At 38.0% G+C, this 281,832-nt stretch overlaps 3 long non-coding RNA genes across 4 annotated transcripts; 1 reads left to right on the top strand and 2 right to left on the bottom strand.

Moving 5' to 3' along the window:
• Positions 1 to 134,663: 134,663 nt before the first annotated feature.
• On the top strand, positions 134,664 to 157,825 carry LOC110483259 (uncharacterized). The gene is made up of 3 exons (XR_002467539.4): positions 134,664 to 134,782; positions 135,957 to 135,979; positions 155,854 to 157,825. It is a non-coding gene; the product is annotated as an uncharacterized LOC110483259 (long non-coding RNA).
• Positions 157,826 to 166,675: 8,850 nt separating this feature from the next.
• LOC146768813 (uncharacterized) lies at positions 166,676 to 177,929 on the bottom strand. The gene is made up of 2 exons (XR_014949985.1): positions 176,659 to 177,929; positions 166,676 to 173,452 (listed from the first exon to the last, which is right to left on the bottom strand). It is a non-coding gene; the product is annotated as an uncharacterized LOC146768813 (long non-coding RNA).
• A 6,948-nt stretch (positions 177,930 to 184,877) lies between these two features.
• LOC110483256 (uncharacterized) lies at positions 184,878 to 263,175 on the bottom strand. Of its 2 annotated transcripts, none has more exons than XR_014949988.1 (5): positions 257,923 to 263,175; positions 209,895 to 210,106; positions 209,582 to 209,810; positions 206,579 to 206,666; positions 184,878 to 189,377 (listed from the first exon to the last, which is right to left on the bottom strand). It is a non-coding gene; the product is annotated as an uncharacterized LOC110483256 (long non-coding RNA). The 2 variants fall into 2 exon arrangements; XR_014949987.1 differs by lacking the exon at positions 184,878 to 189,377 and adding an exon at positions 203,249 to 203,383.
• Between the last annotated feature and the right edge of the window lie 18,657 nt (positions 263,176 to 281,832).

The following is a 281,832-nucleotide window of genomic DNA, read 5'->3' as shown; positions in this document are numbered from 1 at the left end:
AACAAGGATGGGAGGTGTCAAGCTTTGTTTTGTTCTGAATTGCATTGAGAGAGGATGTTCGTAGGGAACTATGAATCCACTGGGATTGAGGGATCAAGTCAGGGGGAAAGGCATATTTCTTGAAATCTGCATTTAAATTCTTGTAGTTGTGGCTTTAGTGGGTATATTACCCAAGGGTTTGACCTTGTTTTTGTGCCCAAATTTTAGGTAATTTGTGTTCATACATGTTGGTACAAGATCTGGCAGCCTCCTCCCTCTCTCCAATGATAAGGGAGGTAATAATTCAGCACTTCTCTACCAAAGCTGCAGAATAGTGATATAACTTAAAACACCTGGAGTGGGAGTGTTGGGACAGGCAGCTGAACAGTTTTGGGTACCTGATTGTGGTTACTTTGTGGTACCACGTTTGTTATGTCACACTAAAGGGTCTAAAATAGGAAAGCAGGGAGAGAAGTTGTCTTTTACTTTCTTCACTCTGGAAGGAATCTGATCCTCTGCTGAAAGGACACTGCCCTTCCCTGCAGTCAGCCAGGCACGGGGAGGTTTTGGAGCTGGGGTACAGTGAACAGCAGGAGCACAAGTGAGTGTTAAACAGGGAGCCCGCTGGCTCAGGTCAGGGTGACAGACACCTGGGAGAAACAAGTGACCTTCCTGCCATGGAGCTGAGCCACAGGGGTGACAAAGATCTTCGTTTCAATCCCCTGAGAGGAACTGGCAGCTTTGGAGGCTTTTGTGAGCTCAAACCCTTGATGCATTCCCACTGAATGTGAGCTCCCTGTGGTGCTTTTGCCCTTGTGGGTGCCTTTGGTCACTGAGGACCTCGTGAGCAGCTCTCTGCTCTGCACTGTGTCCCACTGATAGAACCCTGTCCTGAGGGGAGATGTGCCCACTGTCCTGGGACACTGGGGCTGCAGGGCATGGAGGGGTCTGGGATGCTCCTCAGTCCTGCCACAGATCAAGATCCCGCAGATGAAGATTAGATGCAGACAGCAGTGTCTCTTGGTGAATGTGAAACCAGCTGTAACTGAGATAAATTGTGAGGGTACAGTGAGGTACAAAGGAATTTCTGCAGCGAGATAAGCCTTGGTGTATAACAATGATGAATGGATTCATAAATGCCCTCCTCAATATGAGTACTTTCAGAGCTGCTGTGGGCTTAAAATACCTTTGTCTTCAGGTTGGTGTCACATGAGGCAGAATCAAAGCCATTTTCTTGAAGTTTTTTCATTGAAAGCAAGTAAGTTTCTTTCTCTGGAAATTTAATAACATTGGAATTATTTAAAATACTTAAATGTATTCTGGTTGTGAAATTTCATCTCTTCTAAAATAATTTCTTGGCTGCTACATCTGTTTTAGGTTTTGGTTTCTCTTTTCCCTTTCTACTACTTATCTATTTTTCACATCAATCAGAAAAAGCTGAAACGTTTGAGCCACTTGGAAGTTAAGAGAATAGGAGGGCAAGGCTGAACAGTGTACTTATCTTGGAATAACAGGAGTGTGGGGGGACTAATTTCAGCTGTATCAGCAGATAGCTCAGTAATACAAATGTCTGAAAAAAAGGTGAAATTAATAGCAGCTGAGAAAAAAGGCCTCTCTTTCCTAAGCACACACACTTCGCTTCTATCTGTTCCCATTTCTTCCCTTGATGCTATAAGAAAAGAAGAATTTATTTCAGGATTTGTCCTGGTTATCTTTTGAAGTAAGTGTGCTTGCTGCAAAGCTGTATAACAAAGTAGTTGTTAAACTAATATCAAGAATTTCTAATGGAAATGTTTAGAATACCTAATTTCCAAGGCCTAATTGGAAACAACTTAAATTATTACATCAATAAAATTTGCTTGAGGGAAAGCCAAAAGGGATTCATGTAATGAAATAGAAAGTTCTAGCTGGAGAAAATTATTTTCACTGTGGAACATCTGAAAAGCTTTGCAGATCTTGGATTAAAAGAAACACTGCTGGTTTTTTTCTGAATCTTTTAAAACAGGGGCATTTTAACATAAAATATCATGCAGCTCACAAATGGAACAGACAAAGATTTTCTGAGAAGCATAACAGTGAACAGATTGTACTCCATTTGTGTGACAACAACCCTCACCTGAAGTGCAGTGCTATTATACTCCCTTCCAAACATCTTGTAATTCTAACACAGCTTATTTTTATGGCTGTTTTTAAAGCTGTAAGAACGTGACAACGTGGAGGTTTAGGCCCCAGGTTTTAAAGTGCCATTTTTCTTGGGAACCGAAGACACAAATCCAAACTTCCCTCAGCTCCTGCCTTCATCCTGGCAAAGTGGATTTGATGCTCTTTGCAGCTGCTGGCTCTTGAGCCTCATGGACTGGAGCTAAACCCCCAAGAGTTTGGCTGCTGTGTGTCTGTAGAAAAGGAATGAGTGCAGCAGTGGGAGGGGTTGGGAGGGAACCATTCCAACCTTCTCACTGTCAGAGATGAGCCATGCAATGATCGACTCTCACAATTAAAAGCAAATATCATGTATATGTGTTAAGAAAAGTTTTATAGATGTATAGTTACGTTTTATCAGGGGTGGCCTGGGTTTGGAACACCTGGGAGGGTTGGCTTGTCACTATGGCAGCACCTGACCTCCAGTCAAGATTTAAGGATGTGATCTCCACCACTGGAGCAAAGAAGTCGATGGATGGAACTTTGGGAGGAGCTAAAGGGTTAAAAGGTGAAGCCTCCTTTGTGTGGGCAAGCACATGGTGGGAAAAATCCTTTGCTCCCAGCGCCGTATTATTTTCTCTATTCAGTCTTGTATTTTTGATAAGGTTTTAATAAACCTTTCTGAATTTTTGGAAGTGAGTAGCATTTTTCACATCACAAATTCCCACTGTGTCCCTGCAGTGATTTGCAGAGCTGTGGATATCTGTGGACAGGGCTCCTCATGGGAGATGTGATCCAGACCTCTGCTCCTGGAGAGCTCTGGCCAGCAGCTCTCAGATTGTCAGATTTTCCCCTGCTTGGCTCGGTGAAGATTTGTGCACATTAACTGTGAATTGGTAAAGATGTAACCAGCTCTTCTGGTGCTGACTGACCAAGTTCAAACCCCATCAAAAAATGATGACATTGTCATTTGGCAATTCTCAGGGGCACATGTATCTGTAAGAAATTATGTAAGAAATGACCTACACTCATACACTTCAGTTGATGAAGATTTATATACATGAAAAATCCTCAGAGGAAATGAAATATTTTAAATTGTGGGCAGAGAAGGATATGGAACTCTCATGTCTTAGACTTATTCTACATACAGAGAAATGGAATAGCATTGAACATGTCTACATGCTTTCAAATGTAATAAACTTTAAAATTCAGAATATATATCCGCAGAGCATACAGAAATGCCATTATAGAATGTTGTTCACGCTTTTAATTTTTAGCAGAGCTTAACAGAACATAAAGTGGGTGATCATCTTAATAAGAAATCAGCATCAGGGAGAAAAAAAATGAGAACTTCACAAACAACTAGAAAACGTAAAAGTGTCATTGTTCATGGGCTACACACCTTTTCCCACAAAGAAGCAGTTGGAGAAGAATGCTTCCTCAGATTTGGGTTTTAATGAGGAATTTTACTTGCTCTCTGGACAAAGATTAAAACTAATGCTGCTTTGCAAACCTTACTTTCTGAGCAATTTGAATAGATGCAGGTTAATTATTTGCTTCCAGTTAAGGTTTTCCCACCTTTGGTTCAGTTTTGTGGCTCTCGCGCAGCTGAAGCTCCTGAGAACAGTTACACTGGTTCTTTCAAAGATCTCGTTTTTAGTGCTGCAGCAAAAAGTTTACAAAAAAGTCAGCTCAGCAGCCTGTGCCTCCCAGCAGTGGCAGATGTGGGGAATTAAAGCGGGGCTCTCTGGAAGCTGCTAATTGCCTGCCAGTCATCCGCTGCACCAGCCGTTCACCGTTTTTGCTATCGACCTAGCAGATTAATGGTATAACCCCAACAAAGGAACAAAGGCTAAACTGTTCGCTTGGGAAGGGAACTGTGTGGTCTTTTCAGGCCAAGATTAACAGAGAAACAGAGAAATGGTGTTCTTTGTAAAACTAAAGCTGCAGTGACCTTAACTCTGGCAAACAGACTGAATGAGTTCAGCACTATTTGCCAGCAAAACCTGAAACAGCAGTGCTTTAGAAAAAAAAGAAAACAACAACAACAAAATAAAAAAAGAGAAAACTCCAAACCCTATGTTGAAAAATTTTTCCAAGCAAAATGAAGTTAAATTAAAATTAAATTGGTTTCAATTTTAGAAGTCAGCAGCATAGCTAAAAGGACTCACAGAGCAGTGCTAAAAACTGTTGACCATTATGCTGAATGTATTTATAGTATCTGTAAGAGTCTATTTTCGGGACAAAAACCAGCACTGTTTAAAAAAAGAGTGTATAAATTTTCCTCTGGTATCTTTGGGACTTGTATTCTTGGATTGGGGTCAATCAGAATAAGGGTCCTATTATTACTGAAATTAATATTTTTTTAGTTACTGGTAAATTCATCATAGCTAGGCATTCCATCTGAGACTAAGACTCTGTTGTGCTAGAATTAAACCAACACCAAAGGAGAGCCCCTGAAAAATTCCAGTCCCTCTATACTATGGAGTTTCCAGTCAAATTCATAATTCAGATGGCAGTGAGATTTGTTCTCTAAGTAGGGCAGTGCTGTGTGGTGACTTGTGTGAGGAATGGCTGCTCCAAAAAGTGTTTTAGCCACTTTTATTGGTTTTTACTTGGTATTAATTAGTTACTATCTGGAGGCAAAAATTCATTTCAATCTAAAAGAGAGAATATAGAAAATGGGCCTCTGGTCTTTCCTGATTTCTTGAGGCAGATTTTGTTTCCAAGGCTGTAATGCTATATTTGCCTTTGGCTTCTTGTTCCTGCCTACCATCCCATGTCCACTACCTCTGTTGTTATAATACAATGTTTTTCCAGGACTGCATGGTAAATTCAAATAATTTCAGTGATCCACTGCACAGTGAAGTGGTTGGGGAGTGTCCTCAGCTCTGACCATTGCAGCAGCCCCAGCAGGGGTGGGCAGCAGCAAGGGGCAGGGGAGAACTGGCCCCAGCTGCACTGCTGGGCAGGGGCCCTGTCCCTGCACCGCTGCACCAATGCAGCAGCTGGGCACACCCCAGCCTCTGCTGTGACCCCTCACTCCAGACAACAGCTCTTCCTGCACTGCTGCTCTTGCATGTCTCAGATTGTCCCTGTTTCCCAGGCTGGAAAATGTTAAAAAAGCAAAAATCAGAGATTCTGACTCAAGAATCAGATATTCTGACATAGTCTGACCCAACAGGCTGCTAGAAACTCTCCCCAGATGTTCACTTTGTATGGAAACCTGTCAATTTTTTACTGATATGCTATTGCACCAGTGGCCTCAACAAAGTGTACCATGGATGAAAATGTGGAAAATAGTTTATATTTCAAAATATTTAGTTAATAATTCTTGCAACTTTTGGTCTGAAAAATGTAAGTCAGATAGCCATCCTGAATGTTTGGCTTTGAAATTTTAAGGTAATTTAAATTATCTGTATGACTCACAATGCCACCACTTTTGTTCCCTGATTCAATGCACAAGATTAATAAAGAAGGATTTCTCAATTTCAGCCCTATGGGTGGATTGAATTTTTTGTTTTCTGTGAATATTCTGTAATAGTAATTTGAATTTTTTGCTGGTAGAGATATTCTGTTCAGTAAGCTCATTCATTTGCCTATAAAATGTTGATGAGTTACAAGGTATCCAGTCATCTTTTGTGAAGGATGCAATTAGTTCTATTTCATCTTGTAGTCTTAAAAAAAATAGGAACTTCCAGCCTGGAATCAGAGCCAAGAGACTTTCAACTGCAGTAAAAAAAAACTAAGGCAAGGGCATGTCTTAAATGCAGGTAGAAGAATATCTCAGACCTTAGAAAATCAATTGAGAAGTAATGATCATTGATGAACATATAAAACTTGCAGAAAGTCTCATTTATTCATTGTGAGCTTCAATAAAGGACATCTCATTTGTCTGCTACAGAGCTGGGACAGGATGGATTACATGACATAGTGAATATTTTGCTTTGTGTTTTATTGATCTGAGTGGGAAATACAGATTGTACTGTAGAGTATGAACTGGATACAAAACCACTGAAGTCAATGAAAAGATTTATTTTGGTTTTAGGGGCTTTAGAGCACCAAATATCTGTGAAGTGTAAGTTGCCCAGTCCATGTAAATGGGTTACACAATCCTGGAACAAAGTGAAGAATAGTGTCCCTCTGACCCAAATGAACTGTAGCAATTTCCTACCCTTTTCTCCTATAAACCTAATCACACAGAACAAAATTTCAGGCTTCAATTTCATGCATGCCATGTATCCTCCTACCTTGACTTCCATGGCTGCCTGTAGAACATGGGCTTAAAAAAAAAAATCTGTGGCAGAAAGAGATGCTAGAGGAAAATTTTGTCCACCATCTTAGAATGAGACTTCCCAGATATTGGTGTAACCCTAAAATAAACCTTAAATGCTAATCTCAATTATACCAAATGGGTTGTGACTGGACCAACATCATTCAGGATACAGTTGAAGAAAAAAAACATGGTATTTAGGAGATCAACCACTGGATGCTGGAAAAGAGATGAGGGCCATCAGAAGAGGTATCCTTTGCCCCTGTGATTGAGTCTGGTTAGAACATCTCCAACAGGAAGGAATTTATTTTCTCCAGTGTTTGAAGAGTTTGAAGGTGAGCCTAACACTGAGGAAAATAGAGAATTCCCATGTCAAAGTGCAGACAATGGGGAATGCCAGCAGAGACATTGATTTTAAATATTTGTGTTCTATTACTTTTTTATTCCACTGATATTTTGAGGTAGATGCTTTTTTCTCGAGCAAATGCACATTAATTAATATTTGGAAGAGCTACTAAACTTCACTTCCAGTTGCACATCTGATTCTAATAGCAACTTGAATCAAAATTGCAGATTCTTCTTTGCAATACATACACAAAGACCATGAGATAGCTCTTTCCCCTCTTTCACCTCTTGGGTTTTTTTTTTCCATTTTTATTTCTAGATATTAGAAAATTTTTTGTACCCCAGAGCAGCAAGAAAAATTTGTCTTGATACTTGAAGGCACAAAGAATGTGGAATTCAGCTGCTATATGGTACAATAATGTGCCCTGAAATGCCAGTAAGATAAGATAAATATGGTGTTCTGTGTGCAAGTGACAAATTTATCACAAAACAATAAAAATCACAAAGTTGTTTTTTGTCCTCTGATTTTGACAGCTGCAGTTTGTCTCTAGATACTCATAGTGAAATGTTCTAGCTAAAGGTATCCATATGCATATTTTTAAAAAGCCCTTTAAACAGGCATTAGAAATCTCTCACCATGCTATTTAGTCTTTGCTGAGAATTAATAAGTCCTGCTGAGCTTTGCTTCAGTTTTGATATGTCATAAGTGATGTGTAATTTGTCTTAGAAACTGATAAGCTCTCAGATATGTGCTGGTTTTGGAAGGAGTGTAAATTAAGGTGTCTGATGAACATGTGGCTACTTGTACCTCCTCTGCTGTATAAGGCAGTAGCAGAAATGCTCTTCTGGCAACAATAGAAAGTGCTGAATGGGTTTGTAATGTTTGCTTAATGACATGGGGAGAGAGAAGGAAGGTTTGGACTCATGCAGGGAAGAGGATGCTTTTGGCAAGACAAGTGATTGCATTTCAGAGCTGGTTTTCAGCAGGACTGTGGGTGGCACAGGCAAAGCTTTTCACAGGAGACTGGGCAATATCATCTATTCAGACTCTGAAGTGCTCCCCTTGCCAGGGCTGCTAAGGAATCAGAGATATGGTCAGATTTATACAGTCTGTCAGAGAATCATATTTTATCTCTTTCTTTTCTCCACACCAAAGCCCTTTGTCTTTGCTGGTTTGTACTTTTCTTCCAGTGCACTGCCATCAGGCATGAGTGGGGGGAGCTGAGCTCTGGGTGTGCTGGGTGCTGGGCAGCCTCATCAGACAAGAGGAGAGTCGATGAAAGCTCCTTACCTCAAGACTTAATTTGGGTTTCAAACATGAGCACTTGCAAATGATATAAAATCAATCACCTTAATTCCCAGTGTAAGCTACAGTCTGACCCTAAATTTCCTTTCTCTTTGATGTATCTTCAGCAGTGACAGAGAATAGACCAAACCTTTAATTCCCTTTTTTGCTTTTCAATACTTCTTGAGTATTTCAATGTGCCATAGGCTGCATCTTTTGATCTCTATCTACTTTTAAAATTTCCCACTACTACGGCATACAATTAATTTCTTGCACTTCAAGTCATGAAACAAGTAAAATCCTCCTTCTGCTTAGCATGTCAGATAAGAAGGCAGCTATTATGGCTTAACCACCTTTTAGTTATGGATCCAATAGTAACAGTCAAGAGAAGTGGGAAAGATTATATTTGACCCCATATGTTGTGAATATCTACAGTAAGCTCAAATATCAAGATAATAGCAGCTTCTCAGAGTATCTATTCCTGGTGTGGTCTGCACATTAATTTTCTGGGAAAGGTAAAGAGAATTGTTTTCTCCATTGGTTTTTCTTGGGCTAGAGTGGTACATCCACTTTTCTTTCAAGTGGCTGGAAGTTTGTGAGGATTGTCTTGAACCACCCTCAAAAGACCACTAATGAACAATGTGATCAATGGAGAACAAGAAAAAGAATAAACAAGGAAAGAAGAGAAAACAAAGGAAATCATTATTATTACTACCTTTTATTAAAACTATTACCTCTTTTTTACTTCTATAAAAGTGATGAAGATTGCCAGAGTTAATTACAGATCTTTAGTACAGAATCTCTCCACACACTTCATAGAATTTTTTCATATACTAAATGTGGAGAATCTTTATATCTACATCTTTTCTAAGCACAGAGCAACAGTATCTTTCAGATAATAGGGACACCAGAGGGATACTTGATTTCATCCCATACATTCACATCCTAGGAATGAGATTAAATGGACTAGGTAAAGTATTCATTTCCATGAGTTTGTTATTTAATTATCATCCCAAACTGCTGCAAGATCATCAAGCATGACGAAGAATAAGAAGAAAAAAAGTTGTCTTCTGTATTTTACATTCAGCAGCAGCCACACTGTGTTTATCTACAGTAAAAATGCTTGTGCATCTGCTTTCTTCCCAAGGCTTCAATGCATACTAATTATTTTTTCATGTATATTAACTAGGATTTTATAGCTTTGGCGTTTGGTGCACTGTTTCAAATCTTTATCCCATAGCGTTTCTCCTATCTTGCTTGCTTAGAGCTGGGAATATTTTTTTCATAAAAGTCTGGTGCAAGCTCCTTTTTGTGCACAGGTAGAGTCTTATAAGTTTTCTCCTACAGCACAGTATAAAGGCCACAGTGTTTGGAGGAGCCTGATGTTTCCTGGGTGAAGTGAAATACCAGAGTACAGTGCACTGAGGTGAATTGCCTTCCTTTAGGATGTTTCCTCTATCTCCAACCACAGGATTCCTCTATGAATGTCAAGGGATTCATTACAAGCCCCCACACTGATGATTAACCTTAATGTCACATATATTGAGTACATAGTACAGATACTACAGGTATTTGACTGATAATACAGTTCTAAGCTTTGTCCTCTTTGTCCTGGTTCCACTTCCCACCATATTTTGTCTCTGCCTTGCTCTAACTGAATTCCTAATAATACATCATCTTTTTTGAAGCAATTCAGCAGTCTTTAATGTATCACTCTGATATTATTGGCCTGCCTTTTTCATATGGATAAGTTTAAGTGAGAAATGTATATTTTTTCCTGTTTTTCATAAACAGAGAAACCAAGCATACCAAGTATTGATTTAAGTCAGCAGTTTCCTCTTTTCTCTCCTCATTTAGCCAGCACGGAAATATCCTTTTTTATATCACTACTTGGCCTAAATAATATGCAATTCACAATAGGTATTAATACTGCATCTGGCCATTACACCTTGCTTTGCTTCAGTAGTTCTTCCATGGTCCAAGGGCTGCCTTTATTAGCAGATCAGCCTGAGGGCTGAGCCTGCTGGAGAACTGCAAATAGGATTCCAAATCCCCTCCTAACTATTCTGACATATTACCTAATCTTTGCAAGCCCATAAAACTTTAAATGAGAGCTACCTACAAATTTAACTTTACAATACAGTCACACTTTGCTGATTTTGAACTTTATCCCCACACGCATACAATTTGAACAGATCCAGTTTTTAATTTATTGTGGGAATCAGAGGGTGAGGATAATATATTCATGCTAATGCACTCAAAGCATTTATCATTGCTAGCTAACAGCTGCAAGCTTACCTTAAAGAGCTTTTCACATTACCTGGTGTAGTGAAAGGGATGGGGCTACACAGGAATTTGGCTGGGCCAGTCACCCCTTTGAAAGGCAGAGTCAAAACCCATGGGTTCTGTTCCTGTTTGGAAACAGATTCAGTCTAGGGCATCCTTGACTGGTTGGCTGATTCAACATACAGAGCTTAAAAAGAGACAGGACTCTGGAAATGCTGTAAAAGTGTATGATGGGGACTTGCCATATGTGCAATGTCCTGTGGTGTTTGTTCCACTTTGCTCTTGCATTGCTTCCATTCCTACTTTCATTTTCTAGTCCTACACCCTGGTCATGGTAGTCACACAATGTCACCTACAATAATCTGCCACTAAATTGCCTTCTTTTTGGGCAATTTCAGACACGTGGATTTTCAGAAGTGGCTTTACCTTTGCAAAATGATGTCCACCTCCTGAAGAAGAAAGAGCACCTGTAAGCTTAGGGTTACACTAAAGATTCAGGGAGCATATGTGGAATTCCAAGATTTCCCAAAATTTTCTTGTGTGGTTCTGTGAGCATCTCTGGATCTTCTCATATTTGTCTTTCTCATTCTTGTGATGGGGTGATGGTTTGGTGACTTTTAAATTAATTAGTTTAGGAGACAGCAGTAAGAGGATATACACCACATGATCATAAGCAAAGTAAAGGGGACTCAATGATCATTTCAGCAGACAGAGCCCATTTCTAAGAGTACCACAAACCAGAATTTTAGAAAATAATTCTGTAGACAGTTTAGGTAGAAACACCAAGGTGCTGATATTCTGAGATATACTTCATTTACTTCTTTTGTTTGCAGAATCCAGAGCTAGAATCACAGGATCATAGTCGTAATGGGGTTTGGAGGGACTTCTGGAAGCCTACTGGTCCAGTCATTACTCATAAAGCTAGACAAGGCTACCCTGGTGAAATTTGAATAATTTATGGTGGAGTTCTGGATCTCTGTTCCTGTGTCTGACCACCCATTTTCCTTGTGTCTAATTCCCTGTATTCCAGTGTACCCACAGCATCTTGCATCTTTCTACTGCTCATCTTTGAGACCAGTCTGTCTTCATATCCTGCAATAAATTAGCTTTAGACTGCAGTAGGTCCCTTCACCTGTCTTCTATCTGGGTTTAACAAACTCACATCTCTCAGCTCATCCCCTCTGCCAAGTGCTCCATCCCCTGGACCACCCTGGCTGGCCTGTGCTGGACTTGCCCTGGGATGTCCCTGTCTTGTACTGGGGAGCCTAAAACTGCACAGAGCTCCAGTTGTGCTCTCACAAGCTTTGAGCAGAGATGAAGGACCAGCCTCCTGGACCTCCTGGTTGCACTTCCACTAACCCAGGGTGCTGTTAGTCTTCAAGGACCCATTTCAGGGTCATGTTGAATTTGTCCACCAGGACTCAAGGGCTTTTTTTTAGCAAAGCTACTCTCTGATCAGTCATTCCTATCCTGTATCTTGTGTATTGAGCTGTCCCAACCCAGATGCATGGATTTGCTTTTGATTTTGTTGAACTTAGTGAGAGTCTCTATCTTATTGAGGTCCTTCTGAATGGAGGCCCTGCTCCCCACGGTATTGTACTGTTCTCCCCAGTTTTGTGTCATCTGCAAACTTGCTGAGAGCACCTTCTGTCCTATAATCCAGGTAATTAATAAAACTACTGGACATTATTGTTTCTAGTTCTGGCTCCTGAAGAATTAGTTTGACTGGTTAATGGCCACTAGGTGGACTTTGAAATCTGGAGATGAACTTTTGAGCTGGGCTGTCCAGCCAATTTTCAAGCCTATTTACTGTCTGTTTTTCAAATCTATATCTCTCTAATTTGCTCTAGGGATGCTGGAAAATACATCACAGACCTTAATAAAGTTCTCCCATCATCCATGCTACCAGTCATCCCAGGGGATAGATAATTGATAGAAGGCAATCAGGTTGGTAAAGTATGATTAATTTCCAGTAACTCTGTCTGGTTGTTCCCAGATACCTTCTTGATATGCCTGGAAGGAACCAAAAATTTAAGCTTTATTTTAAAGCCTTAGTTTTAGTGAAGTCTAATAAACTGGTACCAAAGTTACAAAATCTGGCTAAACACTGACAGAGAAAATCTACTGAGCTCTCTCTGAGTAGAACCATATTTTGCTTTGTGGTAGAAGGAGTCACATAACTACAGAGGTAATTGAAGGATTTGGCAACAACTCCAGTATGAATAATTTTAGGCTCCTTATACACACACAGAGCCAAAGATATGCTATCAACTGATCTGAACAGATTGCATTAGCTGAGATCTGATACCTTGTATTCAAAGCTTATAATATTTGTACAGCTATTGAATTTTCTGAAGTGTAAGGACTGCAGATAATTTAACTTGTAATTGTAGTCCATTCTTAATCTTAACTGCTTTCTTAGGCTGTTATATTTAAATTCATATTCAAGAACTTCATGTTCCTTATATGAATGTTTCTTTTAATTAAACAGGATAAGTGTTTATTACTGTGAGTTAAATTCTGAACCAAACAGAAATTCGATTGTGTTTATCTCTGGGTGAATGTCTTTTGAGATAGTTCCTGTGTGTGCTGCCTCATTAAAGTTGTCTAGTACATATTTAGCTGTTAAAAAATAAAAAAAAAAGAGAGACCTTATAAATATTCCACTTAAACCCATTTGGTAGGGTTTTCTCACCTTGTTTATAATTATCTGTACTTTTAAAATGTCAGTGTTATGAGGTTAACAAATCCTCATTTCTGAAGCAAGTATACCTGAAGGAGACTGAGGAGAAAAAATCCTTCCTTTCCCTGTGAGTCACTAAGGTGGCACAGGCTGCTGCTGCACCTTATCAAAAGCACTGAGAGCACCTTATTAATTCCTTCAGCTTTTGTACAGCATGACTTATGCTATGGATCGTATTTGTGTGTAATCTATTTTTTAAGGCTAACTCACAAGAATCCAGTGGGATTTATTTCTGTATATATGATTGTTACCTAGGAAATAGCAGCGAAGGGTCTCACTGTTCTTTCAAGAGAACGGCGTGTGCAGTTAGGGAGTAATTGTTTCATTTTACTATAGGAAAATTACTCTTTTTTTTAGATCGTTGTTTGTTTTTTTTTTTTTCCAGTATATTTCTAGAATCTCTCTGAAGTAAAAATAACTCTGCTGTTACTTCTCTAAGCACCTCCAGGTAGAAAATATTAGAAAAAGGAAATGCAGGCAGGAGGCATCTATATGTTTCAAAGGTGTGTTCATGTAAAGCGGAGTCATTCTGTTCAAGGCCAGCTGTTTATACCAGACTCAAGTCAGAGGTGGTAAAAAATCTTTATGTTCAGACAGCCATGCAGCAGCCTCAATAAAACAAATCCATCTACTGTCTAATTTCCAGTGAACAGCTGTTAAATTAATTATATCTTGCCATGAGTACAAATCCTTACTTTTCCTTCCTGTTTTTTAGGTGCAAGAAGAGGTATTTAAGAAGGAGAGTAATCCAGAACTGTGGGCCATGAACCTTCCTATCAGAAGTGCAGTTGGTGTTTGTTAGGGTTTCTTGGTGTTTCTGTTAAGCCATGTTTGGTGCAACAATCTCCTCCTGTAGGAGGGTGAATTTTCCTCATAGTTCCTAGATCTGCTCATGCAGGTCTGTCTGTTAATCTGGGGACATTCTCTCTGTAGGTACCCAGTATTAAAAATTTTGGATTACAGTTTTTCATAAGTGGCTCCAGGTATAAAAGCTTATAATTCCACCTGAAGAGATCTGAAGAAATGCCATTCTTTAGGAAGTGACATATGGCTTTCCATGAAATCCTCTGACTGACCTCAAGCTGAGTACCAAATATATCTCAAGAGTATTAGGACCAGTCACTGTGAAAACTCTTTGTTGTGATGTAAAGGATTTTATGGAAGTGGTGATACACAGAAGGGCTGCTGTTGATGTAATATCCAGGAATAACACTCTGGCTTGACAAACCATTAGCAAAGCTCTAGTGTGGACATCTCCTCTAATGAGCTGAAAATGAAAACACCTGGCCATGATTCATTAAGAGTTTATCCATACATCAAGTAAAGTTTTATTCAGATGCTTCACTAACTACAAGATTTCTTTATACTTACTAGTGGTGGCAAAGGTCTTGTGTTCATTCTTCAGGCAGAAACATCACAGCTATGTAAGGCACACATCCAGGTACTGCTAGAAGGATGGGGGTGGGCTGGACAATCAGATTAAAACCACAAACAAAACTGGGTACCTGCTAATGAAGAAACTTGATGTATTGAGCTGAGTATTTACTCTATGTAAATTTATTTAAATGCTTCATCTCCATCTTTGTTTTGTTTTAAGGTGAACACAGTGCCATAGATGGAGAGGAACTTTTGCTAGCTACTATAAATACCCATTGTGAACATCTTTTATGTGTGACTTGTATTTATACTCTATTACACATCCTCCCTGTGCTTTTCTCCACTGTAGTCCTTTCAATGCCTCCAGCATGCTCTGTGTCACCTCTGTTGAAGGAAATGTGTTGTGTCCTTCCAGTGAGTTCTCAGAGTACAGATCCTGCTTTCCTGACACAGGGTAGACATGCTCCTGGCTGCCCTAAAAGCACCAGTGGGGCCCTCCCAACTCAGAATGTTCTGTGGTTCTGGGATTCTGATAAAGCTTTCATTGTTTCAAACAATATCCCTAGGCAGAAGACAGATTTGTTTTTTTAAGGGCACATTTTCTTTTCAACAGCTTTTTTTTTTTTTTTTTTGCTTTTGCCATGCTGTTGCTGGGATAAAATTTCATTCTTAAGACACTTATTTGGATCTATAGAAGCCAGATGCAATCTTATGCACTTTCAAAATGCTGAACAAACACCACTGCCTGAGGGAAATGCACTTGTTTGCTTTTTCCTCCTTGCAATTCCCAAATGGGGGAGATGATGTTAAAGGACTGCAACCACTGACTGTGAACACAATAAACTCAGCTTTGTCCAGATTCCTTCTACCTTAACCCTTCTTTTAAAATAGAAGCTTTTTCTGCCTCCCTCTGTTAAAAAATAATTATTTTCTTGCATGCCCTTGAATATTTGGTTATTACAGTTATCCTGTAAAATGTAGACAATTAAGGGGACTTAAGGGAGGTTGAGGAAATGCATTATGGAATTATGGTGTAGGTTTTTTTGTGTCTTGTCTGATAAGGTGAATTGTTTGTCCTTAATGAATGTTTGTTCATTAATTGTCTTAGAATTATGACTTATTATAAATTAATAAATCATAATGAATTATCTTGATCTTTACTATCTAAGAATTTTTTTGTTTATGGATGATTTATGAAAAATTTTTCAGGGTTTTCTATGCAGTACAGTTCACTTAATTGGGAGAGTTACAAATCTCTGTCTGCTACAGTGCAGTGTGGTGCCCCTAGAAGTTAAGTTGTATTTCAGCATATAAAAATCAATTGATATCTAGCATTGGCTTTGCCTGCAAGTTGGAGTATTCTGCAGCTACAGAATGGTATTATAAAATATAGTTCTGCTTGTGTGGACCCCCGTTTGTCTGAGTCATTCTCTTTCTCTTGCTCCGCTGTGGCCATTAAAGAAATCAATCCTAATTCAGGGTAGATCCTAAAGCATCTTGTGTAAAGCTTTTTTAAACTGGCTCTTGAAACAGAAGGTGATATGCAGCACACCAACACAAAGATATCCTCCAAGATAGTGGCACTTGTTATGATCACCTAATAGATAGTTTTTTCCTTCCATTGATGTGTGTTGGTTCTTCTGCACTTCAAACACAAAAATAATGAAAGAAAGATCCCCTCCAAAACACATTTTCTTTGGGAATCTCTTTTTCAACACTGATTGCCTTTGATTTTTATCCAGAAATTCTTGCAAAATTTGCTGTTAGATTATCAGTCTTGCCTTTCTTTTGCAAAGCTTTATGGGCAATTGCTTAAAGAACTTGCCTAATTATGGATACCTGCCTCAGCTCCCCAAATATTGCTTTAAAATTAGCGATTTCCTCATTTTATGCTCATTTTTCTTTAGCCTGTGCAAAGTAACCCATGAAGTTTTTTATTCATTGGTTTAACCCTTGACTTTTCTGTAGTGAGTCATAGTTTCTGTCTGGATGGTTCAACTCTCCTGATAACTTTCAGTTTATTGTTGTCCTGCATTACAGTTTTGGGGGTTGATGCTGTTTCACTTAAAACAAATTCCATAAAATCCAAGTAGGAATTTTATTGGTGTCCTAACTTGTTTAGGTTTGGGTTTTCTTGGTTTTTTATGCAGCACACCAGGTATTCAAGAACTGATTTGGAGCTCCTTGAAGGTTTCTGACAAGGTTCAGAACAACCTGTGTTACAGCAAGAAACCCTGGGCTGCAAACAGAAGTAATCCCTGCCTGCTTTGAGCGTGTCATACTCATTTATTTGTCTCTCATGTGAGAGCTTAGCTGTGCTTTCTCTTCTGTCCTTCCATTTTGGGTTGCTTTGGGGAAACAATTCACTAGATTTCAGACACTAACAGTTGTTAACAGCCTTCAGCCCCACACCCAGAGTCCCCTGAAGGGTTAGCTGGAAAAAGAGGTCCAAACAATAGTATGAATTCATCCCCCAGAAATATCTGTCCACTGTTTTAAAAGACACATAATTAATATGGGAAGATATGGAAACAGTGTTAGAATGTATCCCAAAACTGGTTTTGATCCCTGCCTGACATTACTGGATTGTTTCAGCTAATTGGTTAGTGCAAAATTTATATGGAAAAGTCTGCATACATGTACAAAATCAGATTTTATTAAACCAAAAAAGAGACAACTCTGAGGATGAAAGGATTTCCTTGGGTCAAAAACAAAATCAGCAAGCTTGAAATATGGTGGGAACAACTGTGTTACTAATACCTTGTGTAAATAATTTCTCCTCTGTGTATCTTTTCTTCTTCCTATTTTGTCTTGACTTCTTAGGTTATAAGTTTATCATTAAAAAGATGTGACTTTTTGGATATGTTTACATAACCTGTCCCAAGGAAATGGTGCTCTGGAAGGGTGATGGAGGATGTCGGCTCTTCCCAACTCTACATTTTCCTCTTTGCCATTTTGATGCCATGAACAGGAGCTTATTCTGTATGTCTGCACCTAGGGCCAGGTGAGAATATAAAATATCTGATTCCTCCTATAATCTGGCTCTTTTCAACAACTTTGGCAACCCTTCAGCAAATATTCCTAATATGTTCCACTTCTTTTTGCACCCCCATGTGAATTCAGCTGAATACCCTCTGAGGTAAGAGCAGAGAAACTACCACAGTGCAAAAGGTGTGAGCTCAGGCAAGTTTCTTACTTGCCATTCTGCAGCAGGAAAGTCTCTTGGGGTTCTCATTTTACTGTCCTGTACCTGTGTTACATGATTAAAAAAATTGCAAAGTCAATGTTTTGAGATTTTCACTTTTGTCTTGAAGCAAATGATATAACAGAAGCAGCTTTGTTGATTTTTAAGGATTTTCAAATCTCATATAAATTCCAGGTATTGAAGGCCAAGTGCTATATCTGAGTACATAGGGAAAAATTGCTCATACAAGAAACCACTTGTGTTATGCATAATCAAAACCTTCCATAATTCTTAATTATATAAAATTCTTACAATTTAACTTAGAAAAGGAATGACTTATATTGGAGAATCTGTATCCTTATTTGCTATTCTGTCTTCAGCCAAAGCATTATGTGGGAAAGGAATAAAAAATTCAAATTACCTTTTGTTCTGAGATAATCCATTATTTTTCTACAACATAATAAATATTAAATGGGATATATTTTCTGTCTTACCCAGAAATACAAATAAGACATGAGGAAACAAAGAAAGTTACTGCTATTAACCCTTTTGTATTCTTGACTGAAGTAGAATACATTTCATTTTGAATGGGAGAGTAAAAGCCATCTAAAAGTATCTTCAAGGGACATTGTCAGTAGATGTTAATTCACAGATGTTGTTTACAGCTTTGGAAGTAAGCAGTAACTTTGTTTCTTACTTGTTTATGTGTTGTGAAAACAACCCTGTGTTGTCAGCACTGTTTGCAGCACAAATCCAAAACACAGCCCCACACTGGCTACTGTAAAGAAAATTAACTCCATCCCACCTAAAACCAGAACATTATTTTAATCAGGAATTAAAAAAAAAAAAAAAAAGCTGGTACCCATTGTAATTGCTACTCTATTCCTTCTCAGAGAAGAGATGTGTTGAGTCACTGTTAAATAATTCTCTTAGGCCTAAAACCATCCAAGCCAACTTTTAGCTGTTGCAGATACTTCGCTTTTATTCATCCGCCCTGCTTATGTCATTAGGGGTCCAAAACAAGAGCAAGACCAGCAATCCAGTCTAGTGAGGGTGAAGGAAAAGAGAGAATTTCCTCCCATCTTTGCATTAAACTTCTGTTACAGCACTGAACTATGGAAATTATAACATGCAAAGTTTCATTATTTAGTAACAAGACATTTCAGTTTTACCCTTCCCCAGTCACTGCATTTTCCAAACAATTGCTGTTGGCTGCTGTTGGTACAGAGCTTGGATTTATTACAAATCTTGAAAAATCACTAGTGAATTTTGGAAGTTTGCCTAACATGATTTAGATGTTGACGTGGATTTGATGTGAGACATATTGCACCCATTATTCCAAAAGTGACACCTTATTCCAAAGCTAGGAGTTTGCTTTGTGGTTTGGGATCTGACTTGGCACAAGATTTGTTCTCACCTGCTAAGCACACAGCCTTCTTGTAGCCAGGCCAACATAATAGCAGCAGTAATGTTGGCGGGATCTGGGGTGACCAAATATTGTGGAGAAAGACAAAAGAAGCAGCAGGTGACACTGTGTGACAGGCCTGAGACTGCCAACTGCTGCAGGACCCCACAAGCATCACTGTGAGCTGCTGTCACCTGGGACCTGCTGCTGCTGGGTCCCAGGATGTCTCCCTAATTTGCTGCCTCTTGTCTGCCTGAGCTTGTCTGGAGACAAAAATGTCAAACTTGTTGCCCTTGATCTCCCCCCTGTTTTGGCACATCACCTGTTCCCCATGGGAGTGTGCTTATTTTGACTTTATGCAAATGGAGAAAAATTGATCTGTTTGGCTGTAGCAGCAGTGCTGCTTGTCACCCTAAAATGTGCCGTGTAAGTGCCATGAAATGATGCCAATTCCCACCATAATTTCTTTGCCTTAGCTATCATTTGCATGTCTTTGCATGTCTGCAAGGGTCACTGACTGATGCCAGGTTTTGGATAGCAGATGTCCTTGTGTTCAGCCTTCTGTTGAACAAAATACCTGCCAGTGACAACCCAGACATTTTTGCTTCTGTAATTTAAATGCACTAAATATGGCATAGAGTCTACCTTAGTGCAGACAATTTGATGTTTTCTTTATGAGTCTATTAAAAAGGTGATTAACACATGCACTTTGTTAGGAGAACCAGCAGAAAATCAGGCTGCATTTTGATTCCCCCCTCTCTATATCAGTTGCACAATGTTTTTTTTTGGCAGCTAATGGCTGGTGGTAGAGATGTAGCTGAGGTCCATAATTCATATAATAGTTGCTCTTTAATTTGCTAGCTGTTCAGGGGGGCCTCCCTGATGACATTTTTTCTGTCGTGTTCTGTTTTTGAGAGGCTCAGAACCAACATCACTATGTTGATATGAAGGATGATGATGATGAGGAATAATTCCTCCCCTGTCCCCTTTGAATGGAGTTTGTTTTAATATGATTCAAATTTGCTACGCCTCCATTTATAATGCAGTGTTTTGGGAAATGAGCATGGTCCAATTTTTTGCAATAGGAAATCATCAGACCTTTGATTTGAAAAGTTGTTACATCACAAAAGATACTCACTTTCAAAATTGTCAGGCTTTGGTACAAATCAGCTACCTTTTTTGAAACAATAAATATATGTGGGGCTCATATTTAGGAAAGAAAATTAGCCTTGATGATTACTTATTGACTAATCTCCAGAATTTTGTTTTTCTCATAGCACTTAGCATGATTTTCATGTTTATTGAAAATATCCCTTTGTTAGAAAAATAAACTATAATTTATCATTGTATTGACAAAGGTGTAAGTACTTAATTGCCAACTTGTTGATTCCAGTGCTAGTTGTGCTTTTGAAATAAATGCCATATTTTAAGAAATTAATTGAGCTTTTAATGAACAAAAGTTCTCCTGAGCTTCATTTGAATGTGAAGTGATGTTTCTCAAGGGGCCATTCTCAAGCAATACCTACTAAAGTTGAATTTGTTATGCTCTATGAAGATTTCTAGTTCTGCAATATTTTCATAAAGAAAACTCGGGAAATAAAAATGCTATATGGGAATTGCTCCAATTAATTGACTAAAATCCATTGACTGACTCCAGGGTGCCCATTTTTCCATGTTGCAAACAAGATCTTATTTTCTCAGTTTGGCCTATAATTTGGCATAGGTGAAAAGCTTTAATTGCTCCATCAATTTTACTGTTTGCTTTAGGTATTTCTTGCCTCTTTTCTTAGGTTTTGTAATTTTTAAATTTCTCATTCTTGTAATGGTTTAGGAATCTCTGTCCCAGTGACTTTTAAGTAAGACATGTTTGAAAACAATGCAGCAGAAAAGCACTTTTTTGGTTCTATACAACTAGGCTCACTTAGCACATTTGTGTATTGCTGAAAATTTCCCTGACTTCTGTAGATATTTTTCTTTTATTTTATCCTTTTTACACAGCTGTGAAGTTCCAGTGTCTCTTAGAAAAGTATCATCATAGCAGTCATCTACAAACAGTTTCTGCAGAACGTTTTTGGCCATTTGTAGCCCTGAAATCAGAAATTGTTTGAGGTGGTGGAAGCAGGAGTTATGGTTACCAGTGCTGAATAAATGAAAACATAAGATTGTGCCTTAAATTATCAAATTCACACAACTATTTCTCACCAAATAAAAACTTAAATATAATTACTGTTTCATATTCCATGGTGTTGGAATGTATATTTTCTTGAATACTGGGTTAATCTGAAAAACCAGCTTCCAAGCATTAGGGAGGCCTCTGAGTCAGAACGGGTGAAGCTTCACTGATGTCCAAGATAAAAGAGAGTAGCTCCACAAGCAAACTTCATAGTGTGAGCTAGAGAGTGCTCCTGGGCTTTCATTTAACCAGCAGTGGTGAACAGATCCTACTCCCCTCCCTCACCTCTGACAGTAATTTCAGATCTACCAAAACCCATCTCGTAGACTGGGGGAAAGATGCTTGACCATTGGCTCCCTGACCAGAGATTAAAAAGAAATTCCTGTGAATACAGGAGTGAGCCTTTCTTTCTGTTCTGCTGCGACACAGTCATCCAGCAGAAGGGAACCCTGGGCAGAAATCTCATCCTGGCAATAATCCTCCTTTTTATGTATCTTGCCCTGCTGTGAACTCCCTCCTGGTGCCAGTGCAGGGATGCTGGTATTCTACTTGAGATGTTATGGGACAAACTTGTTTTCTCCTTGTGACAGTGGTATACTGTGAGATTTATGCATTCCCTCTGGCTAAAGAATAACTCCTACAGCAGATTTGATTGCACAATCCAACACTAATTTAGAAGCGAGGCTCCACTCCACTGAGGGCAAAGAAAAAGAAGGAGGTTTGGTAGATTCTACCCATTTATTCCAGCTGAGAATTTCACCACAAGACTGCTGAAGTGGCCTGGGTTGGTTTGAGAAGATCATGGTGTTTCTTTGCTAGATCCGACACTTGCCCACTTCTGATGGGAAGGACATCCTCTACTGTTGTGCTGCATTATTGCATGCCAACAGTTTCTCAAATTCTTTTCCACTTCAAGTTAACCCTATACAAATATATTAAGGAATACCTAGAATGCTCTTCATGCTAAGTGCACATCCACCATGATACCAGAAGGGTTGGAAATTATATTCCTTCCGTAATGCTGTTGAGAACAGGTACTGAGGCTGTGAAATAACTGTGGTAATTCATAAGTGTCTGTGAAATGAAAAATCACAGGGTACAGAGAGAATATCTCAAGTACTCAGCATTTGCTGTAGTGCTTTTTATTATCCTCAAAGGCAGGCCAAGGATAATTTCAACTATCATAATTTTCACACACAAAACATTAATAAAAATTGGCTTCTTGTTTTGTGTTTTACTAAAAGCAGCTACTACTTCCCCTTATCCCTTCCAGTAATTATATTAAGAAAGTTAATATTTGAGTCTAGCAGTAACCAGAAGGATTTTCAATGGTTTCAAGACCACATTTATGAAATTCTTAGTTGCCTGGGAGATTCTGAAACAGCCACTGAAACTGCTGACCTGGAGGCTATGTTTGAAGTTTATATTTTTGAATCACCTGGGCTGATTATTGCTGGTAGAGAGCAAGGCTAATGAACATGCTCTGTCTCAGTACTCAATCAATGGTATCCAGAGGCAGCTAAACATCACACCCAGGACATCTGTAAAACAAGTGTCTTACCTATCTAAAGATAGGTTTTTCCAACCCCATCTCCCCCCCGTATATTCTTGCTGCAATCACTCAGGGTTCATCTGACTTATTTTAGAGCTTTACAAAATAGATCAACTTTCTAGTGAAAGGAAATAAATGACCATTTTGGAAGCCAATTGCTGTCATTTACTTCAGGCTCTTGAGAACTCATGCCCTAAAAGCTCAGCTGTACAGCTCTACATTTAATTTGATGCATCCCACCTGTGAACACCTAAACACTGAGTGAGTCACCCGTCACTGCACAGCTTCTGAGGCAGCTCATTAATCCTGAGCGTAGCCCTGCTCACATCTGTCCCACGTGTTGCTGCTCCAAGCCCAGTGAATATCTGTCAGGACATAGACAGCTTTCACTTTCACACAATAGATTTTCTGGAAACCCATATAAAAAGGTTTAACTGAGTAAATACCACTTAGTGATGCTTTGTGTTACCTGTTTGTGTGGATGTGCACCCAGTCACTTTACAAGATTTATCACGTCACTGTCACTGGACAGAAGCTTTTGGAAGATGACAGCACAGGAAAGGTTTTTTACATGTGCAAATATATTGAAATGAGTTGAATATATTTAAATCCTCTCTCTAGACAGACAGTTTCTCCTGTAACTAGGCTAAATGATTCTGTGAGGTGCTCTGTGCTGTGTGAGTCACTGGTGCCTCTGCAGATGTGAATGGGTAGATGGAGCATTTTCTCTGTAGAATTCCAGCTATTTTTTCTTCCAATTACATAAAAAAGTGAACATTTACTTAGCTCTCCAGGTCTGTCTGAGACAGGAATCTGCAGCACAGATTCTTCTTTTTGTTCCTTGAGTGCCTACTCATGTTCAGAAGAAATCATTCAGAGTTATTCCCTTTGAAAAAGTGACTGTATTTAATGTGCATGCCTGAATCATAGAATCTAGAATGTCCTGAGTTGGAAGGGACTCACAAGGATTATTGAGTCCAAGTCCTGGCCCTGAACAAGACCATCCCCGAGAGTCCAAGCATTTCCTGAACTCTCAGGTTTGGTGCTGTGACCACTGCCCTGGGGAGCCTGTTCCAATGCCCAACCACCCTCTGGGGGAAGAACCTTTTCCTAATATCCAACCTAAACCTCCCTGACACAGCTTCAGGCCATTCCCTGGGGTCCTGTCACTGTCACCCCAGAGCAGAGATCAGTGCCTGCCTCTCCTCTCCCCTCACAAGGAAGTTGTGACTGCAGTGAGGTCTCCCCTCAGTCTCCTCAGGCTGAACAGACCAAGGAACCTCAGCTGCTCCTCACACACTTCCCCTCAAGGCTCTTCTCCATCCTCGTTGTACTCCTCTGGATGCTCTCTAAGGGCTAAATATCTTTCCTATCTTGTGGAGGCCAAAACTGCACACAGTGCTGGAGGTGAGGCTGCCCCATCCTGCTCGATCTCCTTAAGGCTGCCGGAACCCCCACAAGGAGCACTGCAGGACACCCTACCCTGTTTTCCTTTCAGCTAGCTGAAAGTATATGAAGTTGTTTGAACTATTTCACTTCCTCACATCCAGATTATTTTGGATTATGGAACTGGCTGGATTTCTTAAAGAGGAAAGCATGATTTCCCTAATTTTTTTTTCAGGCATACTGTAGAAGGTGACTATTTAACTATTCTCCCAAACAAAAACCACCATTTAATAAGTTACTCCCTGAATAATTGCACTGCATTTACAAATCCTTAGGTGGGATGCAAAGGCATAATTATATAGCTCACCTTTGAGGCTGTGAGCAGTGCGAAAGTAATTACAGTCAGCAATGGTGGTAGTGGTTGTGGGTCAAAATTCTGTGCCATCAGAAAGCTCTGGTCTTGCATCTGAGCATGTTAATTTTTCATGTGTACTGCTACTTCCTTGCTGACTTTTGGTGACAACAAAATCTTACTGACCAAGTCAAGACTACCGGCTGAGGTCAGTGCTCATCAAGCTGGGGCCTTCTTTTTTGGCACTGGCTTATTTACTATTCTCTAACAGTAGACTTAATTTTATTTTAATATGGAAAAAATTAAGTTGTCTCTGCCTGAAGGAGAAACACAAAAAATAGCAAGGAATTGTGGTTTTATATTTTGCCTTTATTTTCCCAGTTCACCATTTTTCTTTCCCAGCCACAAGAAGAGACATTTTGGTAAAGGATAAGGCAAACAGCAACTTTCCTTTACAATTTTCCTTGTAATTTTCTGGCAGCATTTCCCTTCAGAAAAAAAAATAAGAAGGCATAAAAAGTAAACATTAAGAGGTTTCATTAATGTTATCTATACTGCACCATGTGGCCATTTCCCTTCTATTTTTGACACACATTTGAATTATGGTCAAGAATATGAAAGTATCATATTCAGGATTTCCTTAATGAGAAAAATGGCTTTGGAACTATCCTGGTTGCCTAAAAACTGAATTTATGGGTCACACCTGATCTGAGGCTCTTTGTTGCTTGCTTGTTTGTTGTTATGTGGTTTGGGGAGAGAGAGGGGTTGTTGTTTTTTTTGGGTGATTGTTTGTTTGTTTGTTTTGTTGTTGTTGTTGTTTTTTGGTTGGTTCTTTTTTTTTTTTTTTTTTTCTTTTGTTTGAATTGATGTGAGTGTGTTTCAGGCTGGATCCATTGAACAGAACTGAAACCTGTGGAGTTTGCTTTTTCCTGGAACTATTTTTACACATGAGCTCTTTCTATTTATCTATATAGTTTTCTTTTCTTCCCTTGGCATTTCCTCTATCATCTAATAAAACTAGCTTACAAGGAGAAAGGAAACTGGTTTTTCCTGTCACAGAACAGATCAGATATATGAATTAATAGATGGTGCTGAAAATATTTCCATTAAACAGGTCGAAATAAAATGAAGCAGTATTTTTAAGTTGCAAGCGCTCATCTGTAAGCCACAATTTTTTTTATTTCAGTTTTTAAGGTGTTTTTAATTGAAACTGAAATGCAGGGTGGCAATACTCTGATTGCAGTAATTCTCTCAAGGTCTTACTGTATTCTTTGAGCATCATTTTCTTTCAGGTCTTATGGAGCCTTGGGAAATACAGTTATTCATTTGCTGAGGGAAACAGGGAGGATGTTGTTTAATATTTTGCTTTGTTTATACAGTGCCATTTGAAACATTTCAGGGCTCTGATTAAACTAGAGGAAATGACTTTATAACTTGAGTTTCTGAAGGCAATATGTTCTGGGACATGTACTCGAGACTTTCTCTGCCTCCAACAATTTTGTAAATAACTTTAATATGGTTGTGAATGCCATGGCTGTGTATCAGCAATGTCTAGAGCATTGTTTGGGGGAAGGAAACGGAAGGAATGTGAGAACATTGTGTTCAAGCTCCTGACAAGAAAAATGAATTTATCCTTTTAATGGATAGCTTTTGTTTCTTCAAAGAAACAATAAAATAGAAGTCTTCTCTTCTAAAATTCCTTTTTAGGTAGAAAGCTGTGTTGATGCACGAATCTTGGATCACTCACTGAATCTTGTTTAAATGAAAGCCATATCTGAAGTTCCTGAATTAATTCCACTTACACTGAAATGTTAGCACAGCTTAGATTAAGACATATTAGAAACCTTGCACTTCATTAAGAAGTTATTAATAGAATTGCCATAGTAGGTCATCTTGAAGAAACACATTGTATTATTTTTATCAGCAGAATGATAAAATGTGTGACCATTTAAAAAATAATACTCAATCTGAAACAAAAGGCACTTGGAATAAGTATGACTAAAAATTTGCTACAAAGATTGGCAAATTAATTAAGATGGGTGGGATGATTTTTCCTAAAGATTGTCTCATTGATAAAGAATGAATTGCACTGATGCTGCTCAGGAGGACACAGCATGAGATGCTCTTGGCTCTCCCTCTGCCCAGGTGTCACCAACAGCAGTAGGGTAGAGCTGGGTGGCAGAGGGGTCCCAGAGCTCACAGATGGAGGGGAGAGGGGAGAGGGAAGGGAATGGAAGGGAAAGAGAGAGTGGGACCAGCTAAATGTAGAGAGGATGATGGGTTATGACCCAATCCTGCTGGCACACCATGGACTGACTGTGACAGCAGGGAGCTGCTGCAGTTCTCTTCACCAGGATTTTGACAGTTTTAAATGCCACTAAACTCCACTAAATGCTGCAATTCCCAGTTAGCCACCCTAGACAAACTGTTTGATTTAGCAGCTGGAAACCAAGGGCAGTTATTCAAGTTGAAGTGATTTGGGAGGGAAAGGGGAACCACATGAGTGCAAATAATACCAAGAGCTTGTCAAGCAGCAAAAGCACTGAATTATTATGCAGAGATAATCAGCAGTGCTTGAAGTCCAAGCAGTAGCTGCCTGTCTGATTTTCTCAGAGGCCTCTGAAACAGCTAGAACACTAAAGTCAGAAGTAAAAATTTATTCATAATTGTTTGGTTCTTCTTTTTCAAAGTTTTCCAAGCTTTTTGTTTGAACTGAGACCTATAAAACAACCTGACCCTAAATTTTGGACTCTGCATGGAATATTGTATCAAAATACATAACACAGACGAGGTTGGTTTGCACAGGCCAGGGGTGTATTGCATTGTGTTCAAAACAAAGCACAGAATTCAGGGGTGCTTGGGTGGATGCTGTGCAAATGACCAAAATTAAATCAGTTGACTTGGCATATCCCAAATACGTGGCATGATGAGCTGGTTACTGTCTAAGACCAGAGAAAGAAATGGGAGTCTATAATGAAACTAAAATTTCTGTTTTAAAGTATAGTTGTTGCCATGGGGATGTCTGTAATGGACACATTTAATCCTAAAATTCAGTACTGCATCTGAACTGACTTGAACAGCAAACAGGATGTCAGTGCTTATTTGAATAACTGAAAAGTTCATCATTCCAGCTTAGATGGAAGGGCTGCATGTTCATAAACTGATGATGAAGGATATTGATTACCTTGATGCAGTATAATTTTTTAAAGCTATTTATTTGGTATATTTTATATACCTAAAAAAGATGAGGCTAGCACAAATTATATTATAAGGAAAATAAAAGGCTGAAACAGAAGCCTGAAAACAGTTTTTGCAAGCCCAAGGTTTGTGCACTAAAGAGTGATTTAACATGCTTCTGTTTACCAGGCTTTTTTGGAGTCACAAGATAACTGATCTGTCTATGGTTTGAGCCCTGAGCCATGTCTGTTTTACTTAAGAGTGGTTTTTGCCTTGTTTTAATCCTCTGTCTTGTACCAGAATGGAAAAATTAGATGACACCCTGCCAGTTTCTAGGACAAGTAAGAATAATACTGTTTCTGGAGATAGTGTGTCTCATCGTAGGTTCATTATTCTTTCTAAATTATTATGACTTAAAGCATAAATCTGATAAATTTTATATTCCATTAAACAAGACATGAATTTTATTTTACAGCGCCTGAAACTTTGGTTTTTTTTTTTTTTTTTTTTTTTTTTTTTGATCCTTCTATGCTTTGGAAGGAGCAGAGAAGTTTTATAATGTTGTGACTAAGTTATTTTATTTGCATTAGGTATGTCAGATTTCTCCTTTATTGTTCATGCTTCAGATAAAACAGAGGCAAGATGACTTAACCCTTAAATTTCCTGCAAAGTTTCTCCTGTCAAAGAGAGCTTAGCACACTACAGATGTTTAAGATACTTCCTTTGGAGATCACAGAGTGTGAAAAGAATTTAAACAATACAGGCATTACACTGCTTTTAAAGTGGATAAATTAATCTTTTTTCCATTCTGTGGACTGATGCTGTGAACATACCACATGCCAGTGGGGCTCATTGAGGGAGGGCACTAAAAGTTCATTTTGCTGTTTGATCTCAGTGTAAAACAAGGGCTACTCTGGAAAGATGTGCTACCCTGAGAGCTTGATCCCAGCTCAACTCCTTGCCTCTAGTGCTGGAATTCAGGGCAACCTGTTCTCAGAGCTAAGCCTGCTAATCCTGACAGACCTGCACAGGCTGGAAGGTGGGCCAGCAACAACAGCATCAGGTTTAACAAAGGCAAGTGGCAGCTCCTGGATGACACAACCAAAGAGCCCAGCACAGGCCCTGTGGCCTGAGGAGCCTTGCTGAGAGGGACCTGGGGGCCCTGGAGGACAACAAGGGGACCCTGAGCCAGCAGAGCAGGGCTGCAGCAATGAGGAAAATCAGATCCTGGGCTGCACCCATGGGGCACAGCTGGCTGAGACAGAGATGGGAGCATCCCACGCTGCTCAGCACCTCTCAGGCTGTCCCTGGAGTGCTGTGTCCAGCTCTGCTCCCTGCAGTTCAGAAGGAGGTGGATGTTGGAGCCCTGGCCTGGTTCAGGGGTTTCATGTGTGGGAAAGTCTCTCCTCCAACCCGTGCTTCCAAAGAAAACTCAGCAGCCTTTTGTTGTTCAGTCTCAAGGCAGTTTATTGTGAGTTATCTAAAAGATTTTCTTCTCTGGCTGCTGCAGATTGCTCAGCAGCCCAGGCAGAGGCACACCCACAGCCTGACATCCTCTCTGTCTGCTGTCTTCTTCTCCTCTCCCCCCGCCCAGGGCTGCTGCTATCTTTTATATGGTACATTATGTGTTAAATGTTTATACTTTTTCCCCAATACCTACTACCTATATTACAAAGTGCTTTTCTACTCTAAACCAATCTGTGAGTGCCAACATCACCAAGAACATGGAGGCAAGGAAGAAGAAAGAGGAGAAGCAGGACCGGCCTACATTCCTCCATCTTAAAACCTCTGACCCCCATGTACAAAGTAAAACCCCCCCTGGACAGGTGTTAAAACCCCCTTGTACAATACTAAAAATTCTTCCCTCTATTTGTAACTACTTCTACTGTAATATCTAAAGTTTTGTGACTTCCTGTTCCACCTGCAAAGTTGGTAAATCATTCCATGGTTCAAATCCAAAATCACAGCTGTTTCCAGCTGCCTGCTAGGGTCTCAAATGCTTCTGACCTGGACCTGGAACATCCAGAAATGTCTGAGGGACATTTTGAGTTCTGACAGTGGACAGACTGAAAAGGGTCCAAAGGCAAGTTGGAGGACCTGCCCTGTGAGTAATGAGTGAAGGCAAAAGGTCTTTTCCCTCTGGAGAAGTGAAGATAAGGGGATCTTGTCACAATTTCCCAGTACTTTAAGGTTATCTACAATGAGGACTGAGGCTTTCTCTTCACCATAAATCACATGGAGAAGACAAGGAGGAGTGGGTGCAAGTTGAACTGGGAGAGGTTTCATCTCAATACAAGAGAATTTTTTACATTGACAGCAATCATTCAGAATAACCCCATGGAGTTTTTTAAGGGACAAATGAACATGGTGCTAGATAATCTCAGCTCTGCTGACTTTTCCACAAAAGGTTGGACCAGATATCTTTTGAGGTCACTTTCAAGCCATGTTATCCTATGATTCTTTAATTCAATTCTTTCAAAAACAAGCAAACTCACATTTTCAGGGTGTCTGGACTGCTGTAGTTAATCATATTTGATTGCAGTGAACCATTTCCTTATGCCTCAGTGTGTTAGAAAATACCTGCAAAGAATCAATGAGGTAAGAATTAAACTAAGATGTGGCTGAGATGCGAGAAAAGCAAAGGAAGCATCTAAAATGGGGCTAAGCAATGAACTAATCACTCATGTGGACATTAGAGGTAATGTTCCTATTTATTTCCTATTTTTATTTTATTTTTTAGTATGGTAGAATTGACCCTTTTCATGAATGAAATTGCCTGTGGAAGCAGAGTGAGCCTGGAGCTGCTCCTGGCTCGGAGAGGGCTGGAGGGAGCACGAGAGCTGAGGCTGGCACTGGGGGTGGCTCAGTAAGGAAATCAATTTGGTGCACTGGCAGTGCAGGAGAAAGAGCAGAGCAGCAGTGCCCTGGCAGGCCAGGAGCCCTTCAGCCACATTAGCCCCAGAATTTGGGTTTTGCCAGGAGCCTGTGTGCCTGCACCCCTGGTGCTGGGTGCAAGGAGGGCAGCTCCAGGGGACAGCAGTGGGCTGGGGCAGGGGGAGAGGTGTGCCCAAAGCAGCCACTGCAGCCCAGACTTGCAGCTCCCAGCTGAATGGAGCTGGCAGGGCTGGCAGCAGAGGGGAGCTGTGGTGTGTGCTGGCAGGTTCCCCTCATGCTTGTGGAAGAGAAGAGGGTCTGTGTGGGGAAAGGCACTGAGCAAAGTCCTGCCTTGGAAACACGAGAAGATGTCTTCCTTGCCAAAGATAAATATAATGGGGTTTTCCCTTTGATTATGCAATGTTCAATTATCATGGAACTAATATTTTTTTCTCTTTTCCACATGTGGCCTCTCCTTGGTATTCATACATGTCTCTCCTTTGTGGTGTCCCTACCCTTGTGGATAGCCTTTCAGAAGAAATTTTAGGTCAGAAGTTAGAACCAATGTTTTCTATTCAATATAAATATTTAGGTTATAGCTCCATCTTCTCTCCAGCTCTTTGTCTAAACACTGTTCAACTCATGCATGACTTTTTTTTTATTGATAAAATTTCTCACAGACTCTTTTGTGTTGAATTCCATCTCCTATGTGTTGGAAGCAATGCCATTGCTTAGGCTGCTTCAAAACTGATATTTACTAATTTTAGGACATTAGAGACAAACTCAAGTTCAAATTTTTACATCAGTGTAATTGAAAGAAGCTGTGGAAGGTGGGGTTGATTTGCTTCCACACTGAGAAAAGGTGCAATAATAAAAACTGACTGCCAGGTACTGAGAATGTTTATGTTGTGCTCTGGGAGGTCGCCTTTAAGATGAATCTTAGTTATTGCAAACTTGCTGAATAACAAGTGGACAGAGATAGCAGTGGAATTTTTCAGTTATAATCAGAAATTTTTCCATTAAATTTTCTTAAAATGAATATAAAACTGGAGACTTAAAGTATATGTAAAAATATAACCATAAAAATGCCTTTATTCTTTAACAGTCTGAACATTAAATGTCCCCATAAAGTGTTCCATTCTATCCAATATTGTCCTGTCTTCTTTTTGAAACTAAAAAACCCCTATAAAATTAAGTATCTACCAGTAATATCTTCTAGATATTGAACTTAAAACAGACAATAGTTTACCTAAGCACTACTGTTTATCAAAACAATGTCTTAGAGTGAAGTCTGGGAATTGTAGTCACCATATTTTATTATTTGTCTTGTTTCTGAATGTTCTTTGCCAAGTGAATTTACTAAATGCCCACTATCCCTGGTGCACACCAAAATCCCCTAATAATATGGAATTATTTTTGCATTACTTACTTTATATCCATTGAGCACTTTAAAAATTATCAAGAGGCTGCTTTGAAATTTGCAAGCTATTTAAATAGCAAGTATGTAGGGCAATATCCTTTCCACTGAATCAGTTCCATTACTTTGCTTAGGCAGCATAAAAAAGTCAGCCTCTGGCAGCATCTGTCCAGCTGGGAGTATTCCTGATGAAAGGGAAATTTCAGCTGGAATGCAGTTTGTTTACCCACCTTCTTTACCAATCAGTCACACCAAGGCAGACCTGAAGCGAGGAGAGACAGAAGGGTGCAGCTGCACAGTGCTGGTTTGCACCAGTGTAGGGTGGTGGGAGGGGAGATTTGCCAGCAGAAATGGATAAAAGTGATGATCATCAGGCCTTAAAAATATCACTACAAAATGTCTTGGGTTTTGAATTTAAAAAGGTACCCTTTGAGGGTACAAGTCCTTCCTTCCTGGGTTAATCTGCAGCCCTGTGACTCCAGCACTGCATCCCCTGCCATGAGCCCCACCACAGCCCATAGCAGCCCAGGCTGGGCTGGTGGCCAGTGCTCCTGACCTGCTTTCTGAGATTTGGTGGGGGAGTCAGAGGCAGGACTGGTGGGTGCTTTTCTGCTAGGCAAAAAACAAAACAAAACAAAACAAACCCACAAGAAAACCGTCTTCTTTTTAGAAGCTCCTTGTGGAGAAACAGTGATGGCTATTCCAGCAGAGCAGCCAGACTTTCCCAGTTTTGCAGGATGCTCTGTTGGGAAGACAACCTGCAGCTCCACCACTGATGCTGCTCCCTCTCATTCACAGGTGCCAGCACATGGAGCTGCTACCCCTTCCTCCTGTGTGATCTCTGTGCTGTCTAGCACGAGACACCATCTGGAACTGCATGTGGTCCAGCAGATCCACAGCCATCTATTTAAATTAGTAGGTGCTGTTATCATTTGGAAGGCATAAAGTTGTGGCCACCTTATACAGAATAAATTGCATCTCACTTCTTACAATGCCATAAGCTTCCAGCAAGAGCATTTGCTACATGGAATTACAGTGTCAAAATACCTTATCTATTTTTGCCCCAGAAACTGAAGTCTTAAGTCTTAATCTGAAAGATACCCAAAGCTCTTTTCTGCATCTGTAGGAGCCAAGAATAGCAGCAGTAACAAGAAAAGAAGCTTTCTGTTCTGCTGAACTCTGAAAGTTTAGAAAATGTTCTTCTTTTACAGCACACACAAGAAAAGGAAGAGCTGATGGTTATCTCCTTGCCCCAAGGCCTAGCACTGGGGTTTGCACTTGGCTTGAGCTGTTTCTGAGGATATCTGAACCCACATTTCCCCCATATCAGCCCCATGTGCCAATTTCTAACTGCACAGCCTCATCTTCTCCGGGCTGTCAAGCCTTAATAGGAAAGTTGATATGTGGTTAGTGGAATTATGTGAGTCTCCAAAACCATTGCCATCTTTCTAACTCAAAGCATCTTTTGAGTGCTCTTTTATTTTAAAAATCAGCTTCAGTTGCTCTCAAGAGACTTGGACACCAGTTGCCTCAACTGCAGTTCTTTCAGCAGTTACTGATGGCAGTATTTGCTCTTAAATGGTGATTAATTGTTTTCTTCCTGTGATTTTTCACATTTTAAGTATATTGAAGGTGATTTGTTTGTATGATCACAGATGTTGCATGTCTTCACAAGCTCACTGCCTTCTACCAGAGTGTGTTTACCATGTATTTTAAGTCCTAGAGATTACTTTCAAGAAAATCAAAATATAAAGACAAAAAAACCCATTATTGCTGTAAAACTAATGATACCTGGAGAACATGGCTGGGTTAATGGTTAGACTTGATGATCCTAGAGCTCTTTTCCAACCTCAATTATTCTACGATACCTTACAGTGACTGTTAACATCTGAACTAAGAAGACATAAATAAATATTCATAGCTGTTCTACCATTGTTTTCTTCTCAAACTTGTTGGTAATGGGTTGGTTTAATTACTTTGCCCAAATAAATTTTGCCTGATGTCTGTACCTCCATCTGTGAAACTTCATTGACATTATCTGAGGAAAGTAGGAGCAGATGGAAAACATTTTAGCTCCATACTCACTGAGCACAAGATTAAAAGAAAGGCCATGGTGCATTTTTAGTAAAGGAGGTGATTGCACACGGAGCACTCCTTTGCTGTCTGAGAAGCCATGTAATTTACAGAGCAATCTGGACTTCCTTGGTCAGCTGGTTTTAAAAATAAATTCTCAATTCTGTTGCCACTTATTCTCCTCCTAGGCAATTCAGGGAGTCCTTGATAATCAAAATCAGCTCTCTGTTCTATTACATATTAACACTGTAAGTTGTTGCACCTGGAATTGATGAACCCTTTGTTTATTATGTTAGAGGAGTCACAAGCAGCTGTTCTTCCCCCAAGTGATTCATCACCACATGTGAGAAATGCATCCTACATTACACAGTTGCTGAATGAGTTTCCTGTTTGCCATTCAACCTTCTAACAATTAAAAAAATATAATTAAAAAAATTATTAGGCATCAAAATTACGTCAGAATGCCAACAAACCCAAAGGTTATCACCAGAGAGCTTTCAGGATTTCAGTAAGGAGTGTGATGGAGATGTACCATGGACATGAACACATGGAGTTCCCCAGGTGTATTATTTACTAAAATAGATCTGTTCACAGACAAACATTCTAAAAAAAAACCCTACCAAAATGTTCTACACACTGCAGTGGAGGGTGATAAATGTTTCACATACAGAATAAGAAGTCTGAGCCCTCTGCAGAGCATGTCTCAATCACTGAAGTGGTCCACAGGTATCCTATGGGACCTTGGACAAGGTGTTTTATTTCTCTGGAGAAATTGTTTAGTTTTGCTTATGTTTAGTGTGTTTTTTCAACTATTATTTTTATATCAGCACAGTGATACCAAAAAGTGGAAAATTCTACTGCTATGTATTATTTAGCTGGGGAACTGTGATGCCTTGTGTCAGTGAAGGCTGCTTTTGCAATAGGAGTGCTTGCAGATATTGCTTTACCAGTAGCCTCCTTTTTGGCTGCAGTGTACTTTATTGGACTCTTAGGAGCTGAGAGTTAGGGAAAATGCCTTGTGCCCCAATTCTCCTCTCATAAAACAGAACTGACCCTTCCTCACCTCGTGCTAACACTGAGAAAATTAACACTTCAAGCAACTGAAGCTTAGAGACGCCGTGGTAATGACAGCTACAAAACATTTCAGTTCTACTTTGCACTGAGATCAGTCTAACTGCAGGCTGAGCTGGACAGTGGTGATTCCTCTGGTCAGTGTGTAGCCCACAGATCCATCACACAATTTTTTGGTGCCATTTTGGGGTTGCCAGCAATGCAGGGTAACTCTGTCCATCTCATCAATGGGTACTTCACAACCTCTGCTGAAGTAACTTCTGCCATTTCAATGTCTCCAGTTCCCTCACAGCTTTGCAGGAATCTCTCTGACTGGGCTGTAATTGCCCTTCCTTTGTGCTCATATGTCTTTTTCCAAATCTCAGCAATATTAGTGTGTCTCTATAACTAATAATGTGGAAATTTTCTTACTCAGAATCATAGAATTAGAAAATTAATTAGGCTGGAAAAGGTATTTGAGACCATCAAGTCCAACTTATGACTTAACACACCTAAATTATGGAAAAATTTGTCCAAATAGCTTACTATAGTGTTAAAATTATTTTAGTAAGGCCACTTTGCTTGTTTGGCTTAAAAAAGGGCCAAATACTTAATGCTGCCTATAAAATCTATCTATAATTAAATTTTCCAAACCCAAGTTCCCTGTCCTTTATTAAAGGGATTTCCAAATTTCACATCCAATATCTTGGTTCATTTTAACTCATGCTTTTATATTGATCTCAATAAAAATACTTATCTGTAGTATACCTGCATGGCTTATATGCATTTAATTACACCCAGTTTCCTAAAATGTAAGATGTTAATGGTTACTTAAACTGAAGCTCCACTCGATCTTTAGTAGCATTAACATACACATATTGTTCGGGTAATTTGATTTCAAAATCATGTCTTCAACAGTTTTAATAATTTTTCTGTTGGGACATCTTGGAGGATCAGGGATTAAACAGAGTTTTCTCTGTAGCCTGGACTGAGAGGTAAGTGAAATTACCTTTAATTTTGTCTGTATATCATTTCTGCTGCTGAAAGAAGAGGTATCCTGCCCCACCTGGAGCCTACTTGATTATTTAGTCCTCTAAATACTGCTTGTCCTTCTTTGAAAAGAGAAGGTAGATAATCAATGTATGCTAATTCTGGTAGGAATGTTAATACACATGTATGAATGCAATATAAAACAGTATACACTTTTATATAATCATAAAATTAAAAAAAACATGCATGTATAAAGAGTTTCAGGAAAGCATCAACCATTTTGAACTTACTGTGAAGTAGGACTCAGTTTTATAAATGTTTTCTTCCTTGCTTCTTTCAACTTTATTCAGAAAATTAATAAATTTCAAAAATGCACTTACAAATGTAAGGGAAGTCTCTGTTATTTGCTTTAGCTCACTGTGAAAAATCCATCACTTGTTTTCTGGCAAAAAAATAATAATAAGCCATAGGCATCTACTTCAGAAGCTCTTGTTAAAGCTTATTCAAAGCATATCCAAGGACAGAGCTGAGAGAAGAGGCATACACAGGTTCTTTGGCCCTCAGTAGCCTTCATATTTCTGAGTATGCAAGGATTTACTCATAGCTTTGAAGTCTTACAAAAACATGACAATACAGGTAGCATGAACACATTGTCATAATTTAAGTCAGTCATGCTTTAGTATACAAACAATATCCCTTTGGTATCCCTTTTTTTATTAGGAACAGGAAGACGTACCAGGAATTTCTATCCACAGTTTTTCTTGTAATGAAAATATCTCTCTTTTCCTTCTCTGGCACAACTGGGTCCTTCACAACACTTGGGAACTAGTTTGCATGGAAGAAAATGGAAATTGGTCATAGACCTCTGCTTTTTTGTTATACTATATTAATGTAGAGATAGTATGAAAAAAGAAAATCATCCGCTTCTAACCTTGACTACAAAAGAAGCATAAGACAGGTGGGCAGTCCTCAAATTTAAAGGAGGATTTCATAAAGCAACATGAAATGCTTTCACAGCAAAAACTAGTGAACTCAACCTCTTCTGGAAGAAAAAAAATCTGATTATAATTACTCATTCTCTTTTCCCTTTTCTGTCTTCTGACAGATACTCAGCAACCACTGGAAAATATGCATCAGCTTTCAGGTTTGACATTCTCCCTAAGACTCCACTTTCCTACTAAGAGCAAGAAGGAAATGAATATATATAAACTCACACATGGATAAGCTTCACAGTAGCTTTCCCTAACTGGTCATGCTCACCATTTGCTCTTTCATACACTGATTTTTAGGAACAATTAAAATGTTTGTGATAGTCCTTTCAAGAATGAATGCGTAGAAATCTAATTCTGCATTTCATATTATGCAGACAGTTGAAGAAATGCAAGAAAGCTCCAAAGAAGGTACTGACATTTGCTAAATGAGAAAAAAAAAGGTAAATTTGCCTATATTTAATCAAGAAAATGGTACTATTTTTTACCAGGAAGGGTTTTTCACATGAAGCCAATAGAACTGGAACAAGTTTTTTGTTTGGTTGTTTTTCTTCCCCCCACAGGCAGTCCACAAGAGCAGGGTGAATCCAGAAAAATGTTGTCCAGATGGAAAACACTATGTCATGTATATGTATATATATATATATATATATATATATATATATATATACTCTCTTTCATACTGTTGTTGAAATTTAAATAAGTCTAGGGTAGATTATAAGCTATTTTATCAGTTTCACAACACATATTAAATAATGTAAATAATATAACAAAATAACAGAACACTGCAGAAAGCAATAAAGTCCCCCCTTTTTTTTTTGCAGAAGTTGTGAATACAATGTTTGTGTAATATTTTCCAAATAATTTACTGAATTCTTAAGAAAGAAGTTAAGCTTTACAAAAATAGCCTTACTCATTCCCCTTTTCTACTTTCTCTGGGTACACAGAAAATGATTATTTTATACTCACTAGCTCAAAAGTAAAAGGAAGGAACAAAACACAAAAGGTAAAAGAAATTGTGACAGTTATAGCACTATGTTAATTTCTACTGAAATACTGTATATAAGATCAAACAAATGCAAATTTGAAGTGCTAGATTGAATAGATTAAAAACAACAACAACAAAAAAACTCAACAAAACCATTCAGTCTCATTATTCCTCAAATATTTTGCTCTGATTTAAAATCTACAGAACTTTTCCACTACATCATTAGCACCAAATCTTTGGGGGTTTGTTTTAACTTTTAGAGTGCAACTAAATAAACAACATTTTACAGTGAACATAATTTTTTTCATAGGAGCCTTAGAAAGACGTATTCAACATGAATTCCAGCTAGAGGAATTACAGCTACAGGAATATTTAGTGTAGCCACAGGGCCAGTAATAAAAGCTCCTTAGGAGATGAATCTTCAGCAACTGATCTTCAGAGCTACATGCCTAGTAAAAGCCAAATTCTTGGATTGGGTTAGTTAAACTAGAAAAAAACTCTGCTTCACACCTTCTAGTTTGTTCAAGCTTCAGAAATCTCAGATATAAACTTTTGAACTAATGTACTGATTTCACATGGTAACTTTTCCTTGAATTGTTTTGGAAATTGTGAATAGCCCATGCATGGAAGCTATTTGGTCTCCATATCAGTTGTTCACAAATCTTCCAGACACTACTGGCTCTTAAACCTAGTTTCATTTTTGGGAAACAACATGGCATATTAGGCTTCCAAAAGAAACAAGTTCAAATTTTTCTTTCAAAACCCATGAATGAAAATTGACCATTTTTGTTAAAGAATCCCTAATTTGCCCTTTTCAATTGTTTAAAAGAAAACTTCTCTCCAATAGTTTACCTTCTTTTCTAGTTGGATAAATCAAAACATTTTTGCAATCTTAGGTCCTCATTTTCTCCCCACAGTATCAAAAACTTCAGCACTATGCATCTGGCAAACTCATGCAAGTAGTTTCTAAACTGCTGAGTAATTTTAAATTATAAGCAAGTTCTGAAATAATCAAACCTTTTTGTGATATCTCTGCAAGCAATAAGACACTGTTCACTGCACTTTCTAAAGAAATGTAGACTTTTCAACATGCTACAGATTTACTTGCTATTTGCTTCGCTGAGGTAAAAGCAAGTGGTTAAATTGAAATTAACATTTCAAGAGTAGCCAAGTGATAAGAAATGCAGGAAAATATGTGGGGTATTTAATTTCACTCAAGTGACATTATCTCAGCAGATACATTACATTATCTCAGAAGATAGATTCTGTTCTACTGACACTGTTAACTTCTATTTGTTTCCTAGTGAAGCAGTGCATCACTCTGGCAGGATGGCAATGGCCAGCTAGTGATTATTTAAAAGGAGCCTTGTTGTCTCCAATCCTGGTTTTGTTTTGTGTCATCAGCCGTGACAAGCTTCTCAGAATATTGCTAACTCCTTCATTTTCCTCCTGAAAAGAACAAATACTGTTCTACAGTCAGTATTTTGACTTAATACGAAATGGTGGTGCAACTGCAGACAAAAAGTAGGCAAAAATACTAAACTTTATGTAATGCTAGACTTAATGCCAAACTTTAACTTTAAAACTCATGACAGAATTTTGTAAAACTTGCAATAATTTTATATCCATATTCTGCTTTGTTTTTGCAGCTATTATTCATTCAGTCATTCAAAATGTGAGTTTTCTGCAAGAGGGGAGTGCTGCTTAAATATACAAAAGATATGAATGGTCTTTAGTTTCATAAGGTGTGGGGAAATCTAAACTTCAAATTTCCTGAATCTCTTCCAAGAAGCATTGAGCCTTACCACCATTTCATACATTGTTTACATCTTCCAGGTGTTTTAAAAATGGTACATTCTGGTTTTTGCACCATACAAGAGTGGTACATTAGGACATTTTCTGAGTTGTTTTGCTGATGGCCAGCTAAGACATCTGGCTAAAAGGACAAGAGGAATAGAAAAGAGGAATTTAAGAGGACAGGTGGAACAAACATACTTTTCTTCCTCTCTTCACCTAGGTCTGCAGATGTTGCTCTCAGCCTGAAGGGGTGTGGATAATGCTGTTGAAGAGGAGCCATGGTTAAAACAAGTACTTCATCACTAACTCAGTACCTTCAGCAGGGTATTTTATCCCTCTCCTTTTTGCACACATGTTCTCACATGTGTTCTCTCCTATCCTGCATGTGGGATTGTCCTATGCAGGGCCAGGAGTTGGACTCTGATTTTGGAATCCCTTCCAACACAGGATATTCTATAATCCTATGCTTCTATCCTAATACTCTGGTGCTGGGGCACTGCTTTAGTGCCAATCAGTCTGGGTAGCAGACAAAACAGACTGAGTGCCCTGCAGCACTCTTGGGATTGACTGTCATTCTGGTGATGAAGTGTCTCAGGGCAAAAAAAATTTAGTGAACTAGAAACACAAATAATTAATAAGTCTTTGAACCTTAGGAGAATTATGAATCTTGCATATTTGGGGATATGAAAGGATAAAGTGTGCCCTTTTTCTTCCCTTAAGAGATAACTGAATAATAAGTTACTGAAACTGTAGAGGACTGTTTCGCCTTCTTGTTACTTAAGTGACCTTCTAAAAATTATGTCTTGATAGTGCTTCTACTTGCTGCTTTTCTGATAAGGGCACTATGCCTGGAACTGTAATTAGGAGAAAGAATATCTTAAAATAAGCAGTATACTGCCTTTCCCAACAAATAGCTAAAGCAGATCTATATGATTCATGAGAAATATTCTCAAATGTGTCTTGCTCTCTACCGACAAATGCTTGTATAACTGCAAATTCATGGATACACACTCAGCACTATGCATAAAAGCAGTGCAATTGACTTCAAACACAATTTTAAATATGCATGTATGTAAGTATTTGCGAAGATTCAATCTTTGTAGACATAAGCTCTAGTTCTTTTTAAGGTAAATAGCCCTTCTTATAAAGTTCAGCCATCCAAATGTGCATGCCAATTTTCTACCTTTAAAAAGTGGCAGTACCAAGGTGGAGACTCAGCCTGACAGTTCCCCTTTGGCAGTTCTTGGAAATCAGATCTTTCCAAACAGCCACTTTTGCCTGAGAAAACCCACAGACAAAATCTTCAAGGGTTTCTGTCCTATTGGACCAGACAGCCTGAGGTCAGTCCCCACACCTCTTAACGTGTCATTGAAACCATTTGCTTCCTAAATGCTTTTAAAGCAGTTTAATTTGGTTGATTATGAAGAAAATAAAAATGTAGTTTGACTCTTTGTTAAGAGAGAAAAGAGAATAACTGCAGTGGCTCCAGCAGCAAACCTTGTATGCTGAAAGTTATTACTCTATTTAATACAGTAGAACATGGTCTTCTCCTTCTCTTCTCCCCCTCTCACAGGAGATAGAAGGATGGATCAAAAAGAAAGGAAAACATCTGAAAATATTAATTTTAGAGGCAAAAAAGCAGCCACTTGGACCTTCTCATTCTTGTATTACTTGATTAGGAAAAAATCAGGTGACCCAGTTAGGCAGAGTGCTTGGTTAAGTAATTGGATCCATACTTATATGGAAATTTCTTAATACCATTTTGACAAGATGAAAAGCTTTCAAAGTGTAGGAAATGTAATTCATACCCACTTGAATGCTTTTTCACTGTCACTCAAATGAAAAGCATCTTTGCTGCAAATAAGATTCATATTTCCAGTTCTTAATTTTTTATTTGAGGTTGGTTTAGGATGAAAGTTGTCTTTCTGGCAACAGGGCTGGCACATGTATCTATTCCTCTGATGGTGAATTATGCTGTGAATTAACCTTTTGAATGCTGTGTCAATATCCCGAGCTCTGCTTTTATCTGGTCATAGTGTCAGATTCAGTCCTGTACGAAGCTGGCTTTCTACTCCACAGGGTTGAGTTATGGCTCAGCAAAAGTCAAGGACTGATCCTCTTAAAGAACTGTAGTTGCCATAGTTGTAGCTGTTTATTATTAGTACTGGACTCATGGCACAAATAATCCTCTTTCTAATTGGACTCATTTGCTTTCAGTATTTTTGACATTTTTGACATGTTTGACATTGTGCAGGGTGAAATTTGACCTCATCCCACATTAAGTAGTTTCTTTTTGCTCTGTAAGGAAAGTTAAATGGGCAATTTATTTTGAACGTGATCATTATATATTGTGTCCTATAAATAATGTTATCTGCTTTTTGAATTTTTTAAGGGAACCAAGACTGGCTTTCTGAAGTTTCTTCCAGGACCTACAGTATTTTGTGAAATGTCCCCAGAAATATGTATTGAAAATAATTTTCAGTCCAGTTCAAGACAAAAGATGTCTACTAGCATACTCCTGGAATTCCGGAATCACCCTGCTTGTTTTGTAATTTTTTTTCCAGTTGCTGTCTTCCTCATCTCTTAGTAGGTAATGCTCTGATGGCATGGTAAAACTTGAGTAAAAGAGAATCTGTATGAAAGACTGAGGAAAGTCTTTTTGTATTTTATTTGTTTTTGTTGATAAGAGACTACAGATATGTGCTTTACATATTTACCTTCTTTGTAAATGAGAATGCTATCACTTTATATGGTATATATTTTTGCACTTGTTTAAAGAAAATGAAACTGATGTATACTCTGATTTAGAAACTTCTGGAGCAACTTTGATAGAATTTACTTGGGTTTAGCTTGTACCAGTGTAAACAGCAGCTAATACACATAATTATCACTGGCATATATAGGGCTAATTTGGAGCAAAACTGCTAAAACTGCACTGCCACATAAATCACACTGATTTAGGATTAAGAAATAATTTCAGATAGGGAGATTAAACTAGCAAAAAGAAACTAACATACTTCTTTTGAACATGCTGGGTGTTCACTAAGAATACATCCCTATCTGGGTGGAATTGAACAAGCAGTGCCAGGAAAATTGTGCCTGTGGGATCAGGCAGTGGGCATGGGGCGCCTGCTGCCCAAAGGAGCTGCAAAGTGCTTGGATTGAAGTTGAGAATGCTCCTTCAGAGGGAGAAGGATAGGTTGTGTTTGCTTTTTCATCCTTAGGTAACTTCAGTGTCAGTCCTGGCACTAAGACAGTTGTTTACTTTAAGCAGAACTTCAGCAACAACTTGGTCCACTCTGGCAGGGCTGTGACCAAGCAAATATCTGCAAAGCAGAACAAGCTGCAGTGCTAGCAGTACTGGGGAGGTACTGAAGAGTTCTGGATGATGAATGATGCTCACTTTGCTTCAAAATCTGGGATAAAACTCTGGTTTAAACAAAGTTGCCTTTTTGGAAAAATATTTATGCTAGGATATATATATATATATAATGCTAATATATAAATTTATGCTACTATGCAGGGAGAAAAAAAAAGCATCAGTTAGCTGGAGATCAACATTGGAGAAAATTGAAAGAAAAAAAGGAAAATATTGGTTTTGTCTTCTTTTTTTATTTCTTTGGTGTGCCTTGAGAATTGGAGCTCCTTGAGATAGTAGCAGAATGAATTTTATTCTTTCTCTGCTTGATGGCATGGGTACAACTTAAAAGGAGAGGTAGACAGTCTCTGGTGAGAATTTTTTTCACTTTAAATTTAGAGCACTACATTTTAGATCTGCCTTACAGCAAAACTGCCTGTACCACTTTTCTGCACCAGCTTCCAGCACTCAAAGCATACTTTCTAGTTTGACAAAATATTGAAGTTTGAGAAAACATAAAATAAGTAGGAAAAAGATTTTGAGATTCACATTAAACTTCAGATAACTTTCACTTATTCAGTGATTAAATATTCTGTATTTAAATAGCCATTAAGACTTTTATGTTGGTAATATGTATGAATATAAGGCTGCCCTTGGCACCAACATGAATGTGGAGTTGATCAGTCTGGAAGCACATACCAGGGCAGGGATTGTTCCTCTGTGCTGGGCACTGCTGAGGCCACACCTCAAATCCTGGGCTCAGTTTTGGGCCTGTCACTACAGGAAAAACATCAGAGGCTGGAGTGTGTCCAGAGAAGGGCAACGGAGCTGGGAGTATCTGGGCACAGCCCTGATGAGGAGCAGCTGAAGGAGCTGGGAGGGCCCAGTCTGGAGAAGATGAGACTCAGGAAGGTCCTCATTGCTCTCTACAGCTGCCTGAAAGGCTGTAGCAAAGGAGGTCAGTCTCTCCTCCCAGGTAACAAGAGGTAGAACAGGAGGACACAGCCTCAAGTTGTGCCAGATGAGGTTTAGATTGGACATTGGGAAAAACATCTTCACTGAAAGGGTGGTCAGGCTCTGGAAGAAGGAGTAGTGGAGTCACCAGCCCTGCAGGCATTCAAAAGACATCTGGGGCTATGGTTTAGTGGTGAAAACAATGGTGCTGGGTTAATGATTGGACTTGATGATATTAGAGGTCTTTTCCCACCTAAAATAAAATGAGTCTATATCTCATTTGGGCAGGAGTTTCAGGGTAGTAAGCTCATGACCATGGCTCACTCTCAGCTAACAGATTTTTGACAAGGGGCACAGGCAGCCAATAGACAGATCACATTCAAGATGCCCAAAGACTTGAAAAATATCAGAATGAAGGGGATTGCCCTCGTGTCCTGGTTAAGTCCCTTCTTCTTACAAATTGCTCCACAGCATACGAGTTGATTTCAAGCCAGAGAATTGACCTCTTAAATCCTGGGAACACAAACACTTACTAAGAGGCTCCTACTGGTCCTCTGGATTAGGTATGCCTCTGACAAAATATGTCAAAGCCTTCCTTATTCTGTTTGGTGATCTTCCTTGCAATGACTATACCACCTTTCTATTTATTATGAAGCCTGAATGAAAAAGAAATGCAGCTGGGAACAGCAATAGATCCAAAGCAAACTGAAACACTGAGAACTTCTGAAAAAGTGACAAGAAAAAAACTCAGTGCCCCCAAAATATTAATAAAGCATTACCTTTATTAGATCTGTTTCAAATCATGGCTTAATTAGGCTAAAATAAAAAAAAAAATGGACTGAAACCATACTTTGTAAAATGAGTTCCCAAAACACCTGTTTGGAAACAGATAACAAATCAGCTATTTCAGGACTCTGAAAGAGTCTGTTCAGGATTCTGAAAGAAATTGCATTGCTCTGAAATATACCCAAATGATCTGCTCGCTGATTAGACTAATGGAGTAGAGTAGAAACCTTTTGTCATTTCAATATAGTGAAGAGAAGCTGGTCTTTTTTGTTGTGTGAGAGGCAATATGTTACTGGTGGGACTGGGAAGGGATGTAGCCATACAAAAGAGCAGTCTACAGAGTTTTTCAGATATGTGCACTGCACAGCAGCGTGTCTGCCTTACACATAATTCATGAACTCTGCTCTATACATGTGATACAGTGAGTAGTTTATGACAGGAAAGGGCTGCTTTCAGCATGTCAGGTCTGGCTTGTGGTAGGATGGCAAGGGTGGCACAGAGCTAAACATCTTGGTTCTCAGGGTAGGTGTGGCAGCTTTGTTTAGCTCAGGTACCTTGGGGCAGCCAGCCATGAAAAGGATAGAGCCTATGCCTTTATTAGTATTCAGCTCTTTATTAAAAAGTCAGCTCAGCAGTGGGGTGTTGTAGCTTCTTCAGGTAGCTGAAGGGTGAGAAGGCTGCAGAGTCTGTCCCTGGAGTCTCCGTGGCACACTGGTAGCTGGAGGTGAAGTGGTGTCCAGTCTGTATCTGCAGTCCCAGCAGACCATCCTCTCCCCTTTCTTCCTGGCACACTGTTAGCTGAAAGGTGGGGGGGATGTGCAGAGCCTGCTGCCGAGTCCAGCAGCAGCTATCCCTCTCCTTCCCTCCTGGTAACACCAGGTAGAGGGTCTGATTCCTTGTGCCTGCTTCCCACAGCCCAGTCCAGTCTGGTCCTCTGTAGGTTATGGTGACAGGTCAAACACAGACTAGGGATGGGGTTCCCTTTTCCCCAACCAGCACACCCATCCAGCCCCCTCCACTGTGCCCCTCTTTTTCATTTTGGGGTGTTTTTCATCCCCAAAACCCCCTCCCATGATTCCACTGGATTATTTTGCATCCTGGTCCTAGTGTGGGTGGGGTTGTAGGTGATTCCCAGGAGCAATTGGCTAATTAACATTTCAATGTCAGTACTTAGTTCAAGCCAAGTGTCCCATCCAGGCTGTTTTGTTCATAACAAGCTGGACACTGGAACAGTGCAGGTGCATCCACATTGCAACCGTACGTGGATTGAAATACCCATGTCCTGTTTCTCCACCCAGAGGAGCAGAAATGCCAAAATGAAGCCAGACCATGTAGTGGTGTGGCTGATCAGGAGTGAAGACCCAGATCTGAAGCTGAGAGCTCCTTGCTGTAAGAATGCAGTACCTAGAGCAGTACCCAGACAAGTCTCTGCAGTGACTGGAGGGACACTGAGCCATTCAGAGCAGGAACTCATGCACACAGAAACAGGGCAGGGGCTCTGAAACTGCTGTGTGAATACCTCCATTCAAGTGCCAGCAGTATCATAAACTGTTCCAGCACCTATAGCTCTAAATAGCTCTACAGCTGTTAATTTCTGCTTTCCTCAGTGCAGCAGCCTATGGATATATTTTCCTCAGAAGTGCAAGCCTCATTTCACAAGCTCCTCCTTCACCAAGGAGAAGCTCTGGGAGCCTCAAGGGGCAGCAAATGAGCCTTATCTTTCAAGTCTGTTAACATCTAGATTTGTGCTAATCCTTCTCAGTGAGCTCTGGAGCTTCCAGCTACTCTGAAGGCCAGACAGCTTCCCCTGTGCCAGTGGTGCTTCTGTTAGTGTCTGCCCCTAAATCCTCGCAGCTACACGTGAAACTAATTCAGTGTGTGTTAACATTCTGTATATCCACAAGGTCCAGGAGATTATTTATGGAAAAGACCCACTGCTGCACACCTCTTCTCCAAAATGTTTCCAAAGTAGGTGTGAAGGTCTGGAGATAAATTCAAAGCATGTTCAAGTCTGACATGCGTCTGGAAAGTTGTCTGGAAACTGCTTTATGGCTGTAATTGCTTAGTGGTGCTATGAGTCCAGGGCAATTTCTGAAACACTCAGGTACAGAATATATATAGAGAGAGTACCTTCAAGCAATTCTTCTTTGAGAAAGCTGTTTTATGAGGGTCTCATTGTTTTCCCCACTGGCCACACATTGCAACATCCACATCCCAGGTTACCCTGTGTTTTATCGTGATAAGGCTGCATTTTAACATTAATTATTGCAAATGTACATGTATGTTTTTATGTGTCAGGATTAAAAAGAACCCTAGAAAAATCCCACAGAGAGGCAGTCTACATGCTAGGGATATGTGGTTGGGGTAAAGAAGTATGAATAACTAACCTAAAGACATTTCATTTGAATTTCACACAAAATTATTGTGCTTTTAAAGAAAGTTAAAAATTTGGATGAGTTATTCTTGCTGTGGCAAAACACTGATTAAACCCCACTATTTCTGGAGGGCCTGGGATAAACAGTTAATCTAATGCTTGCTAACTCCTTTTGAAGATGACAAAGGAGAGTTCACATGACAAAAGCATCTGTGGATTGCTGCACTTGCCTTGAAAAGTCAGTATCACAGCACAGCAGCACAAGCAGCAAGTGGGAAACAGAGATAAAGAGGAAGAAATAACTTGTGGAAAGGGCCTCACATGAGGAACCAGTGGCAGCAACTGGGATAAGGACACCTAGCAAGGAAGGCAGAAGGAATAAGTAGAGTAAATACTTTCAGTCTGAGTGTCATCAAGTCCAGTTTAAATCCAGTGAGACCTCCCTGCCCAGAAACCCAAGCTGGCATTGGGAGATAGGCAATACAGCTTCAGGCTGAAATGTGCTTGGGCTGACACACAGCAAATATACTTTCCTGTAACAAGGAAAGGGGATTAATTCATATCTGTTTAGTCTGAGGGGGGACACTGCTTTTCCTGTTGGGGATTTTTCTCTCTCTGAGGAGCAAAGCTCCTCTCCTGCCTGGTTAAGCCTATGTTATTCATTAGCTGGAAGGATGCAGTGCAATTCATTGCCCACCTACTCAGATCAGCACCTTCTAAAGACAGGACATGATTTTCTATTTCCTTTGACAGATGCTTTAGCATTTCAGGGAAGAATCACTGAACCCAGACCCAGGTCATCCAAGACCTGGCAGGGGCTGTAGTTGTTATTCAAGATTGAGGAAGATGCTCATTAACAGGGCAGACAGTGAAGAAAAGCTGCTTCATTTCAGTGCTTGTGTGTCTGCATAATATTAAGTAGCACTCCAAACTATACTGGGAGTCTCCATCATGCCAGTTAAGCTTTCTGCTCTGATTAGAGAGATTTATATTGCTCAAGACAGTGAACTCGCGATGATCTTTACTGACTTTTTTTCATAAGTGGATTTCTAACATTAAGCAGATCTTTGCTTCTGCAAATTTGCCAAAGTACCTTGAGCTTGTTATAATTATTTATCATGAAATGTAGTTGACCTTGTCTACAGGGACTGAGACCCAGATGCTCCTGGCTTCTGGAGAGGATGGTGCTCTCATCCTGTAGTTTAGAGCAGAACAAATATACTCCAGTTAAATTTAATCACATTTCTAGTAAATCTTTCCTGTGAAAAGGAATTGCTGTGTAGACCCTTGAGGTATTTACTCTTTGTGGCAAAATTGATTCAAGACATTAGTTATGAGATTTTGATTCTGATGATAGATGAAGAAAAAGGATCTTGTTCAGCAGCGGCAACAGACTTCCTCAACTGGCATTAGTTGTGATTAGCAGCAATTCTCTTTTTTCTTTTCTACTTTTATACTGGTGATAGTTTGTATGCTTGTACTTCCATAGTTTGTTTACAATCTGTAAAGAAACTTTTTTATAAGTCCCTATTCTCTTATTAATTTTATGGAAATAATTTTGTTTGGACTTTCTCAGTCATGAAGATAAATAAATGAGGAATAAGGTCCTCACAGGTGTATTCCCTAAACACCTCTGCATCTTCATAATTTTCCTTTTCTTCTTTTGTGTTGATATAACAATATTTCAGATGGTAAATGGCCCATTTTTCAAATATCTGTTTAAAACCAAATACAAATAAACACTATTGACACAAAATTGTTGGGTTTTTTTTGGTTGTTGTTTTTTTTTTTTTTCACAGTGTGTTGAAGCAGCATTCAGTTTGATAATAAAATGGATTCTTGATCATTTTCTGTGCTGGTAATTTCTCTTGCATTAAAAATAAATTTTTTCTATATGTGTTTGTTTTTTTATCACACCCTGATTTCAAAGGGACTCAGGGACTAGAGAGTCTGTACAGTATAGAAAGCTGCTGGCTTTTTTTAATACCAGGTTTAAATAGGTCTGCAGCCATTACTCCATAATTTAAGTTATAACACAAGTTCCCTGTATCAGTAACAGATTTGTTTCATTCCAATTCATGTTGAAAATGAACTTATTGTCTTGTCATTTAGTGGAAACTGGGGCAAAATTGAGTGTTTGTCTCAATGAGATTTCCTTACAAAATAACATGTAACATTATGTTAAATGTGAATAAATGAATAAATGGGAAAATGGAATGGAATAATTGTGTTTTTTCAGCAGTTTAACCTCAAGTAGTTATAAGGTGATTTTTTATTTAGTTCAATTATAAAATATTTATGCAGAAATACTCATGGAGAAGCAACATTTCATTCAAAGAATGGCTGGCAGTGAGGGGTAAGTTGTGCATTAAAAATAAATTAGAACACGATACTCCTTTATACAAACACTGGCAAAACTAGGAATGCTAAGGACATAATTTTCTAAAAATGTACATCTGCAACAAACTCCAGTGATGCATATAGTAAGTGAAGTTTCTACAGTTTCTTATCTGTTATATGCCATTTCTTGCTGCAAGGGGAAACCAGCTACTAAATCATTCAAATAATCAGCAAGGAATGCAGCCTTCTGTGCATTTTGTCTTTGTTTGGAAGGTATCTCTTTTGTGCTGTGACTGGCAACTATTATTTATCCACCTTAGAGTGCTGTGGGGAGCTGCAGACCAGGGTCACAGCCTGTTGTGCAGGCTGTCTTACCTACAAAAGGGCCTCCCCTGACTCAAATGTGTAACCAAAAGCTCTGACCTTGGAAAAGCTTAAAACCATGTAGTGGGACCAGCTTGGTTAGTGGGAGGCAAGGAAATGTCTTTGAGGGTTCAGGGTTTCCTGGATAGGTGAACTACGTCAAAGGGAATATGAGAGTGTAATAACAAGCAAAAAAATTAATACTAAACCAAGGCTGAATCACAGTCTGGCATCATCAGAAACCCAGAAGGGCCCAGGACCTCACTGGAGTTAGAGGATTTCTTTATGAGTGTAGATATTTTGTTATGGCACACCTACTGAACAGTGATCAGACTGAATATTATACAGACCATTTTTTTTTAAAGTTTTAAACCATCCTTCTCCACCTTAAATCAACTCTGATTGCATAAGCTTTTTTTCTAAAATTGTTTGATGAGCAAAGGAAATAAAGTGTGCATGTGTGCAAGGAAGAAAAGAAACAAAAAGTATCAGAAGAGCAATTTCAGCTTTTAGTTCCCAAACATGGAAAACAGTTATCTGCATCCATCAGAAAGGACCTGATGAGATTTTTAACTTGGTAGTACCAAAATAGGTATAGGACATTAGATCTTAGTCTGTCACACTCAAAGCTGTGATCCTTCCATTGCACTTCTACAAAGGAGATTAAATGGGTATGTTTATAATTTATATAAATCTATACATTCTAAGTAATCATTGAAAATTTCTATGTAGACACAAGCAGATTGGACAAGGTATTCTCTACTTCTAAATGAGTGGTCATTGTCTACCATTTATTATAAATTTTCTTGTGTTCAAACCTTGCAGCAGGTGGATAGTGGATAGTGTTAGTTTTGGGGATCACTGCAGATGAGACTTAAGGGGATGGGTACTATATGTGATGACAATAACAGTGGGAAGAGAGGTCTCAGTGCTTCTCCTTCCCAGGCTCTCAGTGGAGCTGTCATAGTCCAGTATTTTGCAGCTTTCCCCACCAGAAGAATGTGATCCACTGAGTTCTGCCTGGTGATGGCCTCTACACCAAAGCACATTGTCTTTCACTTCTAAATTACGTGTACTGGGAGTTCTGTGTGATGCATTCATAATTCCTTGTGCTTTTATTTTCTTGGAGACTGTTCAGTCTATATTTTTTTAGACACTATTGATTTTGTGTCGTGGGATGTACTATATCAATTCAAGGAAAAAGAAAGGAGACATTCAATAATCTTATTCTAATCTTGACAGACCTTATCTATTTGAAATTAAGTATAAGGTCATTCACCCTTTGTTGAGACTGAGTCAACAGTTCTTAATTTTGCAAAATATTTCAGGTATGGGATTTAGGTTATTCCTAGACAATAATGATTTCTCTTTTTTCATATCTCATATTAAAATGTTCAGAATATTTTTTTCCAGTAAGCTTAATGCTTCAGGGGAATTGAAAACAGGCAATAGCCTGTGATCATCTGCATTACTGTTAAACTAATGGATATTTTTTCACGAGGCAAATGGAGGAAAAGGTCACATGAATTGTCATTTCTGAACTGTATTCTGATATAATTACAGTACCTCCCATGAACTTCTCAGGGGAAAGTGAACAATTTACTGTCTCGATCACTTTGGAAGGTATGGAAAATAGTTAAATTAGGTACTGGAAAATGTTTTAGCCGACCAGAGAGTTCTTTTGTTCATAACAGACAGTCATAACTCACTCTGCTCAGCTTACTGGAAATATTGGCAGTTTTGGTCCTGTCAATACAGAGTATTTCCTACATGCATGTGAAGTTGACTTGTACTTGCCTGATCATCTTTTGAGTTCACATAAGATAATTACTCCCATTCACCCAAGAAAATGGCTCAAAAAAAATCTTGTCAAATCTCTTCCCAGTCCCCTTCCCCATATAACATCAACCAAGAAGGATCAGGTACTGATAGCACAAAGGGAAATGCTCTCTCATGCTGCTCTGGGGGGAATACTGCAGTATGGAGAGTTAGAATTTTGTTAGTTGATGACTGTTGTGTGTAATTCAGCTGACATAACTTGTTCTGCTAGTTCATAGGGGCAGTAGTTAGAATGTGGTTTGTGAGTCATTGGGCTGGTATGGGGATTTGTGGACCAGGCAAGTCCAAGTTTAAGCACTAGAACACTAAGGACCAGAAGTGAACCATATTTGGATGAGCTTTCCAGGGGGAAGGAGGGATTCACAGGGAGGCCTCTAAAGACAGGACAAAACAGAAGGCTGTAGACAGCTCTGCAGCTGCCTGCAAAACCAGCCACTCCACCTTTGTTAAAATCTGTAATTAGTATTGTCTACCTCAAGGGAGGCCCTGGTGGGATGGCTCTTGAGCAGGTGCATCTCTAAGCATGCTTCAGACTCCAGGGCACTCGTGCCATGTCTCATCATGCAGAGATGTCATTAGAGATACACCTCAGGTCTCCTGCAGTTCTGTTGGTACCTGTAAGGACTAGATAACCGAGATGGATGAGTGCCAAGCCTCAGATTTCCAGCTATTGAAAGAATGATTTAGAGAACTGGTGTAGTTGAAGGAATCAATGGTAATGTCAGGAAGTCACAAGGAAGAATTCTTGGTCAGTGAAAACCAGAGGTGAAGAGTAAAGGTCATGCTTTGGTGGTTAATAGAGATGGTAATGGCTGGTGCTATCTGGAACAATTAATGGCACCTGAAATAGGGTGAATAGGGATCATTCACATCTGGCTGAAGATCACAGCTCAAAGTGATGGAAGTGACTGTAGGTACCAGAAGCAGCGAACTGGGTGGCAGTGACATTATTGGGTAGCTTTGGTTCTGAAAGTGACAGGCTGATCGTGTATCAACACAATTTATGAAAGTAAAATTTGTTGCATTGCAATTAATGTGTTTGTGTGGGTGACAAGTGGATGTTGTAAGAGTTGATGAATTCATTAACATAAGTGCAGATTTCCTCCATCACTTGTAGATTGATAATTCACCATTTAAAGAAAAAACAAATTCAGCCTTTTTTTTTTTTTCTTTACTGTCGTTTCCCTTAGACAACATCCAGAAGAATTACTAAATTCTGTGCTCTCACATAGCTTTGTGTTTAAAGTTACAGGCAGCAGAGGCAAGCCATTTTCTTGCTTTTTTGCTAGGAATGATTCAAATTCCCAATCTTCCTCTTCTTTGCACACAGTCCAGCACAAGATTCATTTCCCTTGAATGCTATCTCTGAGAAACAAAAGTGATAGATTTTGGCTACTACTTATCATTTGTGCAGCAGTGTACATCCCAAAAGTACTCACTAACAGCTTGGAGGCAGCACTTTTCATGTGTCTGAGGAGAGAAAACAGAATCACATTTTAGACAGCTGAATCCATGTCTCTCCCCCATAAAAATATGGAAAATATTGACTTGGCATGAGATCTTAGGGCTGGAGAGGAAGCTCTGCTGATTTTGTGGATTATGCCAGTTTAATGCAAAGATCTGACAACCTGATCTGAGATTTGAAAGCAATTTAGGCACAGGGAGAGGCAGCATTTGACTTGGTTAACTGCTTAGAGGTGTATTTATGACATCATGCCAATTCTGGTGCCTTGGCTTCAGGTCAGTGGAGGGGAATGGAGGGGAGTCTCTTTTTTGATGACACAGTGATTGATGGCCAGTGAAACCCATGGCAGGAGTCTCACTGAAGAGAGGCAGCTCTAGCAGCACTTCAATCAGCTGTGTTTATAACTGATGGCATGGCTGGAAATCGCTGTGATTCATGACCAATAATATTAATGAAAAGATTGACTGACTGACTGACTCTTTCATTTCAGGGAAAAAGACCAGGAACCGCTTTAAACTGCACAGGATTGTGATTAATTGCTTGGGAAGATAAATGGTGAGTGGGTGCCTGACACCAGTGCTGTTTTGAGAAATCTATTTATGCCACTTTCAGAGGAACAGGAAAAAGAGGAAAGAATAGCTGTCTGAGCACCCTTGCTTGTTAAATACCTCCCACAGACTCTAAACAGAGCAATGAAGCCTTTACAGGTAGTTCAAAATTGCAGCAATGAGTTTTGATTGGCCAAAATTTGGTTATATTGACTCTCCAACCTTTTGGCTCCTCTGGGTACATCCTGTATTTTGTTGCATCTACAAGTATTTCTTTGCGTTCAAAAAATTCCAGACAAAAGAGTGAGAGGAGAGAGGGAAGAAAGAATGGATGATAAGAAGGTGGCAGAAAACATAGGATAAAAAGTAGTGCTGGGTTAAGTGTCTACATCTTATTTCCTGGGAGAGCTGGAAAAAGCAGAGGACCTCCAGCTAAGTGGATGGGGTGAAAACCAGCATTGGGCAGGGGATAGCAGGACAAGGTAAGGGCTTCAGCCAAGCTCTACCCAATCAAAGAGCTACAGTTCACAGTTAGAAAAGAGATCTGGAATATTTGAGATGGATTTATTCAGAAAATGGGAAAATTCTTGCAGGATATGAGAGCATTGTCTAGTCAGCTCAAGAATCTGAGGACTCCTTCCAATCCTATTCAAAGGATATAATAATTTTCAGCTGGTTCTTATCATTTAACTAAAAATCCTTTTGACCCTCCTTTGTCATGTTCCCATATCACAACTTTAATCTTTTATTTAATGTTTTTATTTTTATTTTTTATTTTTATTTTTTATTTTTATTTAATTTTTTAGTGACTAAAGCCATCTATTGAAGAGCCCTCTTCAGTAACAAATAGGAATATACAACTTTTCACCTCTTCATCCTCACAACTATCTTGTTTATAAAGTGTTTCAAATTATAAGTTTCGGTTTTTCTGCCAATATTCTTAAACTGGAACATTGTGTTTATTAAAATACTCTGCTGGATAGAAATATACACCTAACTGATAATATCTGTCATCAGCAGGTAGTATCCAGGAGCCCAGGTCATGGACTAAAACTTCATTAGGCTCTGGGCTGTCAAGACAGTGAGAAAAGAAAAGCTCCTAATGCATTGAAAAGTAGGATATATGAACAGTGAGTTCAAGTGAGGCTATAGTCATGTTTAATTGCTATTGCTGCTCAGAGAAAGAAATATTTTTAAAAGCTGTATTTAACGCAAAGCTACTGTCCTACATTCGCATCTTCTTTTTCATTAAAAATAGAGAAAGTACTTCTCTGGTTGCAAAATCTGTTCCCTCCCAGGAGCTGTGCTTTCCTTTGTAGAATCAGCTTTAAAAATGTTCCCTGCATGTCCTACCTAGAGATGTCTTTTGGAGATCCTCTGTGTGCTTAGCAAAATCACACATTGAAGCTGAAGCTGTGAATAAGGATCTAGTTGAATCTGCAGCCTGGAGCCTGTTCTTATTTAAAAGAGATTTTTGTTCTGTTGGCTTCCAACATGAACACTGCCAATAAATCATTTGAAATCATTTTCTTTTCAAGAGATATTTCTCCTAAGAGCCCAGGCTGACCCCTATTTCCAGTGGACTTTTGAGGAGCCAATCATGCCTTACATGGAGCTGCTGAGCTGTGAACCCGCTCTGCTGCCGATGGAGGTGCGGAGAGAAGAGATGATTAGAAAGAAATGAGGGAATCACCCTCACAAATTGCCAGTCTAACGAGCTGAAGGTGCTCCACCTACTCAGCTCAAGAATTTTCCATTTTATCTTAAGAGAAACTGAGTTGTATGTTATTTTCCATGAATAACACTTCATTTGTTCTCTGGTACCATCTTCCTCTCCTGTCTCTTCCAAGTCAGAACAATAATCTAGTAGACAAAAAGTTACATTAGAAAAAGAATTGTGTACACAGATGCCACTTAAGTTATATCTAACATGTATTTTGTAGCAGATAAAAGTTTTCTTTACTCATGCTTTAGGCTGGATGGTGAAAACTCTGTTCCAACCATGTGTTTAAATTATTAAGCCTATAAAGAGCATGGGGTTTTTGTAATCATATCCCCCATCTCATATTTATATCTTCTTCTTTCTGAAGTTAAACCTCTGGTACTGAATTTGGGTCTTTGGAAATAGTCTCTGCTTGTATTTCTGAAAGCATATATATGTTGGAAATCTTGTGAGAACACTTGTTCTTCTGATTTTTCAGAGAGGTAAGAAAAACTGTTCCTGCAGCTGAGTAAAAATTCTGGATCTTGTTTGATGAGGAGTTAAACACAAATACTATTTGTCAAATTCAGAATGATTTTCCTCACGGCAAACACTAAATGCCCTAGTGTGGTGAACTTAATTACTGGTAGTATCATCAAAAGATGGACTTCAAAAAGAAAAATATTTAGAAGTATTCTGCAGTCCTGGCTCCTGTGCCTGCCAGCACAGCTAACCACTCTTCCCTCCAACTGTGTTCCCTCTGTGTTTGCAGTAGGCAGCCCTGTCCTTCTCATCTCACCACTGCTTTGACTTCCCTCCTTCACCCAGTTGTTACTCACTTTCCAAAATTAAAGACCCCTGCAGTCACTGATTTATGTTGTAATGGTTGTTCCTTTCCCTTGGCTCACTGTTACTTTTTTAATCCCCTCCTTTTTTCCTCTGTTTCTCTCTCAGTCACTGCCAAATTCATATAGTGCCCGAAGTCTGATCAGTCTCCTCATTCTCTAGCTCATTATGAGAGCCATAAAACCAAAGCCATGTTTCTCTGATATTTATCAGATGTGGTTTTGTTTCATCAGATCTTCTGATTAGAGAAAAAATTTCTTTGCATAGGTCAAACAAGGCTTAGACCATTTAGTCTTATTAGCCCTCTTGTGCCCAGCAAATCTAAGAGTACCACAGATGGTGAGTTAATAAGTATATTACTGTGGAGATGAAAACAAACATTATCTGATAAAATTCCCATGCATGCAGTAGATAATTTCTTTCTCTAATTTCTGCTACTTAGTTATTTCAATCATGTTGAATTAAGCATTTGGTCATGTATGCAGTTTGGTTAGTGCTCATGGGATTATTCATTGTGAGCCACCAATTTTCTGCCCCACAGACTAGAATGCTGTAAGAATCTGCTCAAAGTTTTGCATTATCTCCCATTAGTACAAAAATACTGTTAAACCTCTAAGACTTAGAAATTGGCAATTTTGCTTCCTTCTTCCTACTCTGTTAGAGACAGACTTGTTTGCTTCCAAAAAAACTTTGTATAACATGATAACAGCAGACAAGCAAACTGTTTTGGACAAACTCAGAATCTGTGTGAATCAAAAGATGAACTTCTGCACTTAGCATGAGTATTTAATAATTTAGGTATAACAGTTACACATCATATGCTTCTTCAAAGGAAGTAGTTTGATAGTTGTTAAAACCAGCTCTTTTGTTTGTCTCCAATTATAAGGATAGCACAGTAAGTTGTTTCAAGTCTGTGAGACTCACAGCACTCACCAGGATGATGGTGCAGAATTTTTCAAGCACAGTAGCAAACAGTGTCTCCCCTAAAGCGCTTGCAATCAAAATAAAAGATTATGTGCTAAAGATTATCAAGGCTGGCAAGCCGGGTGTCCAATTAAATTGATTGTTTCTCATCTTGTGAAAAGGATCTGGGCTAAAACCAGATACTTGTAATATATATGCCATGATGCACTGTTAATTGGATGTCAACATTTTTCTGTCATTATGTTTTTGACCAGATCAAGTTAATGATGACTTGGTGGTGAAAGGTTCTTTGTGCTATTATCCCCGATTCATTTGCAAAGTTTGCAGAAGAACGCTTTTGCTGTTATCAATGCAATAACTTTAAAAAATTCTAGCATAGCTTAAAATACCTCTGATAATTACACAAGAATGGCAATCATAGGCCAGAGAGAAAAGAGAGGCAACTTAAGGTCAGTATGATGGTCTCTAGTAAGTCCACAAATTCCTGTTGTGCAAGTCATTATTTTCCCTCAGAAGTTTCCTTTTGTTGGGAACAAGAACTCTCTGCTTCCATGTATTCTGATTCTTGTGGTAATTTTTAGTTATAAGAAAAGGTATTTATTATAGGTTCTGAAAAGAGAACTTAGACTCTGTGAAAACAATTTAACAAAATGGGCCTCCATGACACGTTGCTTTTCTTGGAGGTAATGTCTTCATGTTCACCTTTTACTTTCCTTTTAGTTTTGTGCAGGGCCATGAATATTTATAAGATGCTATTTGGTTCAACCTGACATTTCACCTACTAGGCTATTTTCAAATTTCAAACTTAACACCAGTCTTCTCCACTTTTCCCAGCTCTGAGTATTCAACTACAAGATTTCATTGACTTTCTTCTCATCATGAGTGCAGGGATAGAACTCTCACATTAAGAGGAAGGGCAAACTACAGAATATGTGCCTCAAACTGGAAAGCAGCAGTGGAATTTAGTAATTTGTGATTCTCTGAGTGGAGCTTAAGCAAGCTGAGAGGGAAGAATGCCACACAGTACTGGTGAGAAGAAAAAGATGTCATTGTTTTGCCTGCTTAAGAGTTCAGACAAGATCAGAACTGGCCTTTGGCCATACAGTTGACTGTGAAATATCAGCTAAAAAAAAATGTCCATTTTAACTGCATGTCATGGAGCACAGCTTCTCTGTGAGAGACGTGGAGCAGATGCGCCATGGCATGTTTGAAAACAGTACCAAGCCTTGGAGAGTTGAAATCTAACAGTGAGGAATAAAGCATTGTCTATTTCTAGATATAAGCAAGCTAAATGCTGTGGACAGATTTTGAAAACTGGTGATGTTGGCATTGTCTTCCATAAATGCTCTTTTAAATAACCTGTGTGTTGTTACTGCATGTTCATTCATTCACTTTCATTCCACTTCCGTAATCTCATCTATTTCATGGGGCTTTTAATCATCCTACAGCAGAGACGCTAATTGGTTTTTTTCTCACCCACTTTAAGCTTTTTTCTGAACCTTCTGGCAATGATGGTGATTGAGTAAGTATCATCAACATAATCTTAGAGGGTCTGTGGAAATCTCAGATCCAGTTTTTCCCTTTTTACAGCTCCCTCTAAATAATAAAATGAACCAGAAGAAACAATCCAAAACCAAAACCAACCAAAAAAACAAACAAACAAAAAAAACCCACCAAAAACAAACAAAAAAAAAACCACAAAAAAGCAACAAGAAACCCCATTAAAAATTTACTTTCTAAAAGGGACTTTAGCTTTCAAAACCAGAGGGGCAGAAGGAGACATGGTTGCAAACAATATGTTGGGAAAGCTTAGTGAAAATAATGTTTTTTAGTATCATAAAACAAGGGAAAGGCAGTTATCCTTCAGCTGGATCAAAATCACTCTGAAGAAAGCTGCTATCAGAGAATTGTAAGCTGCTATCAGAGAATTGATCAATCCCACCCCTCTAAGTAGTGCTTCATGAAAATTAGATGGGAAAATTGGAAAAATCTTTCACTATTTCTGTTTTAGGTATTAAAAGATATAATTCAAGATAAACAAATGGAGACTTTGTTTATGAATTTTATCAATGAAATTGATAAAAGCAGACAGAAGGGAATTTAGTAGATATTTTAGTGAGCTGCACTATTTATTCCAATGTGATTTGTAATTATTCAATTAGATGCCTTCATTATCTCAAGAGAAATGGGCTGGACTCCATAAGAAAGAATTTTTCTGTTAGCAGCTTTTGGATATATATGGACAATATTGAAGATATAATGTATTTGGATCCACCTAAAAGAGCAGATATTAAAGAATATATTTTATTCTGTGCAGACTATCAATTAATTTTAGAAGTGCTAAACATTTGAAAAGAAAACAGTGCAGTGGAGACAACCCCTCCATTTCCACTTATTCTTCATGATCTGCTAAGCTAAAATAATGCATAAACATAATTAATGTAAATAGAGAAAATCAAATAATACTATTCAGAAAGAACAAATGCTAAGCTGGCTCACAGCAGATTGATATCAATTTCTCCTGATATAAGGAGTGAGTGGAGAAAGCTAGAGGCTAGAAACACCAAATAAAAATCTCAGTGAAATATTTCTGAACATTCTGCTAAGTGGAACGGTGTTATAATTATTCTCACAGGTTCTGGGATACCATAGCAATGAGCACAGAATTGCAATAAAATGGGAAAAAGGGTCTCTAGAAAGTGCAGTGGCAATGCAGTTTAATCAACTATTTCTAAGGCTATGCACTTTTTATTGAACCAACATAAACACTGAAATGTATTCCACAAGCCCATGGTGTGCCCAGCACATTTGTGGTACTCGAGTGAATTGCTTGTCTGTAGGCACTGTTTCAGACAGAGAAAATTTTATGACTGAGTAAATATTTTGGAACTGCAATTTATTTAGTAGATCATATATATTTTTCTCTTTGTGAGTGTTCTGCAAAACCATGCCTCACCTCACAAATTCCTAATTATGCTGTTGCTCTGACCTCCAGCATGGGGCTGTCCTGGCTTTTGGTGCATATTTCACAATTTGGTACTCAGGCTGGCAGCTGTCTTTGAAAGCAGTGGCAGAAGAGGATAGATTTGGCTCTAGTCTCAGCTGAAAATATTTTTCTTTCCATCCACTAATGCCAATGGAGATCAGCCTTCAGATAATTGCTTTCAGAAAACAGTCCTGACAAAACATGCTATTAACACGGGCATTCACTGCCACTTTTCTGTCCTTCCTGGGCTGAGCTGTCAGTGAAGCATTTCTGCAGCAGAGCAACCTGGCCAGCCCTCACCACTGCAGGGACCCATTGCTCTCTCCTAGTCTGTCCTATCATTTTCTAACACTTCTATCATTTAAAAGCAGTACTGAAGACCTCTTGTAGATGCAAAATCATTCTGAACTCGTCCCCCCTTCCAAGAATTCCCATGTATCCTTTAGTCCTTCTCCATTCATGTCTCAGTAATACATACTTTTGGAGAATGAAAATTGGGAAAATGTATGAGTTGTAAGCCTGAAGGTTATGGGGTATTTGTCTATACATGCAAGCCTCCAAGGAGGCGTGGAGGCTTTGCTGCCCCTCCAGTGCAGCCCTCAGCAGAGACATCCAGCCAGTGACAAAGAGAAGCTGGCACAGAGAAGTAGCAGCTGTTGCTAAGGGCACAGCGAGGGGACCATGATTAATGTGGGAGTATTCACTTTCTGGGCATTTTCATTAAGGCTATTTTAGGTATCTTATTTTTTTTGAGTGCCAAACCCAAGATGGAAACAATTATTTGATGGAACTTTGATTTGTTTAGAGCCAAATGTATTGTTCTGAACATGTTAATTTGGAGGACTTCTTTTCAAGTTTCCAGCTGAAAACCATCTTGGATGTTGCCTGCCTTGCAGAGAGCTTTCTTCTCTTTGTGGGAAAAAACATGGAAGTTCTAAAATCTCACTAACTACTCAGGTCAAAGGGGAAATGCAAGAAAGACAGAATTAGTAATCTTTAATGAGAAGTCAGTCATCAATGCAGTTAATAAGGAGCTTTTTGAAGGCTTAGCATCATTGGCTTTTTCTCCTTACAAGCCTGTCATCGACTGCTGGCACAGATTAACCTCTTTAATCCTGTTCAGTAGAAATTATCTATGGCCTTCTGCAACGCATTAGAAAGTTAAAGCCAAATTCAATGTATTTGGCTTGAGTTTACCTCTTTTAATCAGCACCACACCCAGCAGGGCAAAAAAGCTGTGTATGAGTATGTGTTTAAATTATAGAGTGCACAGAAGGTCACAAAGGGCTTGGAAGGTTCAGTAATGTTAATTTTTATTCTTTGGGTGCCAACACAGTTGTTGACCATCTTTAGTTCTAATTAGGTTGGACAACAATGTGTTTATTACTGGCGTACTATATTGCTGTTTGCCCATGCACTGAAGAGCAGATTTCAGTGTGAACAAAAGCTCTCATTGTCTCATTGAGCTCTCATAGCTACATTGTTTGAAAAGATGTTAAATTATGAAGTCATGCACTAATAGATTAAATTATGAACTCTGCTCTACTACAAATGTATCGTGAGATTGTGATGCTTCAGTTATATATCTACTACAAAGATTAAAGGACCTACATCATATTTCAACAACTGGGTTTTTGCCATTAAGGAATAATGTCTACTGATATTAGCATCAGAAAGAGATGCTTGTACTGCAAGATTGGTAACATTGCTAACTTGGGTGGAACCAAAGGTCAGGTTCAGGCTTCCCATGAACTGCACATGATGAGCTTTAAAGATTTCAAAGCAGAAAATTGATTATGAAAACAATCCTTAGTTCATAGATCTTAACCATCAACCATTTTGAATTCTACACCTATTTTTACTTAAAACTCTTTAGTCTGCTAGAATCCAAATGAAAGTATTATTGGAAAATGATCAGTATGCTAGATTACATCTAATTTTTCAGTGTATAAGTAATTTGAAAAAAACAGTCATTACAGTGCACTAAATCTCAAATGTTGCTTCTAACAGTAACTGCCAGGAACAACTACTATAGTATTTGATCTGTTTAAGACAGATAGGACTCTCAGATGGTCTGTGGATATTGAAATGCAAAAGGAAGAGGAAGTATATAGGTCATGTACAATACTGGTGTCTTAATAAAAAAACAGTGGACACATTACTAAAGCAAATCAAAATAAATCATTCAAAGATTTGGGAAGAGGACTGAACATTGTCAGATCAGATTAAATGCTCCTAAACCATGTCAAGAATGAAATTTCTTGTGGGAATTGACCAGAGCAATGCTAAATGGGGCAAGGATTAGCCACATGTGCTTGTATCATGCAAGTAACATTGGACAACTTCAGAATTTTCATAATTTCTGTTTGCTTTGGATAAACAGCTGAAAGCTTAGATGACTATGTGAAGACCATCCAAGTCATTTGAATCTGGAGGAATGAGCTGGAAAGCTTTCAGAGGCAGATTTTTCACATGAGATTTCTAGCATGAGAGCTTACTAGCTCTGGTCTCAGGAAAAATGCTGCTAAGAACACTCTTTCATTACATTCTTGGTCCTGTTTGGGAAGTATATGTAGGGAAAGAAATGTGTTATCTACCAGAAATCCAGGTTGGGTTCTAGAGATCTTAGAAATTTAGGGAATATGGCACCATTTTTTTCATTCTTACTTCTTTGAAGGGTGGATTTGAGCTTCTGAGAAGAGTCTTGGCTTGGCTTGTGACTGGTTACAATAGCAAACTCCAGCCAACCATTTCATTGCATCAAGCACAGAAATATTTCTTACACTATGTTATCGTGTTAATTGCAAAATGCATTTTTCAATCTTTGGTTTTCCTGCTTTTCAACTTCAGCCTCTGCGGGGAAGACAATTGACTTGCAGGTGGCTGAATGGTACTGCTGGGCCCCCAGAAACACCTCACGTCTCAGCTCGGAGTAACGTGACCACTGTAAAGGCCATTCCCATTTCACTTTCACAACTTGTGCTCATCCAATACTTTTACTCACCCCTTACCAGCTCAGTAGCATGAAGTGTGTGAGGCAGGCAGTGCTGCTGAGCAGCCAGTGCAGTTCCTGGGAGCCAGGTGTTGGAGTTGTGTGCCTGGCTGCTGTCAGGGATCAGCATCTCAGCACAACAGCTCTTGGCTCTCTAATGCTCTCTGTCTACTCTAAATCCTTCCATAGAAATGATAATTCCTAAGGCGAGGGCATTACAGCCTTTCGTTGACTAGGGATGCTTTCTAAGCTGAAAAGTGAAGAAGTAATATTACTAAAATGAGCATGAAGTCAGTCCTGAGTAACAGCAGAAGCTCTTGGGCCACACAGCTCTCAGTCAGACCACCAGTAATAAAGACAATTCAAACATCTGTGAAGAAAAGGGATCTACTAAGTAACAAAAACTTAACAGTGGGCAAATCTTAGCCACTGCCAATAGGGAATTTATGGGACCCAAAATGGATGACTGGATAGCTGGAAAAATTAGCTAGCTAGCTAGAAGATTAAAAGAAAAAATTCACTTCCCTTATAGGAAATAGGTTATTTTGTTAATAATGCAATCCCATGAAAAGACCTACTGCTCCTGCAGTACAATCAGATGCTGGTTTATAAAAAATTAACTTCTCAGATCTACACAATATATGTCTGCTCATGCTAAAAGTAAAGAACTTCTCTTGACAGCTGTCCTTTGAATGTAAGAAGACCACAGCATCAGAACAGTTTCCCTGGATAACTGCAAAAATGAATCAAAATTTTATATTCAAGAGCCATGCAGTCTCACTCTCCAAAATGTGCAGAGGTCAAAAGATTTTTTTAAAGTTCTTTTTCATTTTATATTTCATAATTGTCTTTGTATTTTTTTCCCTTTCTCTTTAACAATTCCTATCTCCATGACTGTCTTTTTTGGTCTCTCTTCCCTTACTGCCTCACACCTTTTTTAAATTTCAGACCCAATTCTTCTTCCAATTTTCCTTTAGTAAAATTTCAAGATAAAGATTCCATGCAGTGAATTTTGGCTCAGAATTTATATCTGGATTTTTAAAAATAGATCACATTTTTCTTTATAGAACAAACATATCACTTTTTCTAAGTTCTTTAGCTTTACTATTCCTATAGAAATTACTGGATACTTTTTTACTTCTCTTGCTTTCTTTCTATTATCAACACGATGATGTCTCTGACAATGTGCAAGCTCACTCTATGGGGTCTCCCATATTTTGCAGGTCTCCTACAATACATTCTGGAAAGAAGACTAATTCCCTATAACTCAGTGAAAATTACGCATCCCTTGAAAGCATGGACTTGTCCTCCAATACAAGTCCAGCAGTATTTCCCTTCTGTTGGCCTAAACAGATTGTTGCAGAAACATGGCATCAACCTGAATACTTTCTTTTTTTCCTAAGGGGAGCTTAATGTTATCAGTAATAATACCAGACTTTTGCAAAATATGTGCTTTGTATTACATTTAGCCCAGCCCTAGGGACTTTATCCATTAAATTTGCACTCTTTAAATCCTAAATCATGTTCAGAACCTATGTTCTGTCCATTCCTTACATAAAAATCTTGACTAAAACACTAAAAATCTATATGAAGATAGCAAAAATAGACTTCTGCCCAACAGGGAGAGAAGAAATGATTAGCAAACAACAAACCAGCAAATGTGAAACAGAAGTAAGGACTATTTCTGCTGATATTGGCTAAAGGGCAGTGCTGATATGACTGACCTACATCGGGGAGATTGGAAATTAATAGGGGAGAGTGTCAAAAGTGCTCATGCTGACATAAGGTGCTTCTAGCCAATCACTCCTGTGGACTGAAAAGAGAAGGATTGACTTGAATTTTGCTTCCATATTTTATTTTAAATGTGGTGGGTTTATTGGGTTGGGTTTTTCTTGGATTGGAAGTGAATCCTGGAGTCGAGAAAATCATAAAGAAACATATATGGAAGAAAAGAAGCAGTTGGAGAGGCCGAGAAGGGAAAGTGAGAAGTGTGCAGGGTACAGTTCTTTGATGCATGCTGCCATTGAGTTCTAACATTTCAATATTATGCTGGTAGGAATATTTACCCTATGCCTTCAAAGTGAGCAAAACACTAATTTACATGTCATCTTTTTCAAGATTTAGGAAACATTTTTTTTTGTACTGGATGTTGCAAATAACTTCTGTAACATAGACTATGATTTAATGATGCTCTAAAATTTCAGTGCAGCCAGTAAATCCTTAGTTTGCCACCATAATAAAAAAATAATGGCGAAGCAGATAAGTAAAAAATACTAATTATGTTAGGTAATACACATTTCTATTAATTCAGAAGGCCTGATAAAAGCATTTAAAATCATGTCTCTCATGTAGGAGTCAATTTTGAAAATAAAATAAACAATGACAACTCTCCCATAAGAAAAAAATTATTATGGTTTTGGGGTTTTTTTAACTGTTATCTTAGTGTACACATGTAATTGTACTACCTGACTTTCTGGTAGAATTACTTCAGGTTGTTTTCAGAATCTGTTTTTTTAAGTTCAATATCTATGTTAATGGAACCAGTGCTCTAGAAATGCAGCACAAATATTTCCCATATTTGCAGTTTGTCAAATATGTCTGTGTTTAATATTGATATATAATGTTTGTTTTCCTGAGCATTTCTCAGGGTGGCTTTGTACCTTCATGATTCAGCCAGTCTGATCTGTCGTGGGATTTAGAGTGCAGAATAGATCCAAACCCTTCACATCTCCATGGAAGTTAGGTCAGGAGGGGGTAGAGGTGAACATGCAGAGATAATGATGGACCAGACAACAGAGAACAAGGGTGGACAGGGACACAGAAAGGAGCACAGAGCAGGGCAAAATATATTTGCAAGACACAGTGCTGATTTTTGTGCCTAATAGTCTTAATATTGTTTGTTACCTCATGAATGTAGAATGAACACAGTTCAATGGTATCTTTTTATTTCTCACCATTAGTCAAAGACTATTATTTCTCCTAAATTTATGTTACTGAGTAATTCTACTGTTTTCAGTTTATCTACTTCATGCTGATAAAGGAAGAAATCAAAGAACCGTGACTCAAAACTTTAAAATATGTGCCTTGAAATAATAGTATTACCAAGAATCACATTAAAAGGGGATTTGAGATATAGAATATTACACTGCAATCTAATATTGTTCTCATAGAAAATCCAAGTGTATTTTGCAAGTGCATTGCAAATGCAGTGTACAAAGCAAATGTGAGATGAATAAAATTGAAATTATTGCTATGTCAATAAGTTTTGCATAAATAAGTAGTAAATGGTTGCAGTTTGAATCCAGCAAGAATTTCAGTAGAAGTGAAAAGTGCTGCCTTTGACAGAAACAAGCAGCATGTTCAAAGGACATGTGGGATGAGTGGAAAAATATGGGATTAAATCTATTTCCTCAATAAATCAGAAGGTAACAAAAAAGATACATGGATGTTGCTGGTTCTTACAGGCAAAAAGAAGTCAGAAGCTTGTTATGAAAAATAGAAGGATGGGCTGAAGAGCAAAGAAGGAATGCCAGAAACAGTCAAGACTTAAGAGAGACTATGATTTTGATGTTCACTTCTTTCTTAGTAAAAGCAAACTCCACAGGCCACTAATGTGGGTGGTATTTGCAGGTCAGCATGATGCCTCTGTTCAAATACATTTACAGTCAAAAATCATTAGGATAAACAGTGTCCATGAATACACAGAGAATATTACATATGTGTAAGATTAATTAATGCAGAAATTAAAATTATGTAGGCTTAACAGAGGAAAACAAGCTATAGATGAAACTCCCAAAAATGAATTCTGGGAAGGAGGGAGAAGGAAAAGAATACAGCTACTATAATATTGACATAGAAGCTTTGCAAAGGAACTGAGAGGCAGGCCATCTGTCAGCACAAAGATCAGCAGATATGGACCCAAGAGATCCTGAAAAAACACCCCAAGCATTCTGTCCTAACTTGTATTTATTTCTATAAAGAGATTGAAAACATTACTACAAACTTGCAAGACAGAGTTAACATTTCCCAAACATGTCACAAGTGAGACTGAGACCCGAGAGGAATTGCTTGTGTGCGCTGAAGTAGAAAAAGCTGTTCAGAGCTCATGAGCTGGTCCAAGGCCAGATGGCTTTATGATGGTTCCTTAAGACTCCAAAAGAGGAGATAACTCCTGCTCAGAAAAGACTTATCACAGATATGGATAAATGGGCAATAATGGCCCCTGCTGGAAAAATGAGCTGTTGTAACTCTCACAGTACCTGAACTATGATTTATTTTGTCCAACAAGACACCATGGCTGGAGCAAGAGAGGCTTATTGAGTGATGCTAATGATCTTTATGCATTTAGGCACTGTATCTCAGCAACTTTGATGTTTATTGAGTATAATGTTAGAACAAATTAGAGATTTTCTTCACAGAATGCTAGAGAGAAGCCTGCTAGAGGCAGGCTTGAAGAAGACAGTTTAAAACTGGCATTAAAATTTTTCTGCTTTATTTGGCCAGCAGAACAAGTGAAGCTGCTTCTGTCTCTTTTCATACTAATTTTGCTGAATATACTATTTCATTTGATCAACAGTGTAGTTCTGGTGATGTGTAAAAGGCAGAATATGCAAGAATTATGATTTTTCTGCATTTTGATATCACAGCAGCCCTATGCAATTCACCTAAGGAGTTTAGCTAAGTTACTGTGCTTCTGTAATGGCTAATAAAATAGCAATGAAGATATCAATAAATGGACAAGTGACTGACTAAATCTGAAGCAGAGAGAACTTTGATGGACAAGGTGAAGGGAAAGTATCAAATTAAAAAGTAATGGAAAACTTGCGAATAAAGCTTTTAATTGTGAAACTCCTCTTGGCTTTAGAAGATAAAGCATTTTTAGCTTTTGCAGTCATGCAGACAAGATGTAGGTGGGAGACAGGGGGTCATATGCATGAACTAATCCTTTTATCCTCTCACTCAAGTCCCTTCTCAGAGCTGCTCAATAAAAATACACATCTGAGATGAAGAGAGTTCCATTATGAATCTTATATTTGCTTTCCTTTTGAACCAAGTACAAGACCACAAAAATTTACTTTCCCCACACAAAAGGAGAATGAAGTTGGACAGCATCTTGTCAAACATGAGACTGTTGATACTTAAAAATGGAAATTTTGAAGATTGTAGTTTGTTGGCGTCTTAACCACAAAGCCATATCATCATTGTTATGCTCAAAAATTTACCACGACAATGAAAACCACTATTTACAAAGTACCTTACTGTGTTTACTTGACCTTTCCTCAAATCTTTTCTCTGAGGCAAGACTGCACCATTTCTAACATGTATAATAAATTTCCTCTCCACTCAGTGCCTGCTCTCAGAGGATTTCCTGCACTGGGCAATGTATGAGGTTCTTGGTTAGGTCAGCAAAAGCCTCTGTGGACAGACCCAGAGCCTCTTATAAATGCATAAATCCCACTATGAACTTCACAGAGAATCCTTAATATTGTATCTTCTTTCTTTTGCATGAGACAGTTGTTGAAAAATAATTATGATTTTGAATAAAGTAATATGGGCCAATGAAGACTTTGTGAAGCCCAGAATATACCTTCATAATCTCTATTCTGCCCAGCATGGAAAAATTAACAGAGAACCTCTCCTATACAGCATGGTCTTTAATGTGGGAAAAAGGTAGGCTTTTGCTGGAGAAACTTTGAAATATATTGCTATTTCCAATAGTAAGTCACATTGCAAGGTTTTTGTCCAGGTTCTCCTGGACAATAATCTACTGGAGTAAAGAATTTTTTTTACTTGAACTATTTAAAGCATGTTGCATTTCTTATTTTGGCAACATGCTTTGTAGAAGATAGTGTCTGCTGACAAAGGCACAGGACATTTTGGAGCCCAGATGTCAACAAATTCAATGAGATTTAAGCTCCTAGAAGCTTTTTTGAACCTCAACTTTACATAAGGTAAAACATAATACATTTGCTATGGGGTTTTTCTGCACTTTTAATATTTGAATTAGAGACCTGAGTTCTCACAATAACGTCAATTTAAATGGAAATATTTCGGCTTTTTTGGCAATAGCAAATAGCATAGCAAATGCAAGTTGGAGATCTACATGTTTTAAACAGGCTTAAAAATTAAGACTTTACAACTTTTATTAGCCTTATGTATTGTGTAAATATTTTAAATGCACTTAGAACCTAGCTTCCAATATTTATGTTTGACAGTTTTCACTTCCTCTATCAAAAATTCCCCATATTTCATGATCCACACAAGAGGAATGAGAAACTAGTTCACAGCAACTGAGCCTGACTCTTCCCTTCTTTGCTCTTTTTTCTAATTTATTGCTACATTTATTTTTTTCCCCAAGAGATTTCTTTGGCCTTCTTAACAGACTTACCTGGGATTATTCATTCTCTTCTGTCCATTTTCAGAACAAAGAATCAGCTACTTGAGAGTCACACAGTGCTTGTTAAGTACCTGTTGCCTACTGACATTTAGCTGATTATACTCCATATTATCCTGTCTTTAATTTATTTCACATTTCTTTCAGGAAAGACATTTTCTTTGAATAAAGATGCTGTTAAATCCACAGGAAGCTTATAGCATTGTTTTCTTGCTGTCAGATTCAACCCCAAATTGGATGTATTCTCTGGTATTGTTTGTCATAAAACTGCAGCCCCTAGGACTGTGTCTCAGCTGCTTGGGTAACACTGGGTTTACAGTCTCCTCAGATGCAGACAGCTAACAGGCATTTGTTTGAATTTTTAGTTAAAGCACTTCCATTCAAAACCCTTAATACCAATATTATTAACTTCAGCTACTGGGGGCCAAAATGATGAAACATTTATGAGGAGAATTGCTTGGCTCCTTCTGGGAGCCTGAAGCCATTCATTGTGGCGCAGCTAAGCATGGGAGAAATTAGTTGAGCCAAGGTATGTATTTCAGCAGGGTCTCAAAATTTTATTGCAGATGCAGCTTTCATTGGTTCACGGTCTGAGACAGACTTGGGTGTACTATGAACACTGACCCTCGTGGTGGGTGGCCTGTTACCTGAGGAGGTTGGTAAAAGTACTGCAACATGTGGATTTTTCACAGCCCTGCTAACACCCCATTAGTGACAGAGGCCTCTGCCCAAATTAACACAAACAAAGGCACATGACGAAGTCAGTAATACAGATTTTATTTAACAACAAAATGTGAGGTAGAGAGATAAAAACAGGAAAGAGGGGGAGAGACATATTACGCAGAAGATAGTCACCACCTCACCTGTGGATCCAGCAGCTTCCCACTGGCCCTTCATCCCTGGCTTCTCAGTAGAGAGGGTCGTAAAGTGCCAACAACCCCATGGCTTCAGTTCTGGCCAATAAAATGGGATCTGCCAAAAGGTATACATTTACATAAAAAGTTGAATTAAGAAGATACGACTGTTAAAATTTATGGCTTTCTTTAACTATATCATACACAAAGTTAATTTTAAAAGAATTTTGTTTTTAAACTTCTCACTTATTTTTAAGGATTGGTTTTAAAATTCAAGACTATCTGGTTGACCTTTTAACCGCTTAAATATTCAGAAATGGCAAAGATCCAGTATTATTTCCCTTAGAAAATAGCTCTTTCTGTCTCAAAAGATCCATTCATTGTTATTCTCATTTAAAACTGGCTTAAAGAGTATTGTGGAAGAAAAGAGTGTCCCAACTCAGTTACAGGGAACCCTGTCCCACACAGCCAGATGAGGATGCCCGCTGCCCAGCGTCCTGAGCGAGCCACAGGGGCTGCCTTTGCCTGGATGTGTCCCTCCAGGCTGAGCAGCACTGCAACAAAAAATACTCTCCCATTACAATAAAAGTTGGGTTTAGGAAACAGTAGTAGTAAGAAAGAAAAGATTCTAAAAAAAACCCCATCCCCACAAAAAAAAAAAAAACCAAAAAAACCAAAAAAAAAAACCCGCACCCCTCCCCCCCCCCCAAAAAAAAAAGAATAGTAATAAGAATAGGAATTAGAAGATGATATAGTATTAGTAAGTAATAATAATAAGAAAAAGAATAATAATAAAAACCATTAGTTGAATAAGAATAGTAAGAAAAAGAAGATTAAGAACAAATCCTAGTTGCAGTAGTAGTAAATCAAGGAGAAGAAGATGATGAAGAGGAAGAGATAATAGTGGCAAAGAAGAAAAAAAGAAGAAAAGAAATAATAGTAGTAATTAATAATATGAAATAGAATAAGAAAACAATAAGAAAAATAAAAATGTCTAAGAGGAAGAAAAATAAGTTGTCATAGTAGCAGTAAATAGGAAGAGGAAAAAGAATAATAAAATTAAGAAGATGAAATAATAGTAGTGGTAAATAATATCAAAATAAAATATACATCCACACATCTTCTAGAATCATAGAATGATTCTGTGGGAAAGGCCTTAAAGATCACCTAGATCCAAATTATTATATTTTTCTCTTTCTCTCTCTCTGAGACCTCGTTCCTAATTCTTTCTATCTCTCTATCTCGTCTTTCTTATTAAATAAAATCCAGGTTAAATGAAATCCATATATTGTTGTCACGTACTCTCATTTGCACCTTCATTCAGTCAGAGGCATCTCTCCCTAGTGGGATCATAACACCTGCACAGGGTCCCTCCCAGCTGCAAGAATTCTATGATTGTTAGCTTCTCACTTTGCTTTTCTTCTTCCCTCTGCTTCAAGCTGGGAACGTGATTGAAAACAAACATTTGCTGTCTGCTCTGGGAGCCCACACAGTTTTACGACCTGGGGGTTTTGGTCAACAGCAAACTTCATAAAAGCCAACATGACCTTCCAGCTAAAAGGCTAAGGGCAGCCTGGGCCATGTTAGGAGAAGTGTTGCCAGCAGGCTGAGGGAAGGAATCCTTGTCCCCTCCTCAGCAATGGTGAGACCACATCTGAAGTGCTGTGTCTCCACTGGAGAGAGGTCACTGAAAGGCTGTGGAGGTGATTCACAGGCTGCAGCATCTCTCAGGAGAAGAAGAAGGGCTGGAAGGAATGGTGGAGAGTGGCTGCAGAAGTCTCTGGGGGAATTTGATCAGGGTATAGAAATGTCTGAAGGGAGGGTTACAAGAGGACAGAGCCAGGTTGCTGCACCAGCACAGACCTATCAGGCCTAAATTTTCATCTCTGTCTCTTGATTCATTTGGAGCTAACTGGCGAAAAATAGGTAGCAGCAAAAAACAAAACAAGCAACAGCAGAGAACAATTTCTTAATATAATTGAAACAAAAAATGTAGCTTTTTGGAAAGAAGCAGGCCTTGATGGTTTTGGCACAACAGATGTAGGTTTGAGGAGGAAACAGCCCTGGAAATGCAAGCCAAGAATGAATATTTTGACCCTCTATTATCACTGTATATTTGTTAATTGGCCACCCCATAAAAACCTGTACTAGTTTCTAGGGACATGCAGTACCTAAATGCCTGTGCCTCTCAGTGCTGTGGCTGTATTGGATCATATCAAAATATCATCCATACAGACTAAGAACATTTGTCAAGTAAAATCAAGGTGAAAGACTCTCTCTGTCTTTCCACAGAAGGTATAGAAAGCTGCCCATAAATTATTGGGAGAATCTCTCGATCAAGTGCTGACTCTATGATCTCTCGATCATGGACTGCTGACTCAAGGGTGCTGACTCATCATAGTTAACTAGAAAGTCATATATTTTTAGACTTCCTCTCTGCTTTGCTCCACACACACATCAGTGAAACCACATTTTCTACTGAAAAAAAAATTACTTATTTACCTTAAAAAAATTGCCTTATTTTTTACCTATTCAAGCCTAATCTTTTGTGTAACCACGGATTCGTAGTATCTTTTTTTCTACTTCATCCGTGGTGTTTTCTATTACCTTTTTTCATACACAGGAAAGCATTCTGTTCTGAAAAAAGAAACAACAAAGTACCTAATGCCTCTTTTGCCTTCTGATTCTCCAACAAATGTTTCCAACAGTGTAATAAACAAACAGAAGACACTGTTTTCAGAAAGTTTTCAGAAAATCATTGGGTGAAAATAATGGGATTTGACACTCTCCAACACTGTATTAACATATCTCTCTCTAATTTGATTCAAGAACATGTTTTAATTGAAGGAACTGGGACCTAAAAATATTCCTTTGGGCTCCTGTATTTCAAATGTGCATTGCTGTACCACTGTTACCTCTCTAACATAAGAAAAAAAAAAAAGCTTCCCTTGTGTCCTGGGGTGATTTTATGATGCTGTATTGTATTTGTATCCCCATCCATCTTTTTAGCCCAGAAGTTCTGCATCCTTAAACCTAGATCTGGGAGCAAAGGTGGGGAGAAGAAGGAGTGATGCAATGTCTGAGGTGGTTGTATTCAAAAATATAGAGATAAGAGCTTCAGCTGTCTCTTGGTGCATGCTGTCTGCAGCATGGGCAGGGAGCAGGAGTGAGCTCTCCTTTGCTTTGAGCTCATTTTTTTAGCTAGCTGAGGCAGAGAAGTTCCCCAGACTGTGGCTTTTCTTTTTCTTGGAACTGATCAGTCTTGCTCTGGACTGAAATCCCAGAAAAACACTGGGATCTCATGCCTGTGGCCACCAGGGCCCAGGATGTGGCATTTTCCAGCACAGCAGGGACTGATAAGAGACTGAGAGAGCCAAGCTACACCCCATGAAAAGGACTGTCTCTCTGAATTTGCCATCTCTTCAGAACAACAATTGTTTAATACTATTCATTTTTATGTTTGTGAGTACTTTGCTTAAACAGTTTTTTCCACTTTTCTCAAAGGAGGTTTATCTCCCAAACAGGTGGGTAAAAGGGCCACTGAATCCTGTCCTTTAAGGAGACATCGCTTTGGAAGTTCCCTTCCAAAGTTGTCCCAAACCAGGACACCTTGTCTTCAAATTTTTATCTTTAGAATGTGAGTTTTATTATTCACCTAATCCCTTTTATTCTAGAACAGTGCAGCAACCCTTAATGGTAAATGAATCAATAAAGGTTTAGAAGTAGCATCTTTTGTTTGTTTGGAGAACTTAGTTCTAACTCTACAAAGTCCAAGAGATCAGGATGTCCAAGACCAAACACAGGTAACAATATTTACAAATACTCAAAAATTCAAGTGATAAGCCATTAAAAATTATTGAGGTCTCCTTGTCACAAACTGCTTACTACCATTATTTCCCCACAATTACCTCCCATTTATTGCAGTTACTTTCAGCAAATCTTTTTCTTTCCATCTCTGCAGTTCAGTGTAAAACAGAATTTATCATTATCGCCATCACATGCTAAAAAATCCCATTTAAATGTGCATGTAGGGCAACCTTTTGTGCTGCTAGAGCAGTCATTTACACTTGTAATCATACATCAAATAATAACTTCAAATAGCTATTCCCTATGAAAAGTAATGGAAAATAAGACACAAGCTTGCATTTTCAGGAACTAATGATATTAAAGTATGTTATTCTAAGATAAACTAAAAGATGTGTTTTTACTATAAATAATTACTACAGATACTGTTATTAACACTGGAAACTACTCAGCAATACCTGCAGGCTAAGACAGTATAGAATCAGAATCCCTAAATGGTTTGAGTTGGAAGGCACACATGGCCCTGTTCTAGAAATCATTTTTATACACACACTTAAGACATTGTGATCTAAAGTTGTGCCTGATTTTGAGTGGGCAGATGTTCTTGTTAAATTTTATTCATAAGTGGGGATATTTGTGTGTATATGTATCTGTGTGTTTATATCTGCCTACAGATTGAACATATGGATTTGCAGGGAGTTAAGACACAGTACAAACTAAGAGCACATCAAGTCATTGATAGTGAAAAGCTATTTCTGGTTTTTGACTTAATATATCACCTGGAGAGCTGCTCCATTTCCTCAGCTCTGCCAGAACCTGGACACCACTGGCAAGAGGGTTTCCCTGTTCTAAGGTGATGCTTCTCCAAGGGTTTTGCTTCTGAGCCTGATATCATAACCTGTGATTACTCAGTTATTTTGGGGAGGACTCCAGAGCTGAAGGGCACCACAAAGGGCAGGAATAATCTTTTTTGTGTGTTTAATCTTTACCAAGTCAAACTTTCTAAATGAAGGGAATGCACATAAGTCCTATTGGTCTTGGTGTCCTCTTTGTCTCCATTTGCCTCTGCACATATTGACCCAGTGCAATGACAGATTAATGGGGACATTAAATGAGGTATTAAATTTAATCTTCTTTACTTGATGTAGCTAAAGTTCCTTTTCCAAATTGCCTGTCTTTAATTTTTTCTTCATGATTGTCATTTTTCATTCACTGATTTTATTCATGCTAGACTAGGCCAATGACCTAAAACTGCCAACTGAGGAGGGAAATGCTAATCACATATCTTCAGTTGAGAGCATCGGTGTAAATGTTTCCCATGCATTATTTACATTAATTATTTTCTGTCTCAGGGCTCCTCCTGGCTCCTCCTAAAACAGTTCAAACATGACTAACAAAATGGCTAATTTTGGTTGTATATATTCAAGGCAGTCCTTCCAATTGACAAAGTCAATCTATAATTGTTTAATCCAGGATGTCTTAGAAAACTTCTAAACTTAGGAGGTCACTTCATTACTAAAAAGACATATTAGTAATTTCAGAGATTTCTCTCAAGATGTTTTGTAGTCTTTATATTTCTTGTAGTGTATTAATGGGGTGTGGTGTTTACTCTTCAGGTAGGAAGATTATTAAAAATTTTACTGCAGTTTACACAGCCATAGTGTTGCTAAATGATGAATTTAACATGAAAAATGTGTCACCAGCAAGGAGTTATTAATAGTATTTCATTTTAGATTACATATTAGGAAGAGGTTCTTCACTGTGAGGGCAATGAGGCATTGGACAGTTTGCTTCCCTGGAAGCAAACCAAATAAGGCAGTAGTTGAAGGTTCTTTGAGAAAACACTTTAAAATAAGAAACAGTGCTTACTTTTTGTTTATTTTGAGAAATTGATATAAGTTTCAATAAAAATTTCTTATATTCCTAGAATATAATTCCTAAAATATTCCTAGAATATTTTCTCAGCCCTAGGACAAGTACCACTGTGATGACATAACTCTAATTCTATTGGATATCTTGTATCCTTGTTTCCTACTGATAGAAATGTTCACTGAAACCATTCATTTCACATGCCAAAACCCCAGAGGCTCGAGTCTGGGGTGTTCACACCACACACCATTATCATATCAGCTCTGTAACACCGACTGTGCCCTTTGCTTTCAGATGTGTTCAAATCCCAACATGGTCTTGCAAATCCTCCATGCTTCACCATAGCATGAAGCCTCATCTGCAGGATCTCAGTATGTCTGAGTCAGCAGACCCAGAATATTTTTTTTTCACACATTACAAGATGATGCCTTCGGTCTGTGATACTAGCTTTCAGTCACCTCATCTCATTTAATGTAAAAGCATAGTGCCAGAGTATTCTTTATGGAAGTGTGCAATTTATTTTAAATTAACAGCTTCTTAATAGATCTACATTTACTCTTTCAAGTACTGGTGGAGAGGAAGCAGATTGTATGCACCTAGCTGCTGAAATAAAATAAAATGGCAAATTAAATAACAAAGATGCTTCAAGGAGGATATTAAAACAGATTTTGAGAGCATCAATCATTCAGTGCTGTAAACATGAAAGGGTTTATACTTTGTGCAAAACCAGAAATTATTATGGTGCACTCACTCTGTTTATTTCTTTACTTAGCCTCATGGTACTGGTGTAAAATCCCTTTATCCTTAGTAAATTTATATATGGGAGGCCAGATGAATGTTTTGAGAAAACTCATATGTTAGTGGTGCTAGAGCTTACATCATTCTTCCTTTAGTTTAACAGAGTACTGTATAAATTTTGGTCACTTTAGTGCACCAGTGGTACCTTCTGTTTTTCAAACTTGACTGTATGTAGAAGTCACCCAGAGAAAACAATATTCTATTAAATTGAATATCCTATTCCCAGCAGCTTGACTTTGTCAGGTTTCAAACAGGTCACTTGGCAAGCACTCCCTTTTTCAGCCACATGGCAGTCAGTTTACATTTTCACTTTCCAGGCAATGTTTTTATACATGAGGTCCAGTCATGAACTGCATAAATAGTCTGTAAACAATACAAAAAAAATTAATTAAGAGCATGTACAAAGTGTAAAATCTTTAAAAACAAGAAGAGATAGAATGAATAAGGTGAATCACAGACTGAGTAGTAATCAACAGGGTCATGTTGCTTGCAAAAAACCCAAATCTTACTGTCTATAGAGTGTGTAAAGTGCAAAGAATTTCCATTTTAATAAGGCTGCAGCTGAAGTATTGTGTTTGGGTTATTTGTGACCTTTTAAATAATTCTGTACAGACAAAAAAAGTGGATCCAAGGTCCTGGAAAAAAGTTTAAAGAAAGATAGAAAGAGTTGTTAACTTAGAGGACAATGTACAAAGAAAATTGTAATAATAATCTTCAATTACATAAATCCACGGTTGTTACAAGTTCAAAGGCAACAGACTTTTCCAAAGGATAGGACAGGAACTAACAAATTTAATTTGCAGCAAAGAAGATGCAGATTAGATGACAGAAAAAAAAATGTGCTGACTATAAGGGTGAGGATAAACAGGTGACAAGGTGAGAGAGTCTACATCACTGGAGATTTTACAGAAAAGCTTAAGCAATCATCCATCAATTACCTAACATTTAGTTGGCTAAAAGTCATCTGAAGATCCTTCTGTATTTACTCAGCTTCTGATTTAGAAACGTTGGATTCAGGAAGACAGTCCAGAAAAATATATCCCACACCTCAAATTTTGTCTTCTGTGAAAACTAGGGCAAAAAAAAAATCCAAAAAAACCCACAACAAACCAGCAACACAGATTTTCTGTCTGAACAGTAGAGCAATGAGGACTGATCTATTGAGTCAGCAGTGAGTGACTTTCTCAGTCCAACTGGTCTTAAGAAAAAGAATATGCAAAATACCAATCCCAATGTTCTGATGGAGAAAAAGCCCACTCTCAAAATCAACAAAAAAAAACAACTCCACCCCCAAAACCAACCACCAGATCTTTGGAGTTAATTTTAAGATTAATTTTACTTTGAGATAAATATGTTAATCGGTAAGAACATATCCATGCAGCTTCTGGCTCCTCTTTAATAAAATTCTTCTTTTAGCTGTTATGTTAAAGAACCCTTAATCCAAAACTCCCACTGCACAGTCTCTCAAGCAGACCTTTATAATACCATCTCTGCTAGAGGAAGCTACTCTCACTTTCAGGTGAATCTTATTAAAGGGGTAGTAGGGAACCTCTTAGGTGTGAGGTATTAGCTGCTAAGCAGGTCAGTTATCCTCTTATAAAACATAAAAGTATGGTTGTGAAGATTAAAAAAAAAAATAAAGAAGTAACTTTTTTTTTTTTTCCTAGAAGTGCTGTATGGTGTCAAGAAATGCCATCATAGGGGTGATGAAATGTCATCACAGGACTGACCTCTGCCACACAGGGATTTTCAGGCACTAACAAATACTCTGCAATCTGTTGGGATAGGCAAAATATTCCTGGTGTATATATATTTTGCACACATATTTTGGGTTTTTAGTTTTTTTTAAACTGTAGTCTTGACACATGATATAAAACAAGGTTGAGTCAACAGAAAGGTGTTTATTTTCCCACTTTGATTACATTCCCTTTGATTTCCAAATGTGCTGCCCACGTTGCCCATCTTGTAGAGATGGTGGCTCTAAAACCTGTCAGTCCTGGAGATGTCTGAGCTGTGCAGGAACTCCTGGTCTGGGATTGGCAGTGGCTCTCTGGGAAGAGGGTGTGGACAGGGAACACACTACCCCTTCTAACCTCTTTCTAGGGGGAAAAACACCCACTTTCCATCCAACAGAGTAGGGGTGCTTGTCTATAGAGTAAATTTCTGAAATCTTTTAGAGAAGGCTCACTTTTTTGGACAGACATTCTGCTGCTGACTGTGGGATTATGTGACAATCTGTAGCTGATGCTTCTGTTCTAGGCTTTTACAGACTTTTATCAGCCCAGGGCTCACCCCAAAGAAGTGCTGCACATTCCTGCTGATGGGAAAGATTTAAAACCTTTCCCACCAGGTTACTGGGTCAGGTGAGGTGGGAAATCATCCCACAGCATCTCTGGGCACCTTGGAGGCTCTGGAAAGCAGCTGCTCAAGCTGTTTGTAAAACTCTGTGAGATGGAGCCAGCTCCCAGACCTTGGTGAAACAGCTCAAGGCTGGGGAAGGGTCCTCGGGTAACTGATGGGGGGATAGGTTGGCACCTCAAAGGGAGGAATTTCTCCAAAGGGGCTGAAAGACTTGCTTGATTCTGGCATCAAGAAAGGTTCTTTCCTCATCTAGGATGACTTACTTTTCTTTAATGTTATTTAAAATAAAAACCCATTTAAAAGAGAAACTGCCAATGCTGGAACAGTTTATTTGCTTACCCAGGAGAATGTAGAGCCTATAATATGTGATTCAATGTATGCTAGAGTCCCTTTTGGTGATAGAAAAAGTGAGCTGCTTATAATATGGTTGCTTTTTCCCTATAGGTATGAGTGAATGAAATGGGAAGTCTAATGTTATCTGTGTAATGAGTCTTGTTACTCAGTTGCCTATAGATGGCAAGGCTTGGATTCATAATTACATTAAGAGCCATATCTTATGCTGATCATTAGCAAGGAAAATTTCACGCTAGAGATTCATTGTACTAAAGACCAGTTAAATTACAGTGTGAGTCTGCACATTATAGATATTATGATTCATTTCTGGCTTTAAAATACTATAGTTAGGAGAAATTATCTTGCATATTTCAGAGTAAAACCAAAGCCTGGAAGAAATCACTTAGTGTTTGTAGCATTTGACTTTTTTCACTGTAAGATGTCACTCCCAGCTCCAATTACTCTGTCAGTTTTCCAGTGACCGACACTAAAAATGTTACAGAGGTAGACTTATTAACACTTCTTTTTCACAGCAGAGCAGGAGGCCTCCTTGGTTATTCAAGCAATATAGTAATAACCACTATCAAAAGTGACATAAGGTGCCTGGAAAAGAACAAAAAATTTGAAGCACAGAAGCACAATAATCTACTCTGGTCTGCTATGCTGAACTGCTTTATTTAGCATTTCTACTCTAGCAAACTTCCAGAAGAAATAGAAAGAATGGAAGATAAGGGCTCTGAAGGAACTACATATTCAGCTCTTTCTTTTGGACATGAAATAGATTGAACAGTAGATAGGATATACTTAAGGAACCTGTCTGGCAATTATGCACTCATATGAGAGGACTGCAAATTGAGGGTCTGCCAAATAATTAGTCTTTCTTAAACATGCACCTAATTAAATTGCAAGATAAAGAAATTCTGTTTTTCTCTCTAATGTGCTATTTAAATGGTCAAGGAATAGGTCTTCAGAGAGATCCTCCTTCTGGGAAACAACCATTCCTCTTTTCCTGAGCATTACACGATAAATTTACTAATTAGTCAGGACAGATAATTGCTCTTGCTTATTTTGAGAGAGCATATTACTGGTTCTGTTTGCACGTGGTTATGGTGATGTTGTGGGGTTTTTTGACTTTTAATTTTTTTGGGTTTTTTTTTAACATTTACTGTCATAACTGTTGCCCTTTACCAGTTTTTGCCTGGGCAGTTGTTACCCTGGACACAAGCACTGCAGCAAAGGAACTGAAAACAGTCCACAGGGAATAAAGATGGTGTGGTATCCCAGATTTTTTATAAATAAGTCTAAAAGAAGTATCAAAAACCCCCATTCAATGAATGTTTCTGTGAAGCCAAAAGAATTGGCATTTCCAGAAAGAAAACTAGGAAAGAGTCTTAGCTTTGCCCCATGGAATTTGGTCTAAACACCAAAAGCAGATAAAGGCAGGGATGGAGCACTGGGCATTATGTCTCAAGATGTTGATATGGATTAAGAAAATCTTGCAGCAAAAGAGACCTGAATCTCCTTATCCCAGAAGTGGGTCAGCTTCAAACTGCCTTAAGGGAAATATAAAGCTTTATCTTTTAGAGTGTTTTAACACTCTATTATAACAATGTGGAGCAGGTTCAGACAAGCATATAAAGCAGAATTAACACTTGCTTCCTGACCCCTGTATTGATTTGTGCTCATCAAATGAACAGTCTCATTCAGATAATCATGTGGATATCATTTGTTTTGCTGTGCTTTTGTTTCTCTAATCAATATATATAAAAATTAGAGAAAAATAAAATGAGCTTTAGCATCCCTTTATTGCAAGAGAAATAAATATATCTGAAAGTTTCAGCAAAAAAACCACAAACTCTTTGAAGCCTGCTGAGTCGTAATCTTGGTACTGAATTTGTTTCCATGTAGGTATGTGGATAAAAGCCTGCTTGATTGTGATGTGTTTTATGGGAGGCACCACACTGAGAGTCAAATTTGAAGTTCATATTTATATTTCACACACTCTGTTATTTTAGGTGTAAGGTTAAATGCAGGTGTTTTCTTGAATTTCCTTTGTCCTTCTGTGTCAGTTCCTGTTTCAAAGTAAGTTGTTATAAATTAGTCAAGATTCTAGTACATATCTTCAATTGCCCTGGAAGGACAGATTTTTATTTGTTTTATTTTTTTAATTACATCAGTAAATATAATTTTGACTGCGTTTTTGGGGCATCTTGCAGCTCTCCCAGTTGGTTACACATTAGAATAAAATCCTGCCAGTAAGAATCTGTCTTGAATTATATAAAACCACAACTGAACCGTTGGCACATTTGCACTTTTTTTTTTTTTTTTTCTCCTAGCTGGAGAGGACAGCACTGAACATAGTTAAGTTTTAAGGAACAATTTATAGTTTCATTTTACACTGGTGCTGCCCATCCCTGAGTCATTCTGTGGGCTGATAAGCTCTTACTGGACTCATGGCTACTGAAAATCTTTAATATCATCCTTTCATCTTGAGTCAAGTCAGGTGCATGCTGCATTTCCTCAAGAAGTCTAGGTGTACATAATATTGATTTATCATTTTTTAAACAGGTTTTTATTTTCCACTTCTCCATGGTGAACTCATGCCTAAAGAAGAAACAGATGAACTGCATAAAGGCTCAGATTACTTTGTTCTTTTCTCCCTAGTAATTATTTATGAGCACACAGCTGCTATATTCTGCAAAGTTCATAGCAAAAGACATGAAAGTTAAAGGTTGGCAAATGTGAAAATGTAAAATGTTATGAGAGATTACCATTGCAAGTTAAATGTTCTGAGTTTGCCCTTCAATCTGTTTGTATTCACATTGCATGTAACTTAAAACTCATCTAATTTTTCCAGAAATTTCATTAAAATTTTAATTTAAATATATTTTCATTTAAATCTATGCAGAAATCCAGTATATCGTTCTGGCTCACTGTCATTTATTCTTTGTGTAAAAAATTAATTTTCTCAACATTTCCAATTTTATTCCTCAGTCTTGATTTTAATTACTAAAATTTTAGATCCTTTGAAGAAATTCAGTATCTCGATTACTTATTTCTCTGAACTAGCTGAATAATTCTGATACGTCACACTTTTTGGAGACAGAGGGTTAACTGCAATTTTTTGCAAAGGTTATTTCGCTAAAAGTAGGATCCAATTAACCTACATTATTAACAATTGCTTCTTGCTATTCATATAGGTTATGAATAGACTCATTAATAAACCAAATAAAACAGACTTAGGATCACCTTAACCAAATATGCTCCATAGAACTCAACTAATTGCTATTTTTTATTACACCAGTTTATAATTATTTTACAAGAACTTGGTGACTTGATAATAGTATTTAATACAGAGATACAAATGCATCTAAGGGCTCCTGTTGGTGGATTTACCTGGATTAGCTGCTCAGTTCCTGCTGTGAAGGCTCTGCAAGCGCATCACCTCCTGAAAAATGTCCATGGCTTTAAATTCTCAGTTCTGCCTTGAATGCAAAGGGCATCAGAGGTTCTTGGGAAGGGGCACAAGGAAGAGACCCAAAGGCATAAGGACACTGGCACTGCATTTTTTTTGAGACACCCACTGTGTGTGATGCTGATCCTGTTCACACAGCACTATAAATGCATGAGTTCATGCAGAATGGTGCCAGAAACACTGCTCTGCAACTCTTTAACTTTACCCAAGCAGCTCAAGGGATTTCCAAATGGTACTTTTTACTGGAATTCTTGAGATGCTGCTGAAGCTGCGCTGTTCCACTAAATTTACCCTTACATGCTCATTGTACACGTGTGGGACTACTGCCAAGTAGTTTCCAGTGGCCTGAAACTGTTGTGCAGTTGCACTCTGACAATCCCTCCTTGACCACAGTATTTGCCATGTTAAATATATTTTTATTAAAAGTGTATTCTCAGACATATGATCTAAAATGTAATTAATACTGACTTTGTGGTTTTGTGTGTGTGTTCACAGGACAAGAACTGTTTTAATCAAGTATCGTAGTTGCAAATAATATGAACTAAAGTACAATATATGCCTGTGCTAAACTGTTATCCTGACCTATGGTACTTTTTGGGGGGAAGAAGGATGAGAGTGGGGAAAAGCAGGAGAAATATCAGGATTTATCAATATTATAAAATTACATCATAGCTGTCTGATTGTTTTGCTGGTACTTGAAGTGATAGTAGTGAATAATGCAATAACATAAGTTCCTAATAAAAATGTGTTCTGCTTTTGCAAAGCTTTACTCACCCACCCCTCCAAAAAAACACACTTTTATGTGGAAATGCTTTCACAGTCCTAAAATAGGTATCCTTTCACGTCCTTCAGGAGAAGACTCTCCAGAAAAGGAGCTGCTGGATGTTCTTTCAGAGAGACAGACTAGGGCCAGCTCTACTGAATCCTGAGTTAAAGTCTAACCAGAGTAACAATGTAGTAGAGTTACAAAAGAAATAGAAGTGGAGTAATCAACTACAATGCTAACAGTGGAATTGAATATTGGTGTCTGTACCACGCATTGTGTGGTGTATTTAATAATTTGGATATTTTCACTCTTCTAGAAAATCCAATGTAAAATTTCTGTAAGTAGGCTGGTTATTAATACAATCAAACTAACATAACTGAATCAAGTGTAAGATAAATTCTTACCTGACAGTCTTTTCAGCTATAGGTACAACCCAAACTTTGTACCAGATTTGGCTGCACAGACGTGCCACCAACATCTGCAGCTGTGTCCAAATGCTTAATAAAGCAAAGTCTGAGCTTCCAGATCTTTTCCCCTCTAACACACAACAGCAACCTTAGGAATTAGATTTTTTTGTGTGTGAGATGAATGCATTAATGCAGCCTTTTCTTTGAACGGAATTAAAATTTCTTGAGACAGCTTTAACAGAATGATCCCATCTTCACATTAAAACAGAGACTGTTCCACTGATGTCATCAACAATGCCAACTAACAGAGTAATGGAGCAGGGGGTTGATACATTCCTGACCTTTCCACAGTATCTTTTAGAGCTAAAGAATCCTTTTCTTTTTCCAGCTCCTCCAATATTCTTCTTTCATTCACTCTTTAAATGCAATATATCTGACTTTCCAGTTCCATGATATACACAGAAACCAATCTAATGCTTGGGTAAATTACCAAAACTGTGTTAGTAATCTTGTTTTCCAAAGGAGTGAAAGGTAACCTGTGAAACCACAACAGTTTTAAAGGAGTGAAACAAAGCAAAAATGCCTAATGCACATCTTGGTGAGGTATCTTTTTTTCTTCTCAAATAATTTGTAAGGGACTCTTGACATAATATGTGGATGCTATCCCATGATTGCTTCTGTCAACACAAACTGCTGGTCTCTACGTCATGTTCTTTTGTTTAATTGTTAGCTGGAAAACATTAAGAGTTAAATTATGTCCTCATAAAACAATAGCATCTTGTTTATTCAACAGAAAAATGATTTATCATTCTGTCTGAATAGAAAAACTGTATCACATACAAACTCATCCAAAGTTTTTGGGGTTTTTTGGACTAGAGTACTTAGGTGTTTTCTTGCTTTTTTTTAAGGTAGTGAATTTTAATCACATGAAAATTTAAAAAAACTTATGAGAGGAATACAGACAAGGAACAGCTTGCATAACAATTTTTAATTCTAAAATAGAACATTATTTGAAAGGATAAGTAGCCTTGCACATAGAACACATATTTATTTTAACAAGTTTAAATATATTTGTTAAGTAATGTACACAGATTACTTTATAGCCAGTTAATGTTTGTTCCTTTCCAAGACAGAGAAGATAAAATTTTGTGCAATTTACTTCTGCTGTCACTGCTAGAACAAAAAAGAAAATGAAGTTGGATCTCAACAGACAACCTAATTATGTTACGATTGTCTCTTTACAAACAAAATTTTCACTTGTTTTGAAGTGCATCCAATTTAAATTCTTAATTCAGTCCTGAAAAGGAAATGTCAATACAGGAATTCCACATATGGCAGGTAAAGTTGTAGTAAAGAGAGTTAGTATAAACCTTTGATTTCTGAGTAGTTATGCTCAGTATTTAAGCCCCATCATGTCAAAATAAAGCTAGAGTGGCTCATTCCATGCTGTTGGTGGATATTGCAGAATCATTTTATAGTTCATCAGTTTGGCAAAAGCAGCAGGCTCTGCTGAAAAGAAGCCCTGAGAATGAAATAAAATAGGTCCCTTTGCTTCAGGCAGGAATGTGTTGTGAGACCATATAAAGAAATGTTCAGTGGAGTTTGCCTGCACTGGCTGGGGATCTCGGCAGCCAGGAGGAGGTGCCAGGAGCAGCTCAGCCCAGATGGACCTTCCCGAAGGTCACCTTTATCCTGCTCCCCTTCCTCCCCCTCCAAAGCTGTGTTTGGTTCTTCCTATAGCATTTATCATCTTAGTGTTTGGGCTCAGATTGCAACATCAAGAACTGTTCATTTGTGGTCCCTTGCCTATAAAGAGGGAAGATGTGAAAGTTTGGTTCTGCTCACCTTATTTAGCAGTCTGCAAAATGAGACTGAGAAGGGATTTCTTTTTTGCTCCTGAGTTAAGAGGAGGCCTGTTTAAGCCTAAAGCTGTTTGGAATAGTTTGCACACTAAAAGCATACTGATGGGCTGTGAGCACATATGCCACAACATAACAGGAGACTTCTTATTTCACAGGTGCATTTTGCATATGAAGTTTGCATAGGGGGAAAAAGAGACCAAGAAAAAGGCAAGTAATTAACTCTCTTCCCTGCTCCTTCAAAAGGCCCATTCAAGGTAACTCAGGAAGTTCATTATAAGCCTGCCTCTTCTATCCTTGTTAGAGTAGCACTTTAACTTTTCAGTAAACCAACTGAGTTTGTCCTTTGTGGCAGTAGAGCCATCTGCAGCCTTTTCTCTGCCCTCTGGTCTTTCCCCATCTTCAATAGCTCAGATACAGTCTAATTTTGTTTTTATTACTACAGGCACGACTATGATACCAAGTTTTTTCCCCTGATCTTGGGACTCGGAATTGAATAAATTTTGTTTACAATCCCTGGCAGATTATTTTAGAGTAAAGTGTTCTGGGGTGTGTCACATCTTATCTGAGGTATTGCTTGGGTCTGTCTGTGAGCTCTGGAGGACAATAGTGATTTGTCTCATTATGCTGTCAAGCATTCCTTGATATCCCTGAAAAGCAGAGGACTACAGATACAATTAAAGCATAGACCACAGCATAATTATCTGTTATTTATATATTTATTTTAAAAGCAGCTTCACAGCATGCAAACTTTGATGATACCTTGTGACATCTTGAGGTTGTCTAATTATTGTGGCACGGTGTGGTACCAGCTGTTGGCCAGGTCTCTTGGCAAGATCTGCAGCCAGCTAAGCAGTACTAAACACTGGAAATGCTGACTCCCTGAAAGACCTGGGAGGAATTTAGGCCCTTGGAATATGGCTACCAGTGCTCATACCATAATCTGTTTTTTTTTTTTCTGGTATGTGCTATTTTTCAGGCTTCCCCTTTTATTATTTCATGTAGGTCTATAATATCTAAGCAAATAGCTTTCATCTTTTCTCTTTAACCTCTTAAAAAATAAACCTCATTTTCTGTCACACCTCAGCCTTCTATTATGAAGGAATCCTCTTAAATATGTTTGAGTTCAAGATTTGTTTTGTTTGAATTTTGTACCTTAAATCCTGAGTTCAAAGATGTAACCTGCGAGCCCATTTTCATGTTTCCTGAGGCATAGAAATGATCCCCTGCTATGTATGAAACAGCAAATTCTTTTCTAATGTAGAAAAGAAACTATAGGGGAAAAGATGGTGATTGTTGATTTATTTTCTGAATGAACATAGTATGTGAATTCCTAGTTCAGTTTTAACTATTTTTTCTGTTTCTTTTAGTTAGAATATTAGGAAAAATTCCTTCACACAAAGTGTTTCCAGGCATTGGAACAGGCTGCCTCAGGGAAGTGGTGGAGTCATCATCCCTGAGGGTATTTAGAAAATATGTAGATGTGGTGCTTTGGGCATGGTTTAGTGGCGGATTTGGCAATGTTAAGCTAAGGGTTGGATTTAGAGGTCTTTTCAAATCTTAGTGATTTTATAGTAGTACTTAAAGAGCTGGCCTGGCAGCCCTTCTTTTTATTGTAATTGTGCCACAGGTTAAAAATTAGATTACAGTGATTTACTATTAGGCTTGTGGAAATATTTGGATGGTGAACATAGCACTCTGAATTTAATTTGGATTATTGGGTTGGTAATGTTTTTAAGTTTTGTTGCTGCAATTAGCTCATTTAAAGCAAACAAAAATTCTATTTTTTCTCCCCCACAACCCAGAATAGGACTTTGAAAAGAATTTATACCAAGCTGTGCAAAATTTGGCCTCAGGCTTACTATTTAGACAATATGTTTATTTTATTTTCAGTGAAATAAGTGATTTTAACAACATTCTCTGGAAAGCTGAGTTGGAGATTGTCTTGTATTCTTTGATTTCAGCTATTTCTTTCAGTTGTCAAAGCATACAAATGAGTGTAATTTCAAAGAAGTTTTTAATCTAAATATCTATTAAAAAGAAAAGCAAAAATGCAGCCAGAAAATACAGGAAGAGAAATCCCACTTTATATCAGGATTATGAGCATGGGAAAACTCACCTATTATGGAAGTTGCAGTTCTGTGTTTTGGGTCATGTGCTTTCTTTGGCCTGGTGATCTTTTTCACTGGGGGAGAGGGAGATGGGAGCATTTGTTTTATGGGGTGTATTAAGGCCTACCTGAACTCTCTGGAGAACAGAAAGAAATAAAATTTCCCTGCGCCTTTTAATTTTCTTTTTTTTTTCCAAGATACTATTGTATGTCACAGTGAAAAAGCACAGAAAGCTTTTCTGTTTCCAAAGTAGGTTCAGTACAGATGAAGATCTTTCAGCAGTGATAAAATAATTCTTTTTTACTAATATAAAGACTATTGTATAAATTGGTTCATCTTTGACTACATATGCTTCTTACTTCTCTCCTGATACATCTAGTTCACCTCCTAAAGGAAAACAGAGATGGACATTTGCACTGCTGGTCTCCAGTCACCCTCTTTCCTTCATTTTCTTCCCCAGTTTGCAACCATTGACAAATTTGCCTTTTGTTTAACCTGACAGCACAGGTTCCAGAGGGGCTACATTTTTATAGATATAATGAGGGTGTAGTTAAAAAGGAGAGAGGGCACAAGGCAGCCATCATTACCATCTTTTCTTAAGAAAGTGACTGCAGCAGGAGCTCACCTCAGTAAGACAGGGAAGTAGCCACGCTCAGAATAAAATAATTTTTATTTTTATTCAGTGAATCATATAGGTCAATGCTCTGTAATGATGACAAAATAGAAGCAGAATTATGAGATGGAGATGCAGAGTATGTAACTGCAACTCACTCAGCTCTTCTGCTTATCTTTTCCTCTCTGCCTTACTTTTGGTACTGCTGAGTTTTGGAAATCTGTCATACCAAATTCTAATAAGAGGTGTTGGAACTGTGCTGTTACTGAAATTGGCATATAATAGAATTTGGGGGTTTTTTAACAGGTTGACATTTTTCTGGGCAGTACCTTTTGTAGTTGGTTAAAATAACAGGAGTTGATCAGCTGCATGTAAACCAGGAAGGTGAGTTGCTGGGCATCTGATGGTTCATGTTTTCAGTAGACTGCTGCCTGATCTTAATGAGATTGCTAAATTTTAAATATACAAATAGTGATGTTAATTTTTCCCTGTTTTTTAATATTTTTAAATTTTTTTTGGAAAATTCTTAGGATGGCCTACAAGATCTGAAGCAAGAGTCTGAGGGAGAGGTGGTAGTTACTGGTTTCCATTCTGAGGTGTGGATTCACATTCATATAAGACCTTTCTTATCCAACACTATTAGAAGATAATATTCATTATAGAAGGTATGAACTGATTTCTTAGACTGCACAAGGTTATAAACACATGAATTGTAATAATGTATTGCTATTCAATTTCTCACTTGTGTTTATTGGCACTTTTTCCTTAGTGATTAAATGGGTTGATGTGATGTACTATACAATTACTGCCAACTAATTCAGTGTATGTCCAGATATTAAGGCACAAAATGGTGAATACTGGCAAGATAATTTCAGAAATCCTAAATAAACCTAAAGAAAGAAAAAAAAAAGACATATTTTTTTTTTTAATTTCTTTGAAAGCTTTATTTAGGTCTCTCTTTAACTAGTTTACTTATTCCTTCTAATTGTACAACAGATTTGGAACCACTTTAAAGCATCTGGTATGACAGCTTTAGATGTCAGTGAAACAAGCTCTTTAATCCATTGGACTTTTAAAATATTAGTTTCATACTTCTAGTTGAATCATAAGAGAAACTCAGCCACTCCAGAATTCAGGTAATGCCTGCAAGTTCTTCTGCCCAGATTGTTCTTTGTGTAAAAACGATCATGTTTAATTTCCCATGAAATAAAATTTTACTATTATGGCTGGCTGTGATGAGATTACAAGGAGAAATAGGGGGTGAAAGGAATGAAATTCAATTTATTTTCCAAGGTGTTGTAATATATCACATCTTCTATCTATTTTGTGTGATCTAGAGGAAAAATAATTTCATTTTAGTCAAACAATTCAGGAGGACTCTGAAAAAGTCTTTGCAACAAACACTTGGGGAAAAACAACTCAAATGTTTGAGTAACAAATAGCTCGGAATAGCTAATTCATTTCCCTGTGTCTGACAACAGATCCCTAAAAATTTCAGTGCATATTTGGAAATGGGACTGAAGAAAACACATCATATATTGTCATGTGAAGCTATTGCAGAAAAATGATAATGTACTGAAGATACTGAACTCCACCAGGTGTTCCTGGAATCACATTTCATATTCTGAAGGACATGGTGGTAACTACAGGAAGAGAATGGGCAGAGAGGAAAAAGTTTGGGCTTAAATTCTGGAGACACCCAAATAATAATTCATAATGTTTACAATAACTTGTGTATTATATTTATCCAACAGAATAAGTGGAATAGGGAGGACAAGAATCACAGATTAGGCTGTAAAACAGTTGGGCAACTGCAGAGGTCTTTACATTTGTAATTTAGTTTTTGAACTCAAAGATATTTGAGTAAATCAGGGTAAAGAAAAGAGTTGTAAAACTGAGAATATGATCTAAAAAGAGGTCAAACTGTGTAACCTGAGTCTTTCTTTCTCTGATGGCTTCTCAGACGCAAGAGTACAAAAATGTACTGCTAAATTGTGGTGAAAGTTATATTATAGGTACCTTTCTTGGCTTGTAAACTTTTTTCACTAACCCTTAGTTAAATATTTGACTTTAAGTTTTGTTGAGCACACAGCATTGTTCTTTTAAGACTTACTGGGTTCTTGAAAAAGTTGGGATCTGCAAATTCTACGAAGCAGTTGAACCTCTTGCATCAACTTCATCTTTCAGTTTGAAAAAATCTGTTTATTCCAAGTCACTTAAGAGGAAGACACGTGAATGTGAGCAGATAAAACCAGAGCTTGGAATGAATATCTAAGATAACTTCAGTTTTGGATGAAATTTGGACTTCAAATTGTTACTCATTAAAGTGTAAAGTTGCATGAAGAATAATGAATTTTGAATACAGAGCAGGTTGTAAGAACTTTGTATAACCTGGCTATATACATTTAACAGCAACATTGTGTCCAAATTTGTTATTAAATTTTCTGATTCAATCTCTATTACATGGAGGATATTTATTTAGATACATGTGATTTTGCTTAGAGAGGAATAAAATGTTTTAAGAATGTTTTGCTTATTTTAAAGACACATTGATATGTTTTATGACTCGTATATAGACTGGTTCCATGCACCAAGCTAGGTCACGGCAAGAATAAGAATTTTAGAAATATGAAACATATTATGTGGAAATAAAGAACCAAGATTCTAACCTATTATCTGTATAACATCTTTATGAGACAGCACGAGCTGCATTTTAACAGTTAATTTCTTCTTGAAGCTATTTAACTGATGTAGTCATAGCTGTTGGACTGTAGAAACTGGAATTAGCAGTGGACAATACATCTACTGCCTGTCTTGGGAAACAGAAAATAAACATAGCCTGACACAGCTCAGTAAGTAGAAAGAATTTCATGGTTCAGTAAATCTCACAGATCATGATTAAAGGTCTGAGTGCTACTGAAAATAATTTCAAGGGAAGATGTATAATTAGTGTATTATATTCCAAATATGACTTTAAAAAAGGAAAATAAGTAAGTTTACCTGCTGAGACTGGGGCCACTCACTGTAAATGTTCACTCAAACTGTGTACCACAAGAAGTAGTGACCCCTGGCCACAACTCAGGCTTTCAGCTATCAGTCAGTAATTGTTGAATTTATGCTCCTACTTTTCTACCTTTGGGAAAGTCAGCTTGGGTGTGTCTCCTCTGTTTAGCCCCCTGGTTTTCAAAAAAGTACAAGAAATGAAGGGGAACTCATCTTCAGTAACTTTAGACAGTTACAGTTCTTTGTCTGCATCTGAGCACAGCTCCTCCTTAGCTGTGTTTTGAGTCAGCAGCTCCCACATATTTCAGATAACACCGATCATGTCCTGAAGTGTTGTCTTTCCCTCCACTGTCATTCCAGACTGCTTTTTGGGGTTAAAGTCAGGCACAGGTATCTATATTCTGTCATTCTCAGTCTCTCCCAAAAGCTGTGTCATGCTGTCAAGACCAGATTGTAAATTCTCCTTTGGAGAAGACAGCAAAAAGCTGCCAGGCTGCAGCTGTGCCTGTGGCTGGGTGCATGGGACTTGGGACACTTCTATGTCACAGGCACACGACCTGCTCCTTTGTGCTTGGGGTGCCACTGGAGCCTCACAGGACACTCAGAAATGGAGAAAAGGAGCTGGAGCCAAGCTGAGGTCCAGCTTCTGGAATGGCTCACCCTCTGAGCTATATCCTAAAGTTATGAAAATGAAAAATGAATGTAGCCATGAAGTAGTTGAAGCAGTTTGCTTGTTGATGTAGTAGATATCATTCATCCATGCAGAATCTGCTCACTTTTGCTTTCAATAAAACAAACCCTATCCAGGTTACACACTAATACAATTAACAGGAATTAGAGAGGAACTTGCAGAGAGGGTTGGAACAAATTTCCCTGATTTTTTTTTTTTTTTCAATAGTCCCATATAAGAAGAAAAAAGGTGACACAGGAGGGAAAAGGTGACTTACAGTATGTGGAAAATCTGAGGCAGAATATGCAGGAACCTACTCTCATTTCCACTCAGAATGGGTTTTTGTCCCCCAGTGTAACAACTGGTTGCACACTTGCATGGGGATTTACTGAGTCCAGACTGGTTGACTGGTTGCTTGTATGAGCAGGTGGATATCAAGGGTACCAAAGTACAGATTTCCTGTGGTTCCGTCTGTCACAGAGAGGAGACACATAAGCCCACTTTTCTCACTTCCACATTTTTCCAGGCTCCTGAATGGGACGAAAAAAAATTAACTGAAATACATTAACATCTTCAAATGTAATACAGTTAGTAATAAAATATGCTATATGAGGTCATCCATTATAAAAGCACAAAAAAGGAGACTTTAATAATTGTAAATTTTGTGAAGTACCCAGTACACTGCTGTGCATGAGAGATATTTTGAAGGTCTGATGGGCAGAAGTGTTCTATTAAATTGCTCTTGTTAGAAAAGTGGAATAAAGCTGATTTTGTAACTTGAGAATTCATATTTGCAGAATGTAGAAAATCAAGAATTAAATTCTTTGCTTAGTAGCAGAGTGACCCACAGTCACAGCTATTTTAGTGCCTGGTACAATGAGCAGCTTAATGGGGATATAGACTGTTCATCATAATTCTTTTCCTGTGGTATTTCATAATGCTCAAATTTATAAGCATTTCTGCTAAAAGATCTCTGACTTAAATGTCATCCTTACAAGAGACCTGTTCTGTCTTTGGAGGATTACAGTGCTGAATGTTCCCAAAAGGGGTCTAAAACATATTGCCAGGCTCATGATCTGGAAAGGTTCCGTAGTGTTCAGAGTTTCTAGATGTTTCTGTGCTCCTTTGGTTGCACATTTGTAATCTGCCCAATCAAAAGGATACTGTCTGTAAGGAGTCAAAATAAAGGAAGGATAGTGTTCAAAAGTGAAGTTTTTTCTTGTGAAGGCATGCTCAGCTGCTTCTACAGGCTCTGCAGAAGTCCACAAGTAAATTTAAACTACAACACCTGCAGGGATTAAATTAGTGTCTTAAAGTATTTATTTGTAGGCACACAAGACATCTTAATGATTATTAAAATAAGGCTCTAAGAGTTTGTTTTGCTCATAATATTTGTTCTTTAATCAGACATCTAAGTAAACAAGTCACAGATCTTAATACTGAGGCAATACTTGTGCTCAAAGACCATAGCCTAATGTAAAAGTGTAAAATGTTAGAATGGAGCTCTACTTCTTGACTGTATAATATATAATGGGGTGTACAGTAACAGATGGAAATGTATCTTGTAGTACCAAGGAAAGAGTTTCCTTCACTTAAATGTGAGCAGACATGATGCAGAACCTCTTCCAAAATGTGTTACGGAATTCTTAGAAAGCCCAGAATATTCTGCTGAGAGGTTTATTACCATACAGCTGGTTCCACAGACTCTGTTTAAAAAGTAGATATTGGCTCACTGAGAAACTCAGCATTCTGTTATAATAATGGATCCACAGTACAAATATTTCTCTATTGGTAGGGCTTTGTAATAAACTATGTACAGAATTGCTGTGCCTTCTGATACATCAATAGACTTTGGTGAAGTAATACCTAGACACGAGAAATAATTTGCTACCCGCTCTGAAACCCATAATCAGACTCACTGGATGTGTGAAGCTCTAAAGTTCCTAAACCCAGGAACAGACTTTAAAAACACCTGCAGGTGGTAAATGCAATCAGATGCTCTGTGTGGATTCAGCACATAATTCCCCCAAGGAAACAGATGAAATCATTACACTGAGTGGCTGTATCCTTGAAAAGTACTGTTTGTAATTGAACTATTTCAAACACTCTGCCACTGAAAATGCACCTTTCAGATGTCAAATCCTCCTCTATTGAGCCATGTACGTGATCCACTGGTACAAATCTTGGCAGAGTTCTGATGTGGCTGAACAAGACATTTGATCCAGCTGTTTTTCAGTGGATATTGTGTGAGCATTTATTTTTATTTATAGCCAGGCAAAACTAACCAAAAGCTTCAGAAATCAAATATTTCCTTTTACAAGGAATTTTTCACCTTTATCTTGCCAGTGTAAAGAAAAGAAGTCATAACAGGCCTGGAATGCTGTAACTTTTTAACAGTGAAGGGAGGAAACGTATTTAGTAAAGACAGACTCTAATTGAGCCCAGTTACTATTTCCTATAAACAAGCAAAAATACTGCCTTGGTTTTCAAAGGATGTTTTGATAAGGCTGGACAGCTAGCTAAAAGGAGGATGAGGAAACCAAAATGATCAACTTGAAAAGAAGCAAAATTCCACGGTCCATGCATTGCATTTAATAGGGATGTGTCAGGGAACCTCTACCACAGAAAGCTGGAGGAGCTGGCACACAAAGCTGGCAAGAGAGCTTTCAGCAAATCCAAATCAGAGTGGTACTGCACTGCTGAAAAACAAAAAATGTGGTCAATATTTTTAAGAAAGGGGAAATAAATCTGGCCAAAATACCAGACTTACTATGGTATCAGTAGTATGCAGCACTTCTGGGAGGAAAAAAAACCAAATAAAACCTAAAGAAAGAACTCATTGGAAATGGGTTAGTTAGAATATTGCATTAACCAGAAGTAGGTTTTGTACAACTTTTTTTTTGTATTGTCTATGATCCAGCAGTTTCAAACAGTTTTCACTGTATAGAAGACTTCTGTTATTCTGAAAATTTTCACCAATTTAGACCTACTGGGGATTAAAAGAGAAATTAATGAGTAATTAACTAATGCTAGGCACAAAAGCAGTAAGTTTAGTCTAAAATGGCAACAGTTTAACTAATGGTAAATTACTGTCAGGTGTTCCTTGCTGAGGAAAGGATGGTACAAGACACTGCCTATACAGTAACCATTCATAAGGTCAGTTTGAATATCAGAAATAAGTTTCAAGACACAGGAAGATTTTGTATGAGGCTTCCAAGAAGAATTTAAGCAGACCAGAAAAAAAGCTAGGTTTCTTTATGGAGTTAAGAGAGTTTGTGGAAGGGATTATATTTTAAGGAATCATACTAACCACTGCCTAAAGCAATGGGTCTCTGACCACAAAAGTAATTTTCACAATGCTCAGGAATTGGGAGTGCCTAACAGTGGTTGGTGACTCCTCACTGTTTTGAGGGCTCACTTGGTAAAGAGATGCTGCTCCTTAGCGCTGTTGGCTCCCTGCAGATCACCTTCCAAGCATTTTCCCAGGCTTCCCAGAAAATCCAGTCCTTGTATTTGCCCACAGGCAACTTGGAGTTCTGGCAGCTCATCCACGGTGGGGCTGTGAATGCCCCAGGCTGTCCTTGGGTCTTAGGCAGTCCATTTCTATTAATTGGAATGGTGGTACTTTCCCAAAGCAAGTATGTTTTGGTTGTTGAAGCTGAATTACTGAAGATATAAATAAACCTAAAACAATTTTGAAAGCTGAAATTTTTTGTAGTTTCTTTCTTTTTTTTTCCTATTCTAAAAGAAATATCTGCTGTCTTTGCTGATGATGGGAGGACTGGGACTAGATGATCTTTAAGATCCCATCCAACCCAAACCATTCTATGATTCCCCACTGTGACAGTGGGTCTTGGCTCTCCAATAGCAGTCATTATCCTTGACTCTTAAGTTTTTCTCTCAGGAAGTATTTAAAATAATAGAAGATTAACCTTAAGCTCTTAATTACTATGAATATGTGATTTGTGGGATTTTACATTTCCAGCCCCAAACTATACAGGTTTCTTATGGTACATAGGTCTGTCACAGAAAATTTCTGTATGGAAAAGACAGTTTAGAAGGGAAGACTACACTGGTGGTGAAGGGAATTGTGGATTTTGAGGATGTAGATTGGGAAAACAGAAGTCTACTGAGCAGTCACAAGGTAAAATCAACTCGACTGAGAGAGCTGGGAAAAAGCTTTTATGCAGCTGTCTTCCATTCACCTCCAGTTTTTAATTAGCTAAGATTTCAGGAACTAAATTTAATGTCTAGATTCAGTGAAATGAGATTTTGTGTTGGAATAGAGCTAGTTGTCTTCTTGGTGTGTGATATTGTGCTGTGTTTCATATTCATTGTGAGTATTGTTGATAGCCCAGTGATGTTTCAGTTGCTGAGCAAGGCTTACCCTAAGTCAAGGACATCTCAAGTGTCTCATGCTCTGCCAGCGAGCAAAGCCAGGACAGGTGACCTGAGCTGTCCAAAGGGATCTTCCACACCACAGAACATCATGCCCAGTGCAAGAACTGGGAGGAGCTGGCCATCAGGAGCTGACTACCTGGGGAAAGGCTGGGCATTAGTCAGTGTGTGCTAAGCAATTGTATTGTACATCACTTGTTTCTTTTGGGTTTTATCGCTCTTATCTTCCATTAGAGTTATTATTATTATTATTAATATTATTACTGTCACTGTATTGTTAGAATTATTATATTTGACTTTACTTCAAGTCTTAAACTATTCCTATCTCCACCCATAAAGTTTGGGGTTTTTTTCTGATTCTCCTCCCCATCCTACTGCTGAATAGATGGGGGATGTATCTTCATGATGTTTGGTTGTTGGCTGGGGTTAAAATAGGATGGATTTTTTTTTTTTTTGTTATTTTTTTCTTTCAAAATGGCAGAAGTTTATGCCAGACTTGAGAAAGGAAGAAGATTCAGAGAGGACAACATACAGAAGTGACATTTTAGCAATATAAAAAGGAATGAATGTATGGCATCCTATCTAATAGAGTTAAACTTACTGTATCAGAAAATGGACAAGGTTGTACAAGGAAAAATGGGTGGAAACCGAGGCTAAAGAACAACCATATAAAAAATTAATTTATTGGATTGGAGTGGATGAAGAACCTAACCTTCATCAGAAAAAAACTCTAAAATAAACTCCTCCATATTCATTCATAGCAAAAGTAGAAGAAATAGAAGCCACAGGTAAAATGTGTATCAGACAATTTTTTCAGCTGCTTTTATGTTTGCTTCTATTAAAGTTAGAAACCATCACAGGCCATGCAGCTCCCCCGTGTGTTTATTCCTCTCTCACAAGCTCAGCCTGCTTGGTACATTTGCAGCCTTGAATTATCCCACATACAGCATTTGATGGTCAAACTGGAATTGCAACTTATTTATTTTTAATAAACAGTGAATATGAGTGTTATTGAACAGCAGGGGCAAAAAGGATTTCTCCTTACACGAGAGATGAATACTGAGAAGACCATTAGGAACGAGGGTGTTTCAGTGGTGCAAACATGGGGTTGATGCATGGCAGACTCACACTGTTTGCTTTTCTATCATGAACTTCCTCTGTGATCTTTACCAAAAGACTCTCTTTGTGTGTCTGTTCAGCAAGTGTAAAATGGAAATAAGTGTATTTCCCTACTTCCAGAGGTAAAATAAAAGACATATAGGTCTTGATTTTTATGGATTTATGAACTACACATATTGACAGGATCCAAGGGAATGGCCTGAAGTTGTATCAGGGCAGGTTTAGGTTGGATAATAGGAAAAATTCTTTCCCCAGAGGGTGTTTGGGCACTGAACAGGCTCCCCAGGGCTGTGGTCACAGCATCGGCCTGACAGAGTTTGAGAAGTGTTGGGACAATGCTCTCAGGCACATTGTGTCACTCCTGGGGCTGTTCTGTGCGGGGCTGGGAGCTGAAATTGATGAACTTGATCCTTGCAGGTCCCTTTCAACTTATCATATTCTGTGATACAGATTTAAAAAGAAATAAATAAATTAAAAAAAAAAAAAGGTGAAGGAGAAGAATTACAACATCCCTAACTTCTGAACTATTTATGTTTTTTCTGCTTTTGAGTCCTTTTGGTGAGTTCCTAGATATTAATAGGCGTGAGGTGTTGCTTTGGACCACGAACACATGTAGTACATACTTTCAGTGCCACCACCTAGTTCATTTCTCTGTGGCTATCACAAACTCTAATAGATGCGCCCTATTTTGAAGGATTAAGGATTAATTTTGAAGGAGAGCGAGCAGCTCTCTCTCTGCACTGTTTTTGCCCCTTGCAGACCTGGATCTCTCCCCGTCCCCTCCCCGCTGTCCCCGGGCGCTCCCGGGCCGCCCCCGCCCGGGGAGCGCTCCGTGGGCGCGGCGAGCTCGGGATGTCACTTGTGTGCGGATGTCACTTGTGCGCGGATGTCACTTGTGTGCGGAGAGGATGTCACCTGTGTGCCGAGAGCCCCATCCTGCGGCTAAGCAGAGCTTTTGCAGCCGGGATCTGCGAGTGCTCCGTGGAAAAGGCACCGAGCGCTTCCCCGCGGGTAGCGGGAGATGCGGCAGCGGCAGCGCGGGGTGGCGGCTCCGCCGGCTCACCAGAGAGCACCGAGGGCAGAGAGCAATCCCTGAGGAAGGATTTGGACCTACTCTTGTTTGCAGAAAAAAAAAAACAACAACAACAAAAAAAAAACCAGAAAAAAACACCCAACAAAAACCTGGGAAAGGAATTTGATTACACTGAGTTCTGATCTGTGTATAAACTGGAAAACAAAAAGCTCGGATGGAATTTCGAGCAACCTGGTATAGCGGAATGTGTCCCTGGACTGCAACTAGATTACCGTTAAAATACCCTCCAATCCAAACCATTCCATGATTTCATGATATTTCTAATGATTAAGCATGATTAAAATACCTGTCACTTTATGAAAACATTTATTATACAAGAACATTACTTCAGTATTTAATAATTCAGGCCTCATGCAAGTCTATTTCAGGCCCAAGCACCTGAAGAAGTGTGTCATAAATGTTGAAGTAATGTGTCATATAGCTGAATTCCAAATTTAAACTTATTAGCAAGCAAATTCTGCTCTTGACAATTAAACCAATGATGAATCCAATTAAAAATGGTTGTGCAGTCTCTTCATAATGAATCCTTGTTTCTGTTGTGTTTGTTAGGTCAAATTTTGAGATTTTCTAGCAAAAATCTGTCAAACTATACCAATATTGTAATTGTCACTGTTGTATTATCAGGCATATTCTGCTGCTCTCCCCTGCCCTGCTTACCCCTTTCACAGGTCTCTTTGCTTATCCCTCAGTATTTATGCAAAGTGTTACTGCTTCACTCTTTCATCTTGGTGAGAACTGAGCACTTGATTTTCAAATGTAGTTTTCAATGTGTCAGCCCAATTTAAATAATAATTAAATTAATAATAATTTATAATAATTAAATTTTCAAATGCTACAGCATCTACTAAGAATTGCTAGTTGATTAGCAATCTGAAACACTTTCCCCCAATTCCTGCAAGCAGGCTTTGGAGTGTCATCCTCCAGACTTTTCATCTCCAAACTTGTTTGCATGTAAAAATAGCTTCTAAACCAAGCTAGTGACCAGCTTTGATTGGTTTTCTTGTGTCACATAAAATAATTTCCACTGTGTTACCTAATGCATAGCAAGGTTTAACCTAAAAGTTCGGAAATCTGTCCTTTTTCACAGACAGCTGGAAGAGGAATGTTCAGTGAAGGTAAACTTTGCATACTGCCAGACCAAACACAGCGGCTGGCACTGTGCTTTTTGCAGTGATGCTGGGAGTGCAGCTCAGGCTGTTATTCCAGCAGCAGAACACTGTTGTGCAAGCACAGCAGAGGGAAGCTCTGGTGGACAGGTGAAGATGAGCAGCTGCAGCAGAGGCACATGGGGAAGGCAGGAACATGTGGGCTGGCTTTGCTGCTGGTTAAAGGAGTGCTGCTGGAGCACCCACTGAAAGAAAACATGGCTCACTGACCGTGGGTGCAAAGGGATGAGCCCAGCACCAGGAAAACCATTCCCAAGATATTTTTGGCACTGTGTTTGGCTCAGTTATGTTGAGAACACTCTGAGCCTCTGATCTGAGACATGGGCTACTCCTCTGCTTGAAATGGTGTTGTGTCTTGGTATCTCTCCAGATGAATTAACACTCAATAGAAGCCTTAATAAAGTGACCATAAGAGCAATTCTTACCTAAGTTATAATTCTATTCAAGGAAGTAGAAATCTAAGACCACGGTTTGTGAGATGATTGTAGAGGCAGTATGAAAATGCTTCTTGTTTAACTTGCCTTGATAATCTGATGTTTGAACAAAATTAAGAAACCGATGGAAAGTAAAAAGAGACCAAGAGGAAGCTGGTTTTCTCTTACCCTTTTATTTCAGTCTGACTAGTGTCCCAAAAGCTCTGTAATCTACCCCAAACCAAAAGCTCTGCAATCTACCCAATTCAGTCTTCTTATTCCTGTCTATGTGCTGGCATGCTTTGCTGTGCCAAGTATTCTGCCTCAAACTTGGACCCCAAAGGTGTCAAGGATGAAGCTCTACTCAGTGGCCAGGAGTTGTTCTGACACTATGAGACAAGGGAGAAGAGTTTCGTACCAGTAGGAATTAACCATCAGGATAGGGAAGGAAGAAGTAGAGGAGATTTTTTTAAAGAATGAAAATACTGTTCTGTTCCTAACAAAGGGGAAAAGAGAAAAGCTTGTTTATATAAAGAAGAAACACAACAAAAACTTGTTTAGTATCTCTTACATCCCTAAAAATTATCCTGAATAAAGCCTGGATTTCCACAAGATGGTCCTAAAGTCTGATTATGAAGCTCCAGGGTCTTTTGGATTGCATAATTTCCCCTTAACAATGCTTTTTACAGCTCTAACATCCACACTACCCAAATTCCAGTACCTAAAATGTCAGATAATGTAGTTTGTCCTGTTCCCCTTGATTCCCACTGCAGTGAGTGGAGAACAACCAAGGGTAAGTGCTTGCAGTAAGGTCTGGCTCTGAGGCACCCTTTGAAAGGTCCCCTCCTCTGTCACTGGTGACGGGAGCACCCAGGTTGAGTCAGCAGCTGAAATCCTGTGAAGTGCCTCATGAAATTCCACAGTGCCTCTCTTTGTGTAACATGGACATTACAGCCTTTTAAAGAAAGGGCACACAAAATAGGAATGGCTTATGAGTTATGCAAAAGGAGGCACTGCAAAATCCTTTACCTCCCCCTGCACAGACAGCAGTGTTAATAAGAGGGAAAATTCAGCAGCTGCTTCACAGAAAAGAGTTCAACAATAGCTCATCACTGTGGGTTTTGCTTTTTAAGCCAACATGTACAGGGTCTGACAGAGCTATTTCAGAGCACCAATTGAAAACTGTGAAAGAATGGTATTTCACTAGAAAATGTCAGTTCAACAAAATCTAATGCTACATGACAAGTCTATTTTTAGAATATTGTCAAAAAAGTTAATTATCAAAAGCACCTAGGGAACTTGGATTTCTTAATGCTCTTGTTCTAATAAGTATCTTAATTTGCCTAAACTCCCCACTTGTAATGACTCCGTTCTTAGAAAGCTATGACTTCTCTTTTTTTTTTTTTTTTAACTTACTTACTTTTGATTTGAAGATAAAAGGATATTTCATCAGATCTCCCTTTCAAGCAAAAACTTTTATGTTTTAACAAGCTCTGCTGCCTGTAACATTGCATCTAAGGTACCACTCAAATCAATCCCTTTTTCTTGCATGGCCAAGGACTTAGTTTGTTCTGTTGCTCTTTCTATTGGGGGCTATTTGCAGCTAGAGCTGCAAATAATAATAATAGAATGTAAGTTTGAGTGGTTTTATGGCTCTGACAAATATTTGTTTCTGCACTGAACTAATTTTTTTCAAAGTGAAGGCAAAGTACCCTTAATTTTCAAGAAGATTCTGTACCTTAAGCCTGCACCAGCATTCCTTGCTGGGAAGTGTGTGGAGGATCCAGACTACTGCTGGTTTGAGTGCTGGGTCAGAGCCACCCTTAAAAACCAGCCCCTTCCCCTTCACATGCTGCCTGTACTAAAGGCTGATACAAGTGTTCTCTGGCAGTGTTAAAATCTATTTTGTACTCCTTCTAGATGTTTAAAGTCCTGCTAAAAGTATTTCTGAGAGAGCCTTGGATATCTGTCTGGTAGCATTTTTGTCTTACCATGGAAACACACAAGCTATAAAACACCTTCCAGGCTTTAAAAAAGCTTTATTCCATGCACTTCTAGCATGATCGATTAATTATACTATTTACTTTTGATAATACAGAAAATCACAGAAGAAAAAGATTTGTCTACACTTCATAAGCTTGAGTTTTATTTTATTTATACCTTTTTTTTTTTTTTAATATCATGACAGAACCAAAATATTATCTTTTTGTGAGCTTCTACTGGAAACTATTTGGAGTTTAATTTTTTTCCATTTTATAGCAAAAGGTTATTTTGATTGCATACTGTCCAACTTTCCCATTAAAAAATGCACACAAAAAAATTGAATTGTAGAGAAAAGCCTCCAATTTCATAAACAGTATTGTCATGAGCAGCTGGCATTGTTTGGTAACAACAACAACAACCACAAAAATAAAACTTTTCCATTCATCTTTGCTAATCAGTTATTTGCCCTTCAGCTGCCAAACTTTGCTGCATGTGTTAGTTCAGCTGTTGTCAAATGCTCTATACTGGCATGTAAATATATTCTCTTGAGCAAATAAAGCTGCTCTGACTGTTGGTCTGAGAAGATAGGAGGCTGCCTTTGATCACACTGTGGCTGTTTCATAAAGGTCAAAATAAAAAGAAAGTGTGAGAATTCAGCAGTTTTCCTCTCAGCTCTAAGTGTTTAACCACCCAAACATTGCAGGCTGCAGCTATTCTGCTTTTCCAGTTTCTGTTTCTAGTCAGTCAGAGGCTGTGATTTGAAAATGCAGAGTTCCCTTTTGTCCTGCTAATAAGACCACAAGGCTCATCTGAGCTATATCAGTAGAGAGCTACAGGTATAAAGAGTAGCTCAGTTTACAGTCCTGAATTAATAACAATTTTCACTGGTAACCTCAAGCAGCATTTTTTGCTCTTGTTCCTTCATTACACCTCTTACAATCCCCTGTGCAACAAGAATCTCACGAATACTTTGGTGTTGCACACATGAAATTTTCCATGTTTTGACAACCATTCTTTATGTTTTGGTTTTTTTTTTTAATAAGTGGCCATCAAATGACATCATGCTTTCACCTTTTCAGTTTGTGTGCTGTTCTTGGCATGAAGAGGAATAGAAAAGGCTGTAGAGATGTGCTGGTCATGCTCCTGGTGCGGGTTGTTTCCAGGATGCTCCTCAGCACCTCACTGCATGCTGGAAGGACTTGGTTACCATCTGCAACTGGAAGGTTGCTCTCCTCCTTCTTCTCTTCCTGATCATAATACAATTATCTCTCCTTCTGTCATGCCACTTCTAAAGGAATTGATTGTCCACATTAGAATACTCTGGAGAGTATGGTGAGGAACCAGAAAACTTACGACCTCCCAGTTGTTGTTTTATGGATGTCTTGGATAGCAGGTAGGTTGTTGCTGCCCAATTATGTTGAAATTTCTCTTCCCTCAACCAGACTAAGGTAGCATGCAAGTGGCATTATTTATTTGCAACATCCAATATGGATAACAGTTACAAATGTTTATGAAAGGTGATGATGCGTAATTGACTGTTACTGAGAATGAAAATAATTGGAAATGTCTCTCTCCTTTTTACCTGATTGTCACACAAATGGCCGTGTATTTTGGCACCTATTACACAATGTCTCTCCATGATTGAGCTTTTATAGGTGGATTTAAATTTTCACCTTTAAATGTATTTTTCTCAAGGAGATAAAGTTTTTGTATTTATTAGTTAAAAGACCCTAAACAAACTGTTCATTTCATTTTCTAATATCAGCATTACCTTGTTAGAATTTCAGCTGTGTTTCTCCTGTGTTTGACCCCCTGTTACTGTGAGATAATAATGATCTCTCCTCCTCCCTCTAACTGAAGAGTCTCACGTTTAGTACCAAGGGTGAAACCCTGAATCTTGTAGCTCACAGAACCCAGTACAAACATATAAATGGGAGATCTCATTACCAGCTTTTTTGAGGCGAGACATGCTGGTAATTAGCCACTCCAAGGAGCTTCAGACTCAGAGAAGCTGGCTGGCCCTTTCCCTTCAATCTCACTAGAAGCACCTCTTCAAATATTTATGTAGATAGATTTCCAATGACTAATTGGACACACAGTTATCCTGAGGCCATAATAATTATGGCAGTACATAAAGCTTCACACTCAAGTCAAACAGTACATTTTGGGATTCGTTATGTCAAATAACCAAGCAACAGTTTGTGAGGCTGACTGAGACAAAAGTGAGTGGATTACAAGGAAAATGGTCCAACACTGTCCTGTTTTATTTTAAAAGCCTAGGCACAGTGATTTCTGTTTTGAAGACAAATGTGTGACTAGACTTTGTGCCTTAGTATGTGTGACAGGCACCCTCTGCCAGGGGTATCTGATGAATCAGGCAAATTGAGGAATGGGAGAGGAGGTTGTGTTTCCCCACATATTAGACACAGCATGGCTGCATTAGGGAGGAAATGCTGTTGTGCTGTGTGAAACGGGCCTGCAGAGGACAGGACTGGAATTGTCCAGTATACACATTTATACTCTGCTGGGGGTTTTGTTGTGAATGTGAACAACACAATTATCCTACTAGTTTTTATTCAATTTGTTTTGGTTTTTATTTACTTGCAAAAAAGATTTTGTCCTCTCTGTGCTTCATCTGTTAGGAGAGCGCTTGCTGTTGTCAGGCAATCTGTGTTTGTGCTCATCCTGGTGGCAAGAGTTTGCCCAGGAAATGAGTTCATCCTTTGTCAATGAACAGCATTTGTTGGTAATGATGCCTTAAGTTGTAACTTTCACATTTTTCAGATTCTGTACTGCCTTAGTGTGTGACTCTGAACTTTATATGAAGTGTTAGCAAGTTCTCTTCACAGTTTAGTCAGACTAAACAATCCTTTTCCAGCCTGAGAACACTGTTGCAGCTTCAGGCCCAAAAAGTGCAAGCAACAGAGAATTGAGGAGAGCAATCTGGGAGGATGGGACTTCATAACCTGGAGCTGTAATTGGACAATTAACCCCAATATGTAAATGGATCAAAACTTATTAAAGTGTGAAAACTTGTGATTTAGGGTCCATCTTGAGTCCATCTTGGACGGAGCCATGGCCAGGCTCTTGTACTGCCCAAGGTGTATCCTTTGAAGGACTTTTAATAAATACCTAATTTATTCCTTTAACTCTGTCTAGCCTCTATTCTAGGTAGCCTCTCAAGGCATCAGTATGATCTGGTGAAAAGAAATAGTACAGGAGCTCATTCAAATTGTTTGTGGTCTCTTTCCTCCCTAGCAATGCCTCTAATACTTGTTTGCTGCCTTTATTTCCTACCAGTCAGCTCCAGAGTTGTTAAACCAATAATTTTTTTTCTTTTTCTCAACACACTTTAAATAAAATACTTTCTGGTAAGAACAATGGAGTAAGAAATTGTTGTTAAAGTATTAGAAAGGAATATGTCTGAATTTAAGTTTTGAGTGTAGATGTAAGTGAATGGTTATCAAGGGGCGCTTGCTCCCAAATACAAGCTCTTAAAAACCAAGGGGCAACAAGGAAAAGGCAAGCACAAGGCAACTTTCATAGGAGGGGAATGGGGAGTTATCAGACAGAGAATGTGGAGGTGTGCACTGAGTCATGGAGAGGAAAGCTTCTGGTATGGGAACTACAAAAACACTGGGGACAGGGGAGGTGAGACTGGTAAGGACAATAAGGAACTAAAGTGAGAAGATAGCCACTGTTCAGATGTTAGTGGCTCGATGTGAGGAATGGGTGCTTGTTAAATTGTTTCTGTCAGACACGCTCTGATTCAGGATGGGGCAGGTAACTCAGGCAGAGCCACCACTGCCCAGAGAGGGCTCAGGCACAGCCAGGCTGCGTGTCTGCAGCCTGGGCACACACATACAGCCCCTCTGCAGCATCCTGAGGGAGGAAATTCACACCTTCAGGAAGGCCAGGGCAAGGGCTGGGAATTACTCTTGTCCTGCTGTAACCTTGCATGGTTTTTGGGTTGTATTTTTAAAGGACTTCATTGCTACTTCAAGAGTGTTTTGTGTCCCATGTGCATAATTTCTCTGAAAGTGCTGTAAGGAAAGGAATCGTCACTAGAAAGAGAATGATATTCCTGTCAAAGAGAAAAATGCAGTGGGGATTTTTTTTCCTCCGTAATCAAGTCTGCTATATTAAATCACGTGGATGGGAGAGGAAAAAGGAAAAAAAAATACTATGAAACTGAGTGCAAATATTTTATTCTTAAAAGTAAATCTAAAGTTCAAGTAATAAGCACTTAGGTACACTATATTCTGTATTATTGTTTGATGCCTCTTTTGGGAAATAGCCCAAAAGGAAACATGTCTCTAGCTTGCAGTTTCTAGCTTGCAGTTTATGCACTGTGTTGTCAGTGATTATTTTTCAGGTCATGAAGCTCTCATGTTTATTATTCACCCTAAAGCCTGAGCATGCATATCATATCGAGTGCTGCCTCTGCTGCTTCAGCAGCCCTGAGAGCTGTGAACTCCATTAGGTTGGCTCGCTAAAGCTAAATGGCAACTTTTAAAAATGGATGCAATATCATTAGAAACTGTGATAAAGACATAAGACAAAAAGAAATTTGTCAAATTCCTGTCATTAAATGTATGTACAAACCTGCTTAAAACCCATTTATGCGTAATTTGTTACCTAATGTCAACAAGGATCTATCATTAACTGTACTTATTCAAGGCCAGTGTATTATGCATTATGCATCCTAGGTCTCAAAAGCATCTTGCAACATGTGTTACTATTGTTGAGATGCAAATATAAGTTCACCAGTGAAGAAGGTATTTTAATGCTGTAAGGATTGATTTTCCGATAGCACTCTTCTATCAGATGAGCAGGATTTGACAATAAATAAAAGAATAATGAAGATCTAGGCTGGAGATCACCATCCCAATCCATCCCTCTTAAAACAGACGCTGAAATGTGTTCAGGCTGCATTATGTACCTGGTGCCATCTAAAGAGTCATTCAGAGCCCTCTCTTCTGGAAATAAATATAAAATAATTTAGTACAAGAAAAAACACTTATGACCAATACATATTATACATTTTACTTAGTGATGTACTAGTGAAGTACTTCTTTAGCTGACAAACATATTGAGTACAGTGAATCCATTCCTCTACTTCTATATTTTTCCCAGTGTTGTTGAAATGCTGTGTGTTGGCTTGCTCTTAAAGGCACTAACAAAAAAAGTATTTTGATCAGACAGAAATTTCCTTTCAACTTGGTTTGAAGAATATCAGTTAAAACTCAGTCCACATTTTAGGTTTTTTTGAAGTTAAATTGTGTGATGCATGTAAAATTATTTTATTTTGGCAAAAAATTATTTTATTTCAGCTTTTGCAAAAGCTGTGAGTGGGTTCTTCAGTTAATTTCAAATTTGGGGGTGGAGGGGATGTGTTTTCTGGTATTAGACCAAAACACAGTGTGAAAAAAATCCTTTAGAAGTAGTATTACTGTCTTAACACTGCATTTTGTATAAGGCAAGTACTTTCAATTTTTAAAAGAGAATATTTTTTGCCATTTTTTATGCTCCTACCCCTCTTAAAAAACACCAAATTGAAATCAAAATCAAAACACAAAACAAACAAACAAACAAACAAAAATTAAAAAATAAAACCACACCAAACCAAAACAAAGCCCCAAACCCCTAAAAGTTTCAAACACCCTATATATGGAGCAGAAGGTTGCTCAGCTCTGCAAATTGGTATCCTGGAGACAGCAGGAAAGAATGCAAGATGCAGCAGCAGTAGTGGCCATCTGTCTTTGAAACACCTGGAAAGGCTTTAAAAGATGACAATCCTCTTGATCATCTCACATCTGTTAAGTAGAGATTATATGCTTTTATGAAGTGGAGGGATGTTTGTTAGCAAAGCAAAATTTCTCATGGAATGAAAGTCAAGCTCTTTGAACAAATCCTCCCCTCCCCACCCCTCTTTGTTGCCACAGGGAGAGGAATGAAGTTTTCATTTAGTTTCCTTTATAACCTCATAGATGACATTCATGGGACACAACCTGTGGTTAATGAAGGAGCAGACTGGCACATGTCAGGGGCTGATTTTCTGCTGTGTGTGGAGGGCAGTGCCCCATGGCAAAGCAGAACTGGAAAAGAACCTTTATTAATGCAAAATAATGGGCTTTCTCTTAAAAAAAAAAACATTTACAGAACAAGGCTGTATTAAACTATAAAATACATTCCTTGATAAAAATTTAATGGGCAATCAGTATGATTTTCAAACAAAAAAAGAATAAAAAAGTACAGAAAGAGAGTTGACTTGTATGATGTCTTGCTTGAATAATTCTGCATGTATAGTCATATGTAACCTGCACTGCCTAAAAAGCCTTAGTGCTCTGGTAATATAATCACTTCACTGAATGTATTTTTCTGTATTTTTCAGAATTTATGCTATCACTTTTAAGTAAAGGAGAACGTAGTACGTTTTCAGGGAAAAAAGTGTAACTTATTTGAAAAATAAAATAAAAAACAACAACAATAACAACAACAAGCAGCAACAAGCAACAACAAAAGGGTGTGTTCCACCCAGATGCAGATAGAGTGAGAAGAGGAGAATATCTTAAAAAAGCTAAAGAATAGGTGGCCCAACATGTACTGATTAAGAAATAGATACATTAACTGTAGTTAACTGTCATATTTGTTAGGATTGGTTCTGTATCCACTGGTCTCCCATCAAATAAATGTGTCATCACGAAAGGAAAAAGGAAAAGATAAAAATACTTCAAATGTCATTTCACAAAGAAATAAGCAAAGACAATGAAATTAAACACATTTTCATGTGTTGGCTATTACTCAGGGCTGAAATCTTAAACCCATATGTGACCAAATTTGAAATGTGAGATAGGGAACACAATATGTGTTTGTTCAACAATAAAAATCAATTGAGCTGGGGAAGAATTGCTCATTGCTTAGAAATATTTCAGTGAGCATTTGGTGGACAAATGTTAAAAGACACCATGGGCCCATTTCAATTATCATTTTAATGCTAGGTAAACATGATATTCATTTGTCCTTTGGACTTCCAAATTGAAATCAGAGCAGAAGTGAGACAAAAGAAGGTGAATATACCCTGAATCAAGTGTGAAACTCTCCTTTGCCTTAACAAGTCTTCCTTTGGGCAGGTTTTATCTGCTGGCTCTTCATAAATGGAACAAGTACCCTCCAGTTCCACCCATGATCAGTGTGAGAGGCTGTGATGGTCCCCAAGCACCTTCCAAGTTCAGCTGTCACTGAGGTGCTCTCAATTCCCACACAGATTCTTGCAAAATTCTTTTATTTTTTCTCTGGCCTGGGTCTGACACTCAGAGGTGCTCCAAATTACTTATTTCTCAGGCTCTCTGCTCTGTATCCATTCATTAAAGTTCAAAGAAAGCTGGAGACATGAAAGCCCCTGAAGCATTGATGCCTGAAACTATTGTCTCACTGTTGCTGAAAAATACATTTTGTTGTTGTTAAACACAGGTCTTTGGACTTTTCTATTCACAGGAGCTGCAAAATTTGTTCCCCCAAAAAATAACAAGGAGATTTGGAAGGAATTTGATGCTGAATGCAAACCTTTTTCCTCACAATCTCACAATTTATTAGGAGGAGGGGAACGACATTTCATTACCCTGCACAGTACCTTGGGGCAGTCTGTCTGAGTCACAGCACATATGGAGGCTGTGAATGCATCCAGCTCTACCTCTTCTGACACAAATCATTAACCAAAATTCAGTTCTTGTGCAGTAGTTATTAGGAAAATAAATTGATGAGTTACTTCTTTGATGCAGTTGTCCTGCCTGTGACAGGTAACAGAGGTACAACTTATCACTTCCTCACTGAAGAAGTCAGAAAAATGGAAGGAAGAAGAAGCAACTCCAGAAATGTTTGTTTGGTTTTTTTTTTCCCTGTACAAGGTGGTCTCCATTTTAATAAAAAATATTTCTGAATTCTTTTTTTCTCAGATTGAAAGTGTTTTTCTGGCTATTTTCATTGTTACACCTCTCCATGATCTTTGAGAGGTCTTGGGAATCCATAGAGGTCGCAGCTGGACACTGATGAATGTTTTCATGATTTTCAAGAATGGCAGGAAGGAGGACCCTGGAAATTACAGGTCTGTCAGTCTCACTTCAGTGACTAAAGTTACAGAGAACATTGTTCTGGGAGGTATTAAAAAACACAGGAAAGACAATGCAGTCATTCATCACAGTCAGCATAGCTTCATGAGAGGAAAGTCCTACTTATCAAACCTGATTTTCTTTTATGACAAGTTAACCCACCTAACTGATCAAGGAAAGCCAGTTGATATAATATTTTTGGATTTCAGTGAAGTTTTAGATAGTGTCTCTCCCAGTATCCTGGACAAAATGTCCAGCCCCCAGCTGGAAAAACACACCGTGTGATGGGTGAGCAGCTGGCTCACAGATGGGGCACAAAAGGTTACAGTGAATGGGGGGACATGAGGATGGTGAGCTCTCACTAAGGGGGCTCCACAGGGCTCCATCCTCAGCCCTGTGCTCTTCAACATCTTCATAAAGGACTCGAGCACAGGACTGGAAGGGACACTGAGGAAGTTTGCAGGGGATACAAAACTGGGAGGAGCTGCTGACTCCCTCAAAGGCAGGGAGGCCCTGCAGAGACCTCGACACAAGAGAGGCCAGGGCAGGCACCAACCATGTGAAATTCAACAAGGGAAGGTGCTGGGTTCTGCATCTGGGATGGGGCAGCCCTGGATGTACAGACTGGGAATGAGAGGCTGGAAAGCAGCGCCAGGGAAAGGGACCTGGGCTCCTGGTTGATGGAAAGCTGGGTGTGAGCCAGGAGGGACATCCCTGTCCTGGGGGCATCAGGGACAGCATGGCCAGCTGGGCAAGGAGGGGACTGTCCTGCTCTGCTCTGCCCTGGGGTGGCCTCACCTCAGTGCTGGGGGCAGTTCTGGGTGCCATGATACAAAAAAAACATTGAGCTGTTAGAGAACATCCAAAGGAGGGCAGAGAGGATGGAAAAGCCACGTGAGGAGGGGCTGAACTCACTGGATTCAGCCTGAGGAGACTGAGGGGAGACCTCACTGCAGTCACAGCTTCCTTGTGAGGGGAGAGGAGAGGCAGGCTCTGATCTCTGCTCTGGGGTGACAGTGACAGGACCCAAGGGAATGGCCTGAAGCTGTGTTAGGGAAAGTTTAGGTTGAATATTAGAAGAAGGTGCTTCCCCAGAGGGTGGCTGGGCATTGGAACAGGCTCCTCAGGGTGGTCACAGCACCAGACTGGCAGAGTTCATGAAATGCTTGGACAATGCTCTCAGGCACACGGTGTGACTCTTGGGCTCTCCTGTGCAGGGACAGGGGATGGACTCAATGATCCGTGGCAGTCCTTTCCAACTCAGCTTCTTCTGTGATTCTGTGGTTCCTGTGTCTGTTTCACTGCTGTTTCTAGTCCTGCTGATGCCTTGTTTTGATGAAGTCAAAGCCCTGCGCTGATGCCTTTTGACAGGCTCCTGAGAAATCCCTTAAATTCCAAAGACAAAGAATAGCCTCAAGAAGTCCATTTAAACAGTGGCTTTCTGTTGATCTAATTGTAACAAAGTGGCAATGAAGAGGGCATTTAACTGTTTATTTATTTAGGTGGATGTGACTGAAAACTGTGACCAAAAAATTCAGTCAGGTAGCAAGGTTTGTGGTTTTGCTTGCTAGCCTGCCAGCTACCATAATAATGGTAGTTGGTTTAAAAAGACTGTATTGCTCTGCTGACAAAAAGCATATAACCAATCCTATGCTTTAAGTGCAGCTCTGTAGACGGGATTTTCTTTTGCTGAAAGGCTAGTTCAGTTTGCCAAGAAATCTTTCATATATTATGACTGGAGTTGTCACTAAAGATTAAAACTCTAAAATTTGTTCAGGTTGTAATTTAACTTTAATTTTTGCCTCCAAAGATGAAAGAGAAAATTCTCTTTTAAAATAAAGAAGGCTAGAAAAAGAGGCAAATCACTACTGATAGTTTATTACTTGAATGTGGACTCGTTTTTTTTTCCAATTAATAAGATTTTCTTTAAAAAATAAAAACATGAAATTGAGTAGTTAACATTAGACATGAGCACAAGAACTGAAGAAACCAGAGCATGTCAAAGACTTGTTCTGCTGTCAATGAAGATGTAGTGATTAATCTCATATTCTCAGAATTCTGTTATCTAACCACAGTTGGATTGCCTCCAACATTTTGGAATGAGTTCTCAGGTCTGTCTGCATGACAAATGATTGCTGTGGCAGACCTTTAGTCAACCCTCCTTTAACCAAAGCAGTGAAGAAAGTCAAAGGAAGGAGGTAGCATTTCTGTAGGAAATGCTACCAAAAAACAACAGTTCACCACTTTATCGAATGATATTTCTCCCTCTAAGTCAAGCCATTTCAGAAGCAAACAGGAGAAAGCTGTCAGGTAGTCCACCTACATGAGTCAGAAAATTAATTCCTTTGCATCAGAGGCTATTTTCAACCAACTTGTAATGAGACAGGGCCAAGTCCCTGCATCTCAGAACTGTGCTGCCTGTTCAAATACTCTAATTGACTCATTAAGTCTGACCACACAGGGCTTGTCATCAACTCCAGAGAGACATTAGTGAGTGCACCTGAGTGATGATCCTCTCCCAAAACATGATGGAGGGCAATGCACTCATCACCAGCACTCACTCAGCACTGCATCAGGGTGAAGACAAAATGGCAAAGCTTTCACAGGCTGTGGAAATGCTCACAGTTCAAAACAGATATTCCCTGTCCTCCCCAGAAAATACAGATGTTCAGATGACAGCATTGCATAGGTTATTTGTACCAAGACTATACCAATGTACAGCTAGACAAAATTCCTTACCAGGAAATTTGCTCAGAGTAGACTTTGAATATAAGTCATTGGTGATACAGTACTGATTCCCTACAGCAGTTGAAGGAATATGGAAAACTCTTCTTTCTTTAAAGCAGTACTGAGGACTGACTACCATTCCTAACAATAAAAAGAATATAGAAGCATTTAGAAAAATACCCACTAGCTGAGGATGAACTGTTATCAGGACTGGATTCTTACTTTTATTTGTAAGACCCAGGGAGTAGGAATGTGAATGGAGTCTCACCATATCACAGGGATTTTAAGGAGGTATCCTGTTGTGACAAATTTATAGTTCCCCAATCAGAGTAAATCTGGGAAACGCTGTTCTAATGTTCCCCGAATTGAGCAGGCAGTGATAAACCAGCTCTGACTGCTGCTGCAGAGACAGAGCAGCTCTCTTCTGCACTCTTACTTCGCAGCTATGTTTGGGGGAGCTACTCCCACTGCCTACTGAACAAGCCAACTTTTCTGTCTGGAGTGTCTGCAAAGTAGATTCTTGTTAGCCCTGTATGGAGACTTATGTTTTCCCCCCACTTTCTACCCCTTCCTTCCTCCCCCCAAATAATCTCTATTAGAAGTTCAAATTTGGAATGAATGTACCTACCCAAATAAAAATAATTATTTTATACCTTCTGATAGCAGATAAAATCCTTTCCATACCAAAAAAGGTACTTTAAGGTTGCATCTAATTTAGTTATTATTTTATTTTTCCATCCACAACCACTCTGCTGCAGTAAAAAAAATCAGGGAAGACATAGTCCTTGCTCCAGGATATCTGAGAGGGCATGTAGCAGATAGGGCATCTAACCTCTATCTCATCAAAAGTGATACAAACAGCCTTTCTCCATGGATATTGTATTGCTAAGCAGATACAGTTCTTTTTCTGCAGGAAAAAGTGAAGGATGTTGCTGTTGATGAAAGACTGGTTGTTATGCATCATCTGCTGCATTGATGCTGACCAAGTAGAAACTTCACAGACTGCACCAGCCAGTTTCTGTGATTCACCTCTCCCATGCTGCCATCACATGTGTGCATCTCTGCTCCTAAATGCCACAGGTTGGGTACTTGGGTTTGTGAGCTCTGTGTTGGTAAATTTAAAGTGGACTAAAACTGAAAGTTTCTTTAGCATGAATAATAATTTATAGTGTTATACATAGAGCCATACCATACACATAATAGGGCACATAACAGTATATAACAAAGCATGGTCTATTTCCTTTGTAGCATGTAAAAGAATCTTATGTGAAACCTGTAAACCCCTGCATCTCAACTCATCTAATTAACTTCATTTCACTCTATCTACAACAAAGCTGCTCATGTCCCACAAAATGTGTGGAGGGTATTCATCCTATATATACATATTTCTGCTCAGTCAGGCTTGGATTTGATGCAGTATCTTTAATTTTTCTAAACAAATGAGATAAATGTAAATAAGACAGTCACCTACCTAGCTAGGTCCATGAACATCCTGTATCTTTGACATTTCTGTTCTAATGTGCATTGTGCATATGCTGATACAAATTTTTGGTCTGTCAAACTTTCAAAACTCAATAGAACATTCTTTTATTTCCTTTTGAAGTTCCTAAGCTACTAAAAACATATTTCATTGACAATATTCTGCTGTCACTTTAGAATATTTTTTTGATTTTCAGTGGTATAGATTTTATCATATGGCTTTCAGGCAGCCAGCAATATCTGAGCATTAATGTTTGTGTTCAAATGACCAGAGAAAAGTTCTTTCTAATATTGTTGCTTTGTTTTTTGTTTTTTTTTTTTTTTTTTTTATTTATTTATTTATTTATTTATTTTGTTTTATTTTGTTTTGTTTTTGTTTTTGTTTTTGTTTTTGTTTTTGTTTTTGTTTTTGTTTTTGTTTTTAATATTAATAAGGCTGCTGGTCTACAACCTGCTGACTTTAAGGAGAGTGATGAGGAACATAACATAGTACAGGAAAATCATAAGACTATTTTAAGAAAATGCACATCATAACACCCTAGGAAAGCAGTACTGTGGAAGAGAGAAGCAAGTTTCTTTCAACAGGAGAAAGAAACATACTAGTGTTCCTTGAAATATATTGGCCAATTTATTTTTTATGTGGAAAGGGAAAAATAGTTACATATGCCCAGGTATGCAGTTATTTTACTAAACAAAAATATATGAAGGTTTTCTAAATTGCTGCAAACTTGGAGGCGGAAAGTTTAGAGTTTCTTGTAGTCTGCTCATGCAGCCCAACAGGCTGCATAATAAATTTTGGCACCCTCATTAAGCATCCTGAGCTAGCAATAAATTATGGAACAGGTTGCCCAGAGGAGATGTGGATGCCTCATCCATGGGTGTGTTTAAGATCAGGCTGGATGCAGCTCTGAGCATCCTGGTGAGGTGGAAAGTGTCCCTGTCTATGGTAGGGGGTTGGAATGAGATGATCTTTAAGGTCCCTTCCAACCCAAACTATTCTGTGATTCTATGATTAGAATAAACATATGGGGTGAGATTTTTCATCTCTTAAAATGATAGTGTTATATATTCATCTCTGTGCCCATTTCATCAAGGGTGAAATTCTGCAACAGTCCTGCCTATTCAACTTTGCACTTTAGTAAATGCTTTAGAAATTGTTGCTTTTTTGCTGTTTTCTCAGTATCTGACAATATGGTGGCTGTCACATCTGCCCTTATCTCAGCTTCATGACCTCTTTAGACATGAAAATGCCGTGTAAGATATCACTTTTCTTTGAAAAGAGCTTCTAGGGAGAATCAGATGCAAACAAGTACAAAGTCAGCCTGGTGAGAAAAAGCAAATGCCAAAAAAGCTGGGAGCATGCATTACTTCAAAAGCACATTGTCAACACACTATCTAAGTAAGTCTAGTATGTTGACAGGTAGAAAATCCCTCTCAGTTTACAGGCAATTGAACAATTATTTTTCAAGGAATGACAAGCTACTGAACTGCATGATGGAAGAAAAAAACCAGCACTAACCTGAGGATTATGCCTGGAAAAGGGGATGTAAGGGAACAGAGTCTGATAGACTTCAGAAGATTATATATCAAGTGAAAAGGAAAATTTCTGTATCATAACTCTGACTCTGGATACAAGAGGTAAACATGATGTTGAAGCAATACATCACATATTGAGGACACCCATCTAGAATCTAGAATATTGAATATTTTGGGTTCTGACTGGAAACCGGGTTTTGCTGGATCTTCTAAAAGTTTTGTGGGGTTTTATGGCAATAATTAGCTTAAAAATGAAATCTTTGCATCTCAGTTTATTGACTGACTTGCCTGAATGCTAAAACCCACAAAATCACACTGTGATTGACCAGTAGAACAAAAAAACTCTTGGCTTCTGGCATGATAGACTATCTCTATAAAAGTAGTTATTGGTTAATGACTTATATTTCTAAACAATATTTTATTATACAGTTTTCAATTGTTTGTCCTGGGTACAGGACCAGTTCAATTTCCAGCCTCTGTGAAAGCATTTAGAAAAAAGTTCTCTATCAAACCAAGTCTTGCATCCTTGACTGAGGAATTGCCAATTTCTCTTGGGCCATACTGGAAAACAAGTCAGAGAAAAGGTCCAGGATTAAAATAGCAATTAATAAAAAAATTTAAAATGTGCTTATTTTTCAAATCTGCCTTGCATGGAAGTCCATCTGAGAAATAGTGTCAACCCAGTATTTTTATTTTCGAAGAGATATGGAAAAGATATACCCTGTAAAACTAGAGGGAAAAGCACCCTCTGGTGACTCGTTTAACATCAACATGCTGAAGTGCTTTTTGCATCCAGAAAGTGTCTCTTGCATCCAGAGATGATGATGGCAATGCCCAAAACCTAGAAAACCATGCAGTATCAACAGGAAGAGTCATGTGCAGCACTCCCTTCTACCTGAGGTCACCTTAAGTCATCTTAATTAGATGCACATGATGTCCAGCTGGAAGTTTGATGTGCTGGCAATTTGTAACATTAGAAGGACAAAAAAGATGAGTAGGTGAAAAAAAGGAAATATGTAAAAAAAGCCTTAGAAATATCAAAGAAGCAACCCCCAAATAAGCAATAATCTTCACAATATGGAACAATTTGGAATAAACTATTGAAATCCTATGTTAGAGGCATTGAAAAGTGAAAAGCAGTGGAACAAAACATTACCCTTTTATGGCTGCTTCTCCTACTTTGTGTTTTAAAATGTTCTTACTCTTTTTTTTTATTAAAATATTTTCTTTTTTTCAAACAAACCCTTTGCAAGTGAAAATTCCACTCAAAGACTCTTAATAGCCCTGTCAGTGCAATATTAGCTCCAGAGTTTGGCACCCTTGGCAGTAAGGATGAATATGAAAACAGGGTCCTCCCTATGGGCTACTTCTGCCTCTTAGTGAGATTTGTAAGGTTGAGAAAGGTTCCTAAGAGCATTAGGGATACATGAAAGAAGAAAGACAGAGAATTAGCCAGAGAGATTGCAAGGATAAGGTTTGTCAAGTAATGAAGCAGATGACTCTCAGGAAGACTGCAGAGCTACATATAATTCTGACAGGGAAGGGCAGAAGCAGGAGTTTAAGAAGTGTGTCACTATTTCCCACCTCCCAGCCCAGCTGATAAACCCCCCAAAAAATAATGAGCAGATTTAAAATTAAAACATTCTGCCAAGGACCTGAACTGGGAACAACTTGTAGGCTTTATATAAATCTTCTTAAAACCTTAGCAGAAAGTAGAACTTAAAAGTCTGGAAATATTATATGTGAGGAGTTTTTTTTTTTTTCTCTCTCACTTAGATCCTGAGCTCTTTCAGGTTCAAAAGACCTGACTTTTCAAGGGCAGGTGGAGAGGTGTGAAAATGATTATAATATCTGCTATAATTTAAAACACAAGTAATTGTTCAACATGGTTGAAGTAATAAATATGCCTTAAATCTTAGTGAGTTAGGATGTTTATTGATAAATATGTTGGACATTTGGCTACTATATATTTTTTCTGCTTTTTGTAATATTACTAAAACAAGTCTGTGTTGTCATGGTCAAAAGCAGAAAGGTGTGAGAAAAAACAGCAAACTCAGTGTAAAAATCAAAATAATTTCTACCATTATTACCTTCAAAATTTTCTTGCTCTCTGACGTTGGAAAGGTAAGCTGTGTTCCATAGAACCACTTAATTTAAAGGAATAAATGAATTATAGTTAGAAGGTAGAGCAGACCTCATCTACCCTAACATCTCCTGGAATTATGCTAGAATCCAGAATTCTCATTGACAGCAAAGCTCTGTCAAAGCCTATCATCTGGAGACAGAATTTAGCCCATGTTCCATTATGAATTTCACTATGAATATCACCTCTGCATTTTCTAAAAAGCTAGAATGGATTTGATTTATTTATCATATCCATGCATTTGTCTGTGTATGTATGAAAAACAACAGAATTATTTATACTCCATCATTAACAGAAACTTCAGGTTAAAGAATGGGTTTTTGTTTCTTCAAGGACTTGTTCTATTTGGAACTTCTGGAGATGTAACTTTGGAAAGAGCATTGAGGTGAAAATTTAACTGATATTTTAAGGGAACTCATCAGCTTAAAAAAAAAAGGGATATAGAAAAGGGCCTTGGCTTTACAGGACAGTTCTGACCACTCCCTCCAGCTCCAGGTTGTCTCAGACTTCATGGGATGTAGATTAATCTCGAGACAAAACCACGTGAAAAATTCTGCCAAATCAGTGAGATTCACAGAGGTAACATTCCCATATACTAAAGGAATGAGCACATTTTTACTAACCCTGCTGCTGAACAGGCAGCTCCAAGCACATAAAGATTTCAGAGACCTCCAGAGCTCCTGCAGGAGAGAGGAGACATGCATATTTTCCCCATAATAGCTGCAGTACCGTGAAGGGCAGGGTGTTCAAAGAGAACATTTTGGAGAGTTAACAGAGCCCCATTTCACCTAACTTTGCTTATGGTCTCTTACCTTCTATATTGTCAATAAGAAAACTGTGCTTTCCTTGGAAAAGACAATTGGAAATGACACAACAAGCTCTGAAAAGAATGCTGTATCCCACTTCTGCAATGAGCAGAGTATTGTGTTCAACCAAGGATCACATTTCTGTGACTGTAAAAGAGCTCTTTCCCATGCCACTAAATTCTTCAGCGCCTGTTCAGGAATAGAGGGAAAAAAGTGAAGCAGAAAGCTGAGACTGACAGCTATTTGGATGCTTTTGGCTGAGAATATTGCCTTCAAAAACCCCCTTCATGCTCTTATGTTGCTGACCCGTGAACCATTCCTCTGACTTCCACTGGCTGAGATCTCTTTTCCAAATTTAGAAAGTTGTTATTATTGGAAACTTATGCAGTCTTTGCTGTGAAAATGCTGGTGCAGTAATACGAACATAATGCAAGAGAGTTTTTAAATTACTGTTTAATGGATTACCATTCCATGCTGTATTGATGTATAGTGCAGGCAATATTTTATTATAGACAATGCTAAAATAGAGGGGGAAGACATAGGTTCTTCTGTTGTGAAGAAATAAGAAAATGAACTGTATTTGTACCATGTTTGTTTTACTTCCTCTATCCTTTCTGTATTTTTTTTTGTTTCAACTGCCACCAGTCAGTGGTATTCATATAACTCACACTCTGATCTATCTATTTGCAAGATATGTAGGCAATAGAACATTTTATAAACAAGTTTTACATCAAAATGAAAAGGAGAACTGGGAAGGAATTGTTGCTTTGCAGTGAGAAAGTGGGAAAGTAAGGAAGGTAGAAGAAATTCAATTGCTCTCTAAGGTTTCAAGTCAGATTTCTTCCTAAACTTCTGAAAACCAACTCCAGTGACCATATGAACATTAGGGTAATTATGGGAATGTGCTGGTAAGAGCTGAAAGCTCACAATGAATTCAGACAAATGAGGAAATATACAGGTGAAGGAAAAGACAACCTTCTAAAAATTCCCTTGAAGCACTACTCCTGTATGATATTATTTTTACTTTGGCTTTCTTGAGCTTTCAGAAGAAAACACCATCTGCTAAGAGCATAAATGGAGCAGTGAAATAAAATTGTATCTGGAAAACAGAAGCTGTATTCTGTAGTTGTCCTTGTCTTCAAACAGCTTCTCTGATACTTTCAGCTTCCTCTTAAAAATATTTCCATAATTATCCCATGCAACTATTGGTGCTCCATAGAGTTCACAGCCATTCTCCTACTGCCTCTTTCTTATGACTTAAATAAAAAATGAAGCTGTGTGTTGCTGGTTTTTCCCTCTGGTGTTGCACCAGAGAGGAAGATAGCCTATACCTGCCATTTTTTTGGGTAAATGTTTTCCCTGTTTTCTCGAGAAAGGTAATTTCTCAGGCAAAGTGGAAGATATGGCACACTACTTTTATTTATGGACCTTGCTTATATTGTGTATACTTACAGAGGCAAAGTTTAATAAATGGCAATTACAAGATACATTTTGTATATGTAAGACAAATAACAGAATTGCCGGAGAATTAAATGCTTCCTTCATGTTAAGAATAGAAAACTGGGAGGCAGTTGTCTGTTACTCACTGACCCATGATGATTTAACTGGCATATAGTGATACTTTTGCCTCAAGGATTATTATTGAATGCCACATTTAATTGCTGTGGCAAACAATGGATAGCCCAGAAATGCCCCAAGACCTGCTATGTACACTGCTCCAAACACACACAGTGCTGTTCACTAGAGATACATCAAACTCAAGACGCCAGCCTCACCCACCCTTCTCCTCTCCTTCTCCTTTATAACACTTTCTGGTGATTTTTACTCTTGAGATTGTTTTCTCAACACACTTTCTTTCTTCCCATAGCCTGCTTGTTATTCTCCAGCATTGTTTTCTCACCAGTAATACCTGAAGTGACATGGAGCAATGGTACTTTGGGGTACATGTTGGTTTTTCAGCAATAGAGATTTTAGGACTTTTTTTTTACTTTTGTTTTTTACTCTCCTCTCCTCCTTCACTAACGCTGTTCATTTAGTCATCATTGATTTCAGTTTGAGAAGGAAATCTGTAGGAGAACAAATCTCCCATTATCTCTTCCTGAACCCTGCCTGAATCAGCAAGCCCTAGGTATTTAGAAAACAATGTTATAACCCCACTTTTCTCAAATCCTTTTTCCTTTATCTTCACTCTTTGCAGAAGTTTGAGACATGGCATTGTCTCAAACTGGATCTGGTATCTTCCCAAGGAGGTGTGTGAGCAGCCCTTTTCCTGAAATTTAAAGGTGCACCACTGACATTTTTCTCTATCATGGACATTTCAAACATGTAGAGAAGAGCAGTTAAACCATCAGACAGATTTCACTGAGCAAGGGTCAGTCCAACATCTGCCGTGTGTACACTTGCCTGGATAAACACTGATATATTCAGCACTGATGGATTCTGATGCTGCCGTTATAATTTCATGTATTTTACAAACAAGGAGCTCATAACCCAGGGATTAGCAGGGCATATGGATTTTTTTTGTTGTTTTTTTTTATGCAGGTGGTTAATCCTCCTGAAGATTTTTCTGGGGTTTTTTTATTTAGCTGGTACTTCTGTGCCTAGCCAACATATATTTTCCAAAAAAAAAGTGTTAATATCTTCCCTACCCTGAAGTTATAGAATTTATGCATAGTTTTAGACAGAACTATTTATAATAATGTAAAACACTCTAACTGCTTAGAGCACTCTTACAGACTGCTTATTTTTCTGGGCAATATGTTAGGTTTTCAAAAATATTGTAGGCATTTTAATCTCATGACAAATCCTAAGATTTTCAATCTTGTCTTTGGAAAACAAGAAGTATTTCACTTAATATTTTTAGAAAGCTTTATTTTAATAGACTAAAGCTCTAGGTTGTAGTCCTTTTAAAAATGTGTCAAAATAAAAATCTAGCAAAGACAAGATAATAGCCAAAACTTTGTTGTATAGTGTCATCCACTCCATTATCCCTTCCCTTATGGCATGTGCATTAAAATATCTGCCTGTTTTTGTAATTCAGTCTAATTATGCAATAGCTTCCTAGAAATGTTTTTCACTGAGTAAATTGTTATGGAAAGCAATTGTTGGCTATCACCAGTATTTGTGTCCTCAGTGCTGTTTTATATTCTTGTCTACAAACAGAATTCATAAGTGAAATAATGTAAGGGTATCTTCCCGTGCATGTTTTTCCCGTGCAAAAGCATGTACTAATCCAAGAAATGAGAAAATGTTAGACTTCTGGTATTATATTTGACTTATTCTGTTTTAACTTTTGACGCATGTATTTAAACATGACCTGATGATAGTGACCTCAGGCTTAACAAAAAGACAGAATGGATTTAATACGATTTGACTGTTTAAATGTGTTGGGGTTTTTTTAAGTAGGTGTGTCTGCAACTAAGGGAAAATGCATTTTAAGGAAAGTAAAGATTTAAAAATTCTGCAGGCTGCAAACAACACTTTTAAAGCTGCTGGTAGGGAACATGATATAGTTGCATTTTTATTTATAAGAAAATAGGTGAGAGTGAAAATAGAAATCCTGCAGGCTTTTGATAATATTTACTGATGTCAGAAGTTATGTTAATTTTACATTAGCTCGCTTATAGCTTTTGTGCACTTCAGTATTATCACTGAGCACTGTTGCCAAAGGCAACTGGCAGCCAGTAATACGATCTTGCCTATCTACCTCTCTTCTCTCTCTGCCATAGTTCTCCTCCTATATGGTTTTAATTTGGGGGTTTTAAGCATTTTGGAAATCTAGCTAATTGAAGGGAAAGCTATATACAATCCAAGTATTAGGCTGGTTGTGAGCTCTCAGAATTTAAATAGGGAGTTCCCCAAATTCCCCACCTCTAAAGGACACATTAATCCAGAGAAAAGAGATTCACTCACTCTGACTTTGCTGCAGACCCTACTGGGTCATAAAGGTGTGTTCAGTGGGAACTGCATTTCCCCAGAAAGAGGGAAATGCAACCTAATGCAGCCACTGTCCAGAGGCTTTCTTAAGAAAATTAAAATCCTACATAAAGATAAAGCAGAAATTATGGGAGTTGTCTACGAGGGTAGAGAATTGGCAGGGGGTGAGGGGTGTTCATTATGTTCAGATTCATGATTCAGGGAGGAACTTGATTTGTTTTAGAGCCTTCAGCAATAAAAAAAAAAAAAAAAACAAGACAGAAATTTTGCAGACAAACTGTTGAAGGAAAACAAAAGAAAATGCATGGATAAATGTTAGCTCAATAGTTTACATTGAAATTAAATATGAAACCTGTTAATATGTACAAGTAGGCTTGAATTAGAATGGCTGCTGATGGACATCTCTTCTTGATTGAAGCATTAATCATATAAGATTGAAATGCTTCATACATTTATTTTTTTCATATGACAAGTTTATAGAAAGGAAACAAAAAAAAAAAAAAAAACCACCCAAAACAATATAAGCATAAAAAAGATTAAAGGACATAATTGAATCATTTATTGTTAGTTTCCCAGAATCTTTTAATCTTTCTACAATCAGCGTTGCCTGATCACATAATACTGTGATGCTAGAGCTGAGAATGTCCTCAGTTTGTTTGAAAAGGTTTTATCATTTTACAAAGCCAAAATGCAAGAGTGTGTGAGATGTAGGTGGCAAGGATAAGGGCAGAGGGAGAGCTGCAAGGGTGGCTTCTGTGGGAAGGGAGTGATGCCTCAGGTTTTAGCTTTTATATTTTTCAGATTCTGTGCTGCTTTAGTGTGTGGGTCTAGGCTCCATATAAGGGAATGGTGAGCTCTCTTCACAGAGTAGGGGGACAAAATAATTCCTGCTCTAGCTGGGGATCAAGGACAGCTGATCCAGATCTCAGACCCAAGAGCGTAAACAACATGGACCAAAGAGAGAAAACAAAGATGTGACTTCATGGGCTAAAGTTGTAATTGGACAATTAGCTCCAAAATGCAAATGGACCAAAACTTATATGACACCCGTGACCAGTCGTCCATTTTGTGACCATTTTGGGTTCATCTTGGGTGTAGCCCTGGCTGGGCTCTTGTGCTGCCCAAGATGGATCTATTGAGGCCTTCTAATAAATCCCTACTTCATTCTTTAACTCCATCTAGCCTCCGTTCTAGGCCAGCCTTCACAAGGAATCAGGAGATCTCAGAATTTAAATAAGGAGTGCACTGGGTCTGACACAGCCCCAGTCAGACCCAAGTGGGAGAAAACACCTTTTCTTTTCCATGGCATTACACACAGAGTGAGAAAAGTTTGCTAATGGATCTATGACTTTAAAGGAAGTCAAAACAAGGAAGCATCTGTGAAAGGTATTCAGGCTGTGATACAATTTTAAGTGGTCCAAAAATGACAGTGCATATCTTGTTTTCTGGCTGCAGATCTGTACCTGTTATTGCAACAATTCATTTGGAAAGAGAATGAAAAAATTTTGTCCTTAGTTAAAATTATCTTATTTTCTTCATTTGTGATTTTCCACAATATAGATCTGATCAAGTTAAAAGTGGCATTGAAAAAGTAATTCATTCATGCAAACTGCTTTCTTGTTACCTAACTGGGTCATCTTTTGCAAAATTAATGTTTCACTTTAACATCTCCATAAAGAAACTTAGAAACTAGTCAAGAACTTCATTCATTCATTATTGCAAAGAGAAAATCAAAGAATCACAAATTATTGGTACTTATCCAGCTCCCAGTTGCTCAAGTCTACCCAAGATATTTGTAGCCCAATTTTGCAATCAAATTAAGAATGCCCAGTTCTGGTTCTAGGAATTATTATCTGCAATAATTAGTATTATAAAGTTAAACACAACTCTTAAAAACCCAAGTCTTTTTTCTGATTGTAACTTTTTGTTCAAGATTCACATTTTCATTTTCATTTCTATATGACTGTATTTAATGGCCTAAATTAAACTTTTATAATCAGTTCAGAGCTATTTCAAATTCTGCCAGAACAAAAATTGCAAATAGCTTTAAGAGATCAACTCTTTATTTTTCCCATTCACACAAGTAGCTTTGACTAAGTTTAGTGGAACTGCTCATAGAATTAAGAATCTCATGACTTGAATATTACAGGTCACAGGGATGAAAGCTTATTTAAATTGTGGGTAAGGAATCTGAAAAATTTTCCAAACTGTATTATAGTTTTCTAAGATGCATTTTAAACTGTGTTATAATGTTACTTCTTGGAGTTAAAAATGTATTAACAATTAAGAGCGGAAAAGTACATGGCTTTGATACATTTCATTATGAAGCAATTTTAAATATTTTAAATTAAAATCAAATAGTATCTAGTACATGAGGAATAATTAGTCTGCAGTTATAACACATATCTATTATATTGTCTGTAATGAAAAAGTAGTTTGAAATTGTATAAAATATATAATGAGCTCTGCACACTGAAGAGCAAAGCAGCCTCAGCTACAATGTTCAATCACTTAGTCTTTCCAAAAGGACTTTTTGTTGTAATAGATTTACGGTTTTTTTTTTTGTTTGTTTTTTTTTTTTTTTTTTTTAATAAACATTTATCTGAGTCATCAATTGTATTAAAGATGGCATGGAATTACGTCTTTTGTATTGGCCTGACAATTTTGTGATGCTCCTTAGTTCATGGGGACGTTATTTACGTAGTCTTCAAAAGAGTAGCTTGGAAAAGACCTTTAAGATTATTGAGTCCAACTTGCGACCAAACACTATCAAACACCACAAAGCACAGCACTAAGTGCCGTGCCACCTCCAGTAGTTTCTTGAACACTTCCAGGGATGGTGGCTCCACCACTTCCCTGGCCAGCCTGTTGCAATGCTTAGCTGCTTTTTCAGTGGAGAAATTCTCCCCGATGCCCAGGCTGAACCTTCCCGGTGTGGGTTGAGTCCATTCCTGTCATCCTGTCAGGTTGCCTGGGAGCAGAGCCCGACCCCCACCTTGCTTTAACCTCTGCTCAGGGAGTTGTGGAGAGGGGATAAAGTTCCCCTGAGCCTCCTTCTCCCCAGGCTGAGCACCCCCAGCTCCATCAGCTATTCCTCACAGGACCTGTGCTCCAAACTCTCCCCCAGCCTTCTCTGGACTCACTCCAGCCCCTCAATGCAATTCCTGTAGTGAGGCCCAAAACTGGACACAGGATTTGAGGTGTGGCCTCACCAGTGCTGAGCACAGGGGGACAATCCCTGCCCTGGTCCTGCTGCCACACCATTGCTGACCCAGGCTAGGCTCAGTACCTGTCAGATATCTTATTTATCTCCAGAATAAGATATCCAGAATTTCAGTCCTCTGTCTGTACATAGTTGCACTCCTTGTCTTGCTTTGTTTCTCATCCAAAGCAGTTTCTTTGCTATGGAGACCTAGACGAAATGGTGAGTGGGATTTTCTGCATGCCCTGATGTTACCCGAGTGTGGAGACAGAGTCTTTCCAGGACATGAAAGCTGCCGTGTGCTTTGTGCTCACCACTCTGGTTACAGCCTTGGGTATCTAAGCACTGCAGATAAGTGCTGAAACCTTGAATTTTATTTGATATTCAATGGGAAGCAATTGTAAAGAGCAAAGGATGAGCACATTAATGTGCTTCCAGTAGCGGTGCTGCCAAGGAGACATGGTTGCATTCTCTATTAGTTGCAGTTTCCCAAGAGCTCTGGTGCTTGAGAGAAAAAAAAACAAGTCCTCAACACTTTTAGGAAGTGTGTACACAGGCACATGCCAGATGTACAGTCACAACACTTTACCAAGGGGAAATTTCTCATATTTTTCCACTAGGCACAATTCTTTTGTGCTAAAACTCCATATTTTTAATTTAATCTTGTATTATTTGGCTTCAAAAAATATGACTAAACCCATTATGTTTTTGCTTAACATTTCTAATTGTTTCTAGTTAAATCTTTTGAAACATTAGAAAGTAGACTGAAATGTCTGATGAAATTAATAGGTAGGATTATGGGTGGTTGTTTTTATTTAAGAGTGATATTCTGTTACCTGTGTGATTATTTTGCAGCATGTGATCCTTGCAGAGCTGCAAATGGAAACACACACACTGCCCAGCAGGATCACACAAAACAGGGAATGAATCTCAGAGAAGCTGAATGAAGGCCATTCACAGAGCCATGATATATAAGGCAATTTCTCATTTTCACTAATATTTTCACAAATTCTTAACATAAAAACAAACAAATCCATAGAAGTAGCTACTAGGCAGTCCTAACAAAGTCATTCCAGTAGCCAGTTTTTCCTTCTGGGCTTTATTTCTTCTGACAGGAAGCTAAAGAAACCCAAACCCATTATGTCATAAAAATGCAGTCAATCCTGCTGCCACTATAGTGGTTAGACAGAGGAAGGGAGTGCAGCAGAGAACAGAGAAATCGATTATTTGGGTTATAAAACTCTTGCATACCTAGCATGTATAGGCCAAGTCAATGTGTTTTCTACATTTGAAAGCATAGAATAAGTTATTTTCAAGTTACAGAAATATAAGCTACTAATATACGTTACTGAACTTTTCAACATTAAACTAATGGTGGAGATTAATATGATTAATAACCTGGGGGAAAAAAAACAGCTGAACAAAAAAAAATTGTCCATGTTGTCACACTTACAAGCCAGAAATATTTGAATTTATATTTATTGTGATTATCTTTGAGTTAGGGAAAAACCCAGACTCCTTAACTAATATAATGTTGCTGTTCAGCCTGCCATAGTTCACTGCTCTGACCAGCAGGATATTTGGCATTTAATTTAGCCTACCAAGCTCAGAAATCAAGAGTTTTATCTGCCAGGTGACAAATGGTAATGGAAAGGAAGAATATCAGACACAGCCCTGGAAGAAAAGTAGCTGACACAGAGAGCTGAGGCAGCACTGACATGTTGGCAAACATATGCTTGCAGTGAGTGAGAGTGAATTTAGGAACTTAACTGCAAAAATTCTTCATTCACTCCTCAAACATGTCATGGAAATATAATTCAGCTCAATAATGTGAGTTTTTTTCTTTTGCAGTTTTCATCAGTCTATAGAGATCAGATTTTAGAACACCATTCTTACCTTTTCTATTTTTTTTTTCTGCTATAGAAAAACAAAATGAAATCTGGTTTCTACCACTCACTCCTGAAACATTGTGTACATCCACTAATTCTGACATCATGGTCATGTCTCATTTTTGTGTTTGGAAAGAATGTATTAATACACTCACATTCCTCCCAAGGAGCATTTGTAGTTTAACTTCATACTCCCTTGACACTTACCTATGCATTTTCCTTAAGTTGCTTTGAGTTTTGCAAGCTTCTCACTGTGATCACTTAGACATACTCTGTTATTAAATAATTCCCCATAATAAAATAACCCATAATAGTGGCATATAGATTGATTTCTTCCATGAGTGAGGAGATCACTGGTGATTGAAAAATGAGAAGATGCATGGTTAAAAGAGGAAGAAAAAAAATCTAGAACTCTGAGGTAGTAAAAATTCATGCTTTTGCTATTTGATATTCACCAACTTTTCTCACACTTCTCTATGTTTTCAGTCAGTAGCTCCTTTGCTCAAAGGTTTCCTTTTTCCCCAGCCATGCATATGCAGAAAGTTCTCCATACTGTAGCATTTTCATCAGTTTCAGCACTAATTTTGTAGCAGTAAAAAGTTCATAATATGAAAAGGGGAGAATCTAGTAATAATGTTTTTTATATTTTAAATCTTGAATATGGACAAGGCTCAAGTTTCTCCATGACTAAAGTACTTTCTAAAGAAGGTCCAGAGTTATGTGATTGCATTTTTATTTTTGCCAGAAATTTCAAGGAAACACCTGCAGTTAGAATGGCTCCCACATATAACAAAAACATAAATGACTAGAAAGGCTTTGGATTTGTATGGCTTTGATTGTGTGGTATGGCTGATAGCTTCAAGGAATGATGGAGTGGATGGAATCCCATCATGGCCTGGACACAGTGGAAATGTCATTACTATCAGGAGTTGCCAGAGGAGTTGTCATTACTATCAGGAGTTGAAAACTGAGTACAGATGTAATTCACTACTTGTAGAAATGCATACCCAGAGACACTGAGGAAAAAATGTTTCCCATCTAATTCAAAAAACATGGCATACTGTAATTGATACTTGTGGGTCCCTTCCAACTCAAGATATTTCTGTGAAAAAGTCTTCTTCTACATAATTAAAGACAAAAGGCAATGTTTTGAGAACTCTACCATGGTGCATGGGTGTGAAGAAAAGGTGCAGAAAAATGAGTAGTAGTTCACTAGCAAAAGAGAATGTGATTTCTGTGGAGGACAAAATATTTGGTTAAAATTATTGCAACATTCTACATTCCTACTTCAGTGTTGCATTCTCATATATGGCACTAAGGACAAAGAAACAGAAACATGTTGCCCTTTAACTGTACCTTTGATTCACTTTCACTGAAATTCACATTTTCTCTGTGGTAACCAATCAAATATTAGAAGATACATTCTCTTCACTATCATCTTCTGCACAGAGCCTTAGGGTAGCTTTTCTTTTGAAAAATGTAATGCAGAGACAGACTGCTCTCTTTGGGGCATTTTTGCTATAGAAACTATGGAATTTTTTATGTCTTTCCCAGGAAATAGTTTGCATTATTTTAGAAAACTCATTTAATGGCAATATTTAACAAAATCAAATGCAGACTTTCTAGTTCATCAAAACCAGAACAAAACTGATTAGATTGTTGGAATATGACATATCACGTCCATATCACTTTTTTCTCCGTAAATATTATGCTGAACTATTCAGGATATAAGGTAACAGGGCAGATGATAAGTGGATCTGATTGCATTGTAATGGGGGAAAACCCCACACATTCTGATTATACCTGCCTTCAAATGTTAGTGGTTCCTCTTTTTGTTAATTTTTGTTTGTTTATTTAATTAATGCATGTGTGTGTTTTGCTTTGTTTTTCTGTTTTTCATCTCCATCCTTGTAGCCTTTTTATTTGGAGCTAAGGAGAAACTGTGTGACCTCTTAGCACAAGCCAGCGTTCCACCTTCTGTGCTCATACCTGCTGTTTGTGCTGTTGATCAAAACCAAAAGGAGGCCCTTTGTTGACAAATTTCAGTTTTTTGTCACGAGCCCTGTGACATTTCTTGTTTCTACTTCATAGTGTGGAGAGGGAGCTCTGTGGGCCTGGGTCCTATTGATGTGTCAGGGTTGGCTGTGGAGCTGTGCAGGAAAAGTGTTGCCTTGTGATGTACCTGAGCCTCACAAATTCCAGCCTCTGACCTGTGGAACAGGGTGAGTCCTTTTCCACCACAGGGCAATGCTGGAACTGCTCCAGGAGCAGCTGCTGAGAGGTAGAACAGAGCCTAAGGCTTTTCAAAACCTGGGAACTCCTCCCTTATTACTGTGCCTGAGGTTCCCAATCTTATTCCTGCCTGCAGGGCGTGAGCTGAAGTCTCTCAAGGAGAGGTGGCTGCCCAGAAGCACAAACTGCACTGTTTGTGCAGTTGCCTGCACCTTAAGTGTTTTTAATTTGGGCTCCTTGCTCATCTCCACCTAACAGAGAAATATCTTTAATAATAGAGCTATATGAATAGAGGAATGAAGAATGGCATTGACATAAAAATGAACAACATAACATAAAGGCAGGTTTTTCCATCCCTCTAAGTAATTTGCTTTAGTGACAATTTATAGCAGTACAGGTTTCTGCTGTATTACAAAAAGCATTAGTATGAGAGTCAGCACACTGAATATTTGTGAAATAACAACATCTTCAAGGGTGTACCATTATACTCTAAATGCTAGTATTATTTTAAAAGAAACCATATTGCTTTTAACATTTTCATTATGCATAGAAGTCATAATGAGACACAATGCTGTGTTTGCTAATATGTCTCATTTGTATTTTCACAGAGGAGAATTTTAAATATTTATAGCAACAAGTGTTTATGTTCAGGAATTTTGCTTTGACAATGCAAATCCCTTAAACAAAGTTGAAAAACACTTTAATTCCAAGCCTAGGAGTAAAATGCCATTATCTGCTAGCCTTAGATTTTTTGGTACCTCGCATTAATCTACAAAATTATATCTGTTTTCACCCTCCTGTCTTGTTTCTCTGATCCCCATCTAAAAAACACCTGACCCAACAGAGCACCTCACCAGCATGGCAATGAAATTATTTGTGTCCATTGATGGAAAATGCCTGAAAGCTCAAACTGTCCAAAACTGTGCTGAGTATCAGATTTGTAATCCCACTCTGCTGACAATTTAACTATTGCTTCTGAAAAGGCGCTTGCAGCACAGTAGAAGGAAAAGGCCTCATGACAACCTGCACAATCCTACATTATTTAGTACCTATCTGTGTAGCACAGCTTTGGCTGGCAGGGAGAGTTAGGGCTGAGAAAGGGAGATGTGTGCTGCTGCTTTGAGAAATGCAAATAAGATTAAAGTTGCCAGTGCCTGCTGAGAGGTAAATTTCTTTTCCAGAAGCTGAACACACCTTTTTTTCTGAAACAGCATCTTTGTTGGTGGGAGCTGCTAGCCTGAATCCATCTGCCACACTTAAACCCTGGACCTGGTAAATAATCTCTGCACACTGCGTGCAGCTATGACAATATATGTAATGTCTTCTGGTTATACATGTCTAATCTTCCTTTGGCAGTGAACCTGTGGAACTCAGCCTGAGTTCCTTTTCATTTATATACTTGTTTTGCTCAGTGTAGATGAGGGCAAAGAGGGGAGGCACAAGGGGGAATTCAGGGAGTAAACAAACTGTACCAAACAGCTGGGGTGATTAGGCTGTGAATCCAGACAAAAGATGTCATCTGCTCCAGCTCACCTGATGCACAACGGCTGCTCCTGCACTGCTGGCAGGATTCATGGATCAAGTATTGGACATATCCATACAGTCCAGGTGGGATAAATGTTTGAATTGATAGAACTATTGCAACTATTGCAGGAATTATCTATTTGATGGTGTGATTTCAGATCTAAAATTTACTATGGATACTCATGGCCATATTCTAGTATGCTTTGAAAATGGTTAATGTTGAAAGCTACTTGGTCTTAGCTAGATCAGAAAATTCTTGGCCAGAGGACATAATGTAATTATTCTCTGGTAAATGCAAGTTTTCCTGGTTTGGTTTTTAATTTAGTGTGTATCTTTCTTTTCACTGAAGAACAGCATGTTTTCAAGCAATCTAAGAGATTACCACTTTCCTAAAATACATCACGCTGAAACTGTTAAATGTGTAATAAATAGGCTTGGTTTGATGACATTTAAAGGAAGATAGATAGCATTTCTCTTTTCAGGCTTTTTGGGGAAAGAGGGTTTGTAATGATCTCCCAAGATGCTTGTTTGAGGAAAGTTTCTATTTAAAAGTCAGACATGCCAAGAATTTTTACATAATCCAAGCTGATTTACAAATACCTCAATTATCAATCAACACAATGAGAATCTATGTTCTGCCGCCTGTCAAATAGCTGGCCTTTACTGCAAAAGCAGTTATTGAAGGAATGGAGAAAAAATAACTAATGGCTGTTATAAATATTCTCCACTGGTAACACTTTTTTTTTTTTTTTTTTCCTTCATGGCTCTCGGGAAAACTAATGAACAGTGAAACTTCAGTTACTTCCATCCTAGTGGTGTCAAATATCAAGATCAGGGTTTACCACTTCTCCTGCCAGAGTCTGGCTATGAATCCATGGAAAACCCTTTTCCCCTGTGTCCAACTGTATGTCCAGAGTTGTTGTGCAGCCCTGGCTGGCAGTGCTCAGGCTGTCCATAGTTGGATATCCTCCCTCACATGGCCAGGTGCAGATCTCTCTCTCTGCTTGTTCTTCAGCTCACAGTGCGGTCCTTGGCTTTCCTGACACATCACCACAACCTGTTAGCGCTGACAGACAAACTGCCTCCTCTTTGGCAGAGTCTGAGACCCTGGACCTCCTCAAAGGGCCACGTTCAAGGTAGCCCAAAAAAGTCACCAGGCCATTAGGTTTTGAGCAACCAGAGCAGCCCAGTATTAGTCTGGAGTCTGCTTCCCCCCTCCTGCTGTCCTCGGGAGGATGGGATTTCAGCTGCTCCTCCTGCAGCCTGCCTTGGTGTGGAGCTGTGGCTTCCCTTATGCTTCAGCTTGGGGTGAATCCTCTGCTGAGCCTTTCAAAGATGCAGAGTGTTCCAGAGAAAGCTCACTTTGTACCTAAGGGCATGAAAATGTTGCCATTAACGCCTGTCTGTGTTCCAAATATTTATAAAAGAGTAGATTTAAGATGTGCTAACAGCTTCTGAGAATTACTGGAATTGCTCACGCTGATCAAAACCACTTCCTACGGTACATGTTGTGCTTCGTCTCTAACTTCCCACACTCAGTGAGTGTTCCTGACCAGGTCAGCAATGTCACTGACCCGAACCAGATGATTTTTTATTCTTCTCAGAGTGACTGAGACATTCCCACAGGATACACTTTCCCTCTTCTGAGAATTTCTGTGCATTTATACGAGGAATACTTGTCCAACAGACAGCAGCCCTGCAAGCTTGTGCATCAGACCACTGAAAGGAACGGGTTAATCTTGTGAGCCCGCAAGGTCCCCGCGTCCCCAGGGAAGTCAAACTCGCGCGACAACCCTGAAGAGCTGCAGAACAAGCATCATTCCCTCTTGGCATCCAAAAAAAAGGAACCTCCCCTTAAGGGAGATAGCTGTGCGTGAGCCGAGACCCGCTGTGCGACCCCCCGGCTGCCTCCCTCGGGCTCTGTGGGCACCCAAAGGCCGCCGGAGGAGGCAGCGGGTCCCGCCGCTCCCTGCCCGGGATGTCGCTCCAGCCCCGCGCGCATCTCCCGCAAGGTGGAGCAAGAAGCCAGGATTAGACTTTCCCGATTCCCCCGGGGTTTGGTGCTTTTTGGGTGCTCCTTTTCTTGATTTTCTTTTATTTTATTGATGGTGTCGTCGTCGTGTCGTGTGTCACTCACTCCCCCCACCCGCTACCCCCCACCGCCGCCCTTAATTTTGACTTTTTCTCAAGCCGGGTGTTCAGGGCGATGCTGAGGCGAAAGGAGAGGCCGGGATTTACTTCTTTAGCCGCCCCCGAGAGCGGGTGATGCTCTCTGCAGTTTGCAGCCTGTCAGCGATAGAGGGTGGCGGGAGGGGGAGGAGGTAGGGAACACAATGAGCTGCATAAATCCTGCGTGCGCACCGATTACAGCAGGAAAAGAAAATTTAAAAATTTAAAAAGGTAGGTCACTCTTTTTGCATTAGGGGGGAAAAGAGAGGTTGGAGAATCTATTCCTATACACAGAAGCATAAAATTCACATTAACATCTCATTAAGTCTTGATGCACTTAGGGACTGATCCAAAGACCATCAAACTCAATGGGAGACTTTCCATTGCCTTCAAATGGGATTTGGATCATGCTGTTAGAGATTGACAAAAGCCCATATTAACAAAACAAAACAAAAAAAATTCTGACATTACCTAAAAGGCTATAAAAGCATTTCCATTCCTTTTTCTGGGAAATCCCTTTTACAGCTGCTCAAATGTAATCACAGCAGCCACCTTCCTGGTGAAGCTTCCAGTTAGAATAACATCAACATGGCTCAGGGACGATGCAAATGATGCCACTATTTCACCAAAACTGAAATGGAACTTTCTTTTTTGATCATAACAAATTATCCATAATAGAAGAGGTAAACCTGCAGTGTTCAGAGGTTAATTTAAGTGCTATGTAAATACCATTTTAAAAGGGGGAGAGATAAAAACAACTGAAATCTAGATCAGGAAAACCATATGCTGGTCATGATAATGCTTTACACAGGGCTGGTGCCCTAATGTGAACTAAAATAACTGAAATGAACAGAAAAAGTACTAAAGTAGACTTTATATGATCAGAACCAAACCAGTTTGTTGTGCATAGTGCATTTAGAGAACTCAGTACATGATATCATCAGTAATGACTGTTTTCATGTGTGGAGATAAATAGTAGTACATTAAAAAAAAATTAAATTAGCTGCCTTGGGCAGCTTCAAGTTCCTTGAGCTTCTCTTACTCTTTTAAAATGCTGCTTCTAGCAGAGACAGTCTGGAGCTCCAGCTCTGATTAGTTTTTTTGTTCAGATGGCCTTAGCTGTGACTGTGTTACTTGGCTGATGACAGAGGTGGGCTGAAAATTTCTTGTACAGGTTTCAAAAGAAAAAAAGGCATGAAATAACAAATGTCTAAAAACTTTTGTCCTAAGTATTTAAAAGTTGAAACTGACATGTCAAATTGGATGGGTAGAATGCTATAGAAGATTTGGAAGACTTTCTTAGTTTTACTTCCACTGTGATGTTTTAAATCTTCTTCTCCTCTTTGTTATCTCCTTTGCTTGTTTCTCTGCTGAACATCACCTTCCTGTTGCCTGGACCAAACAGTGGGGAGAGAGCTACATCCTCAGGTATCTCCATGTCTGGCAAACAACCTTCTTGTTCCTCATGTCTCTTAGAACCTAAACTAAATACTTCAGTTTTAGCCATCTCTGAAGTTGCAACTCTTAAAATATTGCCAAAAACTAAATTTCACAAGAGAAGGAAGGAAGTTGTAGGTATTGCCTAAAATTTTAAAAATGTGTCTAATTACTACATGCAACAGTTATGGCAGATCCTAATGTTAACATTGAAGTTAGGTGGCAAATGAGAAAGGAATTCCCCTAAAGAGTCATGTAGCTGCACTGATTTAATTTTCATTTTTATTCTCCTATCCCACTCTAACATCCATTTCCATTTTCCTCATTTTCTTCTTCAAAATATATATAACCTTACCATCTTCTCCCTCTTCAACTTTGATTTTTTACCTTCATACAGAATGAAATAGTCTTGTAACAATAAAATATATATTGAAACACACATTAAAATACTATTCAGTGCATATTAAAAAACAATGCACTGGTTTGAGTATCATTTCGTGCTACCAGAGATCAGAAATCTGGCCCTTGGTAAGTACTTTGGAATAACTGCCAGGAGCTATTAATCTTGTACAATGTCCCCATACATTCTAACAGAAAAGTGATGCCAGGGAAAAAGCTTGAACTGGCATCTGTGTCTGGGATTGTATTTTCACCTGTCAGTCTTTTCTGATTGCATATTATCTCAGCTTTCTTAATCTCATTTCACTCCTCCTTCAGTCAAAGGGGGTGTGCCATCAATTGCAGCAAGAGCAAAGTGTTTTGCAAATGTTTCTTCCTTTTACTTCCTTCCTCCCCTGCTGAAAGTCAGTAAACAAAGTGAAGGAACTAACAGAAGCACTATTTCTTTGCTTATGGATAAACCATCGATTTTGGTATTGTAGCCCTGCAATTGTGTCAGCCCTGGAAAACAAAGCAGGGAGCATCTGAAGTGTCAGGCACCTCTTTGAAGCACAGCTTCCACTTCCACGCAGTGTTCTCACTGCAGCTGCTGAAGCACTGGGAGCTCCCGGCTGCTAGCCCAGCACCAAACCCCTGCCAAAACCACTGCCTGCACTCCCAGCCCTGCCTGGCCCTGGCTGGGGGGAAGCAGAGCTGGAAGCTGCAACATCCACAGAGGATAAGCAGACATGCTTTTTATTTGTCATCACCCAAGGAGGCCCAGTGTTTAAGTGGAGATTTCTGTGGAGAACACTTGAGGATTTAGGTGTTGAGTGCCCGTGTGGAAGCTGAAATCCTTTTGTGAATCTGGGCATTGGTTAGAAGCTAGCTAAAGTTTATACTGTGTTTTTAAACCATGGCTTTATTTTCCATTAGTCTGTGAGGAGCTTACCTTTACTTTCAAAATTCCAGGATGAATTGTTTAGAGATATCAAGCTTTTCTCTAGATTTTTAGGTCCCTGACAGACAGCTACTTTAAGAAGAAAAATGAATGAAAATGCTACAGCATCCAAATTCATTCTCTTAAAATAATAGGACATTTCTGTTGGTGGTAGGTAAATCAGAAAACTGGTCATTTAACTGCATGCCCAGTCTTTTAATCTACAAATTGAATGATTTGCAAGGAAAACCCAAACCAAAAAAACCCACAACATTTTAAATGCTGCTCTTTCTCTCTTCTGTGGCCATCCAAGCACATGATGGGCTTTCACAACAGTGGTAATATTAAATGAGAAATTAATTACTTAGATAGGGTGATGATGACATGTTCTCCATGGCTGTGGCCATTTTCTCTCAAAACACAATGAACATGCAAATGAAGCCCTGATAATGCCAGCTGTTGTCTTTACTTAATGTGAAGCACTATTAGTGAGTCACCCAAGCCTCTTGTAATTATGTTCAGTTTCTGGTTGTGCTGGCAAACATACAGGGTTTCCAAATAACAGTGTCTAAATTTCACACCTTGAGAGGTAAATCTATGCCTTAAATAGTTAAGTAGTAAGTATTGCTTGCTTCAATTAATGTTTTACAGTTCTACTCTGCCTATGGATGCCAGATAATGGATACTTAACCAGATCCTCAAATACTTTTCTGGGAGAGATAAATACCATTATTATCCAGAGCAGTGTAGAAAGGAGAGGTGATCTTTCTAAATCCATTCATTGAGACAATTTACCTTGAGAGGCCTGATAATTCAGTTATAAACACACAAAGGCAGACTGGCCAACATCCAGAGATTTTTTTTCTTTTAAAGCTACTTTAAAAAAAATATTATGATGACTTAACAATATTTTTTTTCTACTTGACTAATAGTTTCTGAGCATTATGAATATTCATTATTATTTGACTTGAAGACCTAGAAATTCCCACTCTTTTAAATTTCAGCTGATAATCATGCAGTTTGACAAACCAATTCTCAAATCTGTAGATAGATCAGGAACATTACAAAACGTTGGAAATAGCTATTATACTTGTATAGGCTTTGAGTCTTTTTTCCCATAAAAACCAGCAAATTAAATTCTGTAGTGATCAATGAATTAAACCTAATAAGCTGCCTTCAGATTTAATGCATGTGAAATTTTTAGTCTCAGCTGACGAAGATAGGAGGTAGGGTGAGTGGGTGCAAAGTGCTGTGGGCTGCTAAGAAATTCTTAGTGTCATGATGAAAACCCTACTGCTTTAGCAGTGGGTCAAATAACTGTATCACATATGACTCAACAGCACTTAAAACCACTCAAATAATAATAAAGTGGGTTTTTTTTTCAATTTTCATTAACATATATTGATATAATTTCCTATATCAATATTTATTTTGACATATGAAACATATAATCCCATTAATTAATCAAGATATATTTTATTAATTTGAAAAATAATGCAAATTACTTACAGATGCTTACATGCAGGCCCAAACACAGCTTTTCCTCAGACTGATTTAGCTGTTTATAGGTAGTTTATTGGGCAAATGGTTTTCCTGTGCTTTCAAGTGTGCCTGTTAATGTGAATAAGTGTGTTGAATATATCACTTTATTGTGTGGTTTTTGTAGAGGGGGACTGAAAACCCACCCACTCCTTTATATTGCCAGACTTTAGTGCTTTTCAAAAATACAAAGTGTTTTCAAACACAGGGATTAATAGGAAGGCATGGATGAAACTAATGTTTCAAACCAGTTTGTTATCATGTAATTATAGGATCACTTGGGTTAGAAGGTGCCTTAAAGACCACCTCATTCCAGCCCCACTGCTGTGGACAGGGACATCTTCCACTAAACCAGGTTACTCAAATCCCCATCCAACCTGGCCTTGAACACTTCCATGGGTGGGGCAGCCACAGATTCTCTGTTCTTGTGCCTCACCACCCTCACAGTGGAGAATTTCTTCCTAATATTTAATCTAAACACTCTCTCCTTTAGTTTAAAACCATTACCCCCTGTCCTGTATGATGATATTATTCATTATTATATAATAAGACTGTTCATTTTGACTTGGGTAATTTCACTTAATTCCATGAGCATCCTTCAAGTAATGAGGAGCTGCTCTTGACAGAGGCAAAGTATCTTGGGGAGCAAAATGATTAATGACCCTTCTCTGCAGTTCTCTTTCAAGAGAGTACTGAGAGGTCCAGTTCAGTGGTTTCAGACAAGGCACCAGGGTAACACTGGAGCAGGGATGGGTGGGCATTAATCCCCCCAAATGAGTGGTTGCATATCCTACCCCTCCCACTATCAACCAGAGGAACGAGCATCACCTTTCATTAATTTTAGTTCCTTTTTTTCTCTAATGAGATGAGGAGGGATGAGCATCACCTTTCATTAATTTTAGTTCCTTTTTTTCTCTAATGAGATGAGGAGCTTTTGCTTCTATCTTTGTGTCTGCCCTTCAAGAGCACAATGCAAGTGCTGGAAAGCCTCAAGGCAGGTCTGAGGTGCTCAGTGCCCGCTTGGTTCTGCTTGCTCCAGTGAGCTGAAGGTACAGCTTCTCTCAAGTGGAACACTGGCCTTTCTCCAACAGCCTTAGTCAATAAATAGGTGAGAATCCTTGAAGAGAGGATATGTAATTTTAAAACCTCAGCCAGTTGCATAGTTTGTGTTCGTGCTCAAGAAGGCATCGGATGAGCTGACTTGAAGTATGAAGGCCTAAAACAGGTTGGGAGAGGTGGGAAAAAGAAAATTCTTTATTTAGAATCTTTACAAGATTCTGTTGAGAATCTCTACAGTCTCTTCATCTGTAAACTAAATATGGCAAATTTGACATCTCTAATAAAAATAATGTAATGATTAGTTCAGATAATCAGATCTAGGTTGTTGCCAGGGAAATATCCTGGTACAAATGTATCTGGGCAGTCCATTGCCAGCATAACTATGTGTGCATGTACTTTTAGGTTCTACCATTCCCTGTGCCAAAATGTGTCCTTGCTCTGACACATAACTGATTTCCTTTAAATGCAAGGATTCCAATTAGCATTAATTGCTGCTGTTGCCTTGCTGACACCATGTAACACCATGGTGGGAGGAGAGCATGTTAGTCACAATTGTTCTGTGGACAGGAAAGCTGAAGCCTAAGACAGATTGTTAATGGAAAAAGAGCTAGGCACACTTTTTCTGTTGACTTCCCTTTGGATTTTCTCTTGTTTGATTGTTTTGTTCTGCATGGCAGAAGAGAAAGGTCACCAACACTGCTGTTAAGAATAAATTATCTTCACTATTTATTCAAATATTCTAAAATATATGTTGATTTAATAAGAGGACATATGAGAGACAATGTGAGCACCTTTTTCATTAGAAAAAAAGCTGATACTGTTTATGACAAGTACCTGAACTAAACTATTTTCACAGCAAAGGAGAATTTCTTCTTAGTCTGTATTTTAATGGAGGCCAAACTGGGTGGTTCTGCTCTAAGAAAGTGACTAAGGTGTTAATATGCCTATGGTAGAGAACTGAGGAATATTTATCCATTAATTTTTGGCCTTAATTGAATTGAATGCATGCAAATAGATGAGTGAAACAACAGAATAAAGGAAACACAAGATCCCTTAGAAATGCCATAAAATAATGTAAAAGGAGTTTCTACAAAATATATGTCTTCTTCTGCTGATAGCAAGATTTCATATCCTTTGCAGCTTTTTTATGCTTCTTCAGTTTGAAAAATCTGAACTTTGAAGGTCTTGCAGCAAAAAACAAAACCAGTTCTGGCTAATCTTCATTAAAGTACTCTTAAGGAGCATCACTCATCATTAAGAAAAAAATTGATCTACAATTATGCCAATACGGCAAATTAAAGTGCACTTTGTGTTTTTGTATTTTATCAATTTATGGGATTCTGTTTTTTTAGTAAATTATCAGTAGGAAAAATTCCACAAAAATAATCCCATGAAAGTTAATCAGTGTTGCAAAAGATGTGTTAGTATTTTCCTAGCCAATAGCAGAGCACAAGACATAGCAAATACTTAAATAAAAAGTGCTGTTCTTCTTGAAAGAAATATTCTGTAAATTATCTAGTAATGTTATTACTGCAATGACATAGAAAATATTTCAAGTCTTTGGCTTGGGGGTATGTGTGGGAAGATGGGAAGACAGAGTAAGAATTCACATGTGCATTATTATAGTACTTGGAGAAAATTGTTAAAAGAAGACAAAGATAGGATTAAATCTTCTAGAGATGATTGTTGCTTTCCCCTACGGTCATAAATGTTTTGTACAGCTCTCCCTAACCTGAAGGGACAGTTGCTTCTACATAGAGTTAACAATTTGGTCTCTGGATCAAATTCAGCCTGACATAATTGGGTTCAGTTCCATTAGCTTCTGAAGAGTTTTGTTCACTCTCACAGACTTGGATTTGGATTTGAAGTCTTGGCAGTCACCCGGAAATGATGAAAACTGTTCTTTCATCATTTCTTGTGATCCAGCTTGTATAAATGAAAACACTGACAATGTGTGAAGAGGTCCTCAAAACTGAATTTCACTAGCAAGACATTTCTGTGATTGGTTACAAGCTTATTCATCTTTATAATGACTTATTCATGTGGTAATTAATTTTCAAGACCAAAAGATTCTAGATTTGATAGCCATATAAATTGCAGGAAATATGAATTTTTAAATGCACTTTTTCTAACATGTCACATGATCTTTTGAGTTAACACCACACTGACTACAAATTCTTCACAGAAGAAATACTGGAAGTTGCCAGTCAACATGCTGGCTTTGAAAGCATTTATCTATTTTTTTTCCACCCTATATAGTGATTAGCATGCAGATCCATCCAATTTTATAAATGTATTTTGTTTTTCCAACAGAAATGAACACAAGTATGAGTCTTAAATATTTTATGATGCATGATTCTAATGATGTGATATGAAGCTAATGACAGATTTTCCCTTTGTTAGTACAGAAAACTTCACATGTTCACCTGAAGAACATGAAGCTGGGTTAAGTTCAGAAGTGGAAGCACATTTTTTGTTTAAATTTGAAAAATCTAATAAAAAATAAATCCTTATGAGAATATGTGGCATGTGAGAGGAGAGTAACAATAATTACCAGATGGCAATTGCTTCTCTTTGAAGACTTTTCTTTTAGTATTTTTTGTCACCACTGTCTGCAAAAGTAGAGATTCAATATTTACCTTACATGTAAATAATAGTAATAACAGTAATAACAATTTATAGTAAGATTAAATAATGATTTCTGGTGGCCTAGTATTTCTAAGAAACTATCTCAGGAATACAAGAACTATGCAAAATCCTCTCTGAAATGGGTTGTCCACTAGAACAACAGGCAATTGCTCAGGTAGGGTAAAGCACAGTGCCATTTTCCCAGACACACACCATGAAGGAAATCAGACACTTTACTTTTCATTACCATTTAGTTAAATACTCAGTGAGCTGTTTTAATGACAAAAATGTGACAGGCAGAAAATAAGAAATTAAGTATGCCACAGATTCACCTTTCATTGCACTGAAAGAAATGTCATATTAAAAATGCTTTGCAAAACATGCAATATTTGTGACGTAGGTGAGCTGCAGATACTAATTTCCCCCTTTTTGTGTGCTTCAAATATAGAACTCTAAATGTAGAATTAATAAAGGAGGGGAAAAAATAAATATATTCTTGCTTACAATCAAAGGAACAATAATCTGATTAACTAATTGCATTAGGTTTTCAGATGCCTGAACAGCCTTTGAAGCTCATGTCCCATTGAAATGTGCAGTGTAAAAGTTCATCCCATTTTCAGTGCTGTTTTTGGCAGCCTTCAGCTAAAATGGGCTAAACATGGGAACATCACATCCTTTTAATATTAATCATGGCTCTATTTAAATATACAAAAAATTACTCAGACTGACAGTTTTCTTCATATTTCTGTATCTTAGTAAGTAGCCTGGTCTTAATCTTTGCAGCCTTCACAGGGGACAGGAAATACTCAACATATCTAAGACTTCATTAGCTTCATCAAAGGGTTTAATATCATGCTAAATACTCATCACCAGGACCTCAGATTTGAAAATGCTGACTTTTTCCCCCCAGTCCAGACTATAAATTTGTGTGAAATCAGTGAATTATTTGGAACTATGCCAAACACAAACATAGTTGCCAAATCTTGGTTTCATATTCTCATCAAACACAGAGAATTTGGAGAATTTAGGGAATAGATTAGTTGGAGAATTTTTGCAATTCACACAAGAAATATTTTCTCAGGGGTACAGAGATAGTGCATGGTTATATTTATACCCAGGATTTGTATCCTCTGGATGTGATCCATGAAAAGTGACACTGACCAGATCACCAAACTTAATAGCCAAGCTCAAGGTAAAACAAACCCTGCAGCAGTGACTTAAAAAAGGGGCTGAGTGTACCCTCAGCAAATCTGCAGGTGATGCAAAACTGGGAGGAGTGGTTGATGCAGAGATGGGTGTGCTGCTGTTCAGGGGGACCTCGGCAGGCTGAAGTGACCCTACAGGATCCTTAGGAAGACAAACAAAGGGAAATGCCAAGTCCTGCACGTGGGGTGGAATTGCAGCAAGCACCAGTGCAGCACCAGGCACCAGCACAGGTGGAGGGCTGACCAGCTGGGAAGCAACTCTGCAGAAAATGTCCCAGGGGACACCTAGCTGGACACGAGGCAGCAACGTGATCTTGCAGCAAAGCCCAACAGCACCTTGGGCTTCACAGGGCACCTGCAGGGCAAGAGAAATGATCCTTCCATGGATCTACTCAACCAGCACCAGAGGGGCATGGGCATGCTGGAGCGGGCCAGCAAGGTGCCCAGAGATGACTGAGGGGCTGAAGTACCTTTCAGGTGAGGGGAGATTGAGAGAGCTGGGAGTGCTCAGCATGGAGAAGGGAAGGCTTTGGGATCTTACCCGGGGTTGATGAGGGGATGTAACAGAGTCAGACTCTTCTCAGTGCATCTCAGCAAAGGCACAGCAGGCAATGGGCACAAAATGAAACGCAGGAAGTCTGAATATAAAAACCTTTTTCCTAAGAGAAAAATCAAGCACTGGATATCCTGAGATATTGTGGGATATCCACCATTGGAGATGTTAAAAACCCAACTAGACACTTAGGAAATATCTCCCGGTGACTCTGCTATAGGTAAGACCTATCTTTAAATAGCTGTGTGAATTGCCTGGGACACTTATGAGCATTATCTACAATACCTATGACTGAAATCTAAGGCAACTTATTATATTTTTATAGTTAGATTCACAAAAAAGTAGGTATGTGTGTGAATGTCCTAAAGGATGTATGATGCAGGGATGGACCACAGCAGTTTTTGAAAGATCAAAGCACATTCAGATAGGTAAAAGTAAATTTAGATGGATGAATGAGGGCAAGGATGTAATTATTGATAGCTATGCATGGGCACAAACAGGCAGGAGAGACTTTAATCTCCCTTTACAGCTTTGGATTATGAGAAATACTGGGTTAGAAGGCAATTTACTTTTGAAGGAGAAGTATAGAAATCAAAGTTTCTTTTTGGATCTCTTTCACAGGATTAACATTTAGATATCTATCCAACAAACACATCATTTTTGAGCTTTGCAAAGTGAATCAAAAGCCAAATAGAAAAGAATCGTGCTTTGCCCATAATAGCAAAAATTGCCTTGTTCAAATTCTTTTCAGCACCAGGATTCTTTCAAATAGCAGTAACTTTTATCAATATTAGTCCAAGAGAAAATTAGGTTTTGTTCTTTACATGTGGAATATGGTGTCTGTGCTAGGAGGCTGTATAAATTCTTTTAAAGAACATATTCTTCGGGATTCTCATGAGGAATCTTGTGAAAGGCTGATGTGTATTGTCTTTATCACAGTGTGCTTTGACAGTAAAATGAATATCTGTCTCAATTCATTTGCTGCTTTCAAAGGAAACTGATTTGCCAGTATTTCTGCTAGCTCATCACTCATTTAATCTATCTGTTTATAATTATTATTGTAATTAATTTATGAATTATTATTAGTAGTAGTTTATTTGTATTTAGAGATGGACATTCTGACAGTTTCTGTAATGACATCTGGCATATTCTCTGTCCCAGAGTGATCTGTTTGCTGAATTTACCATAGCTTTGCAGTCTGGCCTGACTGGTTTCTACAGCTGTATATCCCACTATGATATTTTGTGAACTTTATTGCTGTAGGATGACATGAAATGTGGCTGTTCCACTTGTAAACATTGCCATTTCTCTAATTCACTCAGCCTGAGGTCATGTGCACACTCTATTCATCCCCTGGGAGTAATCACAGACAGGGAAATAACCTCACAGGCACCTGCACTAGGAGACAAAATCTTGGAAATTGGTAGTAGAACTGGCCAATATAGATTCCTTACATCCAATTTTAGAAATTTGTTTTCCTAACCCATTTTTTCTGTCTTGAAATGTGAAGCAAATGTGGGCAATTTCTTCAGTTTCAGTAGTTCTATCACCTACGGAAATATTGAGACAGGAAATACCTTTGTTTTCTTTCTCTGTATGTCAGAAAAGGCTGACAGGTATTACTTGGGCAAAGGATCAGTGTTGAAGCTTATTACATACATCACCAAAAATTTCCTGCTTAAAAAAACTGAGTAGGGAACAATGAAATAACAAAATTTCAGGCATATGCTGTTGGGGGTGACAGGTACAGATCCTGTGAGAGGTCATGAGATTTTATTTCATGTAAGATGCACAGAAGAACCTGACAGGAGTTTCCAGCCCAAAGTGTTTTATGCCAATATGGGCAGGAAAGGTAAGTGAAGCTCAAGGACACAGCTCTCATTCTGCAGCACCACAGTTGAAGACAATCAGTGATATACTTGGTATTTCACAGCCATTTATTCCAGTGCAGACTGTGGTCTGCAACATCTCCTGGGTCCAACTGCCTCTTTTCTCATAACAAGACATAATCAAGGCTTCAGTGTAAATTAAACCAGAATATATTGTATTATATACATTCCCAGATGTATTATATATTCCCACACATGTACACATGCATACTAAATAATTTAAAAATGTTGATAATGATTGCTTCTCTAAGACAATGTTGATGTTCTAACATAGTTTTTTTAATTGTTCCTGTTAACGTGCCAGGAAAGTATATACCAAAAAAATAGGATGGAGGGCAAATAATTGCAGATTTGGTTGAACTTTCACAGTAAGGAACACTGAAGAGACTGAAGACATGTAGTTTACAAAAGAGATGGATGAAAGAAGCATGATAGATGTCTTCAAAATTACAAGTGATATAAAAAGAAAGCAAAAATAACTCCCTGATTCCTTCATCCCATTGGCTTTCTTTCCCTTCCACTGAGCAGTAGGCATGTGCCTTGCTCAGGCTCTGAGTGCTGCTGACTTTGAGTGATCAATCATACTGTCTCCTTTTTCCTCCTACTCTGATCTTTGAGGCTTTTGCCTCACTTGGTTTAAATCTTAAGCAGTTCTTCATGGAAGTTCCTTTGCAATGTGCCTAAACTGTGTAAGAATCCAAGAAAAAAATTGTTCAACTAATGTATTCCATTTGAAAGTTTAAAGCAATAATTTTTTTTTTCTTAAATGGTCCAGGCTCTTTAGTTTGTGCTGTTTCAGAGAGACAGCAGAAGCTGAAGAGATATTTCAACGATAACCAGGATATCTGAATTTGGATTGCTACAGAGGGACTGCTGAAACTGAAGCTGTGTGTTGCACTTCTTATCATGAGAACAAGCCGAGCTTTCATGACATCATTTTTTTATCTCCAGGTTATTTTGAGTGCTTTAATATCATTCACTAATGATGAAAATTAAAACAACAATTTATTTTTTCTTAAAGCTCAATTATAAAAAATCATATTAACTCCAAGAATTGAAAATAAAAGCTGGCTATAAAAAGGTGACATTTCATGAGGCTACAACACTATTTAAGGATCTTTCCAAGTGCATTAATCTTATTCCTTGACCTTTTAGTACAGACACCAACAATGTTTGTGACATTGTAAATACCACTAGAGCTGAAAGAAAATAAAAGTTTATGGTCTTCTACTGGTGAATAGTCCAATAGTTTTTCCACTATATTGTGGAGGTCTTTCTGTAGAGGTGAGACAGATAGCCACTGAGGGAATGTTTTTAAAATAATGTTTTTCTCATAACTCTCCCCTAAAGAAAATAAATTCTAAATACTTAAAATGGATTATTGTAAGTTATTTTGTGCTTAGAGTGCTTTCTTGCACATTTTTATGACACAAAGGTACAGTGTCAGTTGTACAGTAATTTCCTAGTGATTTTCAGAGGGACTGTATGAAAAAAAAATGTTGTTGAACATGATTTTGGATTGTTGAATTGAGTCTACATGCAGATTAGCTTTTGTGCTGGATTGTAATTGCCTTAAGCCAATTGTACAGTGAGTAATAGCTCAACAGGGAGTACTAGCTCAACATATTTACATAACCCTCTTGAAAAAAAAAAAAACAAACCAAAAAAACCAAACCACAAAACACCTTTATCTTTCTCAGGGATTGCCTGGTAAGATTTGCCTGACTCGCTTTTCTCTCAGGATTTTTTCTGCCAGTCACTGACTGAAAGCTGTGCCCCTGTAGTGCAATTCTGCCTGCTCAGACAGCACCCTGCAGCACCCAGGGGCTCTGGCAGCACACGGGCTGATCTCCCCTGGGTGGGTTTGTTTCTGCTCTCTGCTCTAAGCTGGGCTCACTCCCCAGCCACTGTTTTCAGCCCTGAACTCATGCCACTGATCACTTTTCAGTCATGATGACTCCTGCTGCTCGTGTTACAGGTTCTTTAATCCTCCTTCCTGGTGCATTCCTAATATTCCTGAGCAGATGAACATTTTTTGGGGCATGGAAGGTGTGTGCTGACTGAGAGCAGCCTTTGATCAATTCCCCTAGGAAAAAAAGCAGTGCTTGACTGGGAAGGGGATGCAGTTGCATTCTAGGGTTCATGGGCTGAAGGGACTTACAGGGAAAGGTGTGAAAATGAGAACAAACATCAGCCTTACTTGGATATTTGCACAATATTTTAAGGAAACCTGTTCTAGACATGACGGGAATTAAAAAAAAAAAAGGTGGAAAATATATCTGATTCTCTCCAATTTATATTCTGAAGCAAATAATAAAAGATCTGACATGGGAAGAAATTCTCGGGTGAGCAATTTTTCTCTTGCACTTTTTGAGCGTATGAGTGAGAATTTCTGTCTAAAGAAAAAAAGAAGTAAATAGATGATTTAAGAAAAGATGAACTAGAAAATTTAGTGATCTCCCAGGACGTTTTCCCAGAGAAACACACTGCTTTTTACTTTGCATGGAGTATACCTATACAACTTCTTTGAAATTTCTGTTCACTTCTCTGATACTTTTAGTGCATATGATATGCATCTAATTTTTTTTTTAATCAATGCCTGAGCTGTATTTATATGCAACAATTTCAAATCAAAAGACTGATGTTGTCATCCTATGTTTTTTTTCCCAAGGATACATCTGACACTTACATGACAATGCCAGTCTTTTTTCCATCTCTTCACTTTAAATGCCCCCAAAGTTATTAAGCTTCAAGTACATCCTAAGTGGATCCAGACCTTGAAAATTTTTATTTTTTAGTGATAGCTTATTATTATTTTAGTTGCACTTTTTTTTTCAGCTCTTAATATATTAGCCTTTTTTTCCCGAGAGCTGAAGATTACTATATATTCAAAATTAAACTGCTTTCCTAGCATTTCCCTAGTCATATTTCCTATTGGTTTGAGGCTTTTTCTCTTCTTGAGTGACAGTGAGTATAGTTTAGCTACACAACTATCTATAATAACCTGTTCTGAACAGAGAACTGTTCTCTTTGAAAATTAACATCCGCAGGCAATAATTCTATTTCATAAAATCGTAAGATAGAATATGTGACTTGAATTATAATGCTGGATTTAGGAGTTAAAAATATCCCTTCTTATTCATGTGGGTCCAAGGCACTGAACACATACCATATGAACTCTGAGCTGCATCTCTGTAATATTGATCATCTGAACTAATGCAAACCAAAATATCAAGAGATATACTGATTAGGATGCCCTTATTCTATTCTTACCTCAGTTCAAGCTCTGCTTCAATTATTTCTCAGAACTACTCAAGGAGTGAGATGACTGTAATGATACAGGCATTGCTCAGGAAGTTTATCTTTCAGTAAGAGAAAAGCAGCAAGCTCAGCTGTAAGAAAGGCCAAAGAGAACAGAAATCAATACTTTGGTGCTGCTTCTGGATTGTGCTAACCCTTCTGGTCCAGATTTCTTGCAAATTGTTCTGCTACCCTTGGAAAACTGGCATAAAGTGTTTGTCGCTCTTCCTCTTTCTCCCTTGACTTCTCAGGCCAGGTGCAACATAAATTTATTATCCACGTACAGATATTGACAACTTCACATCAAAATTAAACCATGACATTAAGATGTAGTGACTGATGAAACAAACTGATTGTGCCAGTAAAGAATTATCCCAAGTAAAGCAGTCTGTCAATCATAGCTTTCAAGTATTCATGGCACATGGAATAGATATGGATTTATGAGGAATATTCTTTTCCTCGTCTTGAAGACCCAGATTAAATTGTCACAGCATCCCTGCTGAAGCTGGTACAACACCCAATCTGAGGTTCACAAATCTCAGTAATTTCCAGATTACAGCTTTGTAAAAGCAATCCTTTGGCTCTCTAGTGGTAGTGCACAAAGGCCTCATTAGATAAATGTTTCTGCCAGCCAGTGTTTCTTGGAACTCTGGCCTGCAATGCTGTGCCAAACAATTTGATAAAAAATTCTACTCTTTGTTTAAATGACATTGTTCACTCAAAATCTGACATTTAAAAAAAAGTTCTTACAGATACTTTTTACCCCAATCTTCTTTTGACATTTCAACAATTGTATTCCTTTGCCATGTTAGCTTCTACCTCTTTTTTCTATCATCTGTCCCTTGTTTCTGTTGATTCTCAAAAACATGCTGATGTCAGAAAACAGTCAGTTCCTTATTTTCCTTATCCTTCTTTTTTCATTATTCTCAAATTCTTGATGGACATAGCTAATATGGTTCCCAGATAACCATTTTTTGTGCCATAGTTATACCACTCATTCTGAAAGGTACTGAGAAATATAAATGTTACATGTTTCAAACTATGTGGTGATGATCCCTACCTCTGACTAGTAAAAATGTTACATTTTATCTGTGTTTAGGGGGTTGTTTTCTGGTAACTGCCAAGGTTTTTCCTGACTGCGCAAACACTTGAAACTTTTGTGTGCTTTAACATTTGTCCAGCTGTAAAGAAGCAGAGATGGCTGCACCTTCCCCCGTGTGATACATTTTGTACATCAGTAAAAGTCATGCAGAAAACACATCAGGTATGGTATGGGACAGCACAATTTCAGAGATCACTGGTCAGTGCACCAGGAACATACAGAGGTCAGCTTGGAGAGCTGAGTAAGCTCAGGACACTGAAAAGCAGCCTGAATCTTTAATAAACACAAACTGTCAAAGCATCAGGTTTATGTTCAGTGTGAATGATGGCTTTATTGGGGAACTGAGCCCTCAATGACATCTTGGGGCATTGCTGATTTGAGATGAGAAGCATCACTTCTAAATCACTGAATGCTCATTTCCTCAAGTTCTGATCCATGCTGACTCCTTTAAGTTTATGAGATCACAACCCAATGTGACCTGGCTGCAGGCCAGTGAGCAGAATAGAGTTCCAGGTCTTTCTGACTGCAAATTGAATTACTCCTCTTGACGTTAAAGTCAAACCAAAGTCTCACCAGAACAGCACTGCTAAGGCAGTTCTAGTATGACATGTTGACATACGCCTGAAATTTGTTTCAAATACTAATTTTTTTTTGCTCTTGCTATGCAAATCCAGTACATGAATGTGAACAAACAATTCGGAATGCAAGCAGCATCACAAGCACTTTGGGATTAGGGAATTTTGAACTCCTGTTCTTCTACTGACTTCTATCTTCTTGTAAGTGTATCCTTGGCAATTTGCAGGATTCTTTTGAGACCCCTAAATACTAATAGCAATCTACTTAGAAAAATAAGTTCTGCACAGACAGTCCATCCCCTTGAATACCACCTTTTAATATTCACTATCCACTGTTTATGTTCAGCTTATATAGAAATCTTCTACCTTTCTGCCCGTAGATATTCTTTAATTATTTATCACTTAATATTGTGCCTCAGCTCTCAATTTCTGTGACAAGGAATCAATTTTTACTTTTTTTTTTTTTTCTTTGAGAATTAATTACTAATGTATCTTTGTTCTGGAGATGTAAGACACTCAACTAATTTGAAATTAAACAATTGAAGAAATGTCTGTCATGTACATGGTTGCCTAGCAAATACTATACTGTGGAGTTTGTGGGTTGCATGTTGTTAGTGACTTTGAAATATATACTTGCAGCCTGGGGATAAAGATGACAGTCAAGCCTGAGCCCAAGAGTAATCAGAAGGCCACCTGGAACTAATAGCATAAATGCAATCCTCTAACCAGCTAACCTCTTTTTACCTCATTGCTTGTCACAGTAGAACATCAAGTATAAGAAGAATAAAATGTAAAATATGTTGAAAAATAAGCATCCCAAGAATCTGGGTTATATATCTCTGTGCAGTTGACTACTTTCTTTGTCCAAATGTTCAAAGCATATTTTTGGCTTTGAGAGTGAGAAGAATGCATGGAGCTTTTTGTCTTAATTTTAGTTCCTTCTGTAACAACAGCAGCAACAACAACAACAAACAACGGCAGTAATATTGTGGTTAGATTGTGTCAGAAGAGATTGCTTCAACACAGAGAACAATGTGTTTCTCAAATGCAGTCTGAACAGAAAGAAATACTTCACTCAAGTATTATTTTTCAAGCATTCAATAATGGTTTCCATTGCTACATGCTTTGGTTTTAATGAATTGTAGTCTGAAACAAGCTTTTGCTCTTCATGGTTTTACATAAAATCTAGACGTAATTTTCTGCAGATAAGGACTCCACCCAATTTTAGCTTGAGGCAGTCAATATAGTATTAATTCTAGGGTATCTTCCTGTCAATAATTGTTTCCCTGGTCTTGCTGCCATTAAGAACCCTTTCCTGAACTTCAGGATGCTCTCTCTCTCTCTCTCTCTCTCTCTGTCCCCCTCACCTTTACTTTGTGGCATCATACAGCAAATTCTCTTTCCAAACAAGCAGGGGAAGGAGAGAACCCTTGTGAAGCAATACTGCCTCAAGAAGTAAAGTGGACACGAGCACACAGCAGCATTTCAGTAAGGCAAGCCCAGGAAGCTGGAACTGCACAGAGGTCCCACGGTGCCGGCACATCCGCGTGCTCCCCCCGGCTGCTGCTGACCAAGGCTCCAGGACACTGAAACTCACCCAGCCAAGGCTCTACGTTGTGCCAGGTTATTTCAGCGAGTGATAAAGGATGGAAGTACCACAGTGAGAGTGAGCCATTTGGGCCATTCCAGTCAAGGAGTCACCTCCAAGAACATATGAGAAGAGCCAGCCTGAAAACTTCATCCCTCCTGCTCGAGCCTGCAGTGCCCGCTCCAACACCGCTGTTCTGGGGAGGAAGTCCTTTTTGTCAGCTTTCTTTTGAATGTGGATGGTGTCACAGGATTGAACGCTTCTCGCGAGGATTTAGCAGCTTCTTTTGGCAGCACCCAAGCACTTAACAAAGCATTTTAAAATTAAGTAAAACAAATCCTTGCTTTCAATCCTCTGTGAGGATAGTCTAATTTCCAGAATTCAGGCATGACATAACTGAGATACATACAGTAACACAGTCATATAAATTCTGTTTAAAAACTCACAATGAGCTTTAACAAGGAAAAAAAAAATTAGCATTTTTACATGGCTCTAAGAAATTAAGTGGATAATTAAGTTAAAGAGAGCAAATTGTATTACAATGTTTTCCGTTGTGTGAGTTTTTATGTGGTGTATAGGAAGAAGTGTAGATTTAATTGCACAAATAAATCCTTAATGAATTCCATACTTTTTTTCTCTGGCTGTAAAATACAAGCTTTAATAACTCTATTACTTAATATTTTGCTTTTGAATAAATATTTTAAAATTTGTAAAATATATTTTACTTCAATTATTTTAGTTTTTCAGATTAACATGAGGGTTTTTTTCCAAGTCTGCTTATACTAATAAGCAGAAGAGTATAAAGAGTGAAGAATGAGGGTTGAAACCTTTAAAGCAAAGGGTTTGGAATTAAGTGCAGTATTTCAGAGTTCAGGTTGATAATCTGCAGAAACTAAAAAGAAAATCATCTCTATTTAGTGACTTTCAAAAGAATTTAAGGGTATTACTTGCCCACGGGAAGAAGTCTGAGGAGACATAAATCCACAAGTTGGCCATCAGTTATTCTGGATAAAGCTGTGTCAGCCTCAAGGAAAAGCCAAATAAGACTGTAGCTCTGGGGTCTGTTTGGTGCAGGCTGCTGAGGAGTGGCAGGAGGTGAAAAGTAGAATATGTGGGAGATACAGAATATACAGGATGTGTCTCAGCTCTGCTGTGACCTTGAAGGTCACCTCTGTCTGTGCTTTGTGTGACCACTGAGCCTATAAAGAGAAATCTTTTTCACACAACTCAGTCACAGAAGCCACAAGCAAAGCAACAGCATCACACAAAGGATCATCACCTATTTAATATTTCTGGTGCTCCTCTAACCCCTTCTGAGGAACTCACTGGCTTTGAGCTGAATTACTAATAAGCAGTTCTGGTAGACTTTTCAACTTGTGTTGTGCCCTACAACTCAAAGATCTGAATCCCATTCTATCTGGAAAAAAAAAAAAAAAAGGAAAAAAACAACCAAACAAACAAACAAACAAAAAAACCACAACCAAAAAAAACCCCAAACAAACCCACTTTCTATCCATTTCAAAAGACCTTTCTTCATTTTGCAGCTGGAACCAAACCCATTATTTGCACTTTAGTGATGTGTGTCACTTCAATCTGAGTTACCTTAGTTTGAAAGAAAACAGTAACTGACAACCAAGTTTTTAATTAAATGGGTCAATTCCATTGTACAAAATGCTATCTACAAACACATCTATTTTAGGCAACTTTTCCAATTTGAGCTTCCTTCCAGGAACTGTGAATGAAGAACTAATTTCTGTTTCAAGGAACCAATTATTCTGTTTGGTACTGAATTATGCTAAAAGGCACATGGCTATTTTCTCTTGAATTCAAGCAGCATGTCTAGCCAGTGGCGTATTTCTTGATAGCATATCTGGAGCAAGATTAAACAATCTTCCCATTCTCTTCTAGGCCTCAGCCAATTTCAATTCACCTTCCAGTGCAGTTAGATTAATGAAAAGTCAAATATCAAGCTAGAAATAAGTGTCTGTGTTTATTTACTTCTGCCATTGTAACTTCTGCCATGCACTGGGGTGGTTAAGAGCACCAGTCCTCTCACAAAGAGGCAGGTTTACAGGAGCTTCACAGGGGAGCAAAACCTTGAGGATATTCCATGAGTCTAAACAATTTATTCTTTACAGTGGCAGTAGTTATTTAACCCCAGACTCTGTCCATGTTTCTGAAGACACCATCTACCACCATCAAACACGTCCACCTTGTCTTCCCTGCTACCAGTGAAGCTCTGTGGGCTCCTGTTTGCAGCTCTCATCCCATCCCTGACATCTCATGGAAGTGCTTCAGAGTCAGAAGCACAAAATGCAAGGATAAATACATGGGAAAAAAGTAGCAAAATTTCTTCTAGGGGGAAAATTTTTTTCTGAGAACTCATCTTCTGGAACTAAAAATAGTTCATCCTGGGATGGACATGAGGATTTTCTGTACAATAAAATTAATAATGCAACCAAAGGGGGATGTTTTTATTTCATGTAGGGAAGCAGAGGGAAGTGTGGTAAGTCCTGTCTATAACCTTCTGAAAATGCTCTTTGATTTTTTAAAATTTTACATAAATCTCAGCAGGAACAGGTTCAGAGAAAGACTACAGCTATGACCACAATAACTGAATTCTTGTCTCATGGGATTAGAGCAAAATAATATGAGTACATTTTGCAAGTCAGAACAATTCAAAGGGAAGTTTTGAGGCTCACCAGAAGTAAGAAGATGTAGTTCAGCTGGAGGGAAGTGCTGTACAGAGAGCAATGAGCCCATAACTGGCAATGAACTCAGGCTGGGAATGCGTTCTGTCATCTGAGGGTAAAGAACCTTTTACTTTCTCTGTGCTAATAGTGAATAAACTTTATTTAGAGTGACTCACAGTTCTTTTATAAAAACAATACATAATGTGATTGTCTTGCAGTGGAAAAGGAGACAGGAAGTTACAGAGCAGAGCTTCTGTTTAGTCTTAAATTCCTTTGCTGCCTAATGACTTGTCTGTGTTATTTGTTTTCCAAAGTTAATACAAGTATTTCAAGCACTAGGCTGACCTGTTACTGGTATAGGAGATGTAGCAGACAATGCACAATTCCCTGCCTTAGTCTTTTTTCCTTTTCTTCAGCAGTGGACTACAACTTTATACAGAATTGCCACATTGAGTCTGACTCTGGTTTCAAGAAGAGATGAATTTTTATGAAGGGAAAGGACAGGTGAATGCCACTGTTTTCCCCAAGAGGCACCTCTCCTGCAAAGCCTACAGAGTTCTTTGCTCCCACATGAGGATGGCTGCTTGAAAAGGAAACCTCTCTGCTTCTCTGGGCAATGAATACTTCCACATCCTTCACCAGAAAAAAAACACTGTATTTGTGTGAAACAAATCCATGTAAGAAAAGGAAGTCCTGAGAGACTCAGAACCATCAAGATCAGGAGGAGTTTTCTTTGCAATTGTTCAATTCTAGGATTGTTTAATGTGGGTGCCAAGGGGGAAAAAAAAGAAAATAATAGCTTGATGATCATTAAAGAATACAATAGATAGTGGAGTTAGTTAGGAAAAAAATCATATAAGCATACATAATCACAACTACTTCTTTCTATATGTCAATCTCTGAGAATGGTGCATCTCCACCTCTCAATGAACATATTATTTGAGCTGTCGCTGCACTGAATAGAAATTTTGAGCAAGGTGTCAAAGCACAGTGTTGAAAAATCTATTTTGCAACTGAGAAGGAATGATTTCTGTAGATGTACAGTAAAAAATTATTCTTCAGTCAATTGACACACAACCTCACTTCCAAAACACTGTAGTAGAAACCATGTATTGTTACAGGTAAAGGAATTCCTGTTCTGTACCACAATTTTCCTTCATTGAACATTAATTGAGAAAAATATGTATAATTATGACTATATGTGCACAGAAACACAGAAGAGAAGGACTACAGTATTTTAGAACAGAGGTAATTTTCTTCCTCCAATAAACTGTCTGAGGCACATGATCAAAACTGGTGGCATTCCATAGAAAATACTCTAAAAAAATGCAGATTATGTCTATAAAAAACACATTTTGCCAGCAGGTCAAAACATATCATACTACTGACTTTCAAAGCTCCATTACTGTCAAATAGATATTGAAACATGCTAAAAGCATTGTCCTGACTGGTTCCCTGTGCAGAGCTTAGCCTAAAGTTTATTGCTCAGGTAGAAGAGAAAGACCAAGCACAAAGCGTAGGATGTGAATATTACTTTTCTCCCTCTCTTGAGCCAGACAGAAAGATCAAATTCTTTTATTTACAATAAATGAGGTTCAACACAGACAGTGACTTCTCTCTTTGTGCATAGATTTTTCTGCTTCTGTCACCAAGCAGAATGTGGCAGGGCTGAACATCTGCAGGAAAGGAATTTTCAAATTGTAAGAAAGAGTACATTCAGTCCCAGCAGTCTTTAATGTCACACATCTCTGGCTTGACTGGTCAGGATTGTTTTATGTCCCAGCAGTTTTCAGGAAATACCAGGTCAGACCTTACTGCAGCTTCCATTTGCACTGACAAACTCCTCACAGGACATAACCTGATTTCTGTGCAGTAAGAAGTAAAATAAACTGCATCTGGACCAAGGTAGTAGGTGTGTTGTCAGTTTATTTAAAACTAACCTTTAGCCCTTGGCAGGAGTTTCTCAGGCTTTGAGGAGTTATATCAGGAATGGACTTCTATAAAGCAAAAGGGAAAGTAATTTAGAAATATGGCAGTGTCATGGTGCTGGCCAGGTCCTGAAGCCACAACTGCATTTGGAATAGTGTGCCCTGAATTAACAAACTCTCTGGTAGCTGGGCTGTTGAAGGTGATTAACAGCTGCTTTAGGCTGTCTGCTTCATTGGGGCATATGTGTGCTGAGGGGCTGCTGAAGTGATGTAGGAGAATAAATACAGTCTCTGAGACTGAGGAAGAAAACATCCTCTATTGTATTTTAAGGGAACCTGAAATTCATGTAACATTTTGATCAATTACTTTTAACGTGCTTCAAAAGAATTAAAATGCCTACCCTTTAAAATGGTCTTTAGTGTGACAAATCTAATGACATGGCAATAAACCAGAAAATTGTGACTTTGTTGTTCTGCTGTTTTATTGTTCAGCAGAGAAAATGCTGATGAGCACAAGAAGGTATAAAAGAGACTGAAGAATCTTGGCTGAGCCTCCATTCATAAAGCTTTATTGAAATACAAACATGTCATGGAAGTACAAAGCCAGCTAAAAACTCACAGCTAAATCAGGTAGACTGAGACAAAGTCATTTCAGTGGATATTACCTAGCACTGCTAACTTACATGGCTAAGAATTAGAGTTTCAGTTCACCTGCACAGAGAAGTTAACTGCTTTCCTCTCTTACTGGAGGCCTGTCAGCCATGCAATGAAAATTAATTGAACTCCCAAGATTCCTAAAGACAGCTTCTCTGGTTTTGTTCTTTTCCTCATTTACTCTTCAATAAAAGTAAGGCTGAAACTGGGCAGGGGGAATTGGTTGTTAGCAAATGGTTTTTGTTCAAGAATTTGTTTCTTAAAAGGTAGATTTCTATATTTTTTTCCTAATTTCTCTTCTTTCAATGTAAGGTGCTGACATCTGTTACTCCTGTCTTAGACTTAAAAAAAAAACAAAACCCAAAACTATTATTTTGTAAAGAGTTTTCATGCACTGTAATTTTCACTTAAGCATTCAGCTTGTTATAAAAGATTGAATTATACTGTCAGGAAACTGAAATTACTCCTTTTTTTTCTTAAAAATGCAGACAGACTCAAGCTAAACATATTTTAGGGAAAATGCCTTCTCTTTCTTCTTTTGTCCAGTTTGATCCTGTAGGTCAGAACTGCTGTAAATTTCTCTTTGAAAATTATTTTCTCATCTTTAATTATAAAAATATGTGCACATATTAGCCAACCGAGATAGAAATATAATCTTTGTAAATCCACAGCCTGCCCTATTTTGTTCTGAAATCTAATCCAAAAAGCCTCAACTCATTCATCCCATTGTACACGGGATAAACTCCTGCAATTCCTGTGTTTTTGCAAGAAGTCCCTTTTGCCATATTTGTTTATTTGTTTGTTCTGCTATTATTTAATTTCAAAGGATGAGAAATCATTAGCACAAAGGACTTAAATAGTTCCCTCTTGGTGTGGGGAAATGTGTCTTGCAAGAGGCAGCGGCTGTTCAGTGTCAAGGCACAGCTGGAGCTCAGCCACAGCGCGATGCAAATTTCTGTTTGACACTGAACATCTCCTGGGACAGAACCAAAACCAAACTGTGAGCACTGTGTGAGTGAAAGAACATTGTAGTGGGAATCTTCATCAGGGCTGACACTGTCCCTGGGATGTAGGGAGCAGCAGAGGAATGTGCTTCACCCTCTGGATATGTCCATAGGAAAAAGAATTTTTGGCTCACTGTACCTCAGCCTGGAAGCTCACGACCTTCTATTTGACTGCCTATCTGTTTGCTTGTGGTTTTTATCACAATATTTGGGAAATTGTGTGCCTGCTGGAACCCCAGTGAGGTAACACAGCCAGCTGAAAACACACTGGGGCTTCCTTTTGCCAAAGGAAACAGCCTTCCTGGGAACTGGCCTGGGTGTGTTACAGGAAAGCTTGCCTTGCTTTCACAGCCTAGAAAGAAGAACACTGCTTAAGACTTTTGGGATGGAAATTGTTGCAGTAATTCATAAAGTGTACATTTCTTGACCCCATATGGCATAAATTAAATGCATATATGACAGTAAGAAGCAGCTGTAGACCCACTGGAGGAGCTCTTCTGAGAGCAGTGAAAGTGTGACTGAGCCTGTGTCTCACCCAAGGAGCTCAGGAACACGTAGAGAGCTGAAGCACAGCTCCACAAAAGCACCTCAAGTAAATAATCTCAGCGTTAATGACAAAATATTTCTTGCTCTCTCTAATGCTATTTTCTGCACTGAGACTGTGCAGCACATGGTCCTGGCTGACTTCAGGACTTGGCAACGTCTGCTGAGGTTGTTAAAATGCAGTTTATTTTATGTCCAATGCATCTAATGCTTTTGTTGGTACAGCTTTATTAACGTTAAGAGTTGTTAAAAAAGAAAATTACTGAACTGGAAAATGATATTGTCGCAGACTGGCCTTGTTAGTTGAGTGAATGTAAATAATATGGCCCATTGCATGTGACAATGAAAAATTATATTGATTCATACTAAAGTGTACTCCATTCTCATATGTCATGATAATGCTGAAAATATTTTAGTTTTAGAAACAGACAATAAAGGGTTGATCTTGCAGAACTTCTTAGACAATTTCTTACACCTTTTAATTGCACCAAGGTATTTGAAATTCATACGGATTTTACAGAATATCTTGATTTTAATCTTTGTATGTACACGTATAGGTATATTTATTTATTCTGGGAGACTTCTGACTGATGTTGAAGGGAGTCATATTTTCCCCTAAGAAAATAAGCCAGGTCACATTATTGCCCCAACAGTTTAAGAAATTATGATCTTTACTGTAATAATAACCTGGCAGTTTATGTAAATGTTCCTAACCTGTTTCACTACAAAAACACATAATGAAGTCTAACCATCTTGGTTTCCAAAGAGATCTTCTGACAATATTCAAAATCATGTGAGTTTTTCTTCTGGATAAACTCTGTAGGGTTTGACCACAAGTCCAGAAAAGTTCTCAGATGGTTTCAGAACTTGCTTCTTTCTGGTAGCTGCTGTCAATGACCAGCACTGAATTTACATATACACTCTAACATTCTAACTCTAATGACTAGGCTGGCTTTTAAAAATTGAGAATTATAGATACCTTAGTTGACTTCTGTATTTGAAGCAAATTAATTTCACATGATGATATAGCAAATGCCATGACAATATAGAAAAGGCTTGGTTGAAAACCAATAAAAGTCAGTCAGTGTCTGCCCCTCTGCCTCCAAGTACACTGCAGCAAAGCCAGACTGTTTAAACACATAATGATTTCCTAACTTAAGTGGTTTCTGAAAGCAATCTTTAAACTTCTATAAAATTCTATTCAGTAAAATTCCTTTATAAGAGATATAAATAATTTAGGTGGAAATGCCCTTTTCTAACTGAGCTACTCTGTCTGGCAAGAGGGAAACTATCTTTGCAATGGAAGGGTTGAATATTTGCTTTCAGAATATGTAATGTCTTCCTGCAGAGGTGAAAATGTCCCTAACCATGAGGCAGAAGTTTATCTCCTGACAGAAATATGAAATAGCATCTCAACTGTAAATAACTTAATTCCTGAAAAATCCTGGGAAAACCTAAATTTTAGATTGAAAGACAAAAAATAAAGTAGCTCTATAAAATTCTCATGCTTCTAAAAATCATAAGCAAGATTTAAACTCAACACTGCTAAAACTTACAATCAGATAGAGAGCAGACTGTGGGAATGACCATAATTAGAGCATGAATGTGTGAAAGCAGCACAAGACTAAGCTGAGAAAAGATGACCCATGTAGTGCTGATCTGCCCTGCAAACCAGGGCTGGAAAATTGCTTTCCAGTGGGGTTGCAGATGGTGTGCTAAGGTCTGATGTACTAAGAAAAGAAAACCTAGTAGCGAGTAGAGAAAGCTGATACTCCAAGATCTGAAGAATTCCCTGACAGGGAAATTTGAGGCAGCGCTCTCTGGAATTGGTGCTATACTTAGTTAATTAACTAAACTTGTCTCCCCATCCCTGCTGCAGCTACCCTGCTATAAATCCTGTCACAGAGCACCTGCTGGGGCACAGCTCTGGTGAGCAGGTCTGGGAAGGGCAGTGGAGCAATTTGTATTGCTTTGGTGATTGTGGACGCTTGTGTAGCTGTGCTAATTTGTGCCATTGCCCTTGGAGAAAAGCAGAATAAGGAGAAACAGAAACTGTTTTGTTCCTTTGTCCTTTGGGCTTTCAGAAGCTTAATGTGCGCCGTGTGCAAGAATTATTTTGTGGTGACAAAGACATAGGAGGGAACTATCTCAAAGGCCTTGTGAATAGTTGGGGAGATATTAAAACACAGTGAAATATGTTAATAACATATTAAGTATTCAGACAAAATTTATTTACATTTCATTCTTTCATCTGTTTGAGAAGCACTGTCTAAGGACAAGTGTTACAAGGAACAATTTGTGTTTCCTTAAATTAGGATATGTTTAAAAAGGCTTATCAGGAGTGCAATTTTTAATGTGACTTTAATGTGACTTTTTGCTTGTGTAACAACTTCAAAAGCTGAATTTAGGCTTTGTGCTTATGTAGGTCTGAAGCCATCAGAAAACAAGTTACATAGTAAGATGTTTTTGTTCCTGCAGAAAGGGAAAATAATAATATATTCATCGATTGTGTCCAGCTCTGGCCACTTAAGCTCAGCAAGCAAGTCATCAGAAAGGAACAACCAATTATTCAAGGCAGGAAAAAAAAAATCGCATCATAGCACTTAAAAAACTTGCATAATTTAGAGAAAAGAGTGAATTAAAAGGGACAATAGGAAGACATGTGAAGATATGTGAATGCTCTTGACTAAGTTCCATGTTGGTCATGACATGGGTTGGATTCCTCGTGCATAAACAATTACACTAGTGTCAGTAACACTTTATTTTGAAAGGAATAAAGCCAGTTACATTTCTGGGAATAGCTAGTCTATATCTGAAAATAGTTAAGAATAAATATACCTTGGAAACATAAGTAAATTCTATTAGTTTCAGCCTCATAATTGAAAAGCTATTCCCAAAATAGATATTTTGCTGATTATGTTTGTAAGGTATTCTTTTTGACAGATGGATCATAGATCAATGCAGAGTTGCTGATTTAGGTACTTGATGTCTTCCATTATCACTGAGTGCACTGAAATTCTTAATATTTACCCATATGAGAAGCAAGGAACAAATTGCACAAATAGGAAGATAAAGTTTTGGATAAATATTTAAGCGACTTACCCAAGGTCATGTAAGGATTCTGGCACACTGGGGACTCAGTGTCACACTTTTGCCTCACCAGCTTGTTTCTTTATCCAGTGGACTACCTGGAGCTGGTGTGAGAGCGATTGTTGGAAGCACCCAGGTTTTGCTGTCAGAAATTCGGGGAAGGCCACTCAATCCCCGACCTTGCCCTGAATGTCTAGAACATTTTCTTTAACTCTCCTTGTGGGAACACGAGCTCAGGAAGGGACAGAGCTCCCTGCAGAATGCCAGGGCTGGCAGTCCCCTGCAGGGGACACTCCCATGGGGAGCCACTGCAGTTTGCCTTGGAAGCTCTGCCTGAGGAGCCAAAATTCATTTTATCCCTCAACTCTCTCTGTATTTATCACCTATAAATGCATCCCTGCATCAACAAGGATGAGGCCAGTGATTCAGCTGGTGATTATAGATCGTAAATTTAGTGAAAGTACACTGGAATGGAACACTCTGGAAACCCACGTTATAAATACAAATAAATAACTTTTTTAAAAGCTGGTCTTTGATACAAACAAACCAGAAAGTGAAGAAACAAAAAACTATTACAAGGATTAATGCATCTGGAAATTGCAGAAATAGCTTTCAAAATTTAGTTATAAGTTAGCCAGAAAACCAATAGATTGAGTTGAGGTCTCAAAAACACCCAAACCAAATTTTGAAGTAGTACAGGAAGGTTGAGAACTCTTTCAAAGAATTACCTAGTGCCCATTTAAGTGGTTTTTCGTGAATTGAATTTATTGTGTCTCTAAAGACAATTTTAGTCTTAATATGTGCAGCATCAAAAACTTAGGAATACTTTTATTTTTCTTTGTAATTATTTTAGAGATGTAGAGTGTTCTGTTTTCTGTAACTACTGGGAAAATAAGAAGAAAGTGACCTTTGGAGAATCAATTGTTGTAAGCTTTGTGTTGGTCTTCAAAAAATATATCTCTTTGGAATAGCTATTCAAGGACTCTTTTTTCCAGTTAATTGAATTCAACATGTTATTTTCAAAAGTTTTCTGTTTTGAAGCATTTCTGGGATTTTTGTCTATTTATTCTAAATGTGTGTGCAGTGTGCAGAAGTGTTGCAGCCATTTGGATACAGGATAATATTGGTGGAAAATGAAAATGAAGTAGAGGTCAGAAAACTGAATAGGAAAAAACCTGAACACCTCAGAAGAATGCAAAGGCAACCACACTACAGGCTCAGCTCAGGGGGTGCCAGTAAACTTTACTGACACGTGTGTGCACCTTGTTTCTTTGTGGCTCCATTTTGGGATGATTTTGGTATCTCTCTGCATACCTAGGTTCTATTTAAGAAAAAAACTAGGGTAGAGAAGGGGTTGTGGTGCACACTAATAAAAGCTCTCTGATTTCAGAGCACAGAGGACAGGGCCACTCCTGCCACAGGTGAATTTAGCTGCAGCTGGTGCTCTGCAGGTCCCAGGTGCTGATGTTCATTGGAGTGGTCGTGTACCTGGTGATTTTGGGTGTCATTGTGGGTGCAGCCCTTTGGCAGTGGTAGAAGAAAGCAGGAAAATTCAGGAAGGTGCTTAATCATCAGCAACGAGTAGGTGATTTAATTCCACTAAAAGCAAAGGGAATAATGTGATTAAGCTCCAGACAGAAATTTAAGTATGTGTTTATGTATCTCCTAGAAGAATTTCAGTAGGCAACTTGATGTATTATAAATCTGAGTCACACAGTCTTCCTGTATTAGAGCAGAGACAATCTGTTTTATTTAATTTAGCTGCAGACCTAGGGACCTGGTCCATTGCCAATCAAACCTTTCAGCAAAGTTTAAGAGTCCCTGTATGATAAAAGTTTGAATAGAACAAAGAATGGACAGGAAAGAATTTCAGGCTTAAATATTTGAAGTAAAGAACAAATGGTCAAAATTTTATCTTTGTGGCAAGTCAGAGAAAAATGGTTTTTTTCTTTAACACCTCTCTGTCCTCTGCTTTTCACAGCAGAGGCAGAGATGCATGAAGATTTTTAATAAATATGACTAAGAAAACATTTTAAAATATTGACTGAAAACAAGCTTGCCCCATTTCCATAATTGCTGCAATGTAAATTTACTAGATCAGGTAGTATTTGTTTTTTTTATTAAGAGTGATGGCTAAGTATTAGGCTTTCTAAGACTGTTTTATTATTTCCATTACTTCCAAATATCTCCAAAACACCTTTTGTGATTTGAAACAGCAGAGATTTCTATGTTTTTCTTTTAAATTTGTTTTCTGTGTAGTCTATGTCTATAGTTGTTCATGAAAAAGATTTTACAGGCTCTGAGAATGCCAGGCACACTAAAAAATGCATCCAAATGACTCTATATAGTAGTGTTTGTATTATCTTTTTAAAGGCATGAAAAATGATAATGGTATAGGCCTCACTTCTAATTTTGTTTCCTTAAGCTCATTCTCATGTGCATACTCCTGATAGGAATTTTGAGGACTGTGATAATGAGTTAGCTTGTGCTCAGTTAGAGAGGAATCCCACAGTTGTTTTTTGCATGGGAGCAGCCCTGGAATAACTCTGCCCTCTGTTTTCCACATTCATTAGGAGACCTTTGAAAGCAGGCACAAGGAATAAGGAATTTGTATGACAGAAACCTGAAATCGAAGAAAATATCCTTCATTTCCATTTCTGAAGCAGCCCTGATTTTCAGAGGTCCTGACAGTGGAACTTTTGCAGCTTTGTTGGTTCAATTGCAACACTGAAAATGGGACATTTGGAATTTTATTCTTGTTTGTCTTTAAAAATAAGAAAATAAATACAAGAAGATGAAGACATTTTAATAAGATTTTTCTTGCTTAGGCAGGAGAACATGCATGAAGTCCTCTTGTACTACACATGTGCCACCACATTGAGCTACTGAGAGAGATTCTCTGTTTGAAAGAGTGATTCACAATTAGGCCTTTTGATTCCTGAAATGATCAATATATTCTTGATTAGAAGTGCATGAAAGGGCAGTTACATCAGTCTTCAGATTCATACCTGCAAACATAAAAATATTTTCTTACCACACACATGCTTCATTAAATGTGAATTATCTTAATTTCAGTTTTGTTGTTGGTAGTTTTTCCTTTCTCCCATTTTCCCTAGTTTTTCCTCTGCTATGTATTGCATCAGATTCCAAGAAAAAAAAAAAATCTTTTCTCATTATGAAAGGAATGGGGTGCTTAGAACTTCATAGATTAGAAGGAGCACAAGGCTGGAGGAGGACTTGCTCCTGCCTGCTTCCCTGCAGCACCTTGCTTTCATGACCTGAGCAGCATCGCTGAAAGTCTTCTTAAAGCTCTGAAAGAAGAAAGAAAATATCACCTTGTTGCTTCTGTTTTTCAAATTGTGGCCTTGAAGACAACTTTTGGTGCTTAGAAAACTGTTGTTTCTATTCTTAACCATTGTGGTGTCTAGCAGAGATAAGGTATGTCAAATTTCATGCAGAGATAGTCTTGAGCTCCTACTCAATTTTTAATACTTGTCAGCAATGCTTTTTCTCCATTTTTTTTCTTCAAGTGACATTTCCTTAATATCTCCCACTCATATTTCACAAGAATACATACTTATAGCACAAGCAGTCACAAAATAACATCTATCAATTTTGAAAATATCTGTACAGCATGCTAAAAATTACACCACAAAGAGAACAATAATAAGCAGGTCCCTTTCTTATTCATTTAGATGGAAAAACACTGTAATGTGGGGTAATTCAGATTTTAAGGCTCACTGCACATTTGAACTAATTTAAGTGTGTTCTTATGGCCTTGTGTCATTAATGAGTGGTTTCACCACTGAAAGAATCACCATCAAAGGTACTGGCAAATAGCAAGTTTTAATATGAACCTGTGAAAGTACAACTTTAACAGAGTTTAGTGGTGAAGTTCACTTTATTACTTCATGCATGGATGAAGCATACAAAGGAAAATCATATGAGAGTCAATTTAAAATTATTTACCTGGTCAAAAAAGCATAACGTTGCAAGTACAAAAGACAAGGGTGCAAAAGGATTTAGCAGCATTTAATCATTCACTAATTTAATAATCGTAAAGTGATTAAATAGGATTTGCTATAATTATAACGATGACTTATTGTAGATCCATGATAACAACAGGCCTTCAGGGGTGACTGATTATCCTCGGTTCCCCACCTTGGTCGGGCAGTTGATGTTCCTGTTACACTCAGTGGTGTTCCCACCTGTGCCATGGGAGAGCACCTGGTACAGCCAGAGATGCTTCATCCCCCAGCTGCTCTGGTCAAGGCTCATCAGCAACTCCTGAGATCCTAGACCAGGCCCAGGGGTTGTGGAGGGATGAACCACCATTTACTGTCTTAAAGTTGTGAAATTTCTCTTTTTTACATTTCTGTTTTTCTATCTTTACCTTCCTGTAAACAACATTCCTGATCTTACTGACATATGGGATCTCGAAGCCATTCAGTTTTGAAAAACTAAATGAAACTGTGGTCAAAGACAGTGAAGAGATCATTTTATGTGCCCTCAAAGAGGGAAAGACAGAAATGCTTTATTTATATTTATGTGCTTTATTTACTTTATTTCTGTGCTTTATTTGAATGGAAACCATCACCATCACTTGGCTTCAGGATCAAAACCTGCTTCTCTCCTGAGACACACCCTGGAGGAAATAAATTTTAAAATTCTACCTGTACAAATATGCTTTAGAGCTGGGGCAAAGCATTTTCAACAATCAGTTCTCAAGGCCTGAAAACAGCTTGCTTAATCAGGTAACATTTTGTACTTGATGAAACTGTTGTTAAGATTAGAGGCCTCTTTAAAAAAAAAAAAAAATGCATGCAGACACTGACAAATGCAATTTTACCACTGTAAGAAACATTTCTCTTAAAAGTCAGAGTACATCTTTTATTTGTACTGCCAATCATATGAAGAAAGAAATTAATTTCTTTTGTGCCATATCTAAACACATTAAAGGAGTATGTTTTAAGAGGCTTGTCTCATTTTTCACTCTACCTGGGAGATGAAATTTAAGATGCTAATAATTTGGAAAATATCACTTCAAGAATATATGACTTTAATCACTTCTGGTTTTGGCTTATGCTTAGGGAATTTTAGCTGAAAACTTGATTGTTCTCTGGCAGATTTTTATACTTATTTCTGGTTTGTGGTTTGTTTGTTATTTTTTTTTTTTTCCACATAAGTCTTGTGGCTTTGATTTGCAATTCAGACCTTGGTTTTCTGATTTATACCTGCTGTTGTCCAATTAGATCTTGTGCTTATTTGTCAATGTTATTAATCTTTTGTATTCACAAAAACTGTATCTGCTGCAAAATTCAAAGAAATCCCCAACTTTTGTTTCTCTAACTGAAGTGTGTGAGCTGTAGGAGAGCTCGTGTTGTGTCACAAACTGGTAGTCCCAGCGCTCTGAGGTGAAAGGCAGCTCAGGTATAGATGAAGGCTCTGTTGTCCTATAACACATGCAAGAAAAATGTCTTTAGACTTAGCAGTCCCATGCTGGAAAGTCAGAGTTAAAGTCAGAGTTGGTATAAATGCATAGAACATTTTTTCTTTCAGAGCTGTAAAATGGTTAGGTTCTTGCACTAAAGTGCTTTGGACTGTACAGGACCTCTGAAGTGAGCAAAACCAATCACCTGCCACCACAAATAATGAACAATGCAGTGGCCTTCATAATCTTACAGGGGAGAGTATTATAAATAATTAGGGATTTGCTTTGGCTTTTTAAAAATCTGCTGTGTTTGCTACTGGAAAGCTGTTCTTTCTACATCCCAAATATACAAAACTTTAAGAATTAGAGGCCTTATAATTTCAGTAAATTGCCCTTAGAAACATTCTATAAGTATTTTGAATATTACAATTATTATTTTTTAAATAAAGCTTCTGTATTCTTAATATTTTTTCTGCTTTATATATATTTTTTTCTTTTTGTAGATTAAATGCAAAAATATTAAACAAAATCTAATCATTGTTAATGGCTCAAATCTAACATGTAACTTCAGTCCCAGCAGTAATGTTGCAGGCCTTTAACACTTCCTTGTCTGTTTTTAGTTAATTGCTTGCATCTTCCTCAACTGAACCAATATTTGACAAATTTTCACTAGAACAAATATGTAGAAATACAAAGATGGAAGAATTTCAGAGGTAGAATCAAATTTCCTCTAGGCAAACTATGTTAAACTTAGGTGAACATCTCAGTTTGCAATATTTCCTTCAAAAATTTATTCTAAAAATATGCATACTTTGGACATCAGACTCCTAGATTTCTCTATCTCTTCATCCTTTTTTTGTTACTTTAAATGCTGTTTTCTTTTATATCCACTAATCCCAAATTTGAGTTAGTTGACATTTTTGTTATCAGAGTTAACATTTGTTTTGCTGCACATTTTAGGTTTCTGTGGAGTTCCTGGAGTTTTTCTTTCAGTTCTAACATGGTCATTTCAAATACCTCTGTTTTCATTTTTGCATTTCACCTTTATATCTTCGAAGATTTCATAATGAAAACTGAGAGTCTTGACTGACATCACCACCCTCTACAGCTCCTGAAAGGTGGCTGTGGCCAGCTGGGGTTGGGCTCTTTCTCAGGCAGCACTGACAGAACCAGAGGACACAGTCTCAAGCTGTGCCAAGGGAGATACAGGTTGGATATTAGCAAAAGGTTTTTAACAAAAAGGGTGATAAAGTGCTGGAATGGCCTGCCTGGGGAAGTGGTGGAGTCACCATCTCTGGATGTGTTTAAGAAAAGCCTGGATGTGGCACTCGGTGCCAGGGTTTAGTTGAGGTGTTAGGGCTGGGTTGGACTCGATGATCTTGAAGATCTCTATCAGTCTAGTCATTCTGTGAATTCTGTTGTGGCAAGCACATTTCTCTCCCTCTCAGGATTTTTCGTAGAGGTGCACAGAGAGAAATGAAAGAGAAAACAATTTCTATTTCTGTTCCTAGTTTTTCCTATGTGGAACATATTTGGAGAATTGTTCACCTGGAGTGAGTGCTTGATTGGATTCTGGTGAGGATTGTTTGAGCCTGATGGCCAATCCAACCCACCTGGGGCTGGACTCTTGAGAGAGGGTCATGAGTTGAGTTAGAGTCAGAGAAAGTAGTATGTAGTTTTAGTATCCTCCTTTTATATAGTATATTAATGTATTTTAGCATAGTTATAATAAAGAAATAATTCAGTCTTCTGAATTGAGTCAGACATCGTCATTTCTTCCCTTTGGGTTTGCCTGCATTTACAATATTCTGTTACTTTGGAGACTTGCTTAGATTATCCCTGCTGGTTCTGTACTTAGGAACCTCACTCTTTATCATCTATTTGTGTTTCTTTAAGTGTTTATTTTATTTCTTTGCAAGGTCTCAGCTCTCAGCTTGACTACTGGCAATTCTTGCTTAAGCCCTACATTACCCAATGGCTAAGATATAACTTGCTAATTGTTCTTTTCCTGTTCATAAAGCTGATTCCCAGTATCTTTATTGGAGTGATTGGCTGAATGTTCTTTCCTGATCCCTTTTTTTTTCTCCTTTTTTGACATACAGATTCTTGATAGCCTTAAATGTTGGAGATTTAAGATTCAAAATTCATTAAAATTTCAGTTTTCCTTCTTACATACCAATTTGTCAGTTTGTCCTATTGCTCAGCAGCACTGAAAAAAGCCTGGCTCCAGCCTCTTAACAGTCTTCCTCCAAGTACTTACATTAAATTTTATTAAGTAAGAAATGTATATAACTTCCTTTATATTTCAAATTGAGCCAAGTCATAATGCATCTATCAAAACTTGAAATGCCTGTTGTAAGTTTTTGAGTCTCCTCAATATTTATGAATTTAAAGAAAAACAATCTTTTATTATTTTAATGAGAATTTAGGGACAACCTGACAGTTTTTTACTTCAGACAACAGCTGATTTAATAATCATTAGATAAAATTCTGTTGGCCGCATGTTGCACAACCTAATTCAAAGCAGGACAGCAAATGGCAAGGCATGCTACAGCATTCCTGCTTTTGAGACAATCAGCAACCCACTAATACAGTTCTCCGGTTTCATTGCTATTATTATTCAGTATAAAGCAAAAAGGAAAATAATCAAATGACAGAGACCAAATGTCTAATACATATTCATTCAAACCCCTTTCCAGAAGATGCATAAACTGCACTTATAGATGTTAGGGAACTAAGAAAGTAGCTTTATACTCATTAACAACAATCTCTTCTACTATTTAATCTGCTAAGTATGTGTTCTTGCCAGTCTGTGCAAGAGCAATAATTTTAAATTTATACTTCCTTATACCTATTTATCTACCCTCCACTTGTAAAAATTCTTTTGTTTTCTTTATTATATGATGTTATTCATATTCCTGTTTTTCTGAAAAAGAAAGGCATGTCATCTTCTATCTTTTTCCACATCTTCAGATGCCTTGCAAAGAATGAATTCTTAAAATAATTGCTTCCTCTTTTAATTAAAAGTCAACACCTATTGAAGTCAGCCTGTTCTGCAAACCTTCAGTTCTTTTGTATTACAACAGTGCCAATTGCTTCCCTGTTCTATTTTATTTGTTTCAAATCCAGCTAAAAATTCAGTTATACTTCCCTGGCTGGCAGTCTTCCAGAATAATAGCAATGCTCTGAAATTGATTGAATAGCTCTGTCATTCCAGAGAGCAAATTAAATCAGAAATGCACCTTTCTAACTGTTGGGCCCTTAATTTCCTTAATCTGCAACCAGTGCACAGGAAACAGTTCCCAGTCCAATTACGCAAAACAGTGAGATCTTTAAAAAATGCACAAGGAGCTCAGGGGACATTCAACTTCTGGCACTGCAGAGTGGCTCAAGCCAAAGCAAACAACCCTGCAAGATGCTTAATGCACGGAGCTAACCAAGTAGAATTAAAGTTAAAAATCTGATAGTCTGCTTTCAATGTTTTGATTAGAAAATTAACTAGTTGACTAAAAATGCTTCATGGAGCTCATTTGCATGAATATTAGAAGAATAAGAGACATCACACAAACCTTATGACACTAATTACAGGGCAATGGCATCATTAACATTATTTAGCTACTGTAAGCTGTTAACCAGTGGCTCAAAACTTAGCAGTTACCCTGTTTTGCCACATTTTGGGTGCTGAGCACTGGCCAAGGCCCACCTTGTGCTGATAGATCCTTCCTGCAGAGGAGAAGTGTGGGTGACATCCCCAGGAGCTCAGGCTGCTGCTCTTTGCAGTGACAGCCCCAGAGGTGACAGAGTGGGGACACCTGTCCTCATCACCACTGTCCTCATCACCACAGGGTCATACACACACACCCAGCCCCAAACATCAGCAGGAGCGCTGCGCTTCAGATTCCTGCAGGGTTTTATGATTAAGACTCAAGCAAAACAATTCTGTTTTGTAAATCTTAGCAGTCCTTCCAGCTGAAGCACTCTTCCTAGCTGTGTCAAAGGGACATAAAAGGGAAAATCCCAAATGGTGAGAAGAGTATAAGAACCCAGTGTGGTGAGTCCTCAACATCCATATGATCATACCATTGTTTACAACTTCTCCCACTTTCAGGATAAAGTATTAGAATAATTTCACAGTATCTCTTTGGTTTAAAGAATGAATATACATCTACCAGCATGTACCAGAGACTTTTTCTGTCTAAAGAATACTGGTATTTTACTACAGTGTTTATTAATTATTTTATTTTGCCTCTTTGAAGTCTGTGACTCTGAGTTTGTTAAAGTTAGAAATTCTGGGGTGTTACTTTTTCCCTTTCTTTTTCCTGTACTTCATATATAGATCTCAATGTCTTCTGATTGGAGAGACTTGTCCCATACTGGCTGATAAATTAGAGTAGATTTATTTCTGTCACCTTCTAAGGAAAGTTCAATAACCTTTTCCCCACAGCTCTGCTTTTGAATCATACCAACTTTGTGATATAAAAGATATATTGTATTTATAGCATTTTATTTCATGCCTCTAGCTTATTTCAAATTCAGTTTTGCTTTTTTTTCCCCCTCCTTTCAGATGAGAAAATGCTGTAAGTGGATACATTTACAGCACTTCACAATACTGAGGTCAAAAGTCCTGAAACTCCATTCTGCCTTAGGTAGGGAATTTTTTTTCTAGAGCTATATTGAAAGCTTCAGTTTACCATGTATGTTTTCATGTTTTTGTTCAAAATTGGTAAATATACAGATGCCTCCGAACAATAAAGGCAAGCAAATAGAATGCAAACAACCATGAAGCTAACAAGAAGAATCTCATTGCCTCCCAGGAGACTTAACTTTCACCTGTTATGAAGAATCCTCTGCTTTTCAGCAGTTTCAGCAAAATAACCTACATGGAGGTTGGAGGGGAAATGTCATTTTCTTGGATCAGTCTATAAGGCAGTCCTTGGAACTGCTGTAGTTGAAAACAATGGTATTGCTTCCATGCAGCATGTTTTTGTTGACATGCTTTGTTTGTTTTATATGTTTGCCTAATTTTCAGTTCGTGTCATAATTCAACTGTCTCCATGTACCCCTGTTCAGGAATAATCCGTGCAGAAAGGGATGAAATAATTTTACCTATAATTCAACAGGAGAACTTGCCTATTTGATATTTTAGGTTGGGTATTAGGAATAGGTTCTTCCCCCAGAGGGTGGCTGGGCACTGGAACAGGCTGCCCAGGGCAGTGCTCACAGCATCAGCCCAACAGAGTTCATGAAGCATTTGGACAATTCTCTCAGGCTCCTTGTGGGATTCTTGGGGCTCTTCTGTGCGGGGTCAGGAGCTGCACTTTGAAGATCCTTGTGGGTCCCTTCTAACGCAGGATATTCTGTGATTCTACAATAGAAAAGAACATCAAAATGAGAATTTTCCTCCCCATTTAATCAGAAATTATCACCTCTCTGCCTTTTAATTTCTTTCCCTCCTTTGTAGGAGTGAGGTAGCAGCACAGCAAGCTGGATTTTAAGCCTGTCATTTAGCAATGTACTCTTCCCATGCAAGGTCATGCACTGATATTTCTGGCGTTTTATAAGGAGAAAAAAAAGAAAGAGAATCATTTTGGACAGGGTTTGTTTTTCATTTTTTTTCTTTTTGTGATGAAGAACTAGACATTAAAACAACATTTTATTTTGAGAGCAGGGTGTATTTGGGAACATCTGCTGATGCTGATTTGTGTACCAGCCTCCAGTGGCTTCAGTGTGAATTGTACATGCTGATCAGGGACAGCACACCTTTCAGAATTGCCTTTTAGAATTAAAGGGGAACAAATTATAAGGAGGAAAAGTGTTTCACCTCATGTACAGCCCTTCTGACTACTTCAGAAAGTTCAAACAGTTCTGGCAATGTTGGAAACACAATCTCATTACTCTGAAACTCCTCACAGCTTAGGAAACTCCACGATTCTCCTGTCCTAAACCTGACATTTCATTAAATGAAGATAAACTACACACACATTAGCAGCTTGTATGAGCATTACTTTGTCAGCCTGTTTCAATTAAAATAAAGATCAAATACAAGACATTTCAGAGAGTGTTTTTGGTGACACACTAAAATTCTCAGATTAGAGACAAAAATACAGCACCCAGTGTACTTCTACGGAAAAATAAATTATCATGTCTATGCATGAAAAACAAGGAGAGTTTGGTAAGGGGGACGTATATTCCACTCCAATGAAGCAGACTATAAAATTCATTCTGTAGCCTTTCATCATGCATTTTTATCCATTTTCTTCATCAATGCAAAACAGCAAGGTGATTTCACTAAGATGCATTTCTTATTTGTCCTATGTCACAGCCATATACTGGTAGGCACAATGTTTTCTAATTTAAAAATATTTTATAATTACACTTCTCTGGAATTTTATTTGATGTGTTCCAAAAGACAATTAAGAGAAAATAAATCATTTTTAATTTTGAAAATGACAAATTAGAAAAATATATTTCTGTGTAAATATATATCTCCTTCACATATATGCACAGGCTGTAACATATTTTGAAAAAGAGCATTTATGTGTGCATCCACAAGTGACAGCACATTCAACTGTGCAAGATCTTTTTAGATTTTAACTCGTTTACTTTGTCTTTCAAATTGTCTTTTGAAAGAACAACAAAAGATTTTAATGCTTCTCTTTGCTAAGTTCACACAACAGTAACTACATTTAGGTTTTGGATGTGAATATGGAAAAAGAAATAGAAATGAAATGCATTGTGGAGTATGTGTTTATAACCTGTATTTTATGTTGCATTACAAGTTCTCTGTTTTAGTTTAATGACTATTTATGTAATGAAATTCTTACATTCCTATCCCCAAATGGGGCATTTTCTATACTTGGATAGGTTTAAGATTGTGGTGTCTCTCTTCTTGATTAGGAGTTAATATCTTATTTGTGAAATGCATCTTTGAACACTGAATTCCTTTGCTCTGTAAAGTTTATTTTTACATCTAGAGTCCTTCAGGAGCACTGCAGTCTCAGATCTATTCAGTATACACCTAACCAAGGCTGCAGATAGTTTACAGACAGAGCAAACTGCAGAGTGTTTCTTATTCCCTTATCCTCATGAAAAAACCTTAATTTCAAAATGAAATCTATTATTTTCATATGTGTTTGAAAAGCAGTAGGAGTTGAGAGCTGAGTGGTCAAACCCTGTCTGTGACAGAGCTGTGCCATGGTCCCAAATCAAGAGGTTCAAGACAGAGGAGACAATGGTGGCAGCACTCAGCATGGGGCTGGCTGCTGTTCCAGCCACTGTTCTGGCACTGGGAATTGTCATTTGGGAACCTCTTGAAAGGGTTTGAAATAAAGGTAAGGACAAAAACACTTTAGAGGGAAATCTATGACCTCAGTCTTCAGTATGAGAGCTGAGAAGCAAGAGATGCTCAGGACAAAAATCATCATACCCTGTGGGTGGGAGAGTGCTCAAAATCCACACATATGGATTTAAAGTAAAATCCAGTGTAGACACAACTAAACTAACAGTTATAGCAAATTTATTTCCATACGTGAAGAAAAAGTACTATTACATCATTCTGTAGAAGAATGATATATATAATTTAATAGTTCATTATTTTATACTTGTTACATATTATAACAATATAATCACATATTTTTATAATATAATGCAAAGAGTATTTTTATGATTGCATAATATAATCATGTATTATTATACATGTATGAAGGGGGAAAAAGCCAAAGCAAAAACAGTCAGTTTTTGTATATTTGGATTGCCCCAAAGCCAGCTAGAGAAGAGTTCAGCTTTTAGAAATCCCTTCGGGCAAAGTAGCATTGGAAGAGGTAATGGTGCTGAATCAGTTCTATTTCTGATTTCTGAAATTTTTATCCCAGTCAGTCTCCACACTTAGACATGATATTTTCAATCTTGAAAAACACTGGGAGAAGTAGAGTTTTTGTCATCTTTCCTTAGTTTTGAGAATGAAGATTTTCCTTTTGTGGGACATCAAGTCTTGTGAAAATCAAAAAAATTAGGGGGAAAACTCTCCTCCCAAGGGTCTATGGCAAAAAAAACCAAACAGGAAACAACTACCTATGAACTCTGTGAGGAGAAAATGTGTCCTCCAAGTCTTCCTCATTATTTTCACCTTCTGTTGCCTATTGTTCCCTCCCTGCTCCCCTCAAAGAGCCTCTGGGAATATATTGTACAAAATATGTTTCAAACACCATAGATCAGGTTATATAATTTAAAAATTATGTACTTAAAGTACAGCTTCCAAAAATAAGAAAAGAGCAGTGTTGTGGACTTTCCAAATGGTGATTATGTTCCCAGCGCTACTTGACAATGATAATTTTATCCAAGACTCACAGCAGCTTGAACAGCTCGCTGCTAATTTCCTACATGGGAAACACCCACAAGTTGAGCAAGACTTGATAGATCACAGAATCATAAAATAATAAATGTTGAAAAAGACCTCCAAGATCATCGAGTCCAACTTTCAACCAAATACTACAGGTTGTGGGGGACACAGCAGAAAGGAGCTGGACTTTTGCCCTGCAGGTGGTTAAACAAAGGGGACTGCTGCCAACCTACCTTCCAGGGAAACAGGACATTTCCTCCTTCTCTTCTGCCTCTCAGGAAGGAGGGGCACTGCAGAGGTGTGCAGGCTGCAGGTCCCCAGGGGTCACCAGTCCTTCTCACACCCATAGAGCTTCTCCACTTTCTGTCCCTAGCCTGCAGCTCCCTGGCAGTCTCTTCTCTCTTCAGCAGGATGACCCCAGCAGCACGTAGTGTCTTATTCTGGAGGTGCACAGAAACACAGCAGTGAAGTTAATTTGGTTTCAAAAGATATTTGAGAGGGCCGAGAGGAGTTCTGTTTCTCTGCACATCACAGAAAGTATTTACTGCTCACTTTATTTAGGTTTCTATTTCCCTGCTTACAAGAATTTGAAGTGAGATAAATTAAGACAGCTCATAATCTCATTCTGGCCTGAAGTCAACAGGGAAAGGATTGGCCTTTGAATGCCCAGTCTAAAAATTCAGCTTTTTTTTTTTTTTTTCAGGTGAATGTAATCTGGTTTCAACGTGCCCTTCTTCATTACACTGACAGATGGTGCCTCGGCGCAGCAGATGAAGTCAGATTACCTGTGTCACCCTTCCTATTTAGCCTGGCATGAATATATTAAACACCAGCTCTTGAGAAAGCTCAGCTCCTGGGTTAAAGGTGCCTTTGACATTTACTTTCTCCCAGGATCTTGGAGAGGCAGCATAATAGTGCCAGACAAACAACTGACAGTAATTCACCACATCATCAGCTGAGTCACTTTGTGTTGTGACTCCTTCTGACCTCATAAGGTGAGTGAGACTGATATTTGTATCACTTGAAGAAAAACTTCTAGCAAACACCTTGAACACTCCCAGAGTGGCACAATTTAGCACATTCCTGTTGTTACCAGACCATTCCATAACTATGTTTTGAAGATCAATGTTCCTGAGCTACCCAGGAGGTATAAAATGAGGTTTATATGGAGCCTGTCTGCAGATACACACAGGTAAGAAATAATATTTTTGGTTGTAGGTCAAATCTTTTAGAGGCTGTAGAGATTAAACACAGTCAGGATCCCAAGGGAATGTAAGGATATGGTATTTTATAGATCTTTGAAAGGTCTCATCTACTGCCATCTGCAGTAAAATAAAACACATATTTTGTTTCACAGAATCATAGAATAGCTGGGCCTGAAGGTGACCATGGGCAGGGATGGCACCCACTAGATTAGGCTGCCCAGGACCCCACCCAGCCTGGAGTTGAACACTTCCAGAGAATAGATCACTTCCTGTTCTGTTTGGGGTTGTTTTGTGGTTTTGTTTGTTTGTTTGTTAAAAACCAAAACAACAAAAACCCAAACACTAATTGTCAATTCCTTCTTGGGAGACCGGAGTCCATCTTGCTGTGTATTTCCACATTTCTTTTATTGTGTCACCAAACTGTGCAACCCAGTAAGACTGGATTTATCAAGCCAAACAGTGCTGAGGCTGTGGTGGGTTTACCCCCGAGGGAGAGGTTTACATCACAGTCACTCTGGTATCCTCCTGTGGACTGAAACCCTGTAATCAGTTGGACCAGTTTAGGTAAATTTCAGGACATAGATTCTGGTTTAAACTCAATCAAAAGGAGCAGATAGCCCTTCCCACTGAGAACCCTTCTGCAGCAGGTGGGGATAAACCACTTTAACAGTCCTCTCCTGGTTCAAAAGAAGCCCTGCAGATGCCAGCAGTGAGGAAGACCACAGCAAAGCTGCTTTTTTGTGATGCAAAGGCTGAGTTATGCACAGTGGGTGGTGGTGCTGGCTGGTCCTTGTTGCCTCTGAGGAGCCCAGGACAGTGAAATGCAAACACTTGCTGGTTTTCTTTTAGTATGTGCAAACTAAATTTTACTAATGCCATTTTTAAATTAGCACTTTTGGGGCTTTTAGGCAAAAAAGCACTTGGGCCAAGCTATGATGCCTTTGCTGAGGGAGCAGAGCATGACTGCACCAATGAATCCAGATCTCTTATGTTTTCTGTGGAGGTTATTTTTTGCTGCACATATGTTCCGTGCCACGCTGTCGCATTCTGAAATAATTATTTAGCAGAAGGTGTAAAATATACCTGCAGTGTATATTGATATTAATGGGATGAATATCACTATCAATCTTCCTGCAGGAACTTTTGGGGAAACCCAAGGATTATCTCTGAGGCCATATTTCTTTCCAGATTGCAAGCCTATCCTAGATCTGCCTAGGAGGAACACTAAAAGCTGCTTCTACTCCCTATCTCCAGATGTATCTGAAGCCAGGGAGTAAAGTAAGAGCAATTAAAGGAAATGTTTTCTTTCAAAACCAGATTTCTCAGGAAATTAGAAGATCTTGGCAGAGGGTCTAATGCTGTGGGCTGAGGAGTATGGGATGTCTGAGGCTGAGAAAAGCTTGAAGAAAACTGGTGATTGGCCCTGAAATAAATCTAAAGGAGAGTCTCTGGGCACACAATATGGACTAGAGGACAGAGTTGGAAAATCACCTAAATTGTCCCAAGGTGCTCATTTGAAGGGACCAATCTACCTACTTTGAAAAGGCCAATCTGCCATCACTATAATGACAAGCTGTAATCTGAGTCAATATTATCAGTTAGCTGTCAGAATTACAAAATTCCCCTAAGTAGTCAAAGTCATAGTGCTTTAAACTGACATGATACTTCTTTTATTATATATTGCCTTGCTTCCTACTACAGATAAAACATCATTTTGTTGAACAGTAGCTAGTGGAAAAAACCAAATATCTTTCCAATTTTCATCCCCAGAATCTTGTGGATAAAACTGTAACCCATACCATTTGATGTAAAATCCCCACAATGTACACTAGAATCATATGTCTTTGCCTAAGAAGAAGCTGTCTTAAAATTTTCATTTAAAACTTTAATCAGACTTCATTTTAAAATGTTTTTAAATTTACCACACTAAAGAATTTATTATCAAATACACCTGCATTTATATCTGCACAGATATCAGAAACCAATTTATGTAATTGCAAATTTATTGGGGAATTTTATGTTATCAATATGTGTATATATATGTGTGTGTGTATGTCTAATTACTAAAAATTATATGTATATATATAATCAGCATTCCATCAGTTTTTTATGGAAAACAACTTAGAGTCATATTGGAGAAATGTTGAGTAATTACCTTCCCTTTATGGTTCATAACATTATATCAGGAATAATTAACTCACAGAAGGAGTGATTAGATATTGGAATGGGCAGCCCAGGGAAGTGGTGGAATCACCATCCCTGGAGGTGTTTTAGGAAAGGCTGGACGTGGCACTCCATGGTCTGGTTGACAGCATGGTGTTCAATCAAAAGTTGGACTCGGTGAACTCAGAGGTCTTTTCCAACCTAACTGATCCTGTGATTTTGTGATTCTATTAGCAATAACCCTGCATAACAATCCTGGTTGTACTAGCAACATATCTGTATTAAACCAAAACTTTTTACTTTCCTGCTACAAATACTTACCTAAATTCTTATTCTGCTCATATATACAATGGTCTCTCTTACACTGTGCTTGCCAGTGGTGCATTAAGTAGTGTGTTTGCAGGTTTCCCACACACTGCTTGTATTTTCATCATTCTGTTTCTCTTGTCCCCTCAGAGTATGCAAATTATGAGTTGTTTTAGTAAGGGGTGCTTTTCAGGGTACTAGATGTGTTGAGCAATATCATAAATCTTTATTCATTACTTCTATTTTACAGCTCCTGCAGGAATTGATTGGTAGTCTCGGACTCCACTACCTTAAAATAATCTCTGGCATACTATTTAGTAATAAAAAGTTCATCTGTGCCAGTATAAGGTTATTAAAGGCATTCTTCAACTTAGACCTTCAGGTGTGTGCTAGGCTCCTTTATATTTAAAGGCTGGCAAATGTTAGTTAAAGAGAAGATAATTAGGTCAGGTTTATATATTCCTGTTTATGCAATTTCCTAATGAACTCATAGGCAAATTTGTCATTGAAAAGTGAGACTGAAATGATGAATAAAGGCAGATATATTTGTTAGGATAGCATGGTGCTTTGTAACCATACCAGTATTTGGTATTAGTGTGACCCTTACCGAGTTTTTAGAACAGCAAAAACCTTGACTACAAGTGACAGGTATTTTCAAACAAGAAAGACTATGGCATCTTTAAAGTTTCCCTTGAGCTATAGCCTTTATCCTTGTGTCCAACCTCAGCAACCTGGTTTTCATTTATGAACTCATCATATAAAGAAACAGATCCCAGTAACAGTGGGATGATTTTACATGGAGGTGCATTGGCAGAGCTGTCTAATACTCAGCAGATGTTTACTTTAATGCTTTTTATCTGACTAGGCTCACACAATGTCACCAGTTCTTCCCCTCTCCACAGGATCTCATTTTATACCCCATGCAGTAAGGCTGCAGCACTGGAGGTACAGCTGGCTGTCACTGCTTCTTTTGTATGTTCCTGAAAAAACATTCTGATACATTATGCATGGATTTTTTTCTCTGTGTCAGATAACACTAGATCATCCTGAAATAGTGTTTCTAAATGCTGCAGAAATGTCCAACAGGATAAAAATATCCAGTGTCCTTAATGAATAGGAAGAAATTATCTACATCATTATTTTAACTTTCCAAAGCTAAGACTGAATGCAAATTGTTCTCAACCTAGAAGAATAAGATGAGCTTTAATTGACTTTATGAATATGTTCATTGGTGCTATTTTACCTAAAAATTGTAGCTGGATTAAGTTGCTGGCTAGAACTGGCAGAACCCGGGTAAGTAAAATGAGTATTGCTCCACAGCTGAGGAACTTTCTCTCCGTGAATTTGCAGTGCTCATGGGTCTCTTTGCCAATCCAAAAGAGAGGAATGTGTGATTTAATCTCTTCCTTTTGAAATGGACAGAAGGTTTTGGTACCTGAGCTCCAGGAGGGCAGATGAGCTATTTATGAGGGGCTCTGGATTTGGCATGTGCCTGCTGTTTGGTACAGACCATGCCATGGGTGTGTAGAGGTGAATTTCAACCTTCTTCTAACTTATTTTTGCTCTCTTGCATGTTGTTTTCTCTGTATTTTTTTCCATATAATATTGAAAGCCAGGAAGAGTCATGTGGGTAATGAGGAGGAGAAGCTGTTGGTAGGATTGTTGGTTGGGCTGGTCAAAGGTGAACATCCATCTAATGGCTCATTTTAGAAATGCTGAAATGCTTTATTCCAGCCTTTTGTAAAACAACTATTTTTAGCATATTCTATTTTTTCTATTCTACCTTTTAACAGTTAACTACAATGTTATAAAATGCCCCAAAAATATTTCCTTTAGTTTCTAGATCACTGAACTGTTTCAATGAGCAGATCTTTTTCAAAGATTTTAAGCATTCTTCATTTGAAAAGAAAGAAAAAAAAAGAAAAAAAGAATGTGTTACCATTGGCTTTGAATTATCTGTTAAACTATTTACAAGATAGTTTCACTTCCTTATTTGATTAACTTATTTTTTAACAACTCAAGTTAGATGACTAATTTCTAACATGTTTGACTTAAAACTGCAGCTACTCACTTGACCTTCTAGGCAAAAAATTAAATTTAATTATTCGTTCATTTTTTGTAATTTGTTGTCTGTTGTTACACTGCAGATTTTTGCAGATGTTGTAGCCTTGGATTCAAAAAACTAAAGCAGCCTCCTTTGATCTGCCAGTCCAGCTAAGAATAAGAATGCATTGGTTTTCTAAATGCGTTTTCATCTCATTCATTCATGTGTAGTTTAGAATCCATCATAAAGTTATGCTCATTTAAATTCTTTACAATCCAAAAAATGTATTTCCTCCTCTATCAGGGTTATGAAGAGAGGCATAATCTATAAATCAACTTTGAGTTTTTTTATTTGAGGGTTTTCTGGTCTCTCCCTCTGAGGATTAAAAATCATGTCTCAAGGCAGGCCATTAAGTATCATCTATCTATCTGAGAGACTTGTAGGTGCAAGAAAAATGTGGTTAGACTTGATCAAGAAAGAACTACAGAAAAAGAAATTCAAACTCTCTCTTATTTCTGCTCTAGCTATTCACTGCTGTAGTTTTCATTTAAACTTGAATACATTGCATTTCACCATATGAATCATAACATTTAGTGTATCTTTATGATAAATTGGGAAGCAGAGAAGAGCATGACAACGTGCTTTCACAACTTGAAAATAGTTTCTTTTTGACTGGCTTAAAGTAGAAGATGGGAAGCAAAGCTTCTCTAGGTTAGCAGTGTTTTGTTGGCAAGGCAGACCTAATAATAAAACTGAGGTTGTCAAAACCAGCAGTGCTAGATGTTAAGAAGTGCTTGATGTGCACACTAGGACATAAGCAAATGCTCCCTAACTTTGCTAGGGGTGAACAGGGAATGATAAATACACAGGAAGAAAAATACATAGAAAGAAAAAAATAGGATTCAGAGTTTTTTGATAAAGTCTCAGTGATCTATAAGAATTATTAAATATTTATGTCCACACTTCTTTATACAAGTGAGAGTAAAAGACAAGATTGGGACTTCTATCTTCTACTGCACAAGCTTTGGAAGTAGGAATGATGCAAAACAAAAGACTGTGTCCAAAATCTGTGCAAAGTGATAACTCAGAGTCAGCTGGGTCAGAAATGAAAAAATGTTAAAATACGTTTTATTAAACATTTTAAGGCAGACACAGTGCATGAACCAAGTAATAGATTTAGTGAAATGTTATTTTACAAATGTCTGTAAGGTGCATCTCTGGTTACTAAATCTCAACATTCAAATGAATTCTCACAGCATTCCTAAATATCAGCAGTATTATCAAGCACAATATTTGTGTATCAAAAATTATTTTGAACTCAATATTCAGTCCCTTTTTGCTCCCTTATATTAACTGATGGCTTCTGACGTTGTTTTCTCTGAAGAAAAGCAAATACAGGAGTTTCCATATACAACGTTCTCAGTAGCATCCTAATTGTGTTTTAGTCATTCCAATATTAAAGAAATTATTTCATTATGAGTTCACTGTGCAGCTCTTTAGAGTCTTGGGGAATGAGCTGAAAAATGAGCCTCTGGGTGTGAACTGAGGCTTAGTGTTCTGTTTGATGTGAGAATTTGGAGAAGCTGTCAGAGGAAGAGCAGTGCTGAGTTATTGGTACCACTGAGCAGCTCCGTGCTCCTTCCCGAGGATGGCAGAGTGCAGGTTCAGCAGGACTTGGTGAAAGTGCTGGAGATGTTCTGACTCTCTCTGTTTTCTGCTGGAGCAGCAGGAGCTTTGGCTCCCTGTCGCTCTAGGACACGTGAAAGCACAACGTGAGCCGCTGCTATTGCAAAAGTGAAAAAGAGCAAGTTTATTTTCTGACTCCAGCATTTACGCTTTTCCAAAGGCAACAGTGGATTGGAGGGTGAATGTGCCACCTCTCCAATGACGTTGGACAAACTACCAGTACATCAAATATCTCCACCTCTATGAAGGAATGCAAAACAATAGATTGTTTACAGAAAGTTGTGTGAGAAAGTTCTGTACAAGAATGTAGACTCAGAAGGCTTTAGAAAATCTCAAGAATCAGGGGAACAGATCCCAGCTTTCTGCCAGAAGCAGTGCAGACTGCACTGCAGCTGCACCACGCTCTCTGCAGTGACCCTGCCGGGCTCAGGAGGTCCCAGGGGCTGTGCCAGTTTGACCTTTGCTGTGAGCTGTGGTCTCTCTCACCTGGCAGCCCTTTTTATAGAGGGCACCGTGCAGTGCAGGCTCAGCTCTGACACCTGCAGCATCTCCCAGGCTTTTTAGTTGTTTGGGCATTCTCAGAATGTTCAAGGAAGAGAGAAGCTGTCAAGGGAATGAGTGGATGTGGGGGCCACATATGCTTTGGGCATAGGCTGTGTGACTCTTTCCAGTCTTGTGTTGGCTTTCAGAAGCTCTAAACTTGTGCTGGCTGGATCACCAAGCAGCTATCAAAGGACATTCAAGTGATGAGCTGTCAGCTGGCTGGGGACCATTGCTGTGGAAGAGGTGCTTTATTGTTTTATATTAATTGAAAATTTGACATCTAATTTACTTTCAAGGAGACTGTTTCCTTAACAAATGAAATGTGGATTTCCCTTTAGCAGGGAGAGAGAAAAATAATTTGCATACTGGATACCTCTCAGTCTAGTGCTGAATTATCTCTCCTGGTTTCTTTCAGAAACATAATCAGCAAGATCAGACTTTGGGTGGAAAAAAAAGACAGGTCTTCCTGGAAGGCATAATAAGAAGTGCTTAAGTAGCCATGTGGTATATAGAATTGACTTTTATTTTTCTTTCACAAATGTACAGCATGGTATGGAAAGCAAACAACAAAATTAAACTGCATTGCTCCTGTGAACAGCTGCCTGTTAATGTGCTTATTTGTTGGCTCAGTTCATTAATATGCAAGATTAATATAATCTAGATTAGAATCAGAAGTAGGCATGACACCTCTTAAAGTTAACAAAAAGTTTCATTTCCTTTCTTGTTATGTCATTCACAATCAGCAGTAGTTATCTACTAATACGTACTTTGTCCTGACATGTCAGCTTGGGTGGTTTTAATTATGTTTATTTTGGTATGATTACATTTGGAATAGATTGGATTGTAAACTTATAACATTGATTAATAAATTGTATGAATACATTCATTTAATACTGTTCCAATTTTGCTCAGATGATTTTTCTTAATAATAGAGGAAAATTATTATAGTGAAAGATGGTAATGTTGGACTGATGTGATCATCAGTCCTTGATGATCACTGATGCATTCAAAGTGCTGATAGGCCAGCTTGGAGTTGATAGTTACAATGTGGAGGGAGAAGAAATTTCCAGTCCAGGGTCATCAGAACTCCATGATATTTCTAAGACCAGACCATTTCTTATTTTAACTAATACTATCCAAGTAGTTTTGCCAGTGGGACTTGTACACTCCTTCTGTCTTATCTATCATCTCCTGCAATCTCTTGGGGAGGGAGACTCTTTGTTCCAAGACTGTGCAATGGTTTACTGCAATGAGGTCCTGATCTATGGAAAGCTCTGTTAGGTGCTTAAAAACACAGATGAGTAAAACCACTGTTAGCACCTGCTCAGCCCTGAATGCAGAGACTAGATTTGTGCATCTAGCTGCTTTCTTTTGTCTTCTTGGGCAGAAAAAGGGATCTGAGTGTTCACATGGTACCTGCTGTGGATGGCCTCTCATTCTGCACAGTTTCCCTCTTGCTCTCACACAGAGGAGCAGCAGTGGGCAGAGTAAGGTTTTGAGCTTATAAATGATGTATTATGGACAGGGAGGGGTTCCTAAGGGACCATGCATGAGAAGCACTTTGTCCTATAAATCCCTAGGAGTATCTAAGCAATCCTTTCTGCTTTATCCTGGCACAACAATCTGCCTTTCCTCCCTGTTTTGGAATAGAAGTTTCCAGTCTCACCTTTGGTCTTGCACTTGCTCAGCTTTGGATGTCCCTCCAAAGGAGCATTTTGCTCTTGCAGACAGGCCCAGAAGAAGTGCCTGCTGTCAGTCACATTGACCAGTCTGTCTGAGTTTTGCTGTTAGAGAAATCCTTTCCTCAGATTTGCATCCATTTTACATGAATTTAAATGAAGGCAGAGAAACTGCTAGGATGCTAACTCTTCTCTTACACTGTACTCTAGGAGTATCATGTAATGAAAGACAATAATCAGCTTTTCCTTTATTAGATGTGACTGATCAGATCCCTTAATACTTAATGGAAATAGGATTGTTTATCCAGATGTGCAATGGTTCTCCAGAGCATTATAAATTGCTTTGAATCCTGGATTCTTCCAAGTTCAGTGGTATTCCTGCAGCTCACCATAATGATTGAAATCGACAGAGGCACTCACCCAAATTGCTGCCTAATCAAATTTGAAAATACTTTTTCAAGGATGTAAGATCATCTCTGAAACTTGCTTCCTTCCCTTTGGACTATCACTGTCAAAAATTGCTGGCCTTCTGGTGGCTCAGCAAATTTCATTTGTTGTCCCAAGATGCTTTATTGGGAACTGAAGTGATGCATTGATTGGTGTGAAAGCCTTATGATTAGTGTACTAAGATTTAACATCTCAGATATATATATATTGATATCTATCTATCTATCTATGTAATGTGTGTGGATTTTGTCTTCTCCTCTATAGATTTCATAAAAATACATCCCTTGATTTTACATCTTGGGAGTCTTCTGTTAGATGTATCTTTAACTCACTTTGAATGAAGAAAAATAAAACGTTGGATAAACTGTACTTTTCAAGCTGAAATCATATGGCTATTTGAACAATATTCTTTTTTACAGAAGAAAAGCTGAAGAGGTTTATTAGAGCTTGAAGCTTATGAAAAGACATAAGATATTAAACTTGCATTCCTGTTTTGATTGCTTCCTCTCACCAGCATGTCTGCTCTTCCTTGTCATTGCAGTAATGACCTGCAGGTAATTCCATCACACTCATCACAGTTCCTTGGCTGTTCTGTGCTTCAGTCTCTCTCTTCAACATCTGGGTTGGAGCTGATGATGTTGAAGGTGTCTTCCAACCTAGTCATTCTGTGAATTCTGTGAATCTGTGTTATGGGGCTGAGGGCAAGATTACAGCACTGCTGGCACGGCAGTCTTGACATTCTTCCTAAGCCTATTGATGCTTTACAAGGAAGAAGGAGCAAAGTGACAATGTCCAGCCACTGCAGCCAGCCCAGCTGAACAGTTGCCTTTGATACACCCCTGTGTCCCTAACAGGACTGTGATGCCTGAACAAACAGCTGAACTCTGTCTGAGGGAGCTGAACCTGGTGGACTGTGGGACCCAGGAGATCTCCCCTCCCTGCGGCAAAGCTGAGGTTGCTCTTTTCATCCCAGATCCCAACTCCAGCCACTCCTGAGCCTGACGTGCATCCTCAGGGGAGGAAAAACCCCTTTCCCAGCTCTTCTGTTTCCCACTTGCCTGCTGCTCTGACCTGCAGCTCTTCAGCTGCTCACACACACACATGCACACCCTGTGGGTGGCTGCAGCAGCCTTGCCTGTGCCCCACCAGGTGCTCATGAAGGTCCCTGGCAGCCTGCACCTGCCCTGAATGGGGCATGCTCATCCAATACTGAGTTAGAAGTAGGATTTAACAAGAAAATAGAACAGTCTGTAGCCATCAAACATAATGTTCTGCCAAATAAACTGCTCAGCTTCCTGCTTACATGCGAGTGCACCCTTTGATCTTCCTTCCTCATACTTTTCCTGTTCTGGTTGCTTCCTGATCTGATCTCTCCCTTTATCATCCTGCCTTCTCTCCCCTAAACACCCCATAGACATTGCATGATCTTAAATGTCTCATCTGCTCCAGCCCACAGTTTTCTTTGCCCTGCATCTACCAACGAACAGATGCTGCTTTAAAAGGAACTGGCTTAGTGTGTCAGGCAGAGTTTCTTTGGTGGGTTTCACACCAAGGACAATGGTGTAATAATTTCTTGCTGTGGAAATATTTGGTGTTTTCTGTTCTTCACTGGTCTGATCGCTTGGGTTCCCCCACCTAGCAAAATGGGACTGCAACCTGTTGATATTTGGGAAGAAAAGTATGTAAGTTCCCAAACCAAAACCATTTGCAAGGTGATGTACTTTCAGCATTATTTGTATTACCACTTTCAAATATGATTTTGGATGGCATGAAGAGGAAAGACTGATCTGAAGCTAGGAAGGCAGTGCTAGGCAAAAGTGCTGTGCATATGCAATAGCCTGGGAAGTATACATGTTTTCTTGGCTGTCTGGTTTTGAACAGATTGGTGGTATGCTGTTGACTTTTATTTTTTTACTGCACTGTAAATCTGCTAAACTCCTATGTTTTGCTGAAGTTTAAGCACCTCTGAATTTGCACAATTTGAAATGGAATTTGCAATGCAAGGGAGGGGGGGATGTTGCATACATAAAAGATAGAATTTTATTTATGGAGACCCATAATAATGCACTGTAGGTTACTGAAGTATGCAGGATGAACAACCGTTATAATAATAACATCATAAATTTCTAAATTGCTGTTAGGGAGTAAGGCTTGGGAAGGCTGGTAGCCAAAGTACAAGCATTTTCCTGTAATTGCTCTATAGGCATGTAAGTCAGAGTCTTTTCTTCTTTTTTTTTCCTTATATTTTTTCCTCAGTGAGCGATGCCAGCTCCTTCAAGCCAGCTTTTCTTGCCTCTAACATTCCTGTTGCATGTGCAGAAGACTTTGAAAAATACTTTGTGTCTATCTGTGCAGGTATATATACATACAGTTTTATTTGCTATTATTTGGAAAAGCCTAAGAAACCTTTTTTGTTTCAAGAAAATTGAACATGAGATTTGAAATACATGCAGCTTGTACTGTCACAGCACAAGGCTTCCCTGTTTATAAAATGGGATTGTCAGAACTCAGGAAAAAATTGTGCTTCTTCCTTGTTGCTGTGAATTGGGAAAATTGAATCAAAGAAATGATGGATTTTTTTTTTCAAGTATCTGGTGAATAGGAGCTGTTGGTAATAACAATCTCAGCAGTTTCTAAGCCTCTCTCTCATGTACCTAGCCTCCACACCCACCTTGAACATACACCTCATGGCTCCTTCGTTTCTCCTTTTCCTCCTGTTTCCCTAGATCACTTTCTTTTGTCCCTTCTATGTAGAGTGGGAGCTGTTTTTTCTTCCAGGCTGTCTTTGCAGAAGGAGAAGCCTCAGAGGGTGACATGTTCTGCTCGTGATGGTGTTTGTTGAGCTGGATGGTGATGCGGGTGAGCTGATAGTTCTGCAACTGGAAAATATATGCAAGGCCACGATCAGTCCACATACCCCTCTACAAGTCAGCACCAGAGATGGATTTATGAATCACAGATTAGTCAATAGCCTCCTCAACATTAAAGAAGGCACAATCCCCTAGCAGTTTTCAGGGTACTGTACTGAAGGGTATTTTCTTGCGCACTGAAAGGTCAACTGAGAAACAGTCTTTAAATTATGTGCTGTGCCAGGTCTTAAAACTCTGTGCAGCTAGCCTGTATGTCCACACACTGGTATTGAGAGTATTCTTGTCACTTGTTTGGTACTAAGGCTGTTTTTCTAGATCACCATATCTTCAAATCTAAACTTTCCTAATACCACAATGCTGACATTTCTTTTCCATGCTCAGTACATCTTAAAACTGTTGGACTTCTGAGATATCCAAAACTGACAGAGAGTTTAAATGCAAGAAAAATGCAGTAAAAGCTACTGCAAATGGTTTTTATGGGCCCATATAATTCAAGGGGCTTCTGGCTGCTATAATAGCTTTTTTCAATCAAACCTACAGCTTTTCTATATGTGGTAAACCACTGTGTAATGAAGATAACCTTGACAAAGTATTGGAATAATAAGGCAAGTTCTATCGAGTTCGCATTCCTAAATTATTCAGAGACTGTAAAAATGTACATTGAAATATTTTGTGCTTCAGTAAAAGTGCCCCAGTGCTAGTCCTTTTACTTTAGTGGATGCAATGGTTTCAAAACCACATTCTCAGGCGATTCTCTAATTTATATAGGACAAAGGCTTTTTGTCAATGTTTGTCACTGCAGAGTCTCCTGATGACACTTTGGAGGTCAGGCTTGGCAGCTGTCCCTGGCACAGGAGTGCAGGTGAGCCTGCAGACCACAGCTGGGGTGCCAGGCTGTGTGTGTCTGTGCCTTGGAGCAGTGGGTGCCAGCACAGGGACACCTCCTCCGACACTGGGCTCTGTCCCCAGGGTCCCTGCCAGCCTCTGGGGCCAGCCGAGACTCCTGCCACCTCCAGCATGTCTTGGCTGTGGCAAATCTCAAATGACTTTGAAAACTGTCCGCAGCTACAGTGGGATGGGGACCAGGAGGCCCCACTGCCCTACAGTGGCCACAGAGCCAACTCTGGGTCCTTCAGCCCGGCAGAGCCGAGTGGTCTCACCACGAGTGGGCAGGATGGACAACTGTAGCACATTTTTAAATTCTGTCAGGGAGAAAGGCCTGGTTTAACAAATCTTTGCTTGTATAGTCCCTGAGCAGTGCTCCTGTTCTCACTTTAAGCCTTCCTCGTTGCTCCTGCAGCTGATCCATGTCCCCCAAGCAGAGGGACCCAAGCTGATGGACATGGAGAGTGTGGAGAGCAAACAAGCACCTGTGTTCATTGAAGCTCCAATTGCTGCTTGGGTCAGTGTCAAACCCCAGCAGAGATGTTAGGTTACAGAACAGAGGCCCAGACACCTTTTCTGAAGTCTGAAAAATACCTGTGCCACAGCAATCACTGTGACAAATCAGTGTCTTTTGTTGTTGTCTTCAGGACAACTACAATTTGACCCACAGAAAAGAAAAAAATATTAGAATACTAAATATCTAGAGGATTATAAGAAAACTATGGAAAAGCAATGTGAACTATGAAAATCTCCATATATACACTGAAGGCAGATTCATTAGCCAGTAGGTCAGCTAGGCAGATAAGTTAAGGTGAATAAAGAAAGAATGTTACTGGAATGGCAAATTATTTTAAAGTACATAATGATTTCATATATCAATACACAGGATAAAATGTCCCTCTGCCATAGATAGATGTAGAAAGACCGTATTTAAAGCTGCCATTTAATCTTTGTTATACTAAAGCTTCCATTTAATCTCTGTTATTCTACTTCTTAGTTGTGTGTAGGAAAAGGTAATATCTAGTTAAATGAATTAGAGCTTCGGAAAATTAGTTTTATCTTATTGGTGTCTGAAAACACTATTATTATGCTATTATTATTTCTGATACAGTAAGCTCTGATCCCAGTCCTATATAATACAGAGAAATATAGGAAGATAGTTCAAATTCCCAAAAGCTTATACTGTAAGGTCAGTATGAACTGTAATATTCATGCAGGGTATAACTGTGCAACAGGGTGAATGCTGTATTTTTAAACTCAGGTGGGAAGAAGGAAAAAACAGTGATTTAGCTGTAAAAACAAACAGACAAAACAAAGAAGGAAAAAGAGGTGATACAGGGGAAAAGAATATGAAGAGATTAATGGAGGAAATGTGTTAGGGTTGACATGAAAAAACAGAAGGAGTAGCTGGAGGTAGCAGAAAGGCAAAGCAGAAATACAAATAGAATTCAGAGTAAATACTATAGAAAACTGCTTTGTCCCCTTATCAATGTTGAAGGTCAAGGTCTAAAATGTTTCTTCAGCTGTTCTTGCCAATGTAAGCCTCTGTCTGCTTCTATTCAAAATAAATCCCAGATGCTATTTAAGTGATGGCTGGCATATACATTTCAGAATTCGGGGAATGCTAAGCCTTCTTCAGACATCATCTTCCAAAGTGATTTACCATGGAATTGAGCTTTCAGTGACTCACCTGGTGGGATTATAGTCTTGTTCTTCAGTAGTAAATATGGCAGAATGATTAAACAACGAGATTAAAGTAGTGCTTATGCTTCCTTATTACATTTCCTGCATATATTTTAATATATTATTCTTATTTTGTTGTGGTGCTCTCCAAGAAGATAAAATGCTTATAGAAATTCCAAAGACTCATTTTTGGAAGGCAGTGGGCAGCAAAATGTTTCCGTCCAATGAGCCTTCAGCTGGGGGTCTGACAGACATATGGCAGCAAATTGTGTCTGTTAAAGCAAATCTAATCAAAATGCAGTCACTTCTCCTCTCCTATCAGATTCAGCATTAGATTGTTTAAACAAAATCATATATGCATAAATTAGTTGCCATCTCCATAATGCCTTTAGGGCAGGCAGTCACCACAGACTGAGTGAAGCCAGATGGTTGGAGGGAGGATCCCTCAGCTGACGGGCAGGAAGAAGAACAGATCATGGCTTGACATTCAGACAGTGTGGCTTGGCCAGCTTCATGGGCTGCAGCAATCTGGGGTTGAGCCTTGCAATGAGGTCCCTGCACGTAACCACTGGTTTGTCCTGGAGTGTGGTCCTGTGCCCCATGATGTTCTTCAGAACCTTTCTTTCCTCTGCCCTTGTGGGAACTCAAAATGTCCCTCAGACATTTTTGGAGGTTCTGGGTCCAGGTCAGAAGCATTTGAGATCCTGGCAGGCAGCTGGAAACAGCTGTGATTTTGGGTTTGAGCCATGGAATGATTTACCAACCTTGCAGGAATAACAAGAAGTCACAAAAGTTTAGATATTATAGTAGAAGTAGTCACAAAGTAAGGAAGAATTTTTTCGTGCTGTACAGGGGGGTTTTAATGCTTGTACAGGGGGTTTTTAGTTTTGTACATGGGGGTCAGAGGTTTTAAGATGGAGGGATTTGGGCCTACCCTGTCTTATTTCTTCTTCCTTACCTCCATGTTCTTGGTGATGCTGGCACTCACAGATTGGTTTAGAGTAGAAAAGCACCATTTAATATAGGTAGTAGGTATTGGGGACAAACTGCAAACATGTAACACGTAATGTACCATATAAAAGAGAGCAACAGCCCTGGGCTGGGGGAAAGAAGAAGCAGTTGGGAGTCAGAGAGGATGTCAGTGTGTGTGTGTGCCTTTGCCTGGGCTGTGAGCAAACTGCAGCAGCCTGACAAGAAAATCTTTTAGATAACTTGCAACAAACAACCATGAGACTGAACAACAAGAGACTGCTGAGCCTTTCTTTGGAAGCACGGGTTGGAGGAGAATCTTTTCCACCCCACGAAGCCACCTGTGACCTAGGGTGGTCTTCGACATGCCCTGCCTACAGAAAACTCAGAAAGAAAGAATCTCATCTGCTTTGCATTTTGTTTGCTCATGCTGTGGAAATGAGGACTGTCTCTTTTGTTCCTGTTTGACTCCATGGAAAACCTCCATGCAGGTACCTGTGCGTTCAGCCCTTTCCCCACAGGCCACAGCACCACTCAGCCAGCACTTTCAGGATCTCCCTTAGATGTCATCAGCAAACCTCATCTGGGAGCCAGACTGCCTGAAGGCAGCAGGCAAGTCCTGCAGGGACAGCAGGGCTGACAAAGCTGCAGCAGCAATCCCCATGATTTAGGGATGAAGGCTGAGAGGAAACCTCCAGGTGTACGTGCTGAACACAGCTGAGAGCACCTCTCGGGTCTCCTGAATGCACAGACTGCTTCAACAAAGCCATTTTTGCATTTTTGCCATGTTGCCACATTTGCTGTCTCACTGGAATTATAAAATTGTCATAGAACCAGAAAACTGGGAGCCCTATAGACAACTATTCTTTGCTGACTAATATATTAAAAAACTTCTTTATTCTGCTTTACTCGGTTCTAGCTTCTTTCCAAGCAATTGTGAAAACTTTGCAGCTTCCAAAATTTCAGAGGGATTTTCTGTCTGTAGGTAAAAAAAAAAAAAAAAGATTAAAAAAAAAAAAAAGAGAAAATTCTTCCTCACAATTAGAGAACTTTTCCAACAGTGGCAGTCCCACAAGCCTGTAAGATTGCAAGGTCATTTTTGTATCTTGACATAGGAGATGAATACTGCTTACTTTAAAACAGGAGAAAACCAATCAGCCATTCTGATAAATTCCTGTAAATAAATAAACAGCCTCAGAGACTTAATTTCAAAAAGTCCAACTCTTATGGCTTCATCCTCCTTTAGTTTTGCTCCATTGCTAACCTTTTCAGAGCAAAGAAAACAATTTGTCTCCACTGACCATAGCTCACTGGCTCCAAGCAAGGTCTAGTATGGCTGTGATTTATGTTCTGGACCTGCAGGTGATAGCACTTTGTGTTCACGCTCCTGTGGATTGGGTTTTGCCTGCTGATGTCATGGCCTAACAGCTCCTGCTTTAGAAGTATGTTCTCAGCTTGGCTGGTCTCTTTCCTTTTCAATTGATATGTAGCTTCACCTGGTCTAAAGATGAAAAAATTCAGCTTATGACCTCCAATACCATATGTTCTTTCTTCACATATAAGAATAAGTGAAAAATGGCTGCCCTAGTAGAAGAGTGACCTAGAGTATCTTAATTACAGTGAGAATTGGTAGAAGATGCAGAAAACCTTTCCATTTTTTCTGCTTGCTGCTTGGTTGAGAACTTGCAAATTCATTCTGTTCCTGCAAGGCGAGAATCACTTTTTCCTTTTTCCTTTTTTTCCGTTTTCATAATTTGATTGAGTGATAGATAAAATATTCTATCTCTTTCACTTTCATGCACAAACCATCTCCTTTGGTTGTGACTTTCCCTCAAATGCAGAACTTGGAGAATTCCAGAGATCCCTGCAACTACTTAAAGAGGCACTGAGTATCCCCAGCTACAAATACAAGTCTTTTGTTCTGCTGATCTTTGCTAAAGTGTGTGTGTGTTCCTACACAGTTTGCCAGTCACTCTGATATAATGGATATCACATATGCTAGCTGTCAAAACAGCAGAATTTACTATAAAGTATAAATTAGAATCAGGCACATAAATTTTAACCTGTGTATTGTGCCTCTGTCATGTCATTTAAGAAAAGCAGAGAAAATTAGCTTCTTAAAAGCATTTTAAAAAGACCCTAGAAAAGCTAAGGCTCAACTTAGAAGCCTGGTCTAGAAAATGAGCTATCAATTTGCTTGCAGGTGGTCCTGACAGCAGATCTGGCAATATGTTTGTTTGGCTGCTGTGGTATATATTAAGCTTCAGTGCATCTCCCTAAAGGTTTAGAACATGAATGATTTCTAAATAAGGGAGGCACATTACACTTTGAATAATTACCCCTGCAGCCTGTGACCTGCATAGGCAAAGATGCAAAAGAAAGGCAGTTTTTAGAAGGAAAAGTCTGCTGAAAAGAGCAACTTTAATCTGGAGTGGCTCTTATGCAGCTGTGGCTTTGTAGTCAATAAATATGGCATATTTCCTTGCAAATAATTATGTGATTAGGTTACTGTAATTTAAGAAATAAATAGCATTTTTTTAATGTAAAAGTCCATTTAAAAATATACATTTAATGCCCTTAAATATGGCTTAAACATGTACTGTGCATTTTTATAGTATTTGTTTCAAAGGTTTGTAGGAATATTTTTCCAGCTCTTTCTCTTGGGGGTCTTGAAGTTCAATGAGATTATTTTCTCCACCTATAATGAGGAACGTGAAACATTTTTTCCTCCCACTGTATTTCAGGAATCTTGCTACCCTTCTTGCCTATTCCTGGTATTAACCAGCACTTACATAATGCTCAAAACAAGGAGAAGGAAAGAAATAAGCTAGCCAAAACTACTGAGCAAACCTAGGAAGAGAATTAAAGTTTTCTGACTCATTTTCATACTGTTTACACTAAATCCCGCTGCTTCTGGATGGCCTGTCACCTTAACATTCATTGTACCAAGTTGAGAGCTGATAAAATAACTAACACCTCATATTACATTTAGAGAAAACTCATAAAACTTTCATCTACCTCTTTTTTTATTTGAGACAGTCTTGAAAAGAAGCACAGACATTAATCCAGCTAACCCAGGTCTGATAATGCCCAAGGAAGGAAATTTTTTTATCCACCTTTTTTTTGGCAATGCACCTTAATTCAGATCTAAACCTCTCAACATAACTGTGCAGCCTCCTCATTCAGCTACCATGTAGGTTTCAGCAGTTTGTAAAACATTCCAAAGTTGCTGTCAAATTCTTGGAACTCTGAGATATAAAACACAGGCCTCAGGTTTTGTAATTTGTTTTCTGTAAAATAACAAGTGAAACAGTATTTGCTTTTTCTTCAATTTCTGTCACTTCTTTATGATTTTAATTCTTAGGATAATTTTTTTTTACAAAACAAACAAGTCCTCTAAAAGCATAGTGGGCAGCTGGCCAGAAATAGCCATAAATGCTTTCTCAGCAGTGTGAAAACACTGAATTGAAAGACAGATGTGGTACAGTGCCTGAGAAAGGATGGGAGAGTTGACATGATGGCTCCTGCAGAAATACAGAAAATGGATATAAATCAATGGAGGAATGCAATGTGCAGCTATAAATTTGCAGGAGGCAGACTAAGCCCCAGAAATCCACGGCCAGCTGAGAAACTTGATTCTGGATGCCAGAGGCTGAGGTGGACACATCTAAGGTGGAGAGATCTTAGATGGAAAGGACTAGGAAGTAAAACCTGTATTTCTGCTCCAAAAGTATTTGTGGAGTTCTACACACAGACCTGGAAAAGGGTGTGAATAAAACCATAGGTGGAGAGTAGAAGCTAATTTAAAAAAAAAAACAAAAAACAAACAAACCAAAAAAAAACCCACCAAGCAAGACTGTTTATGTGACCAAGATATACAGAACACAATAATTGAATATGTCTTTTAAAGTCTCACTGCTGCATCACTGATTTTAACAGGATGGCAAAACTTTTATTCATTAAAGACTGAAAAATTTTCAACTCTTGCTTTTGATTAATAGCACAGTCATCAGCTAAGCAGGGGTGTCGTGCTAGATTACAGCCTGTATAAATTATTTGTGAACAGAAGCAAGTAATATATTCTTACACCTGAGCTAGTCACTTTTAGCATTTGTGAAATTTACTTCCCCAGTTCATATCATCTCACCAAGTCACATATGAAGTGAAATTAGAAACAAAAAGTCAGGCTATCATCATCCAGGCATTTGTCTTTTGAAAACATACACAATAATGCTTGTAATGGGGTCTGCAGTACTTTAACATTTAAAAGAATCGTGTACAGAATGGAAATGTTCTGTAAATAAAATAAATGTGCAGAAAAAATCTAATTTACTGCCTCAGGACATCTTTATTTTTCTCCTTTTTTTGTAGGACCCATTGGCTTGTGTGAAAAAGGCTTTTGGTTCACTGTTGCATTGAAAAGTTTCTGTGCCCAATTTTGTCATTCTCATTTAAACTCGCAATATGGGAACAATAGCAAAATTCATATTAATACATTCTTAAAATCACATTCCCTCCTTTCTTTTGGTAATAAAACACTTCATTGAATGTGAATTTTCTGGTCTGGATAATCTATGCTTTCTCATCTCAGTAGTTCAATTTTTCAATGGAAAGGAATAACAGTTAATTTTTTGATGTTAACTCTATATAATGTACATGAAATGAGTCAAAGAATGAGTGGAAACTAATCAAGCTTATACCTCAGAATAATCCTGGTTGAGAAAAGGTTTCTTCATTAATTATACCTGGCCTTGCTACCATGAAGTTTTAATGAAAAGAAAAAGGTGGCTAAAACTATGGAGGATTTTGATTAATTCCGAGTCTGTTATTTTCATCTGATCTATGCTTCTGGCCTTAATAGGGACACCACTGATGATCTGAAAGCACACATAAGGCTGTGCCTACATTAGCAAGTGAGTAGCTCAGCAGGAGCACAGCACTAGATCAAAGCAGTTGCTGCAGGAGCCCCAACATTAAATGCAATTTGCTCCTTTTACTTTAGGTTCCATTCAGCCTGGCCTGCAGAATTCGTGCCCCAGCCTTGTATGGGGTTTGGAATTGTCCTGAGCCCACGCCACTGGTTAAGGCCCATTAGGGTTTGTAGTGCATTAACCCTGCACCTGAATCAGGGTTTCCTGCCCAATTTCATCTGAAAGAAATCGAGTTCTCTTGTGCCTGAATTGCTCTGCAAAATGGCCCAAAATGCTAATGCAGACAGAGCCTGTGCCAGCCAACAATATGTATACTTTTTTCCTATCCTTCTGCAAATATCATGTCGACTGGAGAACTTCACAAGTTTCTAATTTGAATTTACAAAACCACGGATATTTCAAATTATGTTATTTTCTGAATACAACTTGAGCTAGCAGTATTATGCATAGATATTCTATGCATAAATTGTAGACCAAAATCATATTGCCTCCATATCATAACTAAAGGGTGGATTCATTTAGTGCAAAACACATAGTCAAGGGGTTGGTATTAACAATCAGTGCAACAGAGCTCCAAAAATTCATTTTAAATGCACATAGTGAAAGCTATTTATGGAGTGACTGAGCGAATTTTGAATGCAGGGCAAGATTGTATATTGTCACTTTCATGGAAGTTATTTGCTTCTTGATATTATAGCAATCTGAATATTTTCCTTATTGTGCTTACATTTTTTTTTCTTCAAATGACAGATATTCTCTTGCATCTTTATAAAGATTGGGCAGACTATTTTAAGTGGTGATCATTTTTATTTTTATGCCTACATCTACCAATATATTCCTAAATTCTCCAACTCTTGAATCATCCATATCAAACTTACAATGTTTTGTATATTTGTGATTTTAAAAGTGTCTTTCTTCATTGAAGTCTGAGATACCTCATTTTACAAAAGCAGTGCAGTTATATGATATGTAACAAAAGAGCCTTTTTTTTTTTTTTTTAAGTGATAAAGACTTAGATACACTTCAAGGAGCCACATAAGTTGTCATTTAAATAAACAGGAATGCCAGTAGTTGCCATTTCACAGAATCGAGGCAATTCTATATTGGAAAGAGCTTCCCTTAGGAGTTTGTAGCATTCCTAGTTTCACACTATGGAATCTACTTTCTGTGCATATTTAAACCAAACACATGTAAGAATCTGCAGGTGTCCCTTATTTCTTAGTTATTCTCTTTACACCCTGAAGTATATTCTGAAGCCCGTTTGTCATATTAGCATTGCATTTCCAATTAAGATGTTTATTAAAAAAAAATTTAAAAATATATTCTAATGGCCAGATAAATTCCCTCCAAGATAAAAACTGTTTACCAGGAAAAAACATACTTCACTTTTGTTAAGACATGTAATACATTCAATACAATTAAGAAACACCATTTCAGTTTAGGGTATAGAAACACCCACATTGCCTGTAAAATGGAGCTGTTGAACTGGACAAAAATGCATGTACCTAGCAAGGACTGTTTCTAATAGAGAAAACTCATCCTTTCAAATCAACAGACACTTCTGCAGGCTTTCATTCTAGACTATAGCTTTTCCCATATGCTCTCAACTGTAACCAATAAATCTAAGCACATATTTACTCTGCATGCTCTACCACACTGGTTTTAGGAGAATACAGGAGTTCTAACAAGTGTATGAATAGGCAATAAACCAGGACCCTTTTGAAAACAAACCACTCTTCTTAAAAATTACTACATGCTGTCAAGATAGATGAAGAAATAAGGAATCAATATAAGGTATTAATCGCTTCAGAATTACAATTATACATATTTCTTTAAGCACATGCCTAGAACTAGTAAATTATTGCATTTGAAGTCAAACTGCAGATTAAACTTGGAGCATGCAGAGGGAGGCAGACAAAGAGAGGGAGAAAGATGAATCTATATCAGGGGGAGGGAAGGGACATTTTGATTTGACACATTAGAATCTTTATGTTACTGTTCTGCCAGTAAAGAGCCTCTCTGGAGGTGTATGAAAGATTTTGCACTTAAAACTAAACTGGAAAAATAATCTTCTTTGCTGTGTAGATTAATGTTAGGAAATTTTCCTTTGCTTGTCTCAGGCAGTTCTGATTCTCTCTGCATACATTTAAAACTGCTTTTGATTTTTCTTAGCTTCCCTAATTTTGGGTTCCTGAATGTGCTGGTCACTCCGTGAGGGAGGAAAACAGGCACAGGTTTGTAGCTCGTTTTTTATCTCTAATTGAAGCATCTTCCACATTTGTCACAACCTCCAGATAGAAGGAACAGGGAGGAAAAGGGGACTTTGTGTCAAGCGGGCACATGAAAATGAAATAAATCAAGGATCCAAAGACACATCTGAGAACAAACTATTTAAGACTTGGTTTCTCGTGGCTGCATTTCACCTTCTTCTCCTAAATTATATAACTTCTTATCATTATCATGAGGACATTTTAATTATACATCATACCAAGTCTTGGGTCCTTCCCTGTCATAATTTGCACTTTCATAGTCCCATGTTTAAACATCCTGCTTTCACTGTGCACTGGTTTCTGCCTTACAGTATGTTTTGATTATCCTTTGGTAATATTTCTGTTGCTTCAGCAATCAAATTTAAAATCAATCTTCCTTCCACTCCCCACTTGCTGTTTCCCAATTGTGGTTGCATTGGTGATGGCAAGTGCTGAATGTCCTTCAGTTAGTGAAAAAGGAAAAAAATTAAACATTCTCTTGACTCTCTGAACTCGTTTGACTTTGCCCCACACTCTTCTACAATTTAAACATATGAATCTGAGGAGCCAGAGAAGAAGCTGAAGAAAATGTAGATGGCAGAAAGTATTTTTAGATCAAGAAACAACAGTCTGTTTGCAGAACTAGTAGCCACAGTTAGGAATGTAAAACCCAACCACTAGCAGATTTACTAGTTTAAAAACAAGTGCAAGCCAACACAATGGTAAATCCCTTTCATCCCTTTGCTTCCCTTTTCCTAAAATTAGTCATTATACTTCTGTACGAGCATTTGTTTCTTGTTTTTATAAAATGCAAGTCAGTCTTTAAATTCCCAGCCTTAATGACTTGCAGCAGCAGCGAGTTCTACAGTCTACTGAAAATACTCTGAATAGATATTTCCACTTACCCATTTATACCATCTCTCATTTTCCTTGCATTTGCATTCTTCCTCCCTGAAGCAGTAGAAAAATTATTTAATACTGTTTGAAGTATAGGAAGAATCTAATTTTTGTTTTCCCAGGTGAATACTGTGAACACTTTCTGTGCTTCAGATGTATTGTACCTGATGACAGCTTCTGTGAGCTGTGTCTGGTCTTCCTGAAGTTCCTCACTGTCCACTCTGGACTTCCATAACCTAAATAACTTCTGCAACCTGTTAACTTTGCTACTTGAAAGCAGAAAACCTTGGTCTCAGGTGTGATTTTGAGGCACTGTTTTCCCCCAGCAAAAACTGACAATTTAATTCTAGTCTTTCTTTTCTGTCTCTTAGAGAGTTTTGATCCACAGCAATACTTTAGTTCACAAATACTTGTTTTCCTTACTAATTTCCTGTTCAGGACCTTGTCAGAGGTCTGACTGAATAAACTGCCTGCTGTCTATTGCTTTGGAGACACTCACTGAATTTTAGCATATCAGAGAGACTCTTCAGAAAACTCAGCAGGATAGGCTTTATCACATCCTGGTCTTTCAGGTGTTTACTGTTTTACTTTTCTGATATAGATGTAATGTTTATTCATCTGTAACTTTCTGGATCACTTATGAAGCCTTTTTAATTAGAGATATAAAATTTGCCACCCGCTAAGCTACTGATATAGTAGGCATTTTTAATTAAAGCCTGTGCACTTTGTTAGCTGCTCTGCCCTGTCAAGATTTAGAATTCTGTGATGTCTATCCTTCAGGACTGTTGACTTGAAGCTTTTGAATTATCAGTTTCTCTCAGCATCTTTCCTTATGGTAGCTCGATCATCACAGCTCATCATCCTCATTGTCAGGCAAAGCAAGCTGTGAAATCCACTCATTCTCTGCAACAGAGGCTGGTACAAAGAAACACCTCTTGGAGGCATCTGCATCCTCTTCATTTACTCTCTGTCAACAAGGACCCATGCTCAACCCAACCAGCAGCTGTGAATTTGAAGTTTCACACATGTCCATGCACTGAAATCAGCCCTAGAATGTCCATTCACCTCTAGTGATGCCCACACAAAATGTAGATTGGTGAGCACATTCTCCTCTTAACCTCTTGGGTCTGAAAATTTGTAACCTCAAAGTAAGGGCTTCTCCCATGGTTTTCCTTGTTCCTCCCAACTGAAATACAAAATTAACTGTGATGCATGAATTTCCACAATCTCTGATGTATTCTTTGAGGAAAACTATACCTATTTAGCCGTACTCTGATTGCACTCATATGTTCTGTTGTAGACAAAATAGAAAAATGCAGCATAAATATAAAGTTTGTTTTAAATATGTATCAGAGGAAGAGAATTGGTAATTCTATGCATGACAAAAAATGTTACTCTTTACTGAATTAAAATTCTGCCACCCATAAAATAATAATTATTTTTTTTGTGTGAGAAAGACAGAATTTTCTAGTTACATTAATGTAACTTAATAACTTGCCCAAGGGGCACAGAGCTGTCAAAAGATTTAAAAAAAAATCCCACTCCAGAGTTTTAACTTTCAGATCCCAAATACAGAATCTCTTTGCTAATTTCATAACCAAGAATTCCCATTAAACTTCTCCCAGAAGTCACGAAGAATTGGTCTGCTCTTAATATTTACAGCAAAGTAAAAGGCCTCTTAGTACATTGTCTAATAATGTGTAGCAGAAACTCTTGATGGAATGTCACCATCTGTGTCTGTGCCTAAAATGGAGCTTACTTTTGAAGATATTATTTAAATTATTCTTTACCAATTAAAGTACCAGAGTGCCAAAGTGATGACAAGATTTTTCCTGTCTATTCCTTTAAATTATGAGTCTTTTTTCATATTTTCCCCATCCTCTAGAAGTTCATGGGAAGTAAATTTTCAATGTAGTGACATTAATGGGACTCATGCAGTTAAATTCCTATGCATCGCTTTGAAAATTTACTTGCTAGTGTACTAATAAAAATTTAGGTCCTTGAATATTTATGATCCTCTATGGGATATCATAAATGTAGCTCTTATTTAAATAAATAGGTGGAAAATCTGCCATGTGTGCAGAGTTTACTGGCATTCATATAATTGCAATCAAACTGCATTGTCCAAGAGTGTCAGATTAATTTCCATTGTTTCATTTGCTGTTTGACCCTACCCCCCTTGATAATTGTAGATTTTCATCTGGATTCCATTTCCAGAATTTAATCTCCCACTAAGAAGGACATAAAGATAAAGACCAAGAGCACGGGGAAGGAAAGCATTTTAATTGGAAAAGTATAATTGAGGTGCTGAAAGCTGCTGGTTTCCTGGGAGCTGCACAACTGATGTCTTCTTGGGGTGGCCTTGGAAATTTCCATCAGCTCCTGGTTGGCAAGGGATCTCCTGAAGGTGGGAAGGGAGGGACAGGGATGAGTGGTGCAAGATTGTCATGGGAGATTGATTTAATCCTAAAATTTGGCACTACAAATTAGGCTGCTACAAAACTGTGATTACTTCTGGGTCTACTCAATGCCCATAGCTGTAGATGGGCCCTAATAAATATCCAGAAACAGCTTCTGCAGCTGGATTGCTGTAGTGTCTTCCTGATGCTGGGTGTTAATCACACACTATAAGAAAACATTCAGATTCACTCTGACATGATTTATCTACATGATTTAGCCCCTTATACACACCACATCTTTGCAAGCCTGGTTCTCTTGCCTTGAGGTACTTTTCTGATGGGACAGGAGCCCTGCCCCATCATACATGAGAGAGGATGGTGCCCAAGGGGATAATATCCAGAACCAAAGCACTCCTTCACAGGAAATTGTGATTCTGTGCCTCAGGTGCCTGCTATATCTTCTGTTCAATACTCCAAGCACAGTGAGAGTCTTATTAGCTAAATCACCTCCTGTTGCCCTAGAAATCACAAGTCAGGATATCTCTACATCCATGTCATCGTGTAGGCTCTTAAAAGGTGCCATGTCTTCCTGTTGACCTAATTAGTAATTTATTGCTTTTTTGTCTGCAACACTTCTAGAACAATATAGTCCTTGGAGAATGAAATGTTTTTGTAAATGTTACCAGCTGAATAGTGGCACCAAAATAGAGCAGTGACAGAGCACTTGTTCATCTAAGGATTCAGCGGAGGAGGAACCACGAGCTGAGCTATGGCAGCCTGACAGCTTGAATTGTCATACCAGCAAAGCTTAAGTCTTCATCATTTTTATCCTTTGAGAACATAATTAGATCTACCTATTAAAATGATATCTAACAAAATCAAAATTTTCATACTAATTAGAATGAAGAAATAGCGTATGACTAAGGAACATTGATTTCTGTCTTGTTACTCAATTACTTATCCACCCAGAAAACTGTCATTTTAACAATGCTTAAATGCATTTCTACTGATATAGAAAGGACCTCACAGGGACAAGAGTAAGTTTAATAAAAGGAAGAGGACAAGAGTGAGAAACAGACTCTGGGGAGCACAGCTGGAAAATTCTCTCTTAAAATATTAAGCTAACAGCTACCTTTTTTCTTCTTTTTTTTTTTTTTTTCCCAATTACCAAAGTGTTGTATCTTTTCTAAAAAGAGCCCCAAATCAAAACCACAACCCATGATCCATTCATTGGTGTTCATCCAATTTATACAACTCTATCATAGACTTGTTCTTTTAAAGACTAGATTTCTCCCTCAAGATATGCAGGTGTGTATGAATATTTGATTCATCCAAATTTTAGGGTGTTTCTTTTGTAGAAACACATCATAATTTAGATATGTTTTACTGCTTCAAGATTGTTGAAGTTTGTACTTTGAAAATATAATAATTCTTGTAATAATTTCCTGTTATTCCTTTAGGGAGCTGAAAATCAACTAATCTAACTTCATTCTTACCTTTAAAGGTTCAACCTGTATCTCTGATGTGTCAGCTGAAATGGAGCAAGTGTTTTGTGCATGTGTGCATGTGAAGGGGAAAAAAAAAGATAAACAAAAAGGAAAAACTCTAGGATACGTTGTAGTTCCTCTTTCCTTATCATGAAGCAAAAATGGCAAAAATAGGAGCATTGTTGCTATGCATCTCATGGTCCTTGCTCATGTCCCCATGGTAACTAGCAGAAGTAATTTGCATTCTGCAGAAGCATCAGGGAGATGCATGTGTGCAGCAGTTCAGAGGGATGCATGGTCCAAAGGACATGGTAAATATGGCCAGCTTTGCAAAAAACCTAAAAGGCCACCCACAGGAGGCTAACAGAAGTCCTATTAATATGTAAACTTGCCAAAACAAATTTTCATTTTAAGCATAGTTTGAATATTCAGTAAGGGGAAAAGCTCTGAAAGTTTTTGGTGGTCTAACATACAGTTCATGATGCAGGCCCTCAATTGTTATCAGGAAGTAAAACTCTTCTGAAAGGGGAGATGCAGATTTGCTTCAACTTTACATTTGGTCCTCATTTTACTGCATTAAAAAGTTTAATTAATGTTTTCTTTCACTGTTTCATGCTTGTTTTCCTCCTCCCAAAAATTTCCTTCTCTCTGTTATGGCTTTTCAAGATTTATTAATATTTTTTCTATATGTGTATAATTATATTTTATTATAAATATGTTATGTATTTAAATATGTAAGGAATAATTATATTTATAGAATGATAATTATATCTCAGGATATACTATAAACATTATATATTTATTAATCTATTTCTTTAGAAAATGGCTATTTTCATAGTTAATGTCACTGATAACTTTAATCTGTATGTGTGTCGGGTTTGCACTATAGAGTTTTCATAGCAGGAGTGCTGCTGAAGTGGATTCTCTAAGAAGTTGCCAGAAGTTTTCCCTGTGTCCAACAAAGCCAGTGCCAGCCAGCTCCAAGCCAGAGCTGATGCTGGCCAAGCCCATCAGCGATGGTGGGAGCAACTCTGGGGTATGTATTTCAAAAGGGTGAAAAAAGCCCTGCTCAGCTGCGGCAGGAGAGAGGAAAATATGTGAGAGCAAGAGCCCTGAAGAGCCCCAGGCCAGTGCAGAAGGAGGAGCAGGAGCTGAGATTGCCCTGCAGCCCTTGGTGCAGACCATGGCGAGCAGCCGTGCCCTGCAGCCATGGGGCAGCAGGGATCCCCCAGAGCCTGGAGGATGCTGTGAGCCCACGGGAAGTCCAGGCTGGAACAAGCTTGCTCGCAGGACTTGGGACCTGCAGGGGACCCACTCTGGAGGGATTTATTCTTGAAGAACAGCCCCTATGGGAGGGAGCCATGCTGGAAGAGTTTATGAGGAGCTGCAGCCCAAGGGAAGGCATGATGTTGGAGAGGTTGGTGGGGACTCTCTCCTGTGGGACAGCCCCATGCTGGAGCAGAGGAAGGGTATGAGGAGTCCTCCCTCTGAGGAGTAAGGAGCAGCAGAGACCATGTGTGATTAATGACTGCAGCACCCATTTCCCCTTTGCTTGCACTGCTGAGGGGGAAGATAGAGAATTCAGGAGTGAAGTTGAGTCCAGGGAGAAGAGAATAGCGTGGAGAAGATGTTTTTAAGGTTTTATTTTATTCTTATAAGCCCGCTATGATTTGATTGGTAATAAATTAAATTAAATTCCCTGAGTCTAACCTGTTTTGCCTGTGATGGTAACTGGAGAGTGATCGTTCCTTGTCCTTGTCTCAAAACCCTTCAGCTTTATTTTCTCTCCCCTGTCCAGCTGCAGAAAGGAAGGAGAGAGAAGTTTTAGTCAACTCACCACAATATGCAATGATATCTCCTAAGAGTCCTATTTAGTTGAATAAAATTCAGATATAGTTGAATAAAATAACATAAAATTTTCAGATGAAAAAAAATTCAGATTAAATGCAAGGGAATTAAAATAAAGTAACAAAAAAGTACTAAGAAGAAAATAGCAATTCTACGTGTTGAGGAATTCTGACCTACATTTCATGTGCTTTGCATGCAGTAGCTTAGATGAGTGCTGAGAAAAGGCTGAATGTTTTATATTTCTTCCATTTTTTAATCTATTTTCTTCTCTCTTGACTATTCTTAGTGCTGAAATTCCAATTTCTTTTCTCTTCAAGGTCTTAAGGTCTAACTTCCTATTAGCCTTTAATGATGTTTCTCTCAGAAAATCCCACAAGAGTCTCTCCTAGTTTTTACAAGGCAGATTTGTGAATCCAGCATGCTGCAGAGTACTTCACTCAATTGCAGACTATCTGTTAACATTGAGTTATGGTTTTCAAGTAAGTGTGTATATGTCTGTATATATATATATGTATATCAATATATATGTCTCTTCTGTGTACTTGCACACACAGCCTCATACCCAGAGCTGGGATTTACTCTCTTTCTGCCTTGGAGTGACACTGTGAGGGTACAAGGCAATGTGAGGGTTTCTCTAGAGTGGGTAAGTGGCCTTTTGCCCCCAGCAAGCAGCCACAAGAATGGTGACTACCTGAAGATTCACCACAGGTAATCATGAGGATTATCATGACAGAAAACCTTCTCCATGAAGGAAGCAGAGATGAGATGGGAAAAAGCTGATGCTGCAATGCTTTAACACAAAGAGCTAACCTACACTCTCACAACCCACAAATACCTATATATTTGCCTCATAAAGCCTGGGGCCACATGCACCTAAGTCAAAAGATATCATTATATGACAAATACAGCAAACACAGCAGTTCTTCTCAATATAGTAATATTTGAACATCGGAAATATTCATATAATAGGGATTAAGAAAGAGAGGAATAATTTTTGTAGTCTTTCTCAGGATTAGCCATGCATTAGCACACTGAGTTACCCAAGTTCTGCAAAGCAAACTTATCATTCAGGCCCACTTGCCTGGCTTTAAGTTTGCTAGAAAAACCAAGTTCACTGAACTATACATTGAAACTTTGCATAACTGGGCTGTATTCTGAGCTGCTTCCTTGCAGAGTTTGAAACTTTGATTTTCAGCATTTGCCTATCCAGTTTCACACCTGAGTTCATACTCTGTGTGATCAAATCAACTTTGCTGATATATTTAGACTTTACCTGCATGAAGTTTTCTCTGCATGAACTGGAGTGAAGCACATTACTCTGTAGTTGTGCAGAATATTTGCACATCAATAACATCACAAAAAACAACGCATATGATTTATCACCCTGCATTTCCAATTTTGTATGCGTTGGTCTGAAGAAAGAAAATAATGCACTTTTTTTTGATGGATCAAACCCTATCCTATTATTGTAAAAATAGTTTTAATTATTGTATAATGCTTTCAATAAAAACACTTATTTTTGCCACCTGTGGTTTATTGACAGCTCAGGCATTCTTGATATTTACTTGAGGTAGGCTAAAAACCACTGCAAGGGGAAAGAAATGGTCAGGGGCTAGAAGATAAGGGTTCCAGTGCTATACATGTCTGAGAGTGTGTCCTTGGACAAGAGAACATGTAGATAATGCAGAGATACCAAGAGATTTCATTACCTAATGTTTACACAGCACTTTGAACTAACGAAGCATTACAGTGCAAAGCACCACTTTCAGCCATGGCACTTCAAGGATGCACAAAGGATCAAATATCCTTTTCACTTACACATTGAAGAGGACATCTGGTTTTGTTTTGAAGTTCTAACATCGTTTTGGCTTTTCATGTCACTTCAAGGTTGCTTCTTACCTCTTATTGACTACTTACTTCAAATTCCTTTTTCTGTGTCCTCACCTTTGTTGTAAAAATTGATTCAAGGTTTGCACACAGCTGCTTAACTGGGTGCTTGGAGGAAGGAATAATTCATCCTGAATAGGAATGTTCCTTATTTCAATAATATTTTACACTGCAAGAATATCCTAGTCCAGTGTTCAGTTTCTATTATTAGGGTGGCATAGGGTTGGCTAGCATTATCTTGAGTCTACTATGTCATAGTACAGAAAAATTTAAAGGATTTGGATCTTAGGTAACTTACAGTGATATGTAGGCAGTTTTGCATGATTTACTGCTTACAATGAGAAAATCAATGTTTGCTTTAAAAGGAACCTGCAAATGTGACTTGTATTTCATTAGTTTTCAAAGTCTGTGTTTTAATAATTTGAATTTTTTCTTTTTGAAAGCAATTTGCAAAATTTATGAGAGGCAGAGGGTTTTTTATTTCCCAAATGATCCTCTGCTCTCATCAAAGATTGTGTTCTAGCAACTAATTTCTGCAAGATGAAAGGATAAAGTTTCACCGCATTGTACAGAAGACACGTAGTAAAATTTATTTCCTGCAATGATGAGATTTGATTTTGTTGTTTTTATTTATTTCTATTTACTCAAGGTTTGCTATGGAAAGGCTAAAAATTTTAAACATTGTGGGACAGTTTTCTTTCCTGATAGTTCAGGGATGTTTGTAGAGTATTTTCAGGGATCCAAATCATACTTCAACAAATTTCACCAATAGCATAAGGTCAGTGAGATCATAAGCTTTTTTCCAAATTGGTCATGAACAATTTGACACAGTTATGAACAGTTTAAGGAGATTTTCAAATATTCATCTTAATTATTCATTTCATCTCAGTTCCAAGCCTGAATTTTCAACAATTATTTTTCCATTTTCTGTCTTCCCTCCCCCTCACCTCCCCCCCCCCCCCCCCCATTTATCTGTACCTTTTAATGAAGAAAAATTACTTGCTACTACTACTATGCTATTTGTGTCCTGGCATCAAGAAATTATGAGGACAGGTGACACAACTTAGCACCAAAAAGAAGGAGATACAGACTCCCACAGCTGAAAAGACTGAGGAATCACAGGGCTCTGGAAGTACAGTGGTCTGGAACAAAATACAGGGACAGAAGATGCCAGGACAAATCTTCTGGATGTACAGGGGCTGAAGGGCTGCAATGAAACAAACAAAATCAGATATCTAAGACACAGAAAATCAGCAAAAGTATGAAAAAAACCCCAAAAGTTCTTTCATACCTTTTTAAGCAAGAAGTTGTGAACATAAGGAGCACCAGGAGACACACCACTGAACATGGACAGATGAGAGGCAACTCAGCTGAAGTGTACCCCAGTGACTTGTCCTTTTCCTGTGCTGGCAGCAGGCACATTTTAACCACACCAGGTTCAGAGCTTCATTTAGGGAAAATGGCTGCTATAAGAAAGCCAGCCTGGCGTTAAAGAAGTTTGTTCTGTAAAGAAAAGGAAAACCCACTTTTGGCAACCAGTTTGGCCCATCGTGTAGGAACAACTATATACTTGTATATAGTTATATATACAAGTATATATATATATATATATATATATATATATATATATATATATATATATACTTTTATTTGTCCTGACACAATGATGCATTTGATAACAGCATTTAAGAATGAAATCTCTGTCACTTTTTGCACAATGCATCCTTTCAGCTTCTAGGAAACATTTCTTACCTTTGCTGTGGCACATTAATTGTGTCAGTAGAAAGCAGTGCTGTGACTTTGGGAGCAACACAGCAGAATAGCTGTGGCTCCTGAGGGGAGAGGTGCTAAAGATGTATTTTAAAAGTGTCTCCTGAGATTGGAGTTGGACATTAAGAGACCATTTTTGCCACTGCGCTGTTTTGATAATTCCTAAAACAACAGCTGGTTCTACATGCCTAAATGTTATTTTTATTTTGGTAAGTTTAGTCTGCTCCAGCATTTTTTACTACAGAACATGGAGCTTACACTTGTCCCTTATGCTGTGCATGGCAGAACTGATTTGGCAGTGTAATAACTACAGACCATACTTGTTCCCATTTCATATGGGATCATGATACTTCATACACTTAAATATGCACAATAACCTGGAAGATTTGCTTTAGAGACACAAAAAGAAGCAGGAGGGAGAAAAAAGGAACTCGCCCATGTATCTCACCAAGTTTCTGGTGTGGTATGCTGGGAAAGGTCACTGGGCTAAGAAACTGCTTCAAAAATATTACTGTGCTAAGGTGTCTAACACTCTTGAACATCCAATTCAGTGAGACATGGCAGTATCAGATTTTTTGAAGATATGGTAAATATGAGCTTTGTAAATGTTTTTCATTTTGATGTTTGACTGAGCCTCAGCTTGGCTGGATGGGAAGACAGTGAAGTCCTTTCCCAAATAAAACAGCAGGAATTAAACTTTTGTCTGCCCAAAGATGTAGGTCTTCACAACCAGCATTTAAGTTTTATTAGTTAATAGATATAAAGGTTGAATACTTTTTTTTTAATTTAAGAAAAAGAAAAACCTGTTTGTAGCATCTAAAGCTTCATGACTTTTCAAGCCTTGTACAGGAGATTAAGCCATGTACAGGAACATGGGAGTTATGGGAGTTTTCCCTTGCATAATCAGAGGCTTCTGGTCTCAGCTGCTGCACAGCTTTATTAGCACTGTTCAACACTTTATTTCCATATCTAAAATTTTAGTTGCAGACATAGTCCCATGCAGTTTTATAATGAAGACCAGTAAGAGATTTCTTGAAGTTTTTAATTGAGTTCTGTCTGTAAAAAGATGTGTCACAGAGCCAGGATGTATTCCTACAATGCTCCACGCCTTCTCTACTATTCATCCTGTCTTTTTCCTTTTCTCCTTGGTTAGGGTACAACTTTGTAGATTATATGATAAGAAAACACACTGAGCAGTGGTTTGCATGTGTGGCATTACATGTTTTCATTAGATATAAAAAGTTGTATTCTTATAACTTATGGATGTTTTCAAAAGAAGGGATAGTTTTTCTTCCGCAGAAAAATGTTACTAAAATTAACACTTTCTGAGCCAGTTTACAATGGTTCTATCAGGAAAAATGCCTAAGTGGAGAAATCCAGTGACTGGCAATTTGTAAAATTTCCATCCATTCTTAACCATGTTAATTTCTTTTGGCATTTTTAATTAATTATTGTTGAAACCTTGGAAGAAAGTGTGGGGTAAAGTTGGGTTGCCACAGCAAAATTCACTCTTCCAGATCATACTTTTCCATTGGTAAATTAACTATATTTAGCATTTTACTGATCCTTGTATGATTTTCTTTAGTTCAAGCAATACAATAAACATATTTTTAATGAAAACCTTTTGGAATGCTTAATGACAGTTACTACAGAACTTTTCATTGCCATTATTCACATGGCTGACTGCTCTTGTAAAGGAGCAAATAAAAATTATCAATGTATGCTGGGAAATTGTGGTAAGCATCAGGGTCAAACACAATGCAAAGAGAAAGGTCTTATAAAAGAAGCAATTTTCATTTGAAGAAATTAGAATATCTTGAAAATGTAAGCACAATAGGCAGGAAAAAAGTAATTTCTAATAAATGCTGAAATAAATTAAAATATGATGTAGCTATTAGTAAGGCAAAATTAAACTAGCAAAATTAATTAAATACATAACAATATTCTCAATATTTCTGTGAATTAAGTAACATATTAAAATTTTGTTGATTATCTATTAGGTTGCAATATGTTTGGCCATAGGTTTTCTTTCCTTAGAAAATAAACAAAATGTTTGAATTCCTAAGAAGTTTATAACAGCAAATTTAAAATTATAAAAAAATAGATTTACTTTTCTCCTTGGTTACCTTTCAAAACCTTTAAATTTATTCCACACATCCCCAGTGTTCCCTGTCAGTAGGCTAAAAACCAAGACATAATCTTTCTAAATTCAATTTTAGTCTGATATTTAGCCACCAGAGGCTCTTACTAGGACTGCATGAGTTATCTATTTGACAAATATATCATCCACCAAAAAAAAAGAACAAAAAAGAAAGAAAAATTAAGAAAGAAAAAAGCTTTCGGGCCACCAAAAAATGCTAACGACAAAGAATTAACACAATGAATTTAAAGAACTAATGAATTTTTTTGGCCTACGTATTCAGCAAATTCTCATTAATAAATATATTGTTTCATGGATAGTCTGCTACTCTGCTATCCAAAAAAGGGAGATCTATAATGCATATTTTTAATAATGAAAAGCAAAGTCGCAGTGCTGCACAGTACTGTTCACTTTTGACAGCTCTCTTACAGCAAATTTAATTTTATCTGTTCTATCTCAGCATTCCTGCTGAGAATTCAGAATTCAGTGGGCTAATTCTGCCTTTTAAATTGGCAGTAGGTATGATTTTATCAAAAGTAAAAAGTGATTTACATATTTCTTCTGTTTTGGGCAACAAATAAAGTTTTGTGAGTGTCTTGAAACAAATCCCAGGGTCATCTTGCTTTTGGCTTAATATATATTAGACTAGGAAATATAACATCTACTGTTTCTTTCTTTTAGAAACATTAATTTTAATTTAATTAAATATTTGCCTTGGACGCAGAAGATCTGGCTGTAAGCAGTTCACGTGATGTTCAACCCTGTTTTTTTCTATGCAATTGCTTGACTTTGATGAAGATGTAATACAGGGAAGAATTGAGCTTTTTTTTTCTTCCAACTACAATTTAAATTAGTGTTTTCTTAATATATGGCATTTTATTATGTGGAGGATACATTGTACAAACTGACACAAGGAAGTTTTCTGAGTTGTGATGAAATGAGAAAAACTGTATGTTCTGTCTCCTGGGTTATTCTCCAAGCTGTTAACCAGAAACAGAACAGCAATGTACAGAAATAGCTATGTAGTACATAGCTACACTCTGTTCTGGAGCCTAAAATGAAAATTAATTCTATGTTCCTGTGCACAACTGTTTCCTTATGATTATTAATGCAGCTGTATCACTTGTGGGAATTTCTCCAAAGTGTTCATCTTGTTAACAATTCTTACCCATGTTAATCTGCAGATATCTACCAAACAGCAGTGAGCACCTGGCTTTAAATCTTATTTCTCTTTAATGTCTGCACGCTTTCAGAGACTCCTATAATGTGCTGGAATTTTAGGTTGCTTCAGTCTGTCTTTTGTTCCAAGAAGATGGCAAACTCTCTTCTCTAGAGTGTGGACAAAGACCTGGTCTGTTGGTGTTAGTACACGTCTGTTAATGTCCAAACGAGGACCTGCTTGCTCCTGGCCAGTGCAAGGGGCAGGATAAGGGAATGGGGGACACTTTCTGTCACCTGAAGCAATGAGGAGGTTTCTCACATGGCAGTGCTGTGGGGCTTGTGGCCTGAACCCCTCTGGGCTCATCCCTTCTCAGGACAGCCCCAGCTGAGCTCCCAAAACTGGAGGTGCCTCTCACCTTCCAACAGCTGGTACTGGCCCAAAAAATTAAACGTATCCACAAGAGGGGTCACTTCTAGATACAATAATAACATTTTATCCTACACTTCCAACCCTGTTTTAAAGTTTTTTCCTCTATATTAAGCATATGGGTTCCTTCCCCAGGAATCAGGTACAACCCATGAGTAAGTAAGAGCTGTGAATGCTGCATGTTGCCAGACAATAAATTATATATTTGGCATCACTGAAAGAAAGATGTAGGACAACTAGACCTGACGTAGCAAATCCCCACACAGGTTTAGCCACACTTTACAGCTGTAACTTTGTGTATTTTCTGCAGAGGCACTGATCCAGCAGCTCCTCCAGACAGCACAAAATTAATGCAGACAGAAAAGATCTGCTAGGAAAGATATCATGGCTGGGAGAGAAGAAACCCTTCAGAAACACTGGGAAGAAAGGCTACACATTAATGTAGTACTATACAAATCATTGTAAAGCTGTGGAATCCCTCTAAACTGATTTGCAGACAGAGAGGAGTATAGGAAGAAAAATAAAATTACATCATTTATTAGAGTTATTTTAAAAGGAAAAGCTAGCTACACCCTCAGTAGAGGGGAAGCCAACTATTTCTTTTTACACCTGGATTTCATATCAATTATACTTGACCTTAATAATAACATCATATTTATAGTAGTGTTGGTATGTGCTCATTTGGTGTCAAATATCTCATACCAAATTGCCATAATATATTAGTTGACCTTTGAGCTTCTAATTTTCATATTCATGGGTATGTAACATTAAATGAAAAACAAATATGACATTACAGGTTACTGGGAAAGATTTACAAAGGAATATTTCAGCATAAATTCTACACATGTGATCAAGGCAGTTGACATTTAGGATTTTGCAATTGGCTTTCATGGCTTAATTTTTGTCTATAATTTTGTTCTGATGTATGCAGCAATTGACACTGATTCTAAAAGGACTGTGGCTACTTATTAAAATCTGACAAAATTTTCCAGAGTGCAAATAACAATGTCTGCATTACAGTGCACACTCGCTTTCTAAGTGTATTTCTGTGTTGCTGCTGGGAGCCACCATATTTTACTATTACAATCACTCCCCCAGGAGGACTTTTTTGTCTGTCTGTTCTGACCTGTTCATGGGCAAGAGAAAAAGAAGCAAACTTATAAAATGCACATGAAATCAGCAATGAAAAAAATGAACAACATAAAAAGAAGCCATTGAATTCTATTGTGTGGATTCCTTATTTCCTAATATGACAGCTTTTTAGTAGTAGTAGGATTCACAATAGCTGCTTCCCAGTAACTTCTGTGGGAGTGCAAGTTTATCATGCTCTCATCTGCTGTGTTGCTGGGATTTTTCCCTAAGAGTTAAGAATGGCACAGATTTTTTTTTATTAGATAAACGTTGCTGCATAAATAAAAAGCTTGCATGACTTGGTCTAAAATAACTGTTTTTATTTATACTGCATTTTATTCACATTTTGCTCTATCTATTCTGTCTTTCCAATGGAATAATTTCTTACTAAAAGGAGGGGAAAAATAAATTGAATTTCATTATTGTACCAAAGAAGCATTTCATGAATATATTCAATCTGTGCTAATGGATTTTAACACATTTTTACTATCCTACAATGAACTGCTCATAAAGTTTTTAATTACCAAAGCAGTATCCAAAAGTATACTGCAGAGAGGTGCAGTGTTGTAAAATAGATTATTCCTCTATATACTTAATCTTCACTCACTAATGCATCTACAGGTGTCTGTGTTTAAATAATATAATAGCTAATTCTATAAATATATATAATTCAGCTAAATTGCTGTTCCCAAAACAAGCTAGTCTAATTATTCTTCAGTTAAAGAAATTAAAGAATAGCATGTAGCTCATATATCCCTGATATTCATCACCCAGTGCTGTGGGATACAAAGTACAGCCAGAGCTGTGCACAGCATAACTGCTTAAAACTAAATAACATCCAGACATTAAAAGGATAAATTCCTTCCTCTTTCCCTTGGTGGTGCACTCTTTGTTCCATACTGGGCTGGAATTGTACTGTGTCACACAGGACATTCACTGAGGTTTAGAAGTCATGCTGCATTTGCTGAAAAATATTATTTTTTTATGTCATGAAGGCTCCAAGCTGTGCTACTTCCAAATTGATCGGTTTGCCTTCCCCTTTATCCTGTAATATCCAGGTTAAAGTAGTCTTCAAATGATGAGAGGAACACAGTGTAGGGATGTGCTGCCTGATCCAGGACAGTTTAGGTGAATGGAGACGAGAGATCTCTGAAGTTTGCTCTTGGGATATCAGGTTTATTAGGGATGGAGAAAGGTCCTGCTTGGAGCTGCCAGATGCAGCACGTGGCTAGGCTTGACAGGATGGGGGAGGGAAGAGACAAAAAGATGCTCTAGGAGAGGGGAAGTTCCAAGAGGAGGGGAAGTTCCAAGAGACCGTGTGGCCCCTCGAAGACCCCTTATCAGGGGGCTTCAATGTGGGCTGGAACAAGGCTCGGGCCAATGGGGTTACAGGCACTTGATGTTTTAGGGGAGGGATACAGGTGTGGGGTGAGTCATACATCTTTTGGGGGTGAGATGGAACAGTCCTCTTGACCCCAGGACCCATCCATAGGCAAGGGCATTGTCCGGCTAGCAGAGAGGACTGTTCTCATCCTGGCTGTATTATTTATGAATAATTATATTTATCTATCCTCTCCAACAACACAGGTCTTGTATCTCTGGGTCATCTAAATGAAACTCAGGCTCTTTGACAGGTGTTGGCCATCTGAGAGCTGAACATGAGCTGGCAGGAGCCAGGTGGCCAAGGCAGGGTCACCCTGGCCTTAGCAGCAGCAGTGGCCAGCAGGACCAGGGCAGTGACCATCACCCTGGTGCTGCTGAGGCCACACCTCAAATCATGGTTTTGATTTCCAGCCTCTCACTACAAGAAAGGCATTGAGGGACGAGTCCAGAGAAGGGCAGCAGAGCTGGGAAGAGTCTGGAGCACTGATGGGAGCAGCTGAGGGAGCTGGGGAGGGGGAAAAGAGGCTCAGAGGGGACCTTAATGCTCTCTACTTTGGATGGGCATCTCTGTGGAAATATGTATCATATACACTGAATATTGTAAGACCCCACCAAACCTCCCCCAGATGAATGAACAAGTCTGTTTACTTGGATTTTTTTTTCAGGGAGTGCCCCCTCAAGAAAAAAGAAAATCCAGGTTTATAAGGGCTACTAGGCAAGAGAAAGGCTGATTTGAGATATAGTAGAAAATGTGTTGTGAAATGCCTTTCAATATTAATTCATAACCTAATTTTTTTTAACTCCTTAAGATATTTTTGTAATGCTATCCTCTTTAGCAGTACAAATTTTTGAATTGTTTCATTATTTTACACATAAAAACAAACAAAAAACAAAACAAAACAAAACAAAACCCCAAACAAAACCTACCAACTAAATGAACAAACAACTTGTAAAGAGGCTGTGGCAAGGGGGGGGTCAGCTTCTTCTCCCAGGTAACAATGATAAGAAAACAGGACATAGCCTCAAGCTCTGCCAGGGGAGGGATGGTTAGATTGGATGATTGGAGAAATTTATTCACTGAAAGGATTCTCAAACTTTGGAAAAATCTGCCCAGGGCAATGGTGGAATGACCATCCCTAGAGGTATTTCAGAGACCTGTAGATGTGGCACACAGGGACACAGGGGTGTTTTCCGACCTGAATGATTCTGTTCTGTGAAGCTGGCTCCTGCCCTGGCCCAGCAGCCCTCCCATGTGTCCTGCTGGTACCTTGCAAGCATCATTCAGGCTCAGGCTCTGGTCAGACAGGTAAGTTCTGTGTGCACCTTCCCCAGCCATCATTCAGGGAGGCCACATGTTCCTATTGCCCCTTAAATGGGACCATATTTCTGTCGCAAGAATACACTTGAATGGTTCCCTGCCCTTGGCCAGCTTGCTTGTTAGTGTGAGGTCTGCTCACAAGTGGAATTGTACTTTCCAGGTAAGTTGAACAGAGGGTGCTCACAGTTTGCCTGAGGTATAGGATGTATATGAGATGTAAGAACTTTTCTCCTCTGTATTACAGACTATTACAGTTCATCCACATTTTTTGTCCATGAAACCTAATTACTCATGTTTGATAAAGCATTTCTTACAGAAAAAAAAATGTATATGTCAAAACACATTAAGATACCTACAATTTTCCTTTCAGTAGAACCTTCACAAGAGGATCATATTGGATGATGGTCTCAAAGATAACCCATATAGAAACAAGCTAAGGTAATTTTAGCTCTTTAATTAGCTTATGTGTCCTCCACACCTTTGATATTTTCTTGTTTGGTCTGGAATAATATTTAATAATCTGAGAATGAAAAGCAGAGATGCAGCTTGTGGGGAAATGTAGATGGAATAGCATATGTGTTTGGATTTAACTATACAGAGCTCCGCTCTTCCATATAAATCCCAGGAAATCTCTCCACAGCCAGGAACAGAGCAGATGCTGAAGATGAAGGAGGCTCCTTGAAAAAAAAACACAGCCTCTTGAAAAAAAAGACAGATGAGCTCCTTGCTCCCTTGGGGGAGGAACAGAATTGTTTTCACACTGTATAAGCCCCAATTTTTAACTGATTCTCTGAAGTAGATGCCTCTCTGTGAAGAAACTGAGATACAGCACCAAAGTTTTTATTCCTCAGCATCTGCAATAGTCAGATGTAGTTTGGCCTTCTCAACTTGAAGTAGAGATGCAGAACTTGAAGGCTTTCCCCTAGCAGTACACAGAACTGTGTACTATTAGAGTTCTCTCTATGATGGACAGTGCCTTCAGGTTCTTCCATTTCAACAAAATACAGAAACTCTTCTTGGAATGATGAAAAAAGTCTGCAACATCCAAGACCTGAAGATACAGCTGGGTGCATTTTTAATATTGACAATGATATCTTTGAAACTGTGCATTATGGGTTTTGTGTATAAATTTTTGTTGTTATCTGACTCCTTTCAATTGTAGTTGCTGCTCCCACCTTCAGCAGCTCATGGTTACTTGTACAAGTCAATTCCAGGACCAGACTCCTCATCCTCTGACCAGAGAGTGACAGTCACTGCCAGCTGCACTCAATGGCCAGAAAAGGATGGGGTTTGTCTTCATTCAGCTGGTGAAGGGGTTTAATCTGCTGGGATGTCTGGGATGTTTTCTTTGTGCCTGTAAGACGTAACTGATACTACTAAACACACCCAGTGCTGGATTCGGTGCTGTGGCAGTGCCAGGGAGATGCCAGAGAGCTGATGGGGACAGCACACAGGGGTGCAGCTGGACTCAGATACCGTGGATGTGTCTGAGATCAGATGGCAGCTCTGAGCCACAGTGCTGGGCACTGAGGAGCTGCTGAGCTCTGCCTGCCCCTGTGCAGCTGCACATAGGGACAGGGGAGCTGCACTGCTGCGCTGCAGGGACAGGAGCAGCGCTGCAGGGACAGGGAGCAGCGCTGCAGGGACAGGGAGCAGCGCTGCAGGGACAGGGAGCAGCGCTGCAGGGACAGGAGCAGCGCTGCAGGGACAGGAGCAGCGCTGCAGGGACAGGGAGCAGAGCTGCAGGGACAGGGAGCAGAGCTGCAGGGTTTAGGGAGCAGTGCTGCAGGATTTAGGGAGCAGCGCTGCAGGGACAGGGAGCAGAGCTGCAGGGACAGGGAGCAGTGCTGCAGGATTTAGGGAGCAGAGCTGCAGGGACAGGGAGCAGAGCTGCAGGATTTAGGGAGCAGCGCTGCAGGGACAGGAGCAGCGCTGCAGGGACAGGGAGCAGCACTGCAGGGACAGGGAGCAGCGCTGCAGGGGCAGGGAGCAGAACTGCAGGATTTAGGGAGCAGTGCTGCAGGATTTAGGGAGCAGTGCTGCAGGGGCAGGGAGCAGAGCTGCAGGATTTAGGGAGCAGTGCTGCAGGATTTAGGGAGCAGAGCTGCAGGGACAGGGAGCAGTGCTGCAGGATTTAGGGAGCAGAGCTGCAGGGACAGGGAGCAGAGCTGCAGGATTTAGGGAGCAGCGCTGCAGGGACAGGGAGCAGAGCTGCAGGATTTAGGGAGCAGCGCTGCAGGGACAGGAGCAGCGCTGCAGGGACAGGGAGCAGCGCTGCAGGGACAGGGAGCAGCGCTGCAGGGACAGGGAGCAGCGCTGCAGGGAGAGGAGCAGCACTGCAGGGACAGGGAGCAGAGCTGCAGGGACAGGGAGCAGCAGCCAGGTTCTCAGTATGAAATCAGTACCTTTTCAGATGGGAATCCCAAAGCAAGCTGCCAGAAAGTGAAACAGAAAATACTGACCCAACCTTCCTATTAAAAAAAAAAAAAAGCAGCATTTTTTTTGCATGTTTTTGCATGCAGCACCTGACCATTGACAGGATGGCAGCAGTAATGAAGCTGCTAGTCTTTAGGAGGTTAAATGGGAAGCTTGACAGCCAGCTGAAACAGGAAAAGGTCAAAACTGAGCTAACGATAATCACCAAAATTGGAATTTGAATAGAACTCTGATGTTAATGCTCTTACACTTTTAATAAGTGCCATAGGATTTCTAATTACCACAGTGTCCAGGAGCTCCACTTGTTCTTTTACAATAGTAATGACTACAGCAGAGTAGTCCCTACTAGCACTTTGCCAAGGAAGAAGCTTAGAAGTAAATTACTGGGGTAAAGTGCCTCTACTCCTAAGTTCTCTATTTTGATGTACTCTGCAAATATGGCAAAGTTAAATTTTGTTAGTTTAGCACAGATTAGAAAGAAAATTCATCTAGCACATATCCATTTTATAAAATATATTCCCAACTTTTATTTATTTCAACTTCTGTTCAGTGACATTACATTAAGAAACTACCTGATTTCCATTAGTTTGATGTAATCTTGTACTACAGTGAACCATGTGAGGGTTTAAGTTACTTTGACCTGAGCAAAAAAATAAAAGAAGACACTTTTGCTTAAGGCTTTGCAGTTGCTGTTGTTGCTTGGGTTAAGTTTGTCATTGCTGAGGTGTGACTTAGCAAAGACTTGTGATGCTTTGGGTTTCCATGGGAGCTATGTTTTATTTTGACACAATGAGCAGCACTATTACAATGCAAGAACAATAATCCATGGTTTTAAAGATGGCTTGCTCCCAAAAGACTTGATTTGGGGGAAACATTGCCATGAAGAGAGGGATTGTTTCTCTTGTTAACTACAGAGTAGTCTGCATCAAAAGTTGTCTAAATGTAGTTTTTGTTTACCTTTACAGAATCTTAGTCTTGCTAGCTGTTCCCAATATTCTGCCTTTTCATGCTGCTAATGTTTTTATGTAAGCTTTGCTATTTTGGGAGCATGAAAGCAGTGCAGTTCTGGCTCTGTAATTAAAGGGCTTCAGTGATCTCTTTTCTCTCAGCTGCTGCACATGAGACTGAGAAAGGAAGGACACAAGTCACAGATAATACAGAGCAATACTTCAATTTATCAAAACCACCAATCTTCAGGGTTATTTGGGTGATGAAGCTGAAGTCTGTCTACAAAGCATGGTGATCTGAAGGTGAATCTGTGGAGTTTTCCATAAACTGTGGTAAGAGTTGCAAATATAATTTGGCAGCTCATTTTTCTTGCTTTTCCAAGTGAAGAGAGTGCCCATTACAGGAGGATGTGGGAAGCAATGAAAAATATGGTGCTGATACTGGTGACATAATATGATGTGTAATGTCTGTGAGTCAGCACTTCTGCTGAAATTGATTGATTTGCCAATACTGACCTGGTTTGCCATGTAGCCCAGGTGAATCAGAATTCCATTTTAATTTGGAGAATTATTATTTTTAGGGGATATGACAGACACTCATGAAACATGGCTGACTAGGAGAAAGGCAGCCATATCATTGCTGTGTATTGCAAACTGGTTTTATACTGCTGAAACTGGAAAATCAACCTGAAGTATATTGGAGGCCCACTAAGGACAAAAGTTCCCAGGCTATGCATATGTAAACTGTAGAACAACTTTTCCAGGATATTTTGCATGTCAGAAAGATTTGAACACTAAAGGCACCTTTGAAAAAAATTCTCAGAAGCGAGGGGCTCATCAGCACAAAGAAACACAGTTGGCTTGTCTCTGAGCTGGAAGAGTTCAGCACAAAAGTGTGGTACAGGTTTATTCTGGTCTGTGCCCCCTAGACCAGCTGCTCTGTTGGGGCACAGAGGTGGACTAGATGGACCAGCCACCCTTGTGTTTAGGCACAAAGAAAGAATGGAATAGATAAAGTGTTCCTCATTCAGAATGAGATGTGAAACATTAGGTCTCTGCAGCCCATTAACTTTGTGCCCAGGACTGGATTTCAGTGTTCTTACACTGATAGCAAGGGTTGACTGACAGGGTTGAATGAGAAATCAGGCCCTATTACCTTTGTCTTTTGAACATTTATCATTTCAATCAGCAAACCTCTACGAAGTATTCATAAATTGTAAAACACTGCAAAAAATAAGATAGCAGATATGTAAATCTGACATTGTATGATAAGAAGAAATAAAAAAGAAGAGTAGGTGATTTCTGACAAAAAAGTCTCATCACCTTATTCCATTTTAGGAGGACAAATGGTGAAAATTCTGAAGGGAAAGGAAAAAGTTGAGTTGGTGCCAAACACCTGCCAGTATTTAATGTAGAAATAGAAAGACTATAATTGAAATAAAAATTAAGTTAACACTTTCCAATTAATAGCTTATTAGTTCACAGGAGATGAAACTGAGGCATAGGTAGAAGAAGAAAGGGATGAGGACATGTGAATGTGCATGCATGCAGACAACCCCACAAACCAGGGAGGGAATGAGGCAAAAAGTTCAGCATAAGGTAATGTGGCTTGAAAACTTGTCTGCTACCCAGTAAAATACAGACTTAGCAAAAGATTATTATAATGAGGATTTCAAATTCATGTGCCTTCAATTATTTTTTAGTTTATATTTAAATAGAAATAGTGATTTCTGGAGAAGAAAAGCACATAAGAATATCTGTCCATGGTATGCTAAGTGCAAACTGAAAACCCAGGTTCAGCTCCTTTGGTCATCATTATTATGGACTGTAATTTCAATTTGTGTCTAAGTGCTTTTCTGGTTTCATGTATAAAAGTAAGATATAGCTGTGTTTTACTACTTCAGGCTGTCTTTTTAGGTCTATAATTTAACAGTATCTGCAATATTTTTTAATATAGCACTTTTCCATCTCCTAAATGATTAATAAAAAGATATTGTACTTTTAACTTGGACCACAAATATCTTGTAGCTGTTAATATCTGCGAAATCAGCAAGTGACTGAGCATTTTCAGTAAGCAAACCTTGTATCAGCAAACTTGACTTAGTGAAGAGTAATTTTAGATGATCGAGTAAAGATCATATCTCATAACTCCATAATAACATATTTACACAATTACTGTAATGACTCAAGAGAGGGCATTAAGAATCATTGAGGAAATGACATGTGTTTTTAAAGTTTGTAATTTTAATTATCTTGTTCTGTAATGGACTGCAGCATCTGCAAACCAGCCATCATGTACTTTCCATCACTAGAAAGCACACAGAACATTTTGGTAACTGCATATGCAGGTTTATTTATTTTAGTGTTGAAAAGTGGGAAAAAAAAAAACATAAATGGAGCTATAATGTTTAGAGTAACACTATTTTCTTAACTAACATCTTTGTGAATGAGCATAGTAAATTTGAACAGTATGTGTTTTCACCATCTGTACTCCAATAATGAGAGCAGCCACCAAGGGAGAATAGGGTATTAAAGTATATCAGGAAACATCACTCTGCTGCTCATAGCCTGAGCTGAATTTTCATCTTTTAGGTGCCTTGGTCTTAATTTATGCTCCATTCTTAATTAAATTGTCTTGCTGACATGACTCAGAAACCTGGCTTTCTGTGCCTCAGCCTTTATTTCTTCACCCTTGATTGATAATGAATGTGCTTTGCCATCATATATGGTTTGGGTCTTGTGAAAGACAAACTGAGTTACTATGGACTGCCACAGCCTGATTGAACACATGAGCTGCACTGACTGTGATGCGACTTTCAGTTAGTGCTATCAACTATTATGTCATGCTTGAGTTTTATTCCTAAGGAAGTTTTTCATTAACTCCCCTTTTAACCAATCAACATCTATCTAAAATTAAAGGTAGCTGACTAGTGAAAAAAGATCATCTGTAGTCTTTCATCAGTGGGGAAAAAAATGGCAGCAAACAGCATGAAATTAAACTTCTGAAATGAAAAATAATATTTAATTTAATTTTGTACACAAGTAATGACTTTTCTGTTCTTGCCACTCTTGGAGTAGGTTTCATTTTTTTTCTGATTTCAAAGAACAAGAAAACAGCAGGCTGCTGAGATGCCATTCCAGCATTTTGGAAAAGGTTAGGAAGGATCAACAGAGGTGCACAAAGACCTAAATGTTATCAGCAGGAGAAGAAGAAGTGGTGAATGAGGGAAAATTGTGAAAAGGTAGATTTAATTTCAAGTACAGCATGTATAGTGCAAGACAGTCTAGCTACTTTACAAAAAAAAAAGTATTTTTTCAGCACATAACAGCTCAGGAATTACAGGTTTCAGAAATGTTGTAGGGCTTCTAATGAGTGGATGCAAGGCTCTGGACAATGGACATGCCTAGACATTAACTTTTGTTACACTTGCTTATTATTATAATCAGCAGAATGTGCTGACATTTTTGACATTGTCACATCCAAAATATGCTGCAACATGAAAGTGGTTTGTAATTTTCTCCAGCTGGCATGGCTCAGTCTAAAAAGTTATGCTGTTAGAACTGAGCTTTAATATTTTGATGATTCCAAAATACAATAAATTCCAAACCAACCAGACAACCAATAAATAAAAAAACCTGCCAAATTAAATCACAACTGGCAAGAACTGAAAAATTGTGTTGTTGGAAAATAAAAAATTGAATTATTTTTCAATATAAATAATATTTTATAAAGAGTTGTATTAAAACAACTTGATACTCTAGCTGCTTTGCTCATATTTCCTATATCACCAAGCATAAATGATGAGGACTGTGATGCCAATTTGTGTATATGTGTTTAAAAGGACTCACTTGAATGAATGAGAGAAACTGTGTGTCTATGTCTGTGTACGTACATGAAATATTTATTACATCTGGTGAAAAGGAACAAACCAGAACTCCATCACGGAATTTTCATGTCATTCACATGGGTCACCTGCAATCATGAAGCCCATACCCCCCAAGCTAACCAGAAAATGGCTTTCAGAACTTTTCATTCCCTGTGTGGAGCATAACTGGAGAAATGACAGTGCTTTAGCTTTTCTCACTTAGTGCTATAGGAGAGGGGAGACTGCAGGGTTTGAGGGTTGGCTTTGGGCAAGGACGGGTGCATGTCCTACTCACTGCTGGTTTCTGCCCTGCATTTACCCAGGCCAAACCTGTTATCTTTGACCATCCATGTCTAAACTCTTCTCCTCTGGGATCTCAGAAAATTATGTGGAATACCTCTACCTCTCTCACTAAAGGCTACTTTACAACAAGGTATTTGAGCCTTTAGGCAAGTTCCTGGATCCTCAGCTGGAAATGCAGGTTCTGCTGCTCTAGCATTCATCTACACAGGGGTTTTGTTTTTTTTTTTTTTCATACAGAATAAAAAGCAGGTATTGCAGAAGGACAGTCAGTTCCAAACACATAATTACTCCATGACACACATGCAAAAGGCAACACATGGAAATCCCAGAGGTGGGTGATGTTTGTACCAGTTCCACCAGGGCTGCATTTGTGCTGTCTTCAAGGGTGCTATGAATGTTCAAAACCCTGTGGCTGGGAAACCTCTGGCTTAGATTAATTGATGGCTGAAGGCAGATCTGCTTATATTTGCTGGAGATGTGCTAGAACATCTTAATGGAAAACTGCCTAGGATATTTTGTGATGTTGTCTTCGGTTCTGATGTTTCTTTATTTCATCCATTTTACAGCAAGGAAGAATAAAGTCAGTGGGGATGAGATTGCTTCTCACAGGCCAACTTATACTATGACTCAAAAGATCAGGAAATTACAATGTTTCTTCCAACAAAATTGCTGGTAATGGCACAGGTGTACAAATGAGTAAGAAGGAAAAAAAGGACAAAAATCCTGCCCCAACTCCAAAAAAATTGCTTAAAAAATGGTATGCTTTGCCTAGAGGGAAATAGGCAGCTGTAAAGCAAAGAAGAGAGGAGCTGCTCACTGCCCTAGCCTGCTTTGTGAACTTGGCAAGATTACCACATTTGTTGCTTTTGCTATCTGTTTAAATGAGAAGCGATTTAAGCTGTTCTGTTTTGCTGTTTGCATAAAGCCTGCTGCAATACAAGAATGCTCTTAGAAGTGGTCCTCTAGAAATAACGAGGTAGAATAATCACCAGCAGAGTCTAGTATATTCTGCTTCATGTCATCAAGCTTCTTCACAGCTTTCAGACATTGCTTCCTTTGCCCTCTGCAGACATTATTTGTTTTTTATTTTGCAGCCTACTTTAGATGCTAAGACAGCTTTTACTGTCACAGACCACCACCTAAATGTTGGTGATGCACAGTAACCATGATTTTCTTTATAATTCTCATATTTCTTTCCCAAATATGTTACTGGAATTGCTCAGGCATGCCTTAATACTGTATTAAATTTGAAGCAAATTTTGTTTCAGGAGACACATTTAAAATCAGATAAAATACCACTTGTTTTATTATAATTGAAATTTGCAGTCATGCAAGCTTTGAAAGTTGTCTTTAAAAAAAAAATACCTAAATTTTGCTGCTGCTAAGTATCACCATTTTTTTTTATTTTAAAGAAAGATTTTTGAATATTTCTCTCATTTCCAATAGCACTATAACTTAAAATTGTAGACTATAATGTAATCTTATAAACTGTTTTCTATTTTAAGATTCAAGTGTTTAAGAGAAACAAGAATTTCAAACTACTATCAAAATAATGAAATTGAGAAACAATTTTTTTCTGCTATTAAGTTAAGAAATAAAAATGGCTTCTACATAGCTTCTGTATGATCTTGTATCTGCTGCTGATTTCCCTCTTAGCTGTAAAGTCCATCATTGCTGAAAAGAGGAATAAAACTGTAACAGACCAGAGAAAATGAAAATACAAGTGGGATGGTAGTTATGCATGTGTAATGAGTAGACAGGGAATTGTCAAAGCATGATGGCAGAAATTGCTTCACTGAATTTCCAGAACATGTGAGGTACATGAATAAACACATACCCTCTGCATGGAATATGTTTTGAAGTAAGTCTGCCTTGTCTCTAAAATTTGAGATATTGTCTCCAATTCAATATGTTCTCCTTGAGTACAGATTGTGCCCCTGGCATCAATATGGGAAGAGCTCTGCTCTGTGCCTTAGGAATTCAGAGAATGAACAGCACTAACAAGTGACAAATCTGCTGACGCTGCAGCTCAAGACACACTCAGAACCCAGTCAGCACCTTCAAACTACAGCACTGCTGCTCTGCTGCTTCCAGCATGATGCTTCTGCCATGTTTCTAGGGCTGGCCTTTTCCAGGTGAAACAGGACTTCCAAATAGAGATCAGTCATTCTGAATTGAGGATCCTCGCTCATGAGAATGACAACAATCCTGTTTAAACAAACATATTCTCCAAATGTTGAGCTGGAAGAAAGCGTGGGCCTTTTGGACATGGCTATGACATAATTAATAAAATAACTTTTTTTTCATAAAAAAAAGGTGACAAATCTTGTTTAAAGCCTTATCAGGGTAGGATGTTATGCACAACTCTTTCTATTTTTGTTCAAGGGTAACTTTTTTTAAAGGGTTTTAAGGTCTGCTTCTGTTTTTTTAATTACATCTTTAATGAGTGCTATAAAGAATACAAACAATTTGGCAAGATCAAAGAATCCCAGATGTTGCTATTGTAAAAAGCACAGCAACTGATCAAAGAGTACCCCAATGAATTCAAGTACAGAGTGGAGGCAAAATAAGAACAAGAAAAAAACACTCTTTTATTTTATGTTAGCTTTAGTGTACTTGAGAAATGGCAGAAAGTGATACAAGAACATAACAAAAGCTGCTGCATTCTGTCCATAAAAACTCAGAACTCAGCAGTATTTGGTTGTTTGACCCCAACAGCAGAAGTTGGATTCTGTAATGAAGCAATTGCTAACATTTTCCATTTGACAAAAAAAATCTGTAATATAAGCGATGTCACCTAACATGAAGAGGTTTTAATTAGTGAACATGACTATTCCTGAACTTAATTATCATCTAAAAATATTATGTACACAGGAAAAAATATATAGGGGTGTAAAGCTTAATTGAAAATCTTAAAAATAGAACTGAATTTAAATTTTAAAGTAAGGCTGTTATTTCCTTGTCTTAAAAATGAACATTTTGATTCCATCAAAAATTGAAGTTGGCTATGTCATAACAGTCAAAGATGTGAATAAAGGTTTGCTTAGAATTTTCCATTAGTAATATCTTAGTAATATTTTCCATTAGTAATATTGTCTCATAAAAGAGAATCCCATGTCTTAAAATTAAATGTGTTGAGAAATACAGTTTTGCTGTTCAAAAAACATTTTCCTAAGACTTTGCATCTGGTGTATTTCGAGATAAGTCATTTGGATGGGCATCTCTGTGGAAATATGTATATATATATGCTGAACATTGTAACACCCCACCAAACCTCCCCCAGATGAATGGCCAAGTCTGTTTTCTTAGATTTTTTTTTTCAGGGAGTGCACCCACAAGAAAAGAGAAAATCCAGGTTTATAAGGGCTACTAGGCAAGAGAAAGGCTGATTTGAGATGTAGTCGAAAATGTGTTGTGAAATGCCTTTCAATATTAAGTTCTAACCTTTTTTTAACTCCTTAAGATATTTTTATAATGCTATCCTCTTTAGCAGTACAAATTTTTGAATTGTTTTATTATTTTACACATTAAAAAAAACAAAAACAAAAAACAAAAACCCCAAACCAAACCTACCAACCAATCGAAGAAACAACTAAACCCCAAACCCCACGTGATGGAAAGGCAATGACTCACAACCTCCCACCACAGACCAATGCCAATCTCCTGGGAAAACTACACTTGGAAAAACTACTTTTGGGAAAACTACACTTCCCTCCACCCAGCTCTGATGTGATACCACATGGTTTGGGACATCCCTTTGTTCTGCTGGGTTCAGCTTTCCCAGCTGTGCCCCCTCCCAGCTTCTTGTGTGCCCAAGTTTACTCTCATGCAGGGCAGTGTGAGAAATAGAAAAGACCTTGACACTATTCCACAGTTGTTGACCATGAGCTAAAACATCCCAGTGTTATCAGCACTGCTTTGGTCACAAATCTAAAATACAGCATCATGCAGGGTGCTATGAAGAAAATTAGCTCCATGCCAACCAGACTAAATAAAGAAATACTACTGAAGATTCTCTGTCAATCAGCCTCTGCCTAAAGGTTGATCTTTTTTTCTACAGAATTCAGGAGACTCTTTATAAATATATGCCTTCACAGGACTAAGTCTTTCAAAGAAACATAAATAAAGTAGATGCTTTCCCCCCACCCTCCAAAATGGTACCTTGTAGATAATTTTTTTTGCCTTGAAGACAAGGGATTAAATTTGGATTATCATGGATAGCATCATGATATGCTAGAGAGATGATGAATTCTGAGGAACTGCTAACAAATGATATCATTAAATTACAATTGCAGCTACCAAAGAACAGCAAATGAGTGTATGATCATATTTTCCATGTCAACAAATAATTAGAGGTGATTTGGACATGCCAAAAGAATATTCAAGGACATCAAACACAGAAAAGATAATTAATGACAATTATGAGAATAATATTATTGGGAGTAGGAAGGCAAAGTTTGTGACAAGCAGACTTCCAAAACATCCAGAACAGCGGGTTCAGAAAAGCAAACTGGCAAGTGTGCAACACATTTAGTAATGGAAAAGGTGATGAAGAGCCAGAAGAAGCAGTTAATTGCATAATACTTTAATTTTTTTAAACAGTAAAAGAGTGTTATATTAAGAAGCAGAGGAAGAGCAGACTAATTATTAGGGAAAATTTCAAAGCAGGGTAAAAAAAGCGTCATTGCTTGAACCAGAGAGGGGAAAAGACAGAGGTAGGCAGGATCACAGGTCCAACTGAAGGTAAGAGGACTATTTCTTTGGGAATGTCTCAAAATAAATGTACATCTGGAAAAAAATGGGTGATAGAAAACATGAAAAATGATCTTCCAGCTGTTAATCTGGATTTTCTTTATATATGTGGCTGTCCTAAGTTTTGTCAGGGATACAAGCAAGCTCAATGATGGATGACAATTGATGTTTCTCAGCATGGTTTTCACACTGTTCTTGATTGTACCTGCAAGTGTAATACACAGTTTTCTCTATTTTTTTAAGCATACAGATAAGCATCATGTAGTTTCAAGAGTAATAAACTGTCTCATTTATCTATGTATTTCAGTATTCTTTAAAGAATGATCAAAAGACACCAAGATCACATCCCTCTACTTTTACTTTTATGAAAGATGTCTCATACCCATCATTCCAGGCAGGAAAATGTACAAAAGTCCTTGGACAAAGCATAAATCCCTTCTGAAAACTTTTCATCCAGTCAGTACTTTATACTTATACTCTTCATTACGTCCCAACATCTGACCCCATTCCCCTCTCTGAGTAACTACTTCCATAAGTAATTCCATTCTTTTGGCTGGAATCCCATTTAACTCTGCTCCTGACTCACTTGTGAGCCTAACTGCTTACAGCTGATAGCAGAGGATTTAGCATTTCAGCTCATATGTCAAATAGAGTTTGACTGCTTAACTTTTTTCTTCTTACACACTGTGAAATAACTCCCAGAAGAAAAAGTTTCACATGGTAAAGACTTTGGGCAGGAAAAGAAGTCAAGAACTCACTGTCAATTAAATAAATCAAGCACTTTCAAAAGCAGTTTTTGTTTTAAAGATAAATTTGGCAATGATGAAATTGACCTTCAATAATTCAGTAAAATTGTGTTCAAGCAGCTTAGCTAGGAAAATAGCAATAGACTGGCAAACTGATTCTGACCTGTAAGGAAAATCAGAGGAAAAGGAACTGTGAAAGTTTTGGGTGAAATGCCATAGAAGACCAGCTTGGAAGGTACATCAGGGATCATCTGCTCCAACCTTTCCTGGCAAAAGAATTGTCTAGACAACATGATGCAGCAATTTGTACAACTGAATGTTAAAACTGTTCAACACTGGGGAATCTGCCACTTCCCTGGGCAGACAATTCCAATGGCTGATTGTTCTCATTGTGAAAAACTGTTCTTCTGTGTCTAATCTGAATGTCCCCAGGATTAACTTGTACTCTTTGTCTTACCTGTGGGACTCCTTGTAAGAAGTCTATTTACTCATTCTGAAATGTCCATTTACTAATTTTTGATTAACTAAAGCTAGAAAAACAAACTTCTATCTAAATGAAGTCTTGAGAAAAATTATCTTTAAAGGGAAAATCTGGAAAAGTAAATAAAAGAAAGAAAATTAGTTGAAAAAAAGAACAGGAAAAAAATGCATGTTTTAATACTCATCTGGAAATAAAGTATGATAGTCTAAATTGTAGCTTTAGTACCTAAAAGTCCTAGTTTTCCTTCCCAGGATGTTATCAGATGCACTATGGCTCTAAGTCTTCCCTGATAGCTCAGGAGAGGATCTCCAGTTGTGACACCAGCAATATATTTAGGATTCATTCATCCCTAACAGATGCCCATTGATTAAATCACCCTTATGCTGTTAACACCACTGAACCCGAGGACTACTTTTATCTGCCAAGAAAGTCCCATACAAAAGAGTGAAAACCATTTCTTTAGCTTCATATAACTTCATAGGATGCTCTCAGGCAATATCTACAAATCCAGCCCTGCCCTTCTGCTCCTAAGTTACTGGTGATGGAAGAAAGCTGATGGTGCTTTAGGAAGAGAAAAAGACTCTTCTTATCAGTAGTTACAGCCCTGACCCATGCAGCTGCCACTGTTAACATTTATCCTCCAGGGACTGTTGGGAAAATGCTGCCTTTCCCAGCTGTCTTTTTTCCACAGAAGCTTCCCACCTCCCAAGCAGATGGTAAGGGATCTTATTTGCCCTGACTCCCGAAAAAAAAAAAAACAAAACCAAACAATGCATGATAGTACCTGGGCCCCCAGCTGGACTGGAAATTTGTTACCAGGGAGGAAATAGAACCTTTTGGGTTAAAACCACAATTTGTCTGAGTTGAATAAATCACAGCTCTTTCATGTTTCAGCTACTGACACAGAGTTCCCTGACAAGAAAACCAGGAGCGGATTTTACCAGGTAAGCAGGCTAGAAAGGTGTAATGAAGACTATACATAATTATGCCTTAGAAATTTTCCTATTTTGCAGGTATATTACTTATTTTTTCAGTGATATGTATGCTTCATATCATCTATCAGGTTGGTAATTCTCATGATAGACTTTTCTATTGTTTTTCCCGTTCAGCCTAAAAAGTTTCCATAAACAACTTTGTTCAGCATCTCAAACTTGGACAGATGTGCTCCTGAAGATGTTGATTAGAATATATTATAGCCATTAATATTGAAGCTTCTTAATGTTCCTTTTATGGTACTTACTTTTGCTTTCTGAGGAAAAAAGTAAGCAAGATTTAATAAGACTGAAGACAATATTAATAGAAATAATAAAAAGTAATCCTCTAGTATATTATGTCTATTAATTATCACAAAATATTATAGATTATACGATTTTTCTCCATATGAAAAATGTTTATTGGACATTTATTTTACAAGCACATAATCATTTTTAGTAGTTAACAACCTTACATTTGAAAAAAAAAACCCAACCCACAACAAAATCAAAATGTATCATGTTTGTGGGCATAAACCAGGCTCACAGAAGGCAAAAGAACTATGAGTACATTAAAAAATAGTTCCCTTTGGCACTCTTGGCATTTGGCATTAGTCTGAAATATATATAGTGGCTTCTCTGAGAGCCAAATTTAAACCTGATGAGCCACTGATGAGGTAACTCTTATGTCCCATCTCTGTTTCCCTTCAGTGATGCTTCAAATGGGAAATGCAGCATTTTAGGGAGTTTTTTGCTCCAAATGAGATGTTGACTGTCCAGTGGGAAGATAAAGAATCTATTACATGTACTTTAAAAGCCATAAAAGATAACCTTAATTTCCTAGCTTACATTTATTTGCACTCACACAATGTCTCCCATTTCAAGGCTGAGTATGAGCAATTGCCAAGTACATAATTGAAGGAGAGTAATGCAATGAATAAGTGTCAGGTTTAGAACTAGTGAATTCACAGAGAATATACTGTCTACAGGGAAAAAAAAAAGGAAAAAAAAAAGTTGAATCCTAAAGCATGGTGCTGTCAAATGAAGCTGAGGATTTAAAATTACCAGTAATTTTCTTAGTGTCTTCAAAAGTTGCCATGAACTTTCAACAAGGTGGCACAAAAATGCCATATTTCAAGTGAAAGCTTGCAACTGTTATGCTGAACTTTTTAAAGTGTTGCTATTTCATCAAACATTGATTGACTGGAAACTGCAGCCTTCTCATTTAATTCATGTGCAAAATACAGCACGGCAAAGAAACATAACCTTTAGCAAACCACCTTTAGTTTATATCTCTGCAGCTCTTCTAATAGTGAAGTAAAATTCAGGAGGGATTATTTTCTTTGGAATTGGTTAAGCCAAGATCTGCTTTCGATTCAGGTCTTAGATGCCACAAGCTGAAATCCATCAGATCCATGAGGAGTTCTGGGCCTCTGAATTCACATTACGAATCTGGAGACATCACTAGCTATACTACATTTGGTCATCAATAAACTGCAAAGAATAGGAAAGGAAAATTACTTGGGTTTAAAGTATGTTTTCTAGACTCAAAAATTCTCTTTGTACATAATGGGCCCTACTTTTTATGTTTAATTATGTAATACCAAGTATTCCTTCAGAATTGGCCTTTAGTTACTATTTGGATCATTTAATGAAGAGTCCTCAAATTCTCAACAATAATGACTACTGGTAATAATTGTTAGCAGACTTTTCTGACTGTGTGGCTTGAAACCAGGAGCTTCTATAATCTGTTTCATTCCCTGAACTCTCATCTTTATCCTCTGAAGAAAACTTCTGAAAAGCAGAAGCTATTAAATATTGAATGCTACTAAACTATAATAGAACACATCTCTGGGTAGGTGCCTTGCATCCTTCAAAAATATTCTAACTCAATTAATCCAAAATGAGGACAAGTTCTGTGAAACTAGTATTGCAATAAATTTGGGGAAGGTCATAACCACAGTGTAATAACAAATTGAAGGAAAAGAAAGAGAATATCTGTTTCCTTAATGTTTTAACTGAAGGGTTATATCTACAGAATAAATGCATAATTGGATCTCAGGCTCTGTTTTATACCTCCTCAAGCAACAAAAAGCTCAAAATAAAAATAGAAGAAGTCTTGAATTGACATACTTAAAACAGTAGGATTCTTTTTACAACTCCTCTTACATCAGTTGCGGGAATTTTTTCCTCATCTCTCTCCTTTTTTCACATTCATCAAGGTCATTGTGAGTTTTTTTCCCTTTGATTTTAATTTGATGCCAGTACATTCATTTTTATGTAAATTTCAGGAGAGGTGATTGTATCTTCATTTCTCCAACCATCTGGCACACTGGGAAATACAGCAGCATTCAACCCTAATGACATAAATAAGAAAAAATATAGGGAATTTCTGAACTGACTTTAAAAACCCAAAAAACCAACCAATGACCAAAGAGATGTGATTATTAACAACAGAAGCTTGTAAATATTTTTATCAATATTTAGTGTGAGTTCCTGTAATTAAAGATTTCTGAAACACTTCCTTATTGAGTAAGCGATCTCTTTCATGCCACCAGTGTTTATTCTGTTGATAAATTAATAAGCAGAACTATCTGCTTCAGCTTTGATGGAACTAGATGCATCATTGTTCACAACTGAAAACCAAAACACAAATATAAAAAGGTGTGATAAGCTAAAAAATTTGCCACAATCAAAAAAAAAAAAAAAAAACAACAAACAACCAAACCTGTTTGGTTTTATGTTATTTTACATATTTAAAAGAAAGAACTGTAGCAACCAAGAAATTACATTAGTTTTCAGCAAATAAAATAAATGAGGCTAAAAAAGAATTCACTGTCAGGAATATATTTGTTCTTCAAGTTGATCTATGACGTTGCTTTAAACAGTTATTTAAAAACTTTTGCATAAAGTTTTCCAATAGTAGACTCCCATAACTACATCACCTTTTATATTCCTTGTTATTTGGAAATTATAATTCCATATTAATAAAAATATTTAAATGAGTATACAAGATGTTTTGTTTTCCTAAGTGAGCCAATGTTAAATTATTTAGAACAGGAGGAACTGTGGTACCACAGATTCCCTTGAAAATCTCAACTAGCTTCACTTTCCACTTGGGTAGACCAGCATCATTTCCAGGCTCTGGTGGTATTATTCTGACCTCTCATAATAATGGCATGCATCTAATGCTAATAAATGCAATGCTAATATTATTTTTTGTGGGCTAGACTCAGTGAAAATGCTTTTGGAAAAACAGTGCTGTACAGAATACAAACACACACACACATAAAGCTTGGAAATTTCCTTTCTGAAGCCATTAGTGAAGCTATTGTTCTGTAATCAATTAGAGCTTCTCAATTGTTATGGAACTTTAAAGTGTCTAGAGAGAAAATAATTTTCTTACCTGGAACTGACTCTGCTCCATTCAAAATCATAAGGTATTCGACTATAAAGTGAAAACCTGGTTTAACCCAAGACTAAACTTCCTTCAATAAGAGCATGTACAGATTTTGATTTGGAGAAAGTTTATTTTCCTCAAAAGAGCTTTTATGGGGCTGTGTTTTCGCTTTGGGCTGAGAATGATGTTGATATACAAAGATATTTTTCTTCTTGCTCTTTTAGGTATTGACTTGCAGAGAGTCAAAGCCTTTTCTGCTTCTCACCCCACCTCAGCAGCAGTGAGCAGGCTTGGGAAGTTGGGAGGGTTCCCAGCTGGGAGAGCTGTTCCCAGCTGGCCACAGGGATATTCCAGAGCACATGGGGCCATAACTAGTCTACAGTCATGAATAGTCTGGTGGGGGAGAAAAAGGAAGGGGGGAATATTCAGAGTTATGGCATTTGTCTTCCCAAGTCACCATTGTGCATAATTGAGCCCTGCTGTCCTGGAGGTGGCTGAACACCTGCCTGCCTATGGGAAGTGAGGCATGAGTTATTGGTGTTGTTTTGTTGTGTTGGCATGCATGACTTTTTGTTGTATTTTTTTTTTTTTTTTTTTTTTTTGCCTATTAACCTGTCTTTATTTCAACCCATGCATTTCCTTTTACTCTTTAAATTCTCCCTCTCATCCCACTGGGGGAGGATGAGTGAGTGGCTACATGACTTAGTTGCCATCTGAGGTTAAACCACAACAGAGTAACATACTGAGTTGTTACACAGGAATATTTTCCATTTCTCCTCTGAGAAAATGGCTTTGTCTCATATTGGCTTTCTTCCTAGAAAAATAATTTAAATTCATCTATTAAACCAAGGCTTTAAAAAAAATCCTTAAAATAAAATTTTAAATCTACCCAATTTTCTCATTAGAAATATATGAAAGGTCTAACAGGGTAAGTGGAAAATATAGGGCACAAGAAACAAGATATGGTAATTGAGACCATCTGTCCCACTAAATATAAAGCACATTTGCTTGTGGTTTGCTGTCTCTCTGATCTTATTGCAGTTCCAAAATCTGACCATTCAAGTAGAGGAAAAAATTTCTGATGCATGACAAGAAAAATTTAGATGTACTCATTTCAAGAGGAGTAGAACATGTTCTTAAGTTCTTTCAAGCATGTGGAGAAGAGCAGAGACAAGTACAAGAATAGATGATGCTTTTTAGCTGTCACTGATGTTTGACTATCCTGCCACCTTACAAAGCAGCAGCTGACCTGACAGTAATTTGTGTGACAACCTAACCTAGGGACTAGAATTATTTTCTTGAAGCATTCATTACTGTTATTGTTGCTTTTATATCCATTAAAAGAACTGTAGGTCTTACAATCACAGCTGACCACTATTAGCTCCAGAGGACTGATACAGCAAGGATTCAAGACAAATGTTGTGAATGTTTTCCCCTTCCTTGACATTTAATTTATTATATTTTTTTGGTGATATGATCAATAACAACTATACAAATCACAACATTCAAACACTATGTACACATTACAATCTGTGTGTTTCACTGATAAGATATGGTAACATTCCCAGTACCACCATTCAGAGTTGCTGCTTTGTAAGTCTGAATATAAGCACAAAAATCCACACTGGAGTTATTGTTCCTGACAGTGGGTATGGGTTTAATGCTGGTGTGTTTGTTGTTGGTTTGCTTTGGTTATTTCCATCTGTTCCTACTTTCAGGAAAAGAAGGAAACAGAAAGGGTTATTCAAGTAGAATGTGTATAAATGCTTACAGTATATAAATGCTTACATATATAAATGCTTACAATATATATATATATTATATATATATATTGCATTACTATATATCATGTGTAGATATTAAAGCATAGAATAATTCAGAGTTTAGAAGAACTCTAAGATCATCAAGTTGGACCATTAAACCAGCACCAACATATTCACCACTAAACCATATCCCCAACGTCACATCCACTCTCCAGGGATGGGCATTCCACCACTCCTCTGGGCAGCCCCAATGCCTGAAATAACTCACTAATGTATAGATACTATATATGTAATGTTTATTTACTCCATATACTGTATGTATAGGTACAGACCACATGGATATTGCACTACAGATGTGTGCTGCTCAGAGCACAATATGTGCAGTATGCACCTGTACATACAATTGTTACAGACACATCTGCTGTGGCCCATCCCTGCAGTACTAACCTTGACTACATGATAGTGCACAAGAGTCTTAATTGCTTTTCTGTGAGAAAACATGATTTAGATGCAATATATGCACAATATCTACCTGACTATATTATCAAAAACTTAATAGAAATGTTCTGCAGCCTTGAGTTGCCAACAAATACGTTACAGTTTAAAAAAATAATTTTATTTTCTGAAAATCATCGTGAGTTCTCAGCAGATCTATGAAAGTCAGTTTTAAGGCTTCTGAGGTAAGAAGGAACACTTTTATCCAGAAACATTTTGTGCTATGACAGTTCAGTGAACAGCTTAGTGTTCTGCCAGCCATTTGGGAAGTTTCTTTTGCAGTGGAACACAGAAGGTCTTGAAAAGCAAAAGAAATATTAACTTAATGGAAACTGGGACTTCCAAAGCTAGCAAATATGCATCTGCATTTCTTGTTTGAACTGCACTGGGTTGATGAAGTCAAACACTAAAAGTTTTGTTGTGCTGTATGGGAATCAAAGAATGCTGGTGGGAAAAAAAAGCAAAAAAAAACAACAAATCAAAACAAAAACCAGGAACCAAAAGCTAGATCAGTCTTAAGACTGAAAGTGTGCTGTGCTCTAAACTCAGACAAATGATTTGTGGTACCAATCCTGATCCCAAACTGCTGCTAAGGAATCAGGGCCTACTGGCCTAACTACAAAGAGAATGAACCAAAGCACTGTTTTTAAACTAAGTCTTCAAACCTTGTTGAGCAACAGTTTTTCTCTGAAAAAAACAATTATGTCTCTCATTTCAGATTTCTAATGAAAATGAAAAGAATGCATAATAATTGGGGATGCTCTAATGAATCTCTGCAAGGAACTCAACATAAAAATATGTGATGGTTGCCACATTAAAATTTATAATTAAAATTTTATAATAAAATTAGCTTCATAATTATACTAAGATATTCCTTTGCTCTGAACACATTAAAATATGCAATAGCATGGTAAAGAAGAAGTAGAAAAAAATTCTGAGATATTACAAGAGTGGGTTATTTGATTGACAGAGCACTTTAACATAATTTTATGTGATATGCTTTCTATGACAAGAACGAATATTGGTTACAAACCTAATGCTGGCATACACAATTTTGCAGGTTTTGCCAAAAATTATGTCAGAAGTTATATTTATTTAAAGCAGAACCTGCAGACTGTATGTGATTAATGTTTCTATCTTGGCAGGAGAGCCCAAAATTTATGATTTATTCTCTCTGCCACAGGTTAGGCAGACAGGAGGCTGATATACTAGATACGGCTGCTATTGTAAATTTATTTGGCATTTCATTTTTCAGTCACACTGGTGGTTATTTTCATACATCTTCAATCCATCATTTCCTGCTAAATCCAATTAGGTTGATTGGCAGGTTTAGCCTCCCAGTGGGTCTTTGTCAATATTGTGTAGCAGTAAATACCTTGAGACACTTTTTCCAAACTTTCCTCGGTTATTTGTTTTTCCTCACCCAGATAACGATTGATTAGCTGGGTTTGTGCAGCTCTCACCCATCCACAGGGGCTGAAGAACAAGGTGATCAAAACCAACCACGTGCTAACAAAACCTGCAGCCTCCTTTGAAGAGGCAGGAGGAATTCCTGCCAGGCTGGGCTGTCCTGGGGCTCAGCAGCCCCTGTTTGGGACCAGCTCCGACACTGCGATTCCATGGGCAGGGTCCTGGTGCTGAGGAAAGCTGTGGGACAGGGAGGTACAGCAGGTGTTAAATTTCTTGAAGGCACTATTTTTAATTATTTGTCCTCATAAACTAATTAAGGGATTTACATACAAATGATCAGAAAATTTATTCTGCGCTCAGCAACATACATGCTGTCTTTTTCATACATAACAATGAAGCTAAATCCTTGATTCAGTCTTAATTAGAAGGCTATAGTGAGTTCTTCTACAGTGTTTTGTTTTCTGGATTTATAGTGGGAAGAAAGAGGAATAATAATTAATGCTGAAGTACTGTGAAAGATGACCAATTTAAAGAAAATGTCAATTAAGTGAATTGAAGAACAGATTACATAGGAAGAGAAAAGAGCTTACATTTACTGAAAAAAGAAGAGACAGGAGCAGGTCTAAGATGGATTTCATCAAAACAAAATATTTCTATTTACATGCTACATAGTTCAATGGCCAGGGGGATCAGTCAATACTTTTCTCTCCTGAACTAGTAAAATACTGTGTTCATAGATCAACTATTCAACAGAGACACACATTTAGATTTTAGTAGGCTTGCTAGCAGAATAGATTAATATATTACTTTTTCCTTAAAGACTGAGCTCCAGATTTTCACTAAAGCACAAGAAAAAACCATTAGAGAGACTCAAATAGAAAGGTAATCTACAATAGCTGATCTACAAGGTGAAACTTTATTAGCCCTTGCTCCTGCTATAACTAAGCCTCTCATTTTTCAGTGGCAGTTTTGTATATATTGTAAGAACAATAATAACAATTTGTTAATTTTTGCAATGAGTCAGGCTATGCTATGTTCTATCTGAATAACATATATAGGAAAATAATGATTTATTAATTTTTTTCAGAAGTTTTCTTTATCCTGTCTAATTAGTGACTGTACAGGTAAAAATATATGAGATTTTGTAAAAATAGAATTGGAATAATGTCATTTTTAGAGTACTCTTTGGTACGAGTTTTACTCCTCACACTCTCAGATGAAGTGGAAGATTTTATTTTTAATTTTTTTCCTGGTGTTGTTTATGTTTAATCCAAACACTAACACCAACAACATCACCACCTTCTCCTATTACTGGGCATGTAAATTTTCTAAACTTGGGACAGTTTTATCCAGACACAGCAGCATCTGTAATGGAGAATTATCCACTTGGAAATATCCAAATAATGGAGAAAATGCTTCTTATTAGTTACAAGGGAAGGTTATCAATAATTTGTGGAGAGGAATGCATTTGATACAGAGTTAATTACACCTAGAGTGCACTGAAGGTTGTACTAAAATGAACTTCATTTGAAACCTCATCACTAATGAAATTCTTTAAGCAGCAGCTATTGGTTTGATCATAGTTAATATTTTATTTGATAAAGGCAAAAAATTGCTGTTTGCGAAAAAAAAATCTAGTGAAAACAATGTCAGTGTAGAGAAGGGCTAGAAAATGAAATTAAATTATCTGGAATATCTGGCACACTAGAATAATAGCATAAAATCAAGGTTGGACACTGGATTATCAATGACCAGACATTCCATTTTAGTTTTCTAGCTGGTTATGACTTAACTGAAAAATACAACAGATGAATTACCCCAGCATGCCCATAGAGAGCCGTCACGCTGCCATTTAGAAGAACAAATATAATCTAGGTACTTATCAAAGACATGTGGCAAAGCTGATGCTATCATTTAATGTACTTTCTTTGGCATACTAAACTCAACAAAGGTCTCCTGTGTCAAATCAGATTCAGGGAGACAGATCCAAAGAGGAGGTGTTGGCATCATGTCTAGACTGGGAAACCTGACAGCACTTCCTAAGCCCCTTTCTTGAGGACAGGAGGTCACCTTGAATATCCCTCAAGCAAGCCTGGAGTCAAGGTTAATTTTGTAGCTTGTAAAGTTTGACACGCAGAGCATCTTGCTTCAAATCTGGGACTGCAGGGAAGTGGCTCACCCAGCTTTAGCTTGGCTTGGAACTCAGGCAGAACAGGTTCATGTCTGATTCTGAGCTGAAACCTGCTCATGTACTATTAGTTCCAAAGCTTACAAGGTAATGTTCACTCCTCACGATAGGAGTGTGCAAGCTTTTTGGATAGATTAATGACAGGTGACAAATACTCTTATTAGCAGATGACTGTTCTTTTGTGCATGTAAATATGGATATTCACACTGAGAGCAGCCATATATATAAATTATTTCTGTGCTTCTGTGATGGATCACATTTTAATTTCTGGTGTCTCTTTAGATCAGGAGTGAGTGTATTTCCCAGGCTTATACAGACAGAATTATTTTTGTATGCCCTTTTTTAATTTTAACACTCTCCTACCCCAAATCTTATCTAATCTTCTTCCTATATTTAAAGGCACAAGGTTGTACAGATGAAAAATAGAATTTTTAAAACTGGAAAGAAAATTAAAGTAATTTCCTCAATACTGCTAATTCAAATTACTTTTGTGTACATGTGTATTTGGGTATTTGCTTATGTGGCCTGTACTTCAGTGAGAATTGTTGTATGTATGGGCAAGTCGATGTGTCTTCACAATGCACATTTCAGGTACAAAGAACAATAAATGATTCTGCTACTCTGTCTCCCCAATATTTTCCTGTGTTTTGTTTTTTTTTTTTTTTTCTGTCTATATTTACTGCTCTCAGCTGATCTAACTTTTTCTGGAAAATAAAATATATATATATATATATTTCTGAACTGAAGAATCTAGAGCAAGAAAAACATTCTGAATTGAGTGGATTTTGTTTCCTTTTATTTTTTTTTCCTTTTGCTCTCTTATGGTTGCTTAGAAGCTTAAATCAAAACTTTGTCGGTTTTCCTATTGAAGTCTGATATACAGCCTAAAAATTGCAATAAAACCTGGATGGCTTCTTGAAGAGGGTCCAGGGGAGGAGTACAAAAATGATCAGAGGGCTGGAATACCTTTCCTATGGAGACAGCTTAGAGACCTGGGGTTGTTCAGCCTGGAGAAGAGAAGGCTCTGGGGGGAGTTTGGAGCCCATTCCAGCACCTAAAGAGGAATACAAGCGAGACAGAGAGGGATGTTTTACAGGGGAAGGTGGTGATAGGACAAGGGGGAATAACTTTACACCAGAAGAGAATAGTTTAAATTGAATTTTAGGAAGAAATTCCTGACTGTGAGGGTGAAATACTGGAACGGATTGCCCAAGGAAGTGATGGGTGGGATCCCTGGAGGGATTCAGGACAGCTTGGCTGGGGTTTTGGGCAATCTGATGTAGTGAAAGCTGACCCTGACCATGACAGGAGGGCTGGAATGAGAAGGTCTTTCAAACTCCTTCCAACCCAATCCATTCTCTGATTTTGTGATTCTGAGCTATTCCAGGGATGAATCAGACCTTTTCAAGTAGTTCTGTATTTGTAAGACAATAAAGAGAAAATATTATCTTTTACTCTACTGATACCATTCCTTGCTCCTTGAGCAAAATGTTTCCATTCCCAGTGGACTCCCTGAAGTGAAGAAAACCTCACAGGACTTGAGTATTCCAGAGGGTGCTGCAGCCATGGTTTTGAAACAAGGCCCAATGGATGGAAGTTGAAGTCCCCAACAGTTGGAACAGGGGTTCAGCAGACTGTGCAGCATGCAGGTAAAACCAGTCTATATTTAAAATTCTTTGCTATGACATCTGCTAGTAGCCTTGGCAGCCAAGGAAAATGGGGACAAAGAAGCAACCATTTTCAAATGGAATATCCAAAGGTATCATTTGCAATCCCTGAAGTCTAATTTTAGTTTGAAGATTGGTGTTCATTTTACTTTTAGTAAGGGGAATAAGAAATAATTGTTTGTTTCAGAAAGGTGAATTCCATTAGGTAGAGTGATGAATTGATAATGCAAAAAATAAAATATTTAATGTATAAAAAAATGTTACAGGAAATCTCATAGTATCCTCGTAACAGTTAAAGATTGAGAACTCACTGTCTTTGTGAGTTTAGGCCTCATTTATGATTGGCAGACATTATTATTACTGCTTTTCTTGAAAGAATAATTTCCACTTCAAATTTTTGTTGCTAGATGTGTGGTTAGAGAAATTATTATTATTATTATTTCTTACAATGGAGACAATTCAGACAGTGCTGATGATCTGCAGAACTTTATTCTAAGAGTTAATTAAATTTTTAATCCTTCTCATCTCCCAATCATTTAATCATGCATCTCTCCAAGAAAGAATAAGTATCTAACAAAATCAAATGTGAATTTTATGAAAGATCAATGAGATATATTGCAAAGGAACAATTTGAAAGAGAAAACTCAAGATATTAATTGAAAAATCAGAAATGTTACAAAAATTTATTGGGGTCCATCACATTTACAGGATTATCAAAGAAGAAGTGGACTCCAAGTCTGTCTTTTAGACATTTTTTGAGGTATTATTCCCTCTTAATATCTTTACTAGTTGTGATGCTGCTAAGTGTGGTCACAACATCAATCTACCACATTCAGATGACTTATACTCACAACTACAAACTAAATCCAGTATTCTTCCAGCAGAAAAGGAAACTTCTTTTACATCATTTGGTGGGCCAAAAGCGCCAGCAGAAGAAACTGTTTTGGGTTTCTTCAGCCTGATTTAGTTTCTATAATATAAAAAAGTACTGTGACTTTGAATGGAAACCCAAGAACCAGAAAATTTATGAATACTAGAGAAATAATGCTCAGACAAAAGGCTTTTAAAAGTAAACAGTAAAGCTGTGATTTATATCTGCACACAGAAACTGCCCTAAACAATTGCATAAGAAAGAAGAAAAAAAAAAATATAAGAAACTTCCAAAATCCTTATTTTGGGACTGAAACCTAAATTGCACAACTGTAAGAGATGTGTTTTCCAAAAAGATGGCAGTGTACAAAGTTAATATTCCCTATGGCCCAAAAACTTATTCACAAAAAACTGAGATGTCCCTTTTCAATCATCAAAGAAAATCTACAAAACATAAAGAACACTGGGATTTTTCACAGAGAAGTAAATGTAAAAGAGTCTTGAGAGGGAGATGAGTTCTAAAGAAAAGCAGGCCCACACTGTGTAGAAGTCAAAGTATTTGTTAAATTTGGCTAGAAAAAAAATTATTTCATTATCTCTGAAGAAACAGATTTAGGGATAAAAAACCTTTTCTCAGCCTACAATTGCTAGCATAGATAACTCTACATTAATGTACAGAACTCTACATGGAATTCAGTGCAAATTACCTGAATCTTTTTTTGAAAATGTTTTGAGATTTTGGGTAATCCTTTCAAAGGAGACTCCTAGGGACTGACTGTGAGAGGCAATCATGCTATTTACTTATATAACCTGAATGCTGTTAAATGTTGCATTTTTGGTTTTTTTGGTGGTAAGACAATAAATGAAGAAGAGATGTGCATTAGCAGTGGGGTTTTTTTGCATTTAAAGGAGGTGAACTGAAAGGCCCAGAAATATCCAGAACAAAAAGAGGTTGTCATTGGGAAAATTCCAGAACCTCTCTGAAAGAGAATTCCCTTTGTGAGTGAGCCATCTGGCAGGTCGTGCTGAGTTATGCCAAAAAGCTGAAGCAATCAGAGCACAGCAGGGGGAAACCTTATAAGCATGGGAGTGAAATGCAGCTTTATGTTCATAGCAGTTCAATACAACCTACTGAGGGAGCTGGATTCCTACAGCACTGCTCTGGAGATGGGCTATGCTGGCCACTGCCAGGGAATGGAAAGGCATCTGTGGTCCCTGTTTCTTTTAGGGAACTTCTCTAAGAATAATATTATGGCTCAAATCTAAGATTATCCACTGTCTTTCCAAATTGCAGTTTCTCAGCAACCAGGCTGTCTGACTGGCTGTTAACACAAGGTGGGCACAGTATCTGAGCTGTGAATCCCTGCTCCTTCCTCATGGAGGTCCTTTCACTGGTGGTAATGTCTGGAGGATCCAGGTGATGGGGTAAAAAATGAACCAGGATTGGTCTGCACAAGTAAGGCAAGGCAGTATGTATGCTATTTTTACATTTGGTACATGAAAAATGAGAGCAATCTAGACTTGAGGACAACATACATTTCTATTTTCTAATGCATTTCCCAAGAAAAGACATTTATACAATCTCTCTGTTAGTTTTGGAGCTGGATGCATCAGCCAGTTCTTACCAGATGTGAGTCTCTACTATATTAAGATTTAGAAACTTTGTGAGAAAATGTGCCCAGGTAGAAGAGAGAGCACATATTAGTGTTGATAGTGACAAATGAAAAAACAGCTCAGTATGGGCTACTAAGCAGGTTTTAAACACAGAATGCCTTGGGAAACCAGGCACACAAAAAACGTGATGCTCACGGAACTGCTTTGCACTGAAGGAACTGCTTGAAAGAAAGACACAAAAATGGGGTTGCAAATAGGAGAAATCAGAAGAAATTCTGAGTGTTCTGCACTCAAAAATAAGAGGAGAGTAGAAATAGTTAATATTTTGATAGTCTGCCCCTGCTCAAGCCTGCAAGATTACAACAAAGATTGGAGAATAAGTGAAATGTGTAGCTCATGGCTCAGTCTAATACAGAGTTATGCTAGATTACAGCATGAAATAAAAGTATTCACGCCCTAATGATAATGCTAGAAGATGCCAGGAATATCTGCAGTAATTAAAACCCTGCAATTTATTTGAAAATCAAACATGAGTCTTTTGAAATTACATGACTGGGAAGGGCAGTTCCACTGCAGCAACCATATCAGCAGAAATGCTGGAACTTACTGCCTTCTGCTCTGCTTGGAACTATATTTAGTCTTGAGAGTGCTAGTCTTTGATCTGGAATTTCTTATTTTCCTGCCAATTTTCACAACATGTTTTGAAGTCCTCAGAAGAAAGTAGAGAAAGAACAGGAAAATAGACAACAACCTCACCAAGGGGAAAAAAGAAGTGAAGCTGTATGATCAGTTTTCAAACTTAAGAGCAATTAGGATATCCATACATCATGGATATCCTAAAATAAAATAAATTAAAGTTCCAGTAACAAAAATTAGTTAAAAAGCAAGAAAAGTGAGTCCTGATATGAAGATTTCACTGGATTATTTGCATACTGTAAATACACACTGCATATGAATCTGGTGAGACAGAGATTTAAAAATGCTCTAGAGCTTCAGTAAATTAAATAGAACTTTAAAATCCATTTTAACTGATTTTAGAGATATAAGTGAGCCTTTATGTAACTAAACTTAAGACACCATCATTCATACAATTTCTGAATTATGGTTTTATTTGGTCTAGAGATAGAAACTTTAAAAGAGAGATCACAGGTCAAGTAGAAAAATGAAATAGGAGCTATAAAGCATTAGTCATAAGAAGGATCAGCCATCTCTCTTTCTTTAATTTTTTGTCTGTCTTTATATATCTCAGTCTTCCCTGCTTCCCAGACTGAAGAGCTGGAAGGTCCTATTTACTCTTAATGTGTTTTTGTGATGCACAGGCCACTGCTACTGACCAAAGGATTTATCTACTAACAGAGATCAGAAGCCTGACACACAGAAAATAAACAATAGCTTTTACTTGAAAAATTGATTTTTTTCTTAGTCCCTGAAACAACCTAGGGCTGATTCTGTCTGTATTTACTCTATAAAGATCTGGAGATCCTAATTCCTTAGATAGTGTCACCTGATTATAACTTCATTGTCTCTCAGTAGATAACATTTTAACAGTTTCAGATATTGGATTTCACGGGGCTTTTTACTTATAAAATTACCTGTTCTGCAGTTACTGGATTGTAATCTTTCTACACAGTTTAAAAGAGAAGTCTTTGGCATCACATTGCACTGTTTAAATAAGTTTAGCTGTTCCAGGTTTTGCTAATAAAGGCACTCCTATCCACACGTTCACTAGTTTCTATTTAGTAAAGAACCCTCAAGACATCTTGAAAGTTGGTCACAAAATTGATTGTATAAAATGGTATTGACATGGCTGTAGAAATAATTTGTATATGTTTACATGTACTGTGCTTATGTGAGGGATGTTTCAACTGTGTTGAGTTCTATTTTGGTTGGTGGGGTTTTTTTTCATTTGGAAGTTTTGAGGATGACAAATGGGGAGAGTTGCTCAAATAATACAGTCAAAACTGATGTTCTCTACTGTTCTTTAGTGATGATGGCCTTCTGGAAAATCATGTCTAAAAGAAATGAGACCTGCTGTACTTTTTAAATGCAACCAGGTTATTTCACTAAGTATTTTAATAAGCTTATTATTATAAATTATTTATTATTAATTATCATCACCAATAATTTTTATTCCATTTTGCACTATCCTCTAGAAGTCCCCGTTTAGACTTTCTCCAATTTGTGAGCTCTGTAGAAACACACAATGAAAACACAGAACAAGTACCAGAGAGTTTACAGCTAGAGACAGAAATGAGGTAAACCAGGAGAATGTATAAGTAGGTTCCATTAGGGTGATTTCATGTAATGGCAACTTTAACATTACTAAATCAGGACTGAAAAAAAATACATATACTTTCTTTCCCTCTCTCTCCTATTATTGGCTTGGCTTTTGCTAGCAGTCTGATTTTATTTTTTCTAGTTTTCAGTCCATTGTCCTTTGCTACATACCCTCAGCAGTTTTTATTTTTAAAAAAATTCCAATATGCAGAATATAGCTGTATAAATCTTTCATGTCTTCTGTACAACTGCTTGATTTTTCTAAGGCAGAGCTTACGTAAGTCATGCATACAGAAAAGGGCATATATTCAGTGAGTTTTGTGATCAAGTTTCTCCAGTTTGAATTGTAGTCCAATTATTATGAGCACAAGAAAACCTGTGAGGTCTAGAATAGGTTCTCTTTACTAGTGTAACTTATAAAAAAAAACAACAAGCAAAATGATCCTACATATGAACAACACTCTAAATGAAACCCTTTATCCCCATTCTTTATTATTTGATTTAGATGCCTGCTGATTCTGTGGAATTAATGGAAAAGAAATATGGTTAATTTACATTAGGTAAAGTAATAAGGTCATGGTGATTTCAATTCAACTCAGTATTTTTAAAAAAGCCAACTCATCAATTTCATTACTATTACTCACCCATGCCCAGTTGATAATGAATTTACCAACCAATAAAACTCTTTTTGTACATGTTCTTTCAGCCTGTCTCCCTTCTTAGCTCTTTCTTAGCTCGTTTTCCTTGCTGGCATTTCTGCTCTTATTTTCATTACAATTGACAGCATTGAAAATGTGCTGCTTGAGGATCCTACTATCCAGGTTCATTTCCACAATCATTATCAACCAAATGTCTCACTTTTTTTTTTTTTTTTTTTTTTTTTCCCTTCCCTAAAATGTTCCTTCTATTTGGTTCCTGGTCTCCATTCAGTAGCCTGGGTTGAAAAATAGAAAAAGAGCCCAGTTAATATTATTGTAAATTGGAACTTAACCCACTGAAGTGTGCACATACTACCACTGCATCTGTAACCCTCCCCATGATGGCTCAAGGAACTAACTCCATGTCCCCTCACTGTGGTTCAGACCCAAACAGACAGGTCACTGTGTTGAAAGCCAGCAAAATCCTCTCAGAAAACAATGCAGAATGCTTTGGGATAATATTGCCTTTGATACTTCCCTGCCCATCAGACAAACCCAGCCTCACACAGCTAGCTGCTCATTAGGATGCACATAGAGCTCCAGGGGTTCCCTTTCCTCAGCTCACATCTTCCTGGAGCACTGCCTTGTGTCAGCCCTGCCTGGCAGGAACAGATTATGGGCAACCAATTCCACCCAGCACAGAGCTGGGATTTCAGTTCTTCCCTGCTCTACAGTAGCCAGTTGTGCCATTAGATCCCATCTGTCTCAGCTTTCCAATACAAAGAATTTCTGGAGACAGCATAATGTTGGGAAATTCACTGCTTTTGATACTTGCTGGGTTTCTGTAGGTGATTTAGAGGACTCTCTGTGTGTTATTAGGAAGCAGCACTGCAGCTGGGCTCCACACCCAGAAAAAGAAAAAGCATATTCTGTCCCTTCCACAAATTCACCTTCAGTTCACAGAACTGAAAATAGAATGGACTAATCAGCAATGAAGAGTTTGCTAAGAGAAGCAGTTACCCAGAAAAGTATGTCAATGTATGCACTCTTCCAGGCAGTAAAAAGAGGAATTATAAAAGTGATCAAAATATTATTCATAATTGTTGTTTTTTTTAAAAAAATCATTGTTTGATTTCCAGTTTCTTCTTTACAAACATTACAGAGAGGGAGGAAGGAAGGAAGGAAGGAAGGAAGGAAGGAAGGAAGGAAGGAAGGAAGGAAGGAAGGAAGGAAGGAAGGAAGGAAGGAAGGAAGGAAGGAAGGAAGATAGTAAAAAGAATCAAGATTGCAGTACATTTGGTCAGTCAGCCAGCCAACTGATGTCATATCTTTTGGCAGATGTGTTTCTTTTAAGAGACTTTAACAGTATTAAGAGAGAAATTCAAGACACTTCCAGAGCCCCCAGTCATCTGAAGCACACAAGCCAGTTTACCTGTAGTTACTGTTGTCATCATTTCTTTCAGTTCATTGATGTAAACAGGAATAAGAACCATGAAATTCATAAAAGCTTGTATTAAAATTAGTTGCATTGAGTGTGTTTAAGTGAAATAATGTATATATTAGGTAAAATACTGTTAGGAAACATGGGGTATAATCCAATCTTTCTAAAGACTCTCAGCAGAACCAAACAAATTCTCTGAGTAAATCCAAGGGATTCAGTACACTTAAGTTAGAACCCCTTTTCATGCCCCTGAACTGGGTTGAATTTGTTTTGAATCTTTTTTCACCCTTTTCTATTCAATAATTTTCCTCCCTCATCCTTGCACAATATTATCCCATTCCTGTGAAAAAGTGTAGGGCAATTAACTAAAGGCACCTTCAAAATTTTGCAGGAGCCAAAGTTGAAAGTCATTTGCAGATTTTGCTCTGGGCCTCAGGGACAGAGCTGTTGCTTGCCAAAGGCTCTCAGAAAATCCAAAATCTACTTTGAGAGCATGAGAAGGGTTCTGCCATGCCAAAAGACAGCACATAAGTAATTGCAGGGTACAGCTGTTTTCTCCTTTCATTTTTCCTGTGGTGGGGGAGGGAGAAAAAGTGAGACTGAATAAATAAAAAAAGACAGCACAGAGGAATCAGCTTCCTTTTTTTGTTGTTTTTATTCCCCTCCAAAGATGTTATTTTACTACACTCCCTCTGTACAGGAGACATGTGGAACGACTAGCCAAACTACTTTTCTCTCCCTGTTCTCATTCCTCCACCATTCTTCCTTCCCCAACTCCAGCCTTGTAAGTGCTGTATTTGGCATCAGAAGCAGAATAAGTTCAGCTCCCTGGGGCAAGAGAAAAAGCTCAGTAGTACAAGCTAACCTTGCCAGCCTGTGTGCTAACACGAGGAATCACAAGCCCACTTATCTCTCTTCCAAGGAAAAGCAGCGAAAGGATATGGGGCAGTCCTTTTTGAGGGCTTGTAAGAGCAATTTCTTATTCTAGAAGTATTTTCTGCCCTACACTGCACTTGATCTATAAACACCCACATGAATTGACTGAAGGTCACTGAATATTCACTGAATTTCATGTGAATATTCAGGCTGTGTCTTTGAGGTGGTTTTGGTAGTGAGAGAGTTAATTTTCTTCACAGAAGCTTTTATGGGGTTGCTTTGGATTGTGCTGAAAACAGTGTTGATATCACAGGGATGTTTTAGTTTCTGTTGAGCAGCTCTAGGGGGAAGCATTTGGAGTGATGGATTATGTCTCCCCAACACCACACCTAATGGAGCCAGGCTGTCCTGGGGATGGCTAAGCCCTGCCTGCCCATGGGAAGTGAGAATGAATTTCCTGCTTTTCTTTGCTTGCATGTGTGGCTTTTGCCTGTGAATCTCTCATGAGTTTCCTCACATTTACACTTCCTAATTCTCTCCCTCTTCCAGCCAGAGGGGAGTGAGCAAGTGGCTGTGTGGGACTTAGTTATCAGCTGGTTTAAACCTTTTTGGTGCCCAACACGGGGCCTGAGGGATTGGAGCTAACAGCAGATTTGATTTGAATGCATTAGGTCAAATTTATAACTGTTCTTGCTGTTTAGCAATTAATTGTGACAGCCTGATCCAAAGCTACCAGGGGTGAAGGAAATGGAAATACCTTTAAATTGTGGTATGTGAATTTGAGTTGAATGTTTTAGGAAGTACTACAGAAAAAAATCCTTGTTGTTAGCCAGGCTCTCAGCAAGAGAAATTCATTGTGATGTTAAACCATGACACACTTTTATGACAGGTTTAATGGGACACAAGGCAAAGAAGTAAGACCCAAAATGTGAAAGCTTCTGACTCTGGATATAGAATTCAGTCTTTCCTGAATTCTATCCTGCACAGAGAAGCTCACTGGCTGAAAGTGTCTAGACATGCTATGTAATGGATTTCCCACCCTTCAGCATCAAATACTCTCCCCTACATTAAAGAACTCAGCGATTTTTTCTTCCTTTATTTCTTATATTAATGTTTACTAGCTATCTGAGAATTAAATGCAGGAAATTCTTTTTGTCCCTAGTTCTTCTGCTTGCAGTTTCTACTGATGGCTTCAACCTACTGCCTGGGAGCTGGCTCTAACAAGGAGAGGTTGGAAATGAGAGTTGGAATGAAAGGCATAGAATTGCCAAAAATGTCTACTAAAACATGTACTTTAGTGGAAGCAGCATTCAAAAAATTCTGAAAGGTGGCATACAGCATCACTGAATTTATATTTTAAAATATTAAAATCTTATAGCAGTTCCAGGCACATACTCTATGTACTTACTGCATACTCCATGTTTCATCTCGGGACTCATTACTGGACTCTGCAGACTGTGCCAGGTAGATCTACCTAAGAGGTGATGTTTGGTACCTCTTCCTGAGCCATGGGAACACTTGCTTCAAAATAACTTCGTTTGAAAAGGGGGCATAAAACCACCCTTTCAATTAATTGCTTGCTATTTTCACTAGATTATTACACACACATACACACACTCCCCACCCAAGTAGTGTCATCTCCATCATGACTTCAAGCACCTGTGAGGGTGCAGAAGTATTTTATCTATGTCTGGATTATAGTGCATTTCTAGGTTGGAATAATTTTCTGTATCCAAAGGTGTGATACTTGATAAGGATTGCTATCCAAAGAGCATGCAGACACGCTGTATTTTGGTATTTAGCCTTCCAGGCAATGACAAAAAGCAGGTGGATTGGACTATCACCCAGGGCTCAAATTCATTATCTGTCAGGTCTTAGGAGGATTGCATGTTGTGTACCAAATATTGCTTAAGATTCAAGATATTTGAGATCTTTCCATGTCTATGAACCATAGAGTAATATTTCCTCTTGATTAAAGTTTTCGTCTCCAGTATTAAACTAGAGTTTTCATGAGAGTTCCCATAAATCTTTGTTCATTTTTATGTAATACACTTAGAAGTGAATTAGTTCTTATCCAAGCTATGTCACAGTAGAGATTATTGAAAAAATGAGAAGCAACACAAATAGCCTAAGTACTCACATCTCCACTACATTTTGCTGGAATACATCTATGGAGGCAATCTGAGATACTTTATGAATAAATGGAAGCACATACTGCAGACAGGAAATGACAGTGCTGTATGCAGTCACGCTTGGCTTTTGATATGGTGGGTTTTTAGTAACACTAGTTTAACTAGAATAGTAACATTAAATCATCAGAAACATTATTACACTATTTTTTATTCTCCTTAGTAATTTACAAAATAAAGAAGAAAAAATATATAGATTTATATTTTTTTTTTTTTGCTAAAGATAAGAAACTGTTTAAATGCATATTGGGAAATATCAGATTATAAGCCTCTGAGTTAACATGATATATCCCCGTTGACACCATTGCTAGTCTCTGATGGCTGTGATTGAAAGCATAAAAGAGATCTGTGAGAGGCCATATGATGAGGAAACTGTACTTACAAAGGTGATGCCTGGAGCAAAATATTCATCCAAAGCCCCAGTCTCAGTTACCATCTTCTATAGGACAAAACAGCTTTAACACAACCTGATCCCCTGAAGTCTAAAGTGTCATTCACATTAATTATGGTGTTTGCAACATGATATATCAATTTGTGTTACCACCCATCTCCCAGCAAGACTTACTGAACAAGACTTTTCTGGTGAATAAAGGTCATTGTTTTTCTTCATTTCAGGGTTTGTAATCTCCTGCATTTTATAATGACAAAATAATTGCTCCCACTAGGATATTGCCCAGCTGTGCTCAATTTATAATTTGTAATATTTTCCTTTCTGTAAGTCAACTAGTGCTACATTTTTATGGCATTCTCCCAAGTGGATAATGATCCAAAGCAATGTATTTATTTAGAGGATTGGATAAACTGGATCAAAATTCAACCACAAAATGTACAGAAAATTCTTTCTGTTCTCCTAGCATTTTAAAAAATACATTTCTCTTATTTCTGTTCATCATAATGCTTACAGTCTCTCTGATTTTCTGTCCCATTGTTCATTAACTGGGGAGGAAAAATGTTTCTTTCCAGCATGTGCTAAGAATTTTAAATATGGAAATGTAAAGATGCTGACTCCTATTGTCTCTAGGTCATGGAGACAGAAAGGTGAAGCTGAAGCAGTTTTTTAGTTTAACAAAACATGACTATGGTACACATCATGAGAAGGGCACAGGAAAGACTGAGGTTTTTTCTGGCCTCAGCTGTTAACTGTTTGCATTTTCTATTTTAATTTACTCAGTCCCAGTTTTGACAAATGAATGTGGCTTCACTTGAAGGAGCTTGAGAACCATAGCACAGCTGTTAAATAACAAAGAATTAATAAATTTGACTCTATTCACATAATGGATTGAGGCTAGAGATGTCAGTACAAAAAAAGCTTCGTAGAAGGCATAACTGCTGTCACTGAAATTGAAAGTCTTAATTTTAAAAATTAGTAATTGGGAGAGATGAGTGAGTAAGAGGCTGAAATCTGTGATGGGGTTGGCTTAGGAGGAGACTGTCCTGTGGAGGGGTTTTATTTGCCAAGGTGGCACTCTACAGCAAACAGACTGTAATGTCATTTCTCTGCCAATGGGTTTCCATTTACTACAAATGAGTTCACTCTCTGCAGGATAAGAGACATACATTTAAATCTTAGAAAGCTTTCTGCTTATGCCATGTCTCTGAATTTCCCATTGGATCTCAAAGCCAGGAAACAGCATAATGTTTGTAAAGAGATCCAGGCTGCCTTGGCTCTCCAGCTCATGTTTACCACTAATGTAGTCTTTTAGCTTGACTTGGATCCTTCTCCTGCTCTAGCATGTTAAGTCAAACAGATATAAAAATTATAAACCATAGTCTCACAGGTGGCATTAGCAGGCATTTTGCTTCCTACCAGATCAATACCCCAGGGATGAGGAGTTCTCCAGCTCTAGCAGTATTAAACAGCACTTTTAAGATGCTGCATCAATAGGTACACTATTTTAAAACTAGACCAGGCTGAGCTGGAAAAAACCCCACAAACCTACTATTTAAAATAAAAAAACAATATCGTCATCAATGACCAGATTCTCTCATGACTTGAAAGATGCAGTTTAACTTTCTTTTTCAAAACCACATGAAAGCTAAAATACTGCTGCCTCATAAATGTCAGAAAGTGTTAGGAAAGGGGATAATTGTTTCAGTTTTGGGTTTTTTTTTTTTAATAAAAGCTAGGATTCTTCCAGTAGCATAAATGGATCATTTAAAAAAACATCAGATTTCAAAAGTATATAAATATTGTGCAGACCTATCCAATAAATACTCAATGACTACAGTACTAATTGGCATAAAGCAGCTAACACAGCCTCGCCACATCTCTACAACTCCCCTATTCCATCTAGTTAACCCCAGCTGGTATTTGGTAGTATTTGGTTCAGCCCACTCAGTGATTGGTAGCAGCAGATATGGGAGTGATAGCAATAAAAATCCACTTGTGGTCTTACAAGGAAAACAGTTCTTTGATACTTCCACTGAAAGATTACTAAGGTACCTAAACTGAACCCTGCATGTACAAAAAATCTGAGGTTTAGACTGATCAAGGAAAGTTGTGTCTAAATGAAACAGTCATGGTAGAGTTTAAGTTACAGCTTCCATGAAAGCAGTGAGTTCATTGTCACTAGTAACAAGCAAGAATAGCTTTTATTCAAAGTCTTTTGTGTGGGTTTATGCTCTCCCTTCTCACGTATATACATTATTTAATAAGAAATGGAGACAGATTTAAAATTGTCAAACCCATACAAGGATTCTAGAGACACTCATAACCCAACAATTATTTTGTAGCTGGGCCTCATTTATCACTTTTAGTTGTGCAAGCCTGAGCCCTAACCAGCCATGGTAGATAATGCTTCCATGCAGCAAAATTCATTAACATTTCTATCTTTGCTAAATAAATTTTCCACTTTTTCCTTCTTCAAACCTTTTTTAGGTTTGTATTTATCATCCATCATCTGCATTTACTGAATTGTGACAGATTGCAAAAATCCCCAGGAGGGATTCAATCCATTTTATTAGCTTTGCATTTTGTGAAGTTTTCTGTCTAGCAAACTTCAGAGGACTGCCTAAGAAATAAAGTAGTTGGAACTACTTACAGTTTGATAGCAGTAATGTAAAGATGGTGAGAGATTAATCTATCTTAATAACACCCTGGTTATGATACACTTCTGGGAACAGACAGAGCTGCTAAGAGAAGCTGGCAGTGATGGAAAGACCCCACCCTGTTAGTCTGGATGATGAGGTTATTCAGCATGACGTCCCTAGGAGGGAGACCAGGCACATCCCCTCATTGTCAGAGCAGCTGCTGCAACTTGTGGCTTTATTTGCAGCATTCAGGACACTGTGATTGACTAAAGGCATAATATGGAGTGGCAGAATACCAGCACCAATTACCTCTGTCAGCTGAACTCACTGACTGTAAGTGGCACCACAAAGTTCAGCGAGGGAGGGCGTGCAGTAAATACCCACTCACAGCTGTAGGAAGGAATTTAGTTAACATATTCTCACAGGCACAATGGGAGCTTCAAATTTTTTTAGGAAGTCCTCCCACTGTGTTATGAAGTGCAGAAAAAATCTCCTTGCTTTCTAAACTCCCAGAGGAGAGTCTAGGTGAAGCTGGATCCAGTCTCAGCTCCAGATTTTGTCAACTGTTGGAGCCCAAAGGATTAAGAATGTCTAATTGAGCCTCTGTACTCTGCCGGATCAGTCTGTGTCTTACAAATGGGATGGGACCCTGACTGGTTGCAGACAGGATTTATTATGTCTGTATCATACAAGCAAAAAGCAAGAGACAGAGAGAAACAGCAACACCTATGCAAGGACAGATCAGAGACAAGATGGCAGCTTATGCAAAGCCTTTTCTACATATTCTTTGAACTAATAGCATAAAAGAAAAGGTGTAAACTCATTATACTCTAACTAATTCGGAAAGGACCCACGTGGGTTTAACTTTAACAAAAGGACTTCTATGAATCTTAAGCAATACACAATAATTTGTTATTTAAGATGGAAACTTTTTCTGTCTTTGCAAAGCATATATCTAGGACTTTTCACATCTCGAACTATCAATAAGTTCTTGTTCTTTCTTGTTCCTTATGATAAATATAAAAGGACTCACCTGGTTCTGAATTTCTTAGCTTCCCATAAGAAGGTTTTGAAATTTTCCTGCCTTTCTCAGCTTTATGTCTGCTTTCTGGGGCCTTTTTATATTTTATTTTACCTTTTTATATTCCTACAATTCCCCCTCTCTTTTTCAACCTTAAACAAACTATCTTTAACTCATCACTTATTTACTACTTTCTGTTACATATTTTCACTACTGTATATATTTCTTACCTTAGGAAAAAATGTTATAAACTTTCAATTTGAAGGCACTTTTTTTTGTTTGCTTTAAATTCTATCACTTTAAGTTAAAGTATTGTCAATGTTGTGTAAAGTCAGGGTTAGTATCTGCATCAGGTTATGACCTTTTTATATTCCTACACTATACAACTGTCCCTCCATTATGGATGACAAACTAGCTATATTTATACAAATATAAATGATTTATAATCATAATAATTAGACTAACAGACCTTAATCAGAAATCTTTACTACACAGGATATGAGGTATAACTACTGGCAGTGCATTATGGACCAATATTGAAGCAACTATATTAAGACATTTATATCAAAGCTAGAATAAAAAAAAAAATAGAGATTGATGTTACTTACAGATACTGACAACACTGGGCAAGTCTTTTTCGCTCAGTCTTGAGCAGTAACCTTGAGGGGCATCCTCACTCAAAGAAGGAATTTCCACATCAGTCCACAAAAGGGTGTTAGAAGATCCTGCCATTAAAACGTGTGGCTGAGCTTTTATAGTATAAAGTGTTTGACTGTCAGATGTCTCCAGACCAGCTATGTCAGCTCAGCAGCTTTAGATAAGTTATTGGTAGTGTGACTTGTTTGCTCCTTTGTTGTATACATTACCAAGTCAATTACATCTCCACCTCACTATGAGGATGTTTAATTTGGGATTGATGAGTCAGGCTGGTTTCAGTATTATTCAACACCAAAAGCAGCATGATGCCCCCTTCTCCACCCACCACTGGTAGCTTTGCAATTCAGCTTTGTTTGAGTTATTTTATAACATTCCAGGCAGAGCATCCTGCTATACATATTTCATTAAAATTCTTTTATTGATGCTAGTATCTAAGACAGTGTCTATGTCTTGCCTAAAATACGACAGGTATAGAAATGTGTTGTACTGATCTTAGCAGAATATCAAAATACTTACATAAATAAAGGATATTTTCACCCTGTAAATAAAATAACTCATTAAACAATAAACATTCTTTTTTTCTTGTTCTAACTTTTTCAAGTCCTGATAAATATTCATCTATAATGGGGAACACCTGTTGTTCTACTACCTTGCACTTGCTGGGACCATTTGTATCTCTATGATACAAATAGAAGTGCAATGGTGCAATGTTTGTGTAGATCAGGTACATTTTACCCTTGTCATCTGGAAGTACATTAGTCTCTCTTGGTACAGACACTCTCCTGGATAAAATGGTATTCTTATGGTCAAAAGTATGGAAATGAGACTCTAAAGCAGGTTCCACATAGTTTAGAAAATTTCCTTATACATGAATAAAGCCTGACTAGCATTTGACTACATAAAATAACTCCCCTTTTTGTGATGTGACTTTTAAAACAAGATGCACATATTGAGTCAGCCCTATTTTTGAAATGAATGCTTGCCATAAAGGAGTATTCTGACTGGCTAGGAAATGCATTTGTGCAAGTTTAACTTTTGTTATGGAAATAGAAGTACTGTCTATGATCCCTTTTGTCTGGAAGGCATAAAGACATTTGGATCCAGTTAAGGAATATTCACTGCTCTAATGATGCATAGATAATAAGATAATTGCCTACCTTTACATAGATTCAAAAATGAATTAGAAACAGTTGACAGGTATGAACGTGCCAACCAAAATAATTTTTGCCAGCAGCCATATGCATGCCTCAAATGCTAAAACATGAGGATCTTAGAAGCAAAAACTGTTGCTACAAACAAGTGTTTGTACTTTGTTTAATTACCATTTTTTATTTTTATTTTTCTGTGGGGTTTTTTTGGTTGGATGGTTGATTTTGAGGTTTTATTAATGCAGCAGCAGGTGCCTTATGGCAGGAGTTGACATGCAGATATAGGAGTTTGCTTCAGCTGGTATCTCCAAAGTGCCAAGCTTTCTAATATTATTCATAGTATCATGATAATATTGTTAAAAGTTAATTACTACTGTTGCTTGCTTAATTGAATATACATGTATTTATATATTTATATAGTTGGGAAGGTTAATCATAAGTGAGTGAGTTTGGTTTTGGCTTTTCATGCAGTTTCTCACTTCTAAGAATGAATCTTTCTAAGATAACTTCTTCTGAAAGGTTAGGCCAGCTTAGTTCCTACTTTTCTCGCACCAGCCACAATGCCTTCCTGGAGCAGGCTTTCCCATGAGTTGGATCAAACTAACACTTAAGATTCTGATGCTCAGATCCAGCCAAAATCCCATAAAGTCAATATCACTCATAAACCTTTATGGAATGGCTCCGTTAACTTAGGCAACTCATCTTCACTGCAGCAGTGATAATGAAGCACTCTTTCTGAGCCTCTGCTCTGATTAAATAACATTTTAACAATTCTTAAACTGGAGTGAGCTCTTACAAAATGGTTAAAGGTCACTTTTATTTTTCTCTACACTGGTAATGTGCATATATACTTACACTGTCAGCTGTTATTCCTGACAATGACAACAGATGAATAAAGAATAGACATTTGCAAAATATGGCAAAACTACAGCATACTATAAATGTTAATAGCTTTATTCATTTCAGATCTGGAATGTGACAAAATGACTCATGCTGGAGAACAGACTTCCTGGATCACAATGCGAGGTAGGAAATGAAATTAGAGATGGTTAACAGAAAGCATTCCAGCTCAGCATCCCACACCCACTCTTCAAACATTTGTCCAAAATGTGTCCCTCTCCTGAGGTTTGGAAGAACATCTATAATATTTTCATATTGTCTTTCCCTCTCTCAACTCTACATTTTTGCCTGGTGATGGAGGTCTGAATTACCCCTTCTGTTTCTCATGATAATGAATGAATGAAAACAAGAGCAACAGAAATCCATCCTAAATGTTGCTCTTGTGGAATTTCCTTGCACATTTTTGATCCAATAAGATAATAGTTTGGGAAATGCTGTTCGGAACAGAAGCAAAACGAATGCTAAACAGACACAAAGTAAATGTGTTTTGGCATGGAAATTGATCTCTCTCTGAATCTGCTAGTGTCATCATCTAATGGAATAAATTAGACCCTTTATTTGTTATATGTCATCATATACTTCTATTTATACTAATAATATGGAATAAAATAGAACTATATAATTAAATAAGTGTATAATTAGTTAAATGAAAATTCTTAATCTTATAGAAATATTTCTTTACTGTTATTACCATTGGGATCTTCTAACACTGATTTCTTTTTTTTCATTCCAGTTTAGCATTTAAGGACTTTGAAGGATAAAACTCCCTCATGGAATTAAAAATGTGAGTTTTTCTCTTCCTTACTGGTAACTCAAATTGTTTTTTGAATGTAAAAGATGTCTCCATGAAGTCTCTTTACCTGAAAAAGTTTAGTTTTCATGTTCCTTTTCTGCTGATCACTGTCATTATTTAAGTATCTTATAATATAGTAATAATCAAAACCAGATAACATAAACTTGGTTAAATGTTTGTCACTCATCACACATAGAGCATGGAAAATTCCTTTGAAATATTTTTAGGGGGAGGTTTAGCCACAGAGTTAATTATAGGAAGATGTGTTGTTATAGAAGGGATTTACAACTAATCTTGAATAACTGAATCATTACTTTATTAATAATTAATGTTTTTCAATAAAAGAATAAAAAATAATAAAAAATTAAATAAATAGAAAGTTTAAAAAATAAAAGGCAAGGAACTGTATCTTTCTCCAAAGATATAGAGAGCTATAAAGGGCATAAAAGATGTGAGTTAGTACCATACCAGACAGATAGGAAAATAAACACAATATATAGGTCAGTTTGGCACTGTAAACCATTAGAGGAACATTTCCTGAACAAGTACAGCAGACCATCAAAGTGAGGTCTCTCCAGGGTGTCAAAAAGCAGAATTCAATGAAACAGACTTACTAATTATTACAAAGCAGAAAAAATATCCATATTCATAGGCCATAAAATACCAGGCACAGATGTATTGCTTTACAGAAATATTTTATTGCTTATCCCAATGCTTTTGAGGAAAAAAAAAAACTATAATACAACGATTCATAATAATAAAAAAGTCTATTTTTCTTTCATTATATATATATATATTTAAATAATCTTGTGCCCTTAAAAATTTTGTGGAGGTACTTCTAGGTTATTCTGGGATACTGGAATTCCCACAAAATGGCTACTACAGTCTCTTGCCTCAGGCCAGGATAGCCATCTCACAATCAGCTGAGGTGCCACACTGGTGATTTTAGAGAGCAGAACTTCCACTACCTCTTGCTTGATCCTGGCTATGTTGAGTTAAAGCAGCCCATTACATCAGCACAATGCAGAAGTTTTGTATACTGCAGCAGTTTTTCATGCCCTACTACAAAGTAGTGAAGTTGGAGATTTTCAAGACCTGATAAGCAGTGTGTCATAGAGGAATGTACATGCTCCAGCAAAAGGCAGTGGGAAGGATTTTAAATTGCATGAATAAGTAGTTCATTTCTACCTGTTCAAAAAGAGAGAATGTGTTCTCTAACAACTAATCTCTGATTTATTTCAATAGAATCCTTTTGAAGGATGTCAGCTTAATTACTTAGGCAAAGGAAAGACACTAAAGATTTATCAGTATGAAGGTCCTTTAATATTAAAGTTTGACAACACAAGGTGCTGAAGGAAGTGATTTGGGCACAGTCACATATAAATACATAAAGAGAATAACACTGCAAGCTGTAGCAATTTTTCTGCTAAATAAAACTTTGTTAACTTGGGTTAGAATATGACTCATGCAGTGTCAAGAACAGATAAGAAAGTAGAGCTTATAAAAATAAAGGTAAAGCAAAGGAATATATAAATATTAACAGTTTGTCATATTTAGATGTGGTTGGAATATTATTATTGTTTGAGACGGGACTTAAGACCATTATTGGTTTGGGGTTTTTAGTCAAATTTTGGATTAGCTCAGTGATATTTAGACTTACTACAGTGGTATGCTATATAATAATGTGTCCATTAACAGCTCTACCATAACAGTTGTATATCACTGTCTGTCAAAAGTATATATTAAGAGTGGGAACCACCTTACTTTAGTTTGAAATTTAAATTCCTAGATTAGTCAGTCATGCAGGCTCCTTCTGTAGTCAATAGGCAGAGGGTGATTCATCCCACACTAATACAGGGTTGGTTGAATCATCTCCCAAAGATGCCTCTCTCTCCAAGAGCTGTACTTTTCCTACCAAGAAACAAAAAAAATAACCATGTGGCCTCTGTTTTCAGTTATAACCAATCAATGTAGCTGAAATTTCAAACAGAGGTTGCTGGAAGAAATTTCTCCTCAGAGCCTGCAGACTGAAGGGTTTTCGTGTGAACTGCCTGGCGAATAATATCAAATAGCAAAAGCATTGGGGAGGCTTGTTGGCAGATCATTAACCAGTTGCAAACAGAAGGGATTTTGTTGAGCCATATGCAAAACTAGAGTGCTATATCATTTTAAAAAACGACTGCCATCGATTGTTGCATAAAATAAAACTGCAGCTTGTGCTTTCTTAGCTCTGCCACAGCGGCTTTAATTGGGGTTTGGAGGGGAGAGCGGCTGCCTGCCAGTGCTCTATGCAATCATCCAGCTGTTCAGACAGTTAAAGACCTTAAGATGTTATAGAAAAAGAGCTGGCAGACACTCAGTCTGCCTTCTAGAGACCAGGGAGCATCCTAGCAAGCTATTTAAGACTTTATTTAATATGGCAATCATTAACAGTCAGAGATAAAAGGCAAAAGCACCATGTAATTGATTTGCTAGAAATGCACAAGTTTATACGTATTAAGGTGCTTCACTATGCATGCTATTGCCTCCATCTAACAGTACCTTTTACATTTTAATTTGATTAAACTACCAAAAAAAACCCCTGAATTTATAAATATCTATTTGATATTGACAGCACAGGATGCTGAGAGATGAATTTTATATTGAGGCAATTATTGCACAAACAAGCAATGGATCTCAAGCTTTGAAAGTCATGGTCCTTCATCCATAGAACTTGATGCTCTGGCTCCTGATGAGCTGTTCTTTCATCAAAAGGATCAGTTCCTTGGAGAAAGAAACAATTTAAGGAATGTGTTATGAAGACTTTATATACAGTTATATCAAGACTAGAAAAAAAATCAAATAAATAACAAATCAGAAGTGTTTTTGCTGCCATCCCTGCAGTTCATATACAATGTAAGAAAATACGGTCAACTTTAAAAAGAAAAACTGCTTAAGAAATACACTTATAGTGCCACAAGTAAGGGGTTTTTTTAATCTATTGATTACACTTTGATCTAAATTGCTTACTGGCATTATCATTAATTCCTGTGGGCTATGTTACTGCAAATAATGGTTGAACTGTACCTTGCATTGCTCTGTGAGTAATGGCAGGTAACTATTGCTATAGAAAGATCTGAATAGAATTAAATTTACCTAATTTTTTTTTTTTTTTTACATACTGAATGACAAGTATGGTCTGAAAGAGAGTGACCATGGTTTCAGTAGCTAACCTCACTTCAAAGAGCTATTTTGAACTGTTTACTATTATTTTTATACATATTAGATTTTTGGGGTAGCTTGTTGATATTTTGCATTAGGCTCATACCTGAGACCTTACAAACAGTCATGAGACTACTCAAGATGTGGCTCAATTAATAACAAAGCATATAAAAATATTTCATCTTTATCTTGTTATATCATCCACCACAACTAGAACTTCTTTCATACCCCTACTAATTTCAAATCTGGTTTACTCAAGCATTACTGATCTGTTCAGGAGAAGGGATTACTTTCTTTCTAGGAGCAAGCATGCTGAGCTGTGTTCTGATGAGCTGTATTTGCAACCTACAGAAAAAGTAAATCTGCTAAATCAAAGACAAAGATAAAAATGAATATAGGTTAAAATACACTATAATTGTGTTAACATGTCACTTAGCTTAGCAGTTGTTTCTTGATTTCCTGCTAGAAAAACATTGAAAAATCTAATTTTTTCTCAGGTGGAAGCTTGCCCCAGGAAGTAATTTTGAGAGAAATTTTGACAATTATACAGCACCACCTCCACTTCAACTGAGTTACTAATTGGTACTAATTGGATAATTAACACCTATTGCTCTTCAACAATAATACAAATAACTCAGTAGTAGCCCAAATCTGCAAGCACATCATTATTCTGGGGTCCCTGCTTGCCTGTGTTACCTCATTAGTAAGTAGGCTGCAAGGTTACACAATGGTAACATCATCCATCTTGTTTGCAAATACTCAAACATCTGCCAGTGCACAACAAATAGCAAATAAATCATAATAATGGCCCATATCAGTCCCAAGAGGTGTATACATAAGAAAATTTCTGGGAGTTTTCTTTTACACATCTGGTATTGTATAAAAATGGAGATTTGTGTGAAAGCAAGGGTGTGGGATTTGATGAGGATTTCAGAGTACCAAATTTCTTTATTCTCCACTGTAAATTAATGCAATATTTTCTGGAAATAAGTCATGTGGTTAAAGAAGGCCTGGATTAGTCTTTTAATAGGTCCCACATTATAAATAACTAGAGGTTTAAATGGCATTAAAAATACAGCTCCAGAATAGAACTGATCAGTGGATGAATGCTAGGCCTGTGCTGCCCAGGGGGTTTGCTGGGGGAGGTCCCTGTCCAGCTGCTAAAATTCATTTAAGAGTGCCTCAAGCATCACATAGACATGAGGTCATGTATGGATGCAGATCCTGGAGCCCAAGATGGGAAACACTATGGGGGGAAAAAAACCCAATCTCTCTACCCTCAGAAAATCACTGGATTTGTCTTTTAGTTTTGTTCAGTTTTGATCACACTTTACACAGTGGAATGATTTAACCAATACTATTTACCAGAAACCTTAAGATAAAGGCTTAAATTCTGGTCCCTTTTTAATCAACAGAGCAAAGGAAAGATGTGGATTTGTTGTATCAACATATCAGTAGATTCTTTCCTTCCCTTTGGTAAACATGATTCAGCTTTTGATGTGCAGCTGCTGACTCGATGTAGATGGAAAAAAAATATGGATTCATGAATATGGAATTCCGGTTTCTTTAGGTTCCTTAATCAAATAAGGAACCTTCGTTTCAGCACTCAGCTCATTTATTACCTAACTCAACTTATGCTAAGTGGCATTGTTTGTTTCTATTTTAAAGCAACTAAACATGATGATCTGAGGAAGAATTTACTGGTGTGTAAAAAGAGAGCAATGCACAGCAGTGCTACTTCTCAGATTTCTGCAGTGCAGGGCAAAGTAGAAGCTGTCCTGAAATCAGTGTTGTATTAATACAACAAGATTTCAGACTTATATGTATGAAAGTCACATTGTGCTTTCTTAGGGTCAAAACATGGAAAAGACATGGGTAAACTATTTGGAGAAGATGACAGTGACCCTAGAAGGTGTTACTTGTAATTTGGTAGCAAAGCTGATGACATCATAGTATCACTACCAAAAACTTGGGGGGTTTTTGGGGGGTTTGTTTTTTTGGGGTTTTTTTTTGGTTTGTTTTTTTTTTTTTTTTAATTATTGTCTTAATTCATAAAGGAAGGACAGAATTCTGTCTGTATTTTGAAGAAGATGGAATAAATTCCATTTTAAAAAGTGCAGAAAAATTAATTCTGGACTGAGAATCAGGAATTTGATTACAAGTTGTGTCTCCTCTAGAGCAGGAGCTTGTCAGCAAACCATGTAGGAGCTTTTTCCTTTCTGTGTGGTGTCAGCTGGGAACCTGCTTCCCCCTCTGAAGAGACATCAGGGAGTGGAATTTAGTTCATGGATATCTCTCTGCTCTGATGAGCCCTAGGCACAGTCTGGCTCTCTCTGCTTGGTTCACCTGGACTTGGTCTCTGCAGAACTTGGTAATCTGCCCCTCTAAAGTCACCAATCTGACAGCAGAGCCCAGCAGCAGCAGGGAGGAATCAAGAAAATCTTGCACAAGGTGTATAAAGTCATATGTGTAAAACTAGACATTCGGAGGGTGTTTTATTTTCTCCAAAAAATTTCTGTTACTGTACTTTTTTGTTTATGAAGACAAAGAGAATATTTTGTCCAGATCCTGGTTTTACTCTAAAAACATTATATTGTTTATTTTTCAATATTTATTCTCTAGCACTAAGCCAGTTACACAGTATATCCAACAGCATCACTGTAGAGAACTTTTTCGTTTTGTGTGAGTAGAGAAAAAATTACCATATATCAAATTGTAGACCTAAGTTTTTCAAATAAAGCAGTTCTGAGATGAGCCTTCATGTTTTTATCTGCAGCAGTCTTGCTCCTTCAAATCAAACTTCTTTTTTTTGAGCAGAAACTACCAATCAGGACCAATTGTCTTTAATTTTACAACAGTGACAAATGATTTTGGGAAGCTATGACTCATTTTACCCTAACCCAGACAAGATTATTCCAAGCTGTGTAACTGGTAGGATAAACCCAGCTGTGCCAAATCATACCCATCTGTTTGAAAATGTGGGACAAAAACTACTCTGGACACAACATACCAGAAGCATGACGCCAAATAACAAGTAAATAAATAAATAAACCTGAGCTGCCTTGGAGAAAAGTTTTCTCACACTGAAAGAAAAAATATTGTTGCCCACACCCATAATTGTTATCACAGCACAGAAAACCATTGGTACCTGTTAATTTCTCTCTTTATATATTGGATAAAACTGGCTTGTTTAACATTTTTTAACATGCTATATAAAACATAAATTATATTAGAGAATCACCTATGACTTCAAGCAAAACAGATCCATGCTTGAACTGCAACACAGGAAGAATTTATACACCAGGGTCTATGACAGCAATCTGCAAGAAATGCTTGGGTAGCAGAGGGTCAAGAGCTCTTCAATTTTCAGCTGTAAAATTTATTAAGTGCCTGAAGTTCTGCTCTGAGCACTTCTAGAGAGGTTAGCTGTGCAAAATGTCCTAGAAACTCTCCCATGCCTAAGCCTGTAGAGACTAATAACTTGGCAGCCCTGCAAATTGCTTGCATCCTGCTGTCCATGCCACAGTCTGAGCAGGATGTTCACAGTGACCCAGACACTTCTCAGAAAGGCACTATGTAACTGTGGTGATTTAGCAACACTCACAGGGACTCCTTTGCAGCTGACAAAATTCGTATTTCTACTTCGCTACTTTTGAAGTAAATATTAATCCTTAATTTAAACTCCTAATTATCAGCTTGCATTCATGTAACTTCTTCAGGTGTTCCTATGCAGACTTAGTTAAATGATAGTGGAACTAAAATGCTTATTTCTTTTTCCTGTAAACACTTAATAATAAATATCTCTTTCCAATTTACATCCTTCCATTTAATTTTGGTATTAACACCATGCACTTGTTATACTTCCAAATGAATGAGGACTTGATATAATGAGAATGGTATGAAGATGATCCAGTGCTGCAGGCTGTTAATATTCAATTCCAAATTAATAGGACCATTATCAATTAGATTAGCTGGCCTGTGTGAGTGGCACTTGCCTAGGTCCTTGCTTCCAGCATTAGTTTTCTGAATGGTGGTGGCCAACCTCATACCTTTCCTCTTAAAAATCTGATTAATAAAAGCACCCACTATAACAACCTTTAAGATAATGAATAGACTCTCCCAGCTCCCAGCCCTATTCTTATGTGATCAATCAGGTGTGAATGGCAAAAAAAGTTACTTGGAGACGAAAATAAATGAACATATTGTAGCAGGTAATTAAAGAGGATGCTTTGATATTCTGCTAATCTTGTTTAGCCTCTTCTCTTTTCCTTGCTTGCCAGCTACAGAATTGCTGCAGCCTGTTTATACCAGAGAAGGGAGCAATGATTTAAATGAGGGGTGTGTTCATTAGTTAGTATGCAAACATGAGCAGTGCTGAGGCACAAGGCACAGACACCAGGAATTTATAACGAAAGATTGTTGGAAACTGCCCTCATCTCTGTGTTCATTTACAATGAAGTGTGCAGGCTTACCTCCAGTGCTGTGTGCAATTTTGGGTGACACGATATGAGAAAGACATTTAGCTCCTTGAAAGTGTCCAAAGGAGGGAAGCAAGGATGGTGAAGGGTCTGGAGGAGGGGCTGAGGTCCCTTGGTCTGTTCAGCCTGAGGAGGCTGAGGGGAGACCTCACTGCAGTCACAGCTTCCTTGTGAGGGGAGAGGAGGGGCAGGCACTGATCTCTGCTCTGGGGTGACAGTGACAGGACCCCAGGGAATGGCCTGAAGCTGTGTTAGGGAGGTTTAGGTTGGATATCAGGAAAAGGTTCTTCCCCAGAGGGTGGCTGGGCATTGAACAGGCTCCCCAGGGCAGTGGTCACTGCACCAGCCTGGCAGAGCTCAAGAGATATTTGGACAATGCTCTATGGCAGATGATGCAAGTCTTAGGCTGCCCTGTGCAGAGTCAGGAGCTGGACTTGGGTGACCCTTGTAGGTCCTTTCCAACTGAGGATATTCTGTGAATCTGTGATTTAAATCTCTTTTATGCATAGACTGATTTTGGATTGTAACTATTTCTGAAACAATAGGGTTGCTCCTATCTTGGACATTTTCATATATTCTTTTTAATCTGGGCAACCCCAAATAAATCCTGACTTTGTTTATTAATTACTGTAAAAAGACCTTTTAAAGTAAGCTCAGATACCAGGCAGCACAGCCTAATGATCAAAATAGAGTCAGGAAAATGTTTCCATCTCCACTGAGGGGGTGTGCATTAATCCAGGCTCAAGACATCCTAAACTGTTATGGGATATTCATGTCAAATTTTCTAGAAGAGGTGAAATCAGTGAAGAGGTAACAATTTATTTATGCACATGGTCCTGATGTCAGTCCTTTATTAAAGCCAGCCCTTCATCTCTCAGTTTGCTTTCCTTTGCTATAATAGGGATTGTACTTATCTTTTGAGAAGTACCTTGAGTGTTGCTGATGACAGAAGCTGGGTGAAGTAAGATCAGTTCTTTGCACATTTGATACCTGAAAAGAACATGATAGAATCTTTGCAGGAAACCATTTGGAAGATCCATCTCATAGGATAAAAGCAGTAAAAGCTAACATCATAGTAATAAGTTGTCAGAGTTCTAAAGGGTCTTGAACATTTTAAAAATAGCATTCAACTAAAAGTGGTTTCTCACCTTCCTCTTTAAATGACCTGAGTAGCAAAAGAAAAATCAAAACTCCACTACATTAAAATTTAGAAAAGAGAGATTTGGGGACTAGTGCTCAGACAATGAGTAGAGTATATAATATAGAAAACAGTCAGAAAATGCACAGACAAATGTGGTATCCCTGAAAAAATCAATGTGAATTTTATAGAACGAAGTTTGGTCTTGCTCATCCTTTACAGAATCAATAATCATTTGCTATTGTACACTTGTGCTTCAAAAACCTTTCAACAGCCCATCAAAGAGATCAAATTATTCTTTACTTCCAAGGGTCTCTCATGAGCAAATAAATACTCAAAAATTGGAAAGAAAGGGTAGGAATAAAAAGTCAGTTTTGTCAATACAAGAAAAACCATTCTAGGAGTCTCATAGTTTCACACTGTTGCTACATGTATACAAAAATTATCTGAAGACTGAAAAGTGAAACAGCAGAATTTGTTGATGGTGCAGAGGACCTTTAGAACTGAAAAAGTTGTTAATTCAACTGCCAGTAAACCCTCAATACTGAGTTACCAGGCATATTCAAGCTTAGTAGGATAAATGACTAAACATGGAAAAAGTAAAAAAACAATGATATCCATGTAGAACATAATTTTACCTTTGGAGTGAGGTGTGCTAAACTATCCATTGTATCTGAGGAAAGAGATTTCAGAGGTTAGTAATAGGGCTTGTGAAGATGTTAGTTCAGGAGTCAACTACAGTCAACAGAAAAAAAATAGGATGTTTATGAGTTATTGCAAAGATGTAAAGAACAAAACTGAAAAATGCAATGGCACTTCATGCACATGAAACCTGGGTATTGCTGGGAAATCTCTCTCCCTGCCACTGCAAGGACATAACGGAACAAGTACAGAGAAGAGCAATAATGATGAAAAAATTTACAGAGCAACCCTCAGAGGAAGGATTAGACAGACAAGAACTCCTCAGCTCAGAGAAGAGACACTGTAGGGAGCTTTTGACAGAACTATAAAATCATGAGTGAAACTGAGAAGGTAGAGAGGGAACTGATGATTGTTCCTCATAATTCAAGAACTATTGGAACTCTGATGTGAAGTTGCAGGCCAAACAAACTAATGAGGATATACAGAGGAGTTCATGGTCACAGCAAGCTGCGAAGACCCCCGCTGACAGCTTCAAAGTGAGACTAGACTGCTGGAAGATAAAACTTCTTAAAAATACTAAAACATTATCTAAACTCTACCTTTGCACATTCACAAGGCATGGATTATTGGACTCGTGTAAGGAGTAAGATTGCTGTCTTTGCTGTTTCTTAAGATTCTCATGCAGAAATTGATTATTGGTGATAGCTGGAGACATGCTGCTGGAGGATTCCGCAAAGCCGGATCGAGTTCTGAGTTACTAAAAGCATCTCCACATTTGCACCATCATTATTAATTTTTCACTTGTTAGAAACTGAAGCCAAGCTCTCTGCCCTTTTTCTTTTTCAGGTTAGCAATACCACATTGTAGCTGTTTGATGTGGGTGAGTTCTGATCCTTAAATGAAAGTAAAAAAATATTCCTGTTTGTCCCCAGTAATTATGCTCTTCATTATATTTACAGAACATATCTCACCAAAAAGATCTTAATTGCTTCCTTATAAGTTTGTTTCTAAAACCCACTACGGTACTAAACATGTCATAGTTTATTCCAGTGCAAATGCTATTCTTCTAAACTGGAAATTAAGTCCTTAAAGTTGTATGTGAACCAACTCAGTGCAAAAAATGTGTACTCCCCCTTCTCTTTCCTCCTTTCTGTTTCTAATGGATAATGCTAAATCAGTTAAACTTTAAATTCCTTACATGAATAGGCACAATGGCTAAAGAATTACATGAATTTAAAGTAAGTGATGTAAAATGAATGTTTATTCATTAGTAATGAGCTTTATGCATCTGTAATAAACATTACCCTCAAATTTCAAGGTGTGTTGACTAGATGACTAAGAACTTCTCCAAGTTATTTAGCATACTAGATAAGATTAAGTTTATTATCCAGGTTGTGCAAAATAATGAGATATTACATAACTGCATTTTCCTCTTTGTCATTTTCTCTTTTACTTCTAAAAATAAAGTGCTAAAACACCCATTCAGGGAAAAAGTAATGTATTTAACTATAATATAATTTATTCATTCAGATGAGTGTTTGTTGTAACTATAGCCTTACATGCTTTGCTGAAGCAGACTTAATGAATAAGGCAGGAATTCTAATGAGGTCAACCAAAAATAGCAAAGTACCTAAAAAGCTGCATTTTGGTGCAGCTGTCTTCCTTTCCATCCCTATTGATTACACCTGGCCAGCTGATTCCACCTACTCAACATTCCACAGGACTGAAGAAAAAATCAGACTGTATGAATTAAGAGTTGTATCATAGAAATGATGTGCCTGCATTTTATACACGTTACATCTGTAAATGTTACATGGCTTTGAGAGATACAAAATAAGTCAGAGAAGAACCTGAACTTTTCTGTAAAAAGACCTGGTGAGCTTTCCAGTCAATTAACTGTGAGAGTTGGGAAGGGGCAATGTGCTATGGACTGCACGAGCTCTAAAGGATCTGGTTACAAAATGCAGGCACTGTTCCAAGCCTGTGAAAAGTATGGTTAGTCTTAAGGCAGATCTACATATGGAGAAATATTGACTTTTTTCTTATAGAATATCTGCCTTCTGGATGAATTCATGTTTAAAATGGCAAACTTATTATTGAAGTAGTGTCATTTTATACAAATGTCATTTGCATTGCTCTTATTTTGATAATGAAGAAAGATACCTTGCAGCAACAATTCTCATTCTGCCATGGAGGACAGGAAACAATAAGTCTTTTCTTAATTATTTCAACTATTGAGCAAAATGCTTTAGAATCAAGAAAAATGTGAGTTGATATGTTGAAAACATCGCTAGTGCACTTCATTTCCCAAAAATTGATATTATTGTCTTTTTGCTCTTCCATCATAATTCAGTTAAAATTATTTTGTGTTACAAAGCTGAAATAAAACATTAAAGCACATTAGGACAATTTTCCTAGGCTTCAGTGGTGAAGCATGGACATCAGTCAGGCTCTCACTTCTCACCAGACCAGTCTCTCCCTCCTGCCCAGGCCAGTGTGGGCACTGAGAGATGATTGGAGAGCTGAGGGCTCCATCCTGCCCCAGCTTTGCATCACAGCCTGTGCAAAGCCATCAACCCCACTCTAGCAGGAGCTGCATTTGACCCAGCGCTGCAAATTTTATGAATAAAGACTCTCCAGAGGAACAGCAGCATGCAGCACAGTTCTGATTAAAATAACACATCAGTTATGGCAGTTTTTGTTTCCAGTATGGACATAGCTTTCATCCTTCCCTTCAGAGGGGAAAAGGGAAGGGCATAACTGTCGCCGTGATTCTTTGGATTTTCTAAAGCATTCTGAGTTTACATTCTGTTAGAAAACTTTCTCACACATTTTCTATAAACAACATATTGTTTTGCATTCCTTCTTAGGGGTGGAGAAACTTGATGTACTAGTAGTTTGCCCAATGTCTTCGGAGAGGTGGCACATTCACTCTCCAATCCACTGTCACCTTTGGAAAAGTATAAAAGTTGGAGTCAGAAAATAAACCTTCTTCTTTACCTTGGAAATAGCAGTGGCTCACATTGTGCTTTCACGTGTCCTATAGCGACACATAACAGTGGAAAGATTTCAGAACCTGTTTAGTTTTCTTTGGTTTGGGCAGATCCCCTATTGCTACAACTTTGCACCACTACACTGAACTAATTTGACCAATGAAATATCTGTTTTTCATTATAATTCTTTTCATTTCATGGACCTGGACACACATTTTAATCATTTGAGAGAGCCACAGAGGGAAAGGTGCCTGGTGCCCATCCTGACACAGCAAATCAATGATATCTGTCCCTGCCATTGGTTTGGTTATGAATAAACTTGGGGTAGAGAGAATATGGGTCAGAAAATGAGCAAAGGGTGGAACCTGTGAAAGCGTGGAGCACAAAGAGACAGAGAGGGATTTGTATGCTTTTATTTATATTCCTCAGAAAGAGACATTAACAACAAAGCTGTAGTACTTTTGGGCCCACATGTAGGATTTTCTTTATATTTTTTTTAAAAAGGGAATAATCCCTAGGGCTGTTGAAGAAAAAGAAAACATGAAGAAGCAAGGAAAAAAAGGTAAGAGAACTATTTTATGACAAAACACACTGTTTTTTGTGAATGAAAATGCTTTGTTGGAGAAGATTTTAGTATCTTATGAGTCTCAGAACAATTTCTTTTTACTTTTGTATTTGAAAGTTTCTCTTTTCATCTCAATAATGTCAAAATATTTCATTATGGTATTTCTAAGTGTTTATTTTGGTATATTTTATTGCAATGTTTTCTCACTATGAAATATATCTGAATTGTACCTAAGAAAAACACTTTGGTAATGCCATTACAGTGCTTTCATATCAACACATTTTAAATCTTCCATCCCATGAAATAAGAGAATTGCAAATTTTAGCACAGTTCAGGGTAAAATTTTAGAATCTAATGAAATCTAATAAGTATTTTAAACTGTAATGCCAATAAAACAATAGAGTAATTTATGAGCAGATTCATGGTAGGGTTTTTTTTTTTCCTTTGTTTCTCTGTTGCTTCGTCTCTTTTTCTTTTTTGTTTTGTCATTGCACTGGAATGTATCCTACAAAGATTTGGTTTCTTCGTGTACTTGTTTTAGGCACTTCCATGAATTTAAAGCAACTAATAAACATAAATTAAGTTTATTTGTAGGATGGCTATTAGTAGCAAGTGTGAACTGTGGGGTTTTCAGCATGGAACCATTTGAGAACACTGTTCTCAAAAAGTTAAAGCAAATCAAATTACACAATTATCTGATATCAGTGCTGATTTCAGCACCAATCAGAGCCTGGGTGGCAGTGAGCAGAGATATAGTAGGGAGATAGTCACCTCATAAATATGGAGTTACTGTGAGCCCTGCTCAGTGAGGCTCACATTCTTTTTCAGCCACTTTTCCCATTAGTACCCTACTCTTTTAATTAGTCCCAGAAATGCAGTTGGATTCTATATTTGCTAATGTTGACTCCATCCATAAAAGCATTTGTAGAGTGAGGACCTAGCTGCTCTTTTTCTCACCAGAAACACATAAAACTCTTGTAATATAACAGGTGAAAGCAAAAGGGGTATCAGTTCAAAACAAAACATTGTAGAACTGAATGAATGGTACCTTCAAGTGGAGATGAGAACTCTTGCAGCTGTTCTAAAACTGCAGTTGTTCTAAAACTGCACTGACTGCTGGATTTTTGTTCTCCTTGGCCCAGCTGTACTTAAATGGTGTAAATTAACATGGGAAAGGGTAATGTCTTTGTATTAATAACTTTATTTTCATCAACTATTCCTATGGTGAGTATTGTTTTTGCAGCCAAAATGATGAAAAACATGAGTTGTAGCTGACAGGCTGAACTACAGAACACAAAAGATAAATATGTTCAACATACCCACATTACCATCCTTGGCGGGAAGTAAAACTGCTGGATGCTGCCTGAGTGATGTTTGCCTGCCACCACTTCTTAGTCATACATGCAGCAATCATGCCTCTGTTTTTACCCAATTTATTAAGGAGTAAACAGAAAATCATCTGTATATTAAGGAACAATTCTGCATTACAAATACTTGCCCAGGACTGTTGTTTGGACTGTTGTTTCCTAGCTCTGACCTTGCAAGGAGCTGACTTGGCACAATGGTGGTTTAGTATCAGTCCTTTCTGTATAAAATATCAAGACATTCAAAGTAATTTTAATTTCCAGCTCCATGAACACTTCCTGATTTCTAACAAAAATAAATAGCAAGAATAAAGAATGTGAGGATATAAATGTATTATGAGATCATCTCACTCCTCCTGAACACACACATGTATTGTGTTTACCTCATTGCAGTGGGACAATTTATAGATGGAAATAAGCTATTTTATTTTACTTTCTATTTGAAAGGTAAACTGCTGTATGTTTGAGGGAAGATTGGTTATACATTCCCCAAGTTGCTCATTGCTCTTTGTTTGAATATCTGCTTGTAGTTGTGTGTGTATTATGCATCTGGCAGCAGCTCAGCCTTACATGACTTTAGCTTGAGCAGGGATCCTTGTTTGTGGTGCCAGCTCCAAGATCCCGTTGGACAAGCTGCTCCCTGCTCAGGCCACAGCTTGGAGAGGGCAGGGGAAGGCTGGGTACAGCCCAGTCCTGGTTCTGTGCTGCTGATTCCCATCCTTTGGTCTCTCCTGGGACATGACCACTGGAGATTCTCTCTGCAGCTTAGTCTGTAACTGTACAATACCACATGTGTCATTTTAATACAAAACCCCTTTAACATGGTCTGTCACTTGGGGCTGTCACCCAGCCCCTCTGTGTGACACCCCAGCCCTGTCTGCCCCTGCCCAGCCCCTCTCCAGGGTCCTCCAGCTGCTGACAACTGGGGACCCCCTGTCACCCCCTGGGGCCACCAACCCCTGCTCCATCACCCCAGGAGGACAGCCACGCTGGACATGAAATGAGTGCACAGAAGCTTGGTGAGTTCTAGAGAGAAAAAGAGCCAATTTTATTTCTGACCTCGCAATATATAGATTTCCAAAAGTGACAGTGGATTGGAGGATGAAATTGCCACCTCTCCAACCATGCTGGTCAAACCAACAGTCCATCAATTCTTTCCTCCCACAAAGAAGAATGCAAACCAATCATTATTTACATTAACAGTGTGTGAGAACTCCACTAGAAATATGTAAACATTATCAGAAGGCTAAACAAGTTTTATGAGAACTTTAAAACTTTCAAAAGAACTATAAAAGAAAACTTAACACTTTTAAAAATCAGGGCAACAGCCACCAGCTCCCCACAGCCCTGCCCCTCCCAGCCAGGGGTGCCACAGAGCTGGGCACACCCGGGGGCTCCCAGCCACCCACCAAGCCAGGCAGGTGCCCAGTGCCCAGGTCTGGCCTCCCTGGTGCCCCCAGAGCTCTGGGCTGGGACCCTGGGCTGGTCCTGCCACTCCTGTGGGGACGCCCCAGGTTCCTGGCCCCAGGGGAGGTGCCCTGCTCTCTGCACCCTGAGATGTGTAAGAATAGTCAACCAAAGGTATGAAATTAGTCCTGAAGTGTTAAAGGGCCATGGCCATGCTGGGTGATTCTTACATAAAGTGATTTCTGACTCTGCACATTCAGTTTGCTGGCAGACACCTCACTGCTCTGCAGAGATACATCTCTAATTGGATTTTCTTCAATATCTCAACTATAAGAATTTTGATTCAATGTACTGAGCACATGTCTTGTTTACAAATATTTGAAAGAGTAAAACACCATTCAGAGCAGGAAAAAAACATTGTTGATTTAATACATAAGTTGTTCAGACTTGCTAATATATTTTAATCATGAACAGATCTGACTAAAATCTTCCTTTTAACTCTGCAGGTAACTGAAGAATTTCACAAAAGAAGAACGACCTCTTACTGTGTTTTTCCTTTGTTTCTGTTGAGAGGAAAGATTCAAATGCTTATTTCAAACTTCTCCAATTGTTTTTAGTCATTAACCCTTCAATCTAAGTGCAATTGTTCAGAACATTTCCGTGGAAATTCCTCTACAATCACAATGATTTATCAGAGCAGTTGCCTCACAGCTGACAGGTCAATCTGTAGATACACTTGAAGATGACAATAATTAAAAAGCCCTTGACAAAATGTCATTCAAAAATAGGAGTTTGTTGCAAATATTTTGAATGTGAATTCAACACTTGCTGATAATCCTTGACAGCCAGTCAGGGAATATTCTATGTGACTTTCTCCACTTGATGGCAAAAAACCCCAGTGCAGCCTTGCTCCAAGACTAGACTTAAAAGAGGCAGGTATTTAGCCTCTGGAGGTGCCTGGTGCTGCTTGGATTTACTGGGAGAGGCAATGTGAGAGTCCATAACTCCAATTACAGCCTGGCTCGCTAAGGGCAAGCGCGACTGGCCAGAATGAATTGTGACTGCACTGATGTCACACAGACAGGTGAATGCACTGGTAAAAAACACCAGCTGCTCCTGGGCTGTGCTAAACTTGTACAGGGATATGAAAAGCCTTGCTAATTAACCTCATGTTAAAAGGACCTCTGTAAATTCATGCAAACCTGAGCTGGCAAATACAGTTTTAACAATGAGAATAGTACAGCTTCTCTATTCTTTCTGATTTTCAGGAGTTTATAATTTCAGAAAATTCTGTACTTGTGTTTTGCGCCATTCTCAAGCTGCAGCACATCCCTGTTATCCAAAAACCTTTACACCATTCCAAGCTTTTTTGCTTCTTTAACAACAGTTTCCCAAGTCCCAAGGGCTCAAGTTCCTTAACATTTGCCCTTTAGAATGACATTTTCTTTCTTAGACACTAGTGCATATAAGAGTAAACTAAGTGCTATTTTACCAACAAGTGAAGCAGAAGTACTTGATCATTGCCTTGCTTTTTTGCACCATTTTACCAATTTATTTAGTCACTCGTTCTCTTCTTAACACAATGCTGGGTCATTTTGATGAATGCTTTTGAATTTTCTGCTTCAGGTGAATAATACTCAGAGCAAGACTTTGTAAGTTTATTTGTGTTCAAATATTTGTTGTCTAACTTTATTATTAGGTCAATTACAGGACTATAATCTGTATATTTTTTCTACCTCTACTCATGTTCCTAATTAAACAAGTTAGTTTACACCTATGCAAGACTAGGAAAATGGAGAGTGAAACTGCTCTTGGTTTTTTTTACTGAAGAAAAAGCATTCTTCTAGGCTTAAAGAACAAACCATAACCTATGCATATAATCATGTACAGGCCAGACATGTAGTGATCTGTTCTTTATCTCTTCCTCTGTAAATAGTGGCCCCAGCAGAGGTGCCCAAACAACCATGAAGGACACGTTTAAAGTTAGATCAAATACAGCTCACATGAACATATAAGACTTTCTTAGGAAAATTTTAGAGGAATCAAGAATATTTATTACAGGAAGTGAAAAACTTCTGTACAACACACACACACACACACAAGGAGAAAATAAAATTTAAAAAAAACCCCACAGATTGCTGTTTTAAATAACTACCACAAAGATGTTGAGAAGAATTTAATATGGGAGAAGAAAACTTTCCTTGAGTTTGGAGAGATTTTATTTGGGTAATGATGAGGTCTCTCAGGAACTAAACCACTCCATTCATGGGTTGAATGTTCCTTGGATGTGATGGTCAGTTTTGTCCAAGTGTAGATATATTTATACTAGATTATTTGTAATGGACTACGATACTAATAGAAATAGCATGAACATTTATTGAAGAACACTTTAAAAAAAAATAAATAGACTTTTTTATTGACACTGTAGGCACAGCAGTATTGGATCCAGATTATAGTGACAATCTAGTTTTGTTCACAAGTTTCCAACACAGACAGAATTTCAAATACTCTTCCAAGAGACAAAATTTCAAATACTTTGGCTTTGGGAAAAGGTCCCTAATGGTCCCTAATTTTTATAAATTAGAAATGAGAACTAGATGTCAAAATATCTTTGAGGATAGGGACCAAAACATTTAAGCATTTACTGCACATGACAGTACAAGCCAAAAGATGCCTAATGATAGCTCTGAAAATGTAATTAGGCATTACTTCACAGAGTGCTTAAGTCTATGCATGAGGCACTGCTGATTGCCTTTGTAAATATGGTTATGAGTGCTGTAACTGACAGGTTATTTTGTAACTTTTTAATAGAAGGGCTTTAATACAGGATACATCATCATGCAATAAATAATTCCTTTTGGCATTTATTTTTATTTTGTTTCAGTTACTTAAAGGCCTTTTTATTAAATATTCAACATAAATTTTTCTCCAGAATTAAGTACACCAAAAATCAAATCTAAAGTAAACATTTCACAGCACTGGTTTATATGTAAATCTTTCTAATAAATCTTCAATTTTACAAATATTGTAGGAACCAAAAAAGGGCAGATAAAAGGCATAACATGATCCATAACAAACGCATAAGGAAGCCCATGACAAGATTTTGTGCCTTTCACCAGTATTTGTGTTCCTAGAAGGTAAACAGGTCACTAATTTAGTAGGTATTTATCAGCAAATAAGCTTTCAGTTTTTTCAGTGTATTTAGAGTGCTGACTTTCAGTTTTGCTTGAACAGATTATAAAACTAATTCTAAGATGAAACCCAAGCTTTTTAATCAGCTGTGACAAAAGCCTATATGCAGTTTTGAATAGCACTTCTGAAAGATGGAAATAAATTACCTCTTTATTTTCAATACCAGTAGAGGCTCATTTTCCATTTACACCATGTGATTCTTCTTAGCTGAGGGAGTTGCCATAAATTAGTTAGGGCAGATGAAGTCTGTAACACAGTTACATTTCCTTTTTGCTTCAAAGCCATCATTTTAAAGCATAAATTATCACAAGGAAAGCTTTTATGTCCTTTTCTGACTGTTTATTCATTTTGATTTATCGAATAATTAAAAAATAATATGAGAATCAAAATCCTACATAGCCAAGAAAACTGTTTTTAATATAGGATGGGTCATTCACTGTGGTTAGGATAAATAACTTATTTTTTCAGGGAAGATGGTGTTCTGGTAGACTTTTACAAACAGCTCTCTTACCTAGATTAAACAAGCTGTAGAAATATTTCTGATGCATTAGAAATGGCCTGGCAGAGCCAGAATGTAACATGACCTCCTGGAAAAGGCATGCATGATTTTGTATGATTTAAAAAAGATTTTAATCCAGACTGTTAAATTTTCTCCTAAAGTTTTAGACCTTTCTTTCCAAGGAATGTGATTACTGACCTGAAAGGTGGGACATCTTCCCATATAATCTTTGGGTCTATTTTAATATTTATTAGATTGTTTATATTAATGAAACTTATGGATAAAGTCTAATTTTGAACAAGCAAATGCTTTCAGCTTGTTGACAATAAGCAGCTGTCTCAACATGACTAGCAACAAGTCTGCTTTTAAACATGCATCTAAAAAAAGATCAGTATATTTAAGTGGAATCAAAGCATACAGATGTCTTTAAGGATAGATAATCTATCATTCAGAACATCTAACCTCAGACTCTGATCATGTTTAAGAGTCTATTATTAAGTCAATAATTTGCTGAAATGGTCTTTTAATAACTGCCACTTACCCATTAAAATATATTATTCATCCTAAAATGTAATTTCTAACTGAAGGCCTCCCTAGTATTTCAATTAACCAGCCTCAGGTTTTGATAAAAATCTAACCAAATAATTCCAATAGCATACATTAAAAACACAGTGTAAGATTTTCCATGGTGACTGTAAACTGAGAGAAACTTTTCTGGGACAAGAGCTGACTAGCAAGAGTTGCCAGTTCTTGTTTAGCATCATTGATCCTGACCATACTCTCTTCATCCTTAAGCAACAAACAATGTACACTCTACATGAACATATATGCACACACATTAGTGCATGCACACACACATACACATCCCAGAGAATTACTTTAAAAGTTACATGTCAAATATTCACTATCAAAACCAGCCAATTACTCTTGTTGCTTGTTCTGTGATTTTTTTTTTGTTTGTTGTTTTTTTTTTTTCTTCTTCTTTTAAGCACATAATATGTTACTAAATTTTGGGAATGATAGTTTCCACTGAGGTTTAAATAAGTGACATATTTCAAAATACAGAGTGTTTTGAAAGTTTGCAGTGCTACAGGCACCAGTGTGAGCTAAGAGTTCTCTGCATCTGAATTTAAAAGACACATGTACTGTTGCTGAAATCGGGGAGAATTTTAGATGCAGGGATTTTGTGTGATTAGACAGTTCCAAACCAATCTCATCACATTTGGCTGTTACATGATGAAGACATTTACTGTAATTTAGTGTGTTTTTTGTGTTTAAGGGCCTCAATGGAAAACCTTCTTCATTAATAGAATATTTGTTCTGGGAAAGAAGTATATAAAACCTTTTCCCACCCTGATTAACATGATGGAATAACTTTATCAAAAGAATGTAACATATGTCGCTCTAGTGTCTTACCTTGATTTGGACTTCAGGAGTTTAAATACTTCAGAAAGTTTTGTGATTAGATTAGCTTCCTGGAGACCAGATCTGTCTCCAACAAGATTCCTGTTGGTGGGGAAGCAAGACCTTTAAGCAGAATG

Source organism: Lonchura striata, chromosome 1, assembly GCF_050655825.1.
Source record: "Lonchura striata isolate lonStrDom1 chromosome 1, ASM5065582v1, whole genome shotgun sequence".
NCBI lineage: Eukaryota > Metazoa > Chordata > Aves > Passeriformes > Estrildidae > Lonchura > Lonchura striata.
This window is presented reverse-complemented; position numbering and strand designations above follow the sequence as displayed.